Here is a 281,582-nt window from a genome sequence, read left to right as displayed (position 1 = left end):
CCCCCTGATGAGGAAGGGCCTCGCTGGCACCTTCGGGCTCTTACCCCCACCCAGCACACCCAGAGCTGCCCGAGCAAACGCCCAGCCTCAGGGGCACAGCGGGGATGCCCAGCTGGCTGCAAGCAGAGTTTCTGCCAAACAGGGTCAAGTTCAGAAAATCTTTTAGGCCAAAAAGTGGAGAAGAGGAATTAAAATGCCAAGTCGTTCAGTCTGAGGATTGCAAAGTGGACCACTTAAGTTTTCATGCAGGAATATAATTTGTCTTTTTTAAAAAATTGACTGAAACTAAAAGAGTTATAAAAGGAGAAGGTGGACGGGTCAAAGAGCTCCATGACCCCGAATTGCAAAGTGAGGCCTTTTCCTGAAGGCTTGCCTTAGGATCCTGTGCATATTGCATCATTACACCTTGCCCACCACTTATACGCTTACACCCACGTACTCTTGTCCCTGCAATAAGCACGCCCTGCTTCCTACAGCTCTCCAAACCACAACAAAAAGTGCTCAATAAAGGATGCTTCACTTACCCCACTGTGAAATTTCCCCCCTCTGCCATGAAACAGCCACACAAATTTTTTAAAAAGGGTATAGAAAGCCACAGCCCACTAACCAGCAGCTGCAGCAGGAGGAACCTCGTCATGGCACATGGGGAAACATTCGATAACCACCACTAGATAAGAGCACAGGTGAGAAGTAAAAGTTTCCCAGCAACTGTCCACCCATCAGGCAAAACTGATAACTCAGCCAAGGCTTCCGGACAAAAAACCCTTACAATATTTTTCTCCAATGGCTTCAAGAGGGATGGAAAGGGTCAGACACTCAGCAGCTCCACCCCTGCCATCAAGGCAGACCAAGCTGCCTGGCGTGGTGTAGCTCACTGGAATCACTGCTAGATGAGCTTGAAGCAGCTCTGCTAATGAGGTTCTAAAGACGCATCTTTATTTGGAGGTCAAGCGCTAATTAAAATGCAAGCCGTGTATTTCCTGCTCCGAGCGCTCATGCCAATGTGATTTCAACAAGGGTTGCAAACACAAGAGTCACCCTGAATCTGCGCAGCTCCTGCGAATTGGCTTAGGAAAGTGTTTATAGTTCCACCTACAAGATCTAAATAGGCATCTCTCCTCACTCCAGCAGAAGCTGTTTGTCTGATCAGCATGTCCTAACTGGCGATGAGAGCATTTTCACGAGGCATCTCACCAGAAGACAGCTCGCAGTGTCTCAGGCGCTCACTGCCACCAGCTCCACGTCCCCCCACAGCCCAGCTCCTGGCTCCGAGTCTTTGCAGGAAGTCCCCCAGCCCAGCAGCAGGGTCTCCATTTAGGGATGTGACAATTTAGGGGTGGAACACCACCGAAGAAGTACAAAAATCAACATCCTCGTGGTCTTTGCCAGCAGCAGGACAAGGCCTGGCCCCGCAGGAGCCTCAGCTCAGCGCAGAGCCAGCCCACAGGGGGAAAGCCCCAGGTTTGGGGCTCAGTCTGAAAGCAGCTCTGTCCTGCATGTTCCTCATTGCTCCCACGGTGAGCCCTGAGCACTAAGCAGAACAAAAACTGCTCTAAAAAATGCTCACAGCTGCGTGCAACCAACGCCTGGCTTTGCAGTGCCCCTGCCCCACACAAGCCCCTGCCGAGATAGCACCAATGGGCGCTGGGCAGAGCCAGCTTGCCAGGCTGGGACCCCCCAGGGCCATGCCTCTGCCCCCTGCCCAGACCTTAAATGTAAGCATGGAGGGGGGTCCAGCAGCGGTGACATGGGACTTTCCTCCCGCAGCATTCAGGGACCAAACGATCCCCATCCTCCCAGGAGCACGAGCTGGAGCTCTGGTTAAACCTCGTGCAATTACACTGCATCATCTGATCTCACAGGAAACTGCTGAGCTGTTCCCCGGCGAGGAGCAGCTCTTGCTCACATCCCAGCCCCCTCCACTCCCACCCCAAATCTGCCTGGCTTTGCTCTGTGCCGGTGCTGACAGTGCCCAAGTGCTGACACAAAGGCTGGTCACGTTAGCTGGTGCTGAGTTCATCATCGTGACAGCTACGATGGCCTGCAGACACCCAGAAGCCAGAGGAAAGAAGTAATTTATAGAGCCTGCATTTCCTGCAAAGGGAGCAAGGTCACCAGCCACTTCACCCATGCCTGACATGCGGCTCATCCTCTTGATGCTGGTGGCACAAATAAAGCTGTCACTTGCAGAGACACTGAATGCCAGCAGCTTGGAATGAGCCAGAGACAGAGGCACCAGCTGATACAACAATACATTTCCCTTGTCTTCTGTGATCACAAAGGCCAGGCAAGGCCATGTCAGACAGAGCAGGCTCTGGGCACCACAGAGCAGGCAGCAAAGCCAGCCCTTTTCAAGCAAGGTTGCTCTGCCTCGTGGCTTTTCCTCAGCTCCATGAAGACCTCCAGCTCCCTACCCAGCAGGATGGGGAGAGCGGCCCTTGCTGGCTGTGTGGGCATCATGGATCTGCACCTGCTTTACTGTACTCGGCCTGTATTGCCTCTACTCAGCTCTGGTGAGGCCACACCTCGAGTCCTGTGTTCAGTTTTGGGCCCCTCAGCACAAGAAGGACATCGAGGCCCTGGAACATGCCCAGAGAAGGGCTACGCAGCTGGTGAAGGGCCTGGAGCACAAGTCCTGTGAGGAGCGGCCGAGGGCACTGGGGGTGTTTGGTCTGGAGAAGAGGAGGCTCAGGGCAGACCTCGTTGCTCTCTGCAGCTGCCTGAAAGGGAGGTGTGAGGAGCTGGGGTCGGCCTCTTCTCACAGGTAACCAGGGATAGGACCAGAGGGAATGGCCTCGAGTTGTGCCAGGGGAGGTTCAGGTTGGAAATGAGGAGACATTTCTTCTCAGAAAGAGCGGTCAGGCGTTGGGACGGGTTGCCCAGGGAGGTGGTGGAGTCCCCGTCCCTGGGGGTGTTCAAGGAGAGGTTGAACGTGGGGCTTGGGGACATGGTCAGTGGGTGATGGTGGTGGTAGGGGGCGGTTGGACCAGACGATCTGGGAGGTCTCTTCCAACCTTAATGGTTCTGTGATTCTGTGATTCTGCAGTCCCCGAGGCGAGGGAGCTGCTCCTGCAGCAGGTTCCCAGCAGGCAGGTGGACGTGGCTCACCCCGGCCGGTCCCTGCGGCTCTGCAGCTCCGTGCTGGGCCTGTTCCAGTGCGGAGGTCACGAGCGCAGCTGCACCCAGATTATTGATGGCACAAGATTAGCTTGTCTGAACAGGGAAATACATCACTGGAAAAATAGGAAACATTTGGAAAGTGGATAGCGGGTGTGAGAGTGATGAATGAGTGCTGGAGGAGCCTGGCAAAGATCAATGAATAGCTGATGAGCTGAGGAATGAGGCGGGGGGGCAAGCTCACTATGCAAATACAGAAAGCAACAGCAAGTAGAGAAATGGCTCAGTAAGGTGAGCTGTTACAGTGAGTCCCCAAACAGCCTTTACCTTTGCACAACAAGCAAGGGGTAAGCCAGGCCTCAGGACAGCTGGTTCTGGCTCTGTTTGGGATCGGTGGCATTGGGGCTTTGGAGCACGGATGGCCCACATCGCCGCCAGGCAGCCGGCCCGAAGATGGATGTCCTGTGCCCTGCTCCGTCCCTTGGGCTAAAAGTTGTGGCAGAGAGAGGGTCCTGAGCAAGCAGACCGAAGGGAAGCGATCCCTCTTTTATTTCCCTCTGTTGCAGATTTCCTGTGGGGTGCCCGATTTGGAAAGACAAGGGAAGAGCAAGGGCTGCGAGAAGGGCAAGCACCCGGAGCCCCATCACGCACACGCTCTGCAGATGACAGCACCTCACGCAGCCTGGCGCTTCCAGGCTTTTACAGCAGGAGCTCCGCAGACAGGCAATTTCTGTGAAGCCATCATTTCGGGGTCAGCTCTGTGTGGATTACAGTCCATTAGCAGCGACTGAGACAGCTGCTCATGAGCAATAAAGATACATAACCATTCCGTGACACTCAGACACTGGGAAAAATCATCCCAGCATGGGCTTTGCATGCAGCAAGCAGCAGCAGAGCAGGCCCTCCGTCCTGCTCCCCTGCAGCCTCTCCCCTGCACAGGCAGCTCAGCACACAAGCTGCCATCTGCGCCGCTCCGAGCCCCTGCGCAGCACTCTTTTATGAATGTTTTTAAGCACAGGAACAAACTGTCAGGCCTGCTGCAACGCTCCCCGCGGTGGCCGAGCACTATCTAGTGGTCAGACAGGGCTCCAGAGGCTGGGAGCGAAAGGCTGTTGGCATTGCTGAGCTCACGGGCTCTGCGGATACACCTGTACTGGCGATGTTAGCAGACGAAGCCAGCAGGAGTCATCTAGGACAAGTGTCATTGCCAGCAGTGCAGCAGTGAAAAGCGCCCTGGTTCAAAAAATTTGGGGAACTTGGGTTTCTGGGCCTTCTGCACCACTGGGGGTTTAGTTGGGTGGGCTCAGGGGTGGAACTCCAGGAAAAGCTGACTCACCCTGCAGCCCCTTCGATACCACAGGAGCGCCAAATCCCATGGGGAGCACAGAGACCCTGGCTGAGCCAGGCCACCTCTGTTCCTCCTTAGATGTGGCTGTGTTAGACCCACACAGCTCGACTCGTACTCACGTGCCCCCTGCTCAACGCTTAAGAAAATTTTGTATTTAGGTGGTTCTGCCCTGCCTTCATCTGCCAGTTCATAAATCAAATGTCACAGACAGTTTTGAAAGCCATTGAACTCACAGAGGGAGAAGAGTGACGGCAAATTCACTGGTCTGCAGATTTCCATCCAGTGTCCTTGTCCTTGGCACAAGATACAGGAAGGGAAAAGCTCTTCCCACCTCCCTGGAGCATCCCTCTCTGCAGCCTGACCTCTCCAAGTAGCCCGAAGGTAGCTATTTGGAAGAAAATGACAGCAGCTACTTGTGGGATGATGGGCTGAATAGAGCGATTTAAAATTGTCCATCAAAAAGTAGTCGCACGCGGCCCCAGCGCCTCCTTCCCTGCAGCTGGGTCTCGGTGGCTCAGGGCTGCTCAGGCGCAAGGGTCTGCCAACTGGAAGGGCACAGACAGCCACGTCCTTTACATAAGCAAATGAAAGAAATGACTCAGAAAAAAAAGCAAAAGACTAAGAACACATCACAAGTGACTTCCTGAGCTAGCTGGCTCAGCACTACTCTCCCTGCACCCACATGTGGCGGGCGTGAAATTAGATTAAAAAGTGGCCTCATCTCAAGCAGATGACAGCAAGTGAGAGGCAAAGGGGAGAACGAAGCCCACCAAGTCCCTGAAGAGGCCCAGGCAGATGTGAGCTGATGAAAAAACATACCAGAGTGCCAACCCCAAGCATGAATCAGGCTTCCAAAGTTGTAACACTGATCTTAAAGAGAATTGAGAATTAAATGGGGGAAGTAGGAGAGGCTTTATGATCTCTGAGCCTTTAAAGTACACTCGCCCCATGGTTTCCAATCTCTCCCTGCAATCAGGAGGTCCAACAACTTAAAATACAGCTGCATATCTGTTCTAACTAATCAAACCCACAAACTGGCAAGGTAGGAGTTAAGTACCTCTCTCCACTGCTGAGTCCAGCACTGGTACAGTGAAGCATCCCCAGAGCAAATCCCACGTGTGCAGAGTTCAGGCCCCAGCAGCTCTCGTGCCGTACACCCCAACGAGAGGACAAACCTGAGGCTCGCCGTTTTACAGGATAGCAGCCCACCTGAGCAGGGAGATGTCCCTCGCTGCTTTTCCAAAGCTGGCTCTGTGCCGTCTGCAGCAGTCACACGTGGCAAAGCACGAGATGCAGCGGGGACTACGACTCGAAATACCTGCTTCACACGGGATCCCCAGTAGGACAGGAGCTTGGAAGGAACTGAGGCACCAGAGGGGGGGACCAGTGAGCAGTAGTTGCTGGAGGGAGGTGCGAGAAGCACGCACACGGCGCTTCAGCCATGTATCAGCCATACCCGGTTTGTTCTAGGTGATGTCTCAGTATCATCTAAAACACGGGACTGTCTTTGAGTCCAAGGGGAGTCAGTTAGCTGTGTACAGACCACTCTGGGCATGCACGGTATCTCACAGCTAAGGTGTTTTTTCCCATTTTTTAAGTATCACACAGTCCAACGACCGTGCATCCAGTTCCACAGTCAACGCACACATCTAACGCAGCCAAAAACCACCTAAAGCTCTCAAGGACAAACTCCTGGTGGTTTCTACAGCTTGCTCATTCTTACCCCTGTGCCCCCTGCAGACCACGACCCTGGCTGGGTGCCTGGGGTGAGGAAACGCTGCCAGAAGGTTCCAGCGGTGTGGGGCTGCACAAGCTTCAGCCAAATAACGGATGCCCCAAACCTGCTGGGGAGCCTCAAAAGCCTGTTTCTGGTTTACAGGCAGTTGGTTCCCTCGACAGGTTTATCTCATTACTGGGTTTCCATTTAGCAGGCGTTTTATCGCCTGTAACATTTGTGCATAACAGATTCACCCAATTAAAATGTTATTTCCTTTAACAGCTCCGATAGTCACATTTCAGTGTTTGCTGGAGCGTGTTTTCCTTCCCTTCAACGAGTTTAATCCTTCACCAACCACTCGTTTCAAGGGTTCCACTCGGGAACCGGGCACGAAGAGCAGCCGCCATCCCTCCCCATCACTCAGCAGCCTCCCCTCTCCCACCCTAGGCCCCCATCAGCCAAAAGGCAAGGATGCGGAGCACCACAGGCAAGGATGCGGAGCATCACAAGGATGCGGAGCATCACCTTCAGGTGCCTGGTGCCCCCCAGCACCATCCGCAGCCCCCCCCAGGGACGAGCCTCGGCCTCTCCAAGCAGGAAACCACGAACCCCCAGCTCCTGGCACCCCGGGGCACGGCTCCCGGTGGAGCCTCCGGGACCAGGACCGGGACCGGGACCGGGACCGGGGGAGGCGAATAGCGGCCGGCGGGGGGGCAGCGGGGGCCGGGCGGAGGCTCTGCAGCCCCGACCGCGGCCAACAGGGGGCTCCGGGGGGTACCGAGAGCCGAGCCGGGGCGGTGCGGAGCCGCACCGAGCCCCCCCCCGCCCCCGGCAGCGCCCAGCGGAGCGGGGCATCCTCGACGGGGCCGAGCCGGGTCCCCGGCACCGAGCACCGGCTCCGGGCGATGCTGCGGCGGAGGCGGCGGGGGATGCTGGCGCTGCTGCTGGCCTCTCTCTTCGTTTTTGGCACGGTGATGGCGCTGCGCACGCTCCGAGCCGCCGCCGGGCTCCCCGCCGGTGTCCCCGGGGTGGCCGAGCCCCCCGAACCCCCCGGTGCCCGCGGGATGCCGCCGGGAGCCGCTCCGTCCTACGACCTGCACGCCTTCTACTACGCCTGGTACGGCAGCCCCCGCTTCGAGGGCCGGTACCTGCACTGGGACCACGCCCTGGTGCCGCACTGGGACCCCAAGGTGTCGGCCAGTTACCCCCGGGGGCGCCACCGGCCTCCCGACGACATCGGCTCCAGCTTCTACCCCGCTCTCGGCCCCTACAGCTCCCGCGACCCCGCCGTGGTGGACGAGCACATGGGCCAGCTCCGCGACGCCGCCATCGGTAAGCGTCGGGGCCCCGCAACCCCCCCCTGCAGCCCCCAGACCCTTTTCCCGGGGAGCCCCCGTCCCCTTGGGCCACCAGCCCCGGGGAAGGTGGCCCCCCCAAAACCCAGCACGGTGCCTGGGGCTGGCAGTGCTGCGCTCAGCGGGCTCTGAGCTCCGCTGGATGGCAGCGGGGGCTGTGACACACGTTGCTGCCCACCCCCGGGGGTGCTGAGATAGCCCCCAGCCCAGCATCAGCACCTTCAGGGTGCTCTCACCTCACCCGCTGCTCCTCCTACCCCCCAGGCCCCTCTTGCAGCCTCAGAGAGCTCCCGCCACAACCCCGCAGCCAATGATTCAGAGCAGGGTCCCCCAACCAGCCCTAAAACACCCCAGGGCTTCTAAAGCGTTAAAATGACACGAAATATTTACTGCGCTGCTGATGCAGGGGATGAGGAAAGGTTTAGAAAGAAAACGCATCTGAGCGAGACCCGTTGCGTGCCCCCGCAGGAGTGCTGGTGCTGTCGTGGTACCCACCTGGCCTAGCCGATGACAGCGGGGAGCCCTCGGACAGCCTCGTGCCGTTTATACTGGACGCTGCACAAAGATATGCCATAAAGGTAAGGCTCTCGGCTGCTCTTCGAGGCCATTAAACTCATCGCTCGTCTCCAGCATGAAGCTGCTGCTGCGCCTGGGCAGAGGCCCTGCTCCTCTGCTTCGGCGTTAGAAGAAAAGAGCACTTAAAATGAGACAATGGGAATCGTTTTTAAACAGCTAAATACAGTGGGTTTTTTTCTTAATAATTCGGCTCCTCAGTTCACTTTTCACTCGCTTTGGTGAAAATAGTGCAAGCTCTGACTCCACCGAGCAGCCCGCTCTGTTCTGCGTGGGCCTTGAAGGGGTCCCCCGGCACCCAGGGGGCGGCAGGAGGCCCTCCAGCACAGATCGAGGGTCCTCTGGGGGGTCAGAGCACAGAGCACGACGTGACAGCACTGAAAATAACCACCGCCACGGTCTCTTTTGCAGGTTGCCTTCCACATCCAGCCATACAAAGGGCGCGACGACCACACTGTGCACGAGAATATCAAATACATCATGGACAAGTAAGCTTTTCCTGCAGGGTAAAGCCAGCTGTGCAATGCTGTTTTAAGCACAAACAGCGGGCAGAGCTTGGGATGAAATGCATCAGAACAGTATCCAAAAAAGCAGCACACAGGGGGAGCTGCCTAGAGCTAGCCAGCAGGGCAACGCTGAGCGGGGGTCATAATCAAATCCCACTTTCTCTGGCACTTCAATGCCTTGGCTTCAGAACCCCAAACTGCTTTCTTCTGTTCGGGTTTCTAAGCTTATCGCGTGTAGGCCAGCACCTCTACCCTTTCCTTCAGAAGGAAAGGAAGGACACAAACACCACAGTAAAAAACCACTCCCATAAAGGAGATAAAGGTTCCAGAGAAGGGTTCTGAGAAAGGAGGCCCCTACGGCAAGTCAAGTCTCACATCACGCTTGCCTTATAATGGCAAAACCTGCTTGAGGGCTTATCACCCGAGTCTCTGAAAAAGCTTTCTGCTCTCTCTCTCTAGATACGGATCACACGCAGCTTTTTATAAGTACAGGACCAGCACTGGCAGGAGCCTCCCCCTGTTTTATATCTACGATTCCTACTTGACACCAGCCGAATCCTGGGCCAACCTTCTCACGCCATCGGGCTCCCACTCCCTCCGCAACACCGCCTACGACGCCGTGTTCATAGCGCTGCTGGTGGAGGAAGGACACAAGAACGACATCCTCTCCGCGGGATACGATGGCATGTACACATACTTTGCGTCCAACGGCTTCTCTTTCGGCTCATCCCACCAGAACTGGAAAGCAATCAAAACTTTCTGCGACTCCAACAACCTGATGTTCATCCCCAGCGTCGGCCCGGGCTACATCGACACCAGCATCCGCCCCTGGAACAACCACAACACTCGGAACAGAGTCAACGGGAAGTACTACGAAACCGCTCTGCAGGCTGCTCTCACGGTCAGGCCGGAGATAGTCTCCATCACGTCTTTCAACGAATGGCACGAAGGCACCCAGATCGAGAAAGCTGTCCCCAAGAAGACACTGACGCGCCTTTACCTCGACTACCTTCCCCATCAGCCCGACATGTACCTGGAGCTGACTCGCAGGTGGGCGGAACATTTCAGCAAGGAGAAAGAGCAGTGGCTGATGTGACTTCAGCGTTCGCCTGACTCAGAAAGGCAGCCCGCCGACAGAGCTGCAGCACGGAGAAGTGCTTCAGAAAAAAGCACGCGAGGAAACGCAGCCACAGAACCTTCAGCCTCGCCGGGCCGCTGAACGCGAGCAGCAACCTGCAAGTGTCCCAAGGACTGCCCAAGTCCCAGCTACGAACTCACGGGAGGAAGCGTTACAAGTAGGAAATCTCTGAGGAGCAGCTGAATCTCATCTTCTGCAGATGTAGCAGAGAGGAACTTTTCAGAGCTCTTCTGGAATTCGCAAGGGGTGCTGGCTTGTGGGCCAAAGATGGGGTTTTCCTCACGGTGTGTATGTTCGGGGACGTTTTACGTAGGTAGCTGGGTTCCAGCATGCATTTAACTTGAAGCCCCTGGCCCGCTGCCTGCCATGACCACGGATCCCTCACTCCGCTAGCAACCTTCAAAACATTTCCCTATCAGTTTACTGTTAAAAACAATAAAGATTTCTCTAAATTGTCTACTGTAGATGAAACTAAGCCAGGCAGCTACATACCCTTTCGCTTACCCAAGAGCTTCTATGCCAAGGAGTTCTGCGCTGCGTGTTGTTACCTTGGTCCACTGCATCCAAATAACTACAGAGAATTAGAGCTGGAATGCTAGTGGCTGTTTACTGCCACTACGGTGTGTGCTGGAAACTGAGGCAATGCAACCATCTATACTAAAAGCCCCTAACTGATCATTTAGTGTGCCAAGTTCTGAAAAATTCAGAAGTTGCTTTATTCCCTTTCGAGCCAATGGAAAAAAGCCACTCGCAATAAAAACGCAGCTGAAAATACCGTTCATTTGTTCTTTGAAAGAACTTCAGCTCACGGGAGCTTTCCCTTTTTCTGTCATTTAAAACATGGTCAGACCCTTCTAGATTTGCCATAGAATTACTTTATACTCGTCCATATCAATAAAATGAGAAGCAGCAGCTCTGGACATGAAACAAGGTTCTATTCATGATGATTTCATACATGTTCTAGCTAAGCACTTAAGTCTGTCCTAAGTGATGGACAACAGTAACTAAAAATAAGCATTTGTAACAAAAACATGCAAGTTCCTTACCAGACAGCTCCATAAATGTTACTTTTCCTTGAAGAGTAAATAGCAGCGCAAATTTTCATCCATTCCCTATTCAGCTTAGTCACTGGTTACAGAACAAAATCAAGAGAGGAAGACCCACATTAAAAGATGACGACCAGCACGCTAAGAGCTTGGCATTATTCCTCGTGCTAGCAGGGAGTCAGGTCTTTCCGAGCAACACTTTTCTAGGGAGGGGACACGAATACTGTTAATTTTCAAGAGCACCTCCAGTTTCACCTTAGTCGCAGATTTTGATTCTGCTTCAAACAGGGAAAAAAGCCAGAGAACAACACAGCTGTAACATCACAAAAGCCCAAAAAACCTCTTTCCCACCCTTGTTTTTCTTTTGGCATAGATACAATAAACAGACACGTGGATAAGTTTTATGGGGAGGGAGGATCAGTGATGTCTGCATCATCGCATCCTGAGAACAGTCCAACATCCAAACTATTTTATTTTAGATGAGGTAAATAAAACAGACAGGTTCGGGGGAACGGTACAGCAGCACAAAGAGATCAGCGTAAATACCCAGGTGGGATTCTCAGGCTTCAGCAGATGTAACAGTAATTAACAGATCCCCATCAACTGTCACTCTCATTACCCCTTGTTTATTAACCTGCCATAACCCGTCGACCTCATTAAACAAGGCCATTAACACCATTTCCTGCACGCACAGGCACACAGTGCCCAGCTTCACCAGCTCTGCAGAGCCTCCTCAGGGTCTGAAGTCTTAGGACGATCCTGGTACCAAGCCGTACTTCTGCCTCAGGATTTCAACGGTAGATTGCAGCGCACTGTGGGGTGAAACATAACTGTCAGAGAAAAGTGGGGGGGGCTTAAGGATTCAACTGCATTTTCTGGGAAAGAGTAATCAGCTAAAGACGCAGTGATCTTGAATTAAGGAGAACACAAACTGCAGATACAAGGGTGTTTCATGTAGAAGCTTCCAGAAAGGGATCTCCCAGGTTCAGTATTTGGAGCGCTCCTTCACGATTCCTGAGCATTCTGATAATTAAGCTAAACAACATTAATCTGAAGGTTTAACTGCTACAGAGAAACAAGCAAAACGTGCCCCACCCTAACACGAAGGCTTCATTTCAATAAAGCAAAGAAAAAGTTTCATGTAGCAGAGAGCGCTCACCAGCCAGGTCGAATGACGGTGTACTTCCCCGACACAGACAAGTCGACCACGGTTGACCCCAAACGGCACTCTGGGCTCTGGACATCCCCTATGGGGCCTCCATCAATGACTAAGGACAACTGAGGCCAAAGATCCTGGAATTCCTGGAAAAGAGAGATGTGGCTAACAATCCTAAAGATGGTTTGTGATCACGTTGTAGCAGATACCACGGGGCAGTCTGGTGTTAAGGGAGGCGGTCTCTTTTTTCTGTCAGATCAACTCTTTTCCCTGTCACGAGCACGTCCCGTTTTGATACCTGACAGCAGATTTACCTCACACATGCAGGCAAGTTACAAGAATTCGCAGATCACGAGTGCATAGCTGCACCGCCGTTTATCAAAGAGCACGCACACAAAAACAGCAAGACGTTTTGGACCAAAGGGTGTCGTGGTATTGTACCCAACTATCCCCCCCAAGATAACCAAAAAGACGTCTCCTCGAGTTAAAGCTGGTTCCCAGGCTGCAAGGAGCCGCACAGACACCAGTAGTCTTGTTCCACAGGCACCCCTCCTACAGCCATTTCTGTCTTTCAGATTTGGCACCCGCTTCAAAAGCGAGCACAAGCACGTAAATATTACTTTCAAGCTCCGCCTTCCACACTTTTTAGGGGGGAGATCACAGCCAGACGGCTGCCCCACACCACAAGTCTGCAGGTTGACTGTCACTTAAAAAAAGGAAGTGGCTGAGAAATCCTTGTTTTAGTGCTAACACTGGCTTCCAACCACGAGCGCCCAGGGCTCTGACAGCCTACCACAAGAACCTCACTTAGTAGCAAAAAAGAGCCTTACCGAAACCGTCAGCGTGCTCGCCTGACTGCTGATGTTAGCGCTCGTTAAAGCCAGGGGTCCAGAGCAAGCTCGTGCCAGCTCCCTAATAAAAGGGTGGTTTGGAACGCGAACACCAACCAGCTACGAGGAAGAAGAGAGCACGGTTTTACACGCAGTCACCGCAGACCGTTTTTAATCTTGCCTTGCCAAAAGCCTTTGAACTGAAGTTGACAGCACAGAGAATTAATATTCCAGCACCTGCTGCACCAGCAGTAATAAGAGACGCGCCTTCATGACGTAGCATGCAATGCTGGGTTGTGCCGTGCTCAGGTAAGCCACAGGGAACGCAGTAATATGGGAATGAGTGTCAAAAAATACCACTCACTACTAACCATACTAAAAACATGTAAGAATTAAAGCTCCTAACCCTAAAAACAGCACGCCGCCCATCAAAGACACAGAGACGCGTCCCATGGCAGAGACCTACCGATGTGAAGGGATTCAAGTCCTTGTTGAGCTCTTCCGACCGCTTCAAGACCAGGGTTACAGGTCCGGGGAGCAGGTCTCGTAACAGCTCGTCTGGCACGTTCACGTGGCAGTACCTACAGAGGGAGAGACGTGCTAAGGAGGACGGGTGAGAGGCAGCCACGAGAGCCCTTCCCCGTCGGCCTCACGCCCCGCAGACCGGTAAGAGGAGAGCAGCCGCTCCCCGCCCCAGCCCGTCCCGACCCCCGGGGGGCAGCTCACCGGTAGATGTGCTCCACGTCCCCGAGGCAGATGGCCAGCGGCTTCCTCCCGTTGCGCCCCTTCAGGCCGTAGATGCTCCGCACAGCGCGGGGGTCCTGGGCCAGGCAGGCCACGCCGTACACCGTGTCGGTGGGCACCGCCACCAGCCCGCCCGCCTGCAGGGCACCGGCGGCGGCCGCCAGCGCCTCCGCCCAGCCTGCGGACAGCGGCGGGGGCTCAGCAGGAGCCGGCCTCGCCCCCTCAGAGCCCCCTCAGCGCCCCCCTCAGCGCCCCCCTCAGCGCCTCCCTCAGCGCCCCCCCCAGGGCCCCTCAGCCTCTCACCCCCCCCTCAGCCCAGGCCCGGCCGCGGTCTCAGCGTCTCCCTGCGGTTCCCCCACGCACCTCGGGGGCTCGACGGGGCGGCGGCGGCGGCACCGGGGAGCACCAAGGGGCTGCTGCAGGCGCGGCCCGGTGCCGGTGCCGGTGCCGGTGCCGGTGCCGGTGCCCCCTCCCCGCCCCTCCCCATCCCAGCCAGCGCCCTCAGCATCCCAGCGCCGCTTCCGCTTCCGCCCGGAAGCACCGCGGCCTATTTCCGGCCGCCGTTGCCATGGCAACGCACGCAGCAGCGAGGCCTGCGGGAGGCCCGGCATGGAGGCGGCCGGCGGGGCTGAGCCGCGCCTGGTCGGTGGCTGCCGGGCTGAGGGAGGGACGGAGCGGGACGGGTCGGGCCGGGCCCTGCCCGGCTCGCCCTGCCCCGCCGTGACCCGCCGTCTCCGCCGCCCCGCAGGTGGAGCGGCTGCGCGGGCTGCGGAGCCTGCTGGAGGCCCGGCAGCGGCACCTCCGGACCCGCATCGAGGCCTGCGAGGAGCTGGCGGCGGAGCTGCAGGGGCTGAAGGCCGCCCTCCGCGCCGCCCGCCGCTCGCCGCCCGCCGTAAGCGCGGACACGGGGCCGGCCCCCGCCCCGGAGCCCCGCTGCCGGCTGGGCTGCGCTCAGCGGCGCTTCTCTTTTCGCTTTCTCGCCCCCCAGGAACCCGCCCCGAGCGGCACGAGGGCTTTGCCCGCGGAGGAGGAGGAGGCCGACCCCTGAAACGCCCTTGAGGGACTGCGCTCTGCCTGGTCCGGGGGGATTTCTCCAAGAGTTTGTCTTCGTATGAGGTCTGGGATTTGAGCACAGCTGTGCAAGCACAACTAAGAGGGACTAAGCCTTCAGCTAAAGGCTCCAAAACTTGCTACGTAATGCCAGGAATAAATAATAATAATAATAAAACTCTGTTAAGTCGGGGAATGTAGCTTATTCCCTCAGCTGTGGCCTTGGAATTTGCTTTCTTGTCTTGCACTGATATCTTATCTTGCTAGATTTGCACTTAAAGCAAGATTGGGGATTGTTATCTGGTGCCCTGCCTAAGAAGAGGCTAGCTGCTGCTCATGTGGAGGCCACAGAGCTTCTAAACAGACTGTGCTAGTTTGTCTCAAGTGTTGACTCTTTCCCTGAGTCCACTGTTAATAGGATCAGGAACAGTTAATGACTAACTTGATGTTAGAGAAGCTTGAAAGCTGTGAATTGTTCTGTGGGCAGTGACCCCGCTATCTCTGATGATAATGGGGCTCCTGAAGTAAAAGACGCGTGAGCTGAGATGCATCAACAAGCCATAGGTTGCTGCGTTCATAGGTTTGGAGCTGCCTTTCACCTGCATTTTTTTGCACAAAAATGTTTTGCTGCACTGAAGCTTGATTCATGCAGTCTGTGTTCCTTATAGCTGGTAACATCCTGAGGGCTCCCACTGTATTTATTGCAAAGTACTTAACAACTAACACCTTCTACTCAAGGATGCTGCAGCTGCCATCTGGACCAGAGGAGACTCGCTTTTCTCATCTGTACATCTCCAAATGGTTTGTGTTGTATTTACGTTTGCCATCGTGAGCCCTGCCCTGAGCACAGCTGCTGTTTGCAGGGAAGGGGCTACACAGGAGCTTGCTGTTACCAAAAGTGAGCAATTTGTAGGCTCACAACAGCTGCTCTAACTCTGATCCATACCTGACTGAACTGAGGTTAGGAAGTTTGTTCCTGAATGCTGCTGGTGGGGGGGGAGGCAGGAACTGACTGGGTTAAATGCTGTTTTCTGTCAGAATGTGGAAATAACTTCGTGTCCCGATCCTTTCTCTGAGCAGGGGAAGTGCTCGCGCTCATCTCCCAGACAACGGGGCAGTACCCTGAGGAAAGACTGTCGTAACACAATGTTTAAATAAGCATTTAATTAGGATTCCATTAGTATTAATATTGCTTTCAATTCCAAAAAAAGTTAATTTCCACTTCTTTGTAGATATTTCAAAGTACAATATTAACTTCATACAAAATGAGCAATTAAGCAAACACCATTATTTCACATTTTACATTCTTCAAAAAATACAAATTCATATTTACTCTTTTTTTTTTGGGTTTTGGAGATGCTCTTCCTTTGGAAGTACTGTACCTGTAACTAACATCTTCACATTGCTCAATGTAAGCACATTTGTTCCCATGTTTCATAGTTAAATAAATTCCTTTAATACCTTAAACACATTCTTGAAAAACTGGGGTTCCTTTCTTTTATCATCTCCAAGACCATTGCCCAGCTCCCCGTACGTGTCGAACAAAACGAAAGCAGTAAATAGACAGCCTAAGGTTCCCCTGGACTCCCTGGTCTGACAGTTCTGCAGGTGTCGATGCCGAGGACGACTTCAGTTAACCAGCCAGGCCTGAGGTTAGCACGTCCCTGCCCGCCTCGCTGATGCTAGTGTGAAATAGAACAGCAACTGCAACTCTCTCCCCAAAACAAGGGTCCGGTCCGGCAGATAGCTCTGGTTCGAAAAGCAAGTGGAAGGACACAAAGCTACGCGGCGAGAAACACCAGCTACTGTCGCTACGGTACTGCAAAAACATACCCTTGTGTTTTGCTGAAAAAGATTGTATGAAAAAAATTTCTTGTAAGAAAAAGTAGAAACTGCATTTAGTTGAGAAAAGTGTACACTGCATAACGAACCAAATTTTGGCCAGCTTGCACACCACCAAAAGCATGGTGTGGGATTTTTAAACTAGTTCCAAGAACACACACACTTAGACTATGTACACTACTACATAAATATCCAGTTTAATTTGCATTTCTCAGTGCAGACACAGAATCCAACTTCTAGAACATGGGATATATATCGAGACAAGACGCAAAAAAGTTAAAAGTTCAGCCCTGTCCATGAGTATCAACTACAGGTAACATTTATAAAAACTTGACGTTGCTTCCAAAATATGGTAAGGAGAAAATAGGTTACCAATTAAAAACTACGCGATCAGAAATTTGTAGGGTTTCTTAAAGACGTGCTTTTTTGTTTGTTTTTTTGTTTTTTTTTTTTGCCTTACGGTCCAAATCGACTCTCACAATTCTGTCCGGCTAGCTCCGATTACTACCGCAAAGGACTTTCCCCTCGTAGATCTCAACGCGTTTTACAGAGAAAAGTGTCAACTTCCTCATTTTACAGGGAGGAAACTGAGGCACGGAGAGGTTAAGTGTCCTGCCCGAGGTCGCAGAGAGCCAGCCAGCAGAACGAGGATCCCGACACCGAGGTCCCGTCTGCTCTCCGTCCCGGCCCCGGCTGCCTCCTGTTTCAGCTGCCAGCTGCGTTTCCAACCCCACCCACCAGCAATAGCTCTTCATCTCCAATCAACTTCAAGGTCAATTACGCCCTAACAAATTTCCCCCAGCAGCTCCACAACCAGCAGGCCGCTCGTTAATTGGTTCTCCGAGCCGTGTTTCTAATCGGTGCAGGAAGAGTACTGTAAACAGTTCAACAACATTGCTGCAGTTGCAAAAACGGGAGCTGGGATGACTGCGGAAGCGCCATCCTCCGCGAAGTAAGGCAGAGAACAGGACATCAAAAACGATCTCGTGAAGACAGATTGTAAAGGTGCAACATGCCTGCTCCAGAACAGCTTGTCATTTCTGTTCACGCTCGTGGGACGGGAGAGAGGGGAGGACGAGGGAGGAGGCGAGGAACGGGGTCGGAGGAAGGTACGAATTCCCTACAGAAGTGACGAGCGGCTCCCCAGAAAGCGTGAGAGAAAAGGCCCGCTAAAGCACAGTGCTCTCCGTGGGATATTTGCATAGATTGGACGTTTGCTAATGATGCATAATTCCTCTCGGGTACAGGCAGGGTAGGGCAACACGTCACCGAGCTAGTCACTAAATACGCTCCATCAGACAGACACAGACAGACCGACCACGTGGGACAATGATCTTTAGCTACAAGTATTGCACCAAGTTAAGTGCTCATCTTTGCACACCCCTGTTAACTTTTACTCAGAGCAAAAAATAAACTTTGTGAAAGTATATACAAAAGAAATTGCAGCAATTGGGTTAAAGATAAAATAACCTAAAGTGCATTTTAGATACCAGTATGAGGTTCTGCGAACTAGTCTTTCTGGACACAGTTAGCATTACAGAAGTGCCCAATTCGTACTTTGTTCTATAGAATTCAGTACCAGCATTTAAACAGTGCTGATTTTCCGCCCCTCTACCAGCTACGAGCATGAAAAGCAACTTCTACAGCCTTCAGCTGCGTGCCAGGTTTGCTTGCTTGGGTCGCTGCTTGGCCACTACGGCTACCGACGGTGGCAATTAGACCCGTTCTACACGTTTAAGCTCCTGCACCCATCTAGAAACTCTAAGTAACCAAGTAAATCCCCACAAGCCACCGAAGAGCAAATCCTTTAACGCAGAACGACCCAGAGCAGTTCTGCTCTCTGACTGATCATTAAAGGGGTTTGGGAAATGCAGATTTCGCAGAGAGAGGGCACGCTGATCTCAGAGGCTCCAGCACACTAGCGGAACACACCCCTTTCTGGGAAAATCCAGCATCTTACCAGATCTGCAACGGCAGAAACTCCGTTCTCGATTAAAAATCTTATTGTGAATATGTGAAATGCCTGGGCAACGGGGGGAGAAGGCCGGAAAACTCCCTGGCACCGAGGATCTCGGGGCTTTGCTGTGACTGACTGCCTCCCCTTGCCAGCCGCTCACGCACCTCCTCCCAGCCGAGCGTGTGAACGACCACCCCAGCAGCACAGCGTTGGATCACACAGCACTGGGGATAACGCGAACGGCCGCTGCGAGACGTACCGGGCACGCGCAGCACGGAACGCTCGGGAAAACGGGCCGACAATTAAACAGCAGCAGCACGCAACTGTACGACGCAACGGGCGGGATGGACAGCTCGTGGCAGAGCAGGCTCTGCACTCACAGAATCACGCTGCTTGACTCGTTACAAGCTCCAATGAGTTTCACCTAAATTGCAGCCCGTCTGACGCGCACGCAAGAGGGTAACTGCACACCCGAAGCACCCAGAAGTCAGCATAAACCTGGAACACGTTGCTTTCCCTAAAACACCGACAGGAAACAGTAGCTGTGAAGAGAAAGCAGCAGACGGGTTAACCTCTAATCTCCACTCGGAAAGGATCTGAGCAGCATCCTACTGCTGCTAATTACTACACCTCCAAATTAGCTTCCAATTTCAAAGCCTTTGGTAGATGTTTGACTGATTTCTACCAGGAAGGAGTTTCTGAAGACGCTATCTGGCCTAAATCACCGAGTTTTAGGGGAACTAAGTCACGAGTAGCAAGACTAGCGAGGAAAAATGCTTCCCTGAAGGCTGGAAAGGCTCAGGAGAGGTTGCCAAACCCCCCAGCTGTCACATTTCGGGGCACATCTGGTACCCTTGTCCCCCTCAGAGAACACCCCACGACTCCAGGGGAACCTATGTGCTCCTGCGTTAGCAGACTCTCTCACACGCGCACACACATGCACGTCCACGCACCCTCAAACACCGCGACGCCGAGGGAAGGCAGGAGGCCACTCGGTGGCCTGTGCCCCCTGGTGAAGCCCCACGCACTCCAGGCGCCTCTCACGCTCCTTCAAGGCCAAGCTCTACACGAGGGAACTGCGGGACGCTCATCCATGGGCAGACAGTCCCAGCCACGCAGACTTGAGGCTGTTTTTTTTTCCCGTGTTCAAAGCAGTTTCTTGCTGCCATGCAACCAAACTGCATCACAAAATGATACTGTAGGGGGAAAAAAAAAAGAGAAAAAAAAAAACACAGAGGGCCACCACCACGAGCTGTCCTCGAGGGTTACCATGACTAGAACAAAACATCAAATGCTTTGTCAATCCGCATTTCAAGGACGCAGACCTTACTGCTGCAGGACCCACATCCCCTCCGTGATGGGCTGCACAGCACCGTGGCTGGGCCAACGCTCAGAGAGGAAACACAATCAGCGCGTTTCCAGTTCAGTTGATGCCCCGAAGCTCGTCACTGCAATTAGCAAATCACCACGCGCTCTGCCCTAGTCGAGTGACACGACACGCAGCACAGCCTCTCCTCCCTCACATTCACCCTAGTGGCACAACCCTAGTTTCACCCTTCGGCGCTTAACAAGTGGAAAGGTGATGTCGGAGAGGTGAGGAGCCAGCCCCCTTCAGCCCACTTCCATCTGTGCCGTGGCAGTGCATTTGCAAGGGAATCGAAAGAGAGATAGCTTAAGCCACTGTTCCGGCTAAAACCGTGACAGTGACGGTGGTAAGGCTACACAGAGCATGTCACCAAGGGGTTAAAAACCTCCAAATCCTCAGGGATCCTGGGGAGGTCTGGCTGCATTCGTACGATTCTGTCCCCAGCAGGTGCAGCGAGCAGCTTTGATCAAATACGAGCAAAGAGCAGTGAAAGATCTCTAACCACTAGGAGTCTGCATTCCTAAATTTAGTGCACAGAGACACTCCCCGCTAATTGGCTTACAGTCGTTATCTTTGTATCTCACTAATAACAACACTGTAAACTGAATAAAGACTATTTAATATTCTTTCCTTTAACACAAAAAGACTGACAGGCAAAGCCATAAAGATGGATAAAACACTATAAAATTACATCTTTTAAAATAATGCAGCATAAATAAACCATTTAGAATGAGACTGCATTTATTGCAACATTACAGGCTTTTTGGTGGAAGGGGGGTTTGTGTTTTATTTACCCTGAGTAGGTTAGAATATAGACTTTCAGTTTGATATGAAAAACTACTATGTCGTGTAACATCTTTTAGTCAAGAAATAGCCCCGTGCACAAAAGCTGGCATTGCAGTAGGTTGGAGGCAGATTCAGGCAGAAATCATATAGCTCAACAGAAAGGACAAAGCATTTCTGGACAACTGAAGGAGAAACTCACTGAATTCAAACTGAATTTATGTCAAATCGTTCTGGAATTTTTCCTAGGTTTGTTCTTGACAAAAGATGATAGTAACCAGCAAAGGCACCATGCTCCTGATTAAACAGTCGGAGGGCTTGTTTAAGAGGATGACTTGTTTCTGAACAGAGCCAAGTAAATCAAAAGAGCAGCAGACACCGATCTGACTACGTCTGGAACTCACTGCATCCTTCAAAGAGAGGCAAAGAAAACAGACTCGTGCGTCTGAGCGAGCAGGGGCTCCAATTGTGTTTCCGTGTTGTGAAGCAGTGTATCTGCCAACACATCTCAAGTCCTAATGAAATTAGATGAACAGATCTATCAGGAGCACAAGCACCCCGTGCTCTGCTGAAATAAGCTCCCCGACAATTTCTGTAGGCTTTAGTAATAGCGTTAGTACAATGCAAATCCAGGCATCACCTCCCAACACAGTGATGTGACAATCACATTCCAAAAAAATTGCAGATAAATCACCTTCTACTACAATAAAACCATTTTCTGCTACAGCAATTTCCTTTCCCGGGCTCCCCTTATAGTGCATGGTTAGTATCAGACATAAGAGACAAAAGAAAATTATAGACCCAAGGAGTTGTAACAAAGACCCACTCGCTGCCAGTACCTTAAATTCCAAACATAAGTGATGTGCAATTGGAGACAAACTAACCCCCCTTTTTCTTTTTAAAATCTTTTTGCACACGAGTAACCTTAACTTCCGTGTTCACATATGACAAGCAAAAGTGACAGACAGTGCAGCCAAAACAGTTCATATATAACTTAGCTTTTTTTTTTTTGACTTTTCTTTTTTTAGATAGATTCTCAAAGATGGATGTACCTGGGATGTGACTAAGATGACATCTGTGAAGCAGAAATAAGCCACAAAACTTCCCGAGAGGAAGGAAAAAGAATCGATCCTTCAGTTTCTGCTTCTAAGGAGAAGGGTTTTACCCTCCAGGTGCAAAAGAAAATCTGGAACATCTTCATTTAGAGAAGCTGCTATTCAAACCAATTTCTTCCTCACCCTGCAGTAGTGCTTCAATTGGAATTATATTGGATGGGGTTTCAGGGCTTTGGAGGGACAGGTAGTCCGATACATCCATGGCACTTAATGTTTCAGTCTGTGAGTCTGAAGGGGTAACTATCTGACTGCTCTGCCCACATGAAGGAGAAGGGGAAGAGGAAGGAAAGGTCTGAGGCTGCAGCTGGGGAGCTGGCTGCTCCAAAGCTTTCGGTTCAGGTGAGGGACATTCCTTCTTACTGGTGGCTTTGTCCTTGGCAGAGTCTCGGCAGGCACACTGACACTGGCAGGCCTCCTCCTGCTTTATAATGATGACAGGAACGCTGAGACCAATCTGCTGAACAGGGCTTCCTGAAGGGGAAACAGAGTTCAAGACACACGTAACCAAAGTGCGTAATTTCACCACGAGGAGAGACAAATCTTTGTTAGATTCGATCGTATACACCTTGCAGAAGAGATTACATGCTATTTTCTCAAGCACAACGAATACCCCTAGCAGATGACGAATAAATAAACGAAAGGTCCTCTCTCCTGATGAGCAGCCTGTACAGGCTGAACCCAGACATGAGAAGCCTGGTCTAAAGAGATCTTACCTATCTCTTTTGACTATAATTGATTTAGATTTGCAATACAATAATACTGTAGGGAAAGCACATTGTAGAACAGGACTTCCACGGCTGTGTATCAGTTAGATGAATCTCGCAGATAGTACTTACCAAAAACAATTGCTGAAGAACTGATTAAGTTTACCACTTTACTGCCCGTTTAATGTCTTCATTTAAAAGAACAAAACATAAATTATGTCCTTGCACTTGTCCGTTGTTCTTCTATGTATGTTCCATTAAAATACCATTCTACTTTTATGAAATATTTATTTTTATACAACACATCTTTTTATAAATCCTAGATCTAATTTATGGTTATCTTACAAGTTGTTAGAAAAATACTACAGGACAGGTCTCAGCACAAAGCTGTAAGTCTACTGATAACATTTAAAACCTCAGGAAGATTTTAAAAATTGAACGTTTTTCTTCAAGACTTCTGCAAGCAATTAAATCACCACAAATCCTGGTTAAGCTAACATTACTGCAAACAAGCAAAGAGAGAAAAGAAGGTTCCATGTCGAATGTGCTTACCTGTGTTGCCAGCTACTGGTAATGCAGTGGTAAAAAAAACCTTTTCTACTACTTTCGGAACTTGTGGCTTAAAGGAAAAAAAGAAAAAGAGAGCATGAGCTGATTCGAAACAAATTTCTACCGTTGAAAACTCCAAACAGCTACAAGCAAAAGAAACAGATATATATACACTTGCCAAAGAGAACACATAGGGAAACTAATACAAAAATTAGCATTTGGTTTGGTTCTCTGGTATGTTCTGGCTATTCCAAAACTAAGAGTAATATTTCAGTAGTCCTAAAGATGGGGAGTAATATCCCTCTGCACTACATGTCTGTTAACACAGCTTGTTTTGACAACTGAATGACTCAATTCTTAAATTGCCGCGCTTGCTCATGCTGCTTGTACTTGCAGTCATTCATTCTTACCTATTTGCAACTGACAAAACCTAAAGTTGGCAACAGTACTGCTTAAAGATAAAACACAGCCTTCAATATCCAGATTTACTGGAGAACCAGAAACATCCTGTTTTCCCAGAAAACATATTATCTTTATGAGGCTACATTACAAAGAGACAGAGATTACAAAATGTCTGAATGCTGAAATTTTACAGTGTCTTTTGTACTTGTCAAAAGAAATAGAATAAAAAACTTATTCTCAGGCCATATGGTGCAGTGTCCTGGATAAACCAGGTTGCTACCTTCTGTGAGAAGTTTGTCACTGGGCAGAAGAAGGAGAAAACAAGATTTCTGTGCACTTGGGATTTCAATGCATCTATTCTCTACTTATTTCTCTATTTTAGGGGCTGCATTGGTGACATGTTTATCAATATTAATACAATAAGCTTTATATAATACCGCATCCTGGTTTGGATCTTACAATTCCAGGTTTGATCCCCTTCTTTTTTCCCAAGGGGAAAGACCCTATGAGGAACAGGGATGGTTCAAGCTGTTTCAAAGCTAAGCTAGATATACTAACCATTTGTTCTTGGCTTTGTGGAGAACCAGTGGCACCATTTAATATCCATTGCAAGTTTTGCTCTCCCATGACAATGCTGGACTGTAGAATAGCGGCGCTTTGAGAAGGAGTAATTGTTATCGTTGGATTACTGGTCAGAACAGAGTTCGCACCAACAGGCACAGTCTGAACTACAGCCGGCAAGGGTTCAGTGGCACTTGGTGCTGTCGGGGCAGATGCCCCAGCAACCACTGAAAGTCCTTGTACAACGGGCTGCGGTGGTGTCTGAGTGTGCTGCAGAAAGTCTTGGTGACTGGCTGGAAACTGTGTGCTGTGAGGAACAGGCACTTCTGGGGATTGTAAAACAGTTGCAGGATTTCCAAATGCAGCTTGCTGTGAGCTGGTTCCTATGGAGGGAGCAGCAGGTGCTGCTGAGGCTTGTAGTGCTGAATGCGAAGGCTCAGAGATGCCAAGCTGCAGTACAAGTGGAAGAGACAACGATGCTGAATCTCCTGCAGAAGGCGGAACAGCAGTGACTGAGTCTGCATGACCATTAAAAGCTTCAATCAAGGCAGCTGCCAAAAGAAACAAAGAAAATATATAAATACCTCAGTTCTCATAAGATCCGCATAAACAACCTTTCCAATAAACTTATCAGCTAGCTAATAGATTTTTGCTCAGTAAAGCACTACCACTTTTCACATTTTCAAACTAGTGCTCAAAACCAAACAATACTAGGCAATGAAATCTAAAAGTAGGTCCAAATTCAGGAAGCTGATAACACTGAGTAATACACACTAGCTGATCAGCCCCATAAGCCCTCTCTCCAAAGCCTTTTCATCAGCAGGCTCATACAGCTACATCAAGAGAGGAAGTTCAAAGATAACACAGACATGAAGTCCAAGAGCATCAACGTTGGCACTGTACACCAGCATGTGTAAATACACAGCCAGTTCCCCTGTCACTGCCCAAGTGTTACACCATCTGTGGATGTATTTCAACACAAAAATATTTCAACACTGAAGCTGAAGTTGTCGGTTTGCTACTTAAACTTATGTGGGGCAGTAGTCTTCAGTCTGAATTGCTGATTCAAACACTTGTACGCAGCGAGGGAAAACTGTCAAAAAACTCCCTCTTAAAATAGCGCAGCCACAATTTGTACCTGTCTGCTTAGAGTCTTCCTGATTTGTGGTATGATCTGGGCTCTGAAACATAGACTCAAAGATGCTTGCTGGTGAGATTGTGCTCAGGTCTTGTCCATGTGTCTGGAAAATAGAAAAGACAGGAAGATATCAGATAACATTCTATCCCAGGTCTCCATAAACTTTGCACAAATCCCAGCCAGGCAACATATCAATGTCAGAAACACATTCCCAGTTAACCAGCCACCTTCAGGAAAGGTACATAGTTCAGGTACCTAGCATAAAATGTAAAATGATGCTTAATTTTTATAACCCAAAATCAAATTTACCAACATAATGAGCAAATCCTTACAAAAATAAGCAAGTCCTTTAAAAGTCGAACATATTCTTCTCATATATACTTTGTTCAACCTTTATTTACTGTAATACTCTACTAGAAACCAAAACGGACATTAATTTGGTCTTGTTTTTCTGCAAAACCTTTTCTGGAGCAGAAATAAATAGCTCTGCTTAGATTATATCCTGAACTATGCACTGCTGTCACCCACACTGCTATCGGAACATAATATATCAAAAACCTGCATGCTGCTTCCATGTTGAAGCACAAAATAAGGACATAGTCTCATCAGCATATAATTTTCCTCCATGTAAAATTTAAGCTCAGTCAACAGTTAACTGCAAGCAAGAACATCATTACCGTAAAATCAGATGCTGAGCTTTTAAAAACAGCTTGATTTAATCACTGCATATTTTGGAAGAAAATCCTTCTCTCTCACTTGGCTATTCTGCTGTTAAGACGTCAGAGCCATTTGCAAAAAACAAGCCAAAGCTCTGTGCTGAAAGTGCCAGTAAAGTGCAATTGCTTCCTGAACAGGCTCTTCAAGTACTTACAAGTTTATTCACAGATGTGTTTGGGAAAAGATGCAATCTATTTAAATGACACCTGGCAGCTAATATTTAATAACCTAATTAGGTGACTGTGTCACTCAACAGATTATTCTATACAAGTGACCCAACTTAATACCTAAAACCAAGATCTAAACAGGAAAGACCAGGGAACAAATCCAAACAGTGGGTATGAAGATGGTTTAAACATGTCATACTAGTTCTACTCCAGAGTAAGTTTTTCTTCTTCAGCAATAAAGATCTTACTCAGCTGTACAAAAACAATAGCTTGCCTTAATATTCGCTTATCTGTATTCCTGTCTGAAGCCTTCGAGAAGTGAGCTTGTCATGCTTAGTCTGGACATGTACAAACTCCCCCACTCAAACACAAGAAACATGCTAGATAGTGTATCTACTAGTTACCTGCTTCATTCCCTGCTCAGCTAGCTCTAATCCTACAGCTCAGAGCTGATCATAGCTGCGTCTCTGGCATATATCGGGTAGTACTGTAATATCTGATTTGTATATATTATTCACTTCAAACTGATTCATTCCGACCAAATGTTATTTTCATACTGAAAATGGATGCTAGAATTATTTTCTTTTGTGACAGAGTACGTCTCTTCCACTAGCGAAAGGGAAGTCTAAAGGACAGCATGCTGGAGCAAGTGAAACAGAAGCAACCAGTCATACATATCTAATCTGTGTTCCACTCAACAGGACAGATACGTTGTTAGGAAAAAAAACAAAACTCAAATTATGGGTGAGGCAATTCAGGGACAGTAACTCACTAGATTAGAGTTCTCCCGCAGTTCTGAATCTGTTGATATGAGGCTTAAGTCACTCAGACAGAGCGAGTGGCTTGTATCCTGTAAAGAAGAAAAAAAGAAGTGGGGTTAAATATTAAACAATAGTGGCAGAAATGTTTCAAATTACTTTTTAAAGTTCATCCAATATAAGCAGAGCTATTCTGTCTACGCCAATTTAGTTTGTTGTTGTTGTTGTTTGTGTTTTTTTTTTTTAACCTATGGATAACCCTAGTCTCAGTTCTAAAATCTAAGGAACAATATTGCTAAGCAAAACATATTTAGCTGCTCTCAAGGATCTTAACATCTCTCACATTGCTTTACAAAAAAATTAAGCAACCTAGAACTCCAAATTAGCATATGAGCAAAGCAGCCTGTAGAATATAAAAATCCAAGTCATTAACAGTTAGTGTTTATTTTACTTCACACACTTATTACATAGTGTTGAGTGAAACATAAGAATCTACAGGGAATAACATGATAATGTATACAACTGCCTATACACTTGTGCCAGTACTTGCTACAGTCATCCAAGCAGCAGCAGCCCAAGTGTTAATTTTAATGTGATTAAAACGAATACACAAACTTAGACATGCTTTTCTAAATAAAACTTCGTAACCAAATGCCGTGCTAGAAGTTTCAGAAATGCTGATGCCACTGCTTATTATCAGTGCACTGTAAACACAGCCTATGAGAAGAAAGCCTACACTTCCACCTTGAATGCCAGCAATTTCAGAATTGAAATTGAATTCTCAGTTCAAAAAAGAGAGGCTACCACCAGTGCCTTCATGGGAGATGGACATCGATTAGTTACAATTTCCTTTGAAAATCTCAGCTTTAAACGTTACACCTTTAAAACAAGTTATGGACCAAATAATCATTCCACCAAAGTAAGATTTTGTCTCTACCTAAACCAGAAGCATTAGGAAGAAGAGCTACTAACCTCAGACACATTGTTATTGGGAAGTGCATTATAGGAATGTCCTTTCTCATGACCTTTCATGTGACTCTTGAGACTATACTGTGTACTAAAAGTCTTCTCACAGCCATTACTGGGACAGAAGAAAGGTTTCTCCCCTATAGGCAGCAAAAACCAGACATAACAAACATACAAACTTACATAAGATACTTTTAAAGCACATAGAATAGCAACAGTATTTTATACAAATAGGGTTGTTTTTCTCCAACACAACTCATTATGACAAAAAGCGAAACCTTAGCATAGGTTAAGTATAAGCAAACTCTTTCTGCACCAGAGCACATCTTGGTAAGAAAAAGAAGCACCTTGCTTTCTATACAAATTGCTACTTACGGCCAAGCCAGCAGCACCAACAGCTAACTGAAAGAGCAGTTCCTTAACTTGCTATCACAATGACCCTATTCAAAAGACTGGGTCCCACCTCATAAACAGTCTTAATGATACTCTGCAACACAGTCATAATTACTATACAACATGTTGGAACTTGTATGAATAGATTTGAGAGTCGTTATAATGCCACATAACACATTTATCATTCTTGGAAAGAGGCTTGTAAATAAAAGGTTCCATTTTATCAAGTGAACTGACACAAGAACAGAATGTTTAATTTCTGTGCATCACTGCTGACACATCTGTGAAACACGCTGATGAAATTCAAGACCTGTCAGGCATAAATGGAAGTGACTTTTCTCTGTGGTTCAGTTTCTTTGTTCTCAGTTGAAACATGAGCTGAATTTTTGATTGTCCACCCATTTTTTTATGTTATCAGTGTGCTTGATGCAGGTCATAGAGGAGAGTCAGGATATGTTTCTAGATAACTCTAGGAAAGAAGTGATTTATGGCTGACTCACTGAGTTACATCTATTTGCATAGCTGTATTTAACAGTCCTGAATGTATTGCGTAACTTAAAGAATAAAATCAATGGTGCCAAGACAGATCTAGAGTCTTTCTTTTTTTATAAACTACATCTAAATGTATAAAAAAAAATACAACACTGCCCAATAGGAAAAACGTGTAATTAAATGTCCCTGCTAGGTTATTTTATAAGCAAGTTTAAATAGATATTAAGATTCTGAGAGTTAGTATAAACTGCACAGGCTCAATAAAAGAAAAAAACAAATCTTTGGGACTTACCAGTATGTGTCCTAACATGTGTTTTGAGGTGGTGGCTTGCAGCAAAAGCCTTTCCACAGCCGTCATGCTCACACCTGAATGAGGCATCAGGGAAGAGTTAGAATCAGGCTTCTTTCATGCATTTGTTATAACCTCATGTCATGCTCTTCAAATGTCACAGGACTCTGAAAGGTGGACTGACACCAGTCTCTGCTAGTACCAGGTACGTCCCTACAGCTGCTATGCATGCTGCACGGACTTATCTTAAAGAATAAAACCAATGGTACCAAGACTGGTCCCAGAAGAACCTTTCTTTTTTTATGAACTACATCTAAATGTAAAAAAAAAAAAAAAAAAAAAAAAACAACACTGCCCAACAGGAAAAATGTGTAATTAAATGTCCTTGCTAGGTTATTTTATATGCAAGCAGAACTCTGAATGTGACTTTAAAAGTCAAGCATGAAGTCGTCATTTGGGGCTACAGGGGTCTCCTTCGTGGAATAAACTCTACTTCATAACAGACAAACAACAACATGCTTTAGAACTTTTATCTTGGGATACACTTATGTCCAAAAAAATTCTCCTAGCTTGACTATTCCGGTCACTTGAAGACAGTTACTTCACCCACTTTTACAGATAACTAAGAGCACTCTAGAAGAAAAATGCTCAAATGCTAGTCTTCTTTTTTAATGGGAATAATTTTTCATTAATGACAGTAATAGCTGCCATTTGACACAGGCGATCCATTACAGAAGTTCTAGAGAAGCAAAAATTGCCACCCAGCAACCTACCGAAATGGCTTTTCTCCTGTGTGTGTTCGAATGTGCTTCCTCAGGTCACTGTGCGTTGTGAAATATTTACTGCAGCCTTCTGATTCACAGTTAAATGTTTTCCCTGTGTGAAGCCTCTGATGTGCTTTCAACCTAAAAAGCATGCAAAAAAAATCCCTTTTATGGTCTGTAGTGCAAACCAGCCCCTCTCTGAGGCGAGCAAGCCATTCATTTAAACGTGAGGACAGGATTAAAGGCTTAATGTAAGTAATTGATATCACTCCCAAAGTCCTCACACAAATCTGAGAATTCCTTGTCTTTGTGCACCATCTTCAGTACTAACACAAAACAAATAAACTAAGTATGTTATTACAAGCTCATCATCCTGGATGGTTATACCATCTTGGTATAGCTTTTTCCCTTTTTGTGGGGTTTTTATTTGCATCTGTACTTGGAAAAATGATAACAATTGTATTCAGACACAAACAAAAAGTAGATGTAACGTGCAAAAGAGCAGCAGCCAGGTCTACGAGAGAGAGACGCAGAGAATCCCTACCTATACAGTGTATTGAATGCCTTTTCACAGCCCTGCACATCACATTCAAACGGCTTTTCCTTAGTGTGCACTCGAACGTGGATTTTGAGGCTGTAGGAGGTAAGAAAGGCTTTGCCACAGCCTTCTTGATTGCAGACAAAGGTGTATTCCCCGCGATGCGTCTTTTGGTGAGTGCGCAGGTTTCCGGCAGTGCTATAGGTGCGTGGACAGCCCTCGAAGGTGCACTGGTATCTCTTAACCTGGGAGACAAAATGATGCACGCTTAATTTTTAAGCATTTCTAGAATCCAGGCAGGGTAGAACGCCAGTTAAACATCAAAGACGACGTGATAGATTCTGACTTCAAAGGTGAAAAAAAAAGGAAGAAATTGCAGTTTAATCATCAGACTAATTAATACTTCTGCTGTACTATGCGAAGAAGAGTGGCACACGTTGGAGAGCAGGCTGACCTTAGAGAAGAATAGGAAACTAATAGAAGAGGGGAAAAAAATAATTCAAAATAAATCTACTTAGAAATCAATAGTTGAAAAGGACCCAAATAGGCTACCAAACCCAGCCGCTGGTCTCATATGCAGCATCTGTATTTCACTCCGGTGCTTACAGCAGAGCTCCTATTAATGGATGAAGAAAAAGGAAGAGGACCCTTAACACCCTGAATGAGAACCACAGTTTTCAAAATCTCCTACAGCCTCCATCGGACCATTTATTACCTAATTTTATCTCAAAGGCAGCCTTCGTTGTGCTTTGTTCTTCTCTTCTGCTTTTACTTAACCAGTAAATGCCTGAAGTGCAGGGACTCAGACAAGGTGCTTTCCGTCACAGGTCCGTGTCACAGATTCTCAGCCAGCTATCTCCATCACCAGGCAGCAGTTTCACACTGAACTAGACCTGACAGCCTTCCCAGCCTCTGCTACGGGCAGAAAAAGACCACGTAAGAAGCTTCCTGTGTGCAAGTCATCATGCTTAATTAAATCTCAGTCTCTCTTGTGAAGTAGAAGGAATAAGCCATCTGATATGCTCGAATAATCTCCCTCTAACATTAATTATCAGACTGACGGCTTTCATTTGACTGCTGCCGTTGAGAAACCTTAACATCTAAAAGTAATTACAGAGCCCAGGAGAGGATTTGAGGGCTGACAGGGAAGCAGCATAAGAGCATTCCAAAAGATGTTGATTCTGAAACGTTTAAAAAGGTGATGCAAAGTCACAACAGAGGAGCAGAAACTTGCAGGTCTAGTAGCGTTAACGACTAGACGGGAGGAAAATCTAGCAGGACACAGTCAGCAGTCCTCTTTTCCAAGGTACAACCTGACGGTACCCAGCATTGCTGCTTAGGAAAGGCTGCAGGCTGTCTTCAGAAAATAAAACCACAGATACTGAATTGTGGCTTGATACCAGGAGAAGCGGATGAGCCTGTACATGACCCACATGAACACGGGTTTCTACCCATCTCACATCTCAACAGCCGTCCTTCGCTTTTTGCTTTATATATACGCCCATCAGAAAGGAGCATCTGAAACTCATTGTTTTATTACCACAGCTTGGGGGGTGAAAACAAACTGACACAGGACCCCTTGACCTGTGCTCAGGTAACTTTAAAATCACTTTAGTTGTAGTCACACTCCTGTCAGAAATATCTGGAACTTCGGTGGGTGCCATAAGCAGTAGGACACCAGAAGCACATCGTTCTTGTGTGCCTAAGAAAGAACTGAGTATTTGTTAATCCTTTCATAAAATAAGTAATTTGGTTAACGCTTTGTGTAATACCACATCAGTGAAGGAATGGGCCCTCAGTAAAAGCTTTATGAGATCTCCAAATGACCCCACAACGCACTGTTTTGTCCAAAACTCATCTCCCATTCATGTTACACAATGTCGTAAGAACAAGGAGAATGGAGGGGATCTGAAACACATTATTTAGGATGCTAGCAGTTGTTGGCACTGTTGAGGACTGTATCAGTGCTAGAGGGTCCAAAGGAAGGTCCAAAGGAACAGCCCTTAGTGCTGTCAGGGGAGCCACACATGCTCAGCATTTCCTTTTAAGAACATGACTGCTAGATCCCAGCCCAACGACACGAGGACATCTAAACAGCCTTCCAGGAAGCAGCGTGGTCAGACAGAACCCTGGCATAAACACAAACACTCATTTTAATTGGGGTTAAGGGCAGACGAGTAAATAGTCTTAGTTACACCGACCTATTTTCCCTGTTTCATAGGGTATGTGAAATTGTTAGGATGTGATTCAAGAAAGCTTTATAAAATGTGAGTGGACAGGAGCTGCAAAATCTCTCGTGTAGCCTCGAGCCGTAGCCTCGTGTTGGTATCACAGCTGCAGGCTGCCATTTACCTACACCTGCGTTTGATAAAACCTTGCTGTTTGGAGAACATTAAAGCAGGTTACATGTACAAGAACACAAATATCCTGACTATGACACTAGAAAGACCTAAGACTAAAGTAACTAGCAGCAGTTTTCACTCTGGGTAGTGCTGAATTAACTCCTGCCTCGTGTGTATCTGATGCTAACAGCAGTTTGCTCACTGCAGGTGAGTTTTCCAGGCTTTGATATCAATGCTCGTCTCACTACTTGATTAATCCAGGGCGAGACTTTACTCCGAACTGGAGCCTTGACCCAACAATTGCTCGGCCAAACAGCAGCTCTCCGTGCCTCTCCAGTTGTGCGTGACAGCTGAGAAGCAACGTTACCCCCAGAACTGTAGCCACCGTGACACACACTTAGCTGTCACAAAGCACAAGGGGGGAGGAAAGGAGAGCTAAAGAAGTTACACGGGATGCAGAAGAGAGAGAACAAGTCTAAACTAAGCTTTTTGCCACAGAGGAAGAAATAGTATGGGTGACTGTCTCACAATAAGGGGCTTATTAAAAACTACAGCTGAAAAGCCTTGCCAGAATAAAGACTTTCCTTTTTCAGAATATCATCTTCTTTCAATCCTCACTACGTTTCCATCTAGCAGCGGAGACTGGATTTGGTTTCTTGTTTTAAAAAGGGACACAGAAGAGGACCTACTGTACACGTAACTGCAAAAGCTTTAAATAATTAAAAAAAGCTACTGGAGACATGATTCAGTTTCTTCTGACACTGTAGTTGTTTCAAGATAGAGTTTTCCTTTTATTTCTAAAGACACTAGCTACCTCGGCTGCTCTCCATGCAGGGAAGGTGATGAATTCTTATGAGAACATGTAGTACGGTGTCATGTTTGCACTCAGGACTTGACAGCCTACCATGGAATTCACAGGCTGGAGCTAAACCTTCCTCCTCTGACCCAAGGTTGACTCTAAAGCATTCCACTTACTACAGTGTTACTAACCCAGAAATGCACGTGTGCGACTGCCCTGGCAGTGGTGTGCTGCACCAACTCCTGCTGTCAGCGTGGGCACCTACAACTGCTGCGATTGTGAACAGCACGGTAATAAAAAAAAAACACACGAATGTTCTTCCACACAAGGAAATTGAAAAGTTTTGGAGATCTTCACATTCTTATCTGGTCACTTTGTATTATTAAAAGCAGCCTCGAGGGAAGGACAGTAATTTAAGTGTAAAACAACCCACCCTCCAAATCAGCTGAAGTTGTCAACAAATATCTGGGCATCACAATACAGTTACACAACGATTAATGCATTCGGTTGTGTGTTGAGGCTACCAAAACACAAGGAAGAGCATGGGCTGTTAAAACACAGACACAAGGGCAGAAAGTACATTTTATTAGATCAAAGCGTGCAGATTACCTTCAGGGATCATCAGATTCAGCACGGTTTGTATCAGTACTTAGGGAAACGCCCCCCTTTAGAGTGTCAAGGCAGCTGTTGGTTAACATTTTACATAGCACGTTACAGGATATTCCCACAGCAAAAGGGAATAACACAGATGTGAGCTACCTAAAAATCAGATGAGGAGTCTAAGAAGCCTTCTGTGTCTTTACATTTACGCCTAGACAGTGAGAGGAAGAGGAGAATATTTATTAATTAATGACTAGGGATCTGGTCCCTGGCTGCTGATGCGCTTCTCAAAGGAAGGCGGCGGTGACACTTCCAGCGTAACGGTGGGACTACGGCAGAGGCCTTGCAGCCCTCCCCTTTTCTCAAAGACCAAACCTTTATTGCACGAACAGGAGGACACCGCAGACAGGAGCGATGTTAAAACCGCATTATAAGCGGATAAAACTTGTACAGCAGCAGAGCATTTAATTCTCTTTTCACGTTAGGAACTCGAGCACATCACACAAGCGTTACACACACAGAGCGACGCAGATATTGACCACGAAGGGCTGGTGGTTACAGCAGCGAGAACCCGGGACCGGCGCCACATGCAAGCGACAACAACAGAAGAGAAACACGGCAGCGACAGAAACCACAGGTGGCTGGGATACGGAGCACAAGAAATAGGTTGCTTTGGAGATAAAGGCCGGGGCTGTAGCAGGTAAGCTTTTTGCAGAGGACAGCGTGCTACTTGGGAGATGCACCAGAGGGAAGCTGGAAGAGGCTTAACGAAGCGTTTGCCTTACAAGTAGGAGCTAATTGTCCAGTAATCAACGAGGCTGTCAAGAGCTGAGCCTGTCACACTGACCAAAGGCCACTTACATTGCTGTTTGCCTTTAGCTCATCTCAAGTTCCGGAGATTCCCCTTAAATTTGTATTTTTTCTTGTGTCATCGCTGAACAAAACCAAATCAATGAAACTGAAATAGAAGGCTGCAATCACGGGTATTCTTACGGACAATTATGAGAAAAGCGTATTGCAACACAAGGAAGTTGAAGGGACTTAAGGGAGTGTAACACTTCCTTCATAGGTGTCTAAGACTGACTTGAAAGTTGAGGACTTTAAAGCATTTCTCTCAGTGGTTAGAACCGCCTCAGATGTTTTGGAAGTACCCAAGAATCGGACTGCTAGCACTCAGAGCTGAGCCAAAGGCGCAGGAGTTTTAAAGCTTTTTTTTCCTCCTGACAACTTAACAACCATCTGAAATAATGGAACAAAAAGGGGTTTTACAAGATGGAAGAGATTCTGCTTCCTTAGGGCTTATTTCCACTTATTTCACATCATGGCATAATTCCTTCCCCCGGCTAGAAAATTAAGCCAAGAGCTGGAAAATAAATTCGGACAAAGAACTTCACCAGGCAGTTCCAGGTCTCGCAAGGCTTTGTTAAAAGGGCAGGGTGAAGAAATAAAGCAGGCTAATCGCATGGGTAAAGTCATCAACCCCAATTCAGCTAGCACACACTGTTCTCACACATTGCCGATTGCAAGCTGATCCTTCTACAAAAAGAAAAGAAAATACTGGCATGACTGACACACCAACATTAAACACTTTAGCAGCTAAGGAGGCAGGATTCAGTAGCTACTAATGCGAATAATAATTGAGCAAAAGAAGTTCCTTAGGCTTAAACGGGTTTACGGAACAAACCTTGGTCCAGAAGTTTCGTGACTAATTGCAAAGCCGACCTCCCACAGCCACGTTTCCTTGCTGCTGTGCGAATGCTAATCAAGGTTCCCCGCTAATCTAAATTATTCAGAGCATTCAAACCTAGCTTCCTTCCTAACAGAGGCTCGTTTCAGCAGTCCTCGCTCACGCTATCGGTTACACTACCAGTCAACGCTTCTACCCCCAACGCTAGCAAAGACACTTGAATAAATTTAACTCCAAACAAGGTCCAAAAAAGTAGCAGTCAGTTGTTAAAAATGCCTTGGCGTTGCAGGCAACCGTGTATTGCTTTTGCACCTAAGCAGTAAGAAACCTCCAAGCTTTCATCACCACTCCGCATGCAGGCAGAATTCATCAGGGAAACAGAATTAAAAGCAGTTTCTATTTTAAATATATAAACTTGCTTCAGCTGGTACTCTGAATTTTCTCCTCAGTTCCCCTGTGAGCGACGCAGTAAAGCTACAAAGCAATTTTAAGTTTGGCATCTTTGGCTTCATATTTCGGCTATTTCAAATAGGGCAGAATTTAATCAGCAATTTGGACTTGCTTTGCTCAGGAACAGGGATCTCCACAGAACAGAGTTCACGTTCTTTTTACTTGTCTCTGAACTCAGAAAATAGTTCTACAACTAATAAAAGGCCACGAAAAATCACATACACTACCAACGTAAATGGGTTTTTGTTGCCCTGTCCTCCTGCTACCTAGAGCGTCACCAGATACCAAGAAGCACTTCCTGGCTGCTTCACAAGAGAGCAGCAGGACATGAAAGCGAAAACTGATGACGTTTGCAGCTATGCTGCTGATGCACCAACCTGTGGGACACAGTCACGCCTACCTGCACGGGGCACTCCTGGCACTAACAGTAACAGCAGGCGCAACGGAGTAACTCCAGAGAACTAACTAGACACGAACCTTTAAGAACAGGGGAATTTGCTGCCTGCCTCCTGGCAGAAACATGTTGTCAAAGCATTTGAGGCCACCAGCTAAAAACTACTCAAAACGAGCGCGAAGTTTAGAAACGTTTTTGGCTACTTACTTCTTTAAGCTTGGTTTCCGGGCATTCAGACTGCAAAGTGAGTGTTGCTCCTTCGATATTTCGTGGCATAGGAGTCGAACCAGGATTTATCGTCAGGTGAATCTGATCCGGAGAAATTATATGTTGCACATAACCCTGGGACATTCCTTCATGATCTGCTATTAAATGAAATCCTTCTTCATGACCCTCGGGTAAAAAAGGCAAGTGATCGCTACACTGTCCTTCATCCTCATCGTCCTCCAACACGCCGTGGTCCTGCTCTATGAGAACAGTCGTCCTGTCGTACACCGTCCCGGACGAGGAGGAGACCAGCCCGTTTTTATCGGCGAACCTCATCCCGCCGTCCTCCCGGCTCAATTCCTCCTCCTCCGCCTCGCAGCACAGCGCGGTGCCCTCGGGGCTGTTCTCCCCCATGGCTCCCCCGCCGCTCACTGCGATATCCTCAGGCTGGGCCGCGACAGCTCATCTGCAACGGAGGGGCAGGACGGGGAGGGGGTCAGGGGGGGCCGGGCCCGGCCTCGAAACCCCCTCAAGGACCGCCCCGGGTGGCGGCCCCGGGCCACGGGCGGCTCCTCACGGATCTCCCTCTCCCCCCCCCCCCCCCCGCCACCCCCGGGCCTCGAACGGCCGAGCCCCGCCGAGAGCCGCCCCCAGGGCTCTCACGGCGTTCTCCCCCCCGCCCTCGCCCCGCGGCTCAAGCCCCGGGGGCCGCCCCCCGCCGCCCCCCGGCCGCGCTCACCGAGCCCCCGGCAGCGGCGGCGGCTCCTTCCCCGCCCCGGCGGCACCATGATTCCAGCGCACTCACTTCCGCTTCCGCCCGCGCGCGGCACGCCGGGAGCGCCGCGCCCGCCGCGGGGGCTGGCGGGAAGGGGGAAGGGTGGGGCCGCGCCCCAGCGCTCGGCCTCCGAGAGGGAGGCCCCGGGTTCGAGTCCCGAGCCCGGCAGCGGCGCCGCTGTGAGGAGGGGGCCGGGGGCCTAAAAGGGGCACACAGAATTGGAGTGTCACAGAATGGCCCGAGTTGGACGCACAAGGGTCACCGAGTCCAACTGTTGTGTGCTTTGGGTTCCGAGGGACATTAAAGCCCGTCCAGCTCACAGAATCCTAGAATCATGAGGGTTGGAAAAGCCCTTCAACATCATCTGGTCCAACCGCCCCCTACCACCACCATCACCCACTGACCACGTCCCCAAGCCCCACGTCCAACCTCTCCTTGAACACCCCCAGGGACGGGGACTCCACCACCTCCCTGGGCAACCCGTCCCAACGCCTGACCGCTCTTTCTGAGAAGAAATGTCTCCTCGTTTCCAGCCTGAACCTCCCCTGGCACAACTCGAGGCCGTTCCCTCTGGTCCTATCCCTGGTTACCTGTGAGAAGAGGCCGACCCCCAGCTCCCCACACCTCCCTTTCAGGCAGCTGCAGAGAGCAATGAGGTCTGCCCTGAGCCTCCTCTTCTCCAGACCAAACACCCCCAGTTCCCTCAGCCGCTCCTCACAGGACTTGTGCTCCAGGCCCTTCACCAGCCTCGTAGCCCTTCTCTGGACACGCTCCAGGGCCTCGATGTCCTTCTTGTGCTGAGGGGCCCAAAACTGAACACAGCACTCGAGGTGCAGCCTCACCAGAGCTGAGGACAGGGGGACGATCACCTCCCTGGTATGCTGGCTGCACTATTCCCAATACAAACCAGGATGCCGTTGGCCTTCTTGGCCACCTGGGCACGCTGCCGGCTCCAGTCCCCCTGCCATGGGGGGGGGAATATCTTTGAACCGTATGCCTGAGCACAAAAAGCTCTAGCTGAGGCCATAACTGGTGCTCAGCTCATCTTGTCTGTGCCTGCAGCTGCCCTGGCTCAGCCCTGTGGGCATCAGCCGGCATCTGTTTTTGAAATGACAGGTTTGCAAGAAACTGTTTTTTTTCACCTTGACTGGATCACTGCCCCATGTTGCTGCATGTTCCTGCAGGGTTAGAGTACTGGGGAAAGCACAGAAATATTCATATAATACATCTGCTTTGCTACCACAGCCAATGTACTACTGGAAGTACTGTGGAGTGGATCTGCTCCTTGCCTTTTACAGGTGTGACTGAAATCACCCTCAAATCAAGAATCTAAACCAGCCAATGCTGAAATAGGGCAGACGAGCTGGAAAAAATGCACTGAGATGCTTTTATTTAAATAACGAGGACTTAAAAATTCTGAGTTTTAATACAAGTTAAATACAATACAGTGAAAATATCAGCTTTTATAGTTTTGCTTGTCTACACACAGCTTATTTAGAAATTCAATATATTTTACAGCTTATTAACAGTGACACCTGATTCTAACTGCCTGAGCTGCATTTAATAGCAATAGATTGTACAAAATACTGTGATATTAAAAAAAAAATGGTATACTGTACAAAAATATTTTTACAGTAGTTTGATATCTAAAAATCAGATTAGCTGCATCTGGAATTCACGGTAAAGTGTCCTCTCTCAAGAGGAACTGGTGGATAAATTGCTGAGCTTTCCTCTTTTCCGCTATATCAGGTGTGGGATGTCCAGGAGGAGGTCTAAGTAACAAGCCACCAAATATACTAGCTGCATTTTTGAGAGAGAAAGAGAGAGAGAACCAGTCAACAGCGGGCTATGAAAAGTAATTCCACCAACCCCACTCGGTCAAAATGAGAGAGAGCCTTGTTTCAGGATGGGGTGAGATAAAGCTGACAACACGTGCACCTCTTCTGTGTCCCTTTACAACTTTTTTTCAGGCTACTGCCAGGACAGTGTGTTTCTACGGACTGTTTGATAATTAAATGCTTCAGAACAGTAGAAGCCATGACTGCGAGCACTTTGGAGAACCGTGTTCTGTTACACAAACTGAAACCCCCCTCTGAACAGAATGGTTATTTTGCTCTCCTTACCAAGAATATTCACATCCAAATGGTTTTTCCCTGAATTTTTCAGTAGTTCTCGTAGAAACGCCATTAGATATTCAAATACATTTTTATGGCATTCTGGCAGCTTAGAGATAATCTGGGTGGAAAAAACAAACAACATTTATAGTGAAGAAATGGCAATGGCTTAGCAGCTTTATCTACTACCTGTCTGCAAACACAACAGAAACAGCTCTTAATAACCCAAGGCACATCAGTCCTAGATCCATTCTATTATGAGATGATGAAGTTTCTTAGAGCAAAAGCCTGTTATTTGTCTAGCATAAACCAGTCTGCTTCCCCCTCCTTCCAGAACAACAGAAACGGTCTCCCAGCGACGCTGGCATTACCTGGCTGCTCAGCAGGTAGTTGTTGGCACACTCCAAACAGCTGCTGTAGAAGCTGTAGCAGATGACCGGCTCTGGCAGGCTTTCCAGGAAGAGCAGCAGGGCCTCTGCTACCGAGTGGTTGCTGCCAACTGATCCAAAGATGGTTAAGGAAGAGGTGAGCACAGTATGGTCTATTTTGGTAGTATTTCTGCTGAAACATTAATCATTGCTTAGGTCTCCAGGAACTCCTGTTGTCCACAGCTTTGAGTCCACATATCAAACTCTGTTTCCATGGGCAGTCAGACACTTACATAGTTCATCAACGATCATTCATCAGCGTAGCAATGACTCTGCAGAGGCATTAGTACTGATTGCAAGTAGCAGTGAAGAGCTGCATATCTCAGCTACCATGAGATGAGAGACAGCAATTTAAAAACCACAATGGAGCACAGAAGACTGATAAAACCCTTCTTGGCTTAGATCTTTTGTTTGTGCAAAGTGAGCCCTACCAGACATCAGTCTAAAAGGATACGGAGGGTATCATGCATTCCTTTGTCCAAACAGTCTCGTATTTGCTCAAATTCAGACCTGAGGCCTGGTTGCTGAAACAGGTCCTCCTGAAAAGACCACCATCAGTCAATCTCAAGGGAAATAAATATTTGGGTAAATAAAGCACTGTCATTATAAACTGGCTGGAAAAATCTCCCTAGATTGGTCGTTATTAGCACCAGTCTCACCACGAGCAGTTCTAGTAAGGCTGTGGGACTGCAATAAAAAGCAATGCAGAAGGACAGCTGCTGGTGCATACTACACACTGAACACTGCAACTCGGGGTACTAAGATCACTTATCTCAAAAATGTCCTTTTCTTACCCTTTACCAATGGCCACAAACATCCACAGTTAGCCATGGCTGCCATTACCAGTATCTTGTCCAAAACTAAACGTAATGCAAACAAATTATTTTGCAATTCCAGCACAAGCACTGCCAACCTGCTGGGAAGCGTTGCGGTATAGGTGATCCACCATCATCCACAGCTCTTTGGGAATTTCCAGAGGCCTTTCAGCTTGAGTAGCAGCATCACTTGTTTCCAGCGGCATCAGGGTCTGAGAGAGGGGAGGAAAAAAAGGAGCTAGCCAACTTCTTGTTCAACTCTGCAGATTGCTTCACAGAGCTTACACCTGAGAATTAATACTTGTTACAGAACTGTGCAGCTTCACTCACTAGTCTTCATACAAGACAGGTCCAACAGGCACATTTGTATCAAAAGTGCAGGCAGAAAGAACAAGCTGCTCTCAAACACGCTTCATGTACACTCAGCTCTATGGAAACGTTACATCGTGCCTCACATATGCACACATCTCCATTCAGTGTGGGGAAAGCCAAAGGCTCCAGAGAAAAGGTCTACGTTTAGAAGCAGCACACCTTTTTTAAATGTGCAGGCAGAGCAAACAGTGCCTTACTGTCAGTGATCTACGTGAAATGGGTTGCTTCATCCACGTGAAGCACTACTGCAAGGTGTGAAGATGGCGCGCTAGGGAGCACAAGCTGTATCTGTATTCTCAGACTACAGACCAGGGAAGTGAAAGAAGGCTCTGTAGTAACAGACAGGACTTAACCACCTAGTTTTAATGGTTCCCGTGGGCTCAGAAGGGAAGCTTATCTTTAACTCACAAGGTTCTGAATGGATTCTGCTGACATGTCCTGGATCGGTTCCCGCATGTAACACAGTGTATGAATGGGAGACCCAAAGCAACTGGGCAAGTAGTTTCCTGTTACAGACAGAAAATAGTCCTTCCCCCTGTCAAGATGCAAGACCAAGATATCTTCAAGTTTTTCTTCTCCAGAGTTTAAGCGCGTAGCTGTTGATTTATTAACAAATAGCTCCAACTCGATCGTGATCTCAGAATCTGCCAAAATGTAAGAAAACCATACTGATTAAAAAATAATATTAAACCCATAAGCCTGTAAAAAAGCATAACATTGTCAAAATAGGAGAGAAAACTAAGCCAAAAGGTGACAATATTAGCTGATTAACATGAAATGAACAATGAGGAGCTCACCTGGTAGCAGAAAGCCCTTACTAGGATTAGCTATCAGCCACTCCTTGCAGTAGGTTTCCTCATCTGGTTTGCTGATAAATTCAAACTGGCAAGGCACTTGTCCATTGCGGATTGTAAACTTCTCTATCTGTAGCTGCATGTATTTAACATCCTCAAAATGGAACTAGAAACAAACATCAATCAACATCATCAGCCAATCCCCCCTTGCCAAGCACCACCAGCAATTCCTCATATTCCAGTCCCATAGTTTAATCATTAAGCAGCAAGATATCCAGATTAACCCTCTTGCTCCCACATCCCACCTCTTCCAGGATTAAATAGGATTACACTTGTTTACAGTGTACGCTCAAGTCATTTGCATTTGCGTGCACTTTAAAGCAAATGCTCCCCTCAAATAACGTCAATGAAACCTGAGAACAAGATAGCGGTAGCCTCAAATGTCTCAGTTGCTTGTCTGTTTTAGTTCCCAACACAAAAAGCAAATGCTGGTTTTGTGACCTTCTCCAAATCCTTCAGTATTTTACATTTTATGTTTCTAAGAACAAGCAACAGCGAGGGGCACAAACTGCCCTTTTACTCTCACTCTCCACCTCAGAGAGTAACAGAGCTGTGCGTTTCAGCCTGGTACCATAAATGAAATTTGCCTGCACCTAAAGCAGAAACAAATAAATATTTCAAGGATTTGTAAACAGAAAACAGATGAAAGTCAATATACTGTTTCTTTGGAACCAGACCCCACGTTCTAGTATCCATCTAACATACTTCTACCACTAGAATACACTTTTGGTGTAGGAATAGGAATGCTCAATGTGACCAGCAAGTCAGGGCAGATGAACATACCCTACCTCTCTCTGGGAGAGGGTCACCGAGGGAATGTTGGCATTCTCCATCTTATCCAGGGAGCGCACTATTTCCTCAAAGACTTTTCGATAGAGCTCCTCATTCACAACCTTCACCTGAAAAGGACACACACAGCACCAATTGGTATTTATTGTGCCTCTACGGGAGAGCTATAACACAGACTGAAACATGAAGTGGTTCAATTTTAATAGTACGCTAGCACATACAACACATTTGATGAACAGAACCGCTTGGAGCACTAATACTCTTATTCCTCCTCAGGACCCAACAATAAAGGACCTTGCTATAAGTAGCATATAACTAGCAAGAGAGGCAAGAGAGTCACCCAGTTATTTTTTGGGTGTTTTTTTCCTTTTTTTTTTTTTTAAACCACATTCCTGGGCTGTCAATGATGTAGCATGGCTGCACTGCAAGCAAAATGATTAAGAAAAAAAAGGAAAAGAATACTCATAAATTATTCTGCTGAAGTGAAGTATCACTTAATACAACCCTAGTTTACTAAGAACAATGATTCCACCTCAATATATTACCTAGCCCACCTTACAAGCCATTGTTCTGTGTAGATGCCATAAAAGTGGGGATAATCCAGCATGAGAGCTTCTTCCCTCCTCCCCCTCTCCCCACACACAGGACAAGGTCAGCAGAGTTATTTCCTTAGGTACAGACGTACTTACCCCAATATCAAACACAGAGCTAACTGGCTTGTGATCACTGATCTTCAAAGCCATATGGCTGCGATAGCTCAGCTGAGCAATGTTCTGCCCTTTCCAGAGTATCCGATCACACCATGCTGGAACACGACACTTCTCACTAGGACAGAGGTAAAAATTACAGTTTCCAGGCACAGTTCAGGTGGAGTAACACTGCGAGGCAGAATTCTGCTCTCCCAGGGATTCGGTGTTTTCCTGACAAGGCCAATTTCTGCATTTTTTTTAACTTTATTTTTACCACATTCAGTGATGACATTAGCCATTGATGTCATCACATACGAAGCAATCACTGTACCTTGTGTCCCAGTCATCGCAGCCAGCATCATATTTGTATGTTGGTTGGAAAGAAATCTCTCCCTCTGTAAAGCCTTCAAAGACCGCTTTTGCATTCATTTGCCTCTTTAGCTACAAAAGAAAAAGGAAATTAAATAAGCTTAAGCACAATTCCCATATGAGCTAAATGGGAGCACCGAGAAGGCTAAGGAGCACCTGCAGGTAGGTGAGGGAGGCATCAGTACCTGGTCATACTGGCAAAGCTCTGAAAATGCTTTCTCGTCTACAAGCTGCTTCACTTTTGCCACATCCAGTTCCTCCAGCCGATAGTTGAGGTCACCCAACCATAAGATCACACTGAAAGAGAATGTAGACCAAAGCTACTCTTTCTACCGTGGCTAATTTTAGTTCCCATTCTGCATGTTTGTCACAATCTTTTACTAATTGACGATTTTACTATTCTTCAATGACTAAATCCTACAACCCACTGAGAAGATTGATGCATATTATTGCCCCATTCCAACTTCATACAGGAAAATAAAACAAGGCCTGGAAGACTGTAAAAAGATAAACGATTGCCAGAACTCTATAGATGACCACTGTCAAAACCAGGGTTATAGCAAAGCCTTTCTGACCCTTCCTGACTAATAATTGGATCGCTAGCCACCCTTCTCACATCCCTGTGAGAGAACCTTACACCCCACCATGTTCCTAATGCCCTGTCTTGCCACCTGCAGTGAATCAGGTAATCAAAGGCGAAGCATACTCATGTTTGCTAATAGTGAGAGGTGGCAAATTTGGATCCGATTGGCAGAATTGCATCCGAGAGCAGATGTCCTTGAAGTCCTGGTTCCTCCGCTCATATTCCTCCGTGTGAGCTGCAAGGTGAGAATTCACAATGCACACACTAGTGTTATGGAATTTAAACCTTATGGCAACACCACCTTTGTTACCCTGAAAGATAAAGACAAAGATGCTGGTCAGAAGCTTTTGTTCTGTACACAACAGATAAATCCAGAAATGAGCTAACGGCAGTGGACAAGCCAGAAGACATTGAGGCAGACCATTTAATTCCAGAAGAAGGAAAAGGCTGAAAACCCAATTGGTGATAATTACTTCATGAATTTAAGCCAGGAACTCGTGTGAGGATTTCACACAGCAACAGAACATGGCAAGCAAATTTACAGAACACAGTTTGTAATTCAGGATTTAGTTAATACAAAAGGAAATTCAAATCAACAAGGGAGCTGGTCAGTTGCTTCAACAAGTCCTGAAACCTGTTTAGCAACAAACAAGACCTTTCAACACAGACAATTAAAAAAAAAAAAAAAGTAAGTGGAGGAGGAAGCACACGGCTTAGCTGGCCAAAAACACCTCTGCCAAGTTATAGCTGCAGTGTTCATGAAACTACAACCAAAGGGCACAGACTTCATTCCAGTGATGCAGAATGGCAAGAGGCCAATAAGTCCTCCTCAACAAAACTATAATCTGGATAGACACGTTTCTTCTACTTATGTTTCCTCGCATTAATTGCTTTGAGCAAAATCACAGCCAGCATCAAGCTATGTGAGACTGGGGCCCCACACAGCCCAGCACATGTAATCAGGAAAAAGCCTCCAAGGAAGCTTCTCCCACAAGGTCTATGAGCTTTTGAGAACACACGGTGATTCCCTCTAGCAACAGCCTGAGCTGTCACAGAGACGGGACTCTACATTTCTAAAAGCAGCTGCCTCCTTTAGCTAGAGGAATAACCACTACATCTAAGGAGAGGAGAGCCCTGGGGAGCTCCGAAGTCTCACCCCTTCTCACGCACAGTTGTCATTCTTACCATCCTCCCCATGATGCCAGTTCCCACAGTCTCAATTTCCACCTCGGAGATGTTCAAAGCAAGGTCTGCTTTCACATACAACAGAAGCATTATTCCCACAAGCCGCACAAGTTTCACCTGAAAAATAGATCCTGTTGCACTAAATACTAGAATGAGAGAAGGCACATTGTCCCCCAGCCCAGAACAAGGGTCAGCAAAACACAGATGGAGGAGAGTTCCGGGCTCATCCAACAGCCCACCTCACCACACAGTACACAGGCACTCTATCAGCACAGCACAAGAGGGAGCCAGGGACCAACACCACAGTAAAGGAAGCCGAAGCCCAAAGCAAAGGCCGAAGCACAGGCAGCCCATAGAAGGAGCTTCCCTTAAACAAGCGACAAGAGACAAAGCAGACCCAAGGAGCAGGAGCCGAAACACAGGCAGTGTTCCTACCAAGATACCTTCGCGCCTCATTCCACCATGCATTATGGAGACAGACATGGCAGATGCTAAGACGCTTCCTACTCACTTCCCCCAAGACAGCAGGAGCTTCATTTATGCACGGTGCCTAGCTGCTCCCTCCTGTCCTGCCCTCTGCCTTGGCACCCTGCACAGTAACACTACCTACTTCACCTTCAGAGCACTTCTGACTGAGCAAAAGCTGCAGACAATGAACCTCTGGAAGACACAGCAATTGAAAACAGGAAAAAGCAAAGTGAAAAGAGGCCCAAGTGGAAAATGATTCCACATTCAAACCTCCCAAAAAGCCCCATTTACCTTTGCATATTTGGCATCTGGGTGAAGACTATCGGTTACAGCTTTAAACCATTCTTCTTCCTTCGGTGTGTCATTGAAAAAGAAGGCCTCTTTACTCAGATCAAGCTCCTGGAAACTGCAGTAGAAGAAGAAACCCATGTATGCAGGCACTTTTTTATAACTCCAGCCCTTCCCTCCAGGAAAGAACTAAGACAATTTATACTCACACTAAATTTGTAACTTAAAACTCAAATTCAGTTATGCTGATTTCAGAGGCAAGTTAAATGTAAAGCTAATTGTTAGAATTAAATGGAACAGTATTAAAGCTTTTGCAAAACTGCAGTGCCATAGAGTCCAACCACTAGCAGAATAACAGCCCTTTCAGGCTACGCAAACACACATTCTAGAGCTGTGCAACAGAGTAAGGCAACGCAAACATTCCTCAGCTGTGATGTCTTGGCTGAACACCTCATGCTACAGATCACAAGCAAGCAGCCAGAGTCAAGGTTTGGAAGGTAGAGCTGGAAGGAGACACTCACCCCACGCAGTAAATGTCTGGAGGCTCCGCGTCACATCTCAGCCAGGGCTGGAGGCTTTCCCTGGGTGACTGACCATTCACATTATAAGTCCCAATAAAAAATCTGCAAAGAATTCACTTTTGTTAAATCCCAGAGCTGCAGATACCACTAGTATTAGCCCAGGCACTTAATAATAATTATGTAGGAGTAACTTGTTTCCATGAGGGATTAGGGCAATGTGACAAAGTCTAAATTCCTACAATGATTTAATTACAGTAGCGTCTTTATAGCCTGTTTTACAGAAGGATGCACATTTTTGCATAGAGTGTAAAAAGACACAAGAATAGAGCTGTGCAGTAGCAGTTCGAAATGATAAATTCATTGAACGACCTGCATAAATGGATTTTAACCACAGTAAAGTTTTTGTCCTGATTATATTTTTCACCCAAGCTCTTATGAGCTTAGTAGGACAACTGCAAGGCTAACAGTAAACAGGAGTGAGAGAGAAGGCCAGGGGTGCACAGAATTGATGCATTTCCAGGCATAGGAAACTTACTCCCACCCCCAAAACAAGCTCTTCTCGGGAATGATCATTACCTGAAGTTCTGGATGTACGTGTAGGAATCCTCCTTTTGTACGAGCTGTGATTTAACAATAGTATCTCTTAGTCCAAACTTTGGTTCTGATAAGATTGAAGCCATGTTTGAAACCATTACGTTGGAGGACCGCACCATTTCAGTTTTCACATCAGATTTGACTTTGCTTTGCCTGGAAGGGAAAACAAAATTGCTAGATGAAGCCCAGGATAAACACACACCCTGAACAGCTTATTTCTGCTACCGAGGATGTGATTCTCATTTACCTGTCTGTTTCACTGATCAGTGTGCAGAATAAGCAAACAAGACCAAAATGAGCGTTTCTTAGAACAGCTCAGACCTTCTCCAGATAAAACCAGTTTAACTAACTGAAATAACAACCCGTTCTCCCTAAGCTGGTGCAGCCTGTTGAGTCAGGGCAGACCTTGTTCACCTGTACACAAAGCCGTACACGTTTCCTGCTTACTGGAACAGGGAGATGCGGCTCTGATCTCCCTCTGCTCAGCCCTTCTGACCTCAGCGAAGAATGAAAAACTGTTTGTTTTCATGGTGGAAAAGTCCCAGATCTATCTAGAAAGGAGGCGGCAAAGAGTAGATGGGGACAGAGGTGGTTTTATTTAGTATCTTGTTGCTCTGTGATTTATTGCAGACTCCTTTTGCAACAGTAGTAATGCCACAGCTTGGGAGTTCCCACAAGCAAGTGCATGATATAAATTTAAGGTCAACAACCTACACATGAGTGCCAAGGACGGCACAGAGACAGACTTTGAAGGATATGCAGCAGGGTCCACGAAGTCCTGGGAACTGGAAAATGAAACTCTAAGAGTGTATCTATGAGACATGGTGGCCCTAAGCCAATGCTCTCTGAATTCAAAACAAACAACGCTAGCAGGTCCTGTCCCACCAAACAGCAAAATATGCCCAAATAGGGGGCCTAGCAGGACTGGCTCTGAGAGGCAGTGCTGAAATTCCCACTCAAGTTTTGACAGCGTGCTTATGCTGAGCTTTTTTTCTCTCTCCTAGCTAGAATCTGTGATTCTCTTCCCAAAAAGTTGCCAGCTACTGCTCTAGATCCTGCTACCTCTGATGACCGCAGCTGGCACAGTTGCCAGCACCTGGAAGCAGATAATGCAGCAGGCAGATTCCTCAAGCACTGGTGTCTGCACAGACCTGTCACGCTGGGACCAGAAAGACCAACTTCCCCATGCGGTTTCCAGCTGAAAACCAGGAAACCCAGACAGAAAGCTCTCTGCAACTTGTCTTCCCCTCGACATCAAAATATCAACAGCTTGCCCACTGCAGCTCATTCCGTCTGTACACAATCATACAGAAGCACACAGAAGTTTGGTGCTATATATATTTACTGTCAACAAAGAGCCTCTGCAAAGGGGAAGCACAGCTAGACAGGCAAAGAAACATTGCCACCACTTTTACACCTCCCTAGACCCTCCCCAGAGAGCTGATGCACACAAGTATTGCTTCAACTACTTCGACGAAAATACTCCAGAAGTGAGAGGGAAACCATACCTGGGAGCACCTTTATCGGTGCTGTCATGGCTCCAGTTCTGATTAACTGCAAGTTTTTTTCCATTCTGCTTGATGCCTTCAGAGCCAACCACCTCTGGAAAAAAAAAAATCAAGTTTCACATGAAACACAAAGTGTTCTTTAACTTATCAACACACTTAGGCAAACAGAAGGGAAAACCAATGGGCAGAATACAGTTTAGGCTTGTACAGAGAAACAATGTGTCCCACAGACTCTCTTTTTGTTATCTGATCAACTCATCTTATTTTGACAGAACTGTTTGGTGGTGACGCAGCTTCCCCTGCAGAGGAACGACTTACACCAGCGTGCCATAAGGCCACAGAGAGCAGCAGAGCTGCCGGCTCTCCTTCAGAGCTAAGCCAAACCAGGACTGGCACCATAAAATCCAGGGCTTTATCCTGGAAATCCAGAAAAACTAAGCTAATAATTAGCTTTTTCTTTCTGAAGCAAGATGGGAAGTACAAGGAAAGGAAGAAAAAAGACTAAACACACTAACATTTAAAGGGTTTGGGTCTCTCTGCAGAAACAGAGCAAAGCACAGGAGCCGTTCCCTGCAAAGCAGTGCAGTAGTCACCATACGAACCTGCCACAACTCAGCAGAAATAAGTGCTGCCATGTAAATTCAACGTCCCTGAAGAAGTAACAGGGCAGCTAGTATGCAAATGCTGCTAAATACAGGTGCAACGCTAAACACGTTATACCGTGTTAGCAAAATTTGACCAGTCTCAGCATTTGTTTCAGCTATGACATTCTGCTGATAAGTGGCAAAGTAACAGTTAAAGCAGAGAATTTTGCATGGGGTTTTCCGTACTTAAGGTGCAAAAACAGCAATATCAAGGCAACAATACTTCGCACACCAGTCTAATGATGGTATACAAAATGTAAGCTTGTAAGATTTCTATTCATTCGGCTGAGCTTCTCCTTCCGTGAGCACTACCCAGAAAAACTAAAGTTTTATCACTGTCATAGTACACCCTCTAGGACAAGAGCACAAACCAGAAACAGAACTTAAAGTACTTTACACAAGCACTCAGAATATAAACAAGCTGACAAGAAGTGGCCATATTCTCAGCTTGGAAAACCTCTTCTGCCCAAAGAGCCCTCCCAGAATAAAGACTCTGTAAGAGGATTAATCGGAGGCTGTTTCCAGAAGAGCACATGATTCAAGCCTCATTACAGATCACACAAGCAAAGTCCTGTAGCAATGAGCAGGAGCAGCCTTTGCTAAAACAAACTCTGAAATTAGCAGTGTGCATCTCTGCTAGCAGAAACGCGTTTGGCTTCGGATGCAGCATCACCAAGTTTCAGTACTCCCTCAGAGTTCATCCAACCACAAGCGTTTCCCAGATGCATATTTTAATGCTCTTAAACAAAAGCTTAAATTAATTAAAATTAACTTAAATTTAAGTTAACATTTAAATGAACAAGATATGCCTGCTCCTCGAAGAAAGATGAATGTTTCTCTCTATCTGCAGTTCAGTGCTGCACCACGAAGCGCAGTCCCAGTGAGCTCGGGCAGAGCCACGAATTTTCTCCATAGGCATTGAGTGCTTAATCAGAGCTGCTCGAGCCTCTGCAAGTTTTCCTGATAAAGACCATGCGAGGGATCTCGACAGTGACAAGAACCAACTTGAACTTTCACTGTAAAGAGCAGAGCAACCAGACAACTGTTTCTCTGGTAGCAGGAAGGGAGCAGAGGTTCATCTTTATTACCCGCAGACGCCAACAGCGCTGGGCAGCAGGCAGGAGCTGGTTGTGCCGCTGCTGGCAAGGTTTGTGTGCCTGCTCCGTGCTGCTGGCACAGCTGCCACGCAGGGCGAGATGGCAAGCCAAAGATCACAGCCATACATTGCACCTTGGCATTTAAAAAAATATATTTTTGCTGATGATGTTATGTAGGATTCTCTTTAGAAAGAGATTAGCCCTGGGAATGGGCTGTTTCCTTCAGATAAATTCACATCTAGACAGGAGGTTGCTCAAGCCAAAGGAGGTCTGTATATTAGCAATCTAACGTGGAATATTTTAGCAAGATAATGACCTTATGTAATAATTGAACTGGGCACAGAAATAAAGGGCAACATGCAGAGATAAGAAAGCAGCAGAATCAGGATTTGCAGCTAGAAGGGACTTACAAAACAAAGCCTTTCTTATTAAACGTGTGCAGCGGCGTTATAACACTGTTCTACAGCAGTTCGATGTCACCTCTCTTCTGGATAAAGCAGGATCCAGGCTTAGTGCTGGAAGGGGGGAATTAAATTAGCCCTGCCATCAGTTGTGCCAGTCTCAGCCAGCCCACTCTTTGCGTAACGAAGTGCACGCAGCAGTCCACGCGGGACGGCGCTACGCCTGGCTGGAGGGAAGTCACTTCGTGCTTTCTGCTGTTCCAAATGAAGCAAAACTGCAGTTGTGATTGTGACCGTGCACACGGATAGGATTTTAGATAAGGGTATTAACTGAAATTGGGAACATAAACTATGGACATTTAAATTCCATTATAGATTCTCTCATTCATTAACCAGCCTTAATCCACAGAGAGTACAACAAACCAATATTACCACTAGCAAATGGCCGCATTCACACAGTATTTAAATGTGATTTGATTTGCCTATGAAAGTTGCTCGCTCAGTACTCATGTTCATTTAATGACAAAGCAAGAGCTAGTAATGGAAAACAGCAGACAAAACCTCATTCTGTATCAATTTATATTCCAAAAAAATCCCAAGTGATGGCAGAGAGCGCTTTCTTCTTCTAAAATGAGAAAAAAAAAATCCCTAAACTCCTCCAACTCAAGAAAAACACAATCAAGCCTTGAAAAGGCAACTTTGTCAAAGCTCAAAGGCATGACTTGATAGGAGAACTACTTTCCAACAAGCTTACAATTCAAAGAGCGTTACTGTGCTCCAGATACAACAAAAACAAACCAGCAAAGGAACCGGCTTGTGTTTCATTCAGCATGCTTTTAGGGACGTGGTTTAGTGGGTGATATTGGTGGTAGGGGGACGGTTGGACCAGATGGTCTTGGAGGGCTTTTCCAACCTTGATGATTCTAGGATTCTATGCCCAGGTCTCCCCCAGTCAGTTCTACGCAATGAGTTAAAATGCCATGTCTGAACACATGTTCCCAGATCCCTACCTTGGCTCAATCCAATTTGTGCAGCTGCCTGAGGTCTGAGTTACAAAATCCATCCTTTCTCTTTCTCTCTTTTTTTTTTTAAACACACAACTGACAGCGAAATAAAAAGAAGGAACGTCGGTGGCACCAAACTGCACCCACGTGAATACGAGGAGCCCAGCCGAGCTGAAAGTGGGTGAAGCAGAAACGGTTCGATTTCGATTTTGAATCCCACCCCAACTTCCAGGAATTGTTCCAGCTCTGCGCTGACTTCTAGGAATCGCCCTTTCTCACAAACTCACTTTGCAAAGGGAAAAAGCAGCAGCAGCAGCGACCGGGGGCATGTGTGATAGCATCGAGCCGGCAAGAGGAAGAGGCCGATGCCACAGCGCTGAGAGCGAGGGCGAAGGCAGCAGCGCTGCGGGACTGCTGCGAGGTGCAGCCAGGGCACACGAAGGCCGGCGATTAAGAAAGCCAAGCCTCCAAAACCTGTCAGGCCCCGCAAGCGCTGCCTAGGCTGGCACAGGGCTGTGGTGCCTGGACGGGGCAATCCCATAGCGGGCAAAGCTCTTCTGGCAATGCCCCCCGACGTGCTTCTCGTCGCTGCCTTCGATTCTCTGCCCGCAGAGGAAGCCCCAGAAGCAGAAGGGACCCCGCAAGACCCCGCCAGCTGCCTCCACGCGCCCTAAATTCACTGCCCCAACCCCCGCAGCCCCCCTGGCCCCTCAGGGAGCTGCCGAGCCCCGTGTCCGAGAGCCGGGCCCTTTCCCTTCCCCTCTCAGAGCGCTCCCCGAGCCCCACAAGCCGCCAGCACCCCCCACACCCGGCCGGGTCCCCCCGGAGCCACGGCCACCGGCCGGCCCGGGCAGAACGGCTCTGCTACCGCCGGGAGGCGCCGAGCCGAGCCGGGCCGGGCCGGGCCGTGCCAGGCGGCTCCCCCGCCTCCAGCCCCGCTCCCGGCCCCCTCCGGCAGCAGCGGGTCCCGCCGGGTCCCCACAGACCCCCGCAGCCCCCGGGCTCACCTCGGCGGGGCCTCCCGCCCGCCGACATCGGGGCAGCTCGGCCGCTGCCGGCCCCGCTCCGCCCCAGCCCGGCTCCGCCCGGCGTGGGGCGGCGCTCGTCGTCCCCTATCCCGCCCCCGAGCAGGGACGGGAGGGGACGGGGAAGGGGAATGGGCCGCGGAGAGGTGGCTGGTAGCGGAGCAGCAGGGCCCCGGGCGGCCGCTGACAGCTCTGGGAGCAGCGAGAGCCAGCCCCAGGGCCCCGGAGCTGCCCCAGGGCCCCGGAGCCATCCTGGAGTTGCTCCGGAGTCGCTCCGAAGCTGCCCTAGAGCTGCCTCAGGGCCCTGGAGATGCCCTGGAGCCGTCACGGAGCTGCCCCAAGGCCCCGGAGCCATCCTGGAGTTGCTCCGGAGTCGCTCCGGAGCCTCCCCGGGGCCCTGGAGCTATCCCAGGAGATGCCCCTGGGTCCCGAAATGCTCCCCAGGTGCTGTCTTCCTGGCCAGAGTGAAAGGTGACGGCCGTGGGCATAGAGATTTGCGTGCCTGTGTCCTCCTGGAGCAGCACACACCTTCAGCACATCTGCTAAAGGGGCACCGAGCTGCAGGCACAGAGGAAGATGCTGGTGGAAAAAGTGCCAGGGTGTGAGAAAAAGCAAGAAGGGGGCGAGCAGACACAGAGCATCTGAGGAGACAGCTTGCGGTCGATCAGGGCACGCAAAATAAATTTCCACGGGGCCTTCTGACTGCACAGTGCATGGGTTGGTCACAGCTCAAAGTGCTGCTGAGCTCTCTGATGCTGCACAATCGTTACCCTTGCAAAGCGTCGCAGCTCAGCACCAGTTTCAGCAGCAGAGGCTGACGCTGCTCTTCCTCCCAAGCCTACAAACACAAGCCACCAGCCAGGCTCCCTGCGCCTCTAACACCGAGCACGCGCACAGCTCGTACCTGAGCTGCACCTGCTGATCTCCTGCAGGAATGTGCGGGTGTGGGAGCCAAAGGGCAATCGCACCGTGAGTCGATCGTCTTCTGAACTGATCTGGACCGTCACATCAGAGCCTGTCAATAATGGGAGGAGAAGAGCTCGTGGTTGGTGCTGCCAAGCACTCAGAAACACCCAGCATTTTCTGCACTCTGCAGCAGCTGGTGCACACATACAGACTCTATCAATAAGTCTCCCCGGGTCTTTCTTTTTCACATTTTACATGAGAATGCCATTTAAAAATATAAAAATCACTGTTCGTAATAATTTTTGTTCCACTCATTCAGTAACAGTGAATGCATTTGGTGGCCACTGCGGTAGGTGTTAAGCAGCACCATGTCCACTGATGCCAGCCCAAACTGCTGCTGATGCCAGGTATTTGCCATCACTGCTCTGGTACCGTCCCACCCAAATGCCTCCAAGACATTTTGTAGATGTTGTCTTAGCAGGAAGATATGTAACAGTCTCTGCATGCTCCACTAACACTTGGTTTTGCTGGTCACCCTTTGTTACATCTTGTGTGTTTTGATAACAGACACAAATAGCTGTGCCTGAAAGAAACCCTGGAAGGGCCGATAATTGATCTTTCAGCAGCTGTTTAAAAACATTTGGAGAAGCGGTTCCTCTGGTTGAACAGGGGTGACAACGCTGTCGGCATGAGGAGAGTAATGGCAAGCAGCTCACCCAGGAAGACAAGATCCCCTTGTTCCACAGCGTACACCTACAGAGGAGTAACCTCTGTCTACAGCTCAGAGCACAAAAGCGCGTCCTTCTGCCCCGCTGCATGCAGCTGGTGCAGGGCCCAGGGATTTCTAGAGCACTGACACTTAAACAGCAACAAAACTCACCGATGACATGAAGGTCGCTGTCAGGTATCACTGCAAAAGCAAAGGAAAGTTCAGTCACAAGCAAAGCAACAGGATTGCTGACTACAAAAATACTTCAAGGCTGGGGAGCTCAGCAAGGTCCTCAGGCCCCAAATGTTCCCTGCAAGCACGGGGATGGGCAGAGCAAACCTGCCGGGGCAGGAGGCCGTGGGTGATGCTTGGTAGGACACAGGGCGCTCTGGATTGCAGAGCGATTAATCTGGTGGGGCCCTTCCAGCTATGCCATGTGGTTCATAAGCTTCACCAGGGATTATAAATTGAAGAGAAAATGGGAAGGGCTGAGTAGGTCTCAAGTTTCAGCCAGCAGAGCAACAAAATATGGACTCCAAATCCCTCCACCCCCTTCTTCGGAGGTGGTCACTACATCCCCAAAGTGCGTTCATACCTTCTTGCACTGCAAACCCTTCTCTGATGGGGATGACTTTCTCCAGCCAGACATCCTCAGCGGTTATGGCCATCCGCCGGTGACTGTATATGTAGATCCTGCAAGCATGGAGCAGACACAGAGGTAATGTCTCCCCTCTGGCATCTCTGCAGGTAGGGGCAGACCCCGTCCCATCCAGCAGCAGCTGCCAGCGTGGCCTCGTGCAAATCCCCAAGCAACCTCTCCACCACGCACCCGTCGTCCCGCTTACCCTGTCATTTAAATAAAAATGTGTTCATGTTATTGGCGACACACACCAAGCCCACATCTGCAGGGCCTGGGCTCGCCTCGTTACCCGTCTGTACAGCACAGCAGGAGAAATGCCAAGGCACAACTCCTCCCAAACACTGCTCTATCAGACCTCGCCCTGGTAGAACGTGCTTTGGGATAGGAAGGGATTTCAGGCACTTTCCAAGGCCTACAAAAAAAACCTGTCAAGCTGTGCTGCAGCCTCTCCTCCTGCCAGCAGCATCCCCCTGCCCTCCCCGCTCCGGCACCTACGCGTGCTCTCCGCAGCTCTCCACCAGGCCCAGCAGCCGGCTCTCCACGCTCTCCCCACCAGCCAGGGTTCCCTGCACGGCCTTCGGTTGGGGTCAAGGAACAGCAAACAGCGATGGGATCCCGGCGGGGCCTCCTCAAACCGGGGTGGGCCCGGAAAAGGGAGGAAAGCCAGCATCACCGCGGCACAAAGGATATGATTCGACACGTCGCTCCACCGGCCAGGGTCTCCTGGATGGCCACCGACTGGTCCATGCTCCGCGCCCACGAGGCGAGAGCCGGCGGTCCCGAAGCAGGCCCCGAAGCAGACGGGGAGCAGCAGCAGCAGCAGCCCTGGGGTGATGCCAAGCTCCGCGATGCAGCTCAGGGAGGCTGGACCAGGACTGGGACCGGGACCAGGACCGGGATCAGGACCAGAACCGGGGATATGGCCACGCTCGGTCCCACAGAGGCTCCCGGGGACCCCTCACTTCTTGTCCCGCTCCCAGCTGGGCTCTTGGGGCCGGAGGTGGCCGAGGCCCGCCCCGCTCCCGGCCTGCCCCAGGCGTTCCGTTAACCCTTCGCTCCGGGAAGGGCCCGAGCCCAGCTGCACGCTCCCATCTCAGGCGCCGCTGTCACCAGGGGGGCGGCCGCGGGGGTCACCGGGTGCTGGGGGGCTTCGTGACGCTGTCTGGAGCGCTCCCACCCAAAGCAGAGCACGGCCAGCCAGGTCCCAAAGCCCCAGGAAACACGCCGAGCCTCATTTTCCGGCCCCGCTCAACGAGCTTGCAAACGATTTTTACAGCTGGCCGCACGCAGTTCACCGATATTAGAGGGTGAAAAGCCGGGGAAGGGAGCGGGAGTGATGGAAAACAGCCAACAAAAGAGGGTGAGGAACTTCCCCGAGCTGAGGATGCCCCTGTGTGTCCTGAAGGGGAAAAAAGGAGAGGAGGAAGCTTTGGGGTCGGTAGCAGGCAGGAGAGGCTAATTTCCTCGTGAAAGAGGAGGGGCTCTTTTTTCAGCAGCACTTTAAATTACTTTTCGTTACATTTTCGTTACATTTCAAGACCCAGCTGGTGTGAGCCAACTTCTGAGCTCCTGCTTTAATTATGCAAATCAATTACTGCAGAGTGTGTAAGCAGGTGCTAGGAAATGTCACCAGACAAAGCCGTTTGCATACTAAACAGAGGGGAGTTTGGTCTAAATCAGCTCTTCCCCCAGCTGCAGAAGTGACGGCCGAACTCTAGCAGCTATGAAAAAAAGCAGCAGTGTTTGCTAAAGCCACCGCTCCGCCGCCTGTCTTTCCCCTCCCTCCTCTGCACTCCTGCAGCGGTACAGAATGGACAAGAGCCTGCAAAGAGGAAACGAAAGGAAATCAGCCCAAAATATCTGCTGCGACCTCCAAGCCTCTATCCTTACAAGAAATGGCATGGTGCATGTTGTTTTTGAAATAGAAAAAAAGCTTCGAGCTCCATCCTGTTTTCACTTTCTAGCAACACGCTGCCCGTGTGGCCTGAAATGCTTGAAGAAAAAAAAAAAAAAAAGAGGGCCCCAGCCCTTGTGCTGTGGTTTGGAGGCAGCAGAACTGCAGGCGGATGGAAGCAGCCCTGCAACGTGGAAGGGGCCGGCTATCGCTTCAGGCAGCCTCTTCTCGTCCAGTCCCACATCCGCTGCGTGCAGCTCCGCTTAAGGGCTTCCGAAGCGAAGCCTTCCTGCTGGTGGAAGCACAAGGGTCCCAGCTCCACGGGCTGGGGTCCCCCCCTAGCCCCCAGGCACTCAGAACACGCCCAGTTAGCGACCCAGGGGACAGACATTTCTTTATTTTTATTTTTGCATTTTTTTTCCCCTTAAAAGAGAGCAGTGACAGAGGACAGCAGACTGTGTGGTTGCAGGAGTGGCAGCACCTTGCCCCCACAGAGCCACCCACCAGCTGCCTGTGATGCAAGAAGGGGCCGGGGAGTGACAGGTCACGGCACGGGCTCCTGTTCCTGTCTCTGCTCTATCTTTACGCAGAGAGAATCATAGATATGAAACAGGGTTATCTAAACCACAAGCCACTTTTAGCTCAGCCCCATTTTCCTGCCTAAGAAGTGGAGATGAAACAGTTAAGAATTGCACCTAAACAGACAGGAGGTTTTAGAGCTATTGAGTACAAACTAAACACAAAGTGGGTGTCCAGAAAGGCTGCATGGAGAAGATTATTAACTAGAGCAGACCCCGTGCCTTCACTCAAAGCAGAGGTTTCTGGTTTTTAAGGCAGTCTTGTTCCTACACCCGAGGTCCCTCCATCCAGCCTCCGCCGTCCCAGCAGCGTAGGGGAACATCTTCAAGCTCCGGATCCCCTTGCTCCTGGCACAGGGATGCAGCTGAGGGCGTTGGATGGTGACGGTGGCTGAAGCCAGAGAGGGACAGGACCCTACTGAGTGCGGTGGCACGGCGCAGCAGGGGGCAGGCTGCGGGGCCCCCGCCTGCCGCTTACAGCCGGAGGGGAGCGGAGACCCCGCGGTTCAGGAGAAGGGCAGCCCCGCATGCCAGGAGCTGCAGGAGCGGGGCCAGAGGCACCTGCCCAGCACCGTTGACGTGAATTTTGCCATCCAGCTTCAGGCAGCTGGCTTTTGGGGTGGCGGGGCAGCACTCCTGGTAGCAGGCAGCCTTCACGCCTTTAGCACAGACGGGCTTGGCAGCCTTGCAGGCTTTGCTGCAGCCTGCCACAAAATCCAGGCCCGTCTTCTTCATCTGGAAGGAAAAGAGAAGTTAGTGATCCTGCCTGGCCTCCAGCATTCACATCGTGGGGACGCACGCAGGCTCCTGGGCACAGCCCAGCTGTCCTGCTCTTACCCCCAGGGCCGTACCTGACAGAAGTCATATCCAACAATGCATCTAGCAGTGGCCTTCTTCCCCTTGAAACATCCATCCCCATGGCAGGAGAATGCTGCACAGACCTTCCCCTACAAGACAGGACCGGAGGAGACAAGTGTGCTTGTTGGTGCAGACAGCAGGACGCCCAGGACAGGAGCTGGACCACAGGCAGCCTGAGGGCCCTTCCCAAACCCCCCCGCTGCATTTCAGCATTTGTGCCATCTCAGGCGTTTCACACGCAGAGATAAGCCCTCCATCTGACACCGCAGGAAACCTCACCGACACGCCACCACAGCGAACAAGTTTCAAGCTGCCTTTTCCTTCCTCTTAGCAAGGCTTTGCAGAGATGAGCACCTTCCCCTCCCCATCGCTCGGGTGCCCCAGCAACACCCTGCACCCATGGGTGCTGCACAGTCAGCTCAAGCTGCTTGAACCAAAACCAAGTGCTGGGCTTGGGACCCTTATGGGCTCTGTCCCTGCAAAGCTCGTTAAGGATTTTTTCCCCTTTCAGAGGCAGCTTTTGTAAAAACAGCATTGCGTGAACCTTCCCTGGCAGTACCTACATTTCGGGGGGGAGGCCGGGGGGTGGTGGCGACGGTGGTGGTGGGCGGCGTGGTGGTGGCTGGCAGGTCACCTGCAGACACGAGAGGAGCCCCGTGAGGACACAGCCCATGCGGGAGCCACTCGGGAGCGGAACCCCAGAGCAGAGGAATCGCGGCGATGCAGCCAGCCCAGCGCAGTGGGCTTTGTGCACCCGTCTCCCTCGTGTGCAGCAGGATTAACCCCGGACCCCCAGCCCGGGGGAGCCCTGCGGGCAGTTACCGTAGGAGCTGGCATTGAGCTGCAGGCAGAGCGGGGTGTCGCAGCACTCCAGGGCGCACTGCTGCAAGCTCACGCTGCTGTTGGTCCTGCACGGCTCCGCGCCGCACGCGCTGCTGCACCTGGCTGTGTAGTTTGTGCTGGAGAAACGATAAAGCTGCAATAGCAGAGCCAAAGGAAAAAAAAAATGCTAGAAGTGTGAAGAGATGCCACTACGAAGGTGTAAAAGCGACTTGACAGATTGCAGCGGAGAGAAAGGAAAACAGACTTGCAAGGTCACGGCCCCCCACACCCTGTCTCGGTGAGCTCCATACCTCGCAGAAAGTCTCGTTGGGGCAGGTGGCCGTCTCGTTGGCATAGGCTTCGTCCTGGTAACAACTCTCCCCAGAGCACTGGAAGCTCTGGCAGGTGAGCTGGAGGGAGAACGCACCGGGAGGTCACCGTACAGCAAAGCCTGCTCCTGCAGCACCACCATGGCCTGAACGGCTCCCGTCCACCCCAGGAGATGCTCTCAAGGGACTCCCAGCTCCCACGAGGGACCAGGAGGGTAAAGAGCCCGGTCCTGGGGCTGTAGCAGCCTGGCCAACGTCCCCCTTCCCTTTCCTTACCAGTGTTCCTTCTGTACTGTTCACAGAGGCGTTGGGGGCCACCGAGGAGGCGTTGGGGGCCACCGAGGAGGCGTTGGGGGCCACCGAGGAGGCGTTGGGGGCCACCGAGGAGGCGTTGGGGGCCACCGAGGAGGCGTTGGGGGCCACCGAGGAGGCGTTGGGGGCCACCGAGGAGGCGTTGGGGGCCACCGAGGAGGCGTTGGGGGCCGCTTTGTGCTCTGGAAAACAGAAAGTTGCATCGTGGTGAAGGAAACCCCGACCGCATGCTCAGCAAGCCTGCGTTCCCTGCCGAGCCACTGCCACATTGGTCACATCGGGGTTGGGATGCGGATGGCAACAAGTGGCAGGATGTCCCAAACGAGGGACAAACCCAAACAGGGTTTTTGCAGCCAGCAACGAGGGAGCTGCAGGTCAGACAACAGACCACTATGGAGACATTCTGACAGCTTCTCCCTCCCCCTTCCAGCCACATCACATGTGAGAAAGTCTTTTCTGGGGGCAAAACCTCTAGAAAAGTTCCCTCAGTGCAGCTCCATCCTACAGATTACAGCCAAGAGGGGACAGGGACACAGCCGCAGCCTTTGCCCTGCTCCCAGTGGGAGCCGCAGCTTTCCCTGGGGTGCGGAGCTCACCTGCTGTGGCAAGAGGGCCCCAGGAGCCGAAGTACAGAGCCAAGACGCAGAGCAGCAGGCCTGGAATGGAGGGGAGATGACTGAGACCGCCAAAGGCCAAATCCAGCCCCAGCAGCCTCCCCAGGAGACCAGGAACCCATTAGAAGACCTCCCCAGGACAGACGCTGCTCTCCCTGCCGAAGCAGAGCCCCCGTTACCTTGAAGGGGGAGGACAAGCTGTCGGTGACCTGCCATCATCCCCACCAGCAGCCTCAGCCGGGACCTGGCAGGGAAAGGCAGAGTCAGGGCTGGGCAGCCCCAGGGGACAGTCCCACTCCAGCAGTGGCCGCTGTCACGGTGGCACGAGACCCCTGCATCTGCCCAGCCACAGCTTGGGGAAGGAGCAGAACAGGGAATAAAATCAGGCCAAGTTACATAAAAGAGGCTGTCCCTGTTGAGGGTTGTTGTTTTTTTTTTGGTTTTTTTTGAACCTTTCTCCCTGGAAATTCTGCAGCCTTTATTCCAGACACCTGGGGAAATCCAGGTAGTTCAGCACCTCGTTTTGGTCCCCGTAGTGGTAGGACATGCTCCTCAGGCAGGAAAAAGTGCCTGGCAGTAACAATACCCACCAACAGCACCTCTGAGAACTGCAATCCGGGATGTCTCAACAGGCTCTCCACCCAGAAGTCATCCTGCATGTAAATAACCAAATAATTCAGCACTGGAGCTGCTTTGCCGAGGGTTTGGGCTGACAGATTTTCCCTGCCAGGCACATTGTCTCTCCAGAGATGATTCCTTTGCAAGCTGCAGGCACCCTCAGTACCCAGCCCTGCTCTGGGTGCTCCAGCGAACCCCATCACCGTGCTTACTGGGCATCAGGGAGTGAGAGTCGGGCCCTTCCAGTCCCGGCTGCAGCCAGAGGAGGCTGAACAAGCACAGACAGAGTCCGGGAGCTGCCCGCCCCAGGGCCGATGCCCCCGAGCGTGCTCTTTCCCGTGGGATCGGATCCAGGGCACCCCCACGGCCTGGAGAGGCTCTCCGAAACCACCGAGGCTGCCACCGATGGGGCCCAGGGGCTCGGCACAGCGGCTGGCAAGCAGGGGTCCCCCGGGAGGCCACGTGCTGCTGGTTGGTGTGGTAACCCTCCAGCCTCACGGTAACGCAGATTTGCGAGCAGCTGCCAGGAGCACCAGCGTGGGGTAGTTACCGATGCCTGGCAACACGCAGCAGTCTGCTGATGCTGTTGCAAATGAAGAAGCCTCCGAGCCCAGGACGGTGGCACCCACATCCTTGGCACACGGGATTCTGAATTCAGAGGTGCCTGCACAGCTTCTCGTCAGCCAGCCCCTTGCCCTGCTGCTCACCCCACGGTTTGGGAAGTTCTACCTGTTTGGGTGCTTTTTGTGATACCCTGCTCTCCATTGTAGGAAAATCTCTGCTCTCATTCAAAATCTTCACCGGTTTAGCTACGGAAAGTGGAGATGTGACTCCAAAAAGTGCTACAAGAACTAAAACATTTCCCTCCCGTCGTATGATTTAGGCTCAGATAGCATTGCACAAAGACCTGGCATGGCTGAAGCTTGTGTAGCAGCCACTGCGGGTGTTCATGCAGAGTGAAAGAAAGCAACGGAGGCCCTCACCTTCCGGAGCAGGGCAGCCACTCCACCTGGACCAGGTTTGGCGACCCTTACTGAACTGGGTGCTGCTCCAGCGCAGCCAGACCCTGCTCCACGACAGGCTAAGAACCAACGCCCAGCAGACACAGCCTCATCCCGAGGAGAGCGACTTTTCCCCAGAGCAGAGGAAGGAAAAAGCTCCCAGCATTGACTCACCCTGTCCGTCTGCGCCCTGAAGCCCCCGCGCACCAGCGAAATCCTGCAGCTGCCTGCGCCTCCGAGCACCGACAGCAGCTGCGGTACCTGCAGCACCCTGGTGCCAGCGACCAGCCCCACCCTTGCCAACCACTGGCTGCACAAACCATCACCCAGGGAGGGGTGTTTGTTACCTGCTGCTCCGCTGGATTTGGAGATGCGAATGTCTCTGCACAGCGGAAAAAAAAATAAAAGGATTTTTCACGCTAGAGATGCCACACAAGCCAACTCTATACCAAAATGAAACCCCGCTGGAGGCAGCACGAGGACTGCCACGAAGGATGAACACGGCCTCTGCACGATGCCCCTTTTCTCCTCACTGGACTTGCAATTCATGTGGCAGCATGAATATTACGGAGCATGTTCAGACATCTCTGCATGGGGCTGGAGGAGCATTGAGAATGCTCCTAAAGTCACAACAGTCAAGTCTGAAAGCATCGGGTTCCTGTGTCAACTCTCCTGCACCGCAGCTCAAGAGAGCCGCCAAAGAAAGGATCTGTACTAGCACCCACCAGGTCTTCCAAGTCAACACCAGTGCTGGAGAAATGAAAGCAAACTGCCCACACAGCCCAACCTAAACCAATCCCAATTATTCATTCCCTGGAAAACTCCCACTGGCCAGCACCCCAAAAGGGAGACAGAGCTGGAGTAAAAACAGCAATGCAAGCCACTGAAGTTTGTTCTGCAATGAAACCCAAAGAAAATCATACGCTTACAGCAAGATACAGCACAGGACCATTACTTATTGGCAGCATGCAATGTTCATGTGTGCTTTAAAGTAGTCAATCCTCAACATAAAAATTTCCATCAGAACCGGAAGCAAAAAGCCATTTCTGACAGCTCATACCGTGCAGAAAGCTTTTTAAAAACACCATAATCAAATCTCTTCCTTCCAACATACAAAAGGAGGTAAGTTTTAGCACTTCCTAAGTTAAAATCAGTTTATTTTTCAGCTTTTTTTTTTTTAATATAAAATAACGTCACAGGTCTGCGCTTCACAAGGGGCTTACTAGAAAGAGATTCTATAAAGTATCCTTGAAATCTATGATCATGCAAATACAAAATCCAGAAACTGAAGGAGAGTCAGAGCTGCTGACACTTCGCTGCTTTTTCAGATGTCAAACCCTTCACTTGGGAAAGTTACAGCAGCCCTTGACGTTTCAAGTCTTCATAGGTCTTCTTGTTCACCACATTCCCACTGGAGTCCTCGTATTCCTCCTAGAATGAAGCGAACAGTTTAGAGACAGCCGCACACAGCCTGACTTAGGTTGTATTACAGTGTTCAAATTTTAGCTCCAGCTGCATCTACTGCGCAAAACCACCTTGCCAAGACCCTCCCTACACGAAGGTACGCAGTGGATCTACCAGCAAGCTCCAGACAAAGATCCTACCTAGACTGAGAATAATCACAAGCTGTATTACAAAGCTACATTTCCCACCGCACTCCAGCCTTATCCAGTCGCCCTTTATACTACTGAAAAACGTTTTGAGACAGAAGCTCAAGAAAAGGCACTAGTGTAAGTGAACACACTGCTCAGAACAGTTCCTTGCCCTTCTCACAAAACAAAGACAACGCTGGTGCTGTAAAGCAGCGTATTAAAAGATGCTTATGCAAAGAGATGGGCCTACCCTATCAGAAGGACTCTGCAATCCAGCACAAGAAGTGCTTTTCATGTATCACCAAAAGGCGCTGTACAACTAGCAGCGTAGGCTCCTGCCTAGCCCTCCAGCATGCAAGGGATTACCTTAAATTTTTTTCTGACAGTTATGCAAGATAAATGAGGAGTCCCAAGTACACAGGCCTAAAAATATCCAAATGCTCTGTAACATCTCACCTCTGTATCAGGCTGCCATCTCTCCGAAGCTTTCTGTAGTTTCAGCTTTGCCCACACTGTAAATACAAAGCCATACAGGATCTGAATGTTTCGGACAGAACTGGTCAATCTGAACATTCTTATCTCACACCTTCCCTGTTCTGTGCAAAGAAATGCCATCAAGACTTACGTGAGACCGCATCCTCAATCTGTGTGACGTTAGCAAAGTGTGCAGTGTTGGGAATGCCCAGGCATCTCATTCCATGCGCATGTCGCCACTCCTGGGGACAAGAGGTCAATATATAAGATGGAATGCCACCTCACCCACAACGCCAGAGACTACAAGATCAAAATACAAATCTACCAGTCCTAAACAACACTATAGAAATATTTTTTTCTGCGTTTTAGATGGTAACAAAACACTGGTAGTCAATAAACACTCTGCACCAGTCAGGATTGGATACTGGAATTAGTGTTCAAACAATAGGGGACTAGAGAACTTGGCAGAAGAGATCTTCACGTACCCTGAATATACAGTTACAACATCATGGCCCTGCAGCATCATCGCAGACACACATTTTAGAAGTGGAGTAAGTGCAGCTCAGATGCCCCAGTGATTTACTAGTTACTTATTATAAAGATTATCAGAATGTAGTACTGATGTTTTTGTAGCAAGATGTTACTTACCGCAAAGTGACGCTGAAAAGCTTTGGGCCCTCGGTAGGTGTAGTTACCGCAAATCTCACAGTTGTAGTTGATGTTTAAACCATGTAATTTATATAACCAGTATGGGATTGGCTGAGAAGGGAAGACAAACAAAGATTAGGCTAAAGGGCAAGGCAGGTTCAAACAGAAGAGTAGCGTGGAGTCAGGTGAAATCTCCCACTCATCCAGCATTGACAGTTACCTTGCCATCCCAACCAAGAGGCAGATTTTTAGGATTATAAATGATTTCATTTTCTTCATCTTCACTCTCACTCTCACTGATCTGCTCTTCTTCCTCCTCCTCCCTCTCTTCCCCTGTCCGTGCTTGCTTACGTTGCACATTCTCATGAGTAAGATGTCTCTGTTCCTAGATGCAGGAAAAGAGAAAAAAATTGTTCACACAACAGCAACAAAATAAGGGCAAACGATGGCAATGCAAAACACTTCCCCAGCGTACAGAGAGAGAGAAATGGAAGACAGCGCTCTCATTTTGCTTTGCCCGACAACCTTAAAGCTTTTAGTGTAACATTTCTCGCCTCAAAAGAATTAAGAACTTGCACTACTATGGGCACTTCCAAGATGGCAAGCCAACAGCAGCAGCCACCATGCTAAAAGCAATTGCCCAAAACTGAAGCAAGGACTTAAGGCAAGTATCAACGCAGACAAAGTAAAAGCTTGCAATACCCAATAGCTTAGACATAAAATAGAAACTCTCTACACTGATACGGTGCCTGGAAGGAAAATAAAACACAATAAAAAGGCAGGCTTCCTCAAAGGCAGCCTCTGTATTTGGCTTGGGATAGACACATGACATGCCTGTTCACAAAAGCTTGCAAATAACTAACGGAAACAAGAACTAACTCATCATATTCTACTTACTGACAGAAAAAGCTATCTGCTCGCATGCACTTTTAAACATTACGACTCTGGAAATATAACTGACTCTTCTGGACACACAGTCTGCGAAGGATGACCTTCCCATCACCACTATTGATGGGTCTGCAACTGAAAGCTCAAAGACAAAATAAAATTCTTACCCCAAGAACTTCTACATACTCATATATCTGAGCTTCCAGGAATGCAAGATCTTTATTTCTTTCAGTGTCTCTGGAAACAGATAAGGAAACTTTATTAAGACCATTCCAGAACTGCAAACACCATGGGTACGCTGAGCTCCTAAGGGCACATTTGACATGGTAAGCAGGGAGAAAACAGAAACAAGCATTTAACAGCTCATTCAGCTGTGGGAGTCAGCTCTGCTGTCTCCCACCTGGTTCAGGACCATATTGTCTGACATGAAAGGCTTCTAATACTCTAGGAATCTCTCCATCACAACTACACAGGAGTGATGTTTATAGTCACTTTTCATACAAGTGAAGGGGCTAACGCCCACCCAAGAATGATCTTTAAGAGCTCACCTTTTGCTTCCTTTTGTCTTCGGATTCTTAGCAAACAAGGAAGGATCAAGTGATTCTAGGGATTTGCCTTTAGTGCTAAAAAGTCTCTGAGCACGCTCTTCCAGAGTCCTGTGGAGAAGCAGGGAGGAGATGAGACCAGATCATAGTTTATATAGCCAAAAAAAAATTATTTGAATTCATGCAACTAAATTATAAATGTAGCTTTTAGGAGATCATGACATTTCCTATGATCTTTGTGTTCATTCTTTTGACCAAATTCTTCTACATAGGATACTTCAGTACAACACAGTGTTCAAAACTGTATATCGCAAAATTCATTGACTGATTCTCACTGTGTTGTCTTTTTAAGCATCATAAGGTTAATTCTTGTACAATAAAGAACACTAAACATATCCCACAAAGAAACGCAAGGCAGGACAACCTCAAAAACTGAAAAGAAATTATAAAAATACTGTGTCTTACCCGCCACACTTTAGTCCCAGGGCCAATAAAGCTGATTTTAATCTGTCCAGTCCCAGAGAAGCCAATTCCTATTCAATAAAGTAAATCACAGTAAGAGAGAAGCTATTAAAAAAAATACAGTATGGGCGTACATCTGTTTTAACTCATCAAAAAGGGGGAAAAAAAGAGTGAACGGTGTTAAGGAAAGGACTGTCAAAGGTGTACCACTCCTCACCGAAGAAGTGACAAATGCGACAAATCTAACTAGATCCCTGAAGTTACAGCCCTCTAGTGGGAGAAATTAAATCATCAACGTGAAGTTTTATCCAGAGAGCGCAGAGCCAGAAATGAAAGCTCATAAAGTAAAATTATAGAAAAAACACAAACGGCTAAACTTCCACCTGCTCAAAATTTAGAGCTAGGTGCAGAGCACTGAAAACGTACCTCCCAAGAGGAAAATGCTGAGAGATCCAGGTGGGCTCCGGCATGAGTGAGCGCACTGCTGGTTTCTTTCTGCCAGAAAAAGACACATGCAAAATCTGTGTGACGCTGTAAGACTTGGTGCAATACAATATCCCAACCTCAAGAAAAGCAGTTCATTTCACATAGGGAAAAAAATATCTATCACTAAAGTGAGCAATGAAATAACAGAAAAGGTTCAAAGTAAACAAGCGTTTAAAAAGGTTAATTTTAAATTCAAGTTAGCTTCAAACTGCATCTTTGTGAAGCACAGCTACGCACCTTGCTATTAGACTTAACCTCAGTGATGACTTAACACTAACGATTCACAGAAAACCTATCACAAATACCGAAGCATTCACAAGGACTTAACGACTGCTCACCGGCCAACCAGGGAAAGTTCCATTATCCCACTTTTTCTCAAACTCAGTCTGAATTTTCCCAAAAAGTTCATTCTGGTCCAGCAACGGCTTCACTCGATCTGTGTACTCCTGTAGGTACTCAAGAAGCATTTCAAGGTACCTGCCAGAGTAATCATTAGCACAGACAATTCCGTATCAAATTAGTGATATAACGATATGAAAGTCACCAAGATTAGGATAGTTTTTAAGCACAGGATTTCTAGACGCAACAGCCACAATGATAAAGTAAAGTACCTCTACAGAGCGAGACCCCAATGGCTTTCCTTATTTTGTTATGCTTCAAGTCTCCTCAGGGCATTACTACAGGTCAGTGACCCAATGAGCCATCGAGCTTAGCTGATGTAACTGTAATCTTAACAGCTGTACACTTCGGAAGCAAATTCCTTCTTATCAAGTGTCATAAATGAAGCAGGGAGGCAAAAAGGCTTACCTCTTATATTCAGCATTTTTTCTCTCTTTGGGAATATCAAAGAGTTGGTCAAATGTGGATAAGTAAGTGATGTAATCCAGTTTCTATGAACAAAAAAGTTTGAGTCAGACTTTACACAGATGCAGCCAAATCAACAACCAATTTCCAGTTACCAGACCAGGAGAAAAGCATCAGCTCATGCCTTTATTCTGGGTGGACTGCTTAGTGCTGGGGTTTTCCGTGTGCTTTCTAACACATGGCCTTAGATACCTGTCAGTACTTGGTAGCAGAAGACTGGATTTTTACAAGGCCATCATTAAATTAAGGACAGAGACAATAAATTGAAGAGAACAAGAAAGAAGAGTCATGAAGCAGCATTCAGAATTCATATGTTGTCAAGCCGTACGTGCAAAAAAGTGCTTTGAAATAGCTGTTTGGAAATAAACTACTTTACATTTCAAAACAACAACAAGAAAATAAATAACCAATGAAATAAGCAAAGAAAAGAACCCTCAACCTTAAGCAGAGAAGACTAGAGATAGTTGAGTGCCCAGGCTCACACAGCCACTTACCTCTGATGATTTTAGGTTAATGTATTTGAGATAGCAATCGTGCAGATCCAAGTATCGTCCATACCCCTCCTCATCTGTGAACTCCACTAGATCTGTAGGAAAGAATATCAAGCACTTTATTATGACCTTAATATTCTCTTCTTGTTATACACGTGTTTTGGAACCTGAAAAGAATTAACAGTGTACTAATTTATGCTTCAGGAAGATATTTATAATGCAAGTGGAATACTTATTGACACAGAGAAGCAATCAGGCACCTGGGCAATACACCAGAACATTCCTCAAGAGAAGCACCATGATTGTGGAATATTCCAAGGTGGCTACAGTTCAGAAGAATTTAAATGAAATAAGAATTGTCAGAAGTAGCGTAGTAAAAGAGAAGTACAGCTCTGAAAGACGCAAGTTCGAACAGGTCACTAAATAATAACTGCCAAGCAAGCACGGTATTCTCACCCAAACTGGCCTCAGAAAAAAAAAAAAAAAAATGTACGGACTTACTTTGAGCCTCTTCGCTCGGGTTGTCTCTGGCCTTCAACAGCTCCTCAAACTCCACTGACATTGGAACACAGATCTGCAAGAACAGACAGAAGTTACAGAAAAAAGTGACTACTTCAGCTAATGTCCCAGAATATAAACAGTAACTGGAAAGGTATCCAAAGCGTTTCTGCAGCACTGTATTTGCACGAAGAAAGAAGCAGTACTACCCAGTCACCCTGACTTCAGTCAGCGTTAGACAGGCAAGACTGAACGCTCAGCAGCAGGTGGCTCCCAAACTAACACCCAGCGTGCAGGGGACACGGTCAGCATCTCGCATTTTCTCCTACTCATACAGATCTCACAGGAGCTTATATAAAGCCTCCAAAGCACCATCTGTTCTTGAATATTTTCTTTTCTTGAATGACATTTTAATATACTTAATACTTATGCATTAAGTCAATTAAACAGAACAGCAACAAAAGTCTGTTTATTGCATGGATGAGGTCCAACAGACCATAAATTGGCTATTCTTCTGAAGAAGTTAACTACTTACCTCATTTGGATGCTTCCGGTGAAACTCTTTAATTTGTTTCAGTCTGTTGTAGAACTCTGCAAATTCATTTGGTCCTGAAATGGCACTAAGCTCTTCCTTTCGTAAGCTAAGAGTTCATGAAAAAAAAATCAGGTTACAAATGAAAAGGAGAACATGTTTACACTCCTAGAATTTTTTTCAAGGACCAGCGCCGCATTCTGATTACACAAAACTCCAGCGAGACTGACTGCAAAGCCTCATAAAGACAGTTTAGGCTGCTCAGCTTATGCCCGGGGGGGTCTGGGTCACACCTCTCACTGAAAATGCAGTAAACTCACAAACCTTTGAGGCAATTGACAGGTGGCCCAATCCAATGATATAATGAGAAGTTTATATCCTGCATAAACATATTTAACGTGAAGTCCGGGTCCTGCTCTAGCAGGTTTAGTGTCACCATGGTGCAGTGTCTCACGGAGCAGCATTACTCCTCGTGTGTCCACACCACATTCAGAGGAGGCCCCGCATTCCTCACCCACAAACCACGAGGCAAAACACACGGAGCAGCCACCTGCGTGGACGCACACCTCAGGCGTTCATTGCTCGTGCCGCCACTTACCCATCCTTGTCATCGTACAGGTCCCTCAGGTTGCCGCTCACTTCCATGTACCTCTAAAAAAAAAAAAAAAGAAACCCCAGGATGAAACCGAGAGCACCACGGGCGCCCAGCACCCGCTCCCCGGGGCTGCTCTGGCAGAGAACCGGAGTCGGCGGCACTCACGTCCTGCATGGCCCGGGTCCGGTGGTCCGAGTTGATCTGGTCGCGGAGCTGCGGGCAGAGCGGCGGCGTTAGCGGGGCCCACACACGGCTGGCTGCCCCCCGGTCCCCCCTCCCCGCCCTCCCCCGCGGCCCCACGGGCGCACCGTGGACTTCTTGGTGAGCATCTCCTTCACCATCACGTCCATCAGCCGCTCCCGCTCCTCGTGGTAGCGCCGCTGCTGCTCCAGGATCGTCTCCATCGTCCCTGCCCGCCCTGCGCTCCTCTTCCGGGCCCGCCGGCGCAACGCCGAAAGGCTCCGGCTCCGCCTTGGGCCTGGCGGAAAGGTTCCGGCCGGGCGGAAAGGTTCCGGCCCCCGGGGTCCCCGTGCACGGCCGCTAGACGGTTTTTTGACGTTGGGAGCCCTCCTGCTCCTGTCTGTGGGAGATCTGGGACATAGGATCACAGAATCCTAGAATCATGAGGGTTGGAAAAGCCCTCCAACATCATCTGGTCCAACCACCCCCTACCACCACCATCAACCACTGACCATGTCCCCAAGCCCCACATCCAACCTCTCCTTGAACACCCCCAGGGACGGGGACTCCACCACCTCCCTGGGCAACCCGTCCCAACGCCTGACCGCTCTTTCTGAGAAGAAATGTCTCCTCATTTCCAGCCTGAACCTCCCCTGGCACAACTCGAGGCCGTTCCCTCTGGTCCTATCCCTGGTTACCTGTGAGAAGAGGCCGACCCCAGCTCCCCACACCTCCCTTTCAGGCAGTTGCAGAGAGCAATGAGGTCTGCCCTGAGCCTCCTCTTCTCCAGACCAAACACCCCCAGTTCCCTCAGCCGCTCCTCACAGGACTTGTGCTCCAGGCCCTTCACCAGCCTCGTAGCCCTTCTCTGGACATGCTGCAGGGCCTCGATGTCCTTCTTGTACTGAGGGGCTCAAAGCTGAACACAGGACTCAAGGGAGGGCTGAGCACCAACAAATTCTGCCCCAAATGCTGCCAGCAAGGCTGCTTTCCTTGTGTTGTGCACACACAGGTGCAGCCTGAAGCAGCCTTGAAGCCTCTCAGAAGCTCAGCACAGGTGTAAGCACCATGCCCACCCCGGCAGGACATGTGCACGATGTCCCTTTGGCCAGAGACAACCGCTGCCGAGCCTCCTGGTGTCCGCACACGAAGGGGCAGCGCACACAGCCCCCTCCCCAGGGTCACCCTGCAGCTCTGCCACGGCAGCGTTTCTGTCAGCCCTATGTCCATGAACTGCCCTCCGTGTATTTACCCTGCCACCATGCCACAGAGCCCACACTGCAGAGACGGCAAGAAGTGGTGCTTGGAAAAGTCATGGCTTGAATTATCCTCCTCAAAATCACTGTGAGCGCTCCGAAGCTCTGCCCCTGCCTGTCCCTGGAGGCAGGAGGCAGCTACTGGGCAGTGTCAGGGCTCGCCTGGAGATGGGGTGAGCACCGCGGGTGCCCCCAGGCAGGTGCGAGCCCATCCCTGCCCGCGGCCGGGACGAAAGCCTCCACAACCTGAGAGCAGCTGGGGCAGCGTTACACTCCTGTGAATCACAGTCCGAACGAGAACAGGCCTGAAGGAATGAAACGTGTCCGGTCCGGAATGCAGCCTCCCTCTCCATCTGCCTTCGGTCACAGTTCTTACTCTTACTACCCGGGGAACAGAGGCTTCTGTGCCCGGCAGGCTTTCGGCAGCGTGACTGCACCCAAGTGACATGATCCTGGAGGAAGTCCTCCCGCAGAGGCCTCGGCTGCGACCTTCCAGTTTCACTTGGATTTTAATTACCCCCTTCAGATCCACCCTAAATGCCAAGGAGAGAGCGTGCCAGTGCTTTGCCCCCACTGCCAAATGCAAAGTTATAATTAAATTTTAACTCATAAATAAATTATTCATATTTTTTCTACCATGCATAATAAATTAGTTTAAGCCAAAAGAAACAACAAAAAAATCGGGCTTAATTATGACAGACAAACATGATCTTGCCCTGGGAACAGTCAATTAGCTGAGGCGAGAATGATCCTGATGGTAGGAATATTGTCTCTAATTACTCTCTTGCACTACAGGCTGCCCCTAAGTACGTCACTTCTTCCTCATGAATGCCTATCTAAAAATAAAAACGGAGATAAGATTCCGAACTTAGCGTTCTTCCCTTTCCCTTTGCATGAAACTTCTTCCCGGGAAAGGTAAGGAGCTGAAATCTAGAAAGGTTCCCCCCAGCCACACGGGTCTTTGTCAGGGGCTGTGGCACTGGGTGGGTGGGTGCAGAGGTGCCTGGCCCCTTCTCCTCAACCCCCAGTGGCAGCACCCTTGGGAGAAGGCAGGCTCTGGGATGAGCCGTGCTGGTGCTGGGAAGGCAGAGTCAGAGCAGCCGCTGTGCTTGGCGCTGATGGGGGGACAGAGCAGGGACGATTTTCCTGCAAGGAGAGGTGGGATGGCGGGAGCAAACCTGGCTCTGTGAGCTTCTGCTGCCTCCCTACCTCCCCGGCCCTGTGCTGCGTGCCTGGAAGAAGGGACGGGAGCTGGGGAAGCACGCAGGATGCCTGCAGGGTCCAGCCCCACTGCAGCCACATCCCTACCCTCCAGCAACAGAGACAAAGGAGACCAAGACCAGCTCACCCTTTAGCACCGACTCTCCCACTACCCCAGGACCTGCAGCAGTGGCGAGGCCGTGCTGGCGCCATGACCCGACGCTGCCCGAACATGCACGCGGCTGGGAGAGGGGCGAACGCCAGCAGGCAGCTGGGAGCCGAAAAGTCTGCTTGGAAAGAGAGGGAACCAGCCCAAGGGCAGGGAAAATGAAGCTTGCAGCGAGCCTGAGCGGGAGCACGGGGCAGGAGCCGCCGCGTCCCTCTCTGGGGTGGCTGTGCCCATCGGGACGGTGCAGGAAAGCCCAGCTCTGGCACATGGATAAGGCCAGGGGCTCTTCCTGCACCCCCAGCGCTGCCTTGGGTTCCCAGCGAGGTTCCCTGCTCCCCCCCCCCCAGCCCCAGCACTGCTCGCCCGGCTGAATAATATTTTCATGCCTGTTTCAGACCCGCGCTCCGGGCGTCCCGGGGGACATTTGTGCATGACATCACCCTCCCCCTCCCGTAAATCAGGCACGGGGCCGTGCACAGCCATGACCCATTCATGACAGGGATAAAATCCAGATGTTCCAGCGCTACGTGCAGCTGGGTCATTTCCTTTTTTGGCTAAAAACGTGAGGCTCTTGAGGCTGACTGAAAGAGGAGCCCGGGGGCCCTTTGTACAGAAACCTTTTGTGGTTAATCCCTGGAAACAGCGCTGCAGAAACAAGGAGTTGCGGTGCTGCTGCTGCAGGACGGGCTCAGCTGGAAACCTCCAGGGCCTGAGCTGCTCGCTCCTTGTTTGAGGCTGAGCAGCAGCAAAACCAGAACCCAGCGGGGGTCACAGGGCAGCAACAGCTACAAAAATCTTACATGAAAAAAAAAAATAATAAAAAAAACCAACACGAGCTGCCAGAGGTGATGTCTGCAGGAGCCGGGAGAGTGCACACGCAGAGCCAACGCCGTGGTCCCATCGCAGCACCCATGGGAGCTGCCGGCGCTGTGCCGGGGGATGGAGAGGAGCGCAGGGGGCCGTCGAGTCCGGAGGAAGCTGTGGCAGCTGTTAGTAAATGAAAAGGAATCTGCGGAAAATAGTTTCAGATGTTCGGGGAATAACTGGCTCCCCAGCTGATAAAAGTGAGTAATGAGCACACAGTGCTGCGGGGCAGGCTGCCAGGAGGAGACCGCTCACCCCAGCTGGAGACCGCAGCCACATCCCCAGCAAAGCCCCCCCTGAACCGGGAGCGTGGGGCGCGGGATGGGGAAGCTGCTCGGCGTAGTGGGGTACGATCCAGTGTCCTGGCTGCTGCTGAGCCCCACAGCCAGCCCTGGGACAGGACAGCCTGCCTGGACAGACAGCGGGCAGACAGACAGGCACCCCAGCGGGGTGAGGGAGCTGCCGTTCCTCTGTCCTGGCCCCCAGGGACTGGTACAGCCGATGTGGTGTGGGGAAGGGGAGGCAGGAGCATGGGGAGGGGGCAGCCCTGTCCCTCCGTGGGGTTAGGGATGAGGACAAGGATGAGCAGAGCTGCGGCACCCCGTCAGGCGGCCCTGCCCCTCGAGAAACACACGGGAGCGAGTGTCACTAAAACAATTTATTATGGAAAGCCGTAGGAAACATACAGGAGGCTGAGGTTTAGGACACTTCCTTCTAGAGACTGCTCCAAGCACCTCAAAGTAGCAAACACACAAACTCTGATTTGCCTGCATCAAAGCTTTCAAACGAGGGTTCAACAGGGATCAGAATACAGAGTTAATAACACTTCAACATGCATAACTTTTTTTTTTTTTACTCCTACGTGAATCCTGGGCAGGGGGGCTAGCCCCTTCATCCCGCAGCTGGTTACAAAATGACAGATATTCATGACAAAAGAGTACAAAAGGAGAAAAAAAAAACAAAGAAAAACACAAGAAGATGCCTTCAGAGAAGCATGTGGCGGTCTAAGCGGGAAAGCAGGGCTGGGACAAGTAACCCTGAGCAGGACAGAGCAGGGGGGATGGCGACGAGGCAGGCACAAGCAGCCCCCTGCAGAGGGGCTCTGGGGGGGCCCCGGGCCAGCCCAGCCACCGGGCAAGGATGGCAGAAGCCCCTGGGTGAGCTCAGGGCGTCCTGTTGTAGGCAGTTAGGACAAAGCAGGGGCTTGGAGACACAAAGCCCCTCCCCAGGAGCCCCGTGCACACCGCGGATGCTCAGCGCTGGCAGGAACAAGCTGGGGACACCGTGACAGATGGAGCCCTGCGTGTCCCTGGGGCTTGGCCAGACGTGCCTCAGGGACAACCAGTGGCTCGGACCCATGGGCTCCTGCTTGGGCACGGCTGGGGCAGGCAGGGGCTCGGGACAGAGCGCTCCAGACCTGTGAGCGCTGCCAGCTCCCTTTCCACTCCTAAGTGAGCGCTCTGCCACCGAGCCACGCCGAGAAAAGGGCCTGGCACACAGGCAGCAAGGTGGCTACAGAGATCCAGAGGTGGATTTCATCGGGTGACATGCTCTGCTCCTGGCCATGCTCCACAGCCTTGGTGTCCCCAAACCTCCCAAAATAGGGCAGAGAGCCTTGCATGCGTGGGCCGTGCAGCGGCGCGGGGAAGGCTGTGCTGCAAAACCACCCAGGGCACAGGCTGAAGGGCCAAGCCGCGTGGACAGGGAGCTGCAGCCTTACAGCACGCAGGGCGAGGGGAGCACCCAGGGAAAAGAGAAGGCTCGGTGCTGTGCCAAGGGGGGCGAATGCATGCTGCCAGCGTGCAGACCCAGCAGCCCAGCGCTGAAGCCGCTGCTGCTGCCCTTTGCTCAGCTCGTGCCCGGTCAGACAGGAAGCGAAAGGAAAGAGTAAATAATGGGGGATCTTGAAGCTCCTTTTTTCAACTTTATTTAGCTTTGGCTCTGCACAGAGCCTTAGCATAGCATACTCTAGCCTTCAGGGAGGGGCACAAAGAACCTCCTGAGCACACCGCGGTTCGGGGGCAGCCCTCATCTCCTACGCCTTGTGCCCGGCCCCTGAAATGCTGTCAGGGGTATCTGGCACAAAGACCCTGAAGAATAGAGAAAGCCCCTGCCCCACGGTGTCGTCGGAGGCTCATAGGTCGCTGCTGCAGTCGCGGCACAGGATCTCATCATTGTCAGGGATAAAGCCCTTCCCGACCAGCGAGGTGTTACAGCGGGCGCAGTTAAAGCAATTATGGTGCCAGTGACGGTCCTCAAAGGAGACATATTTACCTCCACCAAAGCCTGTGGGAGGGACAGAGCACAACGTTAAAACCCCTGGGGACACTCGGACAAGCTGTCTGTATAGATGTGGAGTTTGGTTCATCTCCAAGCCAGCTGCACTCTGGTACCGAACACCCTGCAGAACTGAACACATCTGAAATATGGATCTCCACTCTCAGAGGGTGAAGAGGAGCAAAATGATTTCACTCCGGATTCTTCTGGGCTGCAGAAGTGCCTACAGACACCTGAGCAAGCTTGTGGGGTGGAGATGTGTGAGCAGCACATGGATGTGGGTGAGCTGCAGAGGGCAGCTTCACCCCAAGGAGCCCCCCCGGGAACAGCGCAGCTCGGCCACGTCCTGCCTGGAGGAAGCGCCCTGTCGCCAGGACCATCCCGCTCACCTGTGATGGGCTTTGTGCAGGCGCTGCACTTCTTGGCATAGAGGTTTCCAAAGCACTTGATGCAGTAGGGGTTGTCATCCTGGGAGGTGAACTGCTGGCCAGCCAGGGGGGTCTTGCAGCCCGTGCAGACGAAGCACTCCTTGTGCCATGGCTCGTCCCGGTAGGTCACTCCTCCCTTGGTCAGGGTCTGCAGGAAGAGAGAGTACAAGGGTGACACACGGGCACTGCCAGGCAGGAGGTGCTGTCAGCCAGGGTGCTGGCACCCGAACCTTTTTCTGATGGGGCTTGGAGAGGTTTGGTGCGCAGCCCGCGTGTCCCTGACACTGCTGGGGCTGAGCAGCCACTGACGGGCAGCAGCTGGGCCATCCAGGAGTCCCCTGTCCTCTCCTTCCAGCCAGGGGAGATGGGGACCCACCCCAGCACCCTCCCACCACCCCTTCGTGGCAGAGACCACAGCCCTGGACCACAGGACGAGGGTTTCGGGCTGCCAGGCCAGCCGTACCTTTTTGCAGCGAGTGCAGCGAGGAGCAAACTTGCTCTCGTAGCAGGGGACACAGTAATAATCCTTCTGGTCTGGGATGAAGGATCGCGACCCGATGGGCTGCTGGCAGCTGCTGCATATGAAGCAGTGCTCGTGCCAGGTTTGTCCGTTGTACTCCAGCTTGCGGGACCCTGCGAGAAGAGCCGTGCTCAGAGAGGCAGGAGGGGGCACACGCGCTCACACTGGACACAGGAGGCTGTGCAGGACAAAACGGGGTCCTGCACACCATGGCAGAGGCAAATGGGGCCACGCAGATGGCTGGCGAGGAGTCCCCAGGTCCAGCTGGCAGCCACGAACAGAGGGAGGGCTGTGGCAACATGCCCCTTGCACCAGCACAGGCCAAGGCAGAGAAGCCTGTTGTAACCCATAGCTGAAGAGGGTGCCAAAATGGCCAAGCAAAGACACTCCTTTGCCTCGGGCTATCTGCAGAGACGCACCTTCAGCCATTCCTTCCTTTCTTGTCAGCACACATCAGAAAATGCCCAGGAAACCCTTTGTTATTTCCTCCCCGGCTCACTTCCCCATAAAAAAAAAAGGGTAACAGACAGACAGGGCTGTGCTGATCGCATCTCGGCATCCTGCTGTCCTGCCAGACGGCGCCCAGCCTGTGCTGTGCTCTGACAGTGCAGCAGAAATCCGCCTCCCCCTTGCTGCCCCAGCGTTGGAGCCTGCAGCCCTGTCCAATGCTGCTGGAACCGGGAGCAAACCGCAGCCCTGGTGCCTGCCCGCTCCTACCTGGCATGACCGTCTTCTCGCAGGCGATGCACTTGGAGGAGAACTCGCTGCAGTAGCAGTCGTTGCACAGCAGCTCCTCGTCCTGGCAGGTGAAGGGCTCATCGGCCAGCGAGCGGTCGCAGCGGAAGCAGCGGAAGCAGTGCTCGTGGTAATGGCGATCCTCGTAGTACAGCTCCTGGGGAGGACAGCGAGGTGAGGGGGGGGGGGGAGACGAGGAACCGGGGACCACGATGCTCAGCACGGGTCCTGTACTCACTCTGCAGTCGTGGCCGATGAGCTCTTTGCACTCGTCGCAGGTGTTGGCGAAGTGGGCGTCGTAGCAGGGGATGCAGTACGGGCCGTTGTCCATCTGGATGTACTTGCGCCCGTACAGGGACTCCTTGCAGTTGTCGCAGTCGAAGCACTCCGTCATGGTGCCGGTCTGGGGGCCTCCTTCACCTGCTGGGAGAAGGGCAGAGGCGCTCGCTCAGCACCGCCTCGCGCTGCCGGGACGTCCCTGCAGAGCCCTGATATCCCCATGGGACAAGGACCTCAAACCCTGCGTGTGGCCGACGACCGGCCGGCCGCTGTCGGGACAGGTCGGACACATTTCCAAAAACGCGCGCAGGCGCTCAGGGCCGAGGCTGAATCTGGCGCCAGGTTTCCGCTCGCGCTCAGCACCCGGAGCACGTAGGCACCGAGGCACCGCCCGGAGAAACCCAGACACGTGGGCAGGGGGTGAGCTTCCTGCTGCCCCTCTCCTTGCTGGGAAGGAAAGGGTAAAGGACGACCGAAACCAAATGATTTTTTCTGCAGGAGAAGTTCTGATTTAGCACCCAGAGCGGGCCCACGTGCACGCTGGGCACCGCTGTCACACCCGAGCCAGCCACCGTGAGGGAGAGCCGCCTCCCGGCCCCCTTTGGAGACCCCCGTGAGCTGCCAGCACGGCCCCGCACCACGGGCAGGATTCCTGGGGACGGCTCACGGGCCGATGCTCCGCCTGATCTAGCTGTCAGCGTTTCCAGCGCTGGAACTTCTCCAGGACTTTTTACAGCTGCTCCGTGGGGAAGCAGAAATCGGGCACCCCGCGCCGTGCCCGGCTACGAAGCCACGTCCCAGCAAAGCTCTTTGCACATGTTGCTCCAGCTACAAACCCTCTTCAGGGAGCAGGCGCCGGGGAGGACGGGTGTTTTACAAGCCAGGGAGGCGCTCGGGCTTTGCAGGCAGCTCAGACACCGCGCGCTGCCCCGCTCTCCCCCTCGGACAAGCGGCGTGCAGAACGACCGCACGCTCCTTGGAACACCCTTTCCAGAGCCAGAGCACCTTCCTGCTGCTTGCTTTAACCTGGTTATTCCTAAATATGGAATTCTCCGCTTGCAAATTCACACCCTTCTGCAATACCAGCTTGCTGTCAAGTGTAGACAAGCCCAGGGAATTACATCTGAGCAGTCAGCGGCAGAGCCGCACGCTGCAGCTTCCTCCAGGAACCCCCCACCCCGCTCCAAGAGGAGCTGCGTGGCCCCGTCTGCAGCCCCGTGCCCGGTGGGGCTGGCAGCTCCCCGCCACCCCGTGCCCCCCTCCCCGAGGTCTCCCCCGTGGCAGCGGCCGTCCCTTGATGCTGGGAGGCCCCCGCGGGGCAGGAGCCGATCCAGACAGCTCTGACTCAGGCAGCGAGCTCCCCAGCGCTATTCTTGGGCAAGTTCCACGGCTCCCAGCTGTTGTCAAGCCTGGTATGCGCTGATAGCGCTGCCGGGGAATAAATCTAGTGTTCCCACATGGCTACGTGACCAGCGGACGGGGAACAAAGTCCCCGTTCAGATGCTCTCGCTGCCCAGCTGCCGCCTGCCGTGGGAGCAGCTCCGCGGCCCCCAGCCTGCCCGGGCAGCTCCCAGTTTGGGACTGGGATGGGGCAGGCGCTCGGGGAGGTTTGCCCAAAGAAGCCCAGTGGGTGCCAGTGCCGGGGGTGGCCCCGTTGCCTCGGCTCTGCCCTCCCAGCACCCTCCCGTCACGGTGCCCACGCACGGGGGCAGCAGCTCCCGCGCCCCCCGGCCGCGTCCCACCGCCGCCCCGCTTGCCTTCGCTCCCTGCAGCCACCCGGGACCTTTCTCGCTGGCGAAGAATGAAAATCGAATTACCACCCTCCTCCTCCCAGCCCTGCCGAGGAGAGGAACTTTCCAAGGTGTGTCTGTAATAAAAGGGCCTCTAATAAGCACTCCTGCCCTGGGAGCCGCGATACCGCCAGGGCTAGGAGCTACCGTGTTTGCTCAATGGGCTGTGCTATCTCCGTGGTCCTAAAACACGGGGGCAGAGGGCATCAAAAAACACCAGGGGAGGAAAAACAACTGGATGGGAGAAGCCTTGGGTTCTACCGGTGAGATGGACTCAGCCCCCGAGCGCTGCTGTCCCCAGCCTGGAGGCCGTCCTTCCCCGTCCCCAACCCCAAAGCAAGGCGCAGCATTTTGCTAAGGGCACTGGGGGCTCCCCCAGCCCCGACCCACCCTTTCGAGGCAGGTGCTGCTGCCCCAGAAGTGTCCCGGCCCCCAGCCCCGCACGTACCCTCGGCACCCAGTGCCACCCGGCAAGCCCCAGGCGAGCGGTGGGTACACAAATGCTGGCCCTGCAGCACGACCCCCGCTCCCCCCCGGCAGCTGAACGAGTGCTGTGACCAAAAGAGGGCTTAAAAACAAAAGTGACAGGACAGGAACATTTCAGTCCCAAATGCTGTTTGTCATCTGGGCTGCTCTCAGTGCCAGCCCCTGCTCCGCCACCGCCAGCTGGCACCGCCGAGCCCCTGGCACCCACCAGTAGCACTGGGGCAGCGCCCTGGGTGCCACCCGGTGCTGCAGGGTGCACAGCACCGAGCAAACACAGAGGAGGGAGCAAAAACTGGGCAAACCTTCTGAAAATGATATTCCCGGTTAGCCCCTAAAGCATCGTCCGAAGCCACACCTTGCTGGCAGGACGCCTGCTGAAGCCCCTGAACTGGGAGAACTGGGTGCACTGGGAGCAAAGGGCTGCTCCGCAGGGTACTGCTGCCATCCAGCTCCTCTTGGGCTGTGCTCGCCCCTGCTTTGAGCAGATTCTCCCCAAAACCAGTCTGTCCCTCTCGGTCCCTGCTGTCCCGGCCACAGGGTCTGAGCAGGCTGGGGGCGCAGGGACCGGCAGCAGAGCCAGCGCTGAGCATCGCGTGGCTGAGGCTGCCGTGAGAGCACACGGGATCGGACTCCACGATGCCCTTTCCAGAGAATGAAGACCAGCCCCAGGAAGTTTGATCAGAGTTATTTGCGTTAGATAAGCTGCGAGGAAGCAATCTGTTTGCTCCCTTTGTTCTGGTCGCGCATGCACTGCCGGGCAGGGGTGTCAAACCCCTGCCCCACGCCAAAGCAAACTGCATCTTCACCCCCGCGGACTGCTGGGGACCAAGTTCACGGCGAAGGGGAAGGGGAGAGGAAAGAAAGAGAGCAAAGGAGTTGTAAAAAGCCCACGGTTCTTACAAAGGGGGAACTTGGAAACGGTCTCCTTTCATGAAGAAAAGAAGTGGAGTTTTTAAAATGTAGTTTAAAAATAACAAAACACTTTAATTGATGCTCAGATTTAGCAGGCACTTCTAAATATAGGCAGTCACTATGCGTACTAATTAGCGTTTGCTCATACTCTGCAGCCCGCACCGCCCTGTAACCACTGGCAGCTAGGCTGACTCAGTGACGCCTTCCACTGCTAGCCAAGGAGTTGCCCAAAACGAGGGGATTCCAGCTGCAAAGGGAGCTTTTGTTTGCCTGTCGCAGGACAAGCGCGGTGCCTGCAGGACCAGGTCCGTCGCACCCGGGGACGGTGGGGCTGGACACGGGGTGTTCTCGCAGCTGTCTCACTGTCTAAGGGCAAAAATAACAACAGATATATGCTTGCCAGCTGCCTGCCCGCTCCTCCTGACCGATATAGCTGCGCTTATGGAGGGAAGGAAGTTCGGTTCCTCTCCTGTGCCCAGGAACAAACAGCTTTGGCAACAAGAGCTCCTCTCACAAACAACATTTAGAGTGCGCCGGGATGCAAACCTGATCAGTCTGGAACAGAGCTCGGAATAACTTCACGTATGAGAAAGGTCAGCGATCCGCCAAGGACACGCAGCAGAGGCCACTTTCTAATTAGAGAGCAGCGTGCCCGTAACGCCGGGCCTCTGTCCCTGCCCGTGGTGGCACGGCAGAGGCTTAGCGACAGCCCCGGGAGACCGTGACATTAAAGTCTACGAACTGGGGTCCTGTTATGCAAAGGATAGGGCCAGGGCCGGGCTTTCTGCTACGTGCAAACCCTTCAGAGTTTAAGCAGCCTTCGGAGGTAGTTCCCACTACCAGGAGCTCCTTCAGCCCAAAGGCTCCTGCGGTCGGCGAAGCGAGCGCCCCACGGTCGCTGTCAGGTCACGTCCACGAAGCCATCCTACAGCACAAGGCTATTCCAAAGGAAACACTTAAATCTTTCCAGGGCGCAGGAACAGACCTGTCTTTGACTCTGTGTGTCAGGTTCCTGCCTATCCTCGCCTCCCCCTTGTGCAGTCTCACTTCACACCTAAACAGACACGCGGCCCTGCGGGACAGGCTCCCCATGTAAGGACGAAACTGTCCAGGGAGGAGGCTTTGAAAGACGGTCCTGGGCTTGCTTCAAGGTCAGAAGAGGGGAAGAACGCTTTTTGTTCCTGCTGGCTTTCCAGAACCATTACGGGTCCTGGAATCTGTGCGAAATTGTTTCTGCCTCTCGCCGGCCCTAAAAGGGAAACCAGCTGCTCGCTCAGGGGAGCAGCGCTGGCCCCTGTGTTATGCTGCGAGCCGAAAACCTTCCCCTGTCCTGACACCGCTTCTGCAGCTTTATGGGGCCGCGTGGGGCTGGCTTCCCTGCACCTCCTCGCTCTACTCCCAGCCCGACGAGCTCCAAGCCTGGCACGACGAGCTCCAAGCCTGGCACGGCGGGAGCAACATCCCCGCCTTTCAGGTGAGAGGTTGGGGGAAGCTTGCCAGGACGGTGCCGAGCGTTTTGCCAGGGTAAGGCAGCCGGATCCAGCCTGCCCACGGGCAGTGCTGTTGCATCAAGCCTTCCCCGCCTGCTCCAAGCACCCCTGAGTCATTTCCTGCCCGCGGCTGCACCTCCGAGCTCCCTTCCAGCCCCACGGGCAGCCCAAGGGCACGGCGGCGAGGAGCAGCGTGCCTGCAAGGAGGCAGGAGAGAAAGGGAGCAGCCGGGCGTACGGCGCACAGCCGTGCCCTGGTGCGTGTCCGTGCCCGACAGAGCTGCGGCACCGTCGCTTCCCCCGGCACGGGGGGACCCATCGCCTGCCCTGGGCTGTCGTGGGTTGCTCTGGGCTCTGCTGCAGATCGATCGAAACGGCTGCAGCCCGTGCTGCACATGGAAAAGTGCCGGCAGAATCCTTCGCTCGGCACGGCAGGCAGCTTCTGAGACGTCGAGAGGAAGCAGCAGCAGAAACTGTTAAGGCAGCTGACAAGGCACGAGGGCGGCTTCGATTGTTGCACGATTTTACTACAGCCTTAGGACAGCACACTGAGGTTTCTGAGCGTTCAGAAAAGATCTGAGGTGCCCTCCATCCAAAGTGCCAAACCACAGCCCATGGGCTCGCCCCAACACATCAAGATGTAGATCAAGATAAGAGCTAGAAGCTCAACTGTCCCCAACACGGCCTGATCTTACCAGAAACTCTCAGGCACCAGCAGCCCTCACTGCCCCGAGGATCCCACTGCGCAGCCGCGGCTGGGACATCGCACCCAGCCCCAGCTCAGCGGTGGCAATGACCCCGTGGTGTAGGGGACGGCCACCACCGCTGTGCCACGCTGCCTGCAGGCAGCAGGAGGGTGCCAGGAGGGTGCACAGGGCCCGATCCTGCCTAAACGCAGCCTCCCAAAAAGAGGGGAGGCTGAAGAGCGAGGTTACGCATGCAATGTGAGGAGAAGACATCCGAGAGAGAAAGCCTGACGCTGGTAAGCACAACAAGAGGTGTCCCTGCCTCCAACACCAGAAAGGAAGCATCTGTGTCATTTTATACGTTACTGACGTGGCACGCTGTGCATGCCAATTTTTATGGTCCTTATCAGCATCGCTCCACGGAGGCGGAGGACAAGGGACGCAGGAGGTCACCTCGCAGCCAGCTACAGCAGAGGCATCTCCGCAGCTTGCAGGAGCTCGGCACCATCTCCAGGAGGCCAGGCTCCCTCCTGTGCTTTCACACTTTCTTGCAACACCAGCAAGAAGCAAATTCTGGGAGCAAAATGACCGCTGCTGCCTGATCTAAGTATTTGCTGGGTTCTGCCAGACCGGATACACTCAGAAGACCTGGAAAGCAGCAATGATTTCTTAAAGTTTAAATTAAATTTCTGAATTACACCATAAATGATGGGCCAGATCTCCCAGGAAGGCCAACAAACTTTAGAGAGACTGCACGCCGAGTCTCCTGTGTGTGGGGATAGTTTTGGCCGTGAGGCGCTTCCAGACTTTCCAGTAGACCTGGCGGGGTCTGCCAGAAACCTCGGTACCCCCAGAAGCGAGCTGCTGTGCCCCTGGACAGGACGTGGTGGGGAAGCACAGGGTCCTAAGGAACTCCAAAACTCTGGTTTCAAAACACGAACGAGTTCGTAGACCTTTATCCCCTGGTAGTAAATTTCTCGTTCTTTCTCCAAAGATAAGGACACACAAAACGAAACTTTTCCTGTGTGAAAGGAAACCTGCTGCTAGCAAGTCAGGCTCTCACAAAGCAGCATCCCCATACAAGGTAATGGGACAAAGCTCCGAGCTAGTATTTGTACACACTGGGACATTTGTCCTTTAAAGAAAGAACCTTTTTAATGAGGCCACATTTGCAAGGGATTCCAACTTTCCATCCCACCGTGGAAAAGCAGGCGGGATTGCCCATCTGAGATTCAAACTGCAATTTCTCAGGGCCAGGACCTTGTTTTGCACTTGTTTTTGAGCTACTTCTGTCCCTCTCCTCCCCAGCTCGTTCCTATCAGAGCAGGCCCACTGAGCCCAGCCGCAAGGGGAAGCATCCACAGGGCTGAGCACGAAGACCTGGGGTTTGGAGGCAGGGAAAGAGAAGATCCATCCCAGTGAGAAACACCAGGCTTCCTGGGGGGTGCCCACCCTCACTGCATCTACCCACCTTCCAAAACCCGAGCAGGGACAGCAGAGCGGGCTGACGAGGAGAAAGGCAACAGCCCGTTCAGCCCTTCCTCCAGGCTTATTTTCTTCGGGGAAAGTTAATTCTACCAGGGTTAAAGAAAGAGGCTTGAGAGCCCCTGCTGCGCGACCAGAAAATGAAAAACTCTGCCCAGGAAGAAAGGAGAGAACAATTTCAGAGCTAGAACTGTATTACTAAACACCTGTAAGGATTAATTAATGGTAATTAATGGTTGATTAATCCTCACAGATGTTTAGTAATACACTTCTAATTGTATTAGAACAAACTAATGGCCCTGATAATCATCCTGAACAAAATCCTGCCTCTTCAGACGGCAGCTTGGGCTGAGGGCACAGCTACCAGCAGCAGAGCTGTTGGGATGCGTTCGGAACAAGCACGCCACGTCACTCTGCTGACGTGAAAGCTGAGCGTTTGTTTAAGAGATCGGCTGTTAATTTGATTTAAAGTCGTATACAAAGTAAGCAAATTCTGCACATACAGCAGGAAATCAGGAGTGGAAACCACTTGGGCAGCTCGGACCCGTCGCGCTTCAAGCTGGCCACTTAACTTCAGGAAGAAGTCCAAGAGCAGAGGAGTTCGATAGGAACACAGCAGAAACTCCTCCCCAGCCAAATCAAGTCTCGTTTACCAGCTGGTGGCTTCAGAAGGTGCCAGAGGAGATTCTGGCAGGTCTCCCAAGAGGTGTGGGAGATGAGAGACGGCCTTGCCCGAGCTCCCCGCCGCACGTACCTTCCCCTGCCCTGCGCAACACCGACCGAGCAGGAGGAGCTGCTGGCAGCAGCAGCTTGCAACAAACACCGCTGCTGAAGCTGGTGACCGGCTGCAGGACAGCAGCTGCAGACATGGCCAGGGTGACCATAATTGGAAGAAAGGTGCCGGCGCCAAGTTTTAGGGAGCGTGACCGAGCGCGGGAGCTTCGGTGCGATCAGAGGAGCGGGGACTCACAGCCCGGGGAAGCGGCGGCTTGCAGCAGTTCTTCAAATGGAGCAAGGAGCGAGCGTGCAGCTGATTTCAGCGCTCCCGCTCCCTTCTCCCCTCGTTGCATTTAAGGGAAGGATATGTTATGGTAACTGATAGCAAAAATGTGCATACTGAGCTTTGGGCTTTCCTCGTTTGTGGCACAGCCGGCGCACACTGCACCGGCTCAGCAGCGGCACTGCTAGCGTCGGGCTTCACCACCATGCACAAAACTCCCAGCACGGGAGCGTTCACAGCTCCTGTCTGCCCGGGGAGCCTCAGCCTCAACAGCACCAGCAAAAACGCCATCAGCAAGGGGGTGCCTGACAAATCCCGTCTCCAGAGTCCGCCAGTGGCAAATCCACAAATTTCCTTGTTTTTCCTTTTTCAACTAGAAAGCTGGGCGAGAATAAGGAACGTGTTTATTGCACAGGGCTGAATAAACCTTTCAGATATATTGAGGACACCATACGTTCATAGCCATCATCCTACTGGCAACAAACAGTAATGCAAGAAAGCAAACAAACCCTAAAGATAGTCATCGACCATACAAAACAAATTAATGGGCAGTGGCTGGCCTCCAGGGCCCAGGTTTCATACCAGGTCTAGGCAGGAGCTAATCTGGAAAGTGCCTGTTGCTTAGAGGTGGATTAGTTTATCTGTGAACCTTCTTTGCCCTTGTCACTAGAAAGTGATGGACAAGAAAAGGTGGTGGGAAGGGATCGTAACTGGATGAGGGTTCACCAAGAAAGTCATGAAGGGAGTATATATAAACGCACATGAAATTGCAAGCTGTGTGCACGGGGCCTCATGTTACCGCCCCGCTGCAGCATGTTGTTCTTGTTCTGCGCTCTGCAGCCTCATCCCACCGCACATCGCCGCGATTACAGCCCTGCACGAGGAACGGGGCCCCCCGCACGAAGGCAGCATCCTCCACAAAGCAAACATATAACAATCATGCGCCCACAAAGAGCAAACAGGAAAACACGCTCACGCCACAACCCCAGAGAGAGCTGTGCTGCTCGGAGCCCAGGACGTCCTAAATCTTCCAAATGCGGCAACCCAGGGAGATCTGTAACACCCCGGCTGTGACAGAAACAAAAAGGGAGTCCCAGAGAGAAGGCATGTTGTTAGGATTATTATCTAGCAATGAAAGTTTAATTTTGGACTGAACTGATTTATGCCCATAAACCCCAGCACGCTTGGTCCACGGCCGTATAAATGCCTGACGGCTCAGCCAGCTGCACGAGCTGAGGACTCCGGCAATAACATTTCAAAATCTCTTTTCGCCCCATGAAATAAAGGTCATAGCCAGTACACGAGAATTCAAACATGAAAGCTTGGCAGGAAATGACTAAGTGCGCGCTGCAGCCAATTTACCTTCGTCTTAGATCTGCCCAGCACACAAGGATCTTGCAATTCAAACAGACATCACAGCCTCCACGCAGAAAAAAGAATCAGACTGCTCTAGTCGCTTGCTTTGAGGGTCAGTGCATCTCAGCACAGATATCACTACAAAATAAAAGAATTCTGCTTTGTTCCCCTAAAGTTCTTCCAATTCTAGCCTTATGCTGCAGTTTTTACTTTTGCTTCCCTAAGAGACAGCTGTTTTATTTTATTTTTTTTAAATTGAGGCTGAAGCCGCTCTTATTTTTGAGTGGATAAATCATTCAAATTGGCGTTTACAAAGCCTTTTGTAGTCCCTGAATAAAAGGTACTGAAGATTACACCTCTGTTTTACACACAGAGGCAATCGAGGGGCTGCTTCGAGCTTGCTTCTAAGCAAGCACGCACGGGGGCTTGTGGACGGACTGCGCTGGACATGTGCAGTCACGGTGCACATTTTGAGCAAACACGCTGAAAAGCAGACCTGTGTGTGCTGAGCCCAATCCCCTATTAACTGGCCTCTCCAGAGAGCCTGGCAGCTCTTTTGTCGGTTAAGGGTCAGCTCAATTTCATTTTTTTTCCTCTTGTTTTAATAAACAAAGTAACTTCGACATACAGGAGCAGGAAAAGACATACAAAACAGACACATTTTATTTAATGCATGCCTATTACTTAAAGGGCAATGTGAATTTTTTCACCTAATTTGGTCAAAATATTCCCTTTTTCAGCTGAATCCTTGTCTCCCAAACCCCAGCATTTGTAGTTAACATCTCTGTAGTTAACAATGAGATATACAGAGGAAGGTAGCCTGTGCTGTGACCCCTGCAGTTTTGCCCTTTCAGGGCTCTCCACCTGCATGCAAAAATCAACAGAGTGAAGCCAGAGTCAGCAAGGTGACAGGGAGACATTGCCACGTCACTCGTGTGCCACGCAGCTGCCTTCCCGCTGCCCGATCACCAACCGTGGGCCTCTCTGCCTCTGCAGGATATTGTATGAGAAATAAGGGCAGCCTCTGCCTGGAGTCCTTTTTACAGCTGCTGGTGTCCCTTGCAAGCAAAGGCAATTACAGCCCTGTAACCCGCAGCATGTGAGCGCTTCTAAATCTGGGGAAGGACTGAATCCTGGCAAAGGCAAATTGTCTCAGGTTACCGTCCCGAGAACTGCTTGCTCGTGGCCCGAAACACAACTAGGATCCCCTGTTGCCTGGGAGATGCTGCGTGAGCCAGCTGCAGCCGTCCAGCAAAAAGGCAGCGCTCTCCAAGGACAGCAGCTGAGCCCTCGAGAGAAGAGTTAGGCAGGGGCCGTAGGAAGAGGAAGATCTCGTTGAGCCACTATCTTGCCAATGTAGACGTGAACCAAGTTTCCACCTTCTGTGGCTAACGATTTCTCTGCTAGGTGACCTGCTCCTCGGGTGTCACTTGCGTTTACCACACAGAGCTGGTCACGCACTCAAGTCTCCTTGGTAAATTCTCGCCGACACCTTTCCAAATTTCTCTTAAATATTGCACATCTTAAATTACAGAAACCATCGCTTGTAATTATCATGTATTTTACATAAAATCTCTACGGAACGTGTCATTGCAAGCACTAAAAGGAAACTTGCAGAAAGCAACAAGCTTTCCAGTTGCTGCCCTGCCGTGCTGCAACAGTTGGAGGTACAGAGTCTTTGGGAGTACCTATGAAAGGGAAACTTGCCACGACCGAAAGACTGCGTGGGCACAAATGCTCACAAAATCAGGTGTGAGTGCCTTTGTGTCACTCAGCTAAACGCTGAGTTTCCAATATTTGGATGAGCCCACCTCAGAACTTGTGCCCACCGCTCTGCAGCGCTTCAGCCTGCACGACCCCGAGCACTGCTGCTGGCAGGTGGCAGGGCAAAGCACACGTGCTGACCGCCTGAAAACTCAGGAACAGATGAAGAGCGCTCCTTCACACACAAAAGCACCCACGAACAATAAGTAACAACAGCAGAAAGCCCCTGCTCCAGGCCCGTGGCTCATTCACAGAACCTCATCCTCTGATTTAAGTCTGGGATGTACGAGGAGAACTTTGTGGAACAGATCTGCCATGGGTAACAACGGAACAGAAAGGTCAGAAGCTTAACTCTTAGAAGCCCCTCTCACCAAGGCTTTCATGTAAAGACCAAGACGAGTTGTTTTAGCCCCTGAAGCAGAAGACACGAAGCAACGCCCCATCTCTTAGCTGCAGAGGCGATGCCCCACACTCATTCACTGAAGGAAGCAACGGCAAATCTCTGCCTAGACTTAAGGAGTTTCCAAAGCTGTTTGCACGTTCCTGCAGTTTGAGGATCACAGACTTCCCTGCAACAAGAAAACACCAACACCCGAACACCCCTCCTCTGCTCCCCTAACCCACCAGACCCAACCTGATTTACCGACTATTTGCCCCAAACTGGCAAACCCAGAGAAGCAAAGCCTCGGAGCGGTCCTGTTACCTTGCATTGCTGCCTGCGATGGAGCAGCCCAAATCCCAGCCCAGGCGGAGCAGCAGCAGCGCGAGGGCGGCTCTCCGGCTGACTCCCGCCGCAGACAGTCAGAGCAGGTGCGGCGAGCGAGGGGCTCTCGCTAGTAAATCATCACTTCGCCAGCAAAACGCTCGAGTGCTTGCCCAGAAACAAAAGCAGTCACATCATAAACCAGAGGGTGACATCAGCACAGGGATTGCATTTCCTACACAGCTTCAAATTTCATTGCCTGTGACTGGAAATTGGACTCTCACGATTTGAGTTACTCCAACTTTTCACGAGAGGCGCAGGAATTCCTGATTCCAATTTGTTAAATAAAATTCACTTCCAAACTCTCTTTATTTCTCAATGACCTGACGATAGAAGAGAACAACCAAGCAACACTCCTAACAGAAAGTCAAATGCTAACAAACACCATTATTAGCCTGACTTCCCAAGCCAGGTGCTAACGAAGTGAGCAGCCGAACTTTCACTGGAAAGGGTCGGTGCTATTCCAACAGCCCAGTCTGAGGCACAATTATTCAAAACCTCTAAACTGCCCTTTCCCACTCTTATTCAGAGGTCTGCTCTGCCTCTTCTTCTAAAATTAAAGCTAGCAAGGATCTGGAAACACACATTTCATCATTCCTTGGTTGAGTCATTGTTTCGGAGCATGAAGCATGATGCACTCTGTGCTTACGGTCTGACACCTTCCCCAACCTGAAGTGCGTTTGTGATTTTCCACATACAGCTCTTCAGGCTCTCCAAAAGCAACACATCCAAGACTTCTATACAAGCCCAATGGGCCACAATTAATCTTCCCGTGAGTTACATGATGTTTGCACGGGGTTGAGAAATACTAGAAATAAAAGTTCCCTTGGCTGAGTTAGATGCAACACTGTGTACTTTCTGCTACTAATGACTCTTCAGTAAGTACCTCTATTACCCCACATATTCCAGATCCCTCTGATTTAGCCATCACGGCAATTTTCTTGGTAGAAAAGTGTTTACTCAGTTAAAGGTAGCCACTGAAATGCCTCAAAATTTAATTGCTGCCATTTCTCTCTGAAAATTTCTAGGTGCTTGGAAAAGAGGCAGGTAATAAATAATACTCACCCAGGACACAAACTGAAGATTAGCTTTCTTTCTTTAGAAAGCACTTTAGCTCCTTGACTCCCTATTGCAAACAACACAAATATATATGATGATCCAGTGCAAGACCATAAACGTAAGAGTGTTCAGTTTCCACAGACCTGACATCCCGTACATCTCACAGGATTTTTGCTTCATCGATTCCCTAACAGCTGCCACCAGCAGAAACACTACTTACCCTTACAACACCTGCAGGGCAGGGAGTTATTTCATCTCCCTCCTGGGATTTGCACCTCGGAGGATTTTGGCATAGGGCAAACCTGGCAGAGCTAAAAATGGAACCAAGATCCGTGTCCCTGGCCAGCACTGAAGCCAGAAAGCTTCTTTCTCCTTCTGAGATGCAGCAGCCTGGAAACTCTGACGCCCACTCACGCATGCTACAGACCTATGTCCAAACAGATCTCGCAAACGGAACCCTTTGTGAGAAGCTGGGGAGAACGAAAGGAAGAGGCGGACAGACCCAGTGCTGTGCAGTTGCAATGTACAGTTAATCTGCACCCTAGATCTTTCGCCCAAGTAACGCCGTGCCTTTGCTAGTTGCTCCTCGTGTTGAAACTTCAGGCTTTCAAGGTGAAAAGCTGAAGGGCAGCACTGGAGCGGTGGAGCACCCGGAGCTACATCCCAGTTCAAACTGTTAATTCCTAAGAACAGAAAAAGCCATTTCTGCCTTAAATGAGGGCGGTGGAATTCCAGGGAAGTCAAAAGCCTGGCAAAAGCCAGAAGTTTAAGCTAGTACTTGGGATCATGACCCTGACAAGAGTGCTTGGTCACTGAGACAGTTCAGGATCGGCTGCTGCTTGATTTTTTACCATCCTCGCATCCTATGCGCTGTCTAGGAACACTGCCATCAGCTGCAGACCTCAAAGAGGATTTTTTTTGCCGTCAGCCATGCTGGTTATGCCTTCCAGATAGACATTTGTATTATTATACAATTTCTTTCGTTTCATTAGAAGAGCTAAAACAAAACCGACATTTCTCCCCAGCAGTACTGAGCTAGTACATACACCATTTTCGTGGAAAATGGCATGATTTGCAGCCACCATCTGAACAGCAACAGAAATTACCTAACCTCTAATATACTCACATGAGGGAAATCCTGCGGGCTTGGATCATTCGAGAAATAAGGCTGCCTTAGAGTTACGGGAATAACACATGTCCAGAGTGGGCTACAATCTGCTAAAATACGGTTTGAAAAATCAACTGCTAATTGTTTCTACAACTTGCATTTTATGTTAAAAATTCTCCCAAAGACTTCTGGAGCCAGAGCTCAGTCTGGAAAGGATTTTTACGGTCACACTGTAAACCCACAGAAAGCAGGGATCTAGAACGGAAACAGGTCATTACAGCTAAAATACTGATCCCGGGCTCTGCCTGAAACAGCTGGGATGATTTCTCCAGTTAAGCAAATTACTGTAACTAAAACCCACTCTGATATTTAAAGAAATTGGGAGAGATGCTGAGTAGTCACTCTTCTTCCCAGATAACAAGATAAGAACCATATTAATTGAGGAGTTTCTAAGTAAGCACTTGAAATTTAGGTAAGCAAATTCAAAATATCAAGACCATATTTACATTCTGGGGCAATAATTAAATATTTAATATCTTGTGGTTCCAGTATTCTAGGTTTTTCTATGCACCAAAATATTTAGTCATGTAAAAAACATCTGTAGCAGCTGGAAGACATTCGTTTGGCCTGCTAGGATTCATTAGTTTAAAAACACATAAATAAAGTGCTCATTTTATTTCCAAAACTCTAACACTGCTTCTTTCAGTTCTCTTAGGGTGCTTGGTGAATAATGCTTAGGCAATCTTCTCAGCAGGAGGTATTCGATACCAGTTTCACAAATGCATACAAATATCTGTTAACTAACTAAAACAAGTCTTGAATTTAGGTTAATGCTATTCTGTATTGACTAACCCAAGTCTCAGAGCAATATGAAAACCAGCTTGCAAATAGTTTAATCCCTACTTTTATTTTTTTTCTCCTAGGCTCCCAAGTTCCCAGTGCCGAAATCTACTTTTAAAAATCACTGATGAAAGGAAACTTCTCTTCAGAACTGGGATTCAGATACCTGTGTTACGGGATTACAGAACACAAGCCTTCATGCATGCCTTTTCTCCCCCAAAAGCTCCCGCATTATCTTAATACTTTTTTTAAAAAAATAATAAATCAAGTAAACAAGGGCACTGCTGAGATCTTAAGAGAGAGATGAATTCGGCTTAGTACACACAGGGATCACTTTTCTGGGCAACAGTTTGCAAAGGGTTATATATTGGCCAGCCAAGTTTCTTTTGCTGGAAGATGCTGAGGTTTTAGCAAAGTTTCTGCAGAGTATGCAACAGTATTCAGCATTTGCTCAGCTAATGAGTTAAATCATTGCAGCTCTCCGATGACTTGAAGATTATGGGTGTAGGAAAGGGTACTGCTCAGCGAGGGGAACTTTCAGCAACCACCACCAAACTGCGGTTAAAACAGACACCAATGACTCTATTCAGCTCCCAAACCTCAGACAGTTTCCATTTTCTCAATAACAAAGCATTTTTGTGGAGTGAGGTAAGAGGCCTCCATCTGCCAGGTCTAACTCCGCTAAGATTGCTTCAGAGCCCGGCCGAGCGAGGGCTGGCCGGCCCAGCCGGCGTCCCTCACACCAGGACAAAGGGACAAAGCTGCAGCAGGACAGACGTGGAGAGCGGCCTCCTCGGGACCGTCCCACGAATTCTGCTGGGATTTGGTATCAAAAGGAGCCTCGAGCGAGCTCCAACCAGCGCACAGCTGGCGAGTTCAAGAGGCTGAGCAAAGAGCGAGGCTTTTCACTGAGGATGGGCTGAAAGAGGCAGGAGGGAGCCAAAGACAAACGGCTGCTGGTGTTTCAGTGCTCAGCAATCCATCACAAAGTGTCAGAAGCACAGAGCGTTGGGATTTAGAAGCGAACGCAGGCCTCTGAGCACGCGGTGTGGGATGCAGCCTCCCTGCGGGACAGCGCGGCCCGAGGGCCCGTCCACACCTGAGCGGCTGCTTGTCCGAGCCAGAGCAGTTACAGCCTCGGAACAGAAATCAGGAGGGATTTGGGGTTTGTTGTTGTCTTGTTTTGGTATTTGGCAGCCTGCGTGTATCTTGGCATCTCAGCTGCAGGAACACCAAGCACCTTTTGTTTGAAAGTCAGCTCTCAGCTCCTCTGAAAATCGGGCCATTTATGTAGATGCAGATAAAGACACTGCCTCCTGCCAGGACCCCCCCAGCTCTCCCCTCTCTTTAACTTGCCACTTGTTAGTCATCTCCCTTGCCATTCTGAGACTCAGCTCCAGGTTCAGCACATCCCAACCGCCCGCCCTGCCAAAGGATGAGCGAAAGAGAACACCACAGCCTCGGGCTCCCTCGTGCAATAAAGGTAAAGCCCTCGGAACAGCACGGAGATGAGGCCAGCTGGAAAGAGCTTGGAGGAAAAGCGGCTACACAGCACGCAACATCAGGAAAGGATCTTCATGGAGTATGTGAATCTTCTGATCCGTTTTTGGTCCCTGCATAACAAAGTCTTTAAAAAGCAATGCCAGATATTCTGCCAGACACGACAGCAACTGGTGCGAATGGATGACCTGTGACTTGGGCAGGTCAGAACATCCAGGACCCAACTGAGCTTCAACTTTGGTAAACAGCACTGCCAAGGGCTGTTATTCACACCTCTCAGAGCCCTCATTCTGCCTGTGTGACAGAATGCATACAGGTTTTAAGAATCACAGTTCAGAGGGATTAGGAAACACAGAGAATCCATTCCAATTGCATTATTTTAGTCTGGTACATCAGGTTTTATATTTATGAGGACAACAATAAAGATTCCCGAGCAGAAACTGCCCCAAAGCCATTTTGCACAAATTTAATTGAAATTTGCAACCTCCAGACCTGTGCTATTACTGCAATACAAAACAAGAATCAATGGGGTAGAAACAACCAACAAATATAAAAACACATGGAGCAACTGCAACTTTTCTCTCAACTCACCTGCAACCCAACTTGAGCAATGTGCTAACTTGAGAAATTTCACTCCCAAAGATGCCAAATTTCTAACCATTAATCCTTATTTCTGCAGATCAGAGACAGCCTCCCAGCCACACACTGACACAAACCAAGGAGGAGCTTTTTAATGCCAGAAGATATGGTGTATGCTTCCAGCTCTGCCGCTACTTTCCTGACTGGCTCTGCAGAACTTCCTTCCCCCCTAGACGTCCAAGTTTTCCCACCATCTGAAGCAAAGAATACAACAGTTCAGTTGGAAGGGACCTTCAAGGATCATCTAGCCAACTGCAAAAAGGCAGTTCTTCAGTTGGTTTTGTGAAGGACTTTGCATTCCTGTAGCTGTTTCTCCTGTAGTTTTGAAAACATTAACGTTGATCTCCTCGCTATCTAGTTTAATGCCAGGTACCCAGCTGGATACCTGGAGAGCCCAGCTGGCAAGCAGCACACCATCCTTTCCCAGCCGTGACAAAACATCTCCCAAGCCAGCTTTCTTCCTGCGAAGAATGCTGATGTCACATCTCAAAAATCCACACTGCTAATACGAGCCCCAGCGCGAGGTCAGCCAAAGAGGACTTCCATCAGAGATGAGCTCTGCTGGAGAAGGCTCCCTGGAGATCGTAAGAATAGCAACTCAAACCCAGATGGCAACAACGTGCAGCGCACATCTCCAGCAGACGCAGGCACGGGGCAGAGGACTACGCAAACTGACCAAAGGCCACCCCGATTTCTGCCATCTGCTAGCTAGATGCAGAAGCCTGGGCTGAAGGCCTTTGGGAAAGGTCAGGATAGGCTTAAAGGCTCTCAAGATATTGCTTTTGTTCTCACTATTAGCTTCTCAATTCCTTTGTTAAAAGATACGAATCTCTCTGTAAGGCGGTTATTTGGAGCCAAGAGTTTAGATATTATTGCAAAACATATGCTTAAAAGAGACTGGAAATGATGTTGGCAGTGTTACAGAGGGGAGTGAAGCGCAGCTTTGGGTCAAAACAAAAAAAAATAAATCTAAGCTAGTAAGCAATTCCCATGTGATAGTTTGGAAGAGCCAGCAAAAGCTTCTTCTAGAAAAAAAACAATACTGTGAGAACGAAGCTAACAAGAGCTGGCTCTTGGAAAAATAAAAAGGCCAGTAATAAGCCCGAGTATTGCCAACAGCACATATTCAAGAGAATCTTTCTGGGAAACCGGCTCAAGTCATTACGCTGGAAAGCCCTTAGGGACTAGGGACCTTGAGGCTAAATGCTGGCAAATTGCTTCATCAGTTAAGCTGGTCCCAGTGTTTTCTACTGCGTAAGAATAATTTGTTTTAGCCTACAGGTCTCTACAGAGCAACGGGTAAATTCAGGCTGCTTCCTCTGGGAAGGGAAACAAAGCGCTCAGCGAAACCCTGCCCGTGCAGGACGTTTTTAGGTTTCCCACCATCACTGACAACCTTTCAGCCCAACAGCCGACCCAACAGACGCTGTTGGCTTTGCTTTACTCCCTGTGCCCCTCGGTGCCACTTACCTGGGGGGAAAATCACCCGAGCTGCTTCTGCCAGCTCGCCACCAGTGAGCTGTCGCCACAAAAATGCGATGACTGTGCCTCCACAAAAGCATCTTCTGGAGACTCATTCACCCAAAATGGACGTAGTCAGAGCGATTATTCTGATGTAGCTTGTTTTCCAGAGGAATAAGGAAACCTTGCTTTCTCTCTCCATTTCAGAGAGAGATTAGTTAATACATCAGGAAAGAGATACACTGATGCAGAGAGATAAAGGCAAGACTTTTGTTTGAGGTCTTCTATTTCCAGTCCAGTTACTCACAGTTACAGGAGCATACAGAGAGCACAGAAGACAACAAATGCGGTCTCTAACACCAGCAGAGAAAAATCCTGCATTGGCAGGGGAAGTCAAGGCACTACCTAATGACCTCCCTCCTTTTCCAACCCCTTTTCTGATTCACGATGCCTTCTTCCTTCCAATTGACCTAAATAACATGTTCAGGCAGCACTGGAAGTATTTCCGCCTCAGACTTCAATAGTGGCAAGATCTCCACATCTGGAAAGGGTATTTCTCAGGAAAGTCACACCACAGGTGGCTTAGGAGCGCTTTTCCCAGGAGAGGAAGAGAAGCACCCTGTCTTGCCTCATTTCAGCAGTAAGACTTCCTTGCTGCAGGAGAACAAAGGTTGCCCAGGAGCACAGCAAACACACACTATGCCTGTGCCCAAGTCCCAGCTAATCTGAACAATGTGGGCAGAGGATTCAATTACCTCATTTCCAGGTGTGCTGTCAGCATGAGCCATGACTGGCTTGGGATGAAAGAGGAAAAGCTGCTCCTAGCTCTGGACTTGTCTGCATCGTTTATGGTAATTATTGCCCAGCAGCCTGTAATCCTTTAATGTCATATCACTCTCGCAGCCCTCAGTCTCTCCAGAACCTTTTGATCACCACTGCAGAAGAGGCCGAAGGCCAGAGCGCGGGGCCCACCAGAGCAGGAGGCATGCCAACCCAGGCCGCAGAAAGAGGAAGGCAAAGAAAGCCATGGAAAAAGGACTTGGGTGATTCAGTCAGCTTCAGAGCTTCAGACACAAAGCGATTACGTATGCTAGCAGCATCCAAGCACTTAAAACAGATGCATGTCCAAACAATTAGTCTACCTGTCCAGCTGTTCACTCCAGCACAACACCTTTGGTAACATAACAGAGCATTCAACAGGAATCACAGGAATTCAACAGGGGAGAATCCAACCCCTATCACTACATGGCTGTTTCACACAAAGTTTTTTTGATCCTCTCCAAAACTCATTCTTTATCACAAGTTCAGGCACTTGTGATAGCCGTGCAGGTATCTCATGTCTTTGCAGCCCCCCCGCAGACAACTAATCTCAATGTTACCTCACAGCAATGGCCTCCACAGGCTGTGCATCGAGTAAATGAACAAGTAAAAAGTCAATTGAAAATGGACTTGTCAACAAAGAAATGTATTGTGGGGGAATACAAGAAAGAGCTCCAAAGCTGCACGGACTGCCCCACGGACCCTCGGCAGCCTGGGAGATCATTTTCTTCTTTAAAGCATACGCATACGTACAGTTCTTCTATACAGGAGGTTGTACATGATCTGCACCACCTCATTTTCAGGTAACTGGGCTTCAAAAACTAAAGGAGAAAACAAGCAAGAAAAACCCACATGCCTTTGTGCTACAACACGACTGTTTAGTCCATAACAGCTAGTCTGTATCTGTTATCTCTACATTTTTTATTAGCTCATGTTTACTTTGGCTGCACATCCAAGCAGTCATTTAACCAGGGTGAGAGAGGAAAATCTTGGACTCTCAACAATGGCCAAGCAGTTTAATCTGCCGCTGGGGACAATGACTTGACTCCTATTGGTGTTTAGCACTGGCAGGGTCAAGTGTAACATGTGGTGAAGGAAGCACTAGGGAAGCAGATCTGTGGCCATTCCATCAACACTGAGCGTTTCCTTGAGCTATTCAGAGGTCCCTTTCCCCTCCGAGAGCAGAGTATGGCTCCAGCTGCCCAGTCACCTGCACCAGCTTCTCCCCTCGCTGGATTTATGACTTCAGGGGCTGCCAACAGCTCCAGGTTGGACACAGCACATTCCTCTGGCTTACAGCTTAGATGTTCAAAACTCAGTTAGGAAGCTGTTCAGATTATGTCCTTGGCATCGGCCACCAGGATGGTGCTAGGAGCTGATTTATGTTCCCGAGCAGAACCAGCACTGGGCAGGCTGGGCACAAACATCACCCAACTTCTGTCCAGCGATGATTCCAATCAGAAGGGGCTAGAGTTAATATTTATCCATGGTGCTGATTTAAGATTTTTTTGAATTCGTATTTGAGAAGTTCATAATACTTTACATACGAGAACTCTGTAATTTGCAAACCTGGAACCATCTACAGTAATATATTCAGAGCCATATCAGAAATGATACGAGTTAACAGTCAGATTAACCCAGGCCAAACAAAGTCAAAGTGAGATTGCACTAACCACAGGAACATAAAATTCAAGATCTTTATTGCATTGCTACTTGGATTCTGTGTTAAAACATTTCTAAATAACTCTTGATTAAGAGTTCTAACACAATTAGCTTAAACCTAACAGCCATGTCTTTCTGTTTCCTCCCAGAGTAACACTATCATCTCAGCAGGCTCCTGTTGAGTAAGGGCAGAATCACTGGTTAAGACTGTTCTCCATTTAGCAAACACCAACAGACACCAAGTGAGTCACTCGGCAGAGGCAATTCTGCTAGGATGAAATACAGGAAGGTGGAAGCCATGTGGCATTCTTCAGTTTCCCCTTTCCTTTCACAATCAGACCCTTGATATTTTCTTCGACAGGAAAACTGACACTCCCCCTCCCTGTAAACTGCTGACAATCGCATTTTACACCTGGCAAAACCAGTGCAAAACGGAAGGAAGAGAAAAAACAAAGAGCAAGGACTTTTCTCAGCAGCTGCATCTCCCCAGAATGGCACATTTTTCTTTCCAACAGTAGCCAAAGACACACTCTTCCTTCATGGTCAAAGTCTAGTAACTTCACATTAGTCATTACGAGAAATGCCACCTCTTCTCTATTAAACTACAGGACGGAGCATGCTGCAGAGTTGCCAAATCTGGCTGCAGCACACAGGTCCCGTTGGAACCAGCAAAGCTCGTGCAGCTGAACCCCTTTGCTTGCAAACTCTCAGCCCTTGGATTTGAATGTCCTGTCCTTTAAAAGCAATCCTAAACTCTTGGCAGTAACCTGAAGATTAAATACTGGTCAAGTTCCTCTGCCCCCTAACAACCGGTCTTTTCCCTTTCCTGGCTGCAGCTGGTAGCTATTGTTATCGCTGTTCTTTCTGTCTTTTCTTTTACATTTGTTCTGATGACTTCAACAGGCAAAACATTAAGTTCTCTCTTCATTTTTCCAGTTTGGGCCTCAAAATCGCACCGACATCAGCAGAAATAGTCAGTCCTGTAAGGAATGAGGGGAACACAAGCTGTGGGTAGCAGCTCGCACTCTGGGTTGGAAAGCTGAGCACAAGAGCTAGTGCCACCCAAACTGCTTTCTTGTTCGACCACGCCGGGTGCTCGATAGTGGGCACAGCAGTGGATGTCGACCAGGGATACCAAACACCGGAGAAGTGGCTTCCTTATATGAGCAATTACCAGAAATTATGAAACTGTTTGTCCAGTTAAGAAGTTTGGCTTCTATTCAGACCAGGCAGCCAGTCAGTCCCCGGTTTTCTGTAAATATATATATTTGTCTATGGAAACTTTCTGACATGAAAGGTGAGGCAGAGGCAAAAAGGTTTACACTCACGTCTCTCCTGAGGCTCCTGATGCAATTAGGGTTCTTCAAGCATGACCTCATGCAAGCTCAGCACAGCAAAAATCCCGCAGACACGAGCAAGAACCCCAGCAGGCCACCATGAAAACCTTGTGCATCACTGCTGTGATTACCGTAAAAGTCCTCTTCTGGGGAGAGGGGAGCAGGAACCACTTGAGCACTAAGAATAACCAATTTATTCCATTTTCCTGCTGGTACTGCAGAAAACAGCAGGCCACGTAACGGCATCAGCCGAGCTACAACTGGGAACTCAGCAGAAAGCATCTCGCCTCATAGCACAAGCAATAGCGCGAGTCCTGGCTGTGAACTGAACCAAGTGCTCCCGAAAGTGGTGCACTGGGAATTCCAGTAACTTGCCCACTGAGGAGATTTTCCCAACTCCATCATTTTAAGGGCTCACTTCTGTCTTGAAGCTGCCAGGTCCAAAACCTATGACAACATCACTGAGCTTGTTCCCCTCAGAAATCTATTGCCCATCGAACACTGTCTACAGCCACACAAGGCTGTTACTCTACAGGAAAAAAAAAGTGTGCGAGAGCAGGGCAACTGCAATGACATGGGCCAGGAAGGAGACTCCTGCCTTCCTTCCCCACGAGGACCTGGGAGAGCTGAGCCCCCCAGCTGCCGGCTGTGTCCTCGGCCAGTGTGGCTGCTTCAGAGCCTGTTCTAAAACGAACTGCAGTGTAAACAGGAAGCCGAGCTGACAGCAGACGTGCTGCAGATGGCTGCAAATCCTACAGAGGGAACAGCAGTGACCTCCCATCCTCCCCAAGACCAAGGAACCAGCCTGATCCTCAGCGCACGAGTCACTGCTCAGCTCTCCGGGTGCTATTTCAAGGCAGGGGAGGTGCCCAGGTTTTCCATCGAGAGGCACCTCAAAAACACCCAGTATGGAGCAACAGTGGTGCCCCAGCAGCTGGGGCCAGGGAACTGTTCACAGGGCATCCCAAATTCCATAGCAGGATATTTCCGAGCACCACCCTGCCTTCAGTTGTGGCAAGGCTATGTCACCAGCCTTAAAAGTATACAAAATTACAGTCCTAGCTGGGTAAGAATTAAAGTAACGCTCACGACTCTGTGCCTATTAAAACTTCTAAGGAAGAAGCTAGCAAGAAAAGGAGGAAACCCTGCGGTCTCCATCCTAGGAGAAGGGGAAAAAATAGCACAAAAATAAGACAGGAGAAATGGCAGACTTCCCCTTTTCTGCCATCCCGCTGATGGCCTGCCCATCAGGAAGTAAAACCACATTTTGATAAAGCAAACTGGGGAAATTAGGCAGTTTCAATGCCTTTGTGAGCAACATAAAAACATTACTTGTTTCAAAGGCAGATTTTTAAGTTCTAGAGACTCCCGAGGAAATATCCAAGAAAATTCTTCTCAAAAGTGAACAGCAAAGGATCATTTGACAATCACACATTCATGGCAGCTGGGAGAGCTACACATTTCTACCACCTGGTAGAGGGGTCAGAGAAGTACCTGTAAAAGCTATCTTACCCCAACTTCTCCTAAACTGTCCATGGGTGGCCGGTGCTGCCACCAGCTCATCAGACCTAAGGTCTGGTCCACAGCGGCCTTCCCCACGCTCCTATGACAGGTTTTCTGATTTGGAAACATTTCTTTATGATTTTCAAAACAGAGAAACAGTGAACGTATTAAATTCAAATCCAAGTAGAGAGATCTCAGTATCAATGCCTGCGCTACGGAGATAAGTAACCACCAGCATACGCCATCTATTTCAGCTTTGAGTCAGCGCAGAGCAATTCCTCCCAACACGCTTTAACCTAACTGTAAAGTACCTCCAGCATTTCCATGCATTCTCATGAAAGAGACAAAGCAATTAATGTAACCGCAGGTGCAAAATACCTACAGAGCTCGAAACCAAAAGAGAAAACCTTACCTGCAAGAGAGCATATAGCCATCTGAAACCAAACTGCATTCAGTAAAACACATTTTGCAGCGATGCTGAGCTATTTTTCAAAGCCACAAGATGCCAGCTGTGACGTTTGAGCTTTTGTTTAAGAAGAAAAAAGCAAAGGCTGGAGAAGCCTTACCCCATACCTACCCTGGGACTCCCTGGACACACAGCAGCCCGTTAGGGCGTGCTGAACGTTTCTCTGCACTAAGCTTGAGCATTTGGTTTAACTTTACTTCAGAGTTTATTGGTCGGGTAAAGTTTCAGAGCTTTAATAAAACACAGCTTAAGCACTGCAGCTTCACAGTCTGGGAAAGAGGAACGGCAGAAAGGTTTTTTTTTTTTTCCCTTTCTTTTCTTTTAGAAAACGGCATTCGCTGTGCTTCCTCGAGCAAACCCGGTGAAGATCTCCGAGCAGGATCCACCTCGGGCAGGGGCAAACCCAGCCGGGGTCCCGCGGGGATGCTCGGTCCCCCCCTCTTCCCCCAGCCCTCCCCCGGTGCCCCGGGGCTGCCCGTGCCCCCTCGGAGCCCCCTGGCCCGGTTCTCCCCACCTGCTCGGCGCCCCGGGGCCGCGCTCGCTGCTCGCCCCGACGATGGGCAGGCTGGGCACGGCTCGGCTCGGCTCGGCTCGGCACGGCTCCGTATGGCTCGGCACGGCTCGGCACCGCTCCCCAGCCGGCGGCGGAGCCCGGCACTGCCCCGCCCGGCTCGGGGCGGAGCGGAGCCGAGGGGCGGTGAGCCGAGCCGTGCCGTGCCGTGCCGAGCCGAGCCGAGCCGAGCCGTGCCGTGCAGGGGGCGGTGGGCTCGGCGGCACGGAGCCGCCCTGCCCCCGGTTGAAACCGGCAGGGATCAGCCACGGGTGCGCCCCCACGGCACCCGTGGGAACCCCCCGGGGAGGCGGAGGGCGGGGGGAGCACGGCGCTGCCGGGAGGTCCCAGCACCGGGGGGATGCCCCGCGGAGCCCCCCGGGCCCCGGCTCGGCCCCTCCACCGGCGTCGCCCCCGTGGCACCGATCGCCTGCAGGGCACCGGGGATGGCGGCGGCGGGGAAAGGGGGGAGTCGGGGGGGGGAGCAAAGCTCCATGCCCCGGCAGCGGGGAGTTAGAACCGGGGGGGCTGCGGCCATCACAGCCTGAGGGCGAGGAGCCCCGGGGGGGGGACAATAAACGAGCCCCGGGACAGGGCTGGGCCCGCACCGGAGAAGGCCGCGGGGCCCGGGCGGGCGCCGCTGTCACCATGGAGACGGCGCCACCGGCCGCCATTACGTGACGCGTGGAGCCTGCGGCCTAGGCCCTGCCCCGCCCGCTCCGGCTCCGGCTCCTCACGCGGCCGCCGCCGCCACCGGGTTCCCGGTACCGACCCCGTCCCCTCTCCGCCATGTCGGCCTCCTTCAGGAAGGCCGCCAAGTCCGGGCAGCGGCAGCACCGCGAGCGGGCCCAGGTGAGCGCCATCCCCCCGCTGCGGGCCGCGGGGCTCCGGTGCGGGCCCTCGGGCTTCGCTGCCGGCGGCCCCTTCATCTCCTGTCCCGCTTTTCCCCGCAGCCCGCCTCTCGGAAGAAGCTGGGGCTGCTGGAGAAGAAGAAGGACTACAAGCTGCGAGCGGAGTGAGTCGGGGAGAGCCGGGAGGGAGCCCCCCGGGGCTGCACCATGGCCGTGCCCGGCCCTGTCCTGAGTCCCCACACATGGGCAGTGAGACGTGCGGAAAGGCCTCACGCTGTTATCACTGCAAATAATAAAGGAATTACAAGTGCTGTCTTCTGTTTTTAATGGCTGACCCCGCGGAAGGTCCAGGAGGGCTAAGCTGGACAGTTGGACAGCACTTGCTCCTCAACACTGTTCATCTCCAGCTTTGCTGAGGAATAAGTTATGAGGCTGAAGTTGATTGTTGGTGTCCAGCTTGGTACAGGGAGCCTTGGCTGTCATATCACGGTGCTGAGCATCGCTCTGAGGGACTCAGCATCACCTCAGGGAATGCGGACATGGAGAAATGCTGAATTGCTCTTTCTTTTTTTCCAGGGACTATAACAAGAAGCAAAATGCCCTCAGAGCACTTCAGAAGAAAGCTCTGGACAAGAATCCCGATGAGTTTTATTTTAAGATGATAAACACACGGCTCAAGGTAAGAAACTATCTTCAGGTGGGATTACACTGCAGCTCCAAGTAACAAGTTATGTTTTTTAATTTACGAATTAGTAAACAAAATAGCAGACTTACCTTGGTGCTGTGGAAGTTTAAGTGCTATGTTCCATCTGTTTTTAGGATGGAGTTCATGTAATTAGACAACCAAAGGATGAAGTGACTCCTGAACAGGCAAAATTGATGAAGACACAGGATCTTAAGTATGTAGAAATGAAAAGAGTTGCAGAAGCCAAGGTAATGCTTCACTTTTTCAGTTTCCATTTTGCCCAGAATTGTTTTTACTGTAATTTTTTTTCCTCTCCTTTGGGGAGGGGTTGCTGATGGTGATGGATATTGTGTTTATGTTCAGAGAAATCTCGTTCATGTAATACTGGAAATGATAGATGGAAATGTCAGTGGAGCTCAGTATATAGAACCTACAGAAAACTACTAAAAACTATACCGTATGTTATTATAAAACATGGCAATTTTAATGTAAATTTCAGACACTAAACATGTACCTTGCTTCTGATCTGTATAGAGCTGAGGATTATTGTTGCTGAAGCAGGTAGACAGAATCAGTAGAAATCTGACTTCTGTTTCATGCTCTAATGTTGATCCATACACTGTCACTGCAAATAAAGAATTAAAGTCAGCTTGGAATATTCCTTCATATCTTTGCTAATAATTTCAAGGTAATCCTTGAACTGAAATACTTTGAATTTTGTCTGCCATACAGATAACTTACTGTTGTTTTGAAAATTGGTTTGTACATATTTGGTTGGGTAATATCAGGAATTACCTTGACTTGAAAAGAGGCCATGTATCTAAACCAGATGCATTTAAATTTTTTTAAAAAAAGTATTAAAGTATTCAGTTGCTTGTAAACTTGAGAAGCAAACAGGAATTCACTTCAAGGAGACATCATTCACCTTGTTACAAATGTTTGGCAAAACTGAGGTTACCTTTTCTTTCCTGCAGAAAATTGAAAGGCTGAAGTCCGAGCTCCATCTGCTGGATGCTGAGGGGAAGCAGCCCAACAAGCACGTGTTCTTTTTTGATACTAAAAAAGAGGGTAAGATTTAAATAGGCTTTACTGGATTTTTGTTTGTTTGTTTCAGGCTGTGTAAAATGTATAAAGCAGTAATGTTCTTTATTTATGCTGTTATTGTAAAAGATTTTATTTCAGGAATAGTATTTCAGGTGCGCTGTAAATTGTTTTGATACCTAGAGAAGACCTCAGTTCTGCAGGAGCTATGCTTCTGGGGCTCTCTTTGCTGCTGACTGTGCATAAGCTACGTGCTGGGAAGGTTTGCTGAGCATCAGTCCAAGAAGTCTGAGTTTATTCCTATTTTTTTTTGATTTATAGTTGAAGAGTTTGATATTGCAACTCATCTGAATACTGTTCCAGAGCTAGTAGATAGAGTCTACAACCGACCAACCATTGCAACATTGCAGAAAGAGACACTGAAAGGAGCTACTGATCCTGTCCATTTAAAGGTAGTTTGTACTACCCACTATTTGTACTGTAGTCATCTTAATGTATTTTTTTTATATACACAATAAGCACTAAGAAGGGTTCTTTGGACCACTGTGCAAGAGAAAAAAATTGTTGTCTTTCATCATTTTTTATTGGTGAAACAAGGCTGTAGTGGACGTCACTTAACCATCAAGTACCTGGAGACTGCAGTCCAATCTTCTTCTGGACTAATACGGAGAACTTGTTCAGTTGTATCCCAGCTCACTGTGGATTATAAGTCAAGAGTTGTGAAGTTTGGGCCAGAACAGCATGGTATATACTTGATGAGGTAGTTTCCTACCTCCTGCTTACACAATCAGCTTTGGTTCTAATGTTTTAATATCACAGCACTTCTGTCCTAGCAGTAGCTAAGCTTGGCTTTAACACGGTAAATACATCTTAATTAGTTTAGATATTGGGCAGTTCTGTAAGCTGAAGTCAGTATGTGTAAGGTAAAAATAAACTTGTCTTAAACTGCCGATTGGTAAATTTGTAACCTGTTGTTTTCTGAATCAGATGTCAGATAACAAACACCCTGTGGTCCCTTCCATTTTGCCAACTTTTTTGGTTTGGCTTGTCAGTAAAGCAGTTGGACGAGTTGTAGGCTGACAAGTTTTCTCTTCTAAATGTCTGAGTCATATTGTAAGCATGTTGGGATCTGTTCTCCTTAATTTAATTACTTAAATCACACCTGCAATAATACCATTTTTGTGCTGGGAAAACCATCAGCTCTTAGTAGGTAAACATGATCAAACAAGCTGCATTTTGGGAGGCCTCTGTGCAATTTCTAAGCACTTCAGGAATCGGTCTCTGGTCTTTTTTTCCTCTGAATAAACATTTGTGGCTTTTCCTTATGGAGTTAAATTCTGTCTTGCACTCAACACTGAAATTAAGAGGAGTTATGAAACTGAAATTCCAGCTGCTTACCAAACAAGGTTCCACAGCTAAGTTAGATGATGTGTGGTGGGGTTTCTTTGCTTGCTTTTTTCTTTAGTTTGGACTTAGGAGATTAAAAAAAGTGTGAAGAACGAAGTCCTAACTAGAAAACATCTAGTATGAGAATCAAGATGTTATGCAGTTTGCTGAAACCCAACCACAGAACTAAAGCAGAATTGTTTTATATGGCTGAAATGTAAAAAATGTTTGTGAGGTCTCAGAATAGGTCAGCTGTAGACTGTAGCGTCTTGTTCCTCTCTCTTAAAAATGCTTCTTTTTCTTCTCCAGAAATTAGACCAGCAAAGGAAGAATCAGTATGACCTCCTGAAGCAGCGCATTGAGCGAGAAAAGAGCATGTTCGTTATTGCACAGAAAATCCAGACTCGTAAAGATCTGTTGGTGAGGGATTTAACTGGTTCTTTGGATCTTTTGTTAAAGTCACTAGGTCTATCTATACCTGAGTTTCTTTCATTTATACTGATACTTCTAGGTAACTCCTAAAAATAAGCAACCTTCTTTTATCATGGAGAAAGCAAGGAGATGATTCAATGAAGCATTCCGGTTGTGACATGTCTAATGTATTTGCTAGTCCAGCTCTATCGCATCAGCAAGAAAAAAGATTCAACTCTTGAAATGATGTACAGTCTCTTCTAAAGTACTCTTCTTGTTGTCACCTCTCAAGTATTAAAAAGTAGCAGAGGAAAGGAAGCAGTTCTCTAGGTTACAAGATCTTAAAAACCCAGTGACCAAAAAAATTATTTGTCTCAGTGGGGCTTGCTGTTCACTGGTGCTTGTGAACAAAACAGATTGTGCCTGACAGACTAAAGGCAGAAAGAACAGATGGAAATATAATTCCCACCTAAACAGTGGGAAGTGACCATTTTTCACTAATGACTTGTCAATCCCAGACAGGGACTTTAGGATTTTTTTTTCCCTTGTAAGAATGACAGCAGATCGAGTAATTTTTGTTTTTTCTTCCAGGACAAAACTCAGAAAGTAAAGGTGAAGAAAGAGACAACGAATAGTCCAGCTATTTACAAATTCAAATATCAGCGGAAACGTTAACCATTTCCTTGAAAAATTACACCCGGTCTCTGGTTAGAAAGAGGATTCTCCGTAAGAAGAAGTACTGATATACTGCCGGTATCAGTTTGGTTTTCATTGCAGCCTAGTGCTTTGTTAAAATAAATTACTGTAGGCCTGCAGTAGCCATAAATATATTTTATCTAATTAATTGATTAATAAATCAAAGAGTTTGTTCTCTTGGTATTTACAATGGGAAGCCACAAGAGGTGCCTAACTGTTCTAGTAATACGTACCATAAACAATCTTTGAAAAGTCAAGGTCGAAATGAAGAGAGTGGGAGATGGGCTGCACATGAACAGAAACGGCATTCCAGGATCTGTGACTTTCACATCTTGGGCCAGTGGACCATGACATGGCCAAAACCACAAGATTTCAGAACAGCTTTTTTTTTTTTTAAGCTATCTATCTTTTCAAGCAGGTTAAAGTTAAATTATCTTTCTAATCACTATTTTTGCCCCACATCCTGCTTTGATTTCTGTTTTGCTTTATCTGTCTACACAAAGTATTTCACCTAGGAGGTGAAAGGCATTGCTAAGGGGGCGTTGCTAAATTTAGGCACCATTATTAGCCAAAGACTTCGGGAATTATGCTAGAAGCAGGGAATTGCTTCTTGCACCGTACAGAAAAGAAAAAATTCAACCTCTATGAACAATAGCTGAATGCACATTTACCCATATCTGTGATTATTTTCTCCTGTACCTTGCAAGAGGGCAGTGCCCACACTCCGCCAGATTTCAAGTGTGGCTACTAAGTCTGAACAGAGAGGCAATACTGAGATTTATATGTAGGGAGAGACAATACAAGAGCCAAAGGTAGGACAAAAGTTTGTCCTGTTTATGTTACACTTACTGCAGTGCTGGTAGTTAGAAGGGGGGTTCAGCTGAGAACAATGAAGACACAGCCTTGAGTGTCCTGGAGCAGTTCAGGCAAGTCAAGAGAGCCTGGGCGTAAACATTCCTTTTCTTATCTCTCTCACTTGTAGTACAGCTGCCAATAATAAGCACATGCCCATGCAAGATGGTCAGAAAAAAAGTTCTTCTCAAGCCCTTCCCATTCAGGAGTTCTCCTATCTTCCCTTAGCTAACCATGACTAGTTTTTAGGTGCTGAAATACAGCTTCGGTGTGGCAGCAGCAGATGTTGTTGCTGCCATTGCAAAGATTCCAAAGCTAGCGAGAAGTGTGGGGTAATATTTTTTTTTCCCCAGGGAAGCATTCTGGGGAGGGCTACGCTTTGCTCTTAAAAGCAGCTAGGACATTTCCATACGGAACGTGAAGTTTCGCTGCTAACACCATAACACGTCTAGCATCGAGCAGGAAAAAAAAACCACAAACGCTACGCCAAAAAAAAAAGTTTCTCAGAAGAAATCGCGCCCGTAGGAGAGCTGCAGAGCTTTTTTTTCCCCTTTGAAAATTACGTCCCGTCGTTGGGGGAGAAAGCGAAGGGAAGCAGGGGGAGCCCGGCAGAGGGCAGCAGCGCCCCGCGGCAGGGGCCGGGCTCCCCCCGGCCACCGGTGCCTGCTCCAGCAGGTGCCCGCCTGGAGCTGCGAGCCCTGCTCCGGGGTTAAGGGAACCACCTTGTTCCTGCTGCTGCTGGCAAAAGAATAGCCAGGTTTCGTTATTTTAAGGTTTCTAGACTCCAAGGCTACATAGAGCAGCGAACAGAAGAGCAGGCTTCGTTTCTTTCATGATTATTTTTTAGTAAACCTGAAGATTTTGTAAGCATAATTTCTTGACCCTGAAAATTTAAGTTGGCAATATTCAGAGGAATACAAAAAGCAAGAGGAATGAAAAGCACAGTAGATTTAAAAAAATAAAATAAAGCTCACCTACAGTTTTGGGACTTTTAGTTGTTTTGAAAATTTACACCAAGTTCCCCAATACACTGGGGGTCTTTGAAGTAAAATCTTTGCGATTTAAGTGAAGAAGCATTTGATCCTTATCCCTGATTAATTTTACCTACATCGAGAGAGTTGCTGAAAAGGATGGGAAAGGCAAATAGCAATTCCATGGGAAGACACTGAAGGAATTGCTGCTAGGCAGGAGCTGAAAAGCAGCAAGGGGAAAAGGAACGGCTGATGCCCTGGTGCTCCAAGTGCCTGCTGCGCTCTGATCCCCTCGGTAGACCAAGTGTCGCAATGGACACAAATGACCTAATCCCTGGAAGAGAGCCATCACTTCCCAGTAAAGGGGTGAGATATTATGGGATGTATCAGGTAGCTGTGAGGCTTTGAGCAGTCCTCACCATGGCAAATCCCAGGGTGAGTGCCATACCGCTGGTTCTGGAGTGAGTCCTCGTCTGCCGGCCAGCATGCAGGAGTTGCAAGCTTTTGGTAAAGATGCAATAACTTCATGGTCTCTGCAGGATTTACAGAGAAAAATTGGTGCCTGTTCTGAGTTCCTTTTCCCTGGGAAACTATGAATGTCTTAAAAAGAAACTCCAGCACTGTTACATCTCAACAGACTTCTTGCTGGACCCTGACTCCAAAAGCCTAGGTACAAACCCAGCCACCCAGCAGAGCAGCTCATCATTTTGTGGCCACAGACTGAAAGGAGATGCTGGCTCCTGTGGACGAACACATCACCGACTGCCTGCAGGACTTTGTGGATGCTGACCAGAGAGCTTCCACCTCAACAGATAGGTCTGACCCACACCTACTGCCCCACAAAGCCTACCACCATCTTTTCCCCCCACAAAAATAAACTATCTCAAAGAGCAAACCCAAAGTTCTCTTATAATGATAGACATCCAACGCCTGTCTTTGTGTTTCACAGCAGTGCTGTAGCTCAATGTCCAGAGAAACATTCAGACAGTTACTGCTGAAAATGGCATCACAGATTAAATGCTATCTTTTGGTGCCAAGACCTTTTTTTTTTTTTCTCTGGCAGCCTGAAAAAAAAAGTCCACGTATCAGGCAGGCAGTACTAGAAACATCTTACAGGCCTATCATGAGACTTCATCTGGGTCACAGTATGCAGGCTGTCCAGACTCCAGCAAGATTAATTAACACTGGGCCAGATGAAAGAGCTGCTAGGATGCAGCGGGGCAGTGGGTATGCCTTACAAACAGGACTAGGTCTTGGCTCTTTCAGCCAAGCAAGGTAAAGGCAATACGTGTGCCTTAAGAAGCAAACAGTATGAACACGCGTATGGCAGTGAGAAGACCTGTCACCAACACAGGTGTGTTGGAACTGCCCAGGAATAAATTTGGGCTGGAAATCATGTTTTCTCAGAGCTCTGGAAAAGCCTCTGGATAAGCAAGAACATCATTTGTGATGAGGGCTACGGGACACAACTGCTTGGGTCAGCCACAGGCCCAGCAGCTCACCCTGCCCTACAGGTCACCCACCAGGACCTCGCTCCTGATGACACCCAAAGCCCTCAGCTTGGTCCTCCTAAAGCACTGAAATGCTTCTGCAAGTGACTGGGAAGAGCCGGTACCTGACCCAAACCCAACACCTGGCCCAAATCCTCTGCCCACGTGGCCACAACATGAGACCTGAAGAACCCCGTAGGTTCCCACCACCCTCTAGCGGGGCCCCAGTGGGGAATGACCAGGACAGCCCGCAGCTATTTTCTGCTTGTGGTAATTACAGTATCAAAGGCCAAACCAACAGGTTCTTTAGCAAGGAGATTCCCTGCAGCTTGCAAGATACAGATATCAAAATACCCCACAGATTCACAGCCCAGGTTCCAGGTGACTCAGGATAATATTGTGCCGTATAATAATTTCATGTAATTCCTTGTTCATGCTGAAGAACTCAATTGATAATGACTGTCTATAAAAGTTAATAGCAGGCTACATTAAAATGCTTGTAGGATTATCTCTAGGCAACTGTAACAGTATATTACTAGCAGGAGGCCTATCAGCAGCCCTTCAGCTTCAAGGTTTGTTTGCCGGAGGTCCCAATTTTGGGGCCTGGAGCAGACTGGGGAGCAGCACGGTGGGGTCTCACCCTTTTCACGGCAGCAGAGCCAGCAGCCGATGTGCCCGTGGGGCTGCTGAGGGCTCTGTGACAGCACTGGTGCTCTGCAGCATCCGGAGGGATGCTCGGACCCCAGGGCCCTGCTCTGAGCTCCCAGCAAGGAGGCTCCCATCCCACCACCCCACCATCCACACCAACCGGCGCATCCCGCGCAGCATCGCCCACCTTGCACCCAGCCGCCAGGCAGGATGGGGTCCCTCGAAGCTCCCACACTTCGAAGCTGCTTGGCCCCATGCCCCATCCAGGTGCTGCTGTTGCAGGACGGTGCTCCAGGCGCGGGGACGTGGGCATCCCCAGCTGGCAGGACCGGCTGCCCCGACTGCCACCAGGCTCTGCTGCCCCACGGCGAGGTTCAGCTGAGGTGACTGGCCCAAGGGCACCGAGGAGAAGAAGGTGGAGGAGCTCCTCGCCCAGCAGGAGCGGCTTCGCAGCAGGGAGTGGGAAGAACAGGATGTAAATCAGGAAGGACTAATTGCTGCTCCACACGGCTGGCCAAAACCTCTCCTTTCCAGAGGCTCCTTGCCCACCCAGGCCATCCCTGCCTGGCTGAGGCATCGCCCCAGTGCCTGCACGCAGCCCCCGCGTCCCTCCCCGAGTTCAATTACAGAGGGATTCACCTAAATACAAACCTGCTGTCTCTGCTGGGAGAAGCCCGGCATAAGAACAGGCCAAGCGCTTCCAAGGTGAAAACAGCAAATATTTGCTTTGCCTTCTCTACAGTTACGTACCAGGAGCTTTCAGAGCCTCGAGAGAAGCCAGGTGAGCAGCACCGCTCTGAGCAGGAAGGAGCCCATTATTTAGTGAGAACATATTCCCAGGACGTCCCTGGCTTGGCAGACCTAAAGACTGAAATAGTAACTTAGTGCATATAGATCATCATTTACCGAAGCACAAGCCCTGATGCACCTTTCTAGGGAAGCTCTAATTTATTATGCATTGTCATTAGCTGCAGCAGGCAGCAGGGCCTTCATTAGAGCTAGAGTTAAGGTCTGTTTTGGCTGCCTCATCAGCATCAGTGAACTGCGTCCCTGCGAGGTTTGATACAATTTAATTAACCTAATTAAAAGCTCTGATTGCAGAGATGATTGGGGTAGAGCCAGCAGCAACTGCATATTTATAACGAGCTGGAAGGTGTGGGACTGGAGCCAAATGATATGCATCTCTAATGAGCTGGTGCTATTGAAGTGTGGATTTGGAACACTAACATTTATTTTTGGCAACAATGGCCAGTTTATCTTCATGATAGAAACGATCACAGCTTGATCGCAGGGAGCTCTGCACAGCGCTCCCCAGGCCTCTGCAGCCTGGGGGGGAGCCCTACCCCAGCACCCCCAGCTCCCCCTGGCCTCCAGCACGCTGCAGGCAGCCCCTCGGGGTGCACTAACCCCTAACCACAGCCCTAGGTAAGGCAGGTGGGAGATGCCAGCAGGATTCCCATCCCCGCCACCAGGCTGGGCTCCCGGCACAAGGGACCCAGCACCATTACACCAGGCACCCAGCAACCCCATACCCAAATCCTCTGCAGAGCACCAGCACCCAGACCTCAAGCAGCACAAAAAAAACACCTCTCCCCTATGCCTTACCTGATCCCAGCACCCAGGGCAGGGGCTTTAAAGCTTCTGCTGCCCTGGCTGACTGGGCTGCTGGGGCTGGTGAGTGCCAGCACCTGGCCCTGCTCCTCCCAGGAGGTCTGCGAGCTCCCTTTCTCCTCCTGTTTGAAGACAGAGATGTGGGTTGTGTGTCCTGGTGGGGGCACCCTGCCTGTCCTCGTCCCTGGTGCATGCAGCACCCGTCGTGTTCCTGGGCATCGCTGCTGAGCCAGAGCCCCTCTGCCCCTGCAGGACAGGCAGCGAGGTGGGGGCTGAACCCCATGGGTGCCCCTAGCACCCACGTCCCCAGCGTGGGGTCAGGGTGCTGCGGGATCCCGGGGTCAGCACGCCCCGTGGCAGCAGCAGGCCGTCCCTCCGAGGTTGCCGAGCCACTTGGAAAATTTGATCCACGCTAATTATGCGGAAAGGAGCCCTTCTGATAACGAGGATGAAATGGAAGCATAGATAATACTCATCTCTGAGTGCCATTAATCTTTAAAACTGGAACAATAAGTGAAAACACTGCGGGGCATATGAAGCAAGGTGTGATTCACATCTGCTCCTCCGTGGCCGCCGCCTGATTTATTGGCGCGCGGCGATTTTCCTGCACAGTTTCAACAGCGCTGCGTTACATAACACCACGGACTGTTTTGCTTGCCTTTATCAATCAAAATACCTCCTCCGTGTCCTTCTCCCCCACCCAGCCCAGGAGATCCCCAGTCAAGCTCCCCAAGCCCCCCTGCAGACGCCTCCCTCAGCCCACCCGATGCACTCCCGGGACAGCAGGGACGAGGTTCCTGCGCTCCCCCTGTCCCCTGCCACCCGGCCATGCCACATCTATCTTCATGTTTGATGCCTTTCATTTTCAAATGGCTCTCTCTGGGATTTGCTTTCTTTTGTTTAAATTGTGGATTTGCCGCAGTGACCTTTTCGCCGGCTCCGAGGAGAGGTGGGCAGCAGCTTCCCATGGCAGCCCCACGAAGTCTGCTGACCTGGGGCTTTGAACAGGTTCAAAGCCTTGCTTGCCTCTGCCTTTTGGCCATAGCCCTCAACAGAGCCTTTAGATGGATTTTTTTTTTTAACCCGCTTGCCTGGGTAGACATCATCAGAGACATTTCCCCTCTCAGGCTTTTTAATATTTACACTGACTTTGTGAACAGATAATATATTCCACTCTCTGCTGCCTTGAAGAAGCCGGCGCTCCTTCTCGCAGCGCAGTCGGGGGAAGCGGTGGCTGCCGTGCGCAGGCTGCCCTGGAAGGCCAGGTGGAAAGGTCTGGGGGGATGCAGAAGGCTCTGGGTCACTTCTGCATCCCATGGCACTGTCCTGGGGCAGCCCTGCTGAGCCCCCATCTCCTGCTGCAGCGGAGAGATGCTCCTTAAAACCTTCCCCCGGTAGTGGCTCAGCCCAAAGCTGACAGTCTGGCTAGCTGGAAGACAATCCGAATGCAGGCTGCTTCTGAAAACTGGCCCACAGATTCCCAAGCACCTTGTAAAGCCTGGCCCTGGCCATAACCACGCTGAGATCATATGGATGCTTTCTAAGTGGCACTAAACCAGGAGGGCAGCCAGCAGCTCGCAGCCCAGAAGTGTCATCAATGTATTTGCAAATGTTCATCCATAACTTCGCTGATTCCAGACCAGGAGTCCAGGAGGGATGGCCAGGTCCTGCCCGCTGATCGCCAGGATGCTGCGATCAGCTGAGCTTCACCCAGGGAGCAAAGCTGAGGCCAGCAGCCTTGGCAGGACTTTCACCTCCCTGGGCTGCAGTGCTGGGGGAGAAGTGCCGAGGGAACGATGCCACCAGCACAACCGTGACCTCCAGGGCGGAGAAAGGCAAGGCCTCTCCAGTGCTTGGCATTTCCACTCGGGCGCAATCTCCTTCCTCGCCTCTAATCTGGCGAGCACCTCAACCACAGAGCCGCGTGAGCAGGGCACAGCCAGGAGCGGTGGATGGAGGCTTCGGGGAACCACTCCCCAGCACAAAAAGCCTCCGGGTGAGGTACAACGTCCCATCCCACCAAAACCCAAGCTCACTGGGGCAAAAATCCATCCTCGCTTTTGGAGACAACAGGACAGGGCCCCACGGCAGGAGACGGGCTTGCTCTGCCTGCCTGCTGTGGGCAAGGCAGAGCTCCCTGCTCCCTCGCAGTGCCACAGGGCTGCTCGATGAAGAGGAGAGGCCCAGGGGGTCGCAGAGCCCCTGGCCAGGTGGGATGGCTGCAGAGGTCCCCATGGTGCTGCAGAAGGGACCTGGGGGCTTCCGCAGGGGGCAGGTGGCCCGAGGTGGCCCTTAGGTGGGCCAGCGTGTGACAGGGGCGGTGAGGCGCACAGCTGCGCGGGGGGGTCACATTTTTTCAGTCCTGTGTTGCCCCAGCAAACAAATGTCCCAGGATGCAGACAATAATGTTTTTATGAGACTCTAAATTCTAGCCTCAAACGCTCTTTGTAGTGGACTAATAGCCAACACGTGGCCCTTCGTCTCATGCTGAACTTTTGTGGTCCTGCAGGGGAAGAAAAGGCCCTGGTGAGCATTTACACTGAGCACTTTGTTCTCCCAGATTTGTAGAGCAGGGAGAATAATGTATTGAGACTCTCAGCCCGTGCCAGTTTGGCTTCATTTGTCCTTCTGAACTTGCCCTGAGAGATAATGTTTCCTTCTAATCTGCTGCCGTCCACCTACAGCAGGGACCCAGCGAATAATTCCCCCAAACAAGCCTTTATTCTTAAGGCCCTATCTGGCCCTAACCCCTTCTCCCCCTTACAGAGTAATTGTTGTGTTCATTACATGATAATAGCCCGAGCTGTATTCCAACCCACACTTGCCATGGCCACACAAACGAGGTTCAGGCCGTGCGGCTTTCAGGGGAATGCTGCTCATTTGGCATTATTTGAAGGAATGTGCCGGGCATCCGAGCACCAGGCACGCTCTCCTCGCCAGCCTGCCTGCGTCAAATCGCCCGTCAGATGCGGCGAGAAACCAGCACAGCCTCCAAAGAGCCAAGTTTTTTTGTTGTTGGTTTTTTTTTTTTTTTTTTTCCACACGTGATAATAAATGACTGTTGTACTCCGGTGGGAAGGAGGCCCAAGGAAGAGGAAATGCGACTCGTAAGTCTCCGGTTAATGTAACAAATCTTTTCTATTCTTTCCTGCGCAGGTACTTATGTCACCCTTTCACAATGATATTTTAATAAGCCTGTGTAAGCCTCACAAATTGCCCTTTATATCTGTAGGAGATGGGAAGCTCCAGGGGATGAGCAATGTACACGGCGAATGCACAGGAAACCCATTATCCCGCCTGCTCCTCCAAGTTGCTCACTAGGTGCAGCCGAGAAGGGTGCCGGGGGTGCCCCTCTGAGCACCCCAGGGAAATATCCCTGGAAATATCCTCTGCTGCAGGGATGTTTCAGCAACACCAGCCCCGGCTGTGTGGTGCCTCGCTGGACAAAGCTGAGCCAGGGGCAGATCCTGTGGCCAGGCGCTGAGAAGCGGCTTTGGTCCTGGCTCTGCTCGGGGCTCAGGGTCACCCTCCGATACCTGCCTGGAAGGCTGGGGAAACGTCTGCCGTCACATTCTAAAAGCCTAAACCACGGCGTTTTGGTGTTCCCTTGCTGCGGGGAACCTGCCTGCCCCAAGGACCCACTGCCATTTACTGCCCCCTAACGAGCTGGTGGCACCGACACGTGCACGGCATGCGAGTGTCACACCACGCATCCCAGCTGCCCAGTTACTTGGGGTGCAGGGTGAACACCTGCACTCATACCCGTACGTGCACACGCGTGCGTTTAGGAGCGTGCAGGCAGGGGATGGGCGCTGGGCGCAGCCTGTGCGGGCTGCTCCCAGACTGGTCTGTGTTGGGCAGGGGGCTTCTCACCAGAAGGTGAAAGAAAAAAAATAAAAGTAATTAAAAAAAAAAAAACAACACCAAAAAACATATTAATGCACAAGCACACATGTGCAAAACCACGCAGGGATCCATCACACGTGGCCACACAAGATTTCTGACATCGCAGAGCAGTGGTGAAAAAGCACAGAAAGGCACAGGTAGAGCATTGGCTTCCTCAGTCCGTGCTCAGCACCGCAGCCCCCTACAAAGCTCTGCCTCCCCAAACCTTCCCCTCTGCACGGCTAACCCCTGTCCCTGGGGACGAGCCCCTGCCCCACTGCCGGGGCTGCTCCCCAGCCACAAGCAGAGCCACCGGCGTGCTCAGGACAGCCTGTTCCGAGAGAGCGGGCGCCCCGAAAACCTGAGCGGGATCGGCAGTGTCCTTTGTGTATCACGAGGCTGGGCTGCTGCCAAATTCCTCTGCACCCACTGCCTCCATTAAATGCGTCAATCATTTCTTGGCAGCCCGAGCCCCGGTGAAGAGTCGAGAGGCAACTTCAGACGGTTGGGCTGCTTTCATTAGAAGGTGAAAAACACACGCTGAGCACAAGCAGAGGCTGAGCTCTGCCTGCACGGGGAGCAGGGCTGCGGAGCCCTTCCTGCTGGGGAGGGGAAAGCAGCAGCAGAAGGCAGCCCTCGGTGCTGGGAAGGGGCTCGCAGCATCCCCCGGGACCTGCTGTGGCGTCCTCCCAGGTGGCAGCGCTGGCAGCGGGGCCCTTGGGAACAGAACAGGAAAGTCCGGGTGACTCAAAGGTTCCTGGCATGGGCGCAGTGGAGCCAAGTGAGAGCAGCTGGAGGAGAGCCTGCGGGCAGGGACCCACCGGGGCAGCTGGGGACAAGGGGCTGGGAGCACCCGTGGGAGGCCGGGGGTCTGGGGACAGGGCCACCGGGCAGCGATGGGTCCTGTGGAGCTGAGAGCAGGAGCTGCAGCTATTCCTGGTCCAGAGGAAGAGAAGGGCGTTGCAAACCCCAGCCACTGCAGGTGGCCTTAGCAAGCGTACAGCCCCCGGGGCACCGCACTCTGCCCAATGGTCAGGGTCCTTCGCTGCCACCAAGCCAGGGCCAGCAAAGTGCCCCCCTACGTGCCCACACTGCTTCCCGGGGCTCCCTGTGAGCCCCTTCCCCAGGGCCGAGCCCCCACACGTGGCCGAGCGCCGCGCTGAGCCCACCCCGGCAGCGCTCATTTCCACGCCGGCTGCTCCTCGTCCCCCCTTTGCCTCTTCCTCCTCACGCACTCACTTTGATCTTCCCTCCAGGGGCTTGCTGCTAAAAATTAACATTTCGTGGACGTCGCTGCCCATGGCTTGAGCAATGACTTTCCTCCTGCAGGTAGCAGCTCGCACAGCTCCCCGGGGACCCTCGTGCTGTGAGCTAAGCCCAGGGGCCAAAACCCTGCAGGCTCCTCGCACCTCGTTCTGGGATGGGCTGGGACCTCTGCCTGCGGCGTGGAGCTGAAGCTGGGAAGCTGTGGCCGTGCCCCAGTGTCCCGGCTGTCCCAGGGCACGGGACGTGAGGACAGGCTGGGAGCCGGGCGAGCCCAGCCTGGGAACTGTCCCCTCTCGGCCCCGCCGGGCGTTGGGGAGGGAAGGATGCAGCGCCCGGGGCCGCGGGGTGGGTGCAGCAGGAAGTCGGGCTTGGCGAGCTGGGTGTGGAGCATGTGGGGATGCTTGTCTGGGCTCCCGGAGCATTTTCCAAACACTTTAATTACAGTGATTTATATGGCAAAAGTGTGGGGGCGAGAGCTTGGGAAAGGCATTAGCAGGTTTGTTCCGAGGCTCTAATCAGAGGACGGTGATGTAGGGCGGCGCAGGGGGATCGCGCTGGGGCCATACATTTACCTCTAGCTCTGCTGGCCTGAATTGTGGCATCAGGACAAGTTTGGAGGATGCAGAGCCTTCCTGCTGTGGCAGGGGTTTGCTCGCTGCATCTCTGAGACCTCGGTGCAACGCGTGCTCCTGCAGGGACCAGCACCAGGAGTGCCACCAATGCCCTGCACTCGTCCCCTGCTCTGCTCCCCAGGCAAGGTCTGCAGCACCAGGGGTCCTGAGCCCTTCCCCACCACCAGCTAGGCCGAACCCCCTTCTCTCAAGCCTCCATCATGTTAAATAAGTTCACGCACACCCCAACCCCCAGTTTGCTGCAGCGTCCTGGCGACAGAAACAGCAGCTCCCCAAGCCCAGCAGCCGGGAGAGTGCTGTGGGGCTTCAGAGCTCACTCTGAAACCTCAGTCCCCCCAGCCTGGCTTGCTCCAAGGAGACTGTCACTCCTCCAGCATCCTAATTACTCCAGAGGAAGCACGAGAAATGTTGGGCTGCTGTCCTGGCTGGTGGCAGCAGCAAAAACCTGGCCCTGGGTGAGCCACGGCCATCAGCTGGGCGGCTCTGACCCCCTGAGCAGCCACTGGGCACGGCCCCGGCAGGGTGGCCAGAGCCCACGTCACCCCTGCTGCATCCCTGCTCCTTGGCCTGCTTTCTGATAAATAACCTTTCCCTGTCCTTTTTGACACTGATGTTTATTGATGGCTGAAATCCCTCGCAGCACTGCGCGTCCCGCGGTCACGGAGCCGGCTCTGCTCGCCCGAGCTGCCCACGGCCTTTCGGACACGCTCGCTCCCAGATGTGTCGGGGTGGCCGCTGGCAGCATCTCCCAGCGAAACACAGCACCAGGGACAGGGTGAAAAAGAGAGCGCTTTAAATAACCCTACCCCTGCTTCCCGAGGCAGCGCTGGCTCTGCAGGCAGCGCTGAGCGTCGCCAGCCTGGGCACAGCACCGCTGCTCCGCTCTGCCCGGCTGCACCCCGATGGCACGGGGCTCACCTCGGGGCCCAGCTCTGGTTGTCCTCAGGGGAAGGAGCAGCTGAGCCTGTGACATGCCATGGTGCCACCATTGGTGGGGCAACCAGGGCAGGAGGCTGCAGGCCAGGGCTCTCCCAGCTGGAGCACGTCTGCAGCACAACTGCACAGGTGCTGGGCGGCGAAGCACCCGGCCCCACCTGGGCAGGAGCTGCTGATTAAGGGCTAAGCAAGCACTCTCCTGCCCAAAGCTCACGTTCTCGCTTAATTGAATCGGATTGATTGAGAAGCTAAAAGCAGCCCTGGCTCAGAGCGTCGCAGATGGTGCCTGGGAGCAGGGCAGCACGCTGAACCCTTAAAAGCATTGGCACCAAGGGCAGACGCAGCCTTGCTCCCTTAGAGTGCCTCCTGCATCGTTATTAGGAACGGGAACCAGCAGCAGGGCAGCTCCAGGGGAATATTATTTATCGTCCTCGAAGGCTGCACAAACAACCTCTTATTCTTGCCCCCTCTGCCCTCGGTGGGCGGGCTGCGCTCCCACGGAGAGTTCAAGGGAAGGAAGTGTGCATCTGCGGGGCCGTGTGGGGGCAGCCGGCTCTGAAGTGGTCTGACCACGAGCCCCCGCGGCCGGGCACGGCGCCCGGCAGACCTTCAGCCCCAGCACGAGCTGCGTGCAAGCAGTTGCATCCCCTGGCAGTGCTGGAGCGGGGCGATGCAGGATCGGTCCCACCACAACCAGCCCTGCAAGGGAAGGGGCAGGTGCTTGAGGTCCTTCCAAGCATGGGGAAAAAGTCCCTGGGTGCTGCTGACGTCCCAGAGCGTCGGGATGCAGTGCTGGGGCATCGCTGCGCCGAGTGACAGCTCGTGCTCTGCAAAGCGTGGCTCTGCTGGTGCAAACGCCAGGTCCTGTGCACGCAGTGAGCCTGGCAGCGGGACGCCACCAGGCTCCTCTCCTGACACTGCTTACCCCACCACTATCCTGCCTTTGCTCACCTTGCACTTGTCTTTTCCATTGCGTTTTTCAAGCTTTCGGTGCTGGCACCTCCGCAAAAGGAGGTGCGTACTTTATTAACTCTGCTACTTTCTTCTCCACTAATTAAAATCAAATTATAGCTAAGGCACGCTGAGTACTTCGCAGCTAGAGCAGCCTGCTTTCCTGCTCTGCCTTCTGAACTTTTCAGCACTGAAGAAATTTGTTTCACGTGCTGGGCTGAGCACGGTGCAGCCCCATGGAGATGGGGGGTGCCCAAGATCTGGGGACCCCATGCTCTGGGCTCCACTCCCTGGGGCCGTGCCAGACTTCCCTGGCTGAGAGGAAGGGCGTCAGTGCAGCGCCCGCACAGCTCGCATCCCTTGGGCCCTGCACTCATGAGCCAGAGACTGTTTGCACCCATCCTGCACCCAGGGAGAGCTCTGGCCCATCAGGGTGCTGCTCACCCGGTGGTGCCTGTGCGTCAAGAGGGAGCCCGAGGGTGCTGAGCGCAGCAAGAAGCTCAGCTCAGCATGAACCTTGCCGAATGGGACCTGGGGAGAGGAAGGGGTGCTCGAGGCCAGCCCCCACCCAGCATCCCCTTAACAGAGCCACTACTTGGGATTTTTTTATTTTTTTTCCTTAGGGAAGAGGTGGAGTTCCTGCAGAAAGCCGAGACTTCCCCCGTGGCCCCTGTGCCGGTGCTGGCAGGAGCCATGTTTGGAGCCATACATCATCGATGGAAGGTACCTAATGATATATTGCCCTAATACATCGCCATGGCAACAGTGCTCTAATAATGTATTATTCTAATGTGTGTTACCCAAGCGCACGTTCTTCCCCGTGATGTATGGCCGGGATCTCTGTGCGCCGCCAAGCCCAGACGCGACAAAGCTCCCCTGACCGCCGCGCGCTGTCCCCAGTGCCACCGCCGCAGGGGACACACCGTCCGCCCCGGGGACGTCCTGGTGCCGGCACCATCCTGCACAAGGGGGTTTGTGGGGTGTATCGGGAAACAATGAGGTGCTTGCTCCCACCTCCGTGGGTGTCCTCGGGAGCATCGCAGGGCACGAGCGCCCTGCTGGGCTGCCACCATCACCCCCCCGGGGCAGAGGCACAGCGCGGTGCTGGTGTGGCTGCAACGCACGGCCCGAAACACATTCCTCTCCTGGCATTTGGAAAGTTCAGCAGGGGAAGTGACGGCTGGCTTGTGCATTTCTCCGGCCCCTTCCAAGGTAGCGAGGCCACCCAGCGCCCCGGGTTCGCTCATTAACAATGAAAATACCAGCTGGAATTCTCCTGCTGCCCGCGACAGGGGCAGCATTGTTTCCAGTTCACACTATCTTTTTGACCATTCAAATGCCATTAATTCAGTCACCCCAGCGCGTAGGACAGTTATCCGAAATGTTTTCCCAAACAGCTCCGTGACTATAGAGCACCGATTCATGGCATTGCCGGGGGACATCTGTGCGGAGCGAGGCGCGGCGGCGAGCTGAATGCTCCCTGTGTGGAGCCCGGATTCCGCGGAGGAGCGGGGAAAGCCGGCGGACAGAAAGGCTGAATGAATGGCAGGAGAAATCATTTCATCTATGCAAATCCCTGCCAAGCTCCCTGCGCAGCTGCCGTCAGCGGGGAGCTCAGCCCCGCCGCGCGGCCACGCAGGAAGATTTTTGTTGTGCACCGAGCGGCTGCGCGAGGTCCCGCGGCCCCCCCCAGCTGCTGCCCCCTGCGTCCGCTGCACCCGCGCTGAGACACCCGGCCCTGGCAGAAAACCCCTAGAGAGTGAAAGCTAATTACCGGCTTAAAGCTAATTACACCTTCCTTGGCTGTAAAAGGAGCAGCAGCGTTGCATGGCTCAGTGCTGGCTGCGGTGATTAGAGCGGCAGCAGCGGCGGCGATGCTCTGGGGACCCGGAGCGAGCCCCGCAGGGGCCTGGCTGCCCCCCAGGATGGTGACAGCTCCGCGCCCCCCCCACCAGCAGCACAGGTGGGAGGCAGAAAGGAAAGCATGAGCGGAGAGCGAGGGCTCTGCAGTCTCAGGTCCCGCACAGGAGGCTGAGGATGTGCGATGCTCACCGGGCTGGAGGTGATCCTGGTGAAGGGACAGCGAGCTCGGGGGCTGCGGGGTGCTGTGCTCGTCCTGCCTGGCACAAGGCAGCAGCCGCTGGTCCCCAGCCCCGGGGTCAGCTCAGCTGTGGCTGCCCAAACCCACACCAGGACACGGGGACAGCGTTTGGCCAGGCACTTCATGTTGGATCAGGAACCTTTTTTTGGGCCAGGCACTTTGGAGACCCAGACCTGGACACCCAGAGCAGGGTCCCCCCGGCACAGAGCAGCCCGCGCATCCCACCTGGGGCTCCGCCACATCCCCCCCATCCCCAGCTGCTCCCCCCAGGGCCGACTCCCGCTGTGCCCCCGCTGCTGAGGGCTGCAGGAGCCCTCCCCGCGCCACCTCTGTGATGCTCCCGTGCTGTGCCCGGGCCGATCCCAGCCTCTCAGCACTTCGGGGGGACAGCAGTGACAAATTACAGCATCTGCAGCAGAGAGAAAGGGAAACCGAGGGACCAGAGGAGGAATGATTGCATTATCAATAGCGTTTCCAATAGCTGATGGATGAGGGCACCCAAACGATTTTTAAGGTTTCAAGGAGAAGCCTTTCCAAATGGCAGCGTGAAGGCAAAGCCTCTTTTAATCCAGGGTGTCCTGGGGGATTTGTGCAGGGATGTGCGCGGCGATGCTGGCCGCAGGCAGCCCATGTGCTCAGCACCCTGCTGCACAGCGGCCGAGAAGGGACCTTCCCCTTGTCCCATGGGGACAGGAACAGCCCCAAGAGCTCACAGAGGGATGCACACGCTGACACGTGGCTTAGTGAGACTCTTCCAAATTTCTGAGCTTGTTCCCCACCAGGTGAGTGAGTGCTCACTACGTGGTTTCTGGGGAAAAAACATTCTTTTTGGAAGGCATCTGAACGCTGCCTACCTTCTGCAGAGAAAGCCTGCTGCTGTCACCAAGACTAAAAACGGGGACCATCAAGGAAAGCTCGCCAAATTTGGGGAGCTGCAGTTACAGAGCAACAGCCATCCTCTTTTAATGAAATGGAAAGATTTCCTCCCAAAGGCAGGCTGCAGCCGCCCGCCCCTTACGGCGATGCCCCAGCCCCGCGGTGCCGCGGGTCGGGCACAGCCGTGGAAATGCTGCTGTGGGGGAAACGGCCCCGCAACATCGCTCCGTGCTGAAAACTGGCAGGTCTCCAGGCTGGGGTTTCAAGGGATAATCTGTAGACTGAATGTTAATGAATATTATTGTTATTAGCTGGAAGGGCTGTGCTGACTTCACTACGCTGCCAATTGCACGTTTTTTTTTTTTTTTGCTTCCCCCCTATACGAAACGGAAAGGGCAATTCCAGCCCAGCTGGTGATTCAGGAGAAGCAACCTAAGGTGTATGGGCACAGACGATCCTCAGCGCATCCAGCCCATGCCACTTGGCCTCGACTGCTTCAAAACCTTGCTCAGATCTTTGTCTCACCTGGGTGCCGGCTGTCCTTCCTCCTGCAAACCCATCGTGCTTCGTAACCATCCCTGGCCCTGGCGCACCGGAGGGCAGCAGCATCAATGGGATCTCTAATAGCATAAACCATTTTTTTAGCTAAAAAAAACGATTTTTTCCTTTGAGGAAAGAGGCAGGCAGGGCAAACCCCGCAGAGCCTGCAGCCCCATCCAGGGAGCTGGGGCTCGGCTAGCGGGAGCCCATTTTGGGGAGCACTGCTCGGGGAGCAGCAGTGTCCTGGGGGAGCCGAGCGAAGGTGCTGCAGCAGCACCGGCCGGGGCCCCGCAGCCCGGAGGGGCCCCTCGCCCTCCCCAGAGCGCAGCAACCCACCGTGATTTATGTGGCACTCGTGCAATTGATGTGCTTTGTGCCTGGGGACAGTTAAATGGTAGCTCTGTCATTAGTTTAAGCAGAGGTTAAAGGTGATCAATAACAAGGGTTTCATGCCCAATTGATCACCCCTCGCTATTTATTTCTGGCTTTTGCTTTCCATCCCGTGGTGCTTTTAGAAATAGTAATTAAAGACATAACAAGTGTTCCACTAAGCAGAATATCAAACGCTCCGGGTATCGATCCCGCACGCTCCCCTCGGTGCTGCTGACCTGTGCCCATCCCCGGCAGCAGCTGGGGGCTGTGAGCCCCCCCCTCCTGGGTGCACCGCGTGGTGGAGGGCACGGGGATGGGGGCATTTACCTGCAGAGCGGCTCCGACCTTTTTGTTCCTGCAGCACCCAGCTGTGGCCCCAAATCTCAGCCCCACGCTGCGCCCCGGCACCCCCCGCTCGCCCCAAACGTGGCACCCAGACGTGACCCACGGTGAGGAGCCCGCGGGCTGGCAAATATTCAGGGACGATTTCTGGTTTTGTCTTTCTGGTGACTGTGGCCATTTTCTGGGGGGGTGGCAGATGTCCCCGGCTGTGCCTTCAGCAGGGACAGGGAGATGCAGGCAGGTGGGACAAGGCTGCTGCCGGCCCTGCACGGCTCTTCATGGCCTGGGAGAGGGCAGGGTGCTGTGCTACCAGCACAAAGATCGAGGGAGAGAGAGCCAGCGGTGGGATCCTTTAGGAACTGGCAAGGTTCACATCACAACTCAACACGCTAGGAGCTAAGCTGCTCCAAGGAGCTGCACGTTCTCACTGGAAAATGAAATTGCGTGTTGCTGCTGAGAGTAAATAGTCATCTTAGGAAAAAAAAAAAAGAGCTCAGAATCCTTCTGTCAGGAGCAAATCCCCTTCGTGTTTCCATGCCCAAGAATGAGAGCATGGCTCTCACACCCACCTCTGGGCCGTGCAGCGCAGGAGGGACGCGGGGCTGCAGATGCCCACGGCTTCTTTTGGCTGCAGGAGCATCCTCCACAGGGAGGACGATGTGCAGGCTGCTCTGCGGGCACTGGTGGGCTCAGCACGTGTCCTCCATGCAGTAGGGCGCGGGTGACTCCGGCTCTGCTCTCTGAAGTGACAACACTCAAAGGAAAAACCCCACAACAGAAAACCCCGCACGGTTTGTGGCCTGCACCACGAGACACAAGGTTTGCCTGTGGTGGTCGGCTGGGTCACGCTGCCTGCCAGGCACCCAGCTTCTTTCTCCTCCGTGGCTGCAGGGACCGGCAGCAGCTGGGCTGAGGCACCGCAGAGCCCTGAGCATCACCCATGGGATCATCAGCACCCCATCGGATCCCCCCAGGCTCTGCAGCACGAGTCGGTGCACCTGATCAGGAGAGAAATGATCGTCTGTGCCCACATCAGGAAAACAGAAGAGGAAAGCAACAGGAGATCTGGGAGCAGAGTCCGGGAGCTCCGATACCCCCATCCTAGAGGGAAGTCTCTGCTGCTGCAGGTCCGAGCACTGCCCTTGGGACTGCAGCTCTCTCACTGCCCGTCCTGCTCTCAATCTACTTGAAAAGCCATCACTTTTGTTTCCAGGCTTTTAAAAGTGACTGAACAAAACTTTTCCGCTGTATATATGTAATTAGAGACACCTGATGCAATGGCCTGACTCTTTAAAACCGAGCCTGCAAGTGACTGCAAAAGATGCAAATGTGGGAATTTCAACTTCTCTATTTCCTAGAGTTTTGGCCGGCTGCAAATTTAAATCCAGCGCCATCTCAAAGCTGCACGAAGGGTGAGCAGGAGGCACTAATACACAGCGAGCTCAAGGCACTGAAAAGCCGTAGGATTAACACACAGAAATGAAAGACTGCCCATTGCCTTCCTCACACCTTGCAGCGATCCCCTGGCAAGGGGCAGACACTTCCACAGGGCGCCCGACAGCTCTGGTGCATGCTCGCGACCTCTGCAAGGATTTGTGGGCACTATTCTGTTCCCTTTCCAGGCACCCAGCTGTGCAGGATACGGCCCCCAGGACAGGGAGCTGCAGAGCTTCAGCTCCCCACAGCCCTGCCTAAACCCGGTGACAAAAAAGCCAGCCTGGAAGCACTGCAGAAGAAATACTGCGCTTTTGTGTGCTGCCTGCTGTCCCTTCTGTCCCTGCAACCACTGCAGGGATTAAAAAGCAAGAGGACCTGGGAGAGCAATAACCCGGCAGAGGGGTCGGGGTGTGCCGGGCTCTGCGGGGCTGCAAGACCCGGCGTGCCCACGAGGAAACCCAGTGGGGTGCTGGAGGTGGGACACGGACAGCTTCGTGGGGCAGGGTGCTCCAAAACAGAGGGAAAATAATAAAAAAAATACCATTAATAAAAATACCTTTAAAGTTTGGCATGGACGGCGCTCCCCTCTGTAGCAGGTGCTCTCAGGTGCAGGAGCCAGGGCACCGCGCGCTAACACATCCCTGCTCTGCGCCGCTTCCAGTGGCTAACATTCGTTTTGACCAACCCCAAAAATAATGCGATATCAAGGAGCATGAAATATTCATGAGGCCTGATCTAACGTGCACATTAGATGTGGCGCGCAGCACCGCGCGCCCTAATGCTGCCTCTGCAGCCTCCTAATCCCCGTGCCCGGCGCGATAGGCTGCGCGGAGGAGCCAGCTCTCATTAGTCCTAATTGAAACGAGGGCGAACTTTTCGCAGGCGAGTTTCCATGAATCACAAAGGCAAACATCTGCTGACGCGGGGCTGCCCTTATTTGTATTTCTGTGCCCAGGTGAGAGCCGCGAGCACAGTTACGCTCGGCAGCAAACGACAAGCGGGAGCGATGCCGGGCGCCCGCACATCAGCGCTGCGGGGTTCAAATGAAAGGCTTAGGGAGCTGCTGCCCCGTGCCTTCCCCAGACACACCGTGGTGCTGGGCAGAGCCCGTGCCCTGCTCCTGCAGGTCGTTGGGGCTGCCCTTTCCAGGTGGCTCTGCCCAGCCAGGTCTGAGCAGCGCTACGAGCATCAGCCAGCCCGGACACCGTCCCCTGCGGGCACGTAGCTGACACTGGGGGCTTACAACAGCCCCCCGGGCCCTCCCTGGAGCCGATCAGCTCCTGGGTGCGCTCCCCTCCTGCACCCAAACCCCCAGCATCAGCCCCGGTTCGTCAGCCGGGACGGGCTCGTCTCTGACACCCGGCTGCAAGGAGCAGCAGGAGGCAGGCAGGGAGCTGCAGACCCCCCACGGGCACAAACCCCTTTTTCTGCCAGTACCCGCGAAGTAACAGCGCCGACTGAGCCTTCCCGGGGCTGATCCAGCTCCAACCAAGCAGCGGCAGCATTAGCACTGAATTAAAAGCGCATGCAAACATCGGTGGCGTTAGCACAGAATTAAAATACACGCTCGAGCAGGCGGTGCTGAAATCCCTCCTTGCAGGAGAGCCAGCGGGCAGGGATGGGCCGAGGTGGGAACAAGCTTCCAGGGCGCTAGCGCCGATGCTCCACATTTACACGCCAAGAGATGAGCTCCCGCTGCTGCTTTAGCTACTCGGGGACAGTCTGCACGGCCGGCTGCGATCAGGCTCTGAGCAGGTTGCAGTGAGCAGAGGAGACCGGATTCTGCTGAAAGCATAAAATGAATACGGCATCAATAATTACAGGAGACCGTGCCTAGCAAGGCGAAGTGCTGGGCTGAGTCCCTCCCGCAGTTCTTACAGGACAAGCACACCCTGCAAGTGGCAGCGGTAACGGTCTAAGACAACAAATCTTAGAACCAAAGTGGATTTTGGCACGCCACAACCTTTTCCTAAGCACACAGGAAAGCCGAGCAGCAGCTAAGCACCTTCATTATTTTATATTATATATATATATATTTATATAACTTTCTTCTATATATACCAGCTAACTCCCCCTTTTAAAAATAATAAAAAAATAAACAGCGGTCTGCTGAATATTGCCTGCCTTAGAGAAAAATGCAATTTCCTAAAATTGCTCATACCCAGCCTAGGGCAGAGCAGGTCCTTGGTTACTGCCTCACCTCAACAGACCCCAGCCCTTGCTTCCTGTCCAGGGGCAGGGCAGGGGGGCTCGGGGCACGGCCGCTCGCGCTGCAGGGACGGCTTCAGCCTGGTGCAGAGCAAGCGAGGCCGAAGCAGAGCCCCCATGCACGTGCAGAGCCCCGCGGCTGTGGAGAGCTCCCCATGGGGTTGCAGGCAGCAGCGCCCAGCACTCCCGGTCCTGGGTCATGGATGCACAGAGCTCCCCTGTCCTTTCCTTGTCCTACTTGGAATATTCTGCACGTCCTACTTGGAATATTCTTCAGTTTTTTTGTGCCTCGCTAAGCAGCTCTTTATATGTCTGTTTTTCCTTCGTGTACCAACAGCACAGTCCTACCTTCATGCGCTTGGCTCCTGGTCCAACTGTAAAAGCTCACACCTTCACTTTAGTGAGAAAAAAAAATAAAAGCAAAAAAAAACACCAAACAAGAAAAATAAAAAAAAAAGCAACTCTCCCTCCAGTAATTGCTATTTAATCCTTGACCAAGAAAACTAACAAGTCCTCCTAAGTGAGGCGAACCTTTGGGGCGTTTGATTCGCAGAGCAGCTGAGCACCGCAGCGCTGCACAAATCAGATGTATAAAGTGTATTTTATTTTTGCTGCTCAACAGCACAAGAGAGCTAACGCAGCGGGGCCGCCAGCGCCTTATCCAATCTGACAAAGCGCACAACCCAAGGGTGCTCGTCCTCCCCGGCACTCACAGCGCATCTCATCCATTACAGGAACGCGATGTGAAAACTGACCCTTCCCTCCCAAGTATGAACGTGAATCCTCTTTGCCAGGCAGGTTGGTTCAGAGAGAGGCTACTGAAATCACTCCTAGCCTAGAAAAGCCGTACACTTACTCATTCAACGCAAACAAGAGTTTGTTTCCTTGAAAAAGAACAAATATATAGCCTTTTGTTTGGTGGCTCTTCCTTACAGCCCAGCTGTCACAGAGATTCTTAGGGAAAGGCTGCAGAGTTGCAGCGTTACCAAACATCGAGCACAATGGGCTGTGTGTGAAGCACACAAAAGAACAGCTAAGGGAAGATTTCAGAGTTGATAATAAATTTAAATACTTTCTCGACGCATCGGCTCAAACCCTTGTTTCCATGAATTTATCATCACACTCCTGTACTTTTTTTTTTTAAGCAGTGTTTAATCTAAGCTACCGCATACACTCAGCAATTTAGAAATTAGAAAATGCTCAGTAAATACAGGAAAACTTTTAGAATTCAGGACTTACTCTAACAGCCCAACTCTGTGCTTTTATAGGAAAAAGTCACATTGGCAAGAAAAGGAATCAAAAGGAATCAAAGCCTGAAACAAACCTGACAAAACATGCAGTGCCCATCGAATCCTTCACGTGTGATTTCTGGCTACGCTCCCCATGCCAAGGAAAAGTTGTTAACGCGCTGACCTGCAGCACTGGCCAGCTGATTTGTTCAAGGTGAGCCACTGCTTTCCGTACTTGCAAGCAAACAGGGTTTAACGAAATAACTGCTCAGAGTGACTTTATTTTAAAATCTCAAAAACAGTTTACCAGAATTTTGAACGAGCAACACTTGGTATTTTTGAATGGTCCAAATGCGGAATACCTACAGTGAGAGATGTTGAGAACGCAATAATTCATAACATGATCTACTGCAAATGCGTTGCTGCTTATGGAAATTTACACACAGATACACCCCAAAGGCACAGAACGCAACAAAACCAAGCTGTAGCAAACACAAGAATTTTCATGTGGAGATTTTAAAGCGTAAATTACATTTGATATGTAAAAAATACATATATATATCTGAATTTATACGCAGGGTTATCACTAGGAGATCCCTTTTCAGCCTGCTCTTTCACAGCATGTACTTCGTACCGAGGGTTGAGCAGGGAAACGAGCAAGTGCCAGACGTTCAAGACCATAGGTTAAGTTCTCTGCTAAATAAAAAGAAAGCATTTGGTGCTTTACCACCGGATTTCAAAGTATTTCCCCAGTGCAAGAGCTCTGCATAGGCACGTTTCAAAAGTTCTCCCGACACACACAAAACACCGCCGGAATCAAAGGACCCGCAAAGGCAAACTCAATCCTCACGTGCGACTTTTCTTGGCATCTGCTGCAAGAGAAGAGGTTAAGGGGAGCTGCGAGCTGATCCTTCCACAAACAGAGAGCACGGCAGCGACATTTTCAGCCTCTCTTGGCGTAACCACAAGCCAGCGGGGCACGAAACCACGGAGGGGGGGGGAAAGCGGTGGCATCGGAAAACCCCGGAGCGCGCTTGGGGTGAGGAGAGGGAGTCTTCTTCGCTACCCCGCGGTGCGTTATTTCGTTATTTCGGTGAGCGGCGGGGAGAAGTCACGCTTCCTGGACGGCAAAAAGTTGCGGTCGGGGCAGCGAAAGGCTCCGCACCCCCAGCGCCGCGCGTCCCAGCGCCGCGGCCGGCCGCTCGCACAAGCGCCCCGACGGAGCCCCCCGGGGAGCGGGGGGACAACGGGGGCAGCCTCAGGACAACGGCGACACCTCGGGGGTCACGTCGGGAGCCCGGTCCCGTCCCCGCAGCCCGCAAAGACGACACGAGACCGGTTCCTGGGTAAATGGTTTATGTAAGTAATAAAATATTTACTATAACATAAATAGAAACGCACCCTCGCAGTCTACAGTGGTTTTTGCAATAAAGATACAAACAAAAAACCGAAACCAAAGGGGGGAAGGGAGGGGGGCGTGGGGTGGGGTGGGGGGAACGAACCGAACCTACCAACGGGAGGGGCAGAGCTCCGCGCACGGTTAGAAAATAAATAGAAACGGGCCGGGAGCGCGGCGCGGTGCCCTCGGGGCGAGCCCGGCGGCCGCAGCGGGGGCTCCGGCGGCCCCGCGGGGGAGGGAATAAATTAGAGATCGCAAACCTTTGGCTACTTCTGCTGCGGCCGGCGCCCCAATAAATAGCGCTGCGGGCGGGCGGCCGGGCCGGGCCAGTCCGAGGAATAAATTATAGGGGCGGCCGCTCCCGCTCCGCCGCCGTCGGGGCTCGGCGGCGGGGCCGGGGCAGTCAGGGCACGGCGGCGGGGAGCCCGTGGTGCAGCGGCGAGGTGTCCGCCTGTGCGTAAACGTCCTCCATCGGGGGGTGCGGGCCCCCGGCCGGCGTCATGCGCTTCTCCTTCTGCCGCCGGTTGCAGAACCAGACCCGCACCACCTCCTTCTCCAGCTGCAGGGAGTCCGCCAGGGAGGTGATCTCGTGCGCCGAGGGCTTGGGGCACTTGAGGAAGTGGTTCTCCAGGGCGCCCTTGACGCCCACCTCGATGGAGGTGCGCTTCTTGCGCTTCCTGCCCTGCGCCGCGATCTTGTCCAGGTTGGTGGGGCTGCCCGTGCTGGAGTCCGTCTCCTCCAGCCACTTGTTGAGCAGCGGCTTCAGCTTGCACATGTTCTTGAAGCTCAGCTGCAGCGCCTCGAAGCGGCAGATGGTGGTCTGCGAGAAGACGTTCCCGTACAGGGTGCCCAGCGCCAGCCCCACGTCGGCCTGCGTGAAGCCCAGCTTGATCCGCCGCTGCTTGAACTGCTTGGCGAACTGCTCCAGGTCGTCGGAGCTGGGCGCGTCCTCGTCCGACGGCTCGGGCGGCCCCAGCGGCGGCGGCGAGGCCGCCAGCTCGTGGCCCCCGGCCTCCTCGGCTCCCAGCGGGTCCCGCAGCCCGTGGTGCAGCGCGGGGCCGGGCGGGCCCAGCATGCCGTTGAGCCCCCCGTAGGGCTGCGCGTACAGCAGCGGCTGCCCCGACGGCGGCGACATGGGCGGCAGGTGGTGCGCGCCGCCCTGCGCCCAGCCGCCCGCCGCGCCGCCCGCCGCCGCCTGGTGCACGAGGTGCGGCCGGTGGTGGAAAGCGGCCGGCGGAGGCGGCGGAGGGGGGGGCAGCTCGTCGCGGGGCCCCCCCGGGCCGCCCTTGCCGTGCTCGGCCGCCGCCAGGTGCGCCCCGCCGGGGGGTCCCCCGCCGCCTCCTCCGCCTCCTCCTCCTCCTCCTCCTCCGCCGCCCCCGCTGCCCCAATCCGTGCCGGCGCTGGGCAGCCACTGGTGGTGCGGCAGCGCGGCGGGGGCCAGCCCCTGCAGGTAGTCGTGGTGCATCATCTTCTGCACGTCGCGGTACGTGGCGGCCTGCGGCAGCCGCTCCCCGTCGGGGTGCAGCAGCGCGGCGCCGCGCGGCAGGTACTGGGCGGCGGCGGCCATGGCCGTGTGCGCCGCGCCGCCCCGCGCCCCGCTTTAGAGCCCCGCGCCGCGCCGCCGCGCCGCCGCGCGCCGGCCACGCCCCCCGCGCCCCATTGGCCCGCCGCCGGCGCGCGCCGCCCGGCTATAGGCGGAGGGGCGGCAGGGGGGCGCGCCCCCCGCGGGCCCGGCTGCTATTGGTGGGAGGGCGAGGGGGGCGGCGGGTGGGATTGGTTGGGGGGCGGGGCCTGCGGGGAGATGGGGGGGGGGGGTTGGACCGCGGGAGGGCGGCGGGGAGGAGGGCGGGGATTGGAGGAGGGGCGTTCATTCATGCCGGGCGGCCCGCGGCCACGTGGGGCGGCGGGGGGCGACGGGCGCGGGGCTGGGGAGGGGCAGGGCGGGGCGGGGCGGTGCGGGGCGGGGTGGGACGGGACGGGACGGGATGGGATAAGACGAGACGGTACCGGACGGGATGGTGCTGGGCAGGATGGTGCGGGACGGGGCGGGGTGGTGCGGGACGTGTGGTGCTTTGCGGGACGGGGCAGGGCGGTGCGGCGTGGCGCGACGCGGTGCGGGGCGGGACGGTGCGGTAGAGCACGTTGTAGGACAGCACGGCGTGGTGGGGTAAAGTACGGTGAGATACGGTACGGTGCAGCGCAGCACTGCACGGTGCTGGGCGGGACGGTCCCGTATGGTACCACATGGTGCAGCACAGCACGGTGCAATATAGCACCATATGGCATGGTCCAGCAGAGTACAGTTCAGCAGAGCACAACATGGCACGGTGCAGGATGGTAGAGCGCAGCACAGCACTGTGTGGGGCTGTACGGTACGGCCTGGTGTGGTACCAGCCTGTACGGCACTGGTGCAGCACGTTACAGTACCGCACAGCCTGGTGCTGTACGGCACAGTACAGTACAGCATGGGGCCACACAGCACCGATGGCCTGACCCAGCCCAGCCCAGCACGCGGCAGAGCCCGCCTGATGCCCCAGCTCACATCCATGTCTGTCACCTGCAGTGCCCCCGCTCCCCCCAGCCCCTTTTCCAGCCCCCAAGCTGGGAAGAGCCCCTTGTTCTGGAGGCACGTCACTGCGCTCTGTCAGGAAACCCCCTTGTCCCAGTGCACGAAGTGCCGTTTGGCCCAGCACCGGCAGGTGTCTGCGGCTGGGAGAACATCCCCAGCGCGGCTGCCTGCTGGTTAACGCCGCCTGGATCGCGGTGCCGAGGGCAGCCCCCGGGCCCTGGGCAGGTGGGGGCTCCTTCTGAAGCTCCTTCCCCATCCCATAAAGCACCGAAGGCCAAGGGGAGAGGATCCGAGACCGTTTGGGCGTCATGGGAAATGTGGGGCTCAGGGAGGAGAAAGGAGCAGCCTCAGAGGCAAGTCCCTGAGCCGGTTTGCGGGTTGGCACGGGATAAAGGGTGGAGGAGTTTGTGGGAAAAGACAAGGACAACAAGCAACGGCCGTGTCTGGCGGTGCTGGGAGAGGGGCAAGGGACACCTTAATTAACCCAGCTCCAGACTTCGTTTGGGGCTCGAGGCCTGAAGTGAATCAGGATGGGCACCGGGAACATTAATCACTTCTGAAAATTAATCTCTTCGCCTCCGTGCTCCCATTTGTAACATGGGAGCAGAGACAGTGACCTTTGCCAAGGGCTTGGGCGAACAACGAACCTCCGGATCAATACGAGTACGAGCGCCACATGTCAATGGCCACGTGCTGACGCCCCGCTCCCTGCCGGGGGGATGCCTGGGCATGGTGGTCCCCAGGGCTGCCAGACCTGGCAGGCTCCGTTTCGCGCCATCCTTGCCAAATTGGAGAAGTTTGGGTTTGAACGTGGGCGTTTTTTGGCTGTGATGTGCGATCGGTTCCTTTCACTGACCCCAGTACCTCCTTTCAGGTGTACAGCCCTGGGAAGAGGCAGGACCTTGCAGGACAGATGGCTTCCATAGATCACAGAGCACATTTCACTAGGAAAATAATGCTCTTTTTTTTTTTCTTTTTCATTTTTTCCCAAGGAATCCTTTGCAAACACTGCCTACGTCTGTAATGAATATAACCCTTTCTGATGATTCAGTGACATGCTGTAAAATATCATACTTGGATAAGCATTTTCTGTGTATTTTTTTCTGACCCAGACTCATATTCATGTCAGCTCTGCATGATGCAGTGCTGCAATATTCAAATTTTTGGTAGCCAATTGCTCTTGATATTTATATCCATTTTTAAGGGAATCACAATGAATAAATGTGCCCAGCTCTAACTTTATGCAAAATAAGCTGTGCGTAAATCAGTAAATCATTAGTAGGAATTAATCACTTCCAACGGCTGAGGACTGGATCTCCTTTCAAACTCCTGTTTACGTGTTTCAGAACTCACCAGAGGAGAAAACGTGTGATAACTTGGGTCCCCATCGCAGCCCATTCAGGCAGTAATAGTGGTTTGTGCCCGATCAAACGATCTTTTCAAACCAAGGTGTCGGGCACAGACTGTGCTCTGGGCTTGTTTTGCTAAATAGAAGTTGAATGTAGAGGCTGGAAACAGCAAAGAACAGAGGAGGATGACAAAATCCCATTTAACGCTTTCCTCTGTAACTCCACCTCCAGAACTGAGAGCCAGGTGGCAAAGTCTCTCTTTCGTAAAACAACGGGAAGGAGGTGAAGGCACAGGGAAAACGTGACCCTAAGTCGAGCTGCAAGGGAGGGGGTGAGAGGTGGCCCCATAAACGCCAACTTCCAGGGCTGGACGTGCCTCTCGGTGTGCCGTGTGGCCCCGTCCCCACGCTGCTGCGGAGGTAACGCTGTCTGAAAGGCTCCGTCGGTATTTCAGGAGGTTGAAAGAGCCTGTGCTTTTTCATTATTACATTTATTATTTTTTTACAGAGCTTTTCCACAGCTGTATCATCCAGCAAATCCCTGCAGGAGGGCGTCCAAGTTTTCTAGCAAAAGGCAGCTCCTTCATTATGCCTTACCAGGAATATTGGCATGCAGTCCCTTCCCTGTTCAAGGAATAAACAACCCCATGGGCGATGTTCGATATTATTCATTCTCTGTGTGACTGTGACAGCATCAGAAGGCGCCTACCTAATGCAGCTGGAGCTGCGCCGGGGGAGGACGAATCGGGGCGAGCTGGGCGCGCGGGGAAGCGGTGCTGGGGGTGCTGGTGGCAGCACCCCATCCCCATCTGGATCCAGGTGATGGGGATGCTCAGGCTCGCTGCTGCTCGAGAATGCTCCGTGATGGGGGCCCGTGTCGCACCAGGACACTGCTGGGAGCCTGTCCCCAGGGAGCCGGAGGAATTCTCCCCATGGGTTTTGTGCAGGAGGTGCTGGTTCCCCCTCTGCTCTCCTCCCTGTTTAGGTTCAGCTCCCGTGCGGTGCCAACGGGATCTGCGAGGCTTGGTGGTGCAGGGCCAGTAAGTGAGTGATAATTTAGTAAGTGATAACTTAGAAGTTAGTGGCTGAGACAACAGTGATTTTAATTACAAAACTAGTGAGGAAGGGAAACAGTGACTCGTGGAGAATGGTTGATGCAGACGTGCAAGGCATGCTCACCACGGTTAGCATGAAGTGTATATGGTCCTGTAACCATCTGAAAATTGTCCATAAAGAATTGTTCTCACAGGGCCAAGATGAATGCAAAAGATGCTGTTGTGATCTTTTATTGAATCAATGAAACTTAGATTAAGCAGTCACTAAATTCCTATTTACACAACAGACCTTAATGGCTCCAAAGGAAGCACTCAAATGTATTCGACAAATAATCCCTATTTATGAAAGCCCCGTAATATGCATTTACATAATCCCCACTTTAAAAAGCTGTATCAGCTCTAAAGTTCCTCAGCTCAGAGATATGCCCCGGGGGATTAGAAGCACCAACCAAAACAAAGGGAAAGAAAACGCACGCATGCACACAGCCACACGAGCACCGAGATCCCCGCGCCCAGCGGGGCACCGGGACGACGTCCTGGCCCCGTGCACACACCCGGGAGCGCACGCACGGCTCTGCGGGGGGCTCGGCCTGATTTGGGGCACACACAGCGAGTCCCTTTCGGCTTCCTGAGCTTCTTTATTTTCCCAAAAAAATATTCCCTCGCTTAATCACGTGTGCCTGCTGCCCTAAAGAAACAGCTCGGCTGCATGAATGGCCTGGGAGGGCCACGGCAGCTTTCGGAAGCGGTCGGCTTGGCGCGGAGCCAGCGGGCCCCGGGTTTTATTCATCCTCGAGAGGACCGGACGCTTGCTAATATTCCCACGTGATGGATGGGGCATTTTGCTGTCGGAGGTGCTGTCCTTGAGATAAGAAGTATGACAGGGCAGAGATCCGCACCGAGCATGTTAATGCCGCTGGAGGGTTCGAATAAAGAAGAGCCGTGCCTCACTGTGGAAAACAAGCCGGCCCTGAAATGCTGATTGTCCAAAAGGAGCGCGGGTTTGGGCTATTGATTTGTTACCTTCTTTAATTTTAGTCTGATGAGCAGCCGTCTGTTGTTTAGGAGCGAAATGCCATGGGGGCTCTTGTTTGGTGAAACGGGAACGTCACAGTCCTGGTGGCTGCTGAAGTACAGACTGGGTTCAGTCGGGCTAAGAAGGGGAAAACACAGAGCAGAATTCATTTCCAGCTTCAGAGAGATGCGAGCGCTGCCAGCACGTTAACCATGTGTGCGTGCCTTTTGTTTCCAACTCTGCCATTAGCATTTATAATACAAATAAAACTCACGGAAATATTGGGATTTACCTGCAGTGAACACCAGCATGCCGGTGATGGGGTTTTATCTGCAAAAAACTGCCCTCCTCCCAAAGCTCCCAGCTTGTCAGCCAGCTCCTAAAGTGCTGCAAACCCCGTGCCCGGAGCAATTGCCCAGGTCGCCCTCACCCATGCCCGGTCCTTCTCCAGTAGCCAAATGGGCTTCTCCTGGTTTGCCAGGGCAGGGCAGGTCCCGAGCTCCCCTTTCTTGTTCGGCAGGGGCCGTTCCTGCCCTCCTGGCCCCGAAGCCGCCTGCGCTCAGCCCTCGGGGAGCCTCCTGCAGGCAGCGGGCAGTTCAGTGCCTTGCCTCCCAGCTGAGTGCGGGGGTAACGGGGGCTCAGCACCTGACGGCAGGGCACCAAGCGTTTCTTCTCCAAACACAAAAGCTTGGGGATTCTGCTCGGCGGGTCCCGAGCGCCGTTCCACCTTAATAATGGAGCTTGTGAGCGAAGGTTTCCATTTAATGAGGCTCTTTGCAGTTTACATAAAACAACCACATGAATAAATACTCAGTTTAGAAAAGATAAGACCTGGGGATGAGTTTGGCGGGGGTTCAGCGCGGAGGATTATGCATACAGCAGATAAAGGTGCCTACAGTCGTGCCGTCACTTGATCTTGTCAATCTGAAACCACCTCCAACACGGAGAAGCAGCCCGTGCTCACCGGCGCGCGACGGGTAACGGGAGCTGGGGAATGCCCACGCCTGGACCCGGCCGACCCCGGGAGCTCTCGTGTCCCCGTGCATCCCCGGCAGCCAGCCGCGAGCACGGCCACTGCAGCAACCTGCACAGAGCCTGCCGAGGGAGGGGAATCGCACGGGAACCGCTCACTTTCCACCTTCCAAACAGATTCAGCGCCGGACACGTGTGTCCCTTTCGTCTTCCCACCCTGCGCCGATTACCCTAATGCTGTGTATTTTCACAGCTGGCCTTCCCGCAGCGACAGGCCACGCTTCCCAGGCTGGCTACCCAAACCGCGATGTTTTTAAAAATGCTCAGATGTTTTGAGAAATGCTCAGCTGCAGAAGAACGGGGAGGCAGATATTTTCTTTGTGGCGAGGCTGAGGTGTGAGGGTTGGGAGCTGAAGTGATGAAACCCTGCAATTTTGTTGTTACTACAAATTATGCCTTGTTTAAACCCTCCTCCTCAGGTTTTGATCTGTTGTACCGGTACTAATCCATATATTTACGCTGTGCCAGTCTGGATTCAAAGCGGTATAAATTCAGCTCATTGCCAAGACCGCGAGCCCTCCCTCGCTGCTGCCGGCACCGTCACTGCCACCGTGTTGGTGCTCTCTGTGACTCATCACTGGCCCTGTTTTGGTAACTGAGGAGGGGGACAAGGGTTCAGCAGGAAGGAAAGCATCCATTTTTAATGAAACTCAGTTCATGTGCCTCTGGAGAGCACCAGCCAGCCCTCAGACCACGCATTGCTGCTTCCCCTGCCCGTGCTCCTCAGTGACACTCAGCAGCCGGGGGGGGCCCTGCCCTGCTCCTCGCTGGATTCCCCTGTCCAAAGGGAGGGAAATGGTGAGCGACTGAGGCAGAGGATCACACCCAGGGCAGCGTGGTGCTGAGCACAGGCTGTTTGGTAAGCAGGATGCCACCACCAAGTCTCATCGCTCCGTGCTTCTTTTTGAGCCAAGCTCAACGGCGAAAGCACCAAACTTGGTCAGTTCCAAGGCTCATCCTCCAATAAGTCACCCAGTCAACCTGCTTCGGTCCTCCCTTTGGCCTTTTCCTTACCCATTTAAATTATTCTCTTAACCTCTGCCTTCTTCAGTCCTGTAGAGAGCCCTGAGATTAGCGGGGGTTGCACCACAGGACCAACATAACAGCCAGACGTGCAAGGTCTCACCTGGCAGACAATGCAAGGAGGTTTCTTAAGCAAGCAGAGTATCGAACTGAGTGGGAAGAGCAGGTGCTGCAAGAGACAAACCTTTCTAGCCACGATGCTGGACCAATTCACACTATTATGTTTGGAGAGGAGGATCTGGGGATGAGGAGCTCGCCGGGTGCTTTGGCAGGATGCTCTATCGGTGAGTCACTGCTCTGCTGGAGCCGCACCAGCCCCTTGGCCAGACAAGCTCTGCTTTCATTAACTCTTTCCTGCAGGAGAAGCAGAAGCCAATTAATTACAACACAGACTTTATTCCATTAAACTCCTCCAAGCTCCAGGGGAAGAGCCTTAAGACTCCACTCTGATCCTGTTGCCACTGACGCCAGTAAAAAGCTCTCCACAGACGTGGATGGGAGGAGGCGTTAATTCCACGTCTGCGTTCAGCCTGGAGCACGGCCACACTCGGTGCCGGTGCCGGGGGGGAGCCCTCCGAACGCGATCCCTCTGCCCCCAGCCCCGGGGAGATGCGTTGCCTGCGGAGCCACTGCTGCTGCTCCCAGCGACAAGGGGCCGAGCGGCCATCCTCCCCGCGGCCACACGCCGCCGTCACCAGTAAAACCCTCCCAGATCTTATCCTAAGCATTCCTCCTTCTGCTCCCCACAAAGACAGAAATCAAAGCTCTTCACTTTCCAGTTTGAATGGACTCTAATTAATTGGATTTTGAAAGAGGGATTACCAGATCCGCAATGACAGATCCCTGCTCGGTCCTGTGTTCCCAGAAGAGAAATCACTCCGAGCAGGGACTACGTCCCAGCTCCACAAGGCTGCCTGTAAGCGGGCAAATCTGAGGCACGAGCTGTTCCTCAATCTCCCCTTCAGGAACTATTTGCTTCAAAGAAGTCGGAGGACCGAAAGCAGGCTGGCTGTGTCGTGCGGGACTCCACAGCTGACAGGGCAGGAGCAGATCCCGCTTGCTTCCAGAACAAGTGAAATGCCGTTAAATGGCATTTAACGAGGTCTGATGCCGCAATGCCACGCACCCTACAGTGCACACACACCTGTTTTCTTAATTCACAGGTAGATAACCCAGGTATTTGGTGCGGAATAGGTACAGTGATACAAGCAGTACATTATTTGTACAGCATACAAAAAACACAACAGTTCTTCTGGATATAGGACAGCCTAGTTCAAAGTGAAATTTCTCTTTGTTCCTCGTGTGTTGCAAGTAGCTCGCTGGCGAGGGCCCAGCACTCCTCAGACTGGTTACAGGACCGTCTCATCTGAGCTACGATCTGTGCCACAGCTTGTATTTCTTGTATTTTGTTTAGCTGCACCGTGGGCCAGCAAACTCCCACTGCAGTCAACAGGCCCTCAGGACCTGGCCTTTCTCCTGAGTCACGGTGCGGCGATGTGTCACCTCCTCGCTCTGACTCCTGCTCCGAACACTTCTCGTCCCATTGCCGCTTACTGGGGTCACCGCTTCCCAGCGCCCCGCTGACGCTGCTCCCAGCCCCGCTGGCTGCGGGCACGTCCGTGCTTCCCAGGGGAAGGGCAGCAGGGTGGGAAGGGGGAGAGCCCGCGGCAGACGGTGCTCTGGTCACTTAGGGATACAAAACCAGAGAAGAGTTCTCATTAAGGGGCCGGTTAAAGAGCTCAGAATACGTGATGGGGTATGGAAGTGAAGAAAAATAGGTTAGGCAGACATCACATTTCATCTTTATTCCTTTCTCTGTCAATCCCTTTCCTATTGTCTAGTAAATTCTCTTTCAGGGGACGGTGGTTTGGCAATTCAGAATTGCTTAAATCCCCTAGATGAATACGACCTCACACGGGGCTTGTTTAATATTCAGGGTCAGATTTTCAATGGCTTCAGTGCCTCAGCTCAGCTTCAGTTGTTTCTGCAAAGTTATAAGCTCACAGGAAAAAAATACGCAAAAAAAAAAAAAGCCCCTGATCTATGCTCAATTTGTAGTTTTGCCATGTGTAGGTGCTCGAAGAAGAGCGGGCCGTTTTTGCACATGGCTTTTTGTGAGCAGATTTCTACATGAACAAAGGGAAACCACACTTTGCCAGTGTGTCTCAGTGGAGCAGATTCTTACAGAATGGAGCGGAAACCTGCACAAACTCAGACGGCCCCTGCGCTCCCCACCTTCCCAGTCTGAAGTCTCCCACCTTCTTTGACGGAGTCTTGCAGCATATCATAACACGTTTGTCCACAACTACACGATCACAAGCGCTGTTTCTTCCCTTCAGGTGTTACAAACAGCTCCGTGCTTCCGAAGAAAGAACGTGAGTGAAGGCTGCCCATTTCTACTAGAAGTCCGTGCCAACTCATACCTGTACACAGCAGAGAAAACACATCGACTTGTTTAGACTGGACAAAGTGTAAGGTTAAGGTTCATTGAAACTAATCAAGAAAAATACACACATTTAAATAACTGAAGGAGATCTTCAGTTGAAGAGCATTTTCTCTCTGTCCCTATTTAATCCACACGATCGTAAGTTATTATTTTAAATTCTTAATGCATCAGAATGGCAGAAGGTAACTTCGTAGGTAGCAGCATAAGACTAACGACAAGCTGGCAAGGTTGCAGTGGGCTGGTAAAACCAAAACCTTTGGGATCTTTCTGGACAGAGGGCCCACAGACAAGTGACAGCAGCCAGAGCCAGCGTTCCCTCCTGACTGCCCCACAGCTGCGTGCGGCTCCCGGGGCGTACTGCGATGGCAGAGCCAGAAACGCAGCGTGAGGCTGGCCCCCAGCCGGGCTGCAGTTGGTGCGATGCAGACAAAGCCTCCAGGAAGGAACCAAGAGGAGACCCTCACCTCTGGGAGGTGTTACGCAGGTCGGTGGGCCCCTTTGTATCACGCAGGTGCAGCGAGGACGCAGGGTGCACCCTTCCTGCAAGCCAGCAATTCCCAGCCACTGCCCACCACACACGTACAGGGCCATCAGCAGGCTGCAGGCACCTGCTGGTGTTTTTACCCGGGTAAACCAAGGCTAACAAAACGGTAACAGAGCTATCAACCACCTGAGACACAAGGCAGCTGCTTGCTCCTAGGGCAGCACTGCGGGTAGGCGAAGCACTGATGATGTTTACCGAAGAATTTTCTTTCCACACCAGGCAGTGAAACAAACTTTTGCCAGCACGTGTTCTTTTCACTAGCTTTTTTGTTGTTGTTGTTGTTTCAAATTCCTACTTGGAGATCTTGCTACAGCTGTGTACAGAAACGAGGCGGGAGAGCTGTAGAAGCGGTGCCAGTTGGGAAGCTCGTGCCCCCCCCTCTGCTTGCACTGCTTCAGAGCTGCAACCTCTCTCCTCCGCGTTCGGTAGTATTTTCATTAGATACCCGACCTCTGATTCTGATTAAATAACTTGTATAATTAGATTGAGACATCTGCCCATCCCTGGGGGAAGAAATCCTTTTCAGCACTGGACCAAGTCTGATTTGGTTAATTACCTTAGCAGTTCTGTATTAATACACGGTTTCTTGATGGCAAGAAGCTATGGTATTAGGTTTATTCCTCCTGGCTTTCACAATGCTGGAGTAAGACAGTTCAGGGATTAGGAATCAGGCACCGAGCCCAGGATTTCCCTCCTCTCTTCACTCGTCTCAGCATTCTTTCCCCCTGTTTTTGCTGATTAAAATATTCAGCTTTACTTGCCTGTTGAATGCAGTTTCCAGGCTCTTTGTTTGACGTGCGAGGGGAACGTACTCCCAGCGACTGCCACAGAGCAACGCGTCCTGGGATGCTTTGGAGCAATTACACTTCTCGGGGTTCTTTGGAGATGCGAACCTGTACCAACGGACAAATGCATTATTCTGGGCTCTGTGGGCTCCTCGGTTCATCCTCCGGAGGCAGAGCACCCACATGCAGCCTGGGAAGAGGAACGGGCACCAAAGGAGAGCAAAGCAGCAGCACGCTCTGCGCACCCCGAGCTGGAGCTTCTGCCACCAGCTGCAGCGCAGAGCTCCGACCGCAAGACAGACACACACCGGCCTTTGGGCGAGCATGGCCAGAACTGCACCAACTGGCATGTGCGCAACAAGGAGCCATGGAGATTTGCATCCAAGCCCGGAAAAAAACCCTGGGAGAAGCGGGTGGCAGCAAGCCCAGTGGGCGCTGAGCCCCGAGGTGGGTGCTGCCGGCTGACGCTGCCCCTGGGGCGCAGGCGGCTCCTCCGCAGCCCTGGGTGCTGCCCCCCCAGCTCGCCCACGGGACTGAGCACCCCCGTGTGCCACCAGCGCCGAGCCGGGGGCCGCAGAGCGCTGCTGGCAACGGTGAGAACTCGATCGGAGCAAAAGGAACATTACGCAATGGAGCATTTTTCTATCAGCAGATGGAAACACCTAATAAGATGTAAATCATCCGTTTGATAACCGAGCCGTTACAGAACTAGAGATTCAGGCTTCCCAGGGAAACTTCAACTCTCAGAGCCACGTATTTACTATTTATGTGACTTGCCAGCCTATCTAAGGGCTGTCTGAGGAACTCTTCCTTTTCAGAGCGCTGCACGGGCAGCCAGAAGGCGCTTTCACATAGAATTGTCCGGACTCTTCTCAAAGCAAAAATATATTCAGTGCGGGACTTAATTGTAACACGAAATCTGTGAGTTTTAGATAAAAGTGATAGGGAGTGGAAGTCACGGGGGAGGAGAGGCACAGGAGCAGAACAGCAAATGCCTATAGGAGGTCGGACCGGAGAGATCCTGTCCAGCCCAGGAAGACAGGGAGGGCAGCACAGCGCTCGCAGCGATGCCTCTCCACAGCACTCTCCCAGAGTCTGACAGCTTACAGAGATTTCCCATGGCAGAAGTGATGTTTGTTATTCAATAGCTGTTAGGGTGTTTTTTGTTTTCCTTCCACTGCTTCGTCCAGTTTATTTTTTTTTTCTAAATTCAAGTAAACATCCAACACCCACAACGCTCTGCAGCAAAGGCTTCTGCAGATAAATGACACGTTGTGCACAGAGCCACCTCCTTTTGGCTGATGAACCAGAGCCAACGAGCAGATCACCTCTGGGTGACTTCCTCACGCTACTCTCAGTTTCGGAGACTGCTGTCCTTCTGTCCTGCACCTCATTCCTGCTGAGGAACCACCGTCTACAGAGCTGTCCCTTGTATGGATGCTCTGCTACAGCCTGGACCAGCTTCGTTGTCCTTTCTGAATGTTTTCCAGGTATATAGGTGCTTTGACAGCTAGAACAAAGAACTAAATAATTTCACCTCATTTCTGGCAGACGTGGCTCCCAAGAACACCGGATCAGCCATGGCAGTGAAGTGCCTCGTAGGAGCCGAGACCACTGTATGGTAAAAAAAACCAAACAGTTTAGAAAGATTTAAAGGCAGCACAACTTAGGAACGGTTTGTGTTAATATCTAAAGCAGCTCTTTGCTGGGCAACCAGTGTAAAGAAGCTTTCTCACGTTCTTTCTCAAAACGCAGGGTTTCTTACAGCACCCCTCAGCGCAGCGCCTCCCGGCACCTCGCCACCGACCGGTCTCAGTTTCAGCCCAGCAACACTTCCCTCCGCTCCATTTTTTTTGGTCAGAAGGTGACTGAAGGTTGGCTTTTACCCTGGCTACTTTTCTTTCCTTGCAACTTTCACACAGAAGCATGAAATACAACCAGAGACGTTTCGAGCACGACAATGGATCACCTCGCGCTGACGTGCCGGCCCAAGGTGTCTATTATTTATAGCTCTCATTTTCTTGTAGCAAATTTGCATGGACCCAGCTCCTGGTGGCTGACAGGCCCGCAGCTGTGCGGCTCTCAAGTCGGCGTGGATTTGGGCGAGCAGGGCGAGGCAGCAGCCAGGTTTCATCCCGTGTTACATCGCCCCGTACCTCGCTGCGCTGCACCAGCCTGGCTGCAGGCTGCAGAGACTGGGGGAGAGGAGGGTTGTGCCAGAAAACAGAGCTCGCTCGGTGCTGGGGGTATTTTGTTAGTCCTCGGGGACCGAGGATGCTGAGCAGGTGCAGGGGGAGCAGCCGGAGCCACCCGTGCCGTGAAGCAGCAGCACTCAGGGGAACGCAGCCCGGTGTCGGGGACCTGGCGGTGCTCACGCACGTGTGGTCTCCGGGAGCAGCTCCAAGCGCGCCGCGTCGCTCAGCCTGAGAGAAAGCAGACTGCTTTGGGACAAGCTAACCGCTCCTGCGCCAGATTTGAAACAGAGCTGCTGCCTGGTGTCAGCAGATGAACGGAAGGATCGATCCGGCAGCAGCCAGCCATGTGCACTTACCAGGGACCCGTCGTCTCCTTCACTGGTGACGTCCAACAGCGGTCCTCGGGGCAGGAAGCTCCCTGGTGCACATGGCAGCAGAAGCTCCCAGGCCTCAGCTCAGCCCCAACAGCCAAATTTCCAGGTGCCACAACCTAAGACAAAATGAAGGTGCAACATACCCTTGGCAGAAGGTGCCACAGAAGCCACGCGAAGCTGGTAGCTCATCAGAAGCGGCTGGTGGTTTATCTTCAGGGAGCTTCTGTCAAGAGAAATGCTGAATTACAAGAAGAAGCCAGCAGGAGGGATGGGACAAGATAGAGGAGCGATGCCATGCTGTATCTCTCTGGCATCTCCCCTGAGCACGCCGCAGCCCCCCGAGCCCCTGCAGCCCGGGGAGCTGCCCCGCTCCCGAGCCCTCCCGCAGGGCTCCTCCGATCGCAGCCCACCCGCCAAGAGGGGCCCAAGCAAAGCGAGATCCAATTGCACAAAGCTGGATCATGTATCATAAAGACAGCTTTGCTTAGTTAATCCTCTGATTGATTTTAAGGCCTCGCAGAGACTGAAAGACTATTAAGAGATTTGTGCTGGCAGTGCTCCCCAGCGCAGGCACCGTCTGCTGCGGCTCACCTGATGCTCACCCAGTCGTGGCCTCAGCCCCTTCCGAGGACAGGGCAACCCTTAAACCCTCCACTTAAACTCTATCCCCTTTCACTACCTATTTGTTGAAACTCCCTCTGGAGGGCTAGCACTCCTACACAAAGCCCTGGGGGGGCGCAGACCTTGGCATCATATCCAGGTACCCCATGGAACACCCCATGGAGAGGGGTACAGGGTGCTGCTCCGGGGACTTGGGGCCACCTTGGCTGCACCCCTGCTGCCACGCTCCTGGGACTCCCAGCACTCAGTTTGGGTTTTTCTCCACGGCGCAGGAGGGGCTGCACCTCCAGGCTCACCGTCCCCGCTCCCTGCCAGTGTCCCAGGGCAGCGCGCTTGCCTCGCTCCTGCCGCTCAGCTTGGCAGGAGCCCCGCAGCGCATCCCCAGTCGCTCCCTGCCTCACTCCTTCCCCATCCCCAGCTCTGCCTGGACGGGATGCAATGTGCTGAGTGTGCAGAGCTGGAACGCTCGCTCTCGCCTTTGACTGCAACTGCTCATGTGCCTGCCTGTTTGCTCCAGCACCTGCCTCCTCATGTCCAGATTCCAACTGCAGATAATGCAACCCCGCTAGCCTCCTGGGCAGGGTTGTGTATGCTGGGAGAAATGCTGGCCTCGAAAACTGGGCGTGAGTCTGTGGGATTCTTCAGAAAGTTTCTGCTGCTGGCTCGTCTGGCAGAGGCTGAAGCCTGACCCTCAGCTCCAGTTAGCTCCAGTCCCCGCCAGCAGCTCGTGCCCAGGTAACTGGCTGGCAGGCTCGGCTGCTTTTCCTCTTTCCACTGTCCTGGACCCTTTTTGTCAACCCAAAAGCCGAGCACTGCTGGTTTCTCCTGCTGGTTAGGTAGGTGCCTTCTTTGTTGCAGCAGAAGGAAGCTCTCCAAGGAGCAGTTCTTGAAGCAGCAGCCCAAATTGTTCTTCCCCTTTTCAGGCTTGGGCCAGGGCACCGGCACCCTGCTGAGCTGAGCCCCGCGGGCACCCCCGGGCAGGGAGAGGTGCTCAGCACACACCAACGTCAGCACAGAGCGATGCAGGCCACAGATGCCACCGGGAAGGGTCTGGCCACGTTCAGCCACGGCGGCCTCATCCCGCGGCGCACAGAAGCAGGCTGCAGCCTGCTCCCTGGTGCTGGCACACTGCTGCGCTGCGGCTCGGGCCCCCGGCTGGCATCGAGACCAGGCTGTGAGTGGTGCTGTTGTTCAGGGAGCTGCAGCCTCCTGGATTTCCTCCCTGGGTTACGCTACAACTACGGAGGTGAAAGTCTTGGACTGTGCCCAGTGCAAGTCCCAAGACGCGCTCCCAAGCTCTCCTGCCCTGTCTGCTTCACCAGAACCAATGCCAGGTGCTGTGCGGAGCCGCAGCTCCAGCGGAGGTGGGCAGGGCAGGCTGCAGAGGTGGCACGAAGCTTTCCTTTGGGTCCTTGGGCTGCTGCTGCCAGCTCTGCTCAGCTCTGCAGCACATGTTTGGCGATGCTTGGTCCGGGTCTCGGGGCGTGCACGGCGCAGGAGACCCACCACAGACAGCACCAGCGGAGCCAACTGCAAGAGAGGTTTATTGCAGCAGCTTGAAAGAGGATGAAAAACTCCGGGGAGGGCTCTTAATGTGCCAGAAGCCTTCAAATGGAAAGATCCCAAACCAACAAAGTCTGGTTCGTAAGCACCAAAATCCTTCACCTGGCTCTGCCGCGGCCGCCTGGCCCCGCTCTGGGGCTGAGAAGTGGCACGGAGCTGGGGCCTCAAGGAGCAGCCCACGTGCCAGAAAGGAGGGAATTATCACGGGGAACATCCAGAGTGAGTTCTGGAGGGTCTGAAAGGAGCACACCCAGCAACTTTGCTGCTTGTCAGGAAAGGGAGAGGCCAGAAACTGGGAACCACTCGACCTGATACACAGCACAGAGGAGCAAAGAGGGTGAAACAGCCGAGAATGAGGTCCAACAATTGCCATGGAACAGGGGATTATTAAAAGAGGTTGTGCCAAACACGTCCAAAAGATGTCTTCACTCGAGACACCGACACAACACTTGATACAACACCACCAAAGAACTTCAAGAAATCAGATGGCAGCAAGGAGGAGAGCCTCCGTGGGGCACAGCGTGGGTCTGGGCTCGTGGGTGCTGGTGCCATGCCCCGTGTGTCCCCGGGGCTGGCTCTGCCGAGCCGGTGGCAGGGCACGAGCTGAGCCCACGGAGGATCCAACTCCCGGATCTGCTCCTCTGGGGGAGCGCAGAAGGGCAGCAGGACTTCACGAGCTGCTCACTTCAAAAGCTCAGCAGCCATGCCAGGGCGAGGAGCTGCCGGGACTGCAGGAGCTGCCTCGTTCCTGCCTTTTTTTAATAGTATGAGAATTTTGAAGCTGCAAGACAGGAATGCGGGCAGAGCCCTGGCGGCTCCATGTTGCTCAGCTGAGCAAAGCTCTGTTAATAACCCGCAACCCCCAGAGGGAGGGAGGGAGGGCCGGTTCTGTTTTTGCTTAACCAGGGTCTCCTGCCATTCCTCCATTATAATATCAAAGACCTGGGTGCTGAGAACTAGATACAAAAGCAAGAGCAGCCCCAAATGGACATGTGCCAAACCCGTGGATCTCAGTGGGGTTTGCTGCAGGAGGGCAGGATTTTAAGCCGTAGTCTGGAGAAGCAAAGACTCAGGGGACAGGATCAGTCTCTAATTATCGTGCAGTTAATGCGAACGAGCAGCAGAGTGAGGAGAGGGTGGGGCAGCAGACACCAGCATGAGAAGCACTGACCTGGAGCTAAGGAAGGAAAAGTTTAGGCTAGACACAGAAAAAATATATATATTATAAAGAACGACTGGCACAAACCAGACTCCTGCAGGGAGAAGCTGAAACGCTCGGCTGCAGGAAGTACTTACAAGGAAACCAGAGGCAGCGTTAGCAGGCACGGTGCGAGAACGAGGGCAGCAAAAGCGCCTGGCTCCGACCCCAGGCAGGACCAAGGGGGCCCTGCCAGCCCTCCCACGGGACAGCCATCAGCCGGCAGCTTCCAAAGGACCCCGGGTGCTCAGCATCTCTACCTGGGACACGAGGAGATGCTGGAGATGTAACAGAGGCATCACTTTTGGCGAGAGCCATTTGGACATTCAACGTGCCAGTCTATTAAAAATAACCGAGACGTGCTGGTTAGAAAACCCTCTAAGGGGGAACGAGGGCTGCTCCTAACAATCTCTTTTTCCAGAAAAACCTATCTGCAGCAAGCACCAGGTGCTGTTGCATTTTAATCTGTTAAGTGACTCCTGTTCCTGCCCCGGTACTGAATACTCGATTACTCGCCATAAATCACGCCCAGCCCCGCAGCCCCTCCATCACATTAAGGCTCCCCCCGCCAGCGCTCACGGTTCGGCTGCCGCCCCATCGATCCCGCTCACGCTGAGCACCGCCAGCCCACCGCACGCCGCGTGGTTCCCACTGCCCACGGAATACCCCGATTTCCAATCCCAATAGCCCTAAACCTCAAACAGAAGGCGGTTTCTGGATGGGAAGGCTTTCTCCACGGGAAGATTTTCGAAGCAGGGCTTCCTGCCTCCAACATTTCATTTTTTCGGCCAATTTCCTTCATCCACGAGGTGCTCGGTGTGCCCGGAGCACCAGGTGCTCGCGTGCGAGCGCCCCGAGTCGGTGTCAGACAGCGCAGGGGTGACCACGGCCTCGTGCAGACCTGCAGAGAAGGGGCTGCTCTACCACGTTTCTGCGGCCCCGTGGCTCTACCCGAGCACATTTCAGGGTCTCCCCCCTTGCCAGGGTCCCCCCCTCCAATGCCTTTGGGCTGCTTTGGGTGCCAGCACCCTGCACAGCACCCAGAAGAACAAACCTGAACATCTCCGCTGTCCTCAACTGCCACCAGGGCCAGCAGCCCATGACTGGATGGGAACGCTGGAAATGGGCGTTTTCTGGCAGAGCCTGCCGAGGGAAAAGAATGGTTTTGTCATTTTTTTTTTCAGATTGTCATTCCGAGGGCTCAGAATTTCACTATAAATATTTTGACACTTCCAACCAAAAGAATATCAGCTCTTTGGCGTATGAATTGGCTGTATAGTAATTTTAATATTTTATATTTAGACATTCTGACAACATGAATGCAATCGTGTAGAGAAACAATCCATGCGACCTAAACCCCAAGTAACACAAAATGTGCTGGAACAGAAATGTTAATCTGGGTCCTTCTGCGTAATTAGAATGAACCTTGCTAACACTTTGAATATTGTCCAATGAATTGTCTGGCAGATCCCTCGTGGACTGAACGAATACCTTCAAACAGCTGAGGATTAGAACTTGGCTGCACTTGCTACGGATGGAGCCAGACAGCAAAAGCAAGTAAACCAAATGGTAACGGAAACTTCAACGAAAACATAATTCCACTGTTAGCTGGCTAATGATTTTGGCTGGAAATGTACATTTACCAAACTGCCCCTTTGTATTGTAATGAGTCAAATCCAATCTCCTATCACACTTGTAGGCAGCAGCCAAGAAAATCACGTTTAATTGAGTTGATTATGACACTGACTTTGGACCTTGCTGGATGGGGACCACCTCGCTGCCCAGGTTTCTCACCCAGCCTGACGTTTCACTGCTGCCTTTCGGGAACAAAGCGCAAGGCACATCTAGCAAACACCTTCCTTCCAGTGAGCCTAACCAGGAATCCCTAAAGGAACTGGGACCTAGCATAAAATCTTTGTGAGATTAGAGCCCGTTGGTCGTGGCAGGACCCAGGAGGCAGCGCTTCCACATTTATTTAAGTGAGAATACATCGGTTTGTCCAAAACCATGGGTGCCCTATTACTCCCTGGGTTACGGCACAGCTGTGGCAGACCTTACCGCTCAGCACCACCTCTCCCGGGAGATGAGCTGGTGGTTACAGCCACAGCAGCCCCACAGAAGTTCCCACTAGCAATAAACATCTTATCTTCCACCTGACCTCGTACTTGGCCATTCCCTATCTCAGGTCAGGAGAATTCCTGCCCTGGACGCGCAGCTCGACCTTTGAGTTTCAGGAACGGGCCCGTCCACAGCCGAGGAGAGACTTCTGGTTTCTTCCCACCGAGAGCTTGTTTGTTGTAGCCTCAGATGAATCCTTCCTATAACTGTGGTTAACCTCTTCCTATGGTTAGGCTCCTTATGATTCACCTATGCTAAGCATTTTGCAATTAAACTCCCCCATAGAGCAAAACAAGCCTTTATTAGAGCTGCAGAAGGCCTCTGTCTCTGGCTGAACCGGGTCTTCTGCTTTTGTTCCCATGGCTTTTTCGTAACAGCTCTGCTAGTTCTCATCCTTGGCTTGTAAAGCAGTGTGACCATAGGCTTTCATGAGACAGTTTTAAAACATAGGCAGAAAAGGTGGTGGGGCTGGTGGGGTCTTTCAGCCTACTTCATAGAGGCCTCCATTCTTTGAGGCTAATCCTTTGTTCTCGGTGGAAAAAAAAAAAACATTTTCATAAGACAGGTGAATCATCCGTTCCCCTCCAGCAAAGTGAGTCCCCAAAAGAGAGCAAGGTACATATCTTAGGATGCTCCTAAAATCACACACACAAAAAAAAGCAATGGGCAAAAAATGGCATTATCACACAGAGAAGGAAATCTGCATCATGCAAACAGCTCCAAAAAAAAAAAATATGCAAGAATAAAAGCTCTATAAACTTACTTCACAGTGAAAGCCACTTTAGAATTAAAAATAACATCGGCAATACCAAATTATTGGTGAAATCTGCTAGGAAAATCTCTTATGTTCAGACTACTCTCAGCTCAGTGCCAACCCTCCAGGATTTCTGTATGAGGGTTTAAAAGTTTTTCAATAAATTCAGGGGGAGAAAAGAAAGCCTTAGTTCCAAGTCTGAGCCAAAGTTTGCTGTTAGTTAGAAAGAGTAAACGAACTTGTGGGTTTGACTCCTCTGTGTTCCCTTCTCACAGTGCCTTCTGCACTTGAACAACAGAGCACACAGCCTGAACACGAAGGCTTCATGTTTTATTAATGGTGTCCAATTCATTTCCTGTTTTCATGCTGATAACCTACCGAGGGAGAGGAAGGAATTCAGGTGGCAAGACCTCCGATCCGTTTTTCTTACGCTCCTGAGCAGTTCCCAAGTGGGTATTTCACCAGCAGCAGCTCTCCCTGCATGTATTACGCACCCTTCCCAGCTGAACCCGCGACGGCTGGCTTCACGGCTGCTGGCGTGCGCCTCAGAAAGCCTCCGTGTTTTCAGGGCGAGTTCTCACCGAGGTGAGAGCTTTTAGAGATTTTGACTCGATCAACTCTCGGCAGCTGTTTTCACTGCTGTCCTTTCTACAGGACTAGCCTCAGAGTACGCCCAACTACCACCCCGGCAAAGATCTCCTTGTCGAACAAAACCTGCGTTAGCACTACCACCCCGTTTGCGGAGCTGCCAGCTAATTCCCCGTTACAGACAACCCCACGTAGCGGCCAACCCAGCAGCGATTCACAGAGATCTTATTTTTTGACTGAAACAGAGCTCCCGGTCTAAGGAAATGGGGCAGATTTTTGAAATCCCTAATGCTTTGTGCAGCCCCTTCCAGACAGTACCCTCTTGTCCCGTTCCCAGTGAGTTACCCGTACTTAGGGTATTCTACACGAGATCTACAGTGCGGTGGCTCGTACTAGGAGGGGTCTGCCCCTGTGGGAGGTAAAATGTGTTAGGCAATAGAGGTAAGCTGCATCCTGGCACCTGGGGTGCTTCAGGTGGTTCAGTAGCTGCCAAGCCTTGTCTGTCATACGCATTATGGGTGTTTGAAACACAAACCTTGCGGGGCCACCTCTTGGAAAAGCAGACTGAGCCTTCGGTTTGGGCCAGCAGCAGCTCTGAGCACCTCATCGGCTGCTTTCTTCTGGAGACATCGATCAGAGAAGGTGAATACGCTGAGAACTGATGTCCCAGAGCAGCAAGCTCTCCGAGAGATCACTGGGGCTGGAGCAGTTGGTGGGTTCTGGCAGACCCTACAATTATTTGGCCCCACCTGCCCTGTGCTTGTTCACATCGGTGTTCAGAGAATCCCCATTTTCCTATTCCCCAGCTGGAGATACAATAAAGACCCAGGTCTCACAAAACACTCCTGCAAACAACATAAAACAACTCTTACAAAGATAAGAAATGAAATCCCCCCCATGACTCCTGTACTGCCCAGAGATGCTCCAGTCTGTTTCGGCGCTTCACATTCCCCTGAAGCAGCAAACACGTTAGCAGCAATTACTTGCCTCCAGCTGCTTCTTCCTACGAAACCCACTGGGCACCTTCCCAAGAAGCAAAGAGCAATTCCTTCTCCAGCCTGCACGCAGCTCGGTGTGGCCGTGCTCCGTGGCAGGGGTGAGGTTGTGCCACTGAGCTCTCGGGGTTTCTTTTAGGCCGTTTTTCTTTGAAAGATAACCAGAACTGTGATGAGATCGGTAACCTCCTCTGTGCTGGCAGGCAGACATGCACGCCTGGGGGTGCAAGTGCGAGTGTGTGGTCTTGGGTGTGGGGAAGAAGGGAGAAGGGTGGTGACCTGAATGTTGGAACGGAGTTCAGAGTAGGCTTTTTTGTTTTGTTTTGCCTTCCCTTGCATTGGGAACCCCAAGCACTAAAAAGCAGGAGTTCCCTGCCCCACCTGTGATATAATGAAAGCCTATCGGGGCTGTGTCGGCTGCTGCTTGCTGAGCCTCCCGGGTCACAGAATCACTGACTGGATGGGGGTGGAAGGCACCTCTGGGTCCATCTGGGCCAATACATACCCCTGTTCCAGCAGGGCCACCTGGACCATGCCTTCTGCTTCTCGAGCCTCTTGGTTGTAGACAGCCACGCTTTCAATGCCTTCCTCTGAAAGCAGGAGGATAAGAGACACTATTATTGCCGCAAGTGAGAGTGGAGATTCTTAGGTAAGGCAGGACCGCCGCAGCTAGGACATGCAGGAACATCCCAAAGCCACAACAGCAGTCATTAAATACAGCAACTGGCCACCTCACTCCCCCACAATATATTTTGCACAAACATTGAGCTTGGACCCGAGACACACAGGCCCACGTGTGCTGTTTGAGACTTAGTGCCCGGCTCCCTTCTGTCTCAATTATTTAGCCCCAGACTAGCAGGGAGACAGGATCGAGGTGCTCTTAAACTCATCCCTTACAGACAGTATTTGTTTGACTTGTTGTTAATCTGCGGTGACAGAGCCTCCACAGCCCCCCAGCAATCTGCTCCAGCAGTGACCTACCTCCGCCATCAGAAGGATTTCCTATTTTTTCCCCTGACTCTCTGGAGTCCAGTTTAAGCCATTATAAGAAACATACGGGAGAGCAGAACGCTCCCTCCTCCTTGCTGCACCGCTGTACGTCTACGATGGCCGCTCTGCTGCAGCCTATTTGTCTTCTCTGGACTGCACACAACGTGCTTTTGTCAGTCCCTCTTTGCACATCGTGTTTCCTAACTTTCTGTTTAGCCCTTCTTATTGTTCACTTCCAGACGTGCATCAGCTGGAGAAAAGTCTCCGGTGAATTCCTCTTCAGGCCTTACCGCCGTTCGGCAGCGTGGAAGAATGGCTGCACGTCTCCAGGCGACACTCCCATGTCTCCTACTCGGTATGGCATTTGACTATTTGACTTTTTTTTTTTTTTTTTTACAAAAAAAAAATGAGAGCTTGAATTGCATTTTCAAGGACTAAGTGCGAAGCAGCACTAGGCATTAAAGCAGCATGAGAAGAGATCCACGCTCCCACCCCTAGCACCCAGTGAAATAAATATTGCTAGTACCTCTGAGAACTATTTGATCCCATTGCCCAGCTGGCATTGCTGGCAGATCCCAGAATCTGCTTGCCTTTTTAAAAATAACTTTTATCTGATGATCACCGCCCCACAGAGGCGTACGGCACCTCACTGAAATGTGCTGCAGACCTGCAGCCAGCGGGTCTCAGCAAATATTGCTAGGGTATTTTTCTGTCCTTTGCTTTAACACCACAAAAACTACAAAGTCCCGTTTGGACATTTTTTTTTTTTTTTATTGTCAACGCAATAATCAGCCCAAGAAGTTTTCTGACTGCAGGGGAAAAATGAATCAATTTGAAATCACCGACTTTTTTTTTTTTATGGTCTTTGGCCACTTTGAACGCCGGTTGTTCTGCGCTGGGCAGTGAGGGGAGGGACACTTCCCACGGAAAGGCGAACGGCTGCCAAGTGCCAAGGCATCGCCAAGCTCTGCAGACAGGTATTGTCACAGGGTGGCACGTTATGTAAGCGCTCCTCACATGCGAGTTACTCCGCATTCTTGGCAGCAGACCACATGAAATTTCCCTTCAGATGTTGACGGGATAAGAAAAAAAAATTATATATATGAAAATCACCTTATCATTTACAATGCAAATCTTGGAAGGAAAGTTAGTAAATTAAGTTAGAGAATCGCCTAAATTAAGCTGGCATTCTCTTCCAGTGCTTCAAACTCTGAAAACATTGCTGGCTGACAAAACAAGCCCTGGAATGATTAGCAAAAACCCTCCTTCAGAGGCAGCAGACGAGCAATCCCTTTGAACCTTCGCAGCACATCATAAACGCTCAGCAGCCTTACAGTGTGGCAGTCCCAGTGCTATCAATTATTTACCCTTTTTCTGTTTACCTTCAGGCAGCAAGTAATTATTTTTAAATATTAATTTAGTTGTGTCATGTACAGTTTGTGGTTTAGCTCTGAGATCTGAGATACAGAAAAGCAAACTGCATCTCAAATCACATTTAGCTAGTGACGCATTGATAGTCGGATCCCCACTCCAGCTACTCAGCAGCTACAATCAACTGCTTCCATCATTAGAAACAAAACTCTGCTCATTGCAGGAATGTGAAAGCAATTTTCTTAATAGGAAAAGACACTTTTTTTTTTTAGCCTAGCAGCCCCAGAAATTGGAAAATCTAAATAGGAGGATACTATTTGGCTCCAAAAAGTTTCAGGCTTTTTTTCAGCTGAATATCTTTTCCCCTTTTTGTTTCCCTCAGAATTCTTCCCAGTGTGTTTTATTCTCTTCATCCTCAGCTAATTTAGGCTAAAAAGATGTTGGCTGTTGTTCCTGCAGCCCTGAGAGAAAGAGATCCTAGGGGACAAGGAGCGCCTTCCTGCACTGAGAACACCGCTTCTTAGAACCTCAAAAGAAAGGATGGCTCTTGTCAGCTCACATGAATGTCTTTCCACTAGAGACCGGCTCTTTCTTTTTAAAGGTTTATACTAGAAAAACAAATACTCGTTCTGATTTACTTGTACTAAGACACAATACCAAGTTCAGGGTGAACTGCTGGTTGCAGGGACGGCAGCAAGACCGGCACCTTCCTGAACAGAACCGGTTTTGAATTTCGGAGAAGTCTGCTGAGGTTCTCTTTGTGCACTGTGGATCTCCCAACTTTTTCTTACCATAAGCTCTGGGATTAAACCTTCGTTGTAGCTGCTTCTGAGACAGGATCAAGGAGAAACAGAACTCAGACAACAGAACTTGGGCAACTTTGCGGGTTGTTGCTGGTATTTCGATGGCACTTAGGGACCCCAGCCATTGGTTTCCCACCCTGATAGGGCTGCACAGAACCCAGCAGCACCAGGAGTGCATCCTCCTGACAAAGAACACACAACCACAGTTTGAACTGGGTACAGCACGGGAAAACAACTATGAGAAAGCACAAAAGCAGTACTGAATGACTACAGGGTCAAGCCAAGGCGCAACACCACTCCAGTGAAGGAACGTTTGCAAAATGACCTAGTGAACATCAGTGTTTTCTAACGAGAAAAAGCAACGGTGGCAGTTGGTCAAATCCTGTTCTTCCTGCTCCCTGCCACGACTTTGCCTCCTGAAGTCCTGTCTGCTGCCACCCCGCCGATCCTGCCCCACTGCTGCTGCAACCTGGCTCATGTGCACCCGTGATTTCCGACAGAGGGGCCGTGTCATGCACCTTGTGTTAATCTAAGTGGGACACAGAAGCCTCTGATTCCCCTCCTGCTCACCTCCCACCCCCCAGCATAAATGCAGACTGCATTTACAGTCCAGGACTTGGGCTGTGGGATGGCAGACCCGCCACAGCACAGGAACGTGATTTCTTGTAGCCCAGAAGAGTTCTGCTCTAACAGAACAGGTCCTTGGGAAAGCCAGAAGCTTTGTCTTCATTCCCATCAGTAATGTTATCCGTCACGGTTTAGCAAAGAGCTTTAGCATTAGCTGTATGTGGCTGGGCTTTTTTGTTTGTTTTCACAAAAATTCCATTACAGAAACTTTTCTGGAACTGAAGCAATCGAAGCCTCTCTCCCACTTCCCGTTCTGAACTCCTGCTTGACTCCAGGGTCAGACACTGGCAGGCAAGTTTCCAGATTCTGCATTATGAAGCCATAAAGCCTCCTTGCTCTGCAAGTCTCACGGTACATGCTTACCTCTGACCCTAACACGGGAAGAAAGGACAAGGCCACCTGTCCAGCAAAGCAGTGAGACAATCAGAAAAACATTCCAACAGCAAAGCAAAGGAAGAGCAAAGCAGCACAAAGCAAAGCTTTGTTATGGCTCCAATCCTCTACCTCACTGTGACAGGAATAAAGCATCCACTTTCTTAAAACAGGGAGGAAGGGAGAAACCTGGCTCCAGGATGAAGGAACGTCCGAGTAGCAGGTACCTGAACCGGACTTTTCATGGCTATCAGAGGCCTCATCAAAATAGAAGGGTCATGAAAGAGGTCATGAAACCTGCAGCAAAATTGGGAAAACAGACTCAGGGCTTCAGTGCCAGCCACTAAGGAAAACACGGTTGAAACTGTGAGATCAGCTGCAGAGCTCAACCCTTCCGACCCAAGTGGCCTAACAGCGTGGGCTTGTTTCCACCCGCACTTTATTCTGCCTCTGTAGATGCCTCCCCAACAACATGACACAAAGAGGAGCAACCGAGTGGGCCTCTTGCCTGTTACAAACACCAGCAAACTCCTGAAACTCCTGTCTCATCCACAGGCACTTTGTCAGGTGTTAGCAAACAACTCTGGGCCTGGAAATAACCTCAGTTCTGCTGGCTTGGCTCCCATTTACCTTGGTAGCAACATTGACCAAATGCTGCCTGGGCAGATGCCAAGTTTCTCTTAACCTTGGCGAGCAGATTTAGATCACGTCATTTCTCGAAGTCATTTTGTCCAAGGTGAACGAGGATAACGGCTGAAGAACCACAAGTGTTGAGGGTGAGGAGGGTGACTCCACGCTTCCCACCAGGAGCTGGGCTGCACACCACTCCTGAAGCAAGCGGGCAGAAAGCCCCAGGCCCCAGAGGTCACTCGGTTCTTTCAAAAGTGCACTTGGAATACATAAAGCCACACTGAGAGTATGTCCATTCGACCCTACCAGGGCCAATGATTTGTTTTTTCAGGTTAAATCTGTCTCACCTTCTGATACAGACTTCTACAGGCAGCTCACTTCTGAACAGAGCCACGAGGTCCTGTCGTTGGCTTGCTTTTGCCCAGTAGATGCTTGGTGACGGTTTCAGGCTGAACGTGGAGGCAGAGGAGCAGAATGAATCATAAGATGACAGAGAAGAAAGACCTCAGTCTTAAAAAAGATGGGAAGATAAAGGTTTGTCTTTCTTACAAATCCACATTAATTCACTGCATTAATGAGCAACATGCTAGTATGACGCAGCCTTTTCTTCATGGCCTCTGGTTCCTGTGAAGAAAACTATTAACAGAGCCACAGAAATTACCAGTAGGGCACAAGTAACTGGAACTTTGCATTCATTAGCTTTGGTCACTACGAGTTAGAAACCAATTGAAAGTCTAAAACCTTATCTACCACAGCACTGAGAAGCGGGTCCCTGTCTGAACAGAAATCAGAGATCATTTCAAGGGTAGTAATTCCATTGCCTCACATCTGAGCATCTGTACCACACATGACTAGGATTTGCTTTTTGAATCTATCACACAGGTAAAGCTCAAACCTGGGGTATTGTCCAGGAGCTGAATTTGGGGAGAGGTGTGGGAGAAAAGAGGGGCAAAAGAGCTGAGCAAAATAGTTTTTTAACGCCATTTCTGGCAATCCACACATATCTCTTGATAAAATTAACTGATTCTGTTTGGTACGCACAGCACAGAGATCCACATACCCACAAGCACCCTAACCATTAGTCATGACCGAGTGAATGAAGGAAGAGAAGACTTATAACAACTGGACACGGAGGTGACTCACTGATACAAACTGGTTTTGTCAATCACATTTTATAAGAGAACAGGCAGTACTACTGAATCGCACGCTGTGGGTGTCACAACAGCAGGTTTTTCAGACAGAATTTAAATGAGAAAAAAGTATAATGCAAGGGGCCAGAAAGAAGTCTACCTCCCAAACTGAAGTGGCACTGAGCAACTTAATAGTGTGGAAAGCCAGCGTAGAAGAGAGAAGACAACCTTGTCGTGTTCGCAGCACTCCCAGCTGCTGCAGTCTGTGTCGTTACAAGCTTCCAGAAGGTCGGTTGCTTCATGCAATACCTAACCCTGCTGCTGTCCAGCCCGAAGATGAAAATGGCGGGGGTTTCTAATCCCAAAACAACGCTTGCTGTGCTGAGGCAATCTCCCTATCGGTCACAGCAGATGAAGAACGTTATCGTCAACCTATCGTCTATGCTGCCGTGGACAGGAGTGAGGGAAAGCACTACGGACCAGGGCTGGAAGAGGCACGAAGCACCACCTGCGTGTTGTTCCCCGGTGTAACACGGCATGGTGCTGGGAACAGGAGGGCAGCAGGCAGATCCCTGTGATGCCAGGTGGGAAATGGCCGCCTGTTGTTAGTTCAGGTCCTACAACAGCTCGTCCTACAGCCCATGCTCCACCAGCACCCAGCTCCAGCCTTGGTCCTGGTACGCTCCACAGCCACAAATCTCACCATTAGTGATGTTACTGTGAAGCAAACGGGAACGTCTGATGTCTTATAACCTTTACAGGGCTGTTATTTGGGGGACAACGTTATTCTTAAGGACAACACAAGCACGTGCTTCATCAAATCAGAGCACGGCTCGGGCTGGAAGGGACCTCAAACCCCCTCAGTTCCAGCCCTGGCCATGGCAGGGACCCCTCAAGCAGCCCAGGCTGCCCCAGGTTGCAGCAGAGGCCTCAGGGGGGCCTCCTCGGGGCCATCTCCGGCCTTATCCCAACAAGCCCCGAGCGTGGCCCGAGTGCTCCCGAGCAGCCCCGAGCCGAGCCCGAGCGGCCCCGAAGAGGGCCCGAGCGGCTCCGAGCAGCCCCGAGCGGACCCCGAGCGTTTCCGAGTGTCCCCGAAGCGTGCCCGAGCGGCCCGGGCGCTGTCCGTGGTGCTGAAGGAGCCGCCCAGCGGCGGGCACCGGGCCGCAAGGAGCAGCCCCGAGCCGGGCCCGGCCCGGCCCGTCCCCACCCGCCCTGCCCAGGGACAAGCAGGGCAGCCAAGAAAACAGTGACACGCAGAAACGGCTGATAAAACTGCAATGAAACGTCTGTTGACATTGATTTCGAGCCCGCGGCCAGAGATGAATGATTGAAACGCCAGGCTTGTTAAAGCTAGAATGCTTTTGATTTCTCTCCTCTGCGCCGAACAAGATTTAGCTGGAGGGAAGTTAACAATCAGCTAATTGACATTGAATTAACCATGAAATGCAGTATAACTACTTTTCTTCTGAAGTACTCTTCAGCAATGCTTTAACAAGGCTTTTAATTATTGATTATTGCTTATAACACGCACCAGATCTCCTTTTATTTGTTTTAAAATCTCGTGTCCTTCAAAGGTGTCAACCCTCGTGCTCTCTGCAGCTCACCTATCCGCTACTGGAAACCGAATAAAGGATCAAAATCAAAGCAGCACCTTCTCCCTCTTGCAAAGCATCCTCGCACAACGCATCAGTTTTTCCTGTCTGAAGCAGGTTAAGAGAGATATTCTGTAAGAATAAGGTTAGGAAATCCACCGCATCCTTAGGCAAAGGCGGGGAAATTGAGGGAGAGCGATGGCACATTTTCAGCTAATCCACTGAATTTACAATTGCCTTTGGGACAATAATAGCAGTTGAAGAACTGTCACTTGCACGAGCAAAAAAAAAAAAAAGGAAAATGCTTGTTTGGTGCACATCTGAGAAGCTGGCACAGCACAGACAGCAGTGGGCACAATTACCAGCAGTGCAGCTGCATATGCTGCATGTCAACTCCAGCAGGGTCGCTGCGCCGCGCGCGCTGGGGACATGGCGAAATCTGTGTGCTAATGGCTGCAGCGAGCAGAGGACTGCGCGGAGAATAATGTGTGTGCGTCGGAAAAACAACCAGAAAGTACTGGCAAAAATTAAATACCAGACAGATCTCTGTGTGTTTAGAAGAGATTATTATATAGAAGTGGACATCACTGCTTAAGGTAACTGCTCCCACCTATGAGATGCGCTCTTTTTCTTACAGAGCTACAGGGACTCGGGGGAACAACAGCTCGTTCCCCACATCTCAGAGACCTCTGTCCTGGAAGCAATTTCAACATAGCGTTCCTTCCATCCTGGTCTTGTTTTCACCCAAATCCTGCCCTGAGCCTGAGAAATCATCCTAATCAAAGGTTCATCACCACCGACACCACCAAAACTTTTTGCAAAAGGAAACAACCCCGAGAGGTGTTGGGATGGCAGCAAGGGAGGCACAAGCTGCCTGCAGAGGGGACAGCACTGCGGAATAAAGCTGTTATGCCAAGCACATGGAGGTGTGCTGTAGGGAGAAAGCTGGTGAGAATTCCTCTCCCAGTTCACTACAAACTGGGCAACAAAAACTGCTCCAGTGGCTCACAACACCTCCGGCAGATGACACTGCCTCCAGATTTTAACCCTTCAGGTGGAAGTTTAGCGACTGCATTCCCCCTTCTGTTCTCCAGTACTGCAGTGCTTTTCTTCTGCCCTCATCAGCAGCCAGGAAACGAGCTAAGTTTTAGGGCTTTTTTTTTTTTTTTTTTTTTTTAACGAAGTTGTACAGCACAATTTATCAAGCAAGCAACACTGCCTAGAGGGAGTGGAGTGCTGAAAAAGGGAGAGATACAGTATCACTTAGAGCTCTGAGTTCACACAAAGCATTCCCATTCAGCAGGTGTAGACATCAAAATAAATAGCCCTCTGGCAATCTTCCAGCCGGCCTAAATCTCCAGGCATATTCAGCCTGATTACCTTAGATTTTTTTTTTTATTATTTTTTTTTTCAGGCTTGCTGTCTCTGCATTTACTTGTTCTCCATCCCTTGCCAGCTACAGAGGAACAGCTGTGTCTGGCCTAGGGTGTGAACATCTGGTTCTGTCATATCCAGCTGTGAGTCTTCTGCAACACAGCCCCATTACATACTAGTATAGACAAGTGCGAATAACCAACACTGGAAGAAAATTTCAAACTACTCACTCACGGGAGAGGGGGGTCGAAATAAGTTGGTGCTCCTCAGACAGAGGGCTGAGGACAAACGCACACGGCAGTGAGACTGTCCAGCAGGTACCCCGAGCTGCAGAGGCCAGAACAGCTGTCTGTGCTTAGGGTGCCTCTTATTCCTTTGTCAATCGACTGTTTTAATCTGTAAGCTGCTTCAGCCCATACTGCTCAGTGTCACCTGGGTGTACATCCCAGCTTACAGTCACTGCTGTCACTAACACACCGTGGCACGCTGCCTCCCCGCATCCTGAGAGCGGGCTGAGGCTCCTGAATTCAAAAGCGAGTCTCCAGAAGGCTGCGAATGGAAGGAAGGGAGAGCTGGGGGATCGACTTCACCTCCTGCAGGCACTAGTGAGGCTGGAGGAGGCAGAGGCCGAGCAGGTGAGCAGCACTGCAACCTCCTGCCCTAAGGGACGGCCCCGGGCCCCGCTCGGGAGGAGTGCTGGCAGTACACACGTTACTAGAATCGCCAGCCCCTGCTCAGCCCTTCTTTGAAAGGAAGAGAGGGAAGAGAGACAAGGAGCATTAAGGCTTGCCTGCACACCTCTGGCTCCAGGAAGGATGGGGCAGGCCTCGAGCACCCCCCATCAGACCGTGGTACACTCAGGGCACGCGCAGCCCATGTTCTGCCACAGAACCTGCAAAATCTCCCTCTGAGAACACAAAACCAGAGCATTCAGCACTCTCAGGATTAGACTGCAGGCCTTGCAGAGCTCTCAGAAATAAAAGGAGCCAATGTTTACCAAAGTAGCAGTGTCAAGAAAAGGGACTGCGTGTGCCTCCCCTACCAGTACAACGCTAACCACACAGCAGGACGGAGATAAAAACTTCCATCAACCTGCACAACTTCATTACAGGAGCTTCATTTGATGTTATGCTAGACCTTCATTTTAGCTACCGATCCCGGTACAGCTAGCAGCCTGTCTCCCTCCAGGGCACACCCCTGGTGTTGTGTGACTGGTGTTGCACCGCCGGATCACCACGAGCTGTGCTGTCTGGTGCCTCCCCACCCGCTGCTCAGGTGAACCCAGTCACCACGCACGTCGGGGGATGCTCAGCCCACGTTCCCATGCAAGGTGCAGATTTGCAGCATGCTCAGACAGAGCTGGAGGCAGTGCTGCTTTCACCCCGTCCTGCCAGCTGCAGCACTACTTCCCTCCTGGGGGAAAATTACAGGTTCTTCTCCAAGAGGCTACGTTCCCGTTTCCCATACATTTCTTGGCTAGTCATCCAGGCTGCTGGGCTCCTGGAGAAAGCGTTCCCAATACTCCACTCCTCGGTGTTAGGCTTGGCTGGAGGAGCCTTGGGTTCCGCAGATTCCTCCATCCCCCATCCCATCCTGGATGCATTTACTTGTCAAGACCAGGGAGTGTAATTAGAGGGAACAGGTCCCAGGATGCCTCTCCCACTCTTGGCAGCTGACAGAAGGTGTGAGCTCAGCACTGCTGAATTCCACACCTCGGTCACACCCTTTGGAAAGGCTGCAGTGCATCAATCACACCAGCAGATCACAATGCCAGCCGTGGTGACCACCTACAGCACCGGGGCACGGAGTTGAAGAGCCAGCAATTCTTTTTGATCGTCCCCAAAGATGGGTCTCCATCGCTCCAACACCGGCACTTCCACTACTCCCTGCCTATTGCTCCACTTCTGCTTTGCCCACGAGTATTCCCCCTCCTATTCTCCCCTGCCTTTTCTTTCGGATGAGTGCACTCTGAAACATTTGGCTGGCTGAAGGCTTCCACGGGCTTGGTTTGTTGGCTGCTGCTTTGTATTTCTGAGAGCAGCTCCCAGGACCATGCTGAAATGGCCTCCCCTTCCCTAACCACCCTTGATAGCCCAACAAGCTCCCATTATGCTGGCTAATCTCTGTATTTATAGTACAAGAGTTTTAAATTTAATCCAGAGAAATATGATTATGGACAGATTTCAGAACCTACTACGCCTTTCAGTAGGTTACCATGTTCTGAGTTGCTTTTGCTTTCATTCGTTTTCTGCCAATTGAGAATTTTCCCCCCAAGGAAGTTCCAAAAACCTTCTCAGCCTCTCGAAAACTATTTGTTTGGCACAGTTAACTTAGGATCTCTTAAAATTTTGTCAAACACATCAAACCAAATGGCCCCTAGGCAAAGATCTCGCACAGCAAGTTTCAACCCACACAAACTTCTAGCACTAGCTTGTGAACCCCTGGAAGCAGAAGCTTACAAAGGCCACTTTGTGTACAGAGGGGGACCTTCCATGGCTTTCATCCTCCACAGTAAAATATGCACGAGCAGTTTCATTAATTTCACCAAATCTGGTGCATTGGTTGCGTGGCACCCGCGCATTCCCCTTTTTCCTATTTAGCTGTAAGGTTTGGGCTGGCAGTCCAGCGTATAAAGCCCCTCGTGAAAAAGGAATCCAGCCCTGGCTGGAAGCAGCTGTAATACAATTAATCACCGTAACGAGCCTCAGGGCCTAGCAGCCTGTCCTCTCCCCCTGCTTTACAAAGAGGTAAGCAATATTTCGCATGGCCCTTTCCAGAGCTCTGCCTTGTTGCGTGGCGTTTGCATGACAATCCCGTACGCCGCTCCCAGCAGCCTCGTGTGGGAAGCTCCGCGCAGACAACGGCCAATGCAAATGGCAAGGCGGACGGCGTTCAAAGGCTGCTGCTGGTTCCTTGTGCACCTGGCCTCCGGACCACACCACATCAACCCCAATTAGCATACCCCGATCAGACACGATAAAATGAATTTCTACAGACGCTACGTACGATCCAAGCAGAGTGCCCACTTTTTATTGTGTAGCAAAGCAACGCAAATGATAAATTATTCAAATAACAAATTTCTCTTTCTGTAGAACTGTGCTTTGCACACTCGCAGCTCTGTTTATCTTATTTATAATACAGCGTGAGCCCAGGTAAGCTGAAGGACAAGAATCACGCGGAGATGCAGAGCACCACGTCGCAGCCTCGCCGATGTTCACATTTGTCTGTTCTGACTGTACTTAATAAAGCTCGAATGACAAAAGGTGACATACTGTATGTGTTTTATCTCATTAATAATTAAGCATATTTATCTCTTAAATCAGATGTGACTTGCACCACAACATCAGTAATTAAATTAAATATTGATGGGTGATGGTTGTGTGCCGGGGCTGCATGGGTAAGTGGAATTGCCATATCTAATTAACATCTTGCAGAAGTAGCCCCATTAGGGTTGTTAGTTAAACCTCCAAATGGTAATACTAAGAAAAGCGTAACTAGCATTTAACAAGCCTAATTAATAGCAACCCCATCAGATTTGATGAATATCTTCACCTGTTTTGGGGTCTGTTGACGAGACTTTTGTTGTACCATTGCGAAGTCGTGAACCATTCAGAACCGGGAACGCCAACGCGCTGCAGGGCAAGGCTGCTTATTTCTCTTTTGAAGAAACCTATTGGTTAAAGATCACAAAAGCACTGGAGATGACCCTCCCTGCCATTATTCCAGCGAGGGCTCGGATCTCCCTCTTCTCTCACGAGCAGCACATTGCGTGAGAGGCACACTGTGCCTGCAGAGCTGACTTGCCCTCTGCTACCACCACAGCTGGCTGGTGCCCTTGCTTTTGAACATCACCTTCTGCCTTACTAGATGCAGCGTTTTCTCCTTGGAGAAGCCTACGAGGATGTGTTTTTTTTTCTGAAATGCTCATTACATTCTAGTGTCTTATAAGCAGCTCAGCGATGCTACAGCAGCTCTGATTCCTGCTCTGCTGTATGCTGAGCTGAGAATACAAAATTACTTCACTTGGGATTAGAAACAGATTCCAGCCAGGATTTCAGGATGAACTGCAACTGTACTGCTCCTCACAAAATAAAATTCAGATAGTAGCTGTTACATGGTCTGGGCATGTTACATCATTTGAAGTGATTAATGCTCATGTTCATTTAACTGCTACACGCTCTTCTCAGCTGCCACTGAGCGAACAAAAATCAAGCGCATTACAGAGCTATTCCCCAATTTGTGCTTTGGAAACCGTTTCAAAGCTCGCCACCCTTCCCAAGAGCCAGAGAAATAATTCGCCACTGCAAAGACTCCTTCTGCTACCCTTAAAAGTAAATGATAACAGAGGGAATTGTGCCTGACCGACTGCCTCCGGGCTGCTGCAATTCCTCCTGGAGGTGCTGGCCATAAGAAGAGGGTCCAGTACCAATTTTCTTCCCATCTTTCTCATTACAGCTGATCTGGGCTGGGTTTACGTTATTTATTGTTCTCTGCAATGTAAGGGTACAAACAGTATTTCTTATTCAGTTTTCACCATGTCTTTCTGCCCTTCTTCCCCCTGTTTCTCCCACAAGTACCTACCCCCCCCATGTTCTTTACTTTCCCACTCGCTCACAGAGAAAGTTCCTGTTCGGAATTTAAAATGCTGCAGCAGTTTGATTAGGAAACGACTGGGTATTTTCACTTAACCAGGCTATTCCAACAGCACAAGTGGCAACTGGATCACAGCCCAAATAGATTTTTTTTTGCTAAGTGGAAAAGCACAAAAAAGAAGCAACACACACCTGCACATAGGCTGACTGACCATTTAAAAATGAGCAAATATTACCGGTAATAAGCTAAGTCACCATTTGTCTCGAGCTTTGTATCTTCAAAAATTTGTAGGATCAGCTTGTTAAGCAACTCCTGAGCTCAGTAAGCAGCTGGTTAAGGCACCTGCATCTTCTGGGAGCCCGCGTTCAGTCGGGCCGTGGGTCCCCAGGGAGAAGAGCTCAGTGCTCTGCCTCGAGCCTGCCCAGCACCCCAACCTGTGCCCCTGTCCAGCAGACAGACAGAATGACACACGTCTCGTGTCATTGCGACATCCACATCCCCCCACCCCTGCGCACCAGGGGAGAGGTGCCAGCACTGCACGAAGCTCTCTTCCTCCCCTAGGTACCAGCTGCCAGCCTGGCTCAGCAGTAATTGCTCGGTTCATCAAGGCAGGGCTGCTTCAGCCCTGAAAATAGCAGGGCTGCATACAAAGGGCTTTGGTCCCTCCTAGAGCCTAGTTAGCAAGAAGAGTTTGAAGGGAAATAGAAAATGCTAGAGCTCGTTTCGGCAGATACTGCCGTGCATGGAGCAGAGTATCTAGCCAGGGGGGAGAGACTTCTTTTGGTCAGACACGAACGCTACCTGCGCCTGTTCGGCAGGTAGAAGCAGGCTCCGGAGTTCTCACCACGCAGATACTACATGCAAATGGCAACTGCGACAAGTGCAAACACATTGCTCCTGGTTTAGTGAAGCAGCAGAACGAGCTCTCTTATTTTTTCTACAAAGCAAAATCATACCCGCTTATGGAACGAATCTCCCTGAGCGTTTTGGGAGGCAACGTGGGTAGCTCTTCTCCTACCCCACCGAGGGCCAAGCAAATTATCCCCCCGTGCTACCCAACTAGACTGCCTGTCAGGTTTACTGATATTCCAAGCAATGCATCAAATGCATTTTTAGAAGCACGTGCAGCAGCTGAGCATTTAGCAAACTTTACCATCCTTTGGGTGTCAGTTTACATCACTTGAGGAATTTGACTGTATCATTTTGCATTTAGGATTTTTTTCTTTCCCACTGAGCGGTCACATTCCTGGTTGAATAGGCAGTGTTAAGACACTACAACATTTGAAAGCTACTGACAGTTTTGTGGCTACTTCTTCCTGCGGGACGTAATTTCCTTTATTAAGACCAAGACAAATTACAAAATAGACAGATAAAGGTGCATCCATTTGAAATAGCCTGTTCTGAGCCAAATCCTCAAACATACAAAATGAAAACTTTCACCGTGCATGCATGAAATCTTATTGTTGTTCACTGCTTCTCTCTCATCTGTCACCTAGGTTATATTTTTATAAACAGGATGTTAGATGTTTAGTCATATTTTAAAGATATGTTCTTTAATGTGTTGAGTTAGTGCTGTTTCACACAAATCTTTGTTTCCTGGGAAAAATAACAATCCTAACTCAGCTAAGCTTGCTCCACGTGCAAACAGACATCTCCCACTTAGCAAAGCTGCCTGTAAAGGGCTCTCATTTCACAACTGCTTTTGGCCAGCCACGAGGCAGGATTGCCCTTTGCTGGTGGACACTCATCTCTCTGGACCTGTTCTAGGCCTGCACCGTCCCTGCTCACGCTTAGTTTCTTTGACCCGTGGCCAGATGCTCAGGTTAACTGTGCCGTACACGAAGAGAAAGGTCCCACGTGGGCACACCCTCGCTTGACTATTCTGCATGCTGCGCAAGGACCTGACGTGGAATACGGATTTCTTTTTCAAGGCCCCCGGTCGCAGTTGACAGTATTAGTCTTAGAGAGGGCACAGCAACTAAAGAGCAGAGGTGCTGGAGACCAAGCGTGGTCTATTGAGGAGGGGATTTCAGGGCAGCCAGGCCGAGGACCAGCAAGGATGAGAGAAACGATGCTGTTTGTGAAATCACTTGCCTTTCAGACTGGTTTGGGGACCCTGGCTTGTTGCTAGTTATACAGCCTGCTCCCAAATGCCACGCACTGCCCACACCTGGACCAACTTCGGCTTGGGCTTGCCAGGTGCTCCTCAGGCTCCTCTCTTTCCCTGCACATCGCCGCTCATTCCAGTAATGCTGAGCTCCCGCTTCCCTCTCCAAGCCCTACGAACTTTGATGGCAGTGGAACTATCCAGATTTCATGCTTTTAAATAGCACATGCTGTATTCAATGAATTTCAAAGACACGCTAAAACCCAAATTACTGCTATCCATGGATCTTGAGAAGCTTTTATAAATGGCTGCATTACAGTGTAGTACAAAGCAGTGATTTCCATAATGCTTGTCTAATGTATAGAGCATTTTACATAGAACAGGCCCCGTTTCATCTTGAAATGCTTTTTAATTAATTCAATTCATTAATACTGCTTGTCATGGCTAAACTCTTGAGACTTAACAAAAACTTTACTTCAGCAGTTGTCAACACATTTCATTAAAACATATGTTTTTGAATGCTTTCTGATAACATCACTATCCTTCATATGCAGAGTGCAGTACTTAAATGTATTAAATAGAGAAGAAGAGGGCTAGCAAAAACCCTCACTCTATATTGACAATGCTGCATTTAGAGATTAGAAATGGGTGTGCCAGCCTGGGTGTCATTCTTCTCATGCCCCCTAAATTAACCAAAGCTAAACCTCACCTACTGGTTAGTATGGACGTCCCGTTTTCCCAGCACCGTGGGGCTTTCCAAGAGCTCCTCGCTTCTTCTGTCCCCATCACATTCCTGAAAGAAGGCAGAGACAGATCGTAGGTAAAGCTTGCAGTCATAGAGGCCTTCCAGGTTTGGCAGATGACTATATACTGGACTATATATATATATATGAAAATAATACATATATATATTTTCGGGATGGATTTTGTATCCTTTTCTGACAAGGCATAAACCACAAAATCACCAAGAAACCTTAAAACTAACAGCAACATCTGGAAATCTGCACAAGTAGATCAAGAAGGAGGAAGGACGGATAGCCTAAAGATCACAGAATCACAGAATTGAAGGGGTTGGAAGGGACCTCAAGAGATTATTGGGTCCAACCCCCCTGCCAAAGCAGGTTCCTTAGAGCAGGCTGCCCAGGTAGGCATCCAGACGGGCCTTGAGTATCTCCAGAGAAGGAGACTCCACAACCTCCCCGGGCAGCCTGTCCCAGTGCTCCGTCACCCTCACCGTGAAGAAGTTCTTTCGCATGTTGGTGCGGAACTTCCTGTGCTCTATCTTGTGGCCATTACCCCTTGTCCTATCCCCACAAACCACCGAAAAGAGGTTGGCCAAATCCCTCTGTCTCCCACACCTCAGTTATTTATACACATTGACGAGATCCCCTCCCAGTCTTCTTTTCTCCCTAACCTAAATCTCCCTTTCCTTTTCTCCCTAATCTAAAGATGTTGGCTGCAATCCTTCATCACCAGTTGGGTGACAAAGAGCCTCTCAGAACATCCAGTGAAGAATACAAGCACATAATGCTTTCAGAGCAAATTATGAAGAAAGACTCTTGAACTGCCACCAACGAGTCCCACCTGGACTTCTGGGATTTGTAACGATCTCTAACAGCGCAGCCAAAGTCTTCCAATTCTTGCAACAAATTACAGAAGAGAAAATTGTCCAAGATGGGTGACACACAAGTTAATATGGAAGAATTCAAAACATTTGACCTTTAAATTGAGTACCTGGACAGAACGATGCCTTACTGCTCTGCGCACCATTAACCATCGCGTGGTGCTGAGCCACGGACCCAAGAACACTCTGCCCCACGTATGGCACCGAGGAAGAAGATCCTGCTGAACACTTGCACCTCCTGGGCTACCACAACGCATCCTTCAAACGCATCAAAGTGGAGAGGGGAGAGAAAAACCAAACCTGCCGTCTGTTGCCTCCCAGAGCCCCCCCTCCGGTGCTGCCCCGCACTGAGCAGGGTGGGAATGAGACGAGGCAAGGCGCCTTCTCCAAACGCATGGTTCACCACCAGCACGTTTGTCTTAAACAATAGGAAAGAAACATTTGTCTGGCTACCGGTGAATGTTTTTTTAAAAAGGCAAAATGCCATCCCAGGAGAGATTTGTTAAATGACTGAGGAATGTAAAATATTGAAAACGCTTTCTGTAATGTTTCCGCTGATTATTTAGTGTGTCCTGCCCACATCCCAGGCCACGCTGTCAATCTGTATTTTAAGTCACCTTTCTGTCTTGCTGGCTATGGGCTCTAATGTTTTTTAATGTTGTCTCCTGTGTGTGTTTTGTGTAGTGGAATACTTTACAAATCAAAATGTTATTGGGGAATAAGCCCATGATCTCCAGTGTAACATTTCCTGGCTCTACTGCACACACATCTATTGTTCAAGATTGAATTGGTCCCAAGAAGCATCAGAGCATGTGAAAGCCGCTATGAATTTTGCAAAGTGGCTTCAGGGCAGTAAAGCACGTCAGAAGAATAAGGTGCAAAATCTGAAAGTCCAAATTTAGGAATCTCAGTCAATATTAAAAAGACTGAAAAAATAAGTCAATGCCCTTGGTTATAGCTCACGCACTTTTATCTTGTGACATTCCTAATATAGTTGAAAACAGCACGCATAGCCAGGAAACAAAATAAATCCAGTTATTAATAGGTTTATGTGCAATTAAACAGTTAGCCTTTATTAATACTAACATGTGATTCACAAGACTGCTTTCATTAGTCCTTCTTTTGTAATTGTTGCATTCCTCTTTTATTTATATTTATATATTTTTAACCTCTTGCAAAATGCCTTCTGTTTAGTCCTCGTGAAATTAGGGTCTTCTACTTGTGCTAGCCAAGTTGAAATCACCCAATATTCAACCTTGTGCAGCCTTCCGTCATACAGACAGCAACGTAAGACCTGCCAAGAAAAGGCACATTCCTCTGAAAAGAGACCGAGAACTTGCCTTTATCACAACTAAGCCGCAAGATTTCCCTTCCAAATTCCAGCAGAGCTCTCAATAAACCCCACATAGGTGCTTTGCCAGAGACTCTTCTGGTCATTAGGGTCCCTTGGGCAATCGCTGTTCAGCACACGCACAGGGACGCGCGTGCCATTGTTCCCGCTGCTAACTACCTTTGTTACAAATGGGATTCACTTCACGCTGGCACCAGCACTAGTTTCCTCCTTTCCTATATACGACTGCTTTTTTTTTCCCTTGTTTTCTTTTCCCAAAGATGCAGCGTACAAGATTAAACTGATTAAAGTGAATTGTACAGTTACAATAATTATTAAATATTTAAAAAAAATCAGAAAATTGTACTCTGGTGTATCTGTTTTGCTGAAGCCCTTTTGTGTGAGCAAATCACCTGTGTCATCGCAATTTGCTTGTTTAAGGTCTGTGCAAAACAGTGACATATGAAACCAAAAAGTAACCAAAAAAAATCTTTATTTAAAATTCCCTGAAATGAACTGAAGTTTCCATGTTTACTGAGACTGAATTCCTCAAGGACATGGTTCAGAGAATTACCCTGATAAAATAGATATGAATTATAGAGAGAAGCATATGTGAGGGGGAAAAAGGAATATTTTATGTATAACTAAGCACAAGAAATGGTAAAAAATAAAAACTAGTAACAAGGAACTATTTCCAAATTTGCTATGCATACGACACACAGCCTAATGCAAAGTTATATGTTGCAGTTATTTAATATCTTTCTTCAAAGGTTTTGCTAATAAGTCAATGACTGAACATCTAAAGGGAAAAAATATTTCTTTATAGTTTTAGATAATTGTCCCTGAAAAAAATAACAAACCTTTAATTACAACTCAGATGAAGAAAGCTTGATTTGTGTGCTGTGCCCAAATGCTGAGGAGTCGGATGTAAAATATTTGTAATATTTAGGGAACCCTGAGTTTTACATAAAAGTAAACAGCATTGCCTGAAGGCACAATTTCCAGCAACACAATAAAATGTGCAGTGAATTTATGGCGGCCATCCATTAGCTCTTACCAAGGCAACGTCGCCCATATCTGTCGTCCATCATTATAATAGAGGGTTAATGCACCGAATTTACATAAAAAAGTCATATTGTCTGCATGAATTATTTACACTCTCAGCTGTTTTTACAGCTTGGTTTCAAGCTGGATTCTGGGAGAGATTCTGCCAGTAAATTACTCTGTGGAGACCTGACTGTATAACTACAAACAGAGCTTGCAATGAAAAGAAAGGAAAATGGGAAGGCACAAGCATGTAGTTGGAAGGGGAGCACAAGCTGGGGGCCGCTCCTCTGCACGCAGGAGGACGAGGCAGGGCAGGCGAGTGGCAAGGAAGCTCACCGAGAAGTTCTGTAGGTGCAACTACATGCGAGCACCTTCCTTTTTCACAGCCGCACGCATCCCTGTGGTTCTGGTGCAGCCATGCTCAATGCCTGGTCTCACGTGTTCACGGGCCAGCACAGTGCCCAACACCGGACGTGTGGGCAGGACAAAACAAAAACGTTTTGTCCTGCACAAAATACAGGTATGCACTCAGCACATGGAGTCACCCCTAAGCAAACATGGCCTCTTCAGAGATTTCCGTGCCATTTTGCACCTTCATGGCCAGCTTGGCCTGACAACCTCAAATCCCTTCTTTTTCCCAGGTGTGCATCAGGATCCCTGACGCAAGCCCTAGATCCGTGCCTAGCGCGGTGACAGCTCAGTGAAGCCTCTCTCTAGGAAAAGGGCTGCTTCTTCTCGGTTTTATCAGATGTTAGCACATATGCAGAGCCCTAGGAAAAAAGAACAAAACCAAAACCTAAAAGCCAAAAACCAATCCCCAAACTCTTTGAAAGCACTTGGGAAATGCACATCACTTAGGGAAGAGCCCTCTTGGCCACGCAGTGGTCTGTCAAGAGTCTCTGGCAGAGTTCTTGAAGACAATCCCATGGCACTACAGACCTGGCTAAGACCAGGAGTCTCCACATACATAAACATATTATATAACATATTTTATTTATTTATATATATATATATATGGATATATGTATTAGGCTCTCCTACTGAATTTACTGGCACGGACAATTTATTCATTCACAGCATTGAAGGATAACCAAACGTCCCCACAGAAGCATGACCATTTGCTGTTTATTTCCTCAAGATTTTACCACTGAAACCTCTCCTCCCCACCACGCTGGGCACAGCCCATTTCCCATTAAACCCCACCACCTTGCTGAGCGCGCACATTCCAAGACAGCCGAAAGGTTCCACTGTTTATAAATTGCATTACTACTTTCCTTCTTTTTTTAAGCAACACACAGCACTCCCCCTTCTCTCCCTGATGGGTGCCTTCCCCGCAGGGCGGTCAGGGCACTGCAGGGGCAGGGGATGGCCAGCAGCCCGCGCTGGGACAGCAGAGGACAAAAATCCTTTGGAGAAGCGTGGACTGAAAAGCCCCAGACAGGTATGGGGTCTGAGGACCCACTTTCATTGCACAAAGAAACAAGTAAGGACATTTCTACAGTTCTAACACCAAAAGGCTTCCGTGACCACCCAGTTCAGAAGTGTTTCGGGGTCCTGTCCCTGCCTCTGGGGCCTTCTCATGCTTGAACAACTTTTACAGCTCAGACTTTTTTTTTCCCTGCCCATGACAGTCAGCTCACTGTAGCTTTGGGCTGCAACTTGTTGTCAGGTAGCTCTGGATCTTGGACCTAGCAGCTCTCGTTGTCTTCTTTCTTCTGTGTTCTGCTCCTGCAGCACATGGACAGGATTACTGCCAGCACACCCTTCAGAGACAGACAGCAGAATTCGCTGAGCTTTGTATCAAAGGAAGCAAAGCTGCACAGGATTTACTCTGATAAAAAGGGCGAAAGGGGAAGAGCAGAAGCCCCTCTTGCATTTTTCGGGGATGCCCCTCTCCAAGAGCACACTGCCTGACCTGGCTGGTGGCTTCCCAGTCCTTCGCAGGCTTTTGCTTCTGACCGTCTCAAAGAGCAACAAGACGGCCTTTGGCCATCCTCACTTTGTCGGTGCTTGCCTTGCCCTTCCCATTTGCTGTATCGGTCCCTTCTGTCTTTTTATCGCATAATTAACTTGACAGCAGCTCTCTGATAGGGGTGTGTTGAGACTCAGGTGTGCCTCCCTGGTCACAGCAGGTCGCCTACTTGGAAAACAAAGGGATCCCAGGGCTCCGAGACTTCTCCTTGTTTACAGAAGAGAGCGGACACACAGTGATAAAAATTAGGAGCATCTGTGCTGCTTTAGGGTATGTTTTTCTAAGCCAAGAGACCCCAGACTTGTGCTCGGGGTGAGAGGCGGCGTGCAGAGCAGAGGGGCAGCCCCAGGACACGGCGAGGCAGCAGACTCACCGCAGGGCGACTGCTGAGACTCACCAGCTACTTGACAAAGCACACGGTGGCCATGGCCTCGGCTGGGCAGCGACACCAGCAAGCTCTGGAGCACAGTTATTTGATGCTGCGGTCAGCAAATGTCATCAGCAACCATTATAGCTACAGAATCATGGAGGCTTTGTTGTTATCAACCCCTTTCTCCTTGGAAAATGGGATTTCGGATGTTATTTCGGGATTTTTTTGAGCTACCTCATTTCCAACTCATTCTACGGATGGTCAAAACTGGGACTGTCCAACTCAGGCTAAGAATTTCCACAAGCTTTACCTGGCCTCTTGCTCTGCTATTCCATAATAATCAAGTCCTGTAGTTACCATGGCAACTGGCATTAACTGATGGAAGTGATTTTAGCTGCAATTCTTCTGTTTCCTCTACGGTTTACCGCCCATTTTGTATGGGTGTGTGACTTGGGCTCCTGCTGCCCCAGGTTGGGAATCGCCCTCCAAACTCCCACAAGGGAGAGTCCAGCACCCTGTGGTGAAGAAGGACCTCTCACCCCCAGCCACATCCCATAGGAGCTTCCCTGAGCTCCAAAAAGGGAACCAACACTAAACCCTAGCTCCAAAAGCCATTTTTTTCCCTAAAAGACATTCAGAGGCAGGATCCGTGGCCCAGCCGTGCTGTCGAAGAGCTCTGCACAACTGCACGTGGCACCACCACGTTACGAACAGACTGGACCAGCGTTGGGAATTCTTCCTCCTGATTGTTTACACACTTTAAATATTTGCAGACTTATCGTGCACCATCCTCAGCTGCAGGTAAGCCAAGCTATACATATTTATCTCACTTAATCTTCCCTCATAAATCAATCTCTCAAGTCAATCTCTCCACTCCCTAATTATTTTTGTTGCTCTTCTCTGAACTCCCTCCAATGTGTCAATCAATATCCTCCTGGTAATGAAGTGCTCGGTAAGGAGCACGGTATTCTAGGGGCAGCTGTTCTGAAGCCGCGTACAGTGCAGCAATGCAACCAATATGGATTTTCAGTCTGCACAGGAAGGATGACCTAATGGTAAGGACACCAGCCTAGGGCTTTGGAGACCTGTGCTCAGGTTCCTGCTCTGACAGACTCTTGGCGTGACCTTGGTCAAGTCACTTAGTTTGGCTGTACTTCACTTAATCGCCTGTAAACACTCCGGTGTTCGGTACACGCAAGCAGTGAAATACGATGGGACGTGGGGCAGGGAAAGGAGCTGGCTGTGTAGGCAGGAGATGCTAGGACTGAACCAAACAGCAGCTTTCAAGCGCCGCTCGTTCGCTATCTAAACACGCTTGCTGTTACTGTACCCAGGAGTTATTTGCTAGATTTTGTCCACAACCTTTTGTTTTGCTTTTAGCTAGTCTCACTTATTCCATGTTCATTCAAACACCGGGACAGGCTTCACCTGCATCTGCCAAAAGATTGCTGTTTGAAATCCCCAAACTTCTGTTTTCTACATTTAGAGCTGTACATTTCCTTCCCGTGCAGCAGTGGGATGCAGAACTCTAAGACTCGAGCCTCAGCGCAGCCATCGGTACCTTGCTGTACCCCAATATCAGGCCCAGAGCAGGCTCTGGGGGGTGATCTGCTGCCTGCAGGCAGCACCCCAAGGGAGCACGATCACACAAGAGTACGCAACTACACGCACCGAAGGCCCTCGGTTCCCACATTTCACACAACCGACTTCTGCAGAACGGGCACACATATCCCTGATCTGATCACTCGGGTCTTGCAGCAGAATTTTTATTCTCCAGTACAAGGCTCTATGAAATGGCTCCCACTGTTACTCTTCCACAAACTGCATAAACATTTCCTACCACCCAGTACATACAGAGACGTGCAATTAATGCTCGGTTAAAACTTCTTTAACTAAATTACTGCAAGTTTGTATTTTAAGAATATCTTGTTCTTTTCCTTTTTCTTTTAAAAGAGAAGGTTAGGAATACCAAAATAACCGAAGAAAGCAAGGAAATCTGAGGATTGCAGTTATTATTCATCAGGCTCCCAGAAATGCATTATAATGTACTATGGGCTGTAAGACTAAAAATTATTCCCCACTGAAATGGTATTCACACAGCTTCTGCTGTACTGAGGCGTACATCGTAATATAATCATAATAACTAAAGTAAGTTTCCCTTGGGGATTATACCTCTGTGTGATTTAATCCTTAAATTTGTTTTGCTTTCATCCCCAGGAGAAGAGAGATTTCAGTTATAAAGTATTCTTCCTCGAAATATCAGACACTGCACATGCATTCATAATCTGCACTTACATTTACAAAGCCCAGGCCAGGGGGTAAGCAGAACTGGAAGCCTAAGTGTTACCATTCTGTTTGAAGAAACAGAGCTTGCTTTTCAAAAAAAAAGAAGGGCAAAGCAGTGGGAGGAACCCTCCTCACCTGGGAAAGTTCCCCTGCTCCTCTCTCCTCTGGCAGCAGAGGAAATATTTGCCTTGGAGAGCGACGGCTGAGAGCGGCTGAGCAGGGAAGATCAGAGGGAAGGGGGTTTGCTGGATGACAAGAAGTGGGATGAAATGGAAACAGCGTAAAACTGCAAGCGTTTCCGTGTAATTCTGGGTCTTAACTCATAGCTTAAAACGGTGTAGGCACTTCAGAGGGTTCATTACTGCGACTTTCAACATGACCCAGGTATATGTGGCCCAGGTTTCCATGGTCTTTTGCAAAATTTGAGGCGGGTTTCCAGATCTCGAAACCTGGAACCTCGACTAGTTCAGAACGACGAAGCTCAAGTTCCCAAATCCCTTAGCCTTTGCAATACTGTCTGGTACAACAGCTAAATATCCAGAAAAAATATCCCAAATTAAGTTTCTTAATGACTTAGGTTCTTTGGAAAAGCTATCTTCAGTGATCTCACTTCACCTAATTGACTTCCTTATACCCGGATTACAAAACAAATACCCCAATTTACCACTTACACGTACTGTCCCGTGACTACATGGCCCATGAGCAGACAGACGATTCCATGCTCCTCCTTGTCCTTGCAATGCATGAGAGACAGGGAGAGCAGAACTCTGTCAAACCAGAGGAACACCATTTTTGCCACTTGCAATGGTGAACGCTGACACAAGCTGCAGGCCTTGGGTTTTGATACGTGAGCCATCCGCTTCCTGATCTGGTCTTTCACCTGTGAAAGAACTCTGGGCTCTTGTCTTTAAGACATGGGTTTCTTTGTTTAAGGCCTATGACATGGGATAGATACCCACGTAAGGCACAGCGACATTTCCAGCTCGTATCTGCACATTCCCGGTATTTTCTGGCGTAACTACTCCTGGGCTTCTGGGCTCCACGATGAGCTATTAACAACAAAGAGCCAAAAGCGACTTCAGCAGGTTTTGCCTTGAAGCCTCAGCCATAAAACCCAAAGGCTGAACTCCAAAAAAGCTCTAGCACTGCAGAAGCTGCCTATCAAAATCCATGCTACAGAAGCCATTTGGAAATAGCAGCTTAAGATGCACAATGGTCTAATAACAGTTACGTCTGGTGAATGATATCCTAGCCCCATACGTAGTAATTGTTATCACAAAGTAGGGAAAGGAAAGCAGCCAGCAGCATATTGATAAAGCAAGTCAACTATGATGTGTTTGTTCCATTGCTGAGACTGTTATTAAACACAACAGTCCTTTACTGAGTGATTTTCCCCAATAAGTGATTTTGTTAACAGATTAACCATTATTCAGTCACCAGCAAGCTATGCTTTTCTTCTGTACGCAAGTTTGTTCACACCACGTTTCTGTATCAGTGAAAAGGAATGTGCATTCTTCAGCCCAGATATGCTCACCTTTAAATAGTTTCCTTCAGAAGCCAATTGCACCGGGGCTCGCTAACCGAAGGGAAACTTACAGCCAGGAGTAGAAAAATCTCACTCGCATCATTCTGACCCTTAAATATTTAATTATTTTCAAAAAAGGTGCTCGTGAAGCACCAGCAATTAGATCATAAAATCAAGGGTTACCCATCAACAGCTTTCACCTATAGGAAACTATTGGAAAAGTTTAGGTTCTGTTAGAGCTTTATCACTTTCTGAAAAAAATTGCTGGAATAGTTTTCTTCCCATACCAGTCTTCAAGGAAACTGCTCCAAAAACTAATTTGAAAAATACAGTTCTTAATTAGCCACTGTTGGTAGACACTAAACCGCTACACTCCTTTTCCAAACATCTACAAGGGAACAAAAATGTAGTCATCTCATGGAAGTAATGAATGCCCTGCCATTTGAGCAATTTAAAAATAGCCTGAAAAAAAAAAAAAAAGACAGTTTGAATCATAGAAGTGCTATTAAAGGTGAATTACATGTGCGGCTGGTATGCATAGCTACATACAATCATCAGTTGCGGCTGATACGAACAACATCCAACGTAGCATGTGGGTATGATGTTGTCTTGGCTGATGCTGGTGGATGGGGCAGCAGCAACACTCAGAGGATAAACATCCCCTTGATCCTTAAGTGCTCTATTGTTCTTTACTCTACACTTTCAAGACCAATTATCGATTACCAAGATATTCCCAGCTCTACTAAAACGTTGCGGAAGGACAGACGAAACAGCTGGGCTAGCCTAGGCAAAACCACCCTCATAATCTCTGGAATCAGGACATAAAGGGACTTCCCCTTCACTTTCAGCATTATTTTTTTTGGTAAATTAATTTGGCTGCATAACATCAGCAGCATGGGCAAGCTCTGCAGTTGTTTTTGCCACACTCAGAAGCACCCCCTGACTCTTCAGGTTGGACCTCAAAGCTGTGCCAGAAGCTTGTGAAGCTCTGGAAGAGGTCAAGGCAGGAAAATGGATCCGAGCCGGTTTCTCCAAGGCAGATAATCAGATTGTACCTGCAGGAACATCAAACCAAGCATGTGCTTCTACTTCCTCATTGCGATGAGCTTGGAGTTAAGGAAGACGGGGTGGGAGGGGGACCTTTCGACATGAAAATCACCTGGCAGGAAGTCAGAGCTGTGCACAAAGCTCCCCGGACTTCCCAGACCCCGCCTTCGGGGTGCAGCGCTTTGCAGGGGTGCAGGTATCGGTCCAGCAACCTCCCACGGGGCGTCCGGCAGAGCTTAGCAGCTCAGACATGCTGCTGAAGCTTTGTGGGACTGGCTTCTGCAGGGAGTCAAAGCAAAGGACAAATACTTTCTCTTTGCAGGGTTTTAAGCAAGTTTCTTGCACGGATCACTCGGCAGCCTTTGCAGAAGGGATGCATCTCCCCGTTGTTAGGACATTGCCATCATGGCAAACACTAACAGGACCACACCAATACGCTACTGAAACCCTGACAGTCTCGGCCACTGTGCAGTGTTCAGAGTCATAAGAAACATAAGAACCCTCTGGAAAATTCATGCCAGTTACCCGGAGGGACGCTCTGTGCAGCAGCACTGGTGAGCCAGAACAGATGCTCCTGCTTTCACATTTGTCCTGTCTGTCCTAGAAGTCACTGCTCTGAAGGTGTCATTTTGTGATTCCGTCTCGGGGTACATACACTCAGTAACACAGATATATGTCACACTGAGATGCCTTTGGCAGCTGCAAAAACCAACCCGAAATGAGATTTTGTGGCGGGGCTGCACAGCACCGGCCAACGCGACAGGCAGCCTGCAACCACAGACCTGCCGTGGGGATGCTTTTAGCGGCCCGACACCTCTCCCAGCTCCCAGCTGCTGCTTCTGGTGGCCGAGTGACCGCACAACCCTCGCAGTTCACGGCCGTCCTTCTGCCCCACAGCCCACACAGCTTGCCAGGAGCCCACAGATAGCCCCCAGCACCTCTGGGCACACACACGGCTGGGACAGGACTCACGTACACTGGGGAAGAACATCACCACACGCACCCTATGTTCTAACACAGCGCAGTAAGACTGTCACAAGCAGTTACTACGCTGTTCATAGCTGTTTTTCTTCAGACAAGACCCACGTAGGAACTTTTCCCTTGCATTGTTTTTGTTTTGAACATTTGAGCAAACGTTGCCAATCACTCCTCATCTGACAGACACCGCAGAAGTGTTAAACGTGAGTCACGATTTCAAAGCAGAAAATTAGAAAAAATTTTAAATAAATTGAGATGCAATCTTGCTGTGATTAGAGGAGAAAGTATCCTTAGTGCTTTGATCACTTCTTGAGTTCTTAAAGATCGAATTGATTTTGCCAGCACCGTGCTCAGCCTGGTGTGTGGCTGGGGCCAGGACTCTGAGGCACTGGAAATCTTCAATGGAAAACTAAAACCCAGGTCTGCTTCTGGTTTTGAGGAAATTACTCTGTTTCTGTAATAGGCTATGGGACTACTCTAAGCTGACGTGCAGTACAAAGTTACTACACCGCGGCTGTGTTATTTATTAATAGCACAGCTGTATTGATCCCATAAAGCTTTATTTAAGTACAGGGTGATTTGAATTAATAGCTTTTACCTCGTTGTGCTAGGGGCCACGCAGACACGCTATAAATCAGACAGTCCCTGCCCCAAAGTGCTCCCAAACCAGATTAGAATAAGATGCAGCAGGTGGAGGAGACGAACTTGAGGGGAGGGAGGAGGAGGAAGTGGAAGGCGAGCAGCATTATGCACGGCGAGCAGAACTCTCTGCTCAGCAACAGCCAGGCACTGCCAGCTGGCAGGGACTCGCAGGCATCAAAGATGAGTCTTCAGAGGGCCTTGAAGAAGGTTAAGGAAGTGACTGTTTTAAGGGAGTTTCCCTTATGTATGTATAAGAAATAGCCCGCGGGAGTAGCGCATGGTGCTTGTGGGTGAAGCAGACTAGCAGACAGCTCCATCTTCCAGAGGGCTGGGTGCTTCTTGGCCTAATGGGTCAGGAAAATTGCCCTGTGAAGTGTGCCTGATTTTCTTCCATTCACAGGTACTCTCCTGTCTCTGCATTTCTACCCAGAACATTTAGAAGATAGTGAAATAGACTTTAAAGGTGCTAATGATGTAATTATAAAAAACACACACAAAAGACATCTCAGCATTTCAAGACAAATTCAAACCAAGTGCACTGCCAACATGCCACACTCCGTGCTTCCCCTTTGAAAAAAAAAATGGCTTTCTGCACTTCAAAGAGGGCTTTGTTTCACTTGTTTAGCACAAGATGCAAATACGTTGTCAGATAGAACAGAAATAAAAATGCATTTTGCACCACAGGGAGCAAAAATACCCAAGCAGCCACTCAAATGAGAATGAACTCATGAGGCACAGTGGGCAGGGGAGGCATTAGGTTTCTTCTATCTAGTTTATTCCATTTTTAATTAAAACAATTTTTTAAAAATCAAATCTCCTTGCAACAAGAGAAGAAGAGAGATTTTAACAGACCAAAGCCAGGGTAAGAGAACCAAGCAGAGAAATGGGAGCATGGCCATGACACAATCCTCCCTTTAACTGTGCATGAGCTTATTTTTTGCTGGGGAGGGGAACAACTAACACTTTTTGACCAGCTCACACATCTGACACACAGGAAAGAATCTTCAAATATCCCCAGGAGAAGCACCACCGGAGGCTTTTTCCCCTCTTTTGGGTGGTGGTGTCCCAGGTGAGGGGATTTCTGGAGAACAGCCGGGCGGAGCAGGCCTGACGACGAGCTCGCTGCCGTACCGCTGAGGATGCACGGCCCAGGCCCCCTGCAACCATCTCAGGTAGAAATCCTCCCTCCGCCTCCTGGCCCTACTCCTCAGCGTAGGATACAACCGAGGTGGATCACCGCAAGGCCATGCCAGAGAGATCGTTTTATGATCTCTTTTAGATCACAGGACTGTGCTAGGGCTGAGCAGCGGCGCTCACCAGAGCTGCCACTGGCCCTTAAAGGACGCGACACGCAGAAGCTGCTCTGCCCTGTGCCCCCTTCACGGTGGGAGGCAAATGAAAACAAAATTCACCCTTTTATTTGTCCCAGTTCCTAAGCTTGAAATGATTCAGATTGTGGTCCTGTTTCAGCAGAACTCATCTCAGATGGAAATTACAGCAAAGCCATAGAGCAGTGTGGTAATATGGGAATTTCTAAGGAAGGTACGCAGTGGAGACCCTTGAGAGGGGGATTTGACTTTCCAGCAGCAGCCGATGAACCCAGGGCAGGGAAGTTTGGGCACGTTTGAGCAGGATGTCCACGAACACAAAGAAACCAGCCTTTCCATTTACTAGCCACTTCTGCAGGGCACCCAAGGGCAACCCTGAAGGACCCCACGCACGCAGCAGTCACGTCGTCCTGCAGTCAGTTTGCTCCTGGTCTGCGATCCACTCCCAGCGGCCTGCTGCTGCCAGGGTCCCTCCACCTTGCAGCAGGTATTTGAAAATTATATTCACTTCCCTGAGCAACACAGAGAAGCTTGCAGGGTTCCGAAAAGTTTCATCTGGGGCTGTCTGAAGAGAGACTGGAAGGGGGTTGAGGCCTTTCATCTTAAATTTAATAAGGCAGCGGCTAGGGTTGGCACTGCCGATCCTCCCTGTGCTCTCCAGGCATTTCACTCCACACCTACAATTTACTGGAGTCTTTCCACAGGCTTTGCCTTTCCCAGGCACACAGGTGGTATAACTGAGAGGACGAAAGGAAAAGAGCTTGGTGTTGTTTTGGAAACGCTCCCAGCGCCAACACCAGTTTCATTCCCCAGCTGCCCTCCACATGAGGTAATGGCCGCCGCGTGCGCACGGCGCCCGCGTCCAGAGCCAGCACCGCGCCTGGGCCGCGCTCTCCTCGCATGCCCTCGGCCTCAGGAATGTTTTGTGCCAGCAGGAACTTCCCTCCCCTTCCCTCCACCTGCTCCCGTTTGGCACCCCCGGCCTCCGGGCCGGAGCAGGACAGGGAAGCTCCCACGTATTTCTTCCCAGACATTATCTGGCGCAGCACGGCGATGACAGAACTGACTAAAGCTTCATTATGAAATATGGAAACATTTCAAACCTCCTGCTCCAACTTTAATTTGTGCATTATAGCTGCTGCAAGTACTCCGTTTATCATAATAGAGTCCCTTATTTATCGGTCCATCCAAAAATAAAATTATGAAAATGGATTTACAGAGAAAAATACGTTTAATGAGTAGAACTGCCTCTGCAGTCCTCCCCGTGCCCGGAGGAGCGGCCGAGGTTCTGGCACGAGATGGGAAGCTCAATAGCTGCACTTCAGCACAGCTGCCAGAAAGAATACAGTCAGAGCAGGCCAGAACCTCAGCATTAAACCTGATTTCTTCCAGTCAAAAGCTTCCTGCACGTAATCCCGCATGGCAGATAAATGCTCCAAGTCAAGTTCCTGAAGCCGTATCTGGTGACTTGAGGAGACCCCACGGAAACTTCCATTTCCCATTCACAGCGCCCAGGAACATGCTCCCAGCCTCAGAGGCTACCCCTGAGCAAAACGGGAGCTGAATCCCCCCCTGGGACAAAGCATCACTCAGCACACGATCTGGATGAAACCGAGTTTTTCCTCTTCGCTTCTTTTTATAAATTTTTAAGTCACTGTAATGGATGCTGAAAGGGGACCGCCCGACAACCCTGAGTCTAGAAATGCCTCTGTGCCTGCAGGAGACAAGCAGCAGGACAGCCAGCGTGGCCGTGTCCTGCCCTGGAGGGCAGGGAGGAGCGATCTTAGCCCAGCCTCGTCCCTGGGAGGCTCTGCAGAGGCTGCTGGAGGCCAGCTACACGCGCTGCCCCAAGCAGAGTGCTCCTGCAGCACTATCTTCCGAGCCAGCAAAGCTACACCTTCACTGGAAACGACACGCACCTTAAATGAGCAAGTGAAAAATTCTCTGGCCGAAAATAGAAGGTGTCCAAATGATTCGCCTGTGTGTGAGCTGCTTTACTGCTCAATATAATTTCCTTACCCATTTCATGTTGGCTTACAAGCTAAAAACCCCAATCTCTGTGTCCATTCCTTCCACGGCTCTAAGAATTGCTTTACTGGGAGGAAAACCAAGAATGAAGAACTCTGTATTTTCTTTCTTCATTTAGAACGCAACATACCTCATTTGATCTTAGAATACAATAGAAAATAATACTCTCAATCTTAGCTTCTGTGAACTATTTCTCACAATTCATATTCTTATTTGCATTTCTACACACTTCCGATTTTGAAATTGTTCTGCAACCTATTCAATCAGCTTAAAGGGGAAAGGCTGAGACCTCAAAGTTCATAAATAAAGTAACAGCAGTTGTGAACCTGGCATCAAAACGGAGAAAGGTTAATGCTACTGCTTGCTTTCCCAAAGCCATCTCAAAAGGGTTTACACGAACAGCTGAAACCTCTCTCACTCTGCATTTCCTTTCACCTAGCCCAGAAAGTCAGTGGTATCTGCAAACGGGAGAACACAGATCCAGCGACTGCAGGGATCTTATTTACCGGTAGGTAATAGGATCATATTTACTGATAGGAAACTTATGAATGCTTTTGGCTCCCTGATCCACATTTCCTGAATAAATAAGGCTGTGGCCTGGGTCACTGGGAATAAGAGAGAAAGTTCCTACCGTATGATTTTCTGAAAGACAGCATGACCTTGAGGACAATTTATTTCAATGGAAAAACACACCAAGGCTTCTTACAGAGCGCTCGGAGAAGCAGACCCTGCTCATCCCCCAAATATATTCAGAACAGAGGCAAACACTTCGCACTGCAATTCAAGGCTGTCTGAGTTTTCACCTGTAGATACGCAGATAAACTTATATCATCGGCTTCCAGGTTTCTGTGGGCTGGTATGTCAGCAACAGCTACAGTGATTTAGTGCAACAGCTCCAAATGGATTAAATCACACAGTCATTTGAATTTTACCCAGGCTTGTCACACAAATCTCAGAAACCACTGTCTTGCATAAAAACTCCCTCTCGATACTCCCGAGAAGTCATGACAAAAACCAAAAGTTCAGCTGAAAAAGAGAAACAAAGACTCCTAGCATTGAACACAGAGGCAGCACAAACAACACGTCTGAAAAATCTGAATTGCACTAAAGAAGCAACTTCCTCCACTTTACTCAGTACAACTTTCCCATTTTTGATGTATTATCATGTATCTTATGTATTTTTTTAAATGAAGTCAGTTTTCACTTGATTTCCGTGATGTATACTTTTCACAAGGAATAATGCTGTGTTTCAACTTCTGGAATATTTTCCATAAGCACAATACCACTAAAACGCTCCCCGTGTGGCATGCTGCACAACCAATGATATTTCCTATTTAACAGCCTCCTCAAAGAGGGGCATAGCAAGAAGAAATTTGCTACAAACTTCACTGAAGGTGGATTTCACTTTCTATCGAGTGATAGAAATGATTTGTGATCTTACAATGCCCCGAGTTTAACCACATCCTGCATTTATTTCAACACTGCCTGTGCAAGAATATTTGAAGCAACTCAGTGAAAGGACAGTTGTCATTTCTTTAAGAACCTACTAAAAGGTCTCCTAACAACAATGCATCTGATGCATGCATTTTCCTTCATCTGTGTTTGTAGCATTTAGAGAGACACCTACCTCCATGCTGTTTAGTATTTATAGTGATGTTATGACACCCTCTGTGGATTATATTTACTCTTTGGTCCGCAAGCAAAGTTGCCATTTAGATTACACGAAGTATGAGACATTATTCCTGATCCCCAGGTCACTGTAACTATGAATCACAAGCTTCCAGAAGCCACATATTACCTTCATTTTTTGCAAGTAAGTACTGAACATGAAATAAAGACTTTTTTCATGTAAGAATTCTCATTCAAAAACATCTTGCAAAGATTATGTAAATATAAGTTAAATGCATTTAAGACTTTTAAGACTTTTTTTTCCAGATATATCTATCTGTGCTTCTTTTCCTGTAGTATTTACTCATCTTTTTTTATTAACCTCCTAAAAATAATTTTGCTTTGCCAATTCTACAATTAGTCCAAGACCGGATTCACACCCAGCCCCTGCCACAGCAGCCACCTTTGAGAAAGGCACACAAGCCCCCAGGGACTCAGCTCCTTTGGCTTCCCCAGCAGGAACAACCAGACGAGAGGACTGCTCGCCGCAAGCCCAGACTTTGCCCTTCAGAAGGGAGCACAGCAGCACGTTTCTGATGCCACGGCTCTCACGTGTGCAGGGCGGCCAAGGACCACCTCTCCCTGACTTTCTGTAGGGACTGGAGAGAGCAGGAGCTGGCAGACCCCAAAACAACAGGTATTTAAGTTTAACCACACAACAAATCTGTTCCTTTCTCCTCCTCTCCACATGCAGAGCCTCTTTAGCTTGGGTGTAATGGCACACAGCTCAGGTTATTTGCCTTAACAGGAGACATGGGATAAAACCTGATGGAGTACAATTTGTCAGAGGCTATTACAATCGCTCTACCCTATGCATGCAGACAAGGTCAACTCACGTTCCATTGTATTCCAGGATTTCCTTCTGATTCCTATCATGTATCCCAAAAGGATTAAGAGAAGTTAACAGCTCATAGAACAACTTAGCCCATCCAAGGGCAAAGAACAGACTTGTTAAATGGTGCTGCTTTTATTCCAACTGGGCCAACTGGGGAGAAGATACTCACATGCAGGCAACTTGACTTAATTTCACTGTGAAGACAAATCCTCAAAGAAATGATGCACAGGTGCAAGTATTTCCCTAATGTCACACCTTTCAGGAGGCCATTCAAAGGCTCTTCACACTTAAAACTGACTTTAGAAGATTAGCAACACACAAGCACACGAGATCAGATATTTGCTGATAGTGCACAAAGATTGGAATAATCATGTAATCTCTTTTCTTTGGTTTTTGAGGCAGATATGACTGTGCCTGAAGAAGATACCGATCTGTCTACCTAATAATCACAAATCCCTTATAAAATATGCCTGAAATGAATAAATTGTGAAGGTAAGAAGGGAAAACATAAATATCCTCATTAACTCATACATACATACACAAAACTTTACATAACATATGGAGGAGTTGGAAAGACGCCCGCAGACGTAATTGCATTTCTGTGTGAAGAGCATTTACACTCTCTCATCTCTGCTTTCCCCATTCATTTTAGTAATTACATGGAGAGAAGCAGCTAACATGCTTGTAATTAAAACCAGCAGTGAGGATTTCTAGGTGTTTTGATACAAGAGAACTGACATGGAAAGCAAGCAGAGCTGGCAGGAGGGGATTACTGCAGCCATACAAAACAACTCAGGCCCGGAAAGGGTTGGTGTGAGAGTGCCCACACGGCGCTCTGCAGCATGGTTGCAGGCAATGGGAATAACAGTCCAGATCACAGACGCTCTCCACATTCGGTGTTTGCCGAAGGATATTTGATCACACGACCTGGAGAAGCTTTGTTGCTGCTGGAGACCTCTTGTTTCTGTCTGCTAAACTCAGGGAGTGGAAAACAGCCACTTGGCACGATCCACATGGCTTCATTTTCTATTCATTTTCCTTGGCGTTTTATTGGCAAAGGCTGTAACAGTTATTTCAGTTCGGTGGGTGGAGCTGCTATGAAAACTCCAGGTCTCCTCATTTTCATGATGAATATTCATGATTTAAGCAATCTGTACTCAGCAGACTTTGTTGCCCTTTCTTTCTCTTCCCTGCTACCCGAGTAGTAGCTGTGCAGAATGTTATATTTAATGTGCAAGTACACTTCTGTTTCATTTTCAAATGAAAACTGGACAATGTCCGGGCTTAAGCTGGAAGTCTGCGTGTATTGAACTGAAGCATGGCATGTTTGTGGCCCAAGTATTAAGAAATCTCATGACGAAGAACAAGATAGATGGCAGAAAGCAGGAATGGTAATTGAGGAGTCAAATCTTTCCCTGGGAGCTTCTGCCTCAGCATAGCCCAGAAACTGGCTTTTGAAAATACTTTCGCTAGGGCAATTTACAAAAAAAAAATAAAAAAAAAATCACAAGACTTTCCTCTAGGCTGTTTCTATGGTCATCTGAGCTTCTTTGCAGCTTCCTGACAACTTAACAGCCAAGGAAAGACCTAAAGCACATTAAGGTTTGGTGTTCTTTTAGCAAGAATGGAAGCACTAATTCCAAAAGACACACCCCTGGCCAAAACAAGCTGTCAGCAATATTATGCAGATGATAACAGAAATATTATTGTGTGGTAAGCCAAGACCAGAGGATGAATCTCCTTATAGGTGAGTGATTGTTGAGTATTTTTGGGAAGTCTGTAAAATAACCTGTAAAATACTTGGCTGTATACAAAGCACTGACTAGACAGAATTCCCCATTCTGTGTTCAGATTTGCCATCACAAAAGGCACTCACATCACTTCCTCAAATACATCGCACCATTTTGGGGCTTGATTTTAGAGTTCAGATACGTTCTACCTGTAAAGGAAGAAGCACTTGACAGTACGGCATCCCAACCAAATGTGGCATGGCACTTTGCACCCTAGGAAATGACACAATACACTACACACAATGCATTTGCATGTTGGTCCTGCAAAATTAAGTGTCTAATATTCTTGCAGAGGAACCGTGCTCACCTACTAATAGCTGTAAATAACCGAGATGTGGATCAGCAGATGCATGCCAGGACAGAGACACTGGGAAGTTTTTTTTATCAAAACAGTTACATTAAGAGGGATCTTTTTAAAGCCTAAACTGTAATTAGCCCTTACTACTAACTTGATAATCTTTCAGTTACACTGACCTTGATGGCTTTGGGAACTTCAGCTTGGTCAGGCGCTGTGCTGGCTCAGGAGTGTCATCAACTGTCTGCATGGCACCCAGCCAGGCTGCCAAAGCGCCAGCCACCCAAATCCCACTGCTGTTCGCTGGCACACTGCTCCAAACTCCACACTCCTCCTTTACAGATATGCAAATTTGTTTCTTTTCTAATACGCAAAAAAAAAAAAGGAAATTACCAACAGCTAATTAGGGTCAAAGGAATGTTTCATACCAATTAGTGAAACCAATACCCTTTTATTTTGAATAGTCATGCTCTCCTGGCTTCCGAGACAGGTCAATAAAGCTGCCTTCATTTCAATACAGTGATAATTCAACAGCATTCAATTGCGCATTTTTTCAGTGAGGTCCAGGTTCAGGCTTCTTGCGAAGTAGGAAGCCGCAGTGAAGTAGATGTCAGGATTGTTGATGCCATGATTTTTTTCACAGAATGTTTGTCAGTAGGGAAATATTGAAGAGCATGACCAAATCCTTACCTCGAGTAATTATTCTGACACACAGAAGCTGATAAACACACCCAGTTTACCTGGTCGGCACAGCCCAGGGCAGTGGTCTTGGCTAGTATTCTTCCCACACCGCTTTGGCAGAATCTCTCTCCCTCCCTGAACTGTCGAGTACAACACGTTTTGTGCTTTGTACTGCAGAGCAATCAGATATCCTTCAGTGCTGGAAGGTTTTGGGGTGTGTATGGGGTGTGTACGGGTGCGGGGTGGGTTTTCTACAGATTCTTCTGAACAAAGGAAAGCATACCTTGCTACCAGCACCTACAGAGCCTGTCTCTTTTGATCCACATGTGGCACCAAGACATCTGCAAGTGCACGTATAGATTGCATCTGTGCACGGAGGACCAAAACCCATGGCTCGGATTTCAGCTGCCAGAAGTACCGAGCTGACCTGGATGCACTTCACCTGAATTCTCTTGGGGACTGGGAATAAGAACCCTTTTAAAAGGTTTATTTTAGTTGCCATTCACAGCCTGGCACTCTTTTCCATCTTCTCAGCATGGCTTGTTGCACCCAGGACGTTCCAGGCTGCTCTGTCTCCTTCTCTCAGCTCTGGGCTGGCTGGGGCATGAGCAAAGCAATCACTAAGGAAAGACTAAACAACAGGTTTTTCTTTCTATTAAAAGTGACTTTCCATATCCAGTTTTATGTTCCATTGTTGCTTTGCAAAAAGTTGGAGCAACTGCCAAAGCAGAGCTAGGTAATTAAAACAGCTAATGATCCATTTGCCCATGTTTTTAAACATGAGCTCTCAGAAACAGGACTTCTATGGATACAGGGCTGTATCGCACTGATGAAAGACGAGATTTCACTTTGCATAAGCTCCAAATCGCAGCAGAAAGGGAAGAGAAGCCCCTGTGGCTGCAGCATGCCAATACTGCTGAGGAGGCGCACCAGGAGCGTGCGCCATCCCCGAACATCTTGGCAATGGGCAGCACAGACCCGAGCGCCTACCTCAGCAGGCAAGCAATCCACGCACACTGCAGGCAAACGACACAGATGGGTGGTATTTAAGCAGAGCAAGTCGGCTGCACAAGCAGCTCTTACGTGGCATCCAAAGGATTCAGTAAAAGACTGCTTGGACACAAAATTCCCACATTTGTTAAGTCGCTCTGTCACTTCAGTTTTCTGATAGCACCCGACCAACAATCGCCGACCTGCTTTTGGCACGAGCTTCCTCCAAGTTGTTCAGAGCTGGGGGTCACGAACATCCTGCAACAAGAGCAAGACCCTAGCGCTTCTGAACTTCTCCAGGTTCCTTGCCCAGCTCCCTGATCCATTGCTCCCTCAGCTCCTCATCTGCTTTGCTCCCCTGTCTGTTTATTTAGCTCTTCTTCCAGAACTAAGTAGTACTGATGGGGACCACAGAGAATACTTTGTGGCCAGGACCACAGCAAGCGTGAGGAGGATGAGGCCTGAGGGGGAACCACGTGGGACTTGCTTCCGTAGGCTACACTATGGGGTCCAGTGCCCACTGCCAGCTCTTTTCTTGCTGGTTCTATAAGGTCAGAATCAATCCTGCTGCCAGCCCCGGCTCTCTGGCTACACAGCAGGGTGCTGCTGATGTGCGCCCGAAGCAGCAGCGCTCAACAATTATTCCTTAGAGAGCAGCTAAAGAGGTGCTTTAGGATGCCTGGCCAGATGAGAGGAACAAATTGAAGGCAGGGTAAGAACAAGGGAATTCCCACAGCTGCAGTCGGTATAGAAAACCCACAGAAAGGCCTGTACACACCAGAGAGAGATAACAAAAGGTGAGGTTAATATGTGCTCTAGCAAATGTGGCTTCACTCACCGTTCTCCTTCACCAGATTTGTGGCTTGTTTACCTCCAGTTCTTTCACTAAAAGATATAATTGGCAGTTCAATTAAAAAGACAAGAAAAGTGTACACTGCGGCACAGCCTCGGGGTACTCTAGCCTGTGCACTAACAAGGTCAGGGAGCATATTTATTGTGCTATTCAGTAGAGAAAAAGAGAGGGAAAGCTCCCCTGCCCCGCACAGCACGCGGCACAGTGCCTCCCTGCACGCACTGCGCAGGCGCGCGGCCCCAGCAGCAGCCCCAGCCAAGCTGTTCATTCACCTCTCTGCAAATCCCCACTTTGGAAAGAAGGGGCTCTGGGACACTTACAGAGCACCGACAGCTTTCTAACTTCAGCTTTTCTGAAAGAACTGTGAAAATATTCCCCAAACAAAGGATTTTTATCCTTTGTAGTTCTGCTTAGTGCTCTGCTTAGAACAGGGCAAGTGTCTCTGGTGATAGGGGTGGGAGAACAAACAGTCCCTGGTCAGCGTGACTTTGTGGGATGATGAGGAGGCAGACTCACCGTATCCCGAATACAGAACACATATTTCTCCCTGGTATCAACCAGGGAGATACAGAAGTTCAGTGTTGCTCTGACAGCAGTTTGTTTTGTTGGCTGCTCTGCTCCAAACCGAACATGCACCACGACTCACGTAAGGCCCAAGCATTATGTTTTCAGCAATATTTGTAGAAGCAGCTGCAGTGAGTACTGAGTACCTTAAGAACATCCTCACTCTCCCTACAGCACGGAAAGGAGAGGGTGGAAAAGCAGCGTGCAGCAGCAGTGATGAGCCTGCCTTCAGCAAGCTGAGGGGGCCGGCAGCAGGCACGGCTCCACTGGCTCTTCCAGCAGCCTTCCTCGCCTGGAGCTCCAGCAGCATTGCCCCTCCTCTGCGCACAGAGGCCAGAAGAGCTGTGGCTGTGCTAGGTCCCTGCAGACCCCCAGTTTTGCCCCCTCAACTGCCCAGCGCCAGCGCTTCCCTTTGGTGGGGACAAACCCTCTTGTCCCGCACCTCTCCGGCCCGGTTCACCAGCACAGTTTGCACCCAGAGCTCTGAGGAAGGAAGGTCAGAGCATGGCTTGCCGTATCACCTCGCCTCCGAGATGAAAGAGCGCACTTTTTTTGTAGCAGAATCCTGCTGCACAGAATTACTGTGCTAATTTCTTTGGCTAATGCTGAAGTCAGGCTGCTACAAGCTTGTTTTGGCCTCTTGCCACTGCGGAGTGTGAAGAGCGACTGAAACAAGCAGCACGTAAGTCAAGTGTGGGAAACACAGGGCAGACAGAAACCCTGCTTGTGTCATAGGCCAGTAGATGGACAGTAGGAAACACACAAATCTTGAAATGAAGTCTTTTATCTGAAAGGAAGGAAGTGCCTTGGGACCATGCGAGTCACTGACCTTCCCGGCACACGCGCCCTGCAGACTCAGCTGAGGCGAGAGCGGTGCAGTCGTTGTGCACGGGAAACGCTGCTCCTAGTACTGAGAGAGCTGAAGGCACCAGGGGAAGGCTTCTGAGTTTTATAATTAGGTGACAGGTAGCCTGCAGAGAACTCAGGGGCTTGGTTTGAAGGACAGCACTATGGGAATGGGAGGATGCTCCCTGGGCTGTCTTTGCCAAACAAATTTGAAATCAGAAATTTGGTGGTTTTTTTGTTTTGTTTTGTTTTTTTACCTCCAACAATGGAGGAATAAAGTCTTCTTCATTTATTTTCACACTCACTCCAACCATTCTGTACTACAGTCTCCCTCATTATACAGCTGAATTCCATTTTTAGGATTCTCCATGCAAGACTAGTGGTGAGTGTACAGCACATTATTATTTGCCTACTATTTCCCTGAATTTGAAGATCAATTTCACAATAAGGTTATGTCTGTAGTTTGGGGGTGTAGTTCCTTTCTGCAGATATCTGAGCCAAGATTTGCAAAAACAGGTTTTCATAGATTTTAAATGGGAATGCACAAGTAAGAGAATTGATTCATGTACTGTCACCCAGTCCTGAGCTGAGTATTTGGCAAAGATTTGGCATTCCCATTTCACACTGCGTTGCTGACTTGCACATCTCTGTCCTGTCATGGAACAGGAACGCACCACAAAAGTTAAATAATTAATTAATACAAAGTAAATTTCAAAACTCCACATAAAAAATTTACCACAAAGTATTCACAAACTGTTTTTACGACAGAAATACCGAGTGGGAATCTCATGAATAAATCTAAATAATGAGGGCATTTGAAATCTAACATTTACTTGGCAATATTCTTAAAAAAAAAAAAAAAAAAAAGTGAGACAGAGAGAGAAAAAATACGGCAAAAAGTGACGGGCCATGATTACTTGTTTTGGTGCAGCGAAAGCCAGTGCTCCAGGACTGCGACGGGAGCCTTACACACAGCGCTGCAGATTGGCATCTGCTCCGCGCACACGCATTCGTACACGTAGAGGCAAGCATCGACATTTTTCAAAAGCCATTAATTCCCCAGAGTCAGCAGCCAGCTCTCCAGCAGATTCCCCGATAGCGTGGTGCAAAACGCACACGCTGAAGCGGAGACTTCGCTGCGGCCTCGGCCTGCGCAAGCCACCTCGGGCCTGCGCGAGCCACTCCAGGCCTGCCCTCACAGGGGGCTCGCCGGGTGCCCTAGAGACAGTCCGAAACCCTCAAAGGACACGAAGGTGCTCAGCGCCTTTAAAGGCTGGCACTTGTCTGTAATTTCTGACACCTCTCGGGCAGCAGGTGCTCTGCCTGCGCTGCTGCAGCAATGCAGCACTTGGGCCTCAGGCTCCCCACGGCTCCCCGCACTTCTAAACTTCTGCTGTTTTGTGGCAATGCAGTTGTTGTTCAAGGAGAAATAATGCGAGAGGAGAGGACGGGGAAGAGCTCTGCCCAAGGCAGCATGAAAATAAGCCATAGCAGGTCTCTCTGATGAGTTTCTCCAGTGTGCCCTGCCCCTCTCAGGAGACACATCAAAGGGAGACGGGGAAATCAGTCCACGGCAGCGAGCCTGCTGGAGCCCGCTTGCTCAGCACAGGCAAAATTAATTAAGAGGGAGGCAGAAAAAGAGCCAATATGAGTCTGATTCTGTCAGGGAGCAAAGCACCAACAAACAGCAAATGCTAATTCAGGAGTTTTCCATCTCTATTCACACCTGTCAGCAGGAAAGAGGACCACAATTCAGATTTGAAATAGAATAGATTTGGGTACCTCTGAGGCAGCACGGTGCTACAACCACCGCTGCTTCCTGGAAGCTTACAGAAACCAAAGCTAGCTCAAGAAAAAAACAGCCCCTGCAACACAGGGCTGCAGGAAAACACATCAACGTGCTGCTTACTGCTGTTACAGAAAACAAAGTGAGGATGAGGCCTCACACACAGCAGGAGAAGCCACAAATAGGGACCTCTTCCCCTGGTACTAGTGAGCATCTTGTCAGAACTAGACCATCAAAACCAAAAAATAATTCAAGAGAAATGAATCCTATTTGACATAATAAGCAGGATCACTTTTTAATATTGCTTTTCTGCATAGTAAACTCTAAAACATGAGGGCCACAGTAGCAGGAGAAAACAAAATGTCAAATAGGAAACTCCTAAAACGTGGGGTTTCCAGACACTGAGGTGCTGTAGTAGGGAGTCCCTTGGAAATACTCATAAATTAATTAGATTAAAAATGTAAAGCCATCAGTCCAGGGGCATCATTGCTCTACTATTTTTCCTTGCTCATAATTCAGAAAGGAGACGAAGCATCTGAGCCCAGTTTGGGACTAATAATTTCTAAATAAAAGATAAATATGTCAAGGCTTCATAAATAGAAAGGAGAGCACAGCACTATAAATAAGCTTTAATATTTGTTTTATTCTAAAGTATATCTGGTTGAGCTCCCGCCTTTTGCACAATGCTATTACTACTATGCATCTGGGTGCATTAAAAAATTCCATGGGAAAAGGACTTGCTTTATGTCCCGAAGAATTCCTGAACCACTGCTTCTGCAGCATGCTCTGCAGCCCTGCAGCACAGCTCCACGGAGCTGACTGCCCAGGAACGTTTAGCAAACAGCCATTGTGCTGCATCTGTCCGAGCAGTTTTTTTGGACTACGTGGCAGGTGCATAATCAGTGCACGTTGCCTTTTTGCTTTTCTTTTTTCCCTGTTCATGAATATTACGACCTTAGTCCTCAAATTTATACAATGCAGTTAGTGTGAAGAGCTCCCGTGACACCTTCTAAACTCATGGCCGAAGATGTGTGAGAGGGATATCCCAACAGCCGGCAGTCCGTGACCACCAGGCACACGATGGCATTGCCCAAGGAACGGGTCCGTTAGCACTGCGCTATCCAGGGGCAGCCTGGTGGCTATCAGGCTGCCATCAGCCCAGCAGTTAACCAAAGTAATGCTTGCTTCATCCAGAGCGTAAAAGGTGCTTTGTTCAAGTCAAATAGAATCCTATATCAGCAGCATACATTAATAACTGATAACACATAAAATATCCAGAGCATTTAATACTATCAAACTAATTAGGTGTTGGTTTGCCAGGAATAAAGGCGAGGTTAAAAAACCCAAGATGACATGATTACCACTGAGTAAGACATTCTTGCTCATCCTTGCACATAGGCTAAAAGCATAGGTGACTGAGACAAGTCACCAGGCTGGAAGCCAAACTTATTTCACACACTAAATTTGCAATGAAAATTCTAATGAAGCCATCCCGACAAGCTAAAACAGTGCTGCTCTGGCCAGAGGTCTCCAGCCAGCTCCCTCTGAGGTAGATGCGGAAGCATTAACTTGCTGAAGGGTCACTCAGTGCACGGAGCACGTTACTGCTAAAGCTAACACTGCAAAAGTGTCACGACTGCCATGAAAACTTGGCAGTCCACATGAAAAAAAAAAATCACTTGCCATCCTTACTGTAATTGTGCTGAAGAAATTGCTTATTAAAGACATGTACCTGTCCCAATCAAGCAGAGAAGGACTTGCAAAGCTGTTCTATGAGCCTGAAACCCTGCGTGTACTAACCTCTCATCCTGTGTGAGAGAGCTGGTGTTAAATAGGGTCAGAACTACACTTGCTTTGGGGAGAAGAAAGGCTCACTTTGAAGACAAGCTGGTTACCCTGTTTTTCTTCCTACACCACAGCTTTCAGATTGCAGCTAGAACTTGAAGGGAGTTGTTCCCACAAGCTCTCCAGCCCAATGTCTCCACCCGAGAGGCTTGAGTAAATAGCAGAAGCTCTGGATATGAATCAGATGGAAAAGATTCAGCCCTCTCTGCTAGGTCTGAGTTCAAAGGCATCCATGGCTGAACAGCTAAATCAAGATCAGTATCTGCCTGTGAGGGCAGAATGGAGCATTCAGGAATAATGAACTGCTCACCCTTACGTGCTCCTTTCTAGATGTAGTGGAGCAGGTCAAAAGCGGAGTCCAGCTGAAGCAGTCCGTGCACATAACACTGAGGTTGGTGGGGAAGTCGGATTGTTTTCAGGCCGCCTTTCCTCTGTTTCTTTTCTGTTCTTCAGCTGCCTGCAGCTGAAGTCCAAACCTCCCCTCTCAGTATCAGGGCTCAGCCTCACTGCTGGAGGAAGACCACAGATGCTGCAGAACGTATCTGAGCAGAGCTCAGCGCAGGGCTCTCAGCTCCATGACAGACCTCCTCCTCCTCCTCCTCCTCCTCCTCCTCCTGCTCCGTGCTAGGACCAGAGCAGCCCGTCTGTCATCACGAGCAGCCTGCACGATTCGATTCATTGCCCGTGTGCACACGCCAGCCCTGAGTTTTGCTACATGACATCGTGCTCCAGGTTACATCTACACAGCGGCTGGCACCTGGGCAGGTACGCTCAAGTAAATATACCCATGTCATGGCACCACGAGCTTAGGCATAAACGGACAGAGTCAGGGACAAAGAGGATTTGAGAAGGGAAGGACGTGTCCATGGCCAACAAAGCAGCTTGGTGCCAGCGCTGGGCTGGGAACACAGGTGCCTCTGAAGGCCTCACGCTCAGCAAGAAACCTGCTCACCTGTGCCACCTCTGCAGCTCCTGGTAGCCATGTGTGAGCTCCCCTGTGCATGCAGACACAGCCCTGACTGCTCACCAGCACGGGTACCCCACTTGGGGTGCTGGAAAACAGCCGGAGCCCACAGCTAGGGTGTGCCTGTACCTCCCTCTGTGAAGCTGCCTGGTTTATTATCTGGAGAACAGCACACCTGGGAAGATGAGCCAAACAAGTACTAGATATAATCAGATACTTTCTGTCTTCAGCTGCCACCCATGTGCACACCTTCCCTACAAGCTGTGGAGTGAACCTGCTAACGATTCTATTAATAACGAGCCGTGTAAGTAGGTGAACTGGATGAACTTGTGTGAAAGCAAAACCCCAGAGGTAGATCAGTTGCTCTGTTCAAAGCAAGCAGATAACTATCCCAGGCTGCAGGCAACTCCCCCTTTCCCACCTCCTCCTTTGGGACATCTCCAGGCATGTCCAGGGTGGTGCAGCCTGGCAAACAGACACGGAGTCAGTCATGCACGCATTTAAAAAATAAAGGAATCACAAAGCCACCAGTGACCCTGGGAAACGCTGAGCACCAGGACGTCCGCTGAGGACTCTCCTTTGTATTCATCTTCAAGGTTCGTGACGCTGTCAAGGCACAAAAGTAAACCTGTTTGCTCCCCAGGGGGTTGTGTCCCCCTGCTTGTCACCTGCTATCTGCAGCCCCTCTCTGCCCGCAGGATCACAGCAGCTGGTACAGCACCGACTGCGGCATCACGCAGAGGGGACTGGCTTCAGCCAAGGACAGGGCAGCAGGGCTGGCGAGCAATGCCTAGGCCGCACGTAGCCTACTTGCAGGCAACGCCAGCCACTGAGCAAGAGAGGAGCACCGGAGCGCACTGCAGCGTGTCCACCGATCCCCAGGGCCCTTTCACTTCTGAGCAAAGCCTGAGTTTCGTGTCGGTGCAGCGAAGAGCCAGGGACAGACTTGAGCGTGGGTTTGTTAGTGGTGAGCATGGCAGCTCCCCTGGAGACCAAACCATTCAGCAGCCAGAAGAGGGCTGATGGGAGCCTCTCAGACAGGCGTTTTTGTACCCTTGACAAGAATTAAAACCTGCTGCCTTGGGGGTTATGTTAAAGGACCACAGTCTTAGCGTTATGGTGATCAGCAGGGCAATGCCAGGGGCAGGGCTGGCTGTGGAACCAGGAGGGCTGGCGAAGGACAGTCTGCTCAGCAAGACTTCAGGTAGCTTCAGCTCCCGGCATGCTTCTGAGATGCGTACGCTTTGCCTGACTCCCCTCCCTTCTTCAGACCTACGGACAGGACTCAGAGAGAGCTGAAGGGGGGGTGGGTGAATAAAAGATCTCTATGCAAAAGAACAGGCTGAGTTAACACTGATGTTAACACACGTTAAAAACGGACAAATGTTACATATGGTGTATATAAGTACTTTAACAACACAGCGCTATTAATAATGCCAGTGACAGTAACCCCTCCAAACTTAGGAGGATATTTTTCTTCCCAAGCAGGAGACAAAAACTGCCGCAGATGCTGGCTGCTGAGGCTGGGGCACTGAAACAGTAAGGACAAATGACGCATCACCAGAGATGCTGTTCTATTAAAAGGTGTTTCCACTCTTCAAATGGAGCTGTGTATTAAAATTCCAGATTCACCTGGTAATAAATTATGTTGTTTAAAGACAAATATTACACCTTTTGCAAACTCTGAAGGGAAAGGAAGTAAGGCTGGACAGGCAGACCCCTGCTGAGTGCTGCTCTGGCTCTCTGCCATTCCCTGACTGACAGCTGATAATTATCTTTGATTTAATGTCACTTAATGTTCTCTCCCCCACCCCAAGCACCTTGGTTATTCTCTTCCTGTACTGACATATGCTAGGAAAAGGAGGGTTTGTGAAGAAAAGGCAAAAACGAATATACTCCTTCAGCAAGCTACAGAGAAAACGCCGATTTTATTTACCTATGAAAAATGTTAAACATTCTGCCAGATAAGAAAACTATAATTTAAGCTTTAAACTTTAAAGAAGAGTGTAAAGCATAGGTAAATGCCTTAGATATAAATGAATGTAGGCAGGGTTTTTTTGTTTGGTTGGTTTTTTACTTGCAGACCAGCAGCACTGAGCATTCCTAACGCTCAGTTCTGGAATCTGGATGCCACCACACACAATGCAATAAATACTATTACTGCTGGTTAGTACACAAATACTGGGGTAACCAGACAGAAGAGAGCAAAATTCAGAGAAATGTAGCTTAAAAGTAAGTTCCTTTGCTTTGGAAACTCTCAAAGAGAGAGATTTCACCAAGAAAACTAATGTAAAGCCAGAGCTGCGTTTCCTTTGTGACAAATGGACAGACGAAGGCACCATTCCAGCACTGACGTAGTACTGAATGCACTGGGGAAAGAAAGCAGGAGAGACTTACACGGAGCCGTGCAGAGGGATCCCTTAATACTGCCATAAAACAAAGCATAATTTGATCTGTCCCTTGGTGCTCCAATCTCCCCCTCCTTTCCCAGACCCCAGCCTCAGCTAACAGCAGGCTCACTCGGGGACACGTCTGTGCTCCTGCGAGGAGGGTGCTGAGCTCTCGCTCTCCGTGAGGCTGAGCAGCATCAGTCCTCACACCCCTCCCATGGGTCAGTTGGTGACAGCACTTTCTCCACCTATAACCTCTTCAAATTTGTGTTTCTTCTCAGCACAGGGCTTAGCACTCCCCTCTTATCTGTACGCTAGGACATGAGAGCTTCTACCTCCTTAGCCAGTGTTCTCCTGATCTCAGCATTACACCGCAACTCTGTCTTCTTTTGCCAAAGTCCATGAAGTGCCACGGTGCCGTTCTACAGCCCATTTACCTCTTATGGTATTACAAAAAGTCTCCAGAAAAAAAAAAAAAAAAACAAAACTTTTGTACCTGTGCATCAAAGAAAGTGGAAGGCACGCCTGCTTCTTCCTTTGCATGAGGATCTGTGTTCGCTGATGGCATCTTTTATAAACACATCATGTATTCCACCTAAAGGTGCTGTGCGCTCAGAAAGAGCCAAATATATTAGCATTCTTCAACCATAACTTCTGAAGTCGGCATTTGACTATTTTTGCATTTCTTCCAGGTTGTAGTTAGACAACTCCTAATTCTATGGGGAGAGCAAAGACTATAAAATGCCAGAGCTTCACTCCGCTGAAATAACATTAGCGAAATATCAAGTCCTTTATGATGTCATGAGGGATTCCTTAATGTGACTATAGCCTCCTAATGACATCATAAAAAACAACTGCAACATCAGAAAACAGCCAAGGGTCATCAATCAGCCCATCCTCTCTCCTACTCACCAGGGGCAGCAGCCCAACTTGCTCCTATCTGCTTTTTACGATCGGTGCTGTCCGCTGAATAGCACACAGAGAAGAGACTAATAATCATACAAATATCAGGGAGAGCGGTCAATCATCACCTGAAATGTTCAGTACACCTGAGGGAAATTCGGGTGCCGCAGCCTGAAGAGTCTGCAAGTTTAGCATGTAGAAGAGACGACGTTACTGCCTTAGAGGTGACCCGGCGCTCTCCGGGCAACAGGCAACACCAGTTAGCAATGCAGTCATTTTTAAAATGTGCAGAGAACGGGACTAAAAATGAATTCTTTGGTTGCTCTCCTCATCCTCTAGCCCTCAGCAAAAGATTTTTCCGTGCTGCCCAGACACCCATCTGCACATCCTATGTTACAAAGACCGGGCTGAAAGAAGCCTTTGTGCTGTCGAACTGAAATGGGTGACAGTCCCATCGAGATGCAATGACTGCCAAATCCTCTGGCGAGAATGGGAACAGCCTTCCCCATTTGAAAATGCGATTCCTCAAAGCTAAAGCCTCATTATACTCTCTTAGGAGTACTTGGAAGTTTTCCAGGGTTGGGGTCCTCTTAAGGAGTTCCCCAGACTCTTAGAAAAAAAAAAGAAGCACCAGATACTGCGGTCTACTGTGGTCTCTAGATGTTTCACAGTCTCTCTTGGAAGGTATTTAAAATGGAGCTTCTGCCAGCAGTGCTGACCAAAGCAGAGGGTCCTTTTGCTGGATGAAAAGGGAAAGGATCTGGATCCTTACCTTGTCCTTCACATTTTTACAAATGTTCACGCAGCCTGCTCCTGAGCAGTGGGCTACATCCATCCCACCTAGCCATCCTGAGGCATGACTGCTGTTGAGAAATTTTAACTTTTCCAGGCTTGGATCCTAAGAGGTAGCCAAGAACAGGGGCACACTGTGCTAAGCACTGAGCAGAGCAACAGAGAGCGCTAGGTAATGAGGTACAAGAACTTCTGTACCTGGGGAGAAGTGTAAAATAGGCCAGCAGAACTAACAAGCTGGTGGAAACAAGCAGCATAATGCTGCCATAACTTAGGTAACGGAGGAAATTCAATGCAACATAAATAAATACGAAGGGCAGGAGGGGACTCCCAAGGAAAAGGGTAAGACGTGCTCAAGAGGAATGAAACTGAGGTGCAAAGACCTGCAAGGGAAGGAGGAAGAGGAATGACACAAAATTAACCAGCACAGGGCAGTAACAGTCCAACCTGCAGAAAATCTTTGGGATGACTGCAAGCCCTGGCTTGGCTTATGGTCTGCAGCCCCCCGCCTTGCTCTGCAGCTCCCCGCCTTGCTCTGCTCTGCAGTTTTCCAACAGGAGACAAGAGGGGAATGAGCCCTCTGTACATGCACGTGCAGCCTGGCCAGACCACATCTTCCCAGCTTCATCTGCTGGGGATCAACGGCACACAGAGCTCCCTTCTCTTATATGGGCTTCCGAGTCTTCTTCTATACAAAGCAGAATTGCAACTCCCAGAAAAAATGGTCAAGAAGTTTCTCATACTCTAAAAATCTGCCCAGACGATAACCTCACCCTATGGAAGCGTTCCTGAAGCATTAACGAGGAGTACCCATTACTGCAGTGCTCGCTGCACGGCAGGCTTCTCTCCTCTAATCTCCTAGGCGATCTGTGAGATAGAAGCAGATTCTAAGCCACCAGAACAAGGCTGACTTACTTCCCTTTCCAGCACTGCCAAAGATTCAAATGCTTCAAAAAGAGTACGGCATCACGATCCTCAAAGTCATTAACAACTGCGTTAAATTTTCAATTCAGCTAGCTCAGCCCCTTGGGCAACATTGTAGGGTACTATTTACTGCCTGCTTAGGGCCGCACTGATCATTTTCAACATCTCTCTGAAGCAATTCTGGATGAATTCTTTTCACGACATCGGTAAATTAGCAATACTTTCATACCGAGAATCTCTTCATGGGAGAGAGAAAGCAATACACTAGGCAAAGCAGAGAAGGGCCTTCCTGGCATCGCGCGGGGCACAAAAGATGTTACAAACTCCCTTGGATAAAAGCAGTACGTTATTTCACAATCAGTGAAACCACAACTATATCAAAGACTACTTTATCACTTACATTCCCAAATAATCAGAATAAGTTAAAAAATTTTCTGCACGCCTATTCTAGACAAAGTTATATAGTACAAATTAACCAGCTCAGGGGGCACTCCGCTGGTTGGAGCAGATCTCAGCCCACCTCTGTCTGCCGTAAGGGCATTCTTCAGTCCTCCTCTAAAACTTCATGTAAGGAGACAGACTCGGTGAGGGGCTGATGCAGGCTAATGCATGCACAGAACAAGGCTGTTTCAGAACGTGCACTGATCAGTCTGATGCTGTGACGCAAGCCAGACTGACCTTCTTAAATCCAAAGTATAAGCCAGCGGGAAATCAGCTCTTTTCAGACAGTGCCTGACCCCTCCGGACTCTGCCCATTTGGGCTTCCTTTTTATTTTCCAACATTCAGCAGTTGCTCATGCTGATACCCAGAATTTATTTTTTCTTTTCTGCACTACGTGGCTGCTATTTCCAGAAAAGGACGTGGAACAACTTCCGTTTCAGAAGGGAAAACCAAAATGTTATGCAGCTGTGTAAAACTGCTAAGTACCTCGTCAGTACTCGTAACAGAGAACACCAGCCTCAGAAGTCACAGAACCTCTTCTTCATCAATCCCCACATTTGGAAGCACTGGGAAAAGGAATTTGCTGCACCTCTGAAATTAGCTGAAGCTGGAGCTTGTCTCTTAGCTCAGCAGCCAGAGTGCCCTCGAGCTCTCTGCGACTGAGCCCTCTCAGAGGCACGCAGGGCAGAGCCATCACCAGCTCTGTGTTTCACCTGCTCCACTGAGCAGCTGCAGGGAGAAGTCTGTTTTCACAGATGAATTCTTATTAGAAGGTTGTGTTCTGACTTTATTTCAAGGTTCCTGCATCTCAACCCAGCCTTTGGAGGAGCACACAGCACCCTTCCCCTCTCCTTTGCGCATCCTTCAGTAGCTGCAGAGAGATCTTAGGGGCAAACGAGGCAACAGCCCAAAGACCAGCTCCTGTGGAGGTCAAGTCAATTAAATCAAGCAGAAATGAAAGTCATCCAATTACTGGGGGAGGGAGCAGCTCCTCCACTACCTTTTCCTGGGGCTCAGAAGAGCAGCTTGTATCATCTCCTTGCTCCTCGCAGAGCTCTGCTGCCTGCCGCCTGGTGAGCCCCGTCCATGCCGATTCCCCATGCCCAGCGCTCTCTGGGCCCGTCGTTTCTGCTCCCCCTTCAGCTAGCAAATAGCAGAACGCCCTCCCTTTCCACTTGGCTGTTTCTCAACATGAGGTACAACCAATTTGGATGTATTTTAAGCACTGTTCTCAGCAGAAGCTGCTCTCAGCAGAGCCAACTGAACGTGGGCTGAGCGCTGATCAGCCAAGCCCAAGGGTCTGGCTGACCCCTGGCCGCACACCGTGTCCCTGGATTTCTTTATGCCTTGCCATTAACGTTCTCTTAATTTCAGTCTTGTAGCACCAGTCGGCGACTGCCAACCCACCAAGCCTGAGGAGGTCGCACACTTCCAGTCCTGATGCTGCACAAACTCTCTTCCTCAGGGTTTCTTTCAGCTTCTTTCTTTTGTTCAAAGCAGCAGTCCTATGCTCAACGGTGCTCTCAGTTCCTTAATTTAGGGATACCAGAGCCCGTGCAGATCGCTTACAAGTCAGCATGGAGTACAGAGAAAAGGAGGGGGCAGTGCTGCTGGCATTCTGGATAAACAAGATATTCAATAATTTTAATCTCAGTGTAACTCTGCTATTTCCAGATTACATAATCCCACTCTTGCAAGAGGGTTATTTAAGCAGACTGTCACATTAAATGAATGCATTTGCTGCATATGTTAATTGCAGTAGAAAGCTGTTAAGCAAATCAGCTTGTTGCACCAAAACGTTATTCTTTTAGCAGGTCTGTTCCTTTCATGGATCTCCAACTCCCAGGCCATGCTCCTTCAGAATGCACATTTCAGTTTGAGGCACAGAAATGTGCTCACTGAACTGATCAATTTTTTTATCATGTTGACTCTCGGTTAAATTTTAAGGCATGCTGTGCCACAGAAGTCAATTCTTTTTAACAGGTTTATTCTACAGCAAGATTTCAATGGAAATATTTGAAACCATACACGGAAGAGGGCTAACAAAAATGTATTTTCTTAACAGATATAAGTATTAATAAATTGTGCAGCTTTTTGTCTGGCACATCCCACTCTCATACTAGCCACTTACTCAGTTCTTTTTATCACTTACTTCAGAGTCTATTTCTGTGAAAAAGCAGCTGTGTTACAACCTTAGCAATCTAAGCATTGCTAATAGTTACTATTTGTTATGTAATAATAACCCCTTAGCTGCATGCTTTTCTTAAAAAAATTTGGGGTTTGGATCACATATTTTTGATTCAGTGAAAAGAAGAGTACATGTATACAGGGAAGTAATGCTGGTATCGTGGTGCTTCTAAAATTTGCACGTTTAGGTTTCCTTAGGCTAGTGAAGGAGGCTGAAATAAAGGAGCACCCTAAGCACATCTGAGTATACACAATCTTCCGACACTCAGTCCCCAAGTCTGCTCTTTATTTTGTGAGATCTAGGAACAGCTGGTTCATTTCACATGCAAGATAGGAGCATCAGTGGTGGAAATAGCGAGCAGATTGTAAATGGACTGGTTTTAAAATGGTCATTGGCCTCTCTTCCTCCAGAGAGGTACAGAATATCAGCTTTTCATGTGCAAAGCTAAACACTGATTAACAATTCCAGTCATGAATGTCCCAGCCAAGAGCCAGTCCAGGGTAGCTGAGGGCACTTTTCAAGGGGAAAAGGAAGTTTCTCTATTAATCTCTGACTTTTTAAAAAGGACAAATCTGATCTTTGGAAGCCTAAATTTGCACATTCTAACTTATGCCCAAAGTTTAAAAATAAAGCAGAAATGTGTCCAAAGGCATATTCCTGAGATTCTTCATGGGATCAGAAAAAAGCCACAGATGTACGTGCACCATGCATCAAGACACATAAGAAACGACATGGCATTCTTACCTGCGATAGCTTCCAAAGCTTTCTCCGTCTATATTTACGAAGTTTTGTTCCATCTGTCATCCCAGCAAAATTATGTTATTTCTGTTTTTGGGAAACTTCTGCATCCATATCATTTCACTTGCTTATCAGTATCTCAGTCACACCTGTGCAGTGCTGTCAACCATGTCCTGAAGGCACAGGAGAGCCTGAGGTATTCCTGCAATTAGAACTTGCAAAAATAAAAAACAAAAAATGTACTGATAAAATCCCAAACTGACTTTGTTCCCCCCGAGAGCAGCCAGGAAGACCCCTCCAACAGAAACCACCCCACTGACGCCAGCAGACCTGGTCTCAGGGAGATCAACCAGGTCAAGGTCACGTAATTACTTCTCAGAGCAGAAACACATTGCAGAGAGCATTTGCAAGCAGTTTTATTTCTCCTTTTGACCACCTCCACATACTGTCAACGTCCATCTGCACGTCAGGTAAAAGTCAAGTTAAACTGCATAAAAAGAAATTAAGCAAAGCGAGCTCCTTCTACAAGCAACCTGCAGGAAAGTGTTTCCTTGAAGTCCCTCTAAGCGAACCATGACAAAATACAGAGCCTTACGATCTGCAGAGCTCTGTGCTTGATAGCCATACGCTGCTGAAGTCCTACACACATAAAACGGAAGCATTAAAAAAAAAAAAACAGCTACAGGGAGTGCTGGAGCCACGATCTGGGGAGTAAAAGTGGGCTAAACTGGCAAGTGAGGAAAACAGAGACTCGGGAAGGTGTACGAGTTTCAGAAATCCAGCAAGGCCTCTCAGCAGGGCAGCTCCGTGTAGGCAACATGTATGCTATCAGCCAAAGCACAAAATGAACCACGACTCAGCTCCGTCAAGTGAGTCTCTCTGTAGCTGATCTTATCTCAGCGTGAAGTCTTCCTCCTACAGCAAACTTGGCTCACCAGACAGCTAATCCCACTAACCGAGGATGAGAAGGACTGGGAGATTCTTATCCACGATGAGCACCATCTACCTCGGGCTACAGAGCTTCACTGAAGTTCATCTTCTCACAGCTCCGTCTGGCCTCTGCACCAAAATCACGGGGCAGCTTCGCTGCCCTGGCGCCCTGCGGCATTACCTCCAGCAACCCGATCAGACTTCAGTTTGCTCTGAGTGGGGGCCTAAACCAAACGCTTCCAGAGGTCCCTTCCAAGCTGAATTAACCTGTTTTTCTGTGATTCTAAGGTAGCCAAACAGGTGCTCCATAAAAAGGGACAGACCACGTTGTGATGCCACGTCCCTACTCGAGGGACAGTTTCCTTGTGAGCCAAGCTAACTGTCACCTTCAATCCAAAGAGATCTGGTCATTAATGTAATTTAATAATTTAACCGATGCAATTAGACATCTGACTGACACGTGATCCCTTCAGAACCACCTTCTGCTCCGCGAGTATGCTGTCTCCTCCACACAGCCCCACAGCTGCGATCACATTGAGCATCAAGTGAGGACAGAATTTAATTGCAAAACCTCCCTGGTGTGCCTCGGGCCATGCGCTTGGACACGTGCTGAGGCCCCGTCCCGCGCCGCCGACCACAGCACTGGCAGGGCACCATCGTCGCGCATAACACCGGGTCTGCTTCTGAGCCACGTGGAGCTCCAGTTCAACAGAGACAGACCTGCTGCAGCCAGGGGTGTGGGGCACTGAGCTTCGTCAGGCTCGGCAAACTTCGTGGGGGAGTCTCCCCGGGCACCCTTCTCTCGGTCTTTCCTCAGCTGCGTTGAACATTATTTCAAACGCAGAACTTAAAAGTGAAAAATGCCAGGCAAGCTCCGTGAAATAGGTTTCAGGAAGTTCTCCGTCCCATCCCACCTTCACCTTACCCTGTGTTTCTAAATCCATTCTGAACTCATTGTCAGATGTCTGGTGGGACTGCTCTCGATGCTGTGTGGAGAGCCTGGCCAGTCACATTTCTGTGTAAAACCTTTCACTTCACACAACAATTCCCACAAAATAGTTTTTTGAGGTCTTTCTTGCGCTAGTTTTATTGTGTACATAAAACTCAGAGTTAATGATACCTGGTCTGTGGCTCTCCTCTTTACAAGGCCCAGTGACTCAGATCTCAGCCAGACGGTGCAGGAACTTTTGCTCATGCTCCAGACCCGGGGCGATACCCGCAGTTAGCGCAGCAGACTCCGCACCGTGCTGAGCTGACCTCACGCCTCAGGTACCACCTCCTCCAGGGAGCAGGAGGGGCACATGTGTTAGCAGCAGGAGGACCTGACAGCAATGTTGTACGCATTCAATGATGGAGTTTGGCTGGTTCTTTTTTTCCAGACTTTGGACTCATCATTGCAGCTGTAGCTCATCATGAGCACACCTCAAGTGCATCTCCTACCTTAGTGCTATCGGAAAGGAATCCAGCTCACGTACACCGCGACCACCTCTAGATGAATGCCAAGACAGAGCTGCAGACAGCCAGATCTCACCCAAAAGCTCACTGCTGATCCCAGCCGAAACCCTAAAGCTGCTGTGCCGTCAGAGACCAACAGGTTTTTTGCATAAATTGCCAACGTGGGTTTGAACGCTGCTAGGGCCTGTCCTCTGACAGCACTTTTTGAAACGTGGATCAGCCAAAAATGCTTCCACAGCTACAACCGCTGTACTGCCGGGGTACTGCACGACGTGCAGCTGTGGCCATTACGGTGAGCAGCTGGCCACCTGGAGCCTTCCCATCGCATAATGTCCACCTTCCTGGTCAGAAAAAGCATCAATTACAGGTTGGAACGACTCATTACTGCTCCCTAAGTAGAAGGAAACTCAGAAGAACCTTTCCACAATTCAAGGAAATAAAATCCCTCTGCCATTACTACGGTTTATTGGAGTTCCTAAGACAAAGAGATGCCTGAAAAGGATAAAAGGACACGAACAAGGAGCAAAGCATATCCAGAAGAGAAGAGAAAACAGTGTTAAAATGTGGGAGAGTAACCGGATAGAATTCCTGGTGAGAAATACATTTTTATTTATAGGAATAGTATGTTGCAAAATCTTCCTCATTCTTGAGAGCTTGCTTCCAGAGCAGCACATGGGAAGCTGAGGATCATTAAAAGTTTCTGCCCACAACGGGGCATCTCCTGTTGAGGTGCAAAATATAAATTGGTCTGCGACAGTAGGAGAGGCAGCAGGAAACGAAATACCCACCACTGGGTGTTTGGTATTCATGTGAGTCGTGCCACCCCCATCTGTCCTTGACTTGTACCATCTTTTTAGGGTTTTTCCTCTGACTTCTCATTAGGTTAAACTGTTATTTGCGTTCAGAATCAAAGAAGGAAAACCGAACGATAGGAACAGAAATTATTTTATGTTACTCTGCATATGTAGGACTGCAGAGGGTGCCAAGTCCGAGCAGAATCGAGAAGCTGGACTGCAAATCCCCCCGAGATCCTACTCGCAAGGCTTCTGCTCTACCTACAAGCAAAAAGCACAATCCTCCACTGCACCAGAGATCAGAGAAACACAGCTGTATGTGGTTAGACAGGATTTAAGGTCTACAAGTATATGTTAGACAAATATGTATTTCAGGGAATTTTTCTCTCTGCTGCCACAAAAGGTTATTGCTGACAGCTGTGTATGAGAAATTATAGTGTGTGTAGCAATCTTAAGGACACCACATGAAATTGCATTACAGCTGTGATGGCAAAAAAAAAAAAAGTGACTATTTTTCTGATGGAGCCTATTACACAGGACTTCAAGTCGTGTTAAAAAATACTGTCAGTCTCGGATTTTCCTACTGCTTCAACTGGCAAAAATCTAGCCAAACTGAAAGAACGAAGATGACAACTGCAGCAATCCTGAAAGCCTGTTCTCAGAGGGAAAGTTGCATGCTCTCCTAATGCCTACTCACATGCCCTAAACCCTTAGTTCAGCTTCTGCAGTAAGCAAAGCAAACGGGACATGTGATTACTTCTGGTTTCCTTGCTTTTTAGTAAGTGAGCCTCTCGTGTGACTTGTTGACAGAAGTGAATGATACGATCAAGAGGTAACACTCCCTCCACCTCAACTGGGAACGTCTTATTGTTTGGGAAATTCATTACATTAGGAAGAAAAGTGTGTACTGTGGGTCAGGAGATGGATTGTACTCAGATACCTGTGCTTTGTTTCCAAACAAACAGATTCTCTCCATGCTGTTGAACGTCACTTGAGCTTCAGGTGTCCCAGTTTCCCACTCTTTGCTCACTGTCGAGCTCTCACTTCAGGCAAACACAGCACCCACTTGCCTTTGCCTCGAGGCACTAGTGTAATATAAAATAAATATTAATAACAATTAAGAGTGCTTGGACATGCAAGGTTAACTGTGGCCTGCCTCTGGCTGTCATGAATATGAACTTTGCAAATTTGTCCACAGAAACTAGAGTTATGTAAAGCTGCCATACCCAACACGCAGTTAGCGAAGACACGCAGCCCGGGCAGCAGCAACGGCATCGCTCTTCCAGACTTGCATCCCCTGTGCCAGCTTCGCAAGGTGATTCCTCTTCACGCGCTTTGTTCTGTATGTTAAAAAAAAGGCAAACACTACAGTATAAAAGCTACCGGGAACGTCTCTGTCGACGTATCAGTTTATGTCAAACTAAAAACTCTGAATTCGTGCCAAAAATAAAGTCAAATGCCTTAATGGAGGTATTCATAATCTGTGAATAAAAGTAAAAGCTAATGCCATTTTGCCTTTTATTGGTGTCAGTAATCAGCATTCTCTATATGCAGATGGCAAAAACCTGATAAGCCTTTATGTGATTATTAGTGAATCTAGATCGGATATGGGCATCTTATTCAAAGGAGTCTATAAAATTGTTGATACTGTCTGCCCTTTTCTCCTTATAAACATTTGTCAATTCACTCCCCATCTGCTGTTCTGTGTATACACATGCCCAGGCTAATGTTAGCTGAGGCTGCAATATAGCTATGTTAAATAATTTTATCTGATTTGTTGGATGATGGTATTTCTAATGGAAAACAACATGGTAATTTCAGAATGTTACTGATTAGATGAAAATGATATTGCATCAAAGTTACTTCCTTAATTTATTCTGAAAAAAACAAGAAGGATTTCTCTATTAAGATGCTTAATTAAAATCTATCTCTCTCCATACAAAATCTATACTTCAGGTCCTGCATGTCATGTCTGAAAAGAACAAAGGCTGATTAGCATCTTTTACACTCTGCTTTTCTTTATGTCACTTATACATTCATTACAGCAATTCCAGCCAGGTTTGGAAGGTCTGAGAGAAAGGGCGCTATTGTACGGACTGGCTGAGCAAAGGCAGAAGAACAAAAGAATGCAGCTGAGCTTTTTAGGCTTCCAGAGAAAATAGGGGGAGTGGTTGGAGTCCAGATGGGCCTGGGGGTGGGGTACGGTGGGGAGATTTTAGGGCAGCAAACAGTTACTCCTTCCAGGGAATCCGAGAGGAACACAATGCATAAATAACATCACAGGAACTGAGGCTGAACTCCAGCTGCTCCGTCGCTCTCACAGATTTTCAGGATTCCCTCCTAAACTTAAAAGTGAAATAGGAAGAAGGCGACCTGGGCATCAGCAGTACGGCACACACAGACGTGCATGCACGGAGATGCACACAGGCACACGCTCTTGCGAAAGGGTAGTAAGAACTGCAAGAGCAAAAATGAAATTCCAGCTCTTTCAGTGAAGGAATGAATTACACGTTGCTGACTTGCAAAAAAAAAAAGCCTTCCTCGCCTTTAGTGCCTCTTTCTTTAACATGTTACGTACAGAGAACTCTGAGATCTCTGAGTACGGGAACTTTCCATCTTTCCTGCTCCTGAAAACTGAAGTTTGCATCAGCCCAAATATCTACTTTATGGGAGGTGTTTGCACCTTTCAGCTGCAAACCAAGATGATGTTGGTTTGAAATAGAAAAGGCATATATTATAAGATCCTTAAAATATTGTTTTATACCATACCCTAAACAAGACAATGAAGTCCTAGCAATTCTATATGTGTTATTTGCATCTGTGGAAAGGAAAATAATGAGGTAGTTAGCTGCATGTTGGGCAGAACATCTGGTGAAAACCCGACACTCGCTCTCACAGAAGACCTAGTTCTGTTTTTGTTCTCTATGGCTGCAGTGGGAAAAGCCTTTTGCAACCACTGCCATTTTCAGTGCCACACAATGAGACTCACCATCAGCTCCTCTCCGCTGCTACACCTCCGCTGAGGCTGAGACCTAACGGCTGGCCCTGGGAGCAGCACCCGTGAAGCCCCACTCCCTGTACTAACCCCTACCAACTCTCCCAGCAGGATGCCTCTCACAAGCCCCAGGACATCACGAGACGTCAGAGTACCCCGGTCTCCCTACCTGAGAAGCGTGTCTGCCAGCTCCCCAGCAGGAAATTTAGGGAGGATTTGGAGGAGAGCTAAAGGATGTGCATTCTGCTTGCCTGCCTGGGGTCCATTGGCTTTCTCTCCTCAAGGCTGCTTCCAGCATTCCTGGGATCTCATGCAGAAGCCAGGAGAACAGAAACCTTTTATCTTGTGTTGCACATGAGCACTGAAACACCGTCAAGGCACGGTGGGCCCAGGGTTGCCATCTTCATTCGAGCTGGAGACAGACTGTTTTCCTTTCCTCTCCGCCTGAACAAAAACCCAAGCCAATCACTTTCCTCTGCTCTCCCCATCAAGAAGAGATAAGAGGAGTGTGAGAAATAGCAGCATAACACCGTGCCCCTTGCAGTGCCCATTCTCTTTAGGTTTACCACTGTAAATGTGCCCCCTCAGCTGCCCTGAGACGCAGGGCTCAGCTCAGGCACAGCGCTGGATGCTGTCCCAAAGGCGCTTAGACAGCTGGAGAAGACCCAAAGATGAGAAGCAAAGAGGGGGATTAGCTTTCGCTAATTCGTGTCAGTGTCATTTAGACCCAGAACTGCCATTAGCAGCCAAGCTATTCATAAACACAGCCAATCTCCTTTTAGTAGCTTTCCAAAGGAGCTGAAAACACGCTTGGTATCCAAGTCTGGGTGCAACACAGATTGTCCCCAGCCTCCATCAACTCGATTAAGCAACAGCATCAGACAACAGACTTCAATTCCCTTTTTAGATCCAACTAAAATAAACACACGAGACGTTTCATTTAAAGTGTTACCTTGTGTTCTTCTCACTTAGCACTCGGGAGACGTGTGAAGAACAGCCGAGCAGGCTGCAGAGCTGTGCAGGTCCCAGGCTGTGCAGGGCACGGATCCTGCTCTGCTCCCCGCCACGCCGAGGGGAGCGGGGCCAGGAGCTGCCGGGGAGCAGGCAGGTGAGAACGGCCAGCACAGGCCACCAGGCTGTTAAATGGAGGAGGACAGGGTTTGGGTGCAGACAACTGTGGCGACGAGAACAAAACAGATGGCCGGAGGAGCAGCAGATGAAAGACACAAAGAGATGGTTTTTGGAGGACCGCTCCCCTGGAATGCCTGTTTTGAGACAAAACTAATATGCAGGAGAGCCCCGCGTACACATGAATGTGTAGGACCACCCAGCCTCACCCCTGGAAAGTGTATTCTCCAAGGTCTCCTATCCTCAATATACTTACACTTAAAAAAACACACATGGAGAAGCCAAACAGTCTGTGGCATGGAGTGCATTTGCTCATGTCTCCTACATTTTTCTGTTATACATAAAATAAAACTTTACCACAATACAATGAGCTGCCAAGTGCTGACATCTCCACAACTACAGGCATGCTGGACAGAGTTCCCTGTTTCAGAGACTACAGATTAAGTAGGAAATACACTAATGAGACAGGAAACTTATAAATAGGAGACCATTATACCAAACTATTCAACCTGCTCCTGATGGCTCATTGTCCCACGCAACGCAGATTGTCTGCTTAAAGTGGTCTACATCATGCTGCTCTATGATTTCCTCTGAACGCTGCCTGGGAATCCTTCCACAAAGACCCCTTTGTTCGGAAGCACCTACAAAAACAACTTATCATTCTGGATTTTGCTAAACAATTTGGGTTTGGGAGTTAGAGGTTTTTTGCTTGTTTATTTTTGATCCTAGCCTTTATTAAGCCTCAGAGCTGTGATAGGCTCAGCCTTCTCAGGAGAGATTGGCAACCAGCCCTAAATTGTGTTAGGCAAGATATTTTTTCTGAAATAAGCTAGAAATCGTCAGTTATTTGGACACTGAGGATAATGCCAGCTTTGTCAAATCATCGGAGAGGTGTGCGGTTGCTTGGGGTTCCTTCTGGATGCATAAAGTGATTAGTGGCTTTGGCAGATATCATTTTGTCTGTCTTTTGCCCTCGTCTGATCATCAGCTCTTCCATCTTGCCCTTGCTTATCAGTTTCTCCTTCACGTAATATTTGTGTTTCTCATCCATCAGCTCACTGCTCATAGTCCAGCTGAAGTTACCACCGTTACTTCCAGAGAGGCGCCTTCGTTTCAGCCTCACTCCCGAAGTCATTCCATCCCATGCTAAAACAACACAGGTGCCGAAACCTGCTGACTTTTTATCATTTTGCCCCAAACAAGAAAACGTACAAAAAGACGGGGAATTGCTCACTTATGTAAGCATCACAACATTACAACCCGCTTTCATGTTTTCTGCACTTAAAAAAAGTGTTAGTCTTGCTGGTAAATTTGCTTCCTCTGCTGAGGAGACTCTTTAGCTACCTTGTGTGCACACGGGCTGTTAGGCACTCAAACACGGTATTTAGTCCTGTGCTACCAGCTAGATGTCACGTCTACACCTGCTCTTGGGGCAATCACTGTCATCCAAGCAGCCTCTCTCCTGCTCTTTTGCACTAAAAAAAAATATTCCTACAACACCCAGCACCCATTGGGTTCCCAGGTCTCACTGTAAAGGTGTGGAACAAATGTCTGCAGGGCTGTCTGCATGGCGGTGAGGAGGTATCCGTGAGCTGGAATTTAAAGTAAGCACCTAGAATGCTCCAGCATCCATCTCCTCTGTCGTATTTCCTTTATGTAGACATGTCTCTTTTCAAAAAACTCTTACTACTGAAACATGGCGATGTCTACTTGCTGAATGCTGAGGTTTCTGCTTGCTGTGCTGTTCTAAAGCAGCTGATCAGTCCGAGAAAACCAGGGGCACAAACCCAAGTGCAGGTGCCCATCCCTGACCGTGGTAATTAAGTGGTGTGGACATTTGTACTACCCACGGAGCTCAAGAAAGAATACAAGAAACAGGAATCGGCAACCCAGCTCTTCTGTGGGTGAACATACAGCAAAGGGTTTTCTTTTGACATCAACCAGAATTTCAGGTATTGAATAACTGCAATTATAGCAGCAGTAACATGTACGTAACTTGCAGTTGTATTCATACTGCAAGCACTACACTTGATAAAATAAAGTCATGAGACATTAAGCTGTATACTACACTCAGAATATTCCATGCAATGTCTATCACAGGTGCACATGCCTATAGATACATAAATACAACACCAGAACATAACCGCCAGTAACTGTGCTGTGGGCATTCACAAGCAGCCACACAGGTTCCAACACCTCCCCCGAACCCTCCCACTCTCTGAAGGTAACCGCGTCTAACAGGCTGCGTTACGGACCTCACTTCATTACAGACCTCACTTCATTACAGACCTCACTTCATTACAGACCGCACTGCATTACAGACTGCACTCCGACACAAACTGACTTCGGTGGGGATTACAGCGACGTTAACATGGTTGCTGTAGTCTAACGACCTGCAGTCTCTAAAGGTATGACGGGCACAGCACGTGATGTATCACTCCTGTTCTCTGAAAGTTAAGGTACCCTGACAAGAAAAAAACTTTGACAGTAACACAGTGTCAGCACAAAGACAGGTGAGTCCTTGCTCACATTCCTGGCCTTCACAGCGCAACCCCAATACCACATAACTCAGAACACAAAGCAAGGGAAGGAAAGAAGCCACCAGAGAAGGCAAGGAGGCAGTCATGGTACTGTTAGGGCCACTCTGCCCCTTCTACTTCTCTAAGACTGGCATCTTCACAAGGAGCCTGACTCTCAGATCTCGCACTTGTCTAATTCGAAATCAGGAAAAGTGTGGCCAACAGACACAGTGGTGACAGGCTGTTGAGTATTTTTTTTCCTCATCACTGAAGGGTTCCCTGCTGGTTGTAATCAAGATCCATAAACTCCCAGTGTAAGTCAGTGTGAAAGCTGAGATCTTAGCCTCATTTACTGCTGCTAAATTCAACCAGACGTACACACTCGCTTGTGTTCCGATCCGCTGTGCAAGCCTAAGAACGATGCCCAAGTCACTTGGTTACCTTTCCAGCAGCACGATGCTGTGAAACAAGGCAGGAACTCGAACCCAAGAGACACATAAAAATCAGGCTGGACAAAGCTCTGCACTGAACATACAGTGAAGAAAGATCCTGAACTGGTCTCTAGGGATTAAGCAGAATCACTTAACAGATCTCTTTTGTCTCAACTTACATGACGAAACTTTCAGTTAGCACTTGAGCAAGGTATGACAACAGTCAGAACCTTCCCCTGACAACCACGTACTCTAAAATTCAAGGAATTCACACAGCAATGTATATGTCCTTTCATTTGCCTTTAAAAAAAGTAGAGTGAAAACAAAAGTAAATGTGTTCAAATTTAAATAAATGTAACACTAAGTTTATCTGAACCTACACTCCCTCACAGACAATAAATTAGCTTAGCTTACCTTACAGATATTAATTTAGTTCAGTTAGGGGACAGCTAATATTGTTGCACTGCATTTTTTTTTACACAAACACATGTAAAGATCAGAACATCTCCTGTTGTCCAATAACTCACTGCTCAGTTAATTGGTTTGTGGTTAGCAAAGTAGCTGTTTCTCAGTGGGGACTAACTGCATACCAGCTATGAACTTGAAGTAAAGCCAATTATCAGCTAGCAGTAAAGAAACAATCTGTAAAACACCCCAAAGAATGCAAATCTTCATTGTCAGCTGCTGAACGGAAATGCACAAATAGAAAGACCTGCCCTAAAATCAGCTATGATACAGGAGCAAGCGAAGTTAAACTCACACACACACCGCGTCTAAAAACAGGGCTGGAAGTCAAACAGACTGCCCTAGCTGTAAGCGGTCCTAACACCCTGCTTTTTACACGCAACACAATTCAGAACAAAAAAAGAGTGGAAGACATTAAGGCAGCAGGCGAAGTTTTCTCATATAGAGAAGAAAAATATGTAAAAATCTAGCCTTCCCTCCTCCTCCCAGCAGTAACAGTACACCGAGGAGACAGCCCTCCGAATATTTTCTCTCTCATCACCAACAGGATGCCCTGCTGGGTGTAATCAAGATCCACGAACTCGGGGCTTCAGCCAGTGTGAATGCTGCGCTCCCAGGACTGCCGTGCGTAGTGATCCTCATCTCAGAGCTACGCTTGGCATTCCACGCCAAGGCACTGCTTGTCACTCTGGGCTATTGATTCCTATTTCTAGTTTCATTTTTTCGGTTTTATTTACTTCACATTGGTATAAAGTAGTGAAGCCTTCACCTCAGCTTAAGCCATTTATGTTTCAGTAAATACGGAGTGGGTGACTTAAAGCTGCAAGGCGAAAGTGTTGCACAACCAAGGACTGAGAAAAGTACTCTTGTACCTCACAGCTTTCGTTTGTCCTTATCCTCGACTGCCAGAAATTAAGCTTGTTGGATAGAATTCCGTAGCATCTGAACACCTTTTTTTTTTGTTATAAGCAATCAAGCTGAAATTTTCATGTTATTTGACAATATTTTACCTGATAGTGCACAGTTGCTTTCTTGGAAAATTCAAGTTTCCTTCTTTATTTGCCACGTACATATCACGGTGGTAATTCCTCTTCTGTATATCAATGATTTTCTTTTACACATTTGTTGTTCATACGTTATGTATATCAAAATGTCATTAAATGCCAGGGCAGGAGCAACAAGATAGCTGTATGTACTTACTCTGTGTGATTAATACTGAATGTAATCTTGCTCGTAATATACTTGTGTAATAATTTTACCTGTAAGTTATTACTAATGGTCTGAATATTTTCACTTCAAATTACCCTGAAGATGTCATAGCACTTGCTTACTTCTATTATAAGTCTTTCTATCTGTCATCATTTGTCAGTGGTGTCGAGGCCAGAAAATATTTGTCCATATAAAGAAAATTCCACTTATAACAGTAAATGCTTCTGAAGCTGAAATGGTGCATGCAGTATGCTAACTTGGAGACCTCCAAATGTGGGACTCTCTCTGAAATTAGTGCCTGCTTCTTGGTGTGGAGGCATCAGACGTGAGTTTGGAACAAGAGCAAGAATAACATTCACAGTAAGTGCTGTATGTGAGCAACTAAACTACCAAGGCGACCAATTGCACTCACTCCCACGACAAAGCACTCACCGTACCCAGTGCAAGGAGCGCCGCAGCCTTTCCGCCACGCTGGGACTGCAGAGAGCTCCTCCAGATCCCCTCCTGGCTCATCTCCTCCCAGCTTCACACCAGCAGAGCTGCTCTCTTGATGGTTCTTTTTCACACGCACAGAGTAAGCTTGCCGAGGAAGGCACCATGTTTTCTTCTTTGCTTATGCACAATTTAGCATAATCTGGGTTCTGAGGGAATTAAAAGAAATAAAAATTTGCCTTAGTTTGCAAGGGACAGTCCTTTCCATAATACAATATTCCACAGCAGTGCTTTTGGGAAATACCCTTAAGTTTTCATTTTTCTGCTTTTGCATTTCCGGCTGTCCGTAGTCAGATACATCCCCTCTTCAGATATATTAAGGCTGGTGACTCTTGCTGCCTTTGTGCTAATTTATGTTTGAGTGTTCTGTGATTTATTTGCTCATTTGAACAACACTGAACAACTAAAAAAAAATAAGAATACCTAAAAATAATACTTTTTTTTTTTTAAAGCAGTAATTGTACAAATGAATTCTACCTTGCTATTCGGCTGAAATGAAACCAAGAATTGCAGTTATGACACAGAATTTCTATGCCCTCGTAAGTCCTTCTCAATGCTCACATCATTTATGAGACCTTGTAGTTTGTGAAGTTGCGTTTAAAAACGAAACAAAACAAAAAACCACACCAAACCCCAGAATATATCCACCACTGGGACCTCTTCAACGAGCCCAGCCTGACTCCTCCTGTTCTCTAAGATCATAACTCTTAGGCTTTTGATTCCCTTAGTCCTGAAACTATAAAAATCTTCTCTCTATAAGGTCTTTTATTGTTATCCACATAGTCAATAGTGTCATTTTCATTCATATCATTCTGTAGGGAAGTTAGAGGAAATGAACCAGACGGAACAGAGCTATAAATAAGACTCAGCTACGCTGTTCCCAGTGCAGATTCAACAGCATTCTTTTAAAACCACAAAAGTACAGCTTGGGAATGATGGGAAGTTTTCTTCTCACTCGACTTCTCAGATTAGCTTTCATGCGGTGGCCAGTCTTTATTGTTGACTTATGTGAATAAAAGATGCATTTGCTTAAAACCAGCTCTGCGAGCACAAACACCACAGCAGGCACACATCGCGTGTACACGTTAGCTCACGCTTATGAGAAAAATCTCCAGAATCGTAGAGTTCTTAAGCATAAAGGATTCCGCTTAGAATTATTTCTTAATGAAAAGAACCTTTAGGGTAAAGAGGCAAATCTCACAGCAAATGGATTACCATTGGTTTTCTTAGGGGCTTGGCGTGCAATACAACGGAGTGTTTGCTTCACAGCAAGATCGCAATGTATAATGCTGGTACCTTTTTGTGTGAAATCCTGAAAAAAAGCAAGTGCAAAAATCCACAGGCAGTTCTGCTGTGCTGACAAAACACCGCAAATACCAGCTTTATGTAAATCCTTAGGAACAAAACAGGCCTACTGGTGCTCTGCCAGAGATGCAGGGGCAGCGGCTCTTAAAGCCCTCTTGAGCAGCCTAGCACGAGGGAGCAGGGCTGCCCCCCCTCTGCTGGGTGCCATTCATCCTTTGCATTGGGGTAACCGGATAGGTCTTTAAGTTCCAAGGAGCAGGCTGTGCGTAAACAAAGCATTAATGAAAACGGGAATGTAATGATCTCGAGAGAAACCTGACAGCACAGCTAAAACCACAGGGGAGCAGCAACAGCAACCCTGAGCATCTCACCTGTAATTAAAGTGCCGAGGAGCCCAGGTACCGCTGCTCATTAATATTCACCTGTAGAAATGGAAGACAGGGAGGCAAACATGGAATGCTAATATTGGGTCCATCCTTTCTCCGTACACACTTGCTTCTTCCTCTCCACATGGGCCAGCAGTGTCTCAGAGCTCAGCCAAGCCAAACACGACGCGGCCAGCAGCCACAGGCGAGCCGAAGTGGCCGTGTGCTGTGGAACTTTAAGGCAGGGGAAATTTCTGCTCTTGTTAATTTATTCTGTGCTAAGAACTTGGCATCTAAGGATGAGCCTTGTGTCATATCATGCAGCACCGAGAGACACTCGGGAGATGAACAATGTAAAACAGGAAAGCGCTGCTTGTTGCCCAAGGCATGTGGTAGTTTGTTGCCAGTTTATGTTTCACGCAGGTTGGCTCTATTAGCTCCAACAACCTAAAAAATTGAGCAGTGAAGCCCACAGCAGATACCTTTGGGAGCCTCACAGTGCTTCAGGAAGAGACTTCTGGAGACTTAAGTCTTAACTCCAGAAGCCAGCGGGAGCAGCTGCCTAAGCCGAGAGCAGAGAGGTTCCCATCACCAGGCTTCCTGCAGGTTAGGAGAAAGGGCAAAACAGGTTAGGAGAAAGAGATCTGAAGAACACAGCTCTGCACACTCATCCATTTCTGATCACGGAACAAATGCTCGTCTCAACAATACAACTGCCCCAATGGTGGCAAAACACGCAAGCAGCACGCAGGACATTTGTGAAAGGGAAGTGTGGCCCAGGGCAGACAGGCAAGGGGAACAAAACGGGCAGAGCCTGGGGTCTTGGCGGCCTCGTCCCATTACGTGGCAGGATCAACGCCTCCGGCACACAGCGGCGAGCGTCCTGCAGTGAGGACAGGGGGAGGGATGCCCTTGGATATGCTGAAAGCAAGGCCCCCACTGTGCGCACGCAGCCGGGGAGCACCCTGCTGAGGAGTGCAAAGGATATTCAGCGAAGATTTTGCCACCTGTGTCCGTATAAACAACTCCCTGGTTGCTTTATTTTTCGACAGAAAAACCGTGAGGGATGATGCTATGACTGGAAATCTAGACTGCCTTTTGAGTTCAAGGATTCTGAATTTTAGTTTTTCTCTTATTACCTCTTTTTATGGGAACTATTAACTGCAATTTAAGCCCAAAATGTTAAAAGCAGTATACAGATTTAAGGATTCTTTCATACCAATTAGAAATAATTTCTAGCTGCACTTCAATGAATAGGCTTTTATCTTTTGTTATAGTGGAAAATCACTTATCCACTGTAGCACAGGGCATCTGCATAGATTTGTTTCTTATTATCTTTAATGGTATTGGCAAATACGGAGTTAACACTTTTCTGCTCAATATATTTGCAGTTGTCGGAATACCAGGCTTCTAAGAAAATTACAAGTTTAAGTATTCAGTTAAACCAAAGTTACAACTTAATTAACATATCACTAGAATATTCAAGGCTGATGTCACCTCGTCGCTCACGCCGCACTTGGGGGCATAGACGAGGATCCTCTGAATCGACTCACAAGCAACCTACAAATACCACGACTGCAATCCCTACCTTGCTGGAAAATGCTAACATATGAAAGGCCAATCCAAGATTTAAACAGAGTTTTGTTTCTACTTTTTTTTTTTAAGCTTTAAGCTCTATTTGCACCCCTGTCCTGAATGCGTAACTGCACATACCTCAATAATACAAAGCATCATTGATAAAAAAGGCTTAATTATGTAATAGCCAAATTTTAACTGCCTGTACAGGATTCACGAAAAGCAATGTAAAGTATTCACTATCAGGCTATTTCATTGGTGGTCTTTGTCAAACACCAAGTTTAACCTGAAATGGAGAGTTAAATGATGGATTTTTCCCTGTGATTTCTCCATGCTGTCTCCCTGAATTGTCTAGGCAAGGCAGTTTGTGTGGGCTGTGACCTCGCAGCTCTCTGCAGGCCACAAGATCACGACCTTATGAAAATTGTTTCTCTTTTCTCTGTCACTCTGAATCATATTCTTAGGTTAACGGAGAAGAAATTTTAAAGAGAGTGGTCACCATTTTTGGAAAAACAGTCCAACTATCAGATCAGGACAGGAAAGGCAATTTGCCTAGCATTAGCTTCAACGTATATATCGTAAAGATCTTTATCTGCTCTAAATGGCAAACTAAAAAAAAGGCTAAATAGTGGCTTGCTTTTACCAGACATTTCTGTACGACAGCTCACATGGCAGCTTTGGATTCCAGCACCTGGAAGACTTCTACTGACAGAGAAGACTAAATCACTGAGAAAAAGCGGTTTTAGCATGTAGGAAACTCAGGGTTTAAGCTTCTTTGGAAGTGTCAGCCCACTCACCCACCTGTGGTCGCTGCCCTGTGTGTGTTGCTCCTGGCCCAGCGCTGCTTCATGTCCACGGACGGCACAAAGTTCTGCAGTGACCAAGACCGTGCAGGTTTGGATCCCGGTCTCTTTCATCCCAGCACCAGCAGAAATCTGGAAAAAAATATACTGATAATAATAATCACAAAAGCTACTAATAATTGGTGCAGTTCTCAAGGTGTCTGCCACCTCAAACAATAAAATCAATGTTTTACACCCAACAGCTCTTTGGAAAAAAACAAAAACAAAAACAAAAACAAAGAAAAACCTTGGGACACTCCATTAATGTTAATGTAGCTATATTAACAGGATTCGCCCCAAAACCTTTGACTGTATTCTGAAGGGAAAACTTGTATTATCAAGTACTGTTTCTATCTTTATTAGCTTTTTTCTTTATTAGCTCTACTCTTTTTTTTTTTTTTCAGCTCCACTTCAGTGACTACATATAGTCACAGAAATTTATTTTACATTCAGCCTTTATATTGTTCCCTGGCCATCCCTTTGGGCTGCTTCTAGTATCTCCCTACTTGCTGCTGCAGAATATATTATAGAAGCAATTTTGGCCAACTGCTCCCACAAGAGTGGGCTCTTGTCAATGCGCTGCGTTGATCCAGCCGCATGAAGGAAGGGGACTCTGTTCGTGTCTCCCTCATGCCTGCTGCACGACGCCACCGCAGAGAAATTACTTTCAAATGCTACACTTTGACTGTAGCAACACAACTTTTAGTTTTGTTGCTTTGTTTGCCTTACAGAATTATAGAGATTTCCTTTGGAAGATTAAAACGCCAAGCCTGAAAGAACTGAATCGACTGGAACTGGCTCTCGAATGATCCGGTAAGGACCGGGAACGACAACAGATGCACCTGCAAGCACTGCAAAGCTTTTGCAAAACTTCAGGCCAATTAGGCTCATCCACGCTACTTACGTGCACGAGGAAGCTGCCGACTGAACTGGCTTTGCTCGCTGCCGTGCGCGGACTAACGGGCCGGCAACGCTGCTGCTTCCTAACTGCTCGAACGCGGCAGCATCCCGAGTCTGACCGCGTGGGCTGTGACTCCTGTTCTGCAGCAGAAACCAAGAAATCAGCAGAAACCAAGAATCTGGTACGACCGGAAAACAGGCTGAACTATGTGCAAGCGGACTGATATCTGATCAAGAGCCTTATGAACCGTGACAGCAGTTTATTAAATGCTAAATGCAGCGGTAGTCATTTGTTTGTTTTTTCCCCACTTTTTCTTTCAAGGTGCATCACCATTTTGTCCAAAAACGGTTTCCTTTTAGCCATACCAACTGTATAGAGTAGGTGAGTCTCAACCTGGTCCACAAACCTGATCCACAAAATATTTCATCATTTTACCCTTTTTTTGGTGTTTTTTCCCCCCACGCTTTAATGGGGCTTTAATGCCACTGCTTCCACCTGCTAGAAACCAAGTGCCTTCCTCAGATTCCTCGGAGGGCTGTAATACCAAACTGCACAAAAGGCAGGCTCCTATCAAAACTGGATTGTAAAATATAACGCAGACAGGTTAGAAACATGCAGCTTGCAGTTATAGGTAGAGCAATAACTTACAATGGATACTGCAGAATACACAGAAATCACAGATAATAATCAAGAGATTATCCTCATATGGGAAATCACATTGAATGGGTCTTTCTTTGTCCCCAAAACTATTCAGAGCTGAAAATGTACTTAATAAGAAACATGGGATGTCGGTTTAGAGTGCGTTCCAGTTCCATGACTGGGCGCAGAAGCCTCATAGTTTTGCTTCTCGTTTTCATTTTTAAATGGTTGGTGTCTGTTTTCATTCTGGGTTACTTTCTGCAGCCTTGCATGCCAAGCGATGACAGACCTCACCACTTCTGGGCCAGGTGGCTATTGCAGCTGCGCAGAAGACGTGAGGCACTTCGCGATGCGCGGCGTGCTGCCGTGCCTCCCCGCTGCCTCGTCGCCGGGAAGGGCAGAGGCGAGCCCGCAGCGCAGAACTCGGCGACGACGCTGCCTCTGGCACGTTCAGCAGGAGCCAGCGATGCCAAGGCAGGATTATTCCAGCAGGACAGGCTCGTCTGGCTCTCTTCTCCAATAGTACAAGCAAACAGTGAGCCTGCATCATGAGTTTTGTGTTACTTTTATAGAGCTACCCTCCAGGGGCCCACTGAAACTGAGAAGTCTATGGTCAAGATTTTCCATGAGATTCCCAAATGCAGGGGGGATTATCGGTTGGTTAACGCACAAAAAAGTCAACAGGAATTTCCTATTAAATAGGAAGGGGACTGTAGTACTCAGAATACTGTGCTCCTTCAAACACGAGGCTTTGCTGTGCTTTCCTTTCCCCTCTTTTGGCAGGAGGGAAGGCGGCAGCAAACCGGCCTTCAGATGCCAGCAGAAGGATCCTGGGGAGGAGACATAAATACTTGTCCTGGGACAACTCCTCAGAGCTCCATATTTCTTTTCAATAACAACAAGGGAATTTTTTCTTATTGATTGCTTTTTGCAATCGAGCTTACCAAATAGAACTTCCCTCAAATGATTCTTCCAGCTAACCTGATAGAAAACTAACCTTGTTATATTTATTGACAGAACATTGAAATAAATATTATAGGTCTAGAGGGAATGTTTCAGTCCATTGATTTTTCTTTATTTTTTTTAAGGAAATAACAAATGCACCATATTCCCCTTGGCATATTATGCTGGGAATAATCTGAAAAAATGCTTACCTTGTTCAAAATATGTCTTAAAAACTCCTTCCGTTTCCAAAGAGCAGGCACAATTGTGAATAAATCTTATCTCGAGCAAACAAGCAATTTGCAATCTTAACTGTTTGCAAAATTCTCCTTCTGTGATTGTTCAGGAAATTAAAAGAAACCAGTTCATGCTTTTATCTGAAGCTCTGAGAAGATGTCAAGTTTTGGGGAATGTATTTTTTTTCTCCAGAAATAGCTAGGGCTGAGAATCAGCTGTTGATAGTTTAATACACCTCATTGGATCTTCCAGTATCCTTCACTACTTGCTCCTCTTATACTGCTTTTTCCAAGGCTTGTGGCCAAAATGGCAGGATTGTTCAACTTGGCAGGGTGAGAGCTGGATGGTAAATTTGAGAATTTGGGAGATAAGGAGGAGAAGGGTGCAATGAAAAAGTGCTGAGGTGCCGCTGAAAACAGGGGAAGAAACTTTAAAATCTACGTGAAGAGCTATAGGTCTGAAGAAAAACACACGAAGCTAAGAATTTTGCTCAGTTTTGCTAACTATTGTATTTGGTATGAAAAAGCCGTTCCCAAATAATGCAACACCCAGATGCTTGGTGAGACTGTCCCTCTTCAACAGCACAAAGCGAGGAGCCACTACACACAAACAGCCACATGGCTTCTCCTGCAGGATTTACAGGCAGCACGCCGGGCTTCAGCCAAGGAACCTCCTAGGGCAGGTTCTCTGACTTCCTGAAGACAATCGTCTGAAATAATCTGAGATGATAAATGCAAATGTATTACAGCGCGATGCCACAAAGCTCCCCAAACACTGTCACTTCCATTAGCCATACAGCCTGACGGTACCTATTTCACTAAGAGGACCAAAAAAGACACTAATTTTTTTGGAGGTTTTCAAACCTGAAACTAGACCTTGGAACTGGAACAAACCGAAAATAAAGGATTCTGCAGCCAAAGTCGAAACGTGAAAGCACGCTACAGAAATGCTACAAGCTGCATCTCAATTTTATTTACCTAGGGGGTCCTTCACCAAGTCAAAATCATTGCTAAAATTGTGAGGAAGCTTTCTGTGATTAGAAGAGCAATGCCGAGTCTGAGCACAAAGAGCATACCATTACGCTGCTCCCACAGGACCACCACGAACCTCATGTGTACGTGGCTGCCAGCTAAAGATTGCTGCTACTGAGAGGAACTTACATCTTGCCAGGGGTTACATCCAGCGTCTCCTACGTGGACATTCGGTAGAGCTGCTTTGTACGCCAGTGAAAGAAAGAGACGTGAAGCCTTCTGGATAGCATCTGCTCATGAAAAAATAAGGGATTCTTCTCGGCTCTGTTCACCTTTAAACCTTTATTTAGTACGGGAACAAATGGAGAACAGCATGGTCGCTGTTTCTAAAACCCTTTCTGGCTCCTTCAGTAAAGGATTACAGTCCTTATGGGCAGTAGTCACACTTAATGCATCCAATTTTTGAGCACAAACTATCAGTATATAAGAGTATAAGGTAGCCTTGGTAAAAACAGAAGGCCTTCGGCACTTGTGTGTGGTCTTTTAACAGCTCTATCTCCTGGACTACCTAATAAAGTGAAGTGGTATAACCAACACATCCTCCGGACCTTGCACACTGCCACCTCGTGGTAACTCAGACCCACATTGTGGAACTACCCAAGCCCCAAACACTAAACATCCTATTAAAATTTGAATACGAAAAGGCAGCAGTATTTCCTGGCATCACCTCCTGGAAACATCAATGAGCCAAAATAAACATGTAAGTTATACAAACCCTAGTGCTGCTTTCTCCTTTAAAGGAACTGCTCCTGTTGCATCACGTAGCAGCTGGCTCGAAAGACCAACTCACAAATTTCAGGCTCTTCCATTCACTGACAGCATCTGTTACGCTGAGGGCCTGTGAATTCCTACAGCACCACTCACAACAGACTTGTTCTGTACACTGAAAGGTAGGCCATCATGTAAAATGCTGTCTTAGTTAAAGCTACATTGAGGCAAGGCAGACAAATGACTTTTCCAAGCTCCCACGTGTGTAGAAATGGAAATAGGGAACACCGGAGCTGACTGGGTAACGTTTACACCAGACCAAACCTGTATTAACCACGCTGCATCTGAAGTCTTCTCACTGGAATACAGGCAAAGCACTTGCTTGTAAGAAAAGGGGGGGAAAAAAGAACAGGAGCACCTTTAGGGAAGCGAAAACTGAACGTTGCTACATCTCCCAGCACACGAAAATGTCCTTCTGAGGCTGGGCCAGCACCTGGTGCTTGCTGTGCTTGCAGAGCAGTGGCACCGTGCTGCTGGTGCTGCTCCCGCAAAAGGGGGGCAGCCAACATGTTTTATCTGCACGATGCTGTGCCCTGTGTCATACTAAGCCAGGTACCTCTGGATGTGGATTTCACTCTGCTTGGCTCCCCAGACCACGCTCTGCACCACCATATCACACGTACCCAGCAGTGCAGCCCCTTTGTACGTAAAGAACGGCTGCTAGTGACGCCTTGGTGACATCTTAGCATCTGTGAAACTGTGAAATACCAGGACTAAAACTCATGCAGCAGACTGGAGAGCTGTCCCAAAGCGGTCTGGCCCAGTACCAGTGCCAGTAGCCACAACAGCAAAATCAGAAAGTATGTGAGAGGGAACACTGCAAGCCAAGCTAAAGCTGCATACGCTGCGTGTCTAACAGAGTAATAGCACCCACTCGAGAAAGACCACAAAAACCACAGAAACACTGTTTTGCCCAGATGCTTCCCCATCTCCTGCAACCAGTGCAAGAACATCCTAAATCAGAGGCAGCGTCTTTTTGCTCAACGGCATTCCATGGATTTTTCCTACAGGAATGTGTCCACCCGTTTTTGAAAACACACGGACTTTGAAGTGAGGCAGATGAGAGGACAGGTCCTCAGCTGGCGTGGATTGGCATAATCCCACGGCGTCCACCACAGATACGCAGCTCTGCAGCTGGCGGGGAGCTGGGCCAGTGTGTTAGACAAAGAGAATTTGCACTCTGTGTGTTAAAGAAAGAGCTGTGCGACAACGCCACTTTTGGTACGTATTTAGCCAAGCTTTTCCATACTGTCTTATTCCTTTGCATCTCAAAGGTAATTCACAAAGTTGTTCAAGTGATAAAAAAAAAAAATGATCATCACTTTTATTTTATATTTTGAAAATGTAGCGCGAGGACGAGTCAAATATTTTTTGCAATGCTTTCCTAACAGTAGTTTTGGGGTTACGCAAATTTGGACTTGCACACGGACTTAATCACACTGCCGTACATTTTGCTGTCCAGAACCTTGAGTAATTGGCAGCACAAGGCAACCCTGTGCAACACAAAACCTTCTGCTGGGCCACCATACTGTGAGACCATGGAGCTGATAGCTCACCTACCCAGGAGCTGACAGACTACACTGAAAATTGGAAAAAAAAAAAGAAAAAAAAAAAAGGAAAGGGGGAGGGAGACAGAGAGAGAGAAATACATTTTTAAAGATAACCTGGAGGCAAATATAATATTTATACTTATTTATCCTCACAGCACAATCATAAGCCCCAAAACATGTCTAATGAGGTGGAATTGCAAAATGGCCATGAGTCCTACTTACTTGGCTTCTCAGTGGTCTCTTAGCAGTCACATGGATCCGTATTTTTCAACTATGTGACTGCTGCAGGCAAAACTCCTCTAAGTAAGAGTGAGAGTCACAGCAAGTCCTTAACTCCCAGTGGTATTCATCCACAAAAATGCCAACCTAGGAAAAATGAGAAGACGGGAAAAAAAGTTGCAGGGGCAATTAAACAGAGCAGCCTGCTGCACTTGGCGCTTGGTTCACACCGGTGGGGTGCTCTCTGCCCAAATGAACTTTCATTCACAGCCTTCCAGTTGGAATGGCCTCAAAACCATGAGCACAAACCATGAACGTGGAAGAAGTGAAAACATGGCAGGAAGTTCTCCTGTGTCACTGGCGAGGAGCTAGCCCAGCCAGGTCACCGCTGGGTCTCCCACCTCTCATTTAGCAGATTCCAACCTTGTTTCAGTCCCTTTTTGAAAGTACCTGGGACCTCTTACAACTCCGATTTTTCCGCTGCTGTACTCTAACCTGGACACAAGTCGGTTGCTGAGCCACAGCTGCCGGATGCCCTAGGGCAATCAGTTATCCTTCATGGTTTCCAAAAGATGGTCCCAGCTTCCCAACATGCTCAAAACATTTCCTTTTGTCTAAACGTCCTGACACTTTTTTTCAGATACCTAAATATCCATTTTTAGTCAGTCTTCACATTACTTTGGAAGCAAAACCAAACTACACACAAAGAAATCAGGCTACCTGTAGGTACCGTGATCTTTGGCCCTACAGAAGTGTGGGGATCCGAGACCTAAGTACCACCTACGTGACACCAAAACAGTTTGCTGTGGTTCTCAGCAGCTGTGGCTTCTAGCAAGAGCCAAAAACATTGCTGCTGCTCCAGAGCATTTGGAGGTGGTCACAGACAGGTCCAGCTCCCTTGGTGTAGGCACTGGAACTGGGGAAGTACAGCTCAAAGATTAGATGTGTAGATTAAATTAGCTCGGTATGATCAGATCTTCCCTCTCCGAACAACTAGGAAATTCTCAACATTCTCACCTATTTTTAAATGAGTTTTCGGGCAGGTTTAGCTCTGCAATTCCGATGCTCTACGTACAGGCACCACGCAGCTTGCAGGTGATGCTCTGTGGGTACGTACGTGTGTTCCCAAACCCAACTTTCAAACGAGGAACCAGAGTCAGAAAGAAGGGGGAGTAACTTTCAGAATCTGGCCACAGCAATAACTCCCTTACAACCCACGGCAGTCCGCTTTGCAGGCTGAAAGTAGAAGCATAAAGGAAAAAATCCAAACCCGCAGCTAGCGAAGTCACTGACAGCTTTACCTGTTATTGTTTGAGTGTCTTCAGAAACGGCTCTCAAGTCTGATCCTGCCGTGACATCTGGGAAGTCCCCAGGGGCTGCAGCTCTGACAAACTGTCAGCGCCGCGGACACCCCAATTCCAGCTGCAGCACCGCAGGTGCTGAGCGGCGGCGGCGGGGGCCGCGCTGCTCTCGGCATCCCGCACCACGGGCTGCGTGTCACGTACCCTTCTTGCGCTGCAATCTTTGTTACAGGTTCATCTGTTAAAAAAAAAAGAAGAAAAAGAAAATGATACCCAGTAAAGGCAGTGGAAGACAGTGCGAAGCTACTGCTTAAGCTCTCGCATGAATGGCTCGTCCACGTTTACTCGGGAAAGAGCCTGAGATGATGGAAAGGGATCCCCAGGAGGTTCCATGTCACAACGCCGTGCACCGAAAAGCTGCAGCCTCATCTCCATTTCCACGCAGCCTCGCAATTAGGTTTTGTAATCAGTAAGCTTAATACCTTTTAAAGGTTCTCTGATATTGCAGATTTCTGTTTCCTAACGAATTTATGAGCCTTTCTTGTGAGACACCAAGAATAAACATTATCCTTTCTCTTTGGAAAACAACAACAATGTTCTCTCTGAACACCATTTATAGATATCTATGTAACTGAACAGTAAAGCTAACAGAGAACTTGCACCGTTCCGATACGAAGATGATTTGGTGCTGGCTTGGATGCCTGTGAGCTGTGAGATGACCTCCAACTGCTAACCCAGCCAGAAATCAGGTGCTGCTCAGTGATATTTGTAATTAAAGAAATGTTGAACTGCTTTGTGGGCTATGACAAACCAACCTCTTCCATTTATTTGTGATCTCCTGTAGCAAACAGAGTAACTACAAGGCTGGAGCCAATAATTCAGCTTAATCTTCTTGATTCATTCACTGTGTCTTTCACTTCTAAGGCATAATTTCAAATCTAGCCCAGACCAAAGTGACAGAAAATCTTTGTGATCTGAGTCACAGGGAAAGGTCACGCTTAAAAAGAATTTCCTAAGCTTTCGTCTGATTTGAACCACAGCAGCCCGTAATGCGGAGTAACAGAGCCACGGCATCGACACCCACCAAGCCTCCCGGTGTCCTTGATCTCCCCGTGCAGCACAAGGTCACTCCCTGGGATCCCGGGCATCTTGCAGGGAGGAAGGCACGCGCGGCCCCGCTGCAGACACAAGCCCGCTTGTTCTCAGGCGCCTCCTCGGCTGGCCTCGTGACAACCGGACGCTTCAGTGGGGCTCGACGCTGGCTGCGCGCACTCGCCCACTGCTTCCCAGGCACTTTAGAGGCCCTCGTGCACTTAACTTGTGACATTACCACCTGTGTCTGGGGAGCTGACCTTTTCAAGCCAGCGTGGCTGGCAGCTGCGACACAGGTTACATCTCCTCGGTGCAGAGCCCGTGACAGTCACTTGACCCTCCTTAGCAGCAAGCGAACGCATTGTCTGCGGACAGAAAGGGGAAAATGAAGTCTGCTCTGCGGATTCCTCACCCTCCGCACACCGAGCCATTTATCTTCGCCTCTGTGCCCCACGTACAGTCATATTTATGTACCTGTGGGGGCCGTAAGGAGCTTGTTTATTATTTGTTTTCATTTAATGATCTCTGTCATTCTCCCCCAGGAATACCCATATGCACTATGCAAATCATATTAAGCCCTTGGCAATAGTGAGAATGCCTTGAGCAGTAATATCTCGTACATTAGCTCTTTGAATGGAGGCAACTTGGTTACTGAACCAAGCCCTCGCTGCGCTCCCCCCGGCCAGCTCCATTTGCTGATGGTGTCGTTCCCCCCCCACTCAGCCCCTTCCAGCAGCTCACCGGGGCTTGCTCCAGGCTCCTTGCCCCCAGCACTGAGGCTGCTGGTTCCCAAACTGGGGTCTGTGACACCCCATCGCTGCAGAAGGCAGGCTGCTTTGCGTGCTAAGTGCTCTCAGAGTCACCCCAGGAGAAAAACGAACCGAACACTTCTTCTGGCGACTGTCTTCAATTTAGGCAGGGACTTTGTTTGGGTGATACGGACGTTGTATGGTCACGTATCAGGAGCAAGATGGTAGAGGGAGAGGTCAGCAAACCATAATTAACCCCTATGATAAAAGAGCATCAACACTATGGGGAGAAAGCGTGAGAATCGACAAGAATTCCTGTTCTCTAACTGCAGCACTGCAGGAACTGAGGGGTTAGGTGATTGACCCTGAGACTAGAAATCCGTGTTTCCTGGTAATGACTCCTCTCTAACCTCTGCCAGCCTACTTAACCTTCCGAGACCACATTTTCATATCTGTGATACGAGGATGAAATTCTTGAGTCACCGCCGTACAAATCTGGGAGGTCTGAATTGCAAACAAAAACATGATCGTAATAAGAATCACGGCTTTTGTTAAGGGAAAAATGTGATGTTTCTCATAACCCCTTGTCACAAGCTTTAGAATCCCCAGAGTCTGAGTGCCTTGCTAGAAGTCAGGTCTAACGAGTCAAACAGAGCTTTCAAATGCATTATTTTGAAAATATATATTACATTTCAACTTATCCTTCATTATCCTTATCCCTGTCTCCTTTTAGCTCGCTGTATTGCTGCTTTGCTATTCTAGTCCACATGATCTGCACTTTGATTAATTAATTTATTCTGATTATTTAACTCCTTTTTCATTTTTCCATATTCTTCTTCCTTGATTTTTCTTTGCTTATCTCCCTGTCAGTCTTTTCTTTGTATCTCTTTCTATTTCTGCTCTCAAGTAATTGTTTTTCTTTTCATCTCCGCTTCTTCCATTTATTATCTTCATATATGGAAAAATATACACTAATACCTCCAGGGAAAATAATCCACAATGCAGACACTCAGTGAGAGAGAGAGATCCAAAGAAGCTGCAGCGCTGAAAGAGATCTAGCCGAGACAGCAAACCGAAGATTAGATATGGTTTTGCAAGAAGATACGGCTACAGAAAAGGCTAATGAAATCTTGTCAACATATGCAGAGGCATCACCTTATGTTACAGACCAGAGGGACTTAAATCCGACCTTACAGGGATTTCTTGTTAGCTCGTATGGAATGCTGCATTAGTTTGTGCGTAATGTGTTGCCTCAGTAATACACCTGTCTGTCCAGGTATTTCTGTAGACCAAGTCGCCAATTCTCACTGCAGAACCGACACGGGAACGCAGAGGATCAGCAGAAAAACAACGAGCTGAAAGGACAACCGCAAAAAAATGATGGGAAATGCAGAACGGCACTCTTAGCTTAGCCAGGAAGTGGTTAAAGAGCTCACAAATAAGTGGTAAATAAAGGACATATCTGATTATCAAGGAGGAGAAATGAATTTTCACACCATGAATGAAGAGATAAAATGAAACCAGGATAACCCAGGTTAAATTTAATGAAAACTTGAGGCTGTGGACTAGTCATTCAGATGAGAGGGTTGTAAGATGCATCACTTGGGGCTTTAATGGCAAGAAACAGACATACAGTTTTGCGTTTTTGTTCTAATTGTCCCCAAGCAGGTGCTGAGATGCTGTACTTCAACAAGTCTGCCTGCCCGCACAAACTACAGAAAGAGGAGCTGATGTTCTAAGTGCCATGAAATGGGGGAGAGAGTTTTCTGCACGCTTCTATTAGAAATGGTAATTTTTAGTTTAAAACGCACCCAAATATCAGAACCTCTCTCCAAAACGATCAAGTCAACAAGTGCCTGATGCCAGTGAGCTTCTTCCAGATTCACTCTCACAGAAAGCAAACAGTGAAGCCACGGAAGTGTCAGCATGATCTTCCACTCAGCAGCAGTAAGGTTTTGGGAGATGCATGTTTTTGCATGTTCAACCTTGGAACATAATGAGCTTGATCTGCTATCTGGCCACGCTGCAAGTCAGTGTTAATAAAAATATACTATAAATAATTAACAATAATTTAAATATTCATATGTTGTTGGGGGCAAGGCCTTTTATCAGGCAGTTGAGGATACATTAGTGAACCATGATATATTTCACCGAGGTTAACTTTACCCTAAAAATGCTACCCTAGTGCATAGAGTAATAAGGTATCAGAAAGGCCTCCAGACAGTTTGCTAATATATAACTACAATATTCCTACGTGATGAGCTACAGTTTCATAAATGGTTGATGCATATGAGTAAGCTTTAAAAAATATTGGAAGCATTAATTTCATTTGACTAATGCTGATACCATGCATTTATACCTTTTTTTTTTTATAAAGCATTCTTTTTTTTTATCCAGGAAAGCGATTTTTCTTCCACAGTATCTGAAATGTCACCTCAAATTGTCACTTGAAGGTAGAATTGCTCCTGAGCCAAATGATACTGTATATAACTGCAAACACCGTCTCCCCCAGGTGAGTTCAGGAGCTCTGGTTTCCTTTTCTGTAAGTGCTCAGATACGTGGCTTTGCCTCCGGAGCTGAACAGAAAGCCAGCTTTGAGTGCATGCTCTCCTATCCATATGCACATGTAACTTGATATTAACATGATCCGTACCCACACAGTGATAAAACTAAGCAAAAAGGCCTTTGTCTAAATATAGAAGTGATGTTGGAAAAAGCTCTGCAGCCCTCCCTCTGCACGCAGTCGTGCGACGAGCCTCCTCTCCCCAGGCGAGTTTGCAATGCCGACAACGGGCTGGATTCAGCGGTGCTATTAACCCCCCACTACAGCGGAATAAGAAAATGCTCCTAAGTACTTTGAAAAAAAAAAAAAAACAAGCAACAACACAGAATGAGGTAACAGTTAAATTAAAAAAATCTGAAATACAGAAAGTACAGCTGTACAAACGGGAAAAGTCCCTGTTCCAACAGCATCGGAGGTTCACCTGCATTTCTTATCCCTAATATCGACTACTCGAGCTTTTCTTGTTCAACGGACAGGCTGCTGCTGCTCGGTTTATGTGAAGCTTCTTGCCTAGAGTACACAGGACAGACTGAGTAGGGAGGGAAAGGAGGCACGGTCAGCGAGGCCACCCCGTGATACCACCCAACAGCTGGCTTCTGAAAAAACAAAACAAAACAACAAAAAAAACAAATTCAGTTGCTGAAATCATTTCGCATACTGAAAAAAAAAAGAATTCTTTATAGTACACTTGCAGAGAGGGTGAGCAGCAATAGATGCAACCAGGTTTCCAACAAGGAAATTAATCACAAATGCCATCTTTAACTGATTTGGCAGGAGTGGTCTGGTGCCACTCAGCACCACCACTCGGGCCCCTGACACCTGGCAGCTGTGTGCTCATGCCCTCATCCTGCAGATGAGACTTACGGCCAAATTAAAAAGTTTGCAGTTCTCGCTTCACTTCAGGAGGGACTTCACTCACCTCTTTAAAGTACATCCTACTTGCTTTAGTATGAAATTAAATACCTGCTCTTCATGCAAATGGTGCCAGTGTCCAAGAGGAGCTAAAATGTGATTGGAATTCGTTCAGCTATTGGATGCATTCACACTGAAGGGCTTGAGCTGACCTTTCCAGAACAGCTTGTACCAGGAATACAGATTCAGGGAGACCTGGGTTTCCTTTCCCCTCCGTTTATTCCATGGTAAGACCCAAGTGCTTTGACCCCCCGCACAGCACACAAAGCATTATTTTTGCAATTAAGTTGCAAACGAGCAACGCTTACAAGAAGCATTCAAAGCATCCCAGGAACTGGGTCATTTTTCCCCCTTATCCTGCGAGTAAAACAAGCAGAAGAGCTCTCACAGAGCAGGCAGAAGGCAGAGCTCGCTGCAGAACAGATGCCTCCACTGCTGTGTACCTGGGGTCATCGCGACCACTTGGCACCGCTCCGCAAAACCCAACCGGGGACATCAGCTCCCGTCCAGGAACAGACACAAGTCTTCTCCCCTCTTCTTTCCCACTCGCACATTTCCATTGATTTTAGTTGTTCTGAATTAATTCCCAGCCAATCAACAACTAAACAAAGGAGCAGCACACCAGACAGCAGGTTTTGTGCTTCCTTCCTAACCTCATTCTGTGCCCCAGCACGTTCAATCAGCGCGTTCCCACTCCATGCCTGCAGTGGGAGAGTGCTCCAAGCTTTGCAGAAAGGAGAGAGAAAATCTAGGTTTCATTCCTAAATTTGCCACACTACTGGGGCAAAGCACTGTCTGTCCCAAACAGCCCGTCCATATGACGGGAATAACTAAACCAGCCTCCGACAATGTCAATTTGTAAGGTGTTTTCAGATCGCTGAATGACCAACACTATGAAAGAACACAGCACACTACTGCAAGGTGGCAAATCCCAGGCATACGGATAGACAAAAGTCATGTTTGTGTTAGAAACAGAAGCAAGAAAGGAGGAGCGTGTTGCTTCTCTTGCCCTACCAGACGCTTGTTCCAGGTGCCAGAAGGTCCCAGCCATCCCCTGAGGTGGGCTTGCCTTTCACTGAATTCCTAGTTTTTACAAAGTAAGTGGGTTCAGGAATCTTTATAATCACGTACAGAGCATTTCCAAGTTCATCTCCTGAACCTGGGACACACCCTAAAAGTCACCTTCCTGATACTGAGAACCTGTGCTCAGTCTGCCCCGTTGTAATTACCGGGCAGCCGCTGCCTCGGGATAAATCTAATAGACTTTTTGGCACTGTCAGATTAAAACTTACCTATCAACTCACTGCAGTGCTTTAGCTCTCCCTAAATCTGTACTTGGGAGAGAATTTATGACCAGGAATTGCATTTTGCAAAATGATTAAAGTTACCAAACATCCATAAAAAGTTGCAGTAGTAGATATCATTTTTTTGAAAGTCTGCTTAATTTATGAGAGGTGGAAGGTTTATTGTCATTTAGAGTCCATGGTGATCCAGCAATTTAGCATTTTGCTGAAGCTGTACACAGCTGCTTTCTCATTTATGATTTTTACATGTTTTTAAATTGCCATGTTTGCATCTGGGGGCGTCAGCAGGCTGGGAAGGGGGCAGGGAGAGCAGACGGTGCTTGGTGTTCCCTACCCTGCCCCGACAGGCGAAGCGGTCTCGCTCCTCCACCAAGACTGTGAGCTACACAGGGAGCTTCAGCACTTGCTCTGAAGACGGTGTCTTCTCTCTCTCTCTCACCGACAGTTCCGAGTACAATAAAATTAATCACGGATGTAAATTCCTCTGCTGCAGGTCCGGGCTTGGAGATCCTCCACGCGAGGACAGTGACCTGCCATGTTAGCACAGCCGGGAGTGCTGCCGTCAGCCCGCTCCCAGTAAACCCCAGCCGGTGACCTGTGCGTCCATAAAGCACGGGCCCCCTAGCCCTGCGGGGTGGCTTAGCCCCGTCCTCCTGTCAGAAGACATCAGGGAACAACAGCCCCACATCAATGTTCTTTACCCACACTGCGGAGAGCTCAGGAAAGGAAGGTGTCCATCATCAACTGCCCACCGTCCCTAATGAGCTGCACGGGATGTAAAACAAACCCACGTCGTGGTGCCGGGTTCTCTGTGCAGGGGATGCAAGTTTCCAAGAGGACAACCGCTCCCTATTTACAAGCTCAGGCACAGCATCAGAAGCCTTATGCAACTCCAACTGCGTTCTTCCAGTCATCCTGACAAGCTTCCTCGTGGCTTAAGACTTCACCCCTTTAGATCCCTTCCCGTGCTCTTGCTCGCGATCTCCCATCACTTACCTCTCAGCTCACGTCCGCCCAGGTGCAAACACTTTGAAGCCTGCAGGGGGAAGCATCCCAACAGCCCCCTCGGAGGTGCGTGGCTGGGGGCACCTCTGGCTCCCTCCGGGAACTTAACTTAATCCCGCACGGAGGGCGGCTCGTCTCCACTGTAAGGCAAATCCATCCTGAGCCTTCAATGAACTTTGTCAAAGACCTGGGGAGTTTTGATTAAACACCAATTAAAGCCCCCAGAACCGTGTCAAAGAAGGAAAACAACTGAAACTGAGTCAGAGTGAACGCTAGACGTAGAAAACTTGCCTGTGCCTGCTTGGACGATGCTTATTTGCTCTCTGCTGCTCTACAACCTTTACTCCCACTTGCAAACTGAGCCAGCTGCAGACCTGAGATCGGCCACACGCCCTCTTGATCGCCGTCCACGTGCTCCCAGCTGCTCTCCGTACAGCTCGCAGCCTGGGAACAGTCGAGGCTCTGACAAGCACCTGCACCACGCGCTCAGCAACACCGCACCACCGAGATTTCCGAGGTCAACCCAACGCGACACACGGATCTCCGCGCTGGGAGGTGTGCACGGGGATGCCTCGTGTCTCTCTAGCCTGCTGTTATCAATAATTCCTTTACCTTTTTCTTTGTTGGTGGGTTGTTTTGTTTTTTCAATTTTGTTTTTCATTTTACAAAGCTAGCCTTCTGTTTGTAAGCGAAAACTAATTAAAGACATTTTGATTTATCTTTGTAAGAAAGCCAGTCTGTCCCCCTTGAGCGTTGTAATTTTCCAGCTTAATTGAATTCTACACCGTGTTTATGATGTAATTTTAAGAATCCCTAAAAACAAACTCGAAAGGCTCTTTTCATTAATTTTGAATTTCTTCTGCAACAGGCAGCGTTTTATCTACGGAGAGGGCTGGAGTTCCTGTCAATTGTAATAAAATCCAAATGCTTCTTAATAACTGGAGTGAAGTCAAAAGGAGCCACAACAATGAGGAATTAGAGATTAGCAGCTGTAATCATGGACTAATTGAAACAATAACCTATTAACTGGTGTCTTGGCGATCCTTGCAGACACAGGAAGCTGTATGTAACCGGAGCTGGCATTACTAAGCACATAGACTTGTCCTTCTTAATGAAATCCTTGTCTTGCCAGGAAGAGACCTCACACTTTCCCTTTCAGTGAGAATACTCAGAGTAATGAGGACTTCCTAAGTGCGTATGAAAATATTAAATGCTAATCACTGGCATTTAGTTAACTTTCACAATTAGGAGCACATTTCGAGCTAAAGAACTACAAAATCAGCTTTTTTTTATTATTTAATACAGCTTAGCTCTGCAGCTTTACCATTAACACACAGAGATGCGAACTCCTGCTCTGTAAACAAATTATTTTGTTGTCCGAGTTTGTTTCCAAAGTAGGTAGGTATCGTATCATTAAGACGTGGCATGTTTAAGTAACTAAATCAATATTAATAGAGTGAGTAGTAACATGTCAGCTTCAGCAAAGGGAGCCCTTGGGAAGGTCACCCCTGCTGAGGGTGCCCACCACCACCAGTCCCTCCCAGCCGGCAGCACGGGGCCGTTGGTGGTGCGAGGGAGCTGCTGCCTTTGCGGAGCATCCGCTGCAACGCAGGGAACGTTTGGCACCTCGCAGAAACCGGGCACGTGCCCTCCCTTCATTCAGCCCGGCAGCAAGGCAGATGTTTGCTGAAAATACACAGCTCGTGCCCTGACCCACGGCAGAGGTCTGCAGCCAAACAAGTCACTGCAAAACTCCATCTCGATATCGAAATTGTAAATATTACCTGGGCAAAATACGGTATTTGCTGGCTAATGCAGCCAGCACTGCTAACCTCCAAAAATAAACAAACCTTGGAAATAAAAAGGGGGGGAATCTGTAAACGTTCACCTCAATAATACCAGAAAGGAAGGCAGCACCAGCACAAGCAGTCCTGCAGAGCATCCGTGCCGTAGTTGACAGGCTACCGGCCCGAAATCTGTAGAGCAGAGCAGTATGTGATGTAAATGTTGTCCATCATAAAAATCAATGGGTCCTTTGCTAAGTGGTCAATATTTATTTAGCTTTAGCATTGTTTAATTCAATGCATCAATTAAAGATAGTGTAATGTCTGATTTGGTCCCAAGCTGCTGTTTCTGTTTGTCGTTACCTCATCTGTTTGATATCACTCATGTCTTTAAGTCCCTGCTCTTTTGTCCCCTTGCATAACTCAAGGACAGGAGTAATTGACGTGAAACTTTTAAAAATTAATTTCACCGCATATGCCACTAACAGAGAGTGCAAGTCCTCAGAATCATTTATAACTTCATGGTGATTGGCCCTGACAAAACAATACCTTAAAAACTCACGAAAGTAAATTATGGTCCGGGCAAATGGCTGAGCGCGAGCTGGGCCCAAGGCTTGGAACGCAGCCAGGCAAAAACAAAGTAATGCGCTTTTGATATTAATAACAGAGATGATATTGATCCGCAAGCCAGTGTCACTTCTACGCTCAGGCAAGGAGATTGCTTCAGGCATTTAGACCACTGAAAGCCACTTTCCATATAGGCCATTTAATTCTGGGAGTCTTTAATTATATGAAATGGAGCCCAGTTAAAGGGCCAGATACCTATTTACTCATCTTAGGTATGGGCTGTGATTCAGGAAGCTGTCAAAAAGGTATATAACTCAATTCTTAGATTTCAAAATGCAGTCATCTTTTTAAATGTTTATTTCATCTGTGGATTTCTTTGGCTCAGAGCCTGTTGGGAATTTGTAGGTACATGGACTCAAATTATAGGATGTTATTTTTCAAAAGACCTGAAGCTAATTTTCTTTTTTTTTTTTTTTTTTTAAATCCAGCAAAAGAAGCAACTCAGTTGAGTCAACTTCTCCTACTGAAACATGGGGTGCGATGGGAAAGAGACAGGACAGACCTGCAGTTTGAAATGCCCTCTGTCACACGTGCGCGTGCACACATGACATTGCACTTGCTATCCTCAACCAAAAACGATGGGATTTGCATGAATAACTTTGTTTGACTTCCAAGAGAGACGCACCCTACTCACAAAGGTGGTTTTCCCAGGCCGAGGTGCTTGTGCTCCAGGGGTGCTGACCCCTTGCATCGGCCTCCCCCGGTGCAAGGCACTCGAGTGCCCGCCTGCCGTACGGGGGGCTGCCCTCCAGCAGGCTCCCGGTGCACGCTCAGAGTTAACAGAGAGGGAGCTGAACAGACCCCCTCGGCCAGCATAAATCTCCGATTCTGAGAACATCCGCAGCCAGCGCTGCTGCCAAAATGCGATCTGTGTAGTGCCTCAGCCCTAGGTGAAACCCAGGAGCGCAGCAGTTGGCGTCATCACAGGAGGGACTGCTCCGGCCTCTGCTTCAGGAATAGACAGGTACGTAACAGTAAAAATAAAATAAAATAAACTATCACTTAGTAAAGGTAATCTACAGCCACATTCTGAAGGACCACAGTGCTTTCCAGAAAGCTCCTTAAATCTCCTCCTGCAGCGTCTAACACGTGTCTGCTACAAACCCTCCCTGGGGTCAGGTCTCGCCAGGCAGCACGGAGCACGGCTGCTCAGCGCCTCCTCAGCCCGGCTTCGCTGGGCCTTTCCCTGCTCGCAGGGCAGGATGCTGCCCGTGTTCTGCTCCCCTCTCGATTCCCACACTGCTCCCCACCGCTGAAACTCACCCGCGCAGAGCCCAGGTTCCTGGGCTTTAATTCAGCAGAAACGAGGAAGTGAAATCCCTCGCCCCAGCCCACGTACGGCCTGCGCCCGGGCTCTGCTGCTCCAGCGGTGCCTTGCCCTTCTGCCGCAGCAGAATATTAGCTTTAATTAAAGGCACCATCTACACGGCTAACCTCAGAAGGCTGAAGGTTTGCGCTCCTATTAAGATAGTTAATTCCATCCCTAAACAGATGCTGAGCTCCGAGCTCGATGGCAGCACCAATTTGGGTGTTAGGGAGCAGGCGGCCAGCAGCGCTCATGCCTGGGTCCCTGGAACCACTTCCAGGAGGGTGAAAGAGCTCCTGAGCTTGATGCCGAAGCAGCTGAACTGTCTGCCTACTTCTGTACAACGTATGTAGCTGCCGTACAGCTCTGAGGAACACGTTGTTGGGTTTTCTTGGGGATGTGAAGCGAGCTGAGTCCTAAATGCAGCCGTAGCACGTAACAGCAAGAAGTACATCCTCCGCCATTCTCGCGTTTCTCGATGCCAATGTTCATACCAGAGGACTTCACTACACAGGCACTTCGTCCTCATCATTTCTGGGTCAGCTTTTAAGTAACCATGAGTGGCAAAGCAGCTTAAAAAGTCGGGGAAAAAGTGAATCAGGACATGGGATCCCCAGAAATCACTAATTGTTTTTGTTGGTCATATTAGGGAGGCTGCAAGAACGGGAGTCTCCTGTGTTGTGTGAGGAGTCCCAGTGCTGCCTTTCTCTCACGGATTTCTTGTTACGAAATGAGCAGAACACCCAAAGACAAAATGTGCCTGAAAACAATGAAGAACAAAACCACCACGTCTCCAGTGCTACCAGCCGGGCAGCCGCACGCATCCTCGCTGCAGTCAACATTCATTCAATTTAATAAGACTAGTTGGGAGGGAGGAAGGTAGAAGGGGCTTGGTGCTATGTCAGCATGCATTTTGCCTCTGTAATCCATCAGGTTTCTCTTTTAATTTCTGTAAATAAACAAGCCTGGCCATCTGCCTACTTCGGGTGAGGTATTTGCGTCCCCTCTTACATTCTCTTCTGGTTTTTGACTGGAAACCTCCCAAATGAAAGAGTTAACTCACTTCCTGTATTAAATATTTACATAAAAATGTTAAGGAAGGTGTGTGTAAATTATAAATAATGTAAGGCAGGACTGGTCTCGGTTAGAGCTAAGAGACCCAAATTGTATCATCATAATACATTATTCACATATAATGCATCTATTCTCCTCCATTAGTGTTACTAGAAAAAGCCCCTGAGTGCTTAAGTTGAATTTGGAAGAGTGTAATAAATGTGAGATAAACAAATAGCAGTGGGGATGCATCTGTAGTTAAACAAGTGTAAATTAGAGCTCAGCCTAATTCCTCCAAACTACACCTAGGACAAACATGACGCTTTCCAGAAACAAGAGATCAGTTACAAACTGCAAAAAAAGACACAATAAATCCAAATTATCTGATATCGTTCCCCTAAAAAAAAAAAAAGGAAGAAGAAAAAAGGGGGTTTCCATGGAGAACAGCATTCTGCTGAATATTCTCTGGCGGAGTTATACTTAAATAACCTTCATGTTGTGACAGAAATTGACAAATGTAAAAATGCAGAGTTAAAATCACGCTTGCTCCTAATGCCCAGCGTGTGTGCACCTTCCAGTGACACCGAACAGAAACACGCTCCGAGTCCTCTTCTACTGCTGGCCCACGCTACCCAGCTCAGATCCTACAAACGCATTTTCAAGTCCGTGACTCCCAGGTGCTGTTGGCTCTCCTTTGTAATGTGAAGGACGATGAGCAGGCTACAGGAGTTACTAAGGACTGTGTCTGCTCATGGGTAGTTAAAAGCCATTTATCTTTGTGCCTTTATTTGCTGTGAGCTTTCATAGTTCTTGTAGGCCATTCCTCCCCCAGCCTGGAGCTGGGCAGCAGTTGCGCTCCCCTACACGGGCGGCTCAGTTCCTGCAGTTCCTTCCATTTCACACCTGCAGAATTACCTGCTGTCTGCTCACAGCCTTGTCTGGTGTCAGGGAGAGGCGTCCTAAAAGAGATCTATTAAAATGAAATAGGGCCGAGCGTGCGCCCTCCGGCAATCAGCTGGCTGCAAGGTCTGAGGCACCAAGTTTGGGGGCTCCTGGCACAAACCAGCCCCGGGCAGAAACCTAAGCCCTGCAACAGGTCCCTGAGACCTGGTCAAACCCTGACAACCTCTGAATTGGTCCTGAATCTCTACAAACACCAGTCAAACCCTTCCCTCCCCGGATCCCAGCAGCAGCGCCAGCAGCAGCAAAGGCAGGCCGAGGGACCGGGCTCTCACACTGGCCCCAGGGGAAGAGGGACGGCAAATCCCGGCGCAGCTCCTGGCAGCAGGACGCGGCCGTGACAAGCTCTGCAGGCACGCTTCGTCTCCTGCCAGCTCAGGAAAGCTATCCCAGTTGCTGTCCCAAATTTTCTTTTCAACTAGAGAGCTTCTTTTCCCCAGGCCCAGAGAAATATCATCAGCTGCTGATTACTGAGAGCTCGAGAAGTGATTTATTAATTTCCCACTCACTTTCAGGTTGGGAACATGACTGTACTCAAGAGCAGTCGCCTGATTCCTTGGGCTACTTCTGCCAGGTGTCTCCCGGCGCCTCGAGCCTCTCTCTTTCTTTTTTCACACGGCTTTACATTACTGCGATACACAGAATTGTTTCGGGATTTCCTGGGGCTATTTTTTTGCTTTTTAAATATTTTCCTGGAAGTGAAACGCATAAACGTCCCCTTCCCCTCACCAACACAAATATTTCTGCCTGCTTGGAGTTGCGACTCCCTTCTGCTCGCTAACGCTGACGTATCTTGTAGGGGAATTAACTCTGACTGGGGAGCCAGGCAGGCACAGGGGAGCACTTGTGGATAAGCCGAGGGCTCCCGTGGCCCAGCGACCAAGCCACGGGCTATTCACAAAGCGAGGGTGGCAAGTCGCTGATTCCGATGGTCACTTTCTTACTCCAAGTGCTTTCAAGAGACACTTTTTTCCATTTTTTACGTATTCTCCTACAATACCCATCTCCTCCACTGAGCTGCCTACAAGGGTGCTAAGCCAATGCTGGACATCACAATTTAGAGGGACGTCGTTCCTGGTATCCTGGTGGCATCCTTGGTTCCTTTCACCATCCTTTACAAATCAAGCACGTCTCTCTTTTCATCAGAGTAGGCTGGGAGAAAGAAGCAGGATTCTGATGGACTAAGTAAGATTTTTCTCACACTCTGCAAAATCCCACTGGGCTACCAGCAGGGCAGCTGCCTGGTGGCATGCTCATGTGTTACAAATGGTGACTGAAGCAGCTAACCTGAAAAATTAGTATGCATAGTGCTGGTGAAAAACAAATGATATGTCACAGCCTGAACAGTCACAGTGCTAGAGGAAAAAAATTGTTGCTTTAGGGCAGCATCTTGATTTGCTATGGGTTGAAGAGCTGGAAAAAAACCCCACCTGTTGCAAGTGCAGCACAAAGAACATGGGGTCAGCAAACGCTACTAGGGCAGCAACATCAAACAGCGACTACAAACGTCTGTTCTGGTGTCAGAAACAGCGATTCTGCTTCTGCCACTGCCCCACTAAGGCATTTCAGATTTCCTCTACTACCCTAGAGCTGTACCACCATTTTCTCAGCTGTGAAGAGTAAGAGCTTCCCAGGGCTGTATAGTGTTTAGAGATCTTCAGGTGAAAGTGCTCCTGTAAGCACAAGGAATATTCTCATTCCTAATTACCAGCACACATTAGAGGAATTGCAGTGCAGCATGTTCAGTCCAGCAGGTCCTAGAACACCACACTGTGGTGCACAGATGTAAAGTTAACATTTAGGCTTAAGTGCTTCTCAGAAAGGCTTCATAAATGAATCTCGTTGAAGTGAAAATGCCGAGCACATGTGAATAGTGTTAGTGCTGTTCTGATTTATTTATTTCTTTATTTTACTATTTATTCCTGCTAACCATGGATGTTCAAGTTCAAGGACCAAGCACCTTCTCTGAACTGCAACTCAATTACACTTTGAATGACTTCTGTTTGGCAAGTAATTTTGCTGCTGTGCAGATGAGGCTTACAGCAACAGTGCAGTCCTTTTGCCTCCTTTCTGCAGAGCTCAGAGACCCTTGCTAAAATAATCAAATTTATTATCAGTGCAAGTAAAACAGGAGCAAAATAGCTGTCTGATTTGTGGAATGCCTGGAACAAATAACATTTCCAGCACATGGGAATTTTCACTTTCTGGACACCAAGAAAGGGAAATACTTATTTAATAAGGAATCCTTAGTCTGAATTTTTAATGTCATTTACAAGTTGCACTGTGAGCAATATCTTGTGCTGACAAACTGTGCACTGATGAACATGCAGTTGATAAACAGGAATTTCCCAGGACATCACAGAAGTAGAAAAAGGATACAAGGAACACTCTGAAATCATACCCTGAATACAGGAGACCTCTAACCCTTAAAGGCTGCACCCATACAACTGGGAGGGTTAGATGAACTGATCCACTTTAGCTTACACTTAGTAAGCTAAGTGTAAAGACAACTCGATCAATTTGCTCGATGGGAAGCCCATCAAAACTGCTTCAACCTGTATGAGCTTATGCCAAGAAGTTCTGGTTCTAACATAGTTTGTCCAAGGCACCAGAAAACAATGAGTTACAACAACACAACAGGAGATAATAAAAATGTGTATAAACATCCATGCCTTTAGGTGAGACAGCACAGGTCACAGTCTGAAGTTATCTCCCAAGGTGGTAACATTGTTTGATTAACAGGACTGTCCAGAGAACTCAGAATCATGTACAAATTCAAGGTCATGGCTCTTGGGACCAGGACAAATAAGACAACCACCACAGGATACAGCCAAAGAGGATGGAAAGGAATTGCAGTGGAAGATGAGAATCATGAATGAGCCAGCCTCAGGAACACTGCACTCCAGAATGGAAGCCAGAGAAGTTTCTAGTCCCAAGCCACACAAGAGCTGACTGTGCAGGCACCTGAGAAGTGATGATTACAAGTGCAAATCCCAAGACAAAGGTCACAAACTTTTAAGGATGCCAAGAAAAGCAAATACTCAAACAAAACTACAAGAGAGTGCCAAGCAATTCTGACTTGTGGTACAAGGTCGGAGAACATGACTGCAATCTGCATCTGGAAATGAGGATTAAGATGTAATTTTAGGTAATATTTGAAACTTGCCTCTGTCATCGAAGCAGAGAAGGGCGAGCTTTCTGCTCTAATATGCAATTACTGCAGGGGTGCAAAGTACCAACCAGGATGCCACCAACAGAACCTGCAGCATTCCTTGGACATCAAAGGTGAAGACCTAGCTGGTTGCTCACGCCAGGAGGAATGAGCTTCCCAGAAGGTGCAGGACTGTTGCTACCATCAAACAAGCAAGAAAAGTCCTATGGAGCCCAAAAAAAGATTTGTGACTGTGCATTTGTGACATGTAGCTCTTACTTGCACGTTGACCTGTGGCGTCTAGCAGCACACGTTCTGAGGACGGAGAACAGGAGGTAGATGAGGAACTTCTTGCGGGTATACAGGAGGTTCCCCGTGCATTGTCGTCTCCTTGCCTTCCTCAAAATCTGTTGGATGTTGCATCAAGAGGCTTTATATGACACAGAAAATCCTCAGAGCTAAGAAATGTAACTACAATTCCTCAATTGAGTCTAAAAATGCTAAGGTCATCCCAACAAAAGAGCAATAAAGATAAGGAAAAAATGCTCATAAAGCTTCCCACAAAAGTACTGCAGAACTCTAGGAAGAGGTCAGCCTCACCACTTGTTTTTTTAGACACCATTAGGCTGTATGCTCCCTACGTCAAGGGAGTCAGACACACACACACCCCTTAGTAAAATGTCCAGCACAACGGGACCCAAATTTCAAGTGGGCAATGTGTATGTTAATGTAAATAATAGGTAACAACTTCAGGGTTTTCTAAAATACACACCAGGAAAAACCTACTGGAATGCACCCCAGAATCATAAGAGAGTAGGAAACATTTTTTTTCCCTAGTAAGGCATCTGTCCTCCATTCATTAGCATCCAATTACCTCCTGAGTCCCTTCCCCAGTGCTGGGGGTTTCTTTACAACAAAATAAAACAATATTACAAAACAACAACAAGAACCCTGACTCCAAGTGTCCCTTAGCGTGATTAATTGTCAGATTCAGGGAAAAGCTGAAAGCACAGGAACAGCACCAGAGAAATCCCCGTGCAAGCTACCGAGACTTACAGGAGCTGCTGTATGCTGAGAATTGCAGCCTCCTAGCACGCCGCTACCCACAGCAGATTACTTTACACGGTGATGATGACGATCACACAGATGTATTCGGCAGTACAGAAATCTGGAGGATCCGCTGTCACAGTTTCTCCTACTATTCCAGATGATTCCTCCAACATTTACGTGCTGATTGAAAAGTGTGCATGAAATTAATGCGCGCACGCACGCCAACATTTGAGTGCTGGGGAGGGGAGGGAACTGCAGAAACGTTACCAAAATCTCAGTTACGAAAATAGTTTAAACACTGAGCTAACAAATTAGGCAGTATTTTCTCTACCAGCACGTTTACTTAGCTAGCATTATCGCTGCTAAATATGCAACTCTGTGCCGTTTTCTTCAGTCTTTATCTTGAGGTGTCAGTCTGCCTAAGAATTCCACAAACAAATAACTGGAACCACTTATAAATAGCTGGCTTTAGTAACAGTAGACACTAGGATGACTGTAAAAACACTCCAGTTCCATTAACTCACTAAAATCAGCTGAATTATACAACAAAGATAATTACGTTAAGCAAATTTATAAAGTTACATAAAATAAAAAGGAGCAGAAGAACGAGGTAGAGACGAGGATGCCCTATTTTAAAAGAATTTCTGCTGGAAAAGACTAGGTCAATTGCATAAAAATGTTCAGATTTGTTTATGTTCTTTAACTTACAATACTGATCATTAGCAAATATGCTTTTTTGGCTTCTTTCCATAAGCAATTCACTAGAAATAGAACCGTCTGTTTTAAGCCTGAACGCTCCCTTAAAATATTTGCATCCCAGTCTCCCACTGGGGCAGCACACAACATTCAGATCCCGAATGCTGACTAAAAACAAACGGTAAAATAACTGACCTGTTTTCCTAGCTTCTGAAAAGCGCTGGGTAAAGAACAGCCTGAAGTGTGAAAAATGACACGACTTTCACAATTACTGCGTCGCTAGCAGACGAGGGTGTTAACTAATTGAACCGAGGAAAACATTTTTCTTCCAAAACTTCCAGAGGAATAATATTATTTGTAGATATATTTATACAGTTATTTAATGCGATAGTGTCCCTTTAAGTAAACTTGTCACAGAAGATTTATTTTTTTCCCCATTGTCTAAGAGTACAGTGTAGGGAGTACAAAAGGTCCACTGGCCAGGACACAAACCCCAGAGGCTGAGGCTAACAAAGCGGCTGACAAGGAGCGACTGGGTGACACAAGGGATGAAGCGTTCACAAGATCCTGCTGTTACAGATAGTAGAAACATAAAAATAACCAATATTTGATTCAAAGGAATTAGGAATACTGTTAGCATCAGAAATATAAAAACTGCAGCGTTCAAGAACTGGAAAAGGTTGTGGATATCACCTATTTAATTATTTCCAAATACTTTATCATATATCTAGATGTAATAACTCAATTTTATGCCACTTTCATGGAAATCTATTTCATTCTTTTCTTACATTTTTTAGCTTTTCCATCATTCTGTTCCATTTAATGAATACACGGATTTTGAATATTAGGTGAATAGTCCTTGCAACTGAACACAAAAGGGAAATGATGCAGATAGCATTATGGTCCCGCTTCTTCTCCTTGCATTAGGTTGGAAATGATATGCAGTAGGGATTATGCTTTGTTTAAAGCTGAGCCTCTGTCTCTAAAAGAATACATTATACAAATCTTCTAATGTTGTTGAAATTCCCCAAAACTTGATTGTGTCAGACATAATGTGGCAATGAGGTTCTTATCCCTACCTTATGCCGAATAAATATCTAATATCAGAGAGTATAACCTTGGAAAAGTATACACCAGGGAACATCCCTCGTGTCAATAATTCATAGGGCTGTTGGTGGGAAGGTACATGCAGCTAGCCCCTAACATTATACGGAATACATTAGTGCCCACGCAGCCACAGCTCCCCGGGAAGGCGGTGGGGGAAGGGGAGAGGCAGGAGCAGACGGATGGACGGACGGACAGACTCCCTGGCAGCCTGATTAAAAAAAAAACAACAGAATTCTTCAAAGTAGCACTTTCTCTGCCAAAACAAACAAGACCCCACATCAGACTCGTGCGAGGGACGGAGCATGTGGAGCGTGCATTGTGACACACGCACGTGCTCCCGGATTTGCTTTGCGTTTCCTAATTGCCAGAACGAGGGTTCCTGCCCCGGCTGCAGGGAGCGCGCCGCTGGGATCCAGAGCGCGCCCCGATGAGCGAGGCCCCCACGAGCCCACGTATTAATTCGACCGCCGTTAATCCTAAAATCAATACATTCGGGTTCAGTGGTATTTCTGTAGGCAGAAATACAGTTGCCATTCAAATGAGCTGAAATAAATAAGAAAAATTTCAGATAGCACGTATCTGCCTTAAAGACGATTGCGATTTTAATTAAAGGCAAAAAACGAGAGTGGATTTGAATACAGTTTGAGGTCTTCTGCATTCCCATTTGCTCTTTAACAGTTACAGTTTTAATGATTTAGGAACCAGAAGAATAACTAAGAAACCCAACAGTCATTATCTCAAATAATGAGACTTTTTAATGCAAAATCAATGTTTGTTATAATGAAAATAGATTCCTCAGCTCCTGCAGGGTGATATGTACAATTCTTTTTCGCCGTTAAATAGAATGTGATTGCTTATTTTCACCAACATGATGAACATTTTTATTCAGGAGTAAAAATAAAATGTCAGAATTTATTTACTGTTATTAAGCACATGTATTTAACCAGAAGCTCCCACCATATGACTGAAGCTGAGGAAATTGGGAATAATTTTCTGTGAACTTTCAGAAGCTTGGGGAATAAATGCAAAATTTCCAGCAAGTAATGAAAAAGCTTGCTCTGGGAAAAAATTGTCAGGTTGTATTCCAGCTCCTGTTCAGATGGTTGGCCAAACTCTTTGTTATGTCAAACGAACCAAACTCAAAAGCTAATGAAAAATATCTAAAGCACATTTAATGAAGTAAAAGAAAACACTTCTTCCATAACAAGATATCAAAACTGTTATCGATGCAGAGCAATTTTTTTTAATGCTGATGAATGTATTTATGGTGATTTTTCATCTCTAAACATTAGGAAAAGCATTCGTAACAATACTCCAGAGCTATTTCCTCTTAAGAGTCCAGATCTAAAACAAAGCATAAAAATTCTGGGGCTAAATGCTTCATTGCGAAACACTTTGTGTATTTCTGAATGCTCGTATTTGGCTTGTTTATGCATGCAATACCCAAAAGGTATAAAATCAGAACATGAAAAAGACGACAGAATTTGCAGCAGAGCTGCCAATATCCTTTAACGTGTTTTCTTGGGTTCTTGTACAGGTATCAGGGGAAGAACAAGTTCTCACTGGAAGAGAACCACAACTGGGAGCAGATCTGCACAGGAATCTCCGTGAAAAACATGGGGTTGGGCAGCTGCGATCTCTGAAAGGTGCCTTCTGCAGGAACGACACCGCTGACGAGTATCTTTCAGTCACCCGTGTATGGGAGGAATTTCCTGGAGTGATGCAAACATGTAGGAAAAACGTACTCTGTCTGGACTGGGAGCCCCTCGAGAGCATCTGCAGCAAACAGAGGCAAAGCAGGACTAACCATAGCAGGTTGCTGCGGGCTGTGTCCAGTCAGCCAGGGTTACTGGCTACTTTTAGGTAACGTATTATAATCTGCTCACGCTGTACACCACCGTATGAAACGCTCTGTATATATACTAGTAGCTTCCAAAGTTTTCACTGAGGAATTTTAAAGCGTTATTGGTGTGAAAAGAGTACAAACACTATTTTTCAGTAATAATAAACGTAAAGAAAAGGTTAGCACATCTTTCTAAATAAACCAGGCAATGGGAATCATGTTTACTGAACTGCACTCATCTGTTGTGCAGACCTCTGCATGGTTGTCATTTCTCCATGCATATTTATTCCAACTTGTTAGCTCAGGCTACATCCACACGCAGAACAGAGCTTCTGGACTTGTGGCAACTCCTGAAGCAGTAATACTTATTAACCAGTTCAGCTTGGCTCCAAAGCAGTCACTTAATGGGGAAGACTCAGCAACTGGAATTACAGAAAAGTTTCCACGAGGATATTTTATTTTATAAACTGTTAATTTTTATCGATGTTCATTTTTCATGAACACTGGAAAAATGGAACTTTCAGAGGATCATTTATTAATGAAAAGCAAATTCCAATCCACACAGAGGCTTCTGTGAAAATCAACAGAGGATTTTCATGAGCAAGAAACATTTAAGGGAAACTACTTTGTGCTCATTCAGTAAAATACAGCAATAATTTTATGACAGATAACAACTTCAGTCGTAGCTAAACTTTACAGGTCAAATTTGATGGTTTATTCTCAAGGTTGTTAAAAATATTATCAAAATATATTCAAGGAAGAGTATTAGTTATGTAACATTTTCAGGAAATCATGATCTGCTCATAGATATGATGCAGGCAGAAGTAAGGCCTAAATTCTTTGAGTAAATTACTCATTGTGACTTTTTTTTTAATCTTCAAACTAACCATGATTGACACTAGAGGACAGTCATTATAGTCTACAGTGGCAGAATTCAGACCGTTAAACAATATACAACTAACTGCAAGAAATGCAGTTTATGTAGGAACTCTCCCTAATGTGCATGTTGTTTGTAACAAAACATACAAAGCCTCACATTACGGAACCTGTGTGCATTCATATACGCTGCTCCACTGTGGTGCCCATGCAGATGTGCCTTTTTGAAACAGTTTTCAGAACTAAAAAAAATATTTTATTTACAGCATATCAGTTGCCTGTGTTGCCCTGCATTTGGCTTAGTTATTAAATAAAGAATATTAAATACTTAAATGTATCTGTGCCATAGAACTGATTTGTTAGCAAACTACATACAGGAAAGAATTAACACCATTCAAGCATTTATGACAGCACAAGATGTTCCAGACCGTGTCACAGACTAATGCAGTAACTCTGAAGACCGTTATCTCTGAGATCTTACAGCAACTACCCCTAATGGCTAGCTCCTTCCTGGCAGAATATCTAAAATACCTAAGAGCAAGTATTTCTAAGAAAGATGAGCAGTATTAAAGTTTCAGGATGGGGCTACTTTCAGCGACGGAGTTTTCCTAATGGGATTCATCTTCAGTATCGAAATCACATGCTTCAGTAAGAAATGGGACAGGCCAAGAGTTATAACCAAGAGTCATATTTGCAAGACAATTTTTGGTATGTGAATACATTCACTTCAGAGGTAATAGTGAGGCAGCTTTCAGCAGAGCTCGGAATAAACACATAGATGAAAAACTGAGCGCTGGCCTTTCTTGGAACCTTGACTGTCATGGAACAGCTTTCCTTCTTTTCCTTCTTTCTCCCTTCTCCTTAGCATTTAGGAGTTTGAAAATCTGTAATGCATCTTTTTCAACATGCAGGTGTATTCACTATCAGCTAAACTGAAGGCCCAATCAGCATACATAAACTCTGCCCCTAAGCAGTCTGTCCTGGTTTATACAGAGATTAGGATTGCTTTGAATTACACATGCAATCAGGACATTTCATACAGCAAATTGTGGTCATTTTGACAGCTATACAGCAAGCTTAATTTCAGGCCCAAGTATATATGATATTCAGAGATACAATGAGGTAATTTAACATTTAAAAAGGGGAATATGTAGTACAAATTAGTAGAAAAATCATGACACTTACAAACCTGTTCTAAAGATGTATTGTTCCTTTTTCTTCAGAAAAAAATCAGTTTCTATTAAGAATAAATTAACCACTAAAGAATTCCACTGATGGTCAATTCATATTGGAAATCTATTTTAACCTTGGAAAAGAAAGGAAGGAAAAGGAGGGAAGGAAAGAGGGAGGGAGAGAGGGAAGAATGCAGATACAAAGATGCATGCAGAAACACAGCACTTCTAACATGCAGCCTGCAGAACAGCAGCCCCCGTGACTGCAAACTCCTCGTCAGAGGATGTCAGCTGTTCTTACAACAGCTAGATTTTCAGAGTAAGCAGTCTTCATCGTAACATATAGACAGATATACACGTATATATAAATGTACAGACCTCTGACTGAAGAAACCTGCTCTCTTTTCTGAGGTGTGGGAATCCTATGCACGGAGGAGATCTCACACGACGGGCTTGCTCCTGCTCTGTAAACCAGAGTATGAAACCTGCAGTGATGAACAGAATATTGACCAGATGTATCTAGAGATCTAGACGCCGCTTATGCCTGTTATCCCCAAACATCCTGCTTTGTAAAAACAAAAATCTGGCATGCATTTGAACCCTGATCTCTTCGAAACAACTTGGAAACAACTTTTCCTCTCTGTAAACTCTGCTACATCCTTTATATGTTTTCAATGCTCTCTTTATAAGCATTACCAACTTCTTCAAAATAAAAACACTTCCTGTTCAGTCAGAGTCCATAAAAACTCTTGAAGTTAGTGCACGTGTGTGTACCCAGTCAGGTATCCCGAAGGGAAGTGGCAAAAAGCTGAATTTACACAATCTGTATCCCTTAGCTAATACAGTAAAAATTTCAGTTCTAATTCCTTCTCCAGGTTGAAAGATTTCTTCACCATTTTTCTCCCCTAATTAAGTGAAGACCTGTTATAGTTCAAACGTGTACTACACAAGTGAAATTCTTAGGCTTGTGTGTAAGAACTGGATTGCACGGTTGCAGCAGGTCATCGTGGTCTTACCCTTCACAAATCTGCATAGCCCCACTTCAGCTCCCAGTTACGCGCACTACAGAAGCTCTTCTTGGTCAAAATATACTTTGGGTTGAAGTGACATGCTATCAGCTGGTGCACTCTGGAGGTGCGATTTTTGCCTTCAAAAAGCCCGGAAGGTCTCTGAGTATTTGCCTAGCACCATAAATACTGCAACAGTGAGAGAGCAAAAGCCAAGAAAAGAACATGGAAGGTACACTACTAGGACAAAGTTTTTGTCGGAGGGCATAAAAACTAAACTTGTTTTGTAATACATCTGCTACTTGGAATTATGAAGTTTGGTCACATTTTGATTGATAGCAGCATCATAATTTTAGTCCAATTTATCACTCAACGTTTTATACTCCTGCCAAAAAGGGTTAAAAGCCCTCCCTCTTTCCAAACATTTCGTACCTGACCTTTACATGGCTAATTTTATTACTCTGACAGAATTTTTAGACTTCTGTATTCTTTCAAATGCGCCATGATAGTAACTGGAATCTTCTAATTTCTTCAAACTGTCTTCCCAATTATTTATTTAAAAGCTGTGAAGATAAGCTCTCCATTCTCACCTAGATCAGTGATAAGAGAAGAAATGGCCTTTTTAAAGTGTCTCTGCTTTTTAAAGCAGATAGAAATAATAAGGTTGACAAAGGAAAAAGGAAAATTGAGCATTATGAGGGTAATAACTTAGAAAGTGTCAGATTCAGAATAATTGAATTCAATGACATTTAATGCTATGGAAAACAATAGCAGCAGCCCAGCCGCCCATCTGATTCATGTCTAGTTCATGTTTAACAAAACAAGGCTAAGGGTCATGCAGTCATGAGTCCCATAAATAACCTGTTAATGGGATTTCCAAACAAGCTGTCCTCAAAATGGTTTTTCGTCTCACAGAAAGAATATTAAAATGCAAATGGATTCGGGCTGTGTCCTCATAAACAACCATGTTCATTTAACCTCTGACCTCAACGTTTAACTGCCCATTCCAGCAATTTGTATGGTATTAGCCACAGCATGCCACTCCAAAGTGCTAACTTTGAGAAGAGAGCACTAAATGAATGGGTTACTATCTGTGATGCTCAGTTAATCATGTCAAAATGATTTTATAGGCAGAAAACTGTCCTTTTAAAACTTCCCTTCGTTCAGCTGACATTTTTGCTAAGGGAAGAAAAAGACCAAACAACAAAACCAAAACGAGCGAGTGCCAGGGAAGGCGTTTTGGGAGCAGCCCTGACCAGCACAGCCCAAGGGCTTTGCTCGAGCCCGGCCCTCACAACGGCTGCCCGCACTTCCACGGCGCTCAGCCCGGCTTTCCTTGCTCCTTTTCTGTTTTAGGGTATTCCAGACATTACCTGCAGCACTTTCGGTCACATCTTTTTATTATATTATCACAGAAAGCCCCCCGACTGCCATGACTGCCATGTAAACCCCTCTTTGTCCAAATCCAGCCACATTTCCCCTCACCGCTCCTCCTCACAAGCAGAGCTCCTCCGAGGGCCTACAGGAGCTCGTCGACCAGGCCCGACATAAAAGTAAAGCGGCAACAAGCAGAGTATCTGGTAATTGTTCCCAGTTAGAAGTACTGTGAAAATCAAATACTCACTGAAGGTTGCTCTTTACAGGTTGGTTTTAAAGGAATTAAATAAAATAAATCCTTTTCCAGCAAAAGGGCAGGGTAAGAGCCCTTAGCAGCAAACCACACGTACAGAGCAGAAAGCAGCTGCTGGGACGCCGGAGCAGCACAAAGCAAGCCCTCTCGTCTGACTGGTGCAGGGCTTTTTCATTCAGAAATACTATGCCAAGATGCTCACGGCATATTAGAGATGATCAAATATTTGTAACCTCCAGAGAAAGCAGCCACACCTTGGACTGGATCTCAAAGGTCTTCCAAAGTCTGCTAAGCGAGCCAGTGAGGAGGAAACGAAGGGAACTCGGCGTGTTTAGGAAGGACACATTATTTTCCTGTTTCCAGCGCTGGACCATGCCTGTACTCTCCACTGATTATTCAAGTGGGCTCATTTTTCTTGTCAGTTTTGGATTTATACCTTTCCTCGATAAGTAAATTCCTTCCTGTAACAGCTCTTCAGGGGCATAATTTCAGGCGTTGCTCATTGCACAGAACTGATTTGTCTAATTTTGCTTACACTGATTGGCAGCAAAGTCTCTGAGTATCTGGTCTCCAGAGTTTCACTTTTCTGGAAGGTGTTAACTTATTCGTCCAAGAAAGAACTCCAAGTGAAGACTTCCCTCCCAGAAGAAGCAGTAACAAGTCCTACCTCTGTCTGCTGACATCAGAAGTCAGGAAACAGTTCAACGACTCACTCAAAAACTAAGGAAGATTTACCTTCTCCAGATAAAGCAAATATGCAGCCCCTGTGTAAGAAATACGGGCGTTTACAGACTGGCAGAGCAAAATAATACCTCAAGTTGGAATAAGTATTTCATTTTGCCTCTAAAACAGTTTAACTCTACCAATTTCCCTTCTTTGTTCACCCCAAAGGACAAGCAATGGTTTCAGAGCCCTCTCCCTTCACATACACACACGTGCCGATCGGCCAGACAGTTCCCCTCCAGGTGCAGAAGAGAGAAGCCGTGGCATTCAAAATCATCGCTTTCTTCAGCCTACTCTATTCCAGACCTTTTGACCTAACAAAAATAACCATTTTGTCACAGTCAGTAATGCAGAATTCTGGCATTTGGGAATTCCATAGAAAACAGAAAAATCCTGGTATTTTGAAGTTGAACGAATCTATTCCAATGTGAGATTACAAACTTTTCTCAGTACACACTGTACTAACGCAGTAACTCTACATGCTTGCTGAAAGATTCAAACTGTTAACAAACTCCAGGACACAGAAAGCACGGTACCGTAATAAAAACAACAGAGAATTTCTTGTCTGATTTTCTGTGACACCCCGCATTACAGGTAGATTGGAGTCTGTGCTGAGCAGGCCAAAATTATGATGATATATGTTATTCTGATACACAAGAATCAAAATAAGTTACTGCTTGAATTTAGTATTTATCCTATATTATTCTGTATTTTGTGAAAGCTTACTGTAAGTTGTCAGAGGGAAACACCTTCAGAGAGGCTCACAGCAGTTTACCTTTCAGCTGACTCCTATTTCAAAAGCTGTTTTCCCATGGTGCGTATGCAGCCACCATGAAGTTCTGGTACTTTATGCCAAAGTTCATTTCGCAGATGGCTAGAAATTAATTTGGATGACAGATTCAAGAAGGACACAACTGCCCATACCTTAGAACTAGGTAAGGTAAAGTCGGACAAAGTGATCATCAGAGACACTGGCCACAGTTCTCGTAAGGAGGGACTAAACAGACAAACCTCTTCAGGTTGGAATGGAGGCACCAGAGGAGAAATACGTTATAATCATAGGTATATAAAGTCATGAATGACGTACCAAGTCAGTAGACAAAGATTATTCAGCAGTTCTTCTGAAACAAGACACAGGAAGCGCAGGTAAACACATTACAATCCTCACATAGTTAAAAGATATTTCTGCTGCTCAGACTATCACATTTCTACCAAGCACTAAAGCAGGTTCCTTGAGCGTTTTTTTTTGTGGGTGATTTTTTTTTTTTGTCAAGCTGCCTTACTCTTATCTGAATGATTCTTTCCACCCCGTATTTCTCTGCTTTTAGATCTGCTGTCTTTCGCATTCTCATTTCTTCTTCTCCCTCTCCTCTTTAATAAAATTTTATTAATGGGTCTAGAGGTTCCCACTGACTTGACTGGTTCTGAACCTACCCCTTCAGCTGCCTTTCTGCTTTCTATCCTCTCTCTTATTAACTTGCAATTTCCTTTTTCTGTATTAAGCTCTGAAGGAAAAAGGAAAGAAATGTGAGGGAGGGAGAAAAATTGGAAAAGCAATAAACTAAGGTAACTCCTTCACGTACCTCAGAGAAGCACCAGAGTGCATTATATGTCCTACTCTCAGAGCACATTTTGGAGAGATTATTTTAAATTACCAGAGTTTTTACTCTGATCGATCATTTTGCGGTTTTAAGAAGATTCTTTTCATTGTACGGGAAAATAATACTGAATTCATTGTTCTGCCAATAGAGCTTTGGTTAAATAATTTAAATACTGTGGAAGAACATTCCTGGGAAAATATCCTCAGAAAAAGTTTTTAATCTGTATTTCAGTTGTATTGCATGTTTTAAATACATCCCAATTAGAGAAAAGCAATGTGGTAAAAATGCAAAGATAATGATAGGTTAATTACTGTTGTGGCAAAACAAGAACAATTTTTTGAAGTATTAAGTCATGTCATTATTAAAAGGAACATTTTTATATCAAGGAAAACGGAAAAAATAAAAAAGTATCTAGATATCAAAATAGGATACATCCATCTGTTTTCCTTTGTCTGTTATCTGTGTCTGTTAGATACACCTTCACTTACAGTTACAGAAGAGTAATTAATGTTCAATTGCTGGCAATTTGTAGTTTCAAGAATGGATTTTTTACATAGCCCTTTGATAGGAACACATCAGAAAACATTTTTCCAAGAAACCCAAAACACTATTTCCCAACAGAAGTCTCCAGCTTTATTTAGATATCGAGCCATTCTGGCTCTAACAGAAGAAAACGTATTTTGCACACTATTTTTTCTTCATGTTTTTAGACTTCTACCTGTATTGTACACTACCTGTATTGCAAGTTTTTAAGTTAAAGGGATGAAAAAATATACTTCATGCAGTTGTGTGTGGTGATTTTTACTTTCTAAATTGTGTGATGGATTTGTATTTTTGAGATGGGTGTAACAATACTCGGCTGCAAGGCCTTTCAGCTGTTATCATCAACCTTAAGCAACTTAGAATGAAGCTCAACGGCTCTTGGTGAGGTGGAGCTGAATCCATATCCTGAAAACACATGCGAATCCCCAAAGCTTAAATCTAAAACTATTTTTAGCTTGGTATGTTTTAGAAAAAAAGTGACCGGATTTAGCAGAACATCCCTCAGCTTCCAGGCTGTCTGAAGGACCTGGCTTTTGGCGGAGCTGACAAAGTGACGCTGTGTGTCAGGAATCCTGTTTCATCCCCCTCCCCAGCTGACACGCTCACTGTCACTGATTTCTGACCCTCCTCCTGCCCCCTGAGGTTTCCCTGCAGGTACGGCTCAGCGCATTCTCTCCACCACCAAGACCTCCCCGTGCACGGCTCAGGTTAGGTCTGCGCTCTGCAATACCGCAGCTGGAAGCGCTTTACTCTGCAAACACCGCAGCTGCTACCGAAGCAGCCGTGTGTGATGCAGGAAGACTTCAACACACAAACGTCCCAACCCACGTCTCATTAATACCACAGAAAGGTCTCAGCGCATCTTCCTCTTGGCATCGCAGTGCGCAGCTTTCATCATTCATGACTTTCACCAAAATGTACTTGTAGATCCAGACCAATTTCATGTATTTTGTAAACCCAGCACCGATTTCATGTATCGTAGAGGCAAAACCAAACTCTGCAGAACAAGGCAGTCCCAGGAAAGCAACAGCAATACCACCGCGGCTACAAGCAACTGCACAGAGCTCACACCCTACGCGTGGTGGAAAGCAGATTTGTCCCACTCACTCAGTGCTAAGCTTTTGGCAAGAAGAGGTTTCAAAAAATCTGATTCTGGCCATCAGAGTCATTACAGAGGTCCTGGACTGCTCAGAGGCTCCACTGACACGGCGTGTGCCAAAATCGGTGTTCAGCTAGGCACAGCACTGGCTTGTCCAAGTCCGTTCCCTAAAGCTGAATCTGAGCCCCCAAAAGTTAGAGCTGGAAACTTTTTTTTCCTGTAAGGGGCTGAAAGCAGAGTCATTAATGCTGCGATCGGTCTAATCCGGAGCATTTGTCGCTGCTAATTATTACGGACAAGCCTCTTTATTGAACCACATCCTCTTATCGACATTAGGATGCATGAGCCGAGGCTGTTGTTTTAAACGCACTCATTAACCACAAAAATCAGCCCTGTTGACAGAGCGCTTTTGAATTAAGCTTCAGACTGTAGTCATTGGACAAGGAGCAATTTATAATGCCATTAGCAACACTTGCGAAGGTTACAGGCATCAAAAATTGTTCAGCCGTAATTATTCTTAATGGATACAAGGAATAAACTGACGCAGGACAGCTTTTTCATTAGCTTTCAATCAAGGCTGATGGCTTTGAGAAATGTACAGTAAGTGCGTTTTGGGGAGAAATAATGATGTTGCAGCACCTTTCATCGGAAAATGCTCTCAGTTCAGAACTTAACTTTTAATAACCTTAATTTGATATAATTAAAAAATCTGATTTGCTTTGAAGATCTTGCAATGAATTGTTTTGGCTGCTGTTTAACCCTTTGCCAAGTATTCATCCCAAAGATGCTAAAAAAAGTCTTCAGATACTTTGAGTTCTCATGGAAAGCATTAGACTTCTGATTTCCTACACCCCTACCAGCTTGTACAGATTTTTACAGTGAATTCGGAGCAGTTAGAGAATGAGGGGATTTTTGCAAGGTATACCTGCTTCTGAAAAAGTACCTGCGCATGCACAACGCTCTCCATAGAATTCAGCTGTGGCTTTGCAGACAGGTGATCTAGCACCGTTCTTCACCTACAAAGCAATAAAGCCGGAAACCCTGTGCTCGCTCCTCTTCCAGAGGCACGAGGGCAGACATATACTCACATACCCCGTTCTAACCTTCGTCCCCACCAGACCAGCTTCTGAACCACACAGACCTCTGGCACGATAAGGTATCTGTTCTTACGTTCTCTGTCTAGCATCCCCTTACTATAATGCAGACTCCTATGAGAGACGATGTCTCTCTGAGTTGTACAACTCAGAATCCTTCTATGTATGGTGAAGAGCATGGCAACAGCGCTAATTCTCTCTGAGAAGCAAAACCAGCAAGAACAATCATTTTCCTCCTTTTCTGGTACAGCAGAGTACCTACTGAGTAACAGCTTTTGGTGAAAATATTTCTAACGGCATCTAATAAATCAGTTTGGTGCTTTATAGATGAAGAATAACACTTAAATGATAAGGGCTGTGGAACAAGCTCAGGGGCTGCAATGGAGCGTGCCTTCTGTATGGGACATTTTAATCTCATTGTTCCAGCTGACTTCTTGTCGCTCAGCCCCGCGACTCTCTGGACACCAACACGATGGAAGACTGAGGCTCAGGAGGGCAATAAGCTTTGCTTCAATCAAGAGATGCTGCTGCACCGTACAGAGTGATGGGAAGGGGACTTGTAAAAAGCCCGAGACAGTAGGTTGGAGAAAATGTACAGCTGGTGCCTACGCTGCCTTGCTGGTTTAGGGGAGAAGGCTGTGAAGAGGCAGAAAATAAAAGGAAGGGTATGCATCAAGGTACCTTTCTATCCAGCTCTGCTGCTTCTGAAGACAGAACATAAGGAATAGTGAAGTCCCATTTCTCGAATACATGCTCTGCCTACCAGAGTCCAACGCAACCAGGCAGTCATGCGCCGTATGCCACCGTTAGCCACGCTGTCCCATTTAGCTGTTCCCCAGTGGTTAGCATTTCAGCTTGAAAAGAAGCAGACATACTAATTACTAATGGTACAAAAGTCTCCACTGACATTCTGTGAAGAAACCAACTTTGAAATCTTATCAGTGAAAATGTTAGTGAAATTTATTCAATTGTAATTAGTAGAAAGTTAACATGAATAATGTTAGACTTTTCCCAACCAAGGAACTGCTAGTTACAGCTAACATTCTGATGGCAACGCCACACATAAACAAGCACATTCAAGAAAATACACACAAACACTCATCCTTACTCCCTTAAGTGCTAGTGAAATGGTAAGCCAAAAAGAAAAGAAAACAAAAAAAACCCTGTAGGTTGGAGACTGAATTTGCTACAATTAAAATCACATTATTTTTGAAAAGCAAACGTTCATAAATTGGTCCTCATTTCATAGAACAGAGTCATAGAACCATTCAGGTTGGAAAAGGCCTCTAAGACCATCTAGTCCGACAATCTCTCTGTTCCCCAGCTGTTGGTGAGAGCCCAGGCCTCTATCAGGAATCCCTTCCATGTGATCCTGACAGACAGACGGACACGTTTGGTTGGCAGCCGAGCTGCCCCACGGCCTGCTAGGCACACCTGGCTCAAGCCCGAAAAGCAACCAGAAGTTCTGTCCCTTAGCACTACGTGTGTGTTCAGCTCCTATGTTTCCATAGTTTTACAGGTTTTACATACATAGTTTTACAAACTCTTAAAACTTGTTTAAAAAAAATGTTTACACGGTTTTAAGAGAGCTCTTCCTATTCTTCCCTTGTACTTGCCCAGTTCAAACAAAGAGAGAACTGCCACCAGGAAAATGAGCGAGGAACGACAGGCCTCCAAAGTGACCGGGGCTTGGGACTTCTGCAACTTCTTTATGGATTATTTGTGCTCCCGGTTCCCATGAATAATTCACCCCCTTTCTCCTCAGATTTAATCATCTCAGTGGTCTTTGAACCCTCTCTTTTTGTCAAAGAATTGAAAAAAAAAGCTAAGACGTCGGTGAGCGTGTAAGCACTGCTATGCACCCCTCCATGCACCACCACGTCCTCACCAGGTCGTAAACAGGAACTCCCCAAACACATAACACTAAATCCACATGAAATTTTCCTCAAGCCATAAATTTGCCTCTGCATCAATGCATGTGTATAAATCGGACCTTTTAAAATAAATCATTTAGAGAATCCACAGCCTGAGTCACCCTGCAAGATTCCATGGAAACCAGGCTCCCGAGCCAGAACGGGGCCCCGAGGGGTGGCGTCTGCGCGGGGCTACCAGCCTGGAGCACGCCTGATTGCAGTCCGTGGGATCACTCAACACTCTCCACTATTCCGTGCTAGATAAAAGCAAACTATTATATGAATCTCAACATGTAACTGTTTATTTGGAAAGAGGTGCGATGGAAGAATTAGGCAAAATTGTTTATTCAGCAATACAGACAGGTGCTAATACCAAAAGGAGAAAGGCAACTTTCCAAGAAGGAATGGCAGGTAACTGAATTTCTACTGAATTCCAGAAACTTCAGGAAAAAAAAAAATCAGTGTTTCAATAGATTTACATACCAAAGTGTTAAAAGTTATCATGAAAACTAATTTGCTATAGAAATATCTATTTGCTAAATTAACTACTTGGCCTTCATAATGACTTTCTGAAAATATTGGTTCCACTTTTTAGCAAATGTAAATTTAAGCTCAGAAGAAGCTGGTCTGCAGTCTTCTGTCATAGTGGTACGAATGAGGAATAACCATCGAGCCTTTTTCTTTCTTTTTCTTCCTTTTTTTTTTTTAAATGCATTACTATGAGTGCAGTAAGTGGGGGGCTCAAATCTGTCATTACACTTCAGAACTCAACTAAAATAAAATATTTTTTTTATTAATAATAGAATAACTTTCAATTACAATCCAAAAATTAATATTTAAATATATACCTCCTGCAGTAGATTTGTCCTGCTTCTTGAAAACATGCATCTGCTCTCCTTTCAGAATTGTGAGTTCTCTAGGAACTCTAGGAACTGGTATCCAAACATGTACTTTGGCTGGGATATATATAAAAAATTATAGATACATTTTATATATATATATAATATAGATAGATTATATATAATAATATAATAAATTATATATATAAGTTTATATACATAAATTATATATTATATATATATAAAAATATAGATATACATATATATTTTTTAGCTGCTTTTTCTTTTTTTTTTCTTACCCCAAAATATGGTAAAATTACATGTAAGCATGCACGTCAGCTACCAGCTGAAAGCCTACAAATATCAGCAATCAATCCCTCCTTTCTGTTCTAAAATCCTTAATGTTTTGAAGCACAAATGCCATTAAAGTATCTTAAAAAATGGTAAGGTCACTACAGAAGTGTGAAGAGTTATGAAAGAGTGCTCCCCTGTACTCCAGTGGTAACATTCAGCCCATCCAGGCTACAGGGATGCGTAAAGCTGGAGAGATGTCTCAGTTGGGAAGAACATAAATATCTTCCCAGCTCTTTTGATGATTAAGGTGTCATAGGTCATGCTTCTCTCAAACAAATGAACCAAGAGGTGATATTTGAGCCATTAATAGTAAATTTGACCAACACTGCAGACACTTCAAGAGAGCTCAGCAGAGGACGAGCAATGTCAAAAGCAGACAGAATGAGACAAAATTGGTTACTTTAGCATTAAAACAAAGCATATCGTGGGGCCTCCATGAAACAAAAGGCTTGAGAACAGAGGCAGCAGCTCTTAGAATTTCTGAGTCACAAAGGTTTCAGCAGAAGGACACAAATCTGAGAAACAAATATACAATTCCTTTGAGATACTGATTTTAGGATGCAGAAAGTCTAGGGACCTGTCTAGTCTAAGACAATAAGCAGTACTTAAAGACACGGAAATTCCCTGGCAAAACAGAGAAAGAGCATTCTCATATGCAAGCAAGGAAGCTGCAGAGAAAGGGCATAATCTGTAACATTCAAAAGAATTTAGATGACAAAGGCAGAATTTTTAACCTAACCTCGCAGCCTCTGCCAAAGCAGCAGCGAAGTGAGCAGAATCGGGAAGCAGGGTGGTGGTGTCAGGTAGGAAAGCAAGGAAAGCTCTTTCAACTGATCTTGGGAGGGGAAGGGGAATTCAAGGCTCGTGTAAATACCTCACAGAATTTACAGAACACCACAGACCTCGCTCCTCTGATGCTGGTCTACCTTACCCGGATCAACCCAGCCACCAGTGCAGAACGCGTGCTGCCTTGCCTCCCTTCTGACCATTTCCATAAAGTAGCTCAGAAATCTTTCATTCCCTGAACACGTATCAACGTACAGACACTTGATAAGTACGATACAGCAGCCTACGTCGTAGGAAACTAAAGCACATGGTACAGCAGATGACAAAATCCTGCCCCCAAAGAGCCCACCTGAAAACACACAGTCTGTTTTCCTCTTCACTGCAAACACTGTACCATTTTGCAGCGAGTGGAAGGAATATTTAATAAGCAACCCTGGTCTTGTAGACATTAAAAGCTTATTATGCAGCCCTGTGGCTCACGTACCTGTTGACTGGCTTGCATGAATTATAGCTACGTCCCTGGTATAAGGATGCAAAGCTATGTTCAGCAGTTTTAACTTGATGAGATTGCTTTCTGCTCCTCTCAGTCCAGCATGGAATTATTGAAAGCTTTCTTTTGCTTTCCATTTCAAGAACCATGCTCCTGTACTTATCTTTGAGGTTATTCCCCACGGCCTTTCTTCCAACCTAGATGAAGTCACACCCCTCTGCAGGGCACCAAAAACCTCCCACTGACCTGCCCATCACAGGCCTGGGAATTCTTGCTGTTGTCTCAAAGAGCTATCTTTTCCTGTTCACTGTTAACCTTTGTGGCAGCAGGAATCGTGTACCTGTGTACTCCAATGAGTCACGCTTTTAACGACTCGCACAGAAAACACACCTGCCACACCTAGGTTTGCATTCTGCAGCCTACCTGAAGTTCCACAGCACAGAGACAGATCCTTCCTGAGCGTATTGCCAAGGAGGCACCACTGAACAGTCCCGTTACTGACAACACATTTCATTAATTATAATCGCTATTGACGATTCTATTATTGGCTTGTATGTTATTCAAAATCCCTTCTGTGTAGGCTTAAGAGCTTATTAAGACTAGTAACTGTTGTCTTGTCATCATGCCAACCTAGCCAAGGATATCACCCAACCAGAACAGCTTTGTCAAGCTTACTATGCTCAGAGTAACTTTCAATTATCGAGCAATACAAAATTTGTCTAGTATTGAGGCAAAAACACTTGTAAGCCAGCAGCTCCCCTAATATCAGCCCATGCACTGAAGAAGACAAGCCTGGCTGGTTAGTCTGCTGCAAAACCGAAGGCCACAAGAGAGGAAAGAAATGCCATCCACTTGCCCTTGGGATATCAGAGGTCCTCCGTTGAAGTCTTCAACACATCATCAGGCCTTGAACTTTCTGAAGACAACCATGGGTCATTCGGTGGGAGACTCCTCTAGCGTGTCGTCTTTGTTGCTGATTATCAGGCATGAGGAATGTAATTTTCTTAGAAACTCGGTGTGCCTGTAAAATCAGGTGTAGAAAGAGCACTGAACAAAATCTACAGAATCAAGAGCCTTATCTATCAGCATAACTAGGTCCTACAAAGTTGTACCCACACTAAACTCTCAGCTGCATAATCAACTTTTTTTTTTATTAAAAGTGCTTTCCAAAGACGGATTTAAACTTTTTAAACTCATTTTTATATTGATTAAAATGGTCAAGTATACAAAACTCATCCATTTATCATCTTCCCTTCACATTAGCTAGCCTGTTCTCTTTTACCTACCCTCTTCTCTATCCTCTCTTCTGCACATTAATTAAAAGACAAGCACTGAACACGCAGCAAGAGGATTGCTACAAATCATTGTCCTAGTTGAGATGATCTGGTAAAGTGAAGATGACCCTCAGTGGAAGAGACAACTAGTGGGGTTTTAATTTAGGGAGGTTTTTTTTTTCAGGTTTATGCTATGAGTTTTAAAATATTTCTTGTTTTAATAAAATAAATTCTGAAGTCCAGTTACAATAACAACATCATGTCTGATTCTAATGCTGTACTCAGCTCCCAACAATGGATGGGAGAAAGGTCCTGCTCCAGTCTATTAGAAGAATTTAATGACCATTAAAAGGCAAGCAAAGATTTGTATCACTCAGTTGTTCAGTGTCATTGTTCCAGTCTTCACAGTAGAGAAGCAGCACATTTCTTTTAAGTAAAATATTGCTGGGAACTCATTGCTTCAGCAATTACCTCTGAAACACATTGTTTTCTCAAAGCCATTAACATGTCAGATCATGGCAGTGCTTGACATCCAAACACGCCTTGGAGGGCTGCAATTCAATTTAAGGATCACCTCCTCTGAACAGGCCAACCTGCAAATTTCACAAAATCAGAGAGAAATTCTCAGGGCACACTTTGATCATGCTGCTTCCTAAATTAAAAACAAAACTGTAAGTGTTAAACATCTTTAACAAGACATTAAACCTCAGCCATAATCCAGGAAGGGTCCCTTAATGAGTAATGACATATGTTGTGAAGGCAGTTATCTCCTAATGTTCGCTGCTGAAACACTACGATGGAATGGCACAGTGTTCAAAAGGGATGTATCATCACTAATGAGAGGATAATTTGAAGCTGCTCTTCTGAGGACCCCTGAGGAGACTTTCTAATGCTGCAGGATGGTGAAGGAGGCAGTCCTCCACCTTAGCACACGCTTGCAAGAGGACTGGGATGTGACACCATTTCTCTGAGTGACAGAGCAAAGCCGGGACGGACACAGAAGAAGGGCTAGGTCATTTGGAGGGTCCCTAAACGGGCTCCTACCTCGCTGGTTCCCCAAAGCAGGTCTTGGCACAGATCAGCCACCTCTCAGCTGACCACTAATGGTGTGCGAGACGCAGCAGAGCAGCCTCCAGAAGGAGCGTGGCCTCCAGAAGGAGCGTGGCCTCCAGAAGGAGCGTGGCCTCCAGAAGGAGCGCGGCGTTGGCACAGGCCTGCTGTGGAGCATGCAGAAGCCTACAAAAAAAGATGGGGGTGGAGAAGAGTCACAGAACTGACAAGTGAGGGCCATGCTCAGCAGAAAAGGGACCCAAAACTCCTCTTTTACTAAAAAGAACTTGAGATCTCTTCCAAACTAAGTTTTAAAGTTCCTCCCTTCATTTCCTAGCACTATTTTCTTCCTAATCTGGACTAATTTAAGATAAAACCTCCCCTAAATTATCTTCCAGCTCACCCTACTGAATGTGAACACCAATTTAAATATTAAGCCATGGGATTTTATTTAGAACAACAGCTTTCCTTACCTCCATCTGTAGGTAACCTGATAACCAGAGGACTGTGAGTCCCAAACTGGGCCATGGCTTGAACAACTGAGGGCCATGAAACAAACCTCCAAAGCTGGGAGCAAAAACAGAGCATGAATGCAGAATAAACAAGGAGAGTGGGCAAAGGTGGTAAGAACATAGAAAGAGAAAACTTCAGCTGTTTACTAGGAAAAATGATACAAAATATTCCAAGTTCTCCCTTTCAGTTTAAAGCATTGGTGGGGAATAGGAAGAGAGCAGATGCCCTTGCACAAGCTCATCTCCTCTCAGCTCCACATCATCACCTGCAGAAGAAAGGAATTTAAGCAATACTCCGGTTGTGCCGAAGATGTGCTGCTGTGAAAATGAAAACAAACAGCCCCAGGAACAACGGGCAAAACGTCCAACTCCACGCTTGCCGACTGCTGTCAGTCTGGTGCGACTGGAACAGCACAAGCACGGAGCTGAGCAGGAGGCAGGGAGCTCGTTTCAGGGCCGTATCTTGCAGAGGAAAATAAGCAGCTTGTGAAGACCAAGTAATTATGAAATAATAAGAAATTCTAAGAATTTCATACGAAACTAGCATCTACTGAGATGTCTGAATACGTGCAATAGGTTTGGTTCTGGCTCACACGTGGCTTACATGTTGTACATAACGGGATTTGCCATGTATAATTTAGAGAGAGAGTCACTCTTATTGGGCAGAATTAACACGGAAAAAGACAAGGGACCTGATAATTTTGCACACTTTTTTTTTTTTTTTTGTGAAAAGCTGTTAGTCAAAGTCCACAGAATCAATTAATCCCCACCCATTCTCTTAGGAGAGTTTTTACAGAATTCTAATGAGTTTCTCTGCTGATCGACGGCACTGGCACTCGCTAACGCGGCGCACTGCTGGCATCTCTTCGGTGACTAATTCCTTGCTCTGCGAGACAGCTTGGCGTGCAGAGGAGAGATGTCAGAACGGGCTCTCTGCTCTCGCTAGCTGATTTAAGGCAGCGGGGCCAGCTGCGCTCCTCTAACAGGGGGAACACCAGGCTGGCAAGGGCTGAGGATCCAGCCACACACAAGGGAAGCTGCAGTCGAAGCTTGCCTGCAATTTTATTGGTACTCACACAAAATTGTCAGTCCCTGCCCAGCACCTTTGTAACTTGTATTGCTATTTTTTAAGGCGTTTCTTCAGAGATTTAAAGGGGAAGCCACTAGACAGCAAGCATAAATGCTTCTTGCACTACTGAAAAAGCCCTGATGTGGTGACAGAGTAGTATTTAATCTCATCGATATGAAACGCGTAACTCAGCCCTCCCCCCCTTGACCCTTCCCCTCGTGTAATGACATATGCAAATTAAGTGAATAACAATCAATTAGACATGTTGCCATATGCTGAAGCAGGCATTACTGCTTTCCACTTGCTCACTCCTGCTTGGAAATGAAGGAACTGCTGCCAGAGACAACAAGAGGCCACCACGCTGCAGAAGTTACAATAGGCACCGGAGCCAGCCGGAGCTCAGGTGCACCTGCGCCGTATTTACTAAATTACTTTTGTTCCTTCTGCAGCACCCTGAGCTCTGTAGCAGCTTTTAGATGAAGACCCAGCTCGCCTAATAGCCTGTCCCTGGCAGTGGTCAATAACTTCTGCCTGAGGCACAGCCTAACAACAGGCAAAGCATGTAGCAATTTTTTTTCCCCAAGTTCTTTCCCACCTACTAGTGTTTTGTAGCTTGGGGATTTCTGGAGCCCCAGGCTGCGTGTCCTGACGCAGGAAGTTCTACAGCCACCTCTTCCAGTTAATTTTGTACATGGTAAATAACAGCTTCATTTGATGCCCTCTGGATCATTCACTGAAAGAAACGGCACACGCTAAAAAAATTGTAGAGTTATCTGTGCCTCTCTATCATGTCTTTCCCCATTTGTCTTTTCCAGGCTCTAAGTCCTAACTTACTCTGTCATTTCTCATGCAGGAGCAGTGCCATGCCTTCATCTATTGCTGGTGTCACTTGCTGGTTCATTTCCAGTTCTGTTACGTCCTTTTCAGGCAGCAGGACTGCACAGTATTTACAGTGCGGGAGGCCGCAGACTTGCACACTGTCATAACAACACTTCTCCACTTTGCTGTCTGTTCCTTTCCCATCACTTTCTAGCATTTGGATTCCTTTTTTTGGCTACTGTTGAGTGCTGATTTGACATTTTCACAGATGTATCTATGATAGCTTCAACAACTCATTCCTCAGCAATAGCCAGCAGCTCGGAGCACAGCATTTTGTGTGGCACTAGGATTGTTTTTTTCTTCACATGCATCGCTTCGTATTTATTTACATTGAATTGCATTTGCTGTTTTAATGCCTACTTCACCTCATAAGGACTGTCTGCAGTTCTTCATGGTCATTCACTTCCCTTTGCCATGAATAGCTTGGGAGCTGAAGGGAATGTTTCTCAGGAATGGTTGAGGGGAATCTGGTTGCCAAAGGCAAAACCTCCTTCCTCTATCCTTTCAATCATCTTTCCTGAATTTTCTGGTCTGCATTCATCTCCTATTCTCTTCAAAATAAAATAAAATCCACACGCAAATAGCCTGATCTAGTAAGAACACAGAGATGAACATGTAAGCCTTCAGCATCCCTAATGTAGAAGCTACTTCCTCCAACTTCATGCCAGACGGCCAGGCTGAGCGTTTTCCTCTGGGAACGGACAGGAGCACACGGTCAGTGGTATCACTGCCATCTCAGGAACCTCTGATGCAGGACTTCACACTTTCCTATCAAACTCCTGGCTTGTCACATGCAGATTGCTAACCACCAGGTAACAGCCACGGCTCACTTCCATCTTCAACCCCGGTGTTGTCGTATGAGAAGTGTCTGTAGTTGTGTGTGGCAAGCCAGTGGCAGCATCTGGAGGAGAATCTAGGCCAGCAAATGTCCAGCCCCACCTTCTGACTTCTCCAAACCTGCCAAGAAGGGTAAATCGGTGACTGTGTCCGTGCCTAGCGCATCGCCCCTACCATCCACCCCGAAACACCTGAGCAGACAGCAGCGACTCCAGCTTACCTTCAAAGATCAGTTGATGAAGGAAGTACTGAGAAAGCAAATACGAAGAACGCCCATTTCCATCCTAGGAGGAATTACAGAAAGCTTGTCAGGCTCTCTCCGTGTGACAGGTCAAGCAGGCAGCTGACTGAGAGCCTCATTAATTTTCAGTCTTCCAAACCTCTGCATGCAAAAAGTGCAAAAGGTGGGATTTTTCAGTATCTTTTGACATGGCTCTCTAAAATTAAACTGGAAGCAAATCTGTGAGATGATCTCCAATTAAACATTTCAAGTAAAACTTGATTTTTGTGTGAGCATGTGAGAACATTAACCATCATGATGAAGAACCTTCCAGGCTATTCAAAACTGCAGAAAAGCAAGTGAGTAAGACGAGGCTAGTTTAACTGAAAAGGATTTGATTCCCTCCTCCCATTATAGTGTAAGCCCTCATCTCAGTTTTCTTACTGAAGTCCAGCATGGTGCAAAAGCCAGACACCATGATTACGGTGCATCATCACAAATCATTTATTGTGCATTTCTATTTAAAGCTAAGAGAGACGAGAATATAAGCACTAGATTCTACTAGAGCCAGAGGTCCCCATCTCTCTCCATCAGACTCATGTGCATTAAAGCTTCCCAGGGCTGCATTAATCTAGCTGGCATTTTTCTAAGATAACAAGAGAAGGGCTGGAGGAGAAGTAAATACGCGTGAGCGAAGATGGTACTATCTAGCATTTGGGACGATGATGCGAAACTTGCAAACTCCCAACTCAATTATTGACCTAAAGGCCCCCACCTCTCGTTTAGTTGTGTTTTTTTTTTTTTCCTGGTCGCCTGATTTCCCACTTTCCTAGCTGACTGCCCTACTTTAAGCAGGGGAGAGCAACCTCTTTTTTCTCTGCTTGTGTGCAGCGTTCCCCCCCTCCCTAAGTGGAGTAGCAGCAGGGGGGCTTAAACACTCACAGGGGCAGAAAAAAGGACAAGAAAACCGTCTTTGTTCCAGGCAGACAGTACAAGGTCACGTTACTATGGCAGCGTGAACCATTTCCCCTCATTCTAGCTAGTAGTTCAACTTTGCCCATAGTTTATTCCCTGGGAAGCCTAATCCAGAGTTCAGGTTTGTATATGTGGGGGCAGAGGTCAACAGCAATATGACAATGGCCCAGTCAAAAGAAAAGCAAGCTATGATATAGCAGAATCAAAGAGTCGGCTCACCAAGCACCGGGGGCCGGCTCGGACGGCGGAGCTGGAATTCATCCTCTCACTTCAGCCTCAGGTTCTTGATTCAGCTGTTTTGTTGGCAGCCTTCGGAAAGGCTGAATGGTGAACAATGAGGATGACACCGGAGCAAACAGTGAAGGATGAGAAGGCAGCGCTGACGGAAAAACTGGGGCTCATGTGCCTAGCGCTGTACTTCCCGGCGAAACTACTAGTACATTTCAGGCATCTCTAACTAACAGGGCTGTTTTTTCCCGCATTATCCTTTAGAACTGCGAATAATTTAATAGTGGGGTATAAATTCTCCACACGGGCTGCTGGAAGAGAAGCCAGTGTCTGAACAAACACGTGTGGGTGTGCGTGCGTAAAGCTTCAACGCTGCAACAGCAAGGGACAAGTGGAGGCTCTCAAACATTTTTAGGTGAGCAGGAGCTAAAATGTCCATGGGAGTTGAAACGCTCATTTCATGAACCTTGAAGGAAAATACAGAATTGGGATTGATTTTCTTTCACTCAGTATGCCCCAGCTCTCAGCTTCCATTCAGTTTACAATATTCTTCTCCCATATAATTTCTATTTTGTTTTAGAAATCAGAAGTTACCTCGTGTCCCACAGGAGAGTTTTCTGGAAAGAAAAAAAAAAAAAAAAAGAGCCCCTAATTAGCGTTTCTTTAGGCAGGCAACTGAGAAAAGAAGAAAAATTCCACTGAGCTCAATGGACAGCCGACAGGCAGCTGTGTCCCTTTTGTTCCTGTTCCCAAGGTCCTCCCCTGGTAGGGGTGGCAGAAGTCCTCTGCACTTGGGTATCCACGCTAGCAGCCCGTGCGGAGCTACTTGCCCGACTGGAATTGTTTTTATCAACATGCCCTTTCATAAAACTCAGTATTGCAGGGTTTCTTTATGGATTATTTTCATTTAAATATGAAAATAACTGTTTTGTTCTGAAAAATTACACCTTTTTCAGGAGGAAAGTGGCTTAAATTTAAAAGCCACTTACAAGTAAATTATGCCGCTGCTTTTTAACTGAAAATGTTCTAGCAAACCTACAAGAGTTTTGTGGGGAATTTTGCTGAGGCCCTCCCATGAAAACTAAATGCCATTTTAACAACTTTGACCACCAGAAGAGCTGGGCAGCAGGATTCTAGCTCTTAAGTCTCCACGTCACAGCATCGTCACTGCGCATTCACGTACTACAAGGAGAGTACAACACAAAAAAGGGGAACATGAGAACGAGCCCCAAAAGGCTGCTCGTTCAGTCCCTGGGATGAATTCTTTTATCTCCCACAGTTGTTTCATTGCCAGAATGAAAACACAATCAAATGGGAGCTGTCTGCTGCTGTGGTTTATTATTTTTATTGTATTTTTTTTCTTAGGTTTTTCTGTGTCTTCACCCCATTGTCAGTGCATGCCCTGCTCCATTCCGTTCCTGTTTCCCACCTACAGGTGGCACTTGGGAAATGTGAACAAATGCAACATGAAAAGCGTGGTCACCAGAAATACATTCCATCCAGAGCTCTTAGACAAGCAGGGCCAGCTCACACAGACTGGGGGCCTCCTTCTCCAGATCCACTGGAAGAGGTGTGCTTGGTTTTCCCCCTGCAAGAAGCGAAGGCAGCACACGACTCTGCATTTGCAAGAGGAAATGGAAACTCATCCCTAGTTCATGCCACAGGACTGAAACTCGTACGTGTAGCACAGCTGCATTCTTGGAAGGTGCAAGGCATTTCCTTGTCACAGCAGTTGTTACTGCAGGGGAGGATGGGGTATGCTCAGTGTAGTGACCTAGGCTGGTCGTCATGTTCCCATGGCACCTTCCATGACCTTCTGTGATGTCCAGTCATCAGCAGAAGTGACAAGTAACGTTTCACTTTGTAAGACTATGAAAGGTCCCTTCCAACCCAAACCATTCTCTGATTCTACCTGAAAAGGAAAGAAAGTGTTTTTCTTAACTTATAGAATCATAGAATAGTTTGAATGGCAAGGGTTAATAATTTTCAATTGGAAGAAATAATTTCAATTTTTTCAAGTAGAAAAATACTTGAAGTTAACTTCTTAAGGCTCTTTTACCAATTTCTGTCGTTACTAAACGCACAACAGAACTTTTAAATGGCTGAAACACTGTCTCATAACTAAGGTTTAAATCTCTCTCTTGTCAAGTCATAAAACAAAGATAATTGAAGAAGGTCTGGGGCCAAATTCTCTTCAGAAGGCTGGGATTTATTTACTGAACATGCCAGATGCACGGAGGTCAGCAGGAAGCAGTTATTGATCAGCCACTGACAGCACTGTGTCACCCACGTGCGCCATATTATTGATTAGGTGTAACTACCGTTTACTTGGTCATTGTGCTTCTCCAAGCTTTTGTCTCCTACAAGCCAACAGCATAATGGCTTTTGGGGAGAAGCAGGACTGGAGAATACCAAAGACATAAAAAGTCTCCATGACAAAAGAACCCAGGGCAGCTGCGCTTAATTCCTAGATGGAGGGAAGCAGAGATAATCCACTAATCCTGGACGGAGCGGGATGGAGCATGCCTGCCACCCAAGCTGAGCTCCAGAAAGATCGGTGCACAGATAAAGCAGCACCTTTCCCTTTGACATCTGAGGTCGTGGGTGTCGTTTTGTTTGGCACTGGCTGGGAGTAGATCTTTTCATCAGGACCATTCTTTTCCATTGGAGGATGCCTCTGCTGCTTTCAGAGCACTGACTGAGAAAGACATACTTTCCACTTCTCCCTAATGTTGAGGAATACAGGATTTGGAGGAAATTAAGGAATTTGGTAAGATAAGCAAAGCATGCCCCTTACCTAAAGGTTTGTTAAGTGATTCGCTCAACAGAACCTGTTTTAGCTGTTGCTCCAAGTCCAACAAACTCTTTAAATTCTCCACTAGCTCTGACATATTAAGAAATCTCCCTTTTTTCTGGTGGGCGCTTCTCACTCCCCTTGTTGTGCTACAGTCCCCCAGAGACAGACTCAGTTACACGACTATTAACCGCTCCACGTCAGAAGCCAGCTTTATCACATCTGCATGACTGTTAAGTCTGAGGGTCTGCGATACCACCGTTACCTTACTCGCGTCTGCGGCTCACTGAAGTCCTTCAATTGCTCAAATTCTGAATGGGAACGTGACAGGTTCCCAAGAAAAAGTTTGCCCAGGCAGTCGTCATCTCTGTATCAAGTGTCCACAAGCGGTAAATAAGAAGGCAGCCAAGTTGTCTTTTCCTGCGTATCTGGCCCCTACTGCAAGCTCCAAATCTATCAGCCTAAAGAAACTGTTTGTCCCGCTAAGCAAAGCAGGCACAAGACCAGGTTGTGGCCCCTCAACTCAATTAAACCATTTAGTATTTTCTAAGTTAAACTATGTTCCACGTCCCTCTCAAGCCCCTCTGGCTTCTCTGTCCCACAACCTCTGCTCATTCATTGCTCTGAAGAGAGCTCATCAGCTGTGATTAGAAGTGCAGCAAATGAACCGTTCCCATTAGTAAGTGCTGAGGTGCCTGCTTCCCACACCGCACCTCCGGCTGCACCATGAAAAGCCTTACTCATCCTAAGGACACCAAAAAAAAAAACAACACAAAATAAAAAGTTACAGCAACAACAGAGCACTTCCCTTTTCCAAAGGGCTGCTACACTATTTCCAGCTCCAGCAGGATGAGTGTCATTCCTCCTACCTGGAATGCCCATCACCCTCCAAATTTTTGCAGTCTAAGGCAACTATCTGCATCTCTCAGGTGGCCAGACTCATTAGCCACCTGTAAAAGCTGCGTATCAGGTGTATTCAGTTTAATAAATTAGCACTTAAGCAGGACAGTCAGTGGGGAAGCTCAAAGACCTATAAAAAATTTTATTAGCAGTAAGAACCTTTTCCTAATAAAATAAAACAGCTTTTTTTTTTTTTTAAACTGTTATCCTGTTATCCGTGCCTTCCCCACCTGCAGGTTGTCCTGGCAAGTGACCAAGAGTCTGAGGGCTGTATTTAATTTGCATAAATCAGAGCTGATTACAGTTACTTTCCTCATTAATACACTGAGTACTGATTAATAATTGGTAATACACAGAATGTACTGATGCATTTGTACGGCACCGTATGCATGCCTGATGCCAAAAATGAAAACAAAACTCCTGTTCCAAAGTGCTCATTCTCGACACAAAGGACAACAAATCCCCATCAGAATGCAATCTTTGCTCCAAATGGAAGAGAAACAGCTGATAGTTTCTGTAGTTCATACAGGACACGTCTTTGTTCGAGCAACGAGGGAGGGTGGAGAGATGCGAGCCACTTTCCTGTCTGTTTGGATCCCTAACGATGCCCCAGTAAAACTCTCGAGGCCCCTTCCTGCTGTACTCACTCGTCCTGTGACCTGGACCTTCTGCACTAAAAGCTGGGACTAACACATTGTCAAGTGTAAGAGCAGCAAAGTGTTTTCTTCCGCCTGTACAGGACAGATGCAAAAAGCTTACTCACCACAGCACATCTCTCATTTCAATATGACAATACATATTATCTACCAGCATATTTATTGCTTACATAGATGTGAGTTATTTACAGGGAAAATTGATTTATCTATCAGATAATTAGTAAACTTCAATAATTGCAAAAACCTCTTAGCAATCAGTTGACATTTAATTAACATACAATAACTGTCTTATTAAATCTGCATTAAATACCTATTGAAGTGAATTAAAACCCATATATAGGATTCCACAACTCCTGGAGAAACCTCATTATAGTTCAACAACAAAAAGCCTGGAGCTGTGCTGCTCGCTTGTTTCTACAGCACAAAGTTGCCCTGGTTTCAGGTAAGGACAGTACCCTGCTTCAGACGAACACTTCATGTTTATATAAGAACACGACATGAAAAACATGAATGAAAAACCATGAAATGCTCCAAGACTGATAGCTGGGCTCAACTATGAACCTGCATTTTTTCTGATGTTTTTATAGCAGCCAGAATTAGGAGATGCAGAAGGTCAACGTGGGGCTGTGGCTTCCCTCAAACCCCTCCGTCCGAATTGTGGCTAACGGCAGCCGAGTCTCAGAAGCACCGGGCCCCATTCCCCTTCTTGCACCAAGTGAAAATCTCCCTGACTTCACTGGGAATTCGGCATGAGCAGTGCCTGAGTAACAACTGGGTCGCAGTTTCAGAGATTTGGTGAGGAGTCAAATGAAGCGGCTCAGTGCCGCAGTGTCCAACCCACCTGGTGCCACCCGGATCTGCCTGGGCGCGACGAAGACGCAGGCAGCGAGTCTGTGTTGAAGTCCAGGCACAGGACCCCACGCTGGGTCACGACGCCTACACCTGCGGAAACCAACGCTGCCCGACGCAAAGCCGCTGCTGTCGTGGTCCGGCACGGGAGCATCGCAGATTTTGGTGGCGGATGGAAAACATTGATGTCTTCCATATACATGGATCCGAACACACAGAATGTGGGATTAACCCCGGGAGCATTGTGTGATTCTGTAATTAGAACTGGTTTGTTTATTGCTGCTGCTGCTGCGTGAGGAGATACGTAAGCATATTTGGTTAAGATATATAAAATAACCCAACTCCCAGATTTCACAGATCACAAAACTGAAACCCCTGGCTGCACAGGAGAAGAGAGAAACCGCATACAAGCAAGACACAAGTCTTCTGAGGCCAGAAGGCAGCATAATACTGCTCTGACGACTCGCTCGTGTACGTCAAAGAGGTCGGAGACTGTGCAGTAACTTCTGCAACAAGCCTGTAACACGGTGCTTCTGTTACACCAGATCTTTAAAGATGATCCTCAGTTTTCACATAAAGGGACAAATGGTGAACAAACCACCAACGTTTATGTCATTCTAGTGACTTTATTTGGAACTCACAATGGTTTGGCCTCAATTTGTCCCCTTAGTCACCAAGACTTTGGTGCTGAGTGAGAAGCATCTCCTTCTGTATGATCAGGTAGACACGAGACGGCTACAGAGACCCTCCAAGTACTGGGCAGAATAAATTATACACGGGGTTTGCTTCTAACCCAGCCCCCTCATCAACAATGCTCATAAAATTAAAATGAAAATAAATATTCAGCCTTCTCCTCTCGTAAAAGGGACAAAATTGCAAACATTTAACACTACTATTTCATCTGCAGTACATGAACAACTCCGAGCAAGTACCGGATCTGTTAAAATGGAAATCAGCTGGGGAATGATTCATAGATTTGTGCACGCTGCTGCTTACCCTGAAGCGAGTCAAAGTCAGAATAAAGTCAGATCACAGGAAACATCCACGGTAAGAATTTGGAAAGCCACCTCCTTGCCGCTGACCTAGCCTTATAGTATTCAGGACTTCTCTTCTACATACAGGAATTTTCTGAACACCTAAGCATATGTATAAAAGCGAAATCAAATGACTGCCTCAGACTTGACAGAACTGCTGAACTAAGAACCGTGCTTCGTCCTCTGCTGAAGGGCATCACCTTGAGAAGATAAAGCTTCGTAAATGTTGCTCTAAAAGTTGGTATTCTCTGCTATTGGCTATTATTTATATTTAGAGAGGAATTAATAACGATCTGCACGGAATGACGCTGCCTCACCCCATTTTATGCGAGCTTCACAAAAGCCAGAAATCACGAGTCATTTAGCAGAAACACAGCTTCAGCCCTATCAAAGTACTAATGCGCAGCTGAAAAGGGACCTTGCTTTTGAAAAAAGCCAAATAGATACTAAAAAGGAAAACAAACCTCTAATCAGACAGAAAATACTGGTCTAAGAGCGAGGGGCGATACTCGCAGTAATTTAGCAGCGCTCCGGTTATAATGAGAGCACATGACGCATTATTTGTGACTTAACTTATTTTAGTCTGAGGTCCCTGAATAATTAACCTGCTTTGTTTCAATTCATTTAGATGTCCACATCCTACCGCTTATGAAACGGAATGCGTTCCACAAAATAAACAGCCACGCTGCTTCCTGAGCGATTCACAACCCAGGCTGTACAGAGGCTGATGTAAAACATGTTTGCATGATGATTCTTAGGATTCGAGTATTTAGATATTTCATACTCAAAAATTAACACTGCTTTGTTAAAAATACAACTACTTTTGAGAGCAGGTATTTTATCCTAATTACAAAAGAATATAATTTGATGTTTTGATACCGATGTTATATCCAGTTTATTACGTATAAAATCTCAAATAAAACAGATGAAGTTACTTTATAAAATGATCTCCATTTAGAAGCTGAGTAAGTGGTTTACAATGAATAAATTAGCGTGCAATGGCAAACCGCAACTGTAGAAAGATTTGAGCAGAGCTAATAATCCGGTAATTCATGATCCCTGATAAGCACGGGACCCTTTTAGTCACACGTTATGTAAGCAGCAACTTCGGGAAAGGCTCATGTTTACACAAGCAGCCTTTTTACTCGCACCATGAAGGATACTGAAAATTTCTGGCATCTCACTTGACGTTACTATCCTATTACATTTAAAACCATGCCTTTCTAATTCTCCTATTTTTCTTCATGGCTGCATCTCCGCAATACCAACCTGTTTCGCTAACTATTAGGAGATATTATTGTTGCTGGAAATTCATCTGTCATTTTACAAGTCTCTTTCAAAGAAAGAAATAACAGGTTGTCTCAGTGAAAGGAAATAGCAGAGAAACAAAAATAGTATGCTCTTTGCTCCCACAGAGACAAACCAAGTAATATTTACCTCTGACACGATAAACAAAAGATCAGAAAGGATTAGAACTAATGGCTCTGTAAATAGTATATTCATAAGAGAGGGATCCTGCTAGAATCACAAGAAAATTGTATCCACTTTCAGCTGCCAATTTT

General features: G+C 48.6%; 10 protein-coding genes and 2 long non-coding RNA genes across 66 annotated transcripts; 2 read left to right on the top strand and 10 right to left on the bottom strand.

Moving 5' to 3' along the window:
* Window positions 1-6,947: 6,947 nt before the first annotated feature.
* On the top strand, window positions 6,948-10,218 carry MANEAL (mannosidase endo-alpha like). The gene is made up of 4 exons (XM_048073239.2): window positions 6,948-7,514; window positions 8,006-8,115; window positions 8,522-8,598; window positions 9,076-10,218. Exons 1-4 carry the CDS (start codon window positions 7,088-7,090, stop codon window positions 9,710-9,712), a joined length of 1,251 nt encoding a protein of 416 aa, XP_047929196.1. The 5' UTR covers window positions 6,948-7,087; the 3' UTR covers window positions 9,713-10,218.
* Window positions 10,219-11,247: 1,029 nt separating this feature from the next.
* YRDC (yrdC N6-threonylcarbamoyltransferase domain containing) lies at window positions 11,248-14,044 on the bottom strand. The gene is made up of 6 exons (XM_048073240.2): window positions 13,894-14,044; window positions 13,513-13,708; window positions 13,253-13,367; window positions 12,787-12,906; window positions 11,960-12,102; window positions 11,248-11,612 (listed from the first exon to the last, which is right to left on the bottom strand). Exons 1-6 carry the CDS (start codon window positions 14,036-14,038, stop codon window positions 11,549-11,551), a joined length of 783 nt encoding a protein of 260 aa, XP_047929197.2. The 5' UTR covers window positions 14,039-14,044; the 3' UTR covers window positions 11,248-11,548.
* Window positions 14,045-20,343: 6,299 nt separating this feature from the next.
* Window positions 20,344-37,424, bottom strand: MTF1 (metal regulatory transcription factor 1). The gene is made up of 11 exons (XM_048073238.2): window positions 37,300-37,424; window positions 36,561-37,026; window positions 30,088-30,326; window positions 29,553-29,684; window positions 28,783-28,856; window positions 27,612-27,745; window positions 26,654-26,731; window positions 24,998-25,100; window positions 23,857-24,410; window positions 22,900-22,966; window positions 20,344-22,114 (listed from the first exon to the last, which is right to left on the bottom strand). The coding sequence occupies exons 2-11, from the start codon at window positions 36,972-36,974 to the stop codon at window positions 21,726-21,728; spliced, it is 2,184 nt and encodes a 727-aa protein (XP_047929195.2). The 5' UTR covers window positions 36,975-37,026; window positions 37,300-37,424; the 3' UTR covers window positions 20,344-21,725.
* A 1,275-nt stretch (window positions 37,425-38,699) lies between these two features.
* Window positions 38,700-56,423, bottom strand: INPP5B (inositol polyphosphate-5-phosphatase B). 2 transcript variants are annotated; one of them, XM_013184329.3, is made up of 22 exons: window positions 56,029-56,423; window positions 55,834-55,913; window positions 55,294-55,391; window positions 54,870-54,899; window positions 53,988-54,098; window positions 48,913-49,006; window positions 47,387-47,557; window positions 46,811-46,912; window positions 46,293-46,407; window positions 45,534-45,650; window positions 44,472-44,659; window positions 43,951-44,062; window positions 43,728-43,837; window positions 43,397-43,532; window positions 42,707-42,817; window positions 41,862-42,024; window positions 41,473-41,708; window positions 40,791-40,904; window positions 40,332-40,416; window positions 39,821-39,948; window positions 39,459-39,570; window positions 38,700-39,135 (listed from the first exon to the last, which is right to left on the bottom strand). In XM_013184329.3, the coding sequence occupies exons 1-22, from the start codon at window positions 56,083-56,085 to the stop codon at window positions 39,011-39,013; spliced, it is 2,595 nt and encodes an 864-aa protein (XP_013039783.1). In that variant the 5' UTR covers window positions 56,086-56,423; the 3' UTR covers window positions 38,700-39,010. The 2 variants fall into 2 exon arrangements, with proteins under 2 accessions (XP_013039783.1, XP_047929211.2); XM_048073254.2 differs by lacking the exons at window positions 53,988-54,098; window positions 54,870-54,899; window positions 55,294-55,391; window positions 55,834-55,913; window positions 56,029-56,423 and adding an exon at window positions 53,066-53,161.
* Window positions 56,424-57,619: 1,196 nt separating this feature from the next.
* LOC125183903 (uncharacterized) lies at window positions 57,620-63,363 on the bottom strand. Of its 2 annotated transcripts, XM_066982712.1 has the most exons (10): window positions 61,576-62,679; window positions 61,336-61,398; window positions 60,925-60,989; window positions 60,728-60,787; window positions 60,096-60,313; window positions 59,802-59,900; window positions 59,491-59,644; window positions 59,232-59,302; window positions 58,662-58,757; window positions 57,620-58,545 (listed from the first exon to the last, which is right to left on the bottom strand). In XM_066982712.1, exons 3-10 carry the CDS (start codon window positions 60,962-60,964, stop codon window positions 58,285-58,287), a joined length of 999 nt encoding a protein of 332 aa, XP_066838813.1. In that variant the 5' UTR covers window positions 60,965-60,989; window positions 61,336-61,398; window positions 61,576-62,679; the 3' UTR covers window positions 57,620-58,284. The 2 variants fall into 2 exon arrangements, with proteins under 2 accessions (XP_066838813.1, XP_047929215.2); XM_048073258.2 differs by lacking the exon at window positions 61,336-61,398 and having other exon boundaries at window positions 62,539-63,363.
* Window positions 63,364-63,504: 141 nt separating this feature from the next.
* SF3A3 (splicing factor 3a subunit 3) lies at window positions 63,505-70,917 on the bottom strand. The gene is made up of 17 exons (XM_048073255.2): window positions 70,748-70,917; window positions 70,605-70,652; window positions 70,443-70,495; window positions 69,848-69,953; window positions 69,316-69,388; window positions 68,818-68,909; window positions 68,267-68,349; window positions 67,798-67,936; window positions 67,400-67,468; window positions 66,977-67,044; window positions 66,515-66,622; window positions 66,134-66,203; window positions 65,299-65,463; window positions 65,079-65,189; window positions 64,582-64,672; window positions 64,413-64,468; window positions 63,505-63,795 (listed from the first exon to the last, which is right to left on the bottom strand). Exons 1-17 carry the CDS (start codon window positions 70,841-70,843, stop codon window positions 63,718-63,720), a joined length of 1,506 nt encoding a protein of 501 aa, XP_047929212.1. The 5' UTR covers window positions 70,844-70,917; the 3' UTR covers window positions 63,505-63,717.
* A 3,834-nt stretch (window positions 70,918-74,751) lies between these two features.
* Window positions 74,752-103,149, bottom strand: FHL3 (four and a half LIM domains 3). Of its 5 annotated transcripts, none has more exons than XM_048073244.2 (6): window positions 102,987-103,149; window positions 78,307-78,491; window positions 78,051-78,225; window positions 77,277-77,446; window positions 76,775-76,961; window positions 74,752-76,394 (listed from the first exon to the last, which is right to left on the bottom strand). In XM_048073244.2, the coding sequence occupies exons 2-6, from the start codon at window positions 78,460-78,462 to the stop codon at window positions 76,243-76,245; spliced, it is 840 nt and encodes a 279-aa protein (XP_047929201.1). In that variant the 5' UTR covers window positions 78,463-78,491; window positions 102,987-103,149; the 3' UTR covers window positions 74,752-76,242. The 5 variants fall into 5 exon arrangements, with proteins under 5 accessions (XP_047929201.1, XP_047929199.1, XP_047929200.1 ...); XM_048073242.2 differs by having other exon boundaries at window positions 78,307-78,488; window positions 102,987-103,122; XM_048073243.2 differs by lacking the exon at window positions 102,987-103,149 and adding an exon at window positions 100,495-100,605.
* A 435-nt stretch (window positions 103,150-103,584) lies between these two features.
* Window positions 103,585-108,295, top strand: UTP11 (UTP11 small subunit processome component). The gene is made up of 8 exons (XM_048073245.2): window positions 103,585-103,874; window positions 103,976-104,037; window positions 104,450-104,552; window positions 104,693-104,806; window positions 105,533-105,626; window positions 105,921-106,051; window positions 107,295-107,405; window positions 107,988-108,295. The coding sequence occupies exons 1-8, from the start codon at window positions 103,812-103,814 to the stop codon at window positions 108,069-108,071; spliced, it is 762 nt and encodes a 253-aa protein (XP_047929202.1). The 5' UTR covers window positions 103,585-103,811; the 3' UTR covers window positions 108,072-108,295.
* Window positions 108,296-124,381: 16,086 nt separating this feature from the next.
* On the bottom strand, window positions 124,382-126,000 carry LOC136786897 (uncharacterized). The gene is made up of 2 exons (XR_010826475.1): window positions 124,837-126,000; window positions 124,382-124,592 (listed from the first exon to the last, which is right to left on the bottom strand). It is a non-coding gene; the product is annotated as an uncharacterized lncRNA (long non-coding RNA).
* Window positions 126,001-130,700: 4,700 nt separating this feature from the next.
* POU3F1 (POU class 3 homeobox 1) lies at window positions 130,701-133,438 on the bottom strand. Its single transcript, XM_048073062.2, has one exon. The coding sequence runs from the start codon at window positions 133,403-133,405 to the stop codon at window positions 132,242-132,244; it is 1,164 nt and encodes a 387-aa protein (XP_047929019.2). The 5' UTR covers window positions 133,406-133,438; the 3' UTR covers window positions 130,701-132,241.
* Window positions 133,439-135,559: 2,121 nt separating this feature from the next.
* LOC106037988 (uncharacterized) lies at window positions 135,560-265,217 on the bottom strand. 46 transcript variants are annotated; one of them, XR_010826454.1, is made up of 29 exons: window positions 265,123-265,217; window positions 263,043-263,215; window positions 262,211-262,283; window positions 255,043-255,149; window positions 240,928-241,015; window positions 236,240-236,414; window positions 231,415-231,652; window positions 230,117-230,260; window positions 224,731-224,867; window positions 223,786-223,919; window positions 221,892-222,009; window positions 221,416-221,466; window positions 214,448-219,888; window positions 213,665-213,939; window positions 211,727-211,840; window positions 211,441-211,585; window positions 207,328-207,535; window positions 205,803-206,013; window positions 170,360-170,443; window positions 151,828-152,359; window positions 150,661-150,749; window positions 150,302-150,507; window positions 149,705-149,945; window positions 145,193-146,447; window positions 143,632-143,763; window positions 142,139-142,303; window positions 140,703-141,566; window positions 140,065-140,234; window positions 135,560-137,963 (listed from the first exon to the last, which is right to left on the bottom strand). XR_010826454.1 is itself a non-coding variant. In XM_066982459.1 (14 exons), exons 1-5 carry the CDS (start codon window positions 201,875-201,877, stop codon window positions 152,206-152,208), a joined length of 516 nt encoding a protein of 171 aa, XP_066838560.1. In that variant the 5' UTR covers window positions 201,878-202,392; the 3' UTR covers window positions 135,560-137,963; window positions 140,065-140,234; window positions 140,703-141,566; window positions 142,139-142,303; window positions 143,632-143,763; window positions 145,193-146,447; window positions 149,705-149,945; window positions 150,302-150,507; window positions 150,661-150,749; window positions 151,828-152,205. The 46 variants fall into 46 exon arrangements, 22 of the variants coding, with proteins under 22 accessions (XP_066838560.1, XP_066838563.1, XP_066838558.1 ...); XR_010826451.1 differs by having other exon boundaries at window positions 213,665-219,888; XR_010826456.1 differs by having other exon boundaries at window positions 207,328-207,523; window positions 213,665-219,888.
* A 1,229-nt stretch (window positions 265,218-266,446) lies between these two features.
* Window positions 266,447-274,410, bottom strand: LOC136786912 (uncharacterized). 4 transcript variants are annotated; one of them, XR_010826523.1, is made up of 7 exons: window positions 274,382-274,410; window positions 273,779-274,253; window positions 272,585-272,746; window positions 271,483-272,484; window positions 269,062-269,253; window positions 268,489-268,610; window positions 266,447-267,764 (listed from the first exon to the last, which is right to left on the bottom strand). It is a non-coding gene; the product is annotated as an uncharacterized lncRNA (long non-coding RNA). The 4 variants fall into 4 exon arrangements; XR_010826522.1 differs by lacking the exon at window positions 274,382-274,410 and having other exon boundaries at window positions 273,779-274,345; XR_010826525.1 differs by lacking the exon at window positions 274,382-274,410 and having other exon boundaries at window positions 272,585-272,648; window positions 273,779-274,345.
* Window positions 274,411-281,582: the final 7,172 nt, after the last annotated feature.

This window comes from Anser cygnoides, chromosome 24 (genome assembly GCF_040182565.1).
Source record: "Anser cygnoides isolate HZ-2024a breed goose chromosome 24, Taihu_goose_T2T_genome, whole genome shotgun sequence".
Lineage (NCBI taxonomy): Eukaryota > Metazoa > Chordata > Aves > Anseriformes > Anatidae > Anser > Anser cygnoides.
This window is presented reverse-complemented; position numbering and strand designations above follow the sequence as displayed.

Excerpts from the sequence above, each read along its gene's own strand:
- MANEAL (XM_048073239.2), top strand. The coding sequence starts at position 7,088 with ATGCTGCGGCGGAGGCGGCGGGGGATGCTGGCGCTGCTGCTGGCCTCT. Across the intron at positions 7,515-8,005 it reads GCTCCGCGACGCCGCCATCG|GAGTGCTGGTGCTGTCGTGG; the intron begins GTAAGCGTCGGG and ends GTGCCCCCGCAG. Across the intron at positions 8,599-9,075 it reads ATCAAATACATCATGGACAA|ATACGGATCACACGCAGCTT; the intron begins GTAAGCTTTTCC and ends CTCTCTCTCTAG.
- MTF1 (XM_048073238.2), bottom strand. The coding sequence starts at position 36,974 with ATGGGGGAGAACAGCCCCGAGGGCACCGCGCTGTGCTGCGAGGCGGAG. Across the intron at positions 29,685-30,087 it reads GCATTCAATACACTGTATAG|GTTGAAAGCACATCAGAGGC; the intron begins GTAGGGATTCTC and ends CATGCTTTTTAG. Across the intron at positions 28,857-29,552 it reads ACAGGAGAAAAGCCATTTCG|GTGTGAGCATGACGGCTGTG; the intron begins GTAGGTTGCTGG and ends TGCCTCATTCAG.
- SF3A3 (XM_048073255.2), bottom strand. The coding sequence starts at position 70,843 with ATGGAGACGATCCTGGAGCAGCAGCGGCGCTACCACGAGGAGCGGGAG. Across the intron at positions 66,204-66,514 it reads AAGACAAAAGGAAGCAAAAG|AGACACTGAAAGAAATAAAG; the intron begins GTGAGCTCTTAA and ends ATCTGTTTCCAG. Across the intron at positions 64,469-64,581 it reads GATTGAGGATGCGGTCTCAC|TGTGGGCAAAGCTGAAACTA; the intron begins GTAAGTCTTGAT and ends TTGTATTTACAG.
- UTP11 (XM_048073245.2), top strand. The coding sequence starts at position 103,812 with ATGTCGGCCTCCTTCAGGAAGGCCGCCAAGTCCGGGCAGCGGCAGCAC. Across the intron at positions 104,038-104,449 it reads GACTACAAGCTGCGAGCGGA|GGACTATAACAAGAAGCAAA; the intron begins GTGAGTCGGGGA and ends CTTTTTTTCCAG. Across the intron at positions 104,553-104,692 it reads TGATAAACACACGGCTCAAG|GATGGAGTTCATGTAATTAG; the intron begins GTAAGAAACTAT and ends ATCTGTTTTTAG.
- POU3F1 (XM_048073062.2), bottom strand. The coding sequence starts at position 133,405 with ATGGCCGCCGCCGCCCAGTACCTGCCGCGCGGCGCCGCGCTGCTGCAC.
- YRDC (XM_048073240.2), bottom strand. The coding sequence starts at position 14,038 with ATGCTGAGGGCGCTGGCTGGGATGGGGAGGGGCGGGGAGGGGGCACCG. Across the intron at positions 13,368-13,512 it reads GACGTGGAGCACATCTACCG|GTACTGCCACGTGAACGTGC; the intron begins GTGAGCTGCCCC and ends CTCCCTCTGTAG. Across the intron at positions 11,613-11,959 it reads ACCGTCATTCGACCTGGCTG|TGCGCTGCAATCTACCGTTG; the intron begins GTGAGCGCTCTC and ends TTCACCCCACAG.
- FHL3 (XM_048073241.2), bottom strand. Across the intron at positions 77,447-78,050 it reads CGAGAAGACGGTCATGCCAG|GGTCCCGCAAGCTGGAGTAC; the intron begins GTAGGAGCGGGC and ends CTCTTCTCGCAG. Across the intron at positions 76,395-76,774 it reads CTGCACAAAGCCCATCACAG|GCTTTGGTGGAGGTAAATAT; the intron begins GTGAGCGGGATG and ends TCCCTCCCACAG.
- INPP5B (XM_013184329.3), bottom strand. The coding sequence starts at position 56,085 with ATGGACCAGTCGGTGGCCATCCAGGAGACCCTGGCCGGTGGAGCGACG. Across the intron at positions 55,392-55,833 it reads GAGAGCTGCGGAGAGCACGC|GATCTACATATACAGTCACC; the intron begins GTAGGTGCCGGA and ends CCATGCTTGCAG. Across the intron at positions 44,660-45,533 it reads CTGGCATCATGGGGAGGATG|GGTAACAAAGGTGGTGTTGC; the intron begins GTAAGAATGACA and ends TTTATCTTTCAG.
- LOC125183903 (XM_048073258.2), bottom strand. The coding sequence starts at position 62,687 with ATGGTTTGTGCAGCCAGTGGTTGGCAAGGGTGGGGCTGGTCGCTGGCA. Across the intron at positions 60,314-60,727 it reads GGGCCCTCTTGCCACAGCAG|AGCACAAAGCGGCCCCCAAC; the intron begins GTGAGCTCCGCA and ends TCTGTTTTCCAG. Across the intron at positions 58,546-58,661 it reads TTGGATATGACTTCTGTCAG|ATGAAGAAGACGGGCCTGGA; the intron begins GTACGGCCCTGG and ends TTTTCCTTCCAG.
- LOC106037988 (XM_066982446.1), bottom strand. The coding sequence starts at position 201,877 with ATGCAAAGGAAGAAGCAGGCGTGCCTTCCACTTTCTTTGATGCACAG. Across the intron at positions 190,779-192,924 it reads AAATCTGGTGAAGGAGAACG|AAAAGAAACAAATTTGCATA; the intron begins GTGAGTGAAGCC and ends TTTGCGTATTAG. Across the intron at positions 149,946-150,660 it reads AGGACAGCGGAGATGTTCAG|ACTGGCACGTTGAATGTCCA; the intron begins GTTTGTTCTTCT and ends TATTTTTAATAG.